Source organism: Mastigoproctus giganteus, chromosome 7 (genome assembly GCF_048544385.1).
Source record: "Mastigoproctus giganteus isolate SK-2022 chromosome 7, ASM4854438v1, whole genome shotgun sequence".
Lineage (NCBI taxonomy): Eukaryota > Metazoa > Arthropoda > Arachnida > Uropygi > Thelyphonidae > Mastigoproctus > Mastigoproctus giganteus.
The window spans coordinates 111,407,413-111,682,992 of record NC_143581.1 but is presented as its reverse complement, the minus strand read 5'-3'; the positions used below and the strand labels follow the sequence as shown (position 1 = coordinate 111,682,992).

Genomic DNA, 275,580 nt, shown 5'->3' with positions numbered 1-275,580 from the left:
ATTGGAGGTTGAGAAGACGAAAGAAGATATTTGTTGACATTGGACTTGAACTTCTGTAGATTGTAATTTTCAGCAAATACGTATGAAGGAAGGTTGTTCCAGAAAACGGCAGTTGAATGAATAAACGAGGAAGATGAAAAGTTGGTTCTGTGAGTTTGAAGTTGGACAATAAATGGATGTTGGCTGGTGGCGACACGTGTTCGGACTGTTTTGAAAGAGAGAGTAGGAATTATAGAAGCCAATTCAGAAGAGCAGTGCCCATGGAAGTATCTGTAGAAGAGGCATGCAGCAGAAACAGTACGTCTATGAGACGGCGAGTCGAGAGACTCTGTTAGAGATGAATCATTAATTAACCTAACTGCCCTCTTCTGAATGGAATCAAGAAGCCTGAGAGAGGTTTTGGGGGCACCACCCCAGTTGTGGGAACAATCCGCCCATGGCTGGAGGGATTTGCGATTTATACAGAGTGAGCAGCTGTTTGGAAGAAAAGTAACGCCGAGAGCGAAAGAAAAAACCAAGTTTTTTAGATGCAGAGGAAGCAATATTTGTAATGTGCTTGCTACTGCTTGTGCCAAGAGAGATTAGGAGTCAGGGTAATCCCCGAAAGAGATCATTTTGGGAGATATAAGACAAGACTGAGTTTTAGAAGGGTTGAAATCAACTAAGTTGCCTTTGCCCCACAGGAGAATTACCTGAAGATCTGCATTTAAGGAATTGGTAGCAGAGTTTCGAGAAATTGAAGCTCATTGAGCAGGACAAGGCTTTCTGAAAGTGGAATGCAATGTGCTATCATGGGCAACACTATGGATAGGATTTCCAGTCAATGGAAGAAGGTCATTAATATACAAGAGGAAAAGAGTGGAGGAAAGAACTGAACCTTGGGGACACTGGCATCAGTGGGGAAGTTAGAAGACAGAGGGCCATCTATCATCACCCTCAGTGAGTGGTCAGAGAGAATAACTGAATAACCAACTACTAAAAACAGTTGGCAAACCATAAGATGGAAGCTTGTTTAGAAGACATTTATGCCAAACACGATCGAAAGCCTTTGAGATGTCAAGAGCAACTACTTGTGTTTCACCGAACCTTTCCATTGAATTATTTCATAAATGGGTAACATAAGCCAGAATATCACCAGGGATCGACACTGACGGAATCCGTACTGGCGATCGTTGATCAGACGGAAGGTGTCTAGGTAGTTTAAGAGTTGGCGGTTAATTGATTTCTCCATTACTTTAGAAAGAGTAGAAGTAATTGCAATGGGACGATAATTGGATGGGAGGGATTTGTAACCCTTTTTAGGAACTGGCTGGATATGAGAAAATTTCCAAGCAGAAGGAAAAACACATTTGGAATAAGAAAGTGAAAAAAGGCGTCAAAGAATAGGAGTAAGTTCAGGAGCACATGTTTTGAGAACAAGTGGAGAAATACCATCGGGACCTGGAGCTTTCTTAGTATCGATTCGTCAAAATCCTTTTGACGGAAGACCACAGGAGGCATTGAATGGAACGTGTTGGGAATAGTGGGAGGTGTTTTACCAAGATCATTAATACATGATTTGGAAGAAAAATGGGATGCTAGCAGGTCAGCTTTATCCTTGGCTGAAGTGACAACAGAACCATCTGGTTTGGACAGAGGTGGGAGCAGAGATGGGCAAAAGTTTTGGCCAATAGCTTTGGCAAGAGACTAGAATGGTCGGCTACCATTAGGGCAAGGGGCAAGAAGCAAGTTTTCTACTTTTAGCCAGTTCAATCTCTAGTTTGGGCTGATTAATAACTGCTTTACAATTGATGCGAGCTTTGGTGTAGGCAGAAAATGAAACTGAGAATTAGAAACAAGCCAATTAGGATATGCAACGTTTTTCTCTTGAACAGCCTTAGCACATTTATTGGAAAACCAAGGTTTAGATAAGGGATGAGATTTTAAAGTGGAGTTTGAGATAAAGGATTCCATTCCTGCAAGAATAATTTCACTGACATGATCTGAGCAAACGTTGACATCAGAAGTTTGGAAGCAGTAATCCGACCAAGGAAAAGAAGAAAAGAAATCTCACAGGTACTCCCATGTTGCATTCTTGTAATGCCAAACAACACGAGGTTGGGAATAGCCATGAGATAAAGGCTCCATTGGAGAAGAGGCAATTCCCAAGTTGTGATCTGAAGTGCCTAAAGGACCTTTCACTTCGACCGTGTACTTCGAAGGGTTGTTTGTGAGAAAAAGATCAAGCTTGTTGGCTGTATGATTAGGATTGTCCTGTATTCTTGTAGTTAAATGACAATCTCTGCAAGGTTCTTCAGTAATTGCAAAAGCCTCAGCAGCTTGGTCGGTGTGACTAGAAAACGGAAGCCAGCTGGAGTTATGAACCTCAAAATCACCAAGAAAAATTACCTCACTGTTAGAAAAGTTGAACTGGAGAAAGTTAAATTGCAAAGAGAGGAAGTCAAAGAGCTCCAAGTGATTACTGGAGTTGGGAGAATGGTAGAGACAACAAATGAATTTGACACAATGAGGTAGAGATTTTAAGCCAGAGAAGATGAAAGAGAGAAGATATCATAGACCGTCCGGACACTCGGCCGAGTCCGGACGGTCTGTTACATATTCGCCACGATTTAGAGTGATATGAGAAAATGTCAAGTTTTTGAACAGTTGATTTATGAACAAATTTCTGAAGCAACCACTTTGGAAGTCGAACTTCTGGTAGTTATTCGATTACATAACAGTTTCACTTAATGAGTGTTTGCACTACAGTATGAGGTTTTTTTCATCTACAGTATGTAAGTACAACTCCCATACTGTAGAGCAGTGGTTCTCAAAGTGGGTGCCGCGACGTCAAATTTAGCATCGTCTTACATCGTGGCCGTCGCTACCTTTTTTGTAAACGAATCGTTGATTTTCATGCAACTGTGTAAATTAGAAGTCGTCATGAAATAATTGCTGACGCATCGCAGTGTTTATGTACATACATATACGGAAGAGCCGAGCCGTCCGTCGCGTATACTGTATTTGAAACAGCACCACATTACCAAATATTCTGCCAGCACCCGGTGCTGGGGGTGCCGGGAATTTTTCATAACGGATTTAGGGTGTCTTCACATTAAAAAGTTTGAGAACCACTGCTGTAGTGGATAAATGGGAAAACAACCCCAGTAACCTGATTTCGCATTTTGAAAAATGTCAAGAGTAAAAATTCTTTAATTTTGCAACTGAAAGATGCTGTAGATTTTCATGATTACTGTTTTTTAGGCGTTCACTTGTGCCTCTATACTATATACACCTATGAGCCAAAACATGACTAGAGTCGTTATGAAAATCGAAGCAACTGCAGGTGAACTACGGCGCGTGCGCGGGTCGGGACACGGTATAAAAAACACCTGATACTGTGCTCCGTTAATCAGTGTTACTCTTGTTCTTCAAATGGGGAAGGCAGCGGACTTAAGAGTTTTGATAAAGGCTAAATTGAAATGGCTAGACGACTGGGTCAGAGCGTATCCCAAACGGCACGGCTGGGGGGATACTCACGGTCAGCCGTGGTTAGCACCTACCGAAAGTGGTCATAGGAGAGGAAACCCACGAACAGCCGACGAGGCGTTGGACGACCACGGCTCATCGATTCCTGAGTGAGCTAAGGCTCTCACAGATGTCACGTGGCAACAGAAGGGCCACTGTGACGCAACTCGCCGGTAATTAGAATGCTGATGACGGGAGTAATGTGTCATCACACACAGTACATCGAACCCTGCTGAAAATGAGGCTGCGTAGCCGTAGGCCGCTCCGAGTGCCCATGCTAACAACAGTTCACCGGCGACAGCGCCTGAAATGGGCACGCGAGCATCGAAACTGGACCTTGAGTGATTGGAAGAAGGTCGTCTGGTTCGATGAATCACGTTTCCTGTTGCACTATGTGGACGGCCGGGTACGTGTGCGTCGTTTAACTGGGAAAGTGATGGCGCTTGGATGCATCGTGGGACGAAAACAAGGCGGTGTCATGCTTTGGGCTATGTTCTGCTGGGATTCTATCTACTTAAAAATCATTGCTGACCAGGTACACCCTTTCATGGCAACGGTCTTCCCCTGTGGCGGTGTCGTCTTTCAGCAGGATAATGCTCCATGCTACCTTCCCCCACCCCCGGGATTGTTCGAGAGTGGTTCGCGGAACATGAGGAAGACTTCCAGGTATTGCCCTGGCCTCCAAATTCCCCAGACATCAATCCTATCGAGCATATGTGGTTTGTGTTGGAACAGTAACTCCGATCTGGGGCGTCTCAACCAGTGACCTTAGAGGAGTTAAAGGATCTGCTGGTTACGTGTTGATACCACAAGACACAATTAGAAATCTTGTAGCGTCCATGCCTCGCCGCGTACGAGCTATTTTGGCAGCACGTGGAGAACGAGCATCATATTAGGTAGGTAGTCATAATATTTTGGCTCATCGGTGTAAACATGAGGTAAGATTAATATTACCTCATGTTTACTAACACCAGAACCTCCCGGGCTAGCTAATTTTAATGTGAAGAAAATGACTGATTCCAATGCTTGCCACATAAACAGCTAAAACCCTCCTGTGCACTTTATAAAGAAGCTTGAAATCACAACTTTTATTTTCGCATTGGACTTTTTTTAATAACCTCCCCACCTTGCGTAAATTCGTGGAATAAAGTCGTACTGTCTGTATTGTTCGACGATTGCTATAGGCTTATTCATCGATAGGAAAGACATTGATCACAGACATGATTTATTTCTCACAAATCGTTAGAGAACTCTTAAAAGTTAAGTGTTTGCTTGCCGGTTGCAAAAATCATGTTATGGATTAGAACAGTACCTTACTTCGTGCACAAACAGTCCACAGCAGTGATTCTCAAGAGGTTTTTCCTGGCGGCCGCAAAAATGACCACGAGATTTAGCAGGTGGTCGCACAATTCCTTTTTTATTAAGACATTGATTACACTGGTAACAATGATAGATGGAATTTATATGTATATAACATAGGAAATAATAATAAAATTCCTAAAGTGATTGTAAAAACTGTAACTAATAATAACTAATGTAATTTAAGATTCTATCCTGAAGTTAGCTGAGAAAACTATATATATTTGAGTTTTGTAGAATTGTTCATGTAAAATTTTTCTACATTTAAAAAAAAAAAAAAAAAAAAAAAACTTTTTTTTTTTTTTACTTTGAAATTTAATAAATAAAAAAATTTTTGATATTTATTAAAATTGTCTGGTTGCCGCACTTTGGAACCGCTGCTCTACAGCCTGGAACAAAAGCAACCAACCTGAAGTCATTCTAAGCCTTACTTTGCTTTGGCGTTACAGATTGAAAAGCCAGGTGTGTGACCTTGAGCCGTCTGTTTTTCCAAACCCAACTTTTAAAAGGGTTCTTGTTTATGCTACAGCCCTACCACCATTTTGATAATAAATGCAATCATTAACCGTGTTTAGCATTTGAGTGAGCTTGAACCATGGTTCACACAAACGCAATTTTGGAGGGTCAATTTCAAGTTCAATGAAATATTTTATGGTGTTCGCTGGAAACATACTGTTAAGGAAGGCTGTCGCTCATCCTTAAGGGAAAGTGAGAATTCTGTGACGAGATCTGTAACAAAGAGGGAAGCAAAAGTTGTTCGGAGCTGCCGGGTACAATTACAGTTAATCTGCCCCTGTGTTTACCGCATCTCTCCATCTAGAATCGAGTGGTGGGCATAATCGAGAGGCCTAAATTCGATTATATGTGTATCATTTTGATTGTTTCATCCGATATGCTCATCACTAAGAAAATTTGAGTTTTGGGCTGCTAGCGGTCAGAGTTCCATTACATATATAGAAATGCGGCCCAAAAACCTCTTTTATAACAAAAAACCCCAACGATCGATTGGCGAGGTTCAAGACGCACTAATTCAAGACGCATCTAGCAGCATGATTCGTTGCGGAGCAACGAATCATGCTGCTAGATGTTCAGTATGGTGGATTCCCGGAGAACGCTTCCTATTCGATATGTTTTTTTTCTCCAACTGGAGAGAAATCTGTAATCTATCCAATTTCATTGAATTAGAGAGATAACGGTCTGTGGGTATTTATTCGCTTTTTTTGGAATAGATCTACTCCTCGCAGTGCATGAAGCAATGGTGCAGCCTACGTTGATGTTTTGGAGGATTTTCTGTGCTCTCCATTGTGATAGTTTTATGGAAGCGGCTTTAACCTCCATCTTTGGGATTAATTGGGATACGCAATAATAGGACAAGGCAGAGATGGCCCTTTCTGTTGGAGTTGATGAATGCTTTCCAGGAGGAGGAGTAGAGTACAAAACCAAGAGTTTTCTGTCAGAAATTAGTGGAAAGTCTTTCACGGCTCATTAAAGTGAGCATTATGCCAAAGTTTGGCCAGTACGTTTCGAACTGCTTAAAAATTCATAACTAAACTTCTGAGTGGTAGCGAATACGTTGAGTCATTGAGTACATATTTCCGTGAAATGAACCGCTGCTACAGTAACAGCATCACGTGTCAGCAGATGGACAGATACGTAGGGATGCTGTTTGTAATTAAACTATTTCTTCATAAAATGTAAAATTTAATTTTACATTGACCAAAATGTAAAATTAAACAATCCAAATCTCCTCTCACTAGACATATTTCATAGTAATTATATAAAAAACCATCGAATAGGTTCGATCTCGGCCATTTAAGGCAAGCAGGTGGCACAATTAGTCGAGTATGTATAAATTAATAGTTTTTTGATGGTTGATTTGAAAAGTATCCAAGTTCATTGGTGTCCCTATAGAAAATATTTCTAAAATACACTTATAATATACTGAATTATGCTTATTATACTCATTTCATTGGTGGATTTTTCTGGGAACGAAAAACTAGTTTCTGAAAACTATGCAACCCTCGTATGAGATAGTCAGCGCGTTGTGAAATGTTCCGACGCAAAGCTAATGGTGGGAATCAAATCCAAGCATTGTACACAACGTGACAATGTAGCAACTACAGCCACTACATTGTATACAGGAGCTAAAACGAAAGAAGTACACGAGACAAAGTTAACTCTTAAGTTAGGGAGTAATTATATTTGGTTTGCTACAAAAAATCTGCAATCGAATTTCAATTCATTTGCTAATGAAATGACATATGTGAAAATTATTTATTTGTAAGCAAAACAAATGAGTGTAAAACAGGACATCCGGAATCCTACGCATTTGAGGTTGCACTTTGAGCAACCACAAATGCGTAGATAAATTAGGTTGAAGGGTCATGTACTAATTCTATAAGAATTCCATCCCTTTCTCGTCTGCGATATTTTCAGAGCATCGTTGTACAACGTATAATATATTCAATCTGACATTTTAGGCAAAAAATCAAAAACAAACTCATTTTTGACAACAGTAAAGTCAAGAGAGAAAGTTAAGACGAGCAGAAAGGGATATGAACACAAAACAAATAGTGTGTGTAGCTGGAGAATAATATTCCTGATTCTCATACTAATCCATCATTAAACCTGCCACCTAATACATCTGTTTGCAAACATCCTTCTAACACATATGTTCATCTCAGCATTTTTCGTCGAAATGTAAGAAGCGTAAACTATAAACTGTCTATACTTATTTCATTAATGGTTGAAGAATCTCATGACAGCATATGTTTAGTTGAAACGTGGATACAGGAATCTCTACAGGATGTTTTCCTACTGCCGAAGAATCTCAGCTACACGCCATACATGACGATTAAGAATTAATCGTAGAGGTGGTGGGACAGCAATAATTTTAAAATTCAATATTAAAGTTTTGAACACACACAACTCTAATACTTTCAAATTTGAGGGAATTTCCTTACTAATCCAAGTTAAAGATTCTCTGCTTCAATTTTATAATATTTATATTCCGCCTCAACCTACTGATGACATCATTAATGAAGTAATAACCTGGATCACTACTGTTCTTAAGCCTCAAACTAACATCATTATAATGGGCGACTTTAACCTTCCCCTTCCCAAATATAATTTACAAATGTAGTTGCTGTCCGACTCATTTTTAGTTCTAGGAGCTAAAAAAATCAACGTACCTGTTATAAGAGATAATCAAGCGCTTGATCTTGTATACTCTAATTTTTCCCTGCAAGAAAAACTTAGCAGCAACATTACATTTAAATCTGACCACAAAAGTATAGAACTGCAAGCAACAATTTGCTGCGGGAATCCTCGCCCATTATCATCAATCAATTAAATTCCTTCAAAAAAGAAAAGTTTTTGCAGCTCTTAAAATACTACCCATGGGATTCTCTCAAAAATATTCCTATACAGGACGCTACTTTCTTTTCTTCTTATAAAATGGCTGAATCAACTGAAAACAAGAGTCGGCATTCAAACTTGTTAGAATATCTTCTCACTCCAAACCTTGGTTCAAATCCCACCTGAAACCATACTTTAAAAGTAAGCAAAAAATACTACACACAGTGGAAGAAATACGGCACTTCATCAGCACACAAAAAATATAAAAAGAGCAGAGCATTGTTTCAACTCAAAATTCAGTCATACAAAAATTATGCGATGTCCACGCTAAAGCACAACAAAAGAGCACTTTCTACAAAAACAACAGCTACCTTACAGCATGATATAGTTTTTGAACGGATAAGATGCAATATGGAAAGAAGCAATTCTGACATTTGTACTGAAGGTATACAAAACAGATTTATAGCATTTCATTCTTATGAACAAGCAGACAGCGTGCAACATGATATGTCTCTGGGTCAAGCCCTGCTAATTAACCAACTTGTGAAGAAGAAGTCAGTTCAGCGTGCAGTTAACCAATTACGCCCTGGTAGTAGTAAAGGTCCTGACGGCATCACTGGTTTTATTTTTAGATTGTCCAGCGTATACATCATTGATTCGTTAGTGAATATCATTTCCAGGTGCATTTCCCAGCCATTCCTTCCATGACAATGGAAAACTTTCAGGATTACGCTGATTCCTAAAAACGCTTGCAGTAATAACCATCCCGGCCATCGACCAATTGCTGTCTCGTCAATAATTACTAAAATTATTGAAAAAATCGTGCTCCCATATCTTCAACATGCAATCTTCGCTAATGCGCCTGTCAAAATGCATCTTGGTCCTAGAGGGTGCTCCACAACAGCAAGCCTAGCTGACACCATGTGCGCATCCAAACTGCGTTTCAATATTAGGCACAATGCGATACATTTTACTTTGACATCAAAGGTGCTTTCGACAACATAGATCTCAAAAAAAGCTTTTGAAATACTAAAAAATCATTTTCTCGTTGACACAGATTATTTCCTATCTTCAATATAGCCTAAATCGCAGACTTCTCCTCTTCCCCACTAGTACTGACAATGTTCTCGTCACAACCTCAACAGGCATTCCTCAAGGAACCATTCTCTCCAGTGCTATATTTTCAGCATCTCTTCAATTACTTCTTCAAGAAAATCCAAATCTACTGGCATATGGCGATGATTTAAAGTTATTTATAATCTCCAAAGCCAGTGATGATATTCGCAAAGTTATCAATGATGCGAATTCACAGATTTTTGAAGTCATCAAGAATCTGAAAGATCTTAATCTGACTATAAATGCAAGCAAATATGCTCAAATTATTTATTCCCTTCAGAAACAACCCAACCACATAGAAATAAAAATTGCATATGTCCCAATCCCAAATATTTATGTTCACAAAGACCTTGGAGTTGTTTTTGATAAATCTCTCTCTCTCTCTCTCTCTCTCTCTCTCTCTCTCTCTCTCTCTCTCTCTCTCTCTCTCTCTCTCTCTCTCTCTCCCCTTTAATACCCACTTTATATGTTGCTCAAAAAATTCAAAAAGCAAAATGGTTAATAAAACAAGAAACAGCAGCGATTCAAGACAGAAAAATGTATGCCCATTACAGTCGAAGCATGTCATTAAGCATGTTCAAAGATACATCCTTCCCATTCTGTCCTATGCTTCCGAAATCTGGTCTGGTGCTCCTCAAGTAACAGTCAAGAAATTCCTTTCCCTAGAATATTGGGTTGTTAGATGACTCAATAGTAAGTTTCGTTTTCCCCATACAATATCCAGGCAACAGCTTTATGAAAACTTAAAAACAAAGCCTCTGCAACAGATTGATCAACGAGTCTGGAGTCATGCTTCTTGCAAAGTTAATCACTTCTGCATGCGATTCACCAAACTTAGCTAATAAAACTTAGTTACCCCCAACAGGGAAAATTCAAGAAACCAGCGATTCAAATCCAACATATCCAGGCTCAAATAAATGGACAGAATATTCTCCAATGCATCCATTCACCTCATAAATCATCACAACATTGATTGCAACAGGCTAATCAACTCTGAAGCCTACAGGAGTCAGATCTCCGATAAAACGAAGAGAAATAAAAACAGCATCCTGCCTCCAACTCAATAACTGCAACTGAAATCCAAATGTCCTGTTCTGCAAATTACTTTTTTAATTCGTAATTATAATTCATTGTTAATGTCCATATGAAATCTACTATGTACATATATTCCATTATTTTATGTTATTTCCTTCGTATTATTATCTGCTCCTAGCCATGTGCTGTGAAGGTCTTGCTGTATTTGCAATAAAGGAATACGTATCAAGTATCTTTTCATGGCCGTCTTTACCTCGAGCAATGGGAGGCGAGCCCGAGCTCTCTGAAAAATCTTTCTTTGCTTGGTGAACTGTTCTCCTTTGTGCCTCAAGGTCCGCATGCCACGACGAGAGAGATATGCTTCTGAAAGTGTTTTATTTTTGGGATTGCTGCTTTACAGGCAACTCTTATGGTCTTAGTGAGATAGTGCGCGCAATCGTCAGCTCGGACGTGAGGAGTCTTCAAGTAGCTTCCTTGACGGTTCAGGTTGAAAACGCCCCCAATCATCTGCTTTCTTAGTACAGAAGCGTATGACATCACTTGGAAAGAGGACAACATGATCCAGAGAGCGACCATCATTGACCGTCCATTTTCTCAGTTTACAGGAAATTGCCAGGGTAATATCAATCGTACTCTCCCAGAGGGTCTAACGAAGGTGGGAAGGTTCCCTGGTTGATTTGCTACTTGCAGGTTGGAAGCTGTTATGAAATTTTCTAACGCTTCACCATTCCGAGCTCGAATACCCAAAAGATCATGGGTTCGGCTATGCCGCAATGGAGAGCGGCATTTAGCATCAATTGCAATGATCAGCTTCTAACCCTGGGAGGAAATCAAGAGCTGCTTGATAATTCTAATAGCTATCGCTATATCTTTACCTGGCCGACTCTATAAGGAGAATATATGAAGAGAGCCCAGGGCAGAGATAACCTGAGCACTTGCACTTATCGGTGTACAGAGCTGATTGATTTTCACTATTGCGATATCAGTGTTCTTGATCACAATAGCAGCCCATAATGTATCTGTAGTGCATTGAACAATCCTATAAGAATTCGGGAATTCCAATAACATTACCCTTTCATGCATATGTCTCTTTCAACATAGAAGAATCATCTTCACAATGAAAATGTTTGCCGGCGTCATCTCCAAGCCAAATATCTGGAAGCAGTGTTCGTGGCGGGTGCTGCCGCCACCACCACCAGGACCTAGGTAAAACATGCACTTATCTGTCACAGAAAGAGACTGCGTTACGGACAGGTTCATGCCAAAACATCTCTCCATCATTTTAGCACTAGACTGCGATCTCAAGAAAGTTTTTTTTTACTCATAAAAAGTATTATTGTGAAACTATTCTTCAGTCTGCTCTCACTTCAATCCAGGAATCTAGAATCTGATGCAAATGACTCAGCGAAACATTTTTAGAATTGTATAATTTTTACTTTATTTATGATTTTTGAATATTATAAAATGTTTTGCTTATTATTTATGTATCTTACTTGAACTGTTTGCGCAATAAAGTATTGCATAATAAAGACTATTTATTTATTACGGAATTGACAAGATCTTCGTGCTCCCATATCTTCAACATGCAATCTTCGCTAATGCGCCTGTCAAAATGCATCTTGGTCCTAGAGGGTGCTCCACAACAGCAAGCCTAGCTGACACCATGTGCGCATCCAAACTGCGTTTCAATATTAGGCACAATGCGATACATTTTACTTTGACATCAAAGGTGCTTTCGACAACATAGATCTCAAAAAAAGCTTTTGAAATACTAAAAAATCATTTTCTCGTTGACACAGATTATTTCCTAACACAGATTATTTTCTGGTGATAACAGTACTTAAAGTACTGTTATCACCAGAAACTACTGGTCTGGTGATAACAGTACTTAAAGTACTGTTATCACCAGACCAGTAGTTCCATTTAGTGTGTGCGTATACATATAGGAGTTTCGTTCGGTCACTATTCTTGATTTCGTAAATTAATTTTCATAAAATCGACTATTAATCATTCGATTAGACCCATCACTACTGTTTCGAAGCTAGTGCAACGCAGTGCTATTCTCTACAGAGAAGGGAATGCCGGAAGAAGAAATTTACCAGCATGTGAAAAGGCGTATGTCGGCAACTAAATGTCAAGTTTACTTGATATGCAGTTACCGACATATTAGCAAAATCTATTTTACAAATTAGCAAATTCTTATTAGCAAAGTGGGAAGGAACTAAAACTGAAAAATGACCCTCGTCACAGGAGAATATGTGATCTTAGTAAACAACAGATCTTTAGGCACATCTGTGTACGAAAAACAATGATGTGGCAAGGGTGCTGAATACGAGTCTTGTTTCTGCCTACAGCACACCCCATGACAGATTGTAATATAAGGTTGCGCGAAGTGTTCTCTCAGTATCTTTGCAGTGAATATGGTTTTTGAACAACTGACTTATCATGCAGTGAAAACAGTATTCACCGCGATCGAAGAAATTCAGGAATTTCGAAATCAGCCGCAGGATTATGTTGCTGCTGTTCGTCATCAGAGGCTGAACTCCCATTTTACATGAATCTCGAAAACGTATTCGGAAATCGCAAATTTGATTTGTAATACTCAATTTAAGAGATCTGGACGCTTAACTGACTGTCAACTATTCTGTGTCGTTTTGTTGCAGAAAAATCGCGCCCATATACAACTGAATACTCTATTGCAACAATTCAAAAGTGCACTGGAACTTCAGATCGCATCCAGTCAGAACTTGCCTTAGATTTTCTGTTTTCAGAGGACGAATGATGTCGATTGATTCCAAGAAGACTATGGAGAGAAGGAAGCCGCCAAACAATGGTGCTGGTTGTTTGGTATTAGAAGCATCGACAACTAATACACCATGAATTGTCAAACTAATAGAGCAAACTTATCTGCGAAAAGATCTAAACCTCACAAGCACTTCCTAATTCATTTCACAAATATAAGTGGTCTGAATTCTAATCTCAACGATATCCATTTCCACTTGCAGTCTGCCAAATCCCATGTACTTTTTCTAACAGAATCTCGGTTATCGGTTGATTCAACTACTGCTCATCTCAGATGCCCAAATTATTCACTTTATGATTCCTTTCGCCTCCAAGGTGGTACTTGTGCATATTTCCGTTCTGATATTCCCTGTCAGAGACTTGGCAATTTGGAATCTCCTCTCTTTGATCTTCTCTAGCTTAAAATCTCTCTACCTCATTGTGTCAAATTCATCTGCTGTCTCTACCGTTCTCCCAACTCCATTAATCACTTGGAGCTCTTTGACTTCCTCTCTTTGCAACTTGACTTTCTCCAGTCCAACTTTCCTAACAGTGAGGTAATTTTCCTTGGTGATTTTAATGTTCACAACTCCAGCTGGCTTCCGTTTTCTAGTCTAGTCACACCGACCATTCTGGTTGAGATGCTGAGGCTTTTGCAATTAATAATGACCTTTTACAGATTGTTCATTTACTTACAAGAATACCGGACAATCCTAATCATACAGCAAATACGCTTGATATTTTTCCCAACCTCGTGTTGTTTGGCATTACAAGAATGCAAAATGGGATGACCTGCGAGACTTCTTTTCTTCTTTTCCTAGGTCGGATTATTGTTTCAAAACTTCTGATGTCAACGTTTGCTCAGATCGTGTCAGTGAAATTATTCTTGCAGGAATGGAATCCTTTATCGCACACTCCACTTTAAAATCTCGTCCTTTAAACAAACCTTGGTTTTCCAATAAATGTTGCATATCGTAATTGGCTTGTTTCTAATTCTTCAGTTTCATTTTCTGTCTACACCAAAGCTCGCATCAATTGTAAAGCAGTTATTAATCAGCCCAAAGTAGAGTTTGAACAGGCCAAGAGTAGAAAACTTGCTTTTTGCCCTAATGGTAGCCGAGCATTCTGGTCTCTTGCCAAAGCTATTGACCGCAACTTTTGCCCATCTCTGCTCCCACCTCTGTCCAAACCAGATGGTTCTGTTTTCACTTCAGCCAAGGATAAAGCTGACCTGCCAGCATCCCATTTTTCTTCCAACTCGTGTATTAATGATCTTGGTAAAACACCTCCCACCATTCCCAACACATTCCATTCAATGCCTCCTGTTGCCTTCCGTCAAAAGGATGTCAGAAGGATTTTGACGAACCTTGATGATAAGAAAGCTCCAGGTCCCGATGGTATTTCTCCACTTGTTCTCAAAACATGTGCTCCTGAACTTACTCCTATTCTTTGACGCCTTTTTTCACTTTCTTATTCCAAATGTGTTTTTCCTTCTGCTTGGAAATTTTCTCATATCCAGCCAGTTCCTAAAAAGGGTGACAAATCCCTCCCATCCAATTATCGTCCCATTGCAGTTACTTCTACTCTTTCTAAGGTAATGGAGAAATCAATTAACCGCCAACTCTTAAACTACCTAGAAACCTTCCGTCTGATCAACGATCGTCAGTACGGATTCCGTCAGTGTCGATCCATTGGTGATATTCTATCTTACGTTACCCATTTATGAAATAATTCAATGGAAAGATTCGGTGAAACACAAGTAGTTGCTCTTGACATCTCAAAGGCTTTCGATCGTGTTTCGCATAAAGGTCTTCTAAACAAGCTTCCATCTTATGGTCTGCCAACTGTTTTTAGTAATTGGTTATCCAGTTTTCTCTCTGATCGCTCATTGAGGGTGATGGTAGATGGCTCTCTGTCTTCTAACTTCTCCACTAATGCCGATGTGCCCCAAGGTTCAGTTCTTTCTTCCACTCCACTCTTTTACTCTTGTATATTAATGACCTTCTTCCATTGACTGGAAATCCTATCCATAGTTTTGCCGATGATAGCACATTGCATTCCACTTTACATTTTGAGAAACCTTCTCCTCCTCAATCAGATTGAACGTCTCGAAAATCTGCTGCCAATTCCTTAAATGCCAATCGTCAGGTAATTCTCCAGTGGGGCAAAGACAACTTAGTTGATTTCAACCCTTCTAAAACTCAGTCTTGTCTTATATCTCTCAAACAAGATTCTTCTGCTCCTATGCTTATCTTTAGTGACACTCCGATTTCTAGGCAAAATCATATCTCTTTTGGGGATTACGCTGACTTCTCATCTCGCTTGGCACAAGCACATTACAAATATTGCTTCCTCAGCATCTAAAAAACTTGGTTTTCTCTTTCGCTCTCAGCGTTAGTTTTCTTCCAAACAGCTGCTCACTCTGTATAAATCGCAAATCCGCCCTACCATGGAATATTGTTCCCACATCTGGGGTGGTGCCCCCAAAACTTCTCTCAGGCTTCTAGATTCCATTCAGAAGAGGGCAGTTATGTTAATTAATGATTCATGTCTAACAGAATCTCTCCACTCACTGTCTCATAGACGTACTGTTTCTGCTGCATGCCTCTTCTACAGATACTTCCATGGGCAATTAGTTAGGTTAGGTTAATTAATGAATTATAGAAGTCAATTATAGCTGGAATTATAGAAGTCAATTCTTCTGAATTGACTTCTATAATTCCCGCTCTCTCTTTCAAAACAGTCCGAACACGTGCCGCCACCAGCCAACATCCATTTACTGTCCAATTTCAAACTCACAGAACGAACTTTTGATCTTCTTCGTTTATTCATTCAACTGCCGTTTTCTGGAACAACCTTCCTTCATACGGATTTCCTGAAAATTACAGTCTACAGAAGTTCAAGTCCAATGTCAACAAATATCCTCTTTCGTCGTCTCAATCTCTAACCCAAGCACGGTACTAAGAACTATATAGGTTCTAATACCTCTCGTGTTTAGGGTTTAAATAAAAAAAAAAAAACACTAAGGCCATATTACCCTGTGTATATTGGTTATAAATTGCTTGTGTTCTGGGGTCGATTTTTTTTTTTTTTTTGCATTACGAAAAACCAGCGTTTCCGGGAGAAAAAATCGTGCTACAGTCGCTCAACACCGACTCACCCAGCCACGTTGTAAAAAAAAAAAAAAAAACATATAACATCATCCCATCATCGACAGGATTCGAACTAAGTTTTCTTCCACTTAGTGTGGGGAGAACAGCGATTCTACCAACTGTGCTACCCAGGAGGGCAAACAATAGTGTGAACGGTAACCAAGAATTGAAGCTTTATGAGCAGGGTAGGGAAAATCTGGTCTACAGATGGGATAAATGCCTAAACTTAAATTGGGTTTTTTTTTTGTTAATATTATTTTTTTAATAAAGTAGCAGTTATTGGAAAAATAAAAAAATTAACTCCTGTTTCCATTTTACTCTCTCTGGTAATTTCAGAATGATGTCTAACGTTATATGCTGCCATTTGAAAATGTAAAGGTAATATTTTTAAATGAACAAAGTTTAATGAGAGGATTGAATGCACCGGAATATCATACCGATGCATTTAACGAACTTAACGAAATGTAATGTGTTCACTCTATTTTTTTAAAATAAGACATTAGTAACGAGCGTTCACTTTCGTAGAGGTTTCCCCCCATATTTCGCCCCACCTATTTAATAACTTTAGATTTTTCCAGTCTGAAGAATCCTTCAATGTGAACAATGGAAATTATTTTAAAAATATATATCTGTTAATGTCGTTTTCCAGAATATTCTAAACATCAAAAAATGTGGAGTATACCATACCACTCGGTATTACTGTACTTTAATACTCGCGTTTTTGTGGTGGACACGAACCATACTCATTTTCAGTCGGTATTTTTCGTTTCCATGCCGCAGTATGAAGTAATGTAAATGAAACTTAACAGTACAGATACGGATATAAATAACCCATTTGATTTTCTTCGCAGAGATCAAAGCTTCAGGATGTTGCTCTTTCATCTAATGATTTCACTACTGACAGCTCATTTAGCACCCTTTAGTGCTGCTCTTCTTCGTCCAGGAGGTAAGTAACCACAAGGTTTCTTCATCTGCACGTTAGATAATATTGAGGCGCCACCTCATTTAAAAAGTTGGAATGCTGAGTCAGAATAAATTAACATATTTTGCTTGCAATTTTAACTGTTTCTGTTATAAACCCTTTCATTGTTTACCAAATACTGTATTTCGCCGGATTAATGATGCATTTTGTTTTTACGAAACTCTTCAACGGAAAATTTACAATCATTAAGTTGGTCCTAATGATAATAAGAGCAGGAGATCTGAGGATTTAGTTGACAAGCACAGAGAAACGTTGAGAAAGTCTGAGCTGGGATTAAAATTGGAAGTGTTATCTATCCAGACATGATAGAAGGGCGAACATGATGAGAGCCCTGTCAATCAATTCTTCTGTGGCGAGACTATAGAGTAGAAATTTTTCTCACGTAGTCTGAGTTTTACTGAAAGCCCCGATGTATTTAAGTGACACCATATCTCTGATAGGGTGTCACTTAAATGCAAGAATTCAGAATTGGAATTGGACTCAGTTTAGAATTTGAGTACAATGTGGACAGACAAGACATAGGGGGGGGAAGAGTTATGTTCTTAGATAAGAAGCATATAAAATCTAAGGCAACGCATCCAGTGTACATAGGTGGCCAATGCAATATTGAATCAGTATTGGCGTGACAAGCAAAAATGAGAGGAGTATGTTACTGGTCTAAAACTGAGCATAAGCACTCACAGTTGGCAGACCTGACCTGAGTTCGAATCCTGTCAATGACGCGAGGAATTTTTATTGTTTTTTTCACAACCTGACTGAGTTAGACCATCTCAGGCGAGAGAATCATAGTTTTCCCTTCCGGAAATTCGGTTTTTTCGCTCAGCTAACAGCAAATCGGCCACAGAACACATGCAATTTACGGATTAAATTCTACGGCGCAATACGTTTTGAATATAACGAAGAACTGTACAGACATGTAGTGGCCCAGTAAATCAAAATGTCTTATAACGGGAAATTTTATTTAACTTTCCAGATATTGACAGGACCTTGTGGTTGGTTACTCACACAATTGCTAGACTTTTGATAATCAGATTTGTATTAAGAATTGTATTAGATGAAGACCTAAGTGGCAATGATCACAGTATATTTATGTGGAACTTACTTGATGTGACTACTGCCAAAGGCAAGGGAAATGAATATTGCTTTCGCAAAGATGACTGCAGAGTGGCCTTAGATGGTTTTAAATTCTATGCAGTGGGGCCAATTGATGGAGTTACCAACAACAAGTGTATCATATTTTGAATGGCAAGCATTGAGGGATGTAATCGTAGAAGCTACTGATGCTTTTTATATCAATAAAAAATGCTATTCAAAATTTAGGACTAAATGGATGTCAGGTGAGCTGACAAGACTTGTAGCAGAGGAGAAAAATGTATATAAATTATCAGGTGATATGGAAGCCCACTTTAAATATAAACCAGTCTGCAATCAAGTCACAAAGGAGGGAAGGCAAGCTAAGGCAAATCACGAGAAATCTCTGCAAAGACATATTTTGCACCGACATTCACGCTTCAATTCTTTTGGGAAGGGGATGCCAGAAGTATATCGAATTCGAACAGGAAGCTAAATGATTTTTCTCATAGCTGAGAGGCAAGTGGAAAAGGAAATTGAAGTAACTTCAATTTCCTTTTCCACTTTTTCGGACTACAGCCCCTTTTTAGAGCATATATTTCATCAGCGCTGCCCGACCATAAAGTCAGTCAAAAATGATACATTGAAAATTTAAATTTTAATAAAAAATCTATTTAAAATTTAAGCACTTATTTTATAAACAAAAATATAATTGTACAACAGTATCTAAAAGTACTTGATTTATTAATATAAAAATAATTAATGTGCAGGAGGGGTCTGTTGCAATGAGACTAATTTTTCCACATATCGCTCAATATTAGAAAGCAGCATCCTTAAATCGCCCCTTTCCACTATTTGTAGTCGGTTTCTCTTTTTCGTCAAAAGGTCCGTAAGGGCACTAAATCCACGTTCAACTAAATATGACGCTGGAAACGTAATTAGAAACTTTTTCACAACGGTCCATAATCCAGGATAAAGATTTGTAATTTGTTGCTGCAACCAGAAATAATGGTAGCCGTTCTTAAATTTGATCTTCAACTCTTCGTTGGGTTTTTATTCAATCAATTCTTCTTGAGGAAACAGTAATGTTTCCTCAGCACTTGAAAATGGGTCTAAAACCCAATCTGGAATCTTCATGGCGAGAATATCTTCAAATCGTTCGGAAAAGTAGTAGTAGTAGTGGCATGTGATGCAAGAGTATGAGCTTATGCAGCATCAGCCAAAAAAAAAAAAAAAAAAAAATCACATCATTCCCTCCAAATGCCTGTCCAGTTCCTCCTTAAATTTATTTAACCTATCAACTTCCACAACGACAGATGGAAGTTTGTTCCAGCAATTAACCAGCCGCCGGCTAGAGGAAAATTTCCGCACATCCTGTCTTTTCTTAATTTGAATTTATGCCCCCTTAGGTTCATAATCTGAACAAGTGGAAGGATCCCATCAGAATTCAGCGTGCTCAATCCATTCAAGGCCTTATACACCTCAATCAGATCACCGCGCAGGTGCCTAGTCTCCAGCCACTGCAATTTGCATAACTTAAGCCTCTCTTGGTAAGAGGATCCCTTCATTCCCCTCACCAATCTTGTTGTCCTTCTCTGTACACGCTCAAGCAAATCTACATCCTTCCTAAAATGAGGCCTCCAGACCTGTACGCAGTACTCAAGGCATGGCCTGACCATTGCCTTATACAGAGGGACAATCACCTCTTTTTCTCTGCTAGCAAAATTCCTATATATCATTGACAAAACACCATGACCTGCCCTGGCAGACTGTCTGCATTGCTCGGAAAACTTTATGTCTGCCTGCACAATTACTCCCAGGTCTTTTTCATTTTCTATCACCTTAAGTGTAGTACTACACAGTTGGTAGTTTCTCTGGGATTACTTCTACCCATATGCAGTACTTTGCATTTGTCAAGGTTAAACTTCAGTTGCCACTTCTTAACCCATCTGCCCAAATTATCTAGATCCTGTTGCAGTAGCACACTGCCATTACTCTCATTAACAACCCTGCCAGCCTTTGTATCATCTGCAAACTTCGACATTAAGCCTGATATACCTTCATCAATATCATTGATAAATATAAAAAACAAAATAATGGACCCAACACCGAACCCTGTGGGACTCCACTAATAACATTAGTCCACGAAGAGCAGCACCCATTGATTACCACCCTCTGTCTTCTCCCACTTAACCATCCTTTTATCCATTGTAGCAACTTACCCTTAATACCATTCTGCTCCAATTTGTAAAATAGTCTTCCATGCGCAACAGTGTCATTACATAAGTCCTTATGTAATGCTTCTAAATGATGACAGTAGACTTGAATGTCATCATCATGTATTTCTGTCTTTTCCGTGAGTGCTGAAAGACTCGGAAGCTGATAAAATTCTCCAAGTCCCAAGTGCCTTTGAACAGAACAAGCTTTGAAACAAATGCAGATATAACAGCCTTCGTTTTAATCAAATTCAGTTCATCTCCTTGTATCTGCAAATTCATTTCATTAAACTTGAAATATAAATCTGACATATAAGCTATATCACTTTTAAACTTTTTCAAGTTGTCTCGCAGGGAAGCATCTTTGTTTTCAAAGAATTCTAAAACTGTCTCAAAAAGACTATAAAAGCGACTCAACAGGCGCCCTTCCATAACTTCAGTGTCGAAGCAAACAATTAAATTCTTCATCGTTTTTTATGCACAACTGGCTGAATAATCTGTCACTGAGAGAATTGTTTCTGATTTTGTTAATTGCTGTAATGGCGTATTGCAATGAGCAATGCAAGCGATCACTAAGGTTTTTTTTTTTTTTTTTGCAACTAAATGTTGTCGATGAATCACGCAATGCACCGCCATTACATTCGGCACCGACTTTAAGTGTGCAATGAACCCACGATGGCAGCCCACCATCGACGGAGCTCCATCAGTTTCAGCTATCATTATATTCGTAAGAGATATCATTTTCTTTAAAAAACTCTTCCACAACAAGAAATATTGACTCTCATTTAGTTACCAAATGTCTTTCAAATAATAACTCTTGAGTTAATTTTTCTTTTATAAACTGAACATAAGTTAACAGTAAGGCTTCATTTCCTGGTAGAGTTGATTCATCCAGTTGTAACGAACATTGGGTAGTACTCAAAAAAATTGCATAATGTGTCTTCCACATCCTTGTCCATTTTGTCAATTCGTCATTGTACTGTATTATTGCTGAAAGGATTTTCTTGATCATGTCAGTCGCTGGATTGTGCAACACGGTACGTAGAAGAATTAATTCTTCACCAATAATATGTGGCTTTCCAGATTTGGCAATCAGTAATGAAATGTTGTAAGAGGCACGTAACGCATCATTTTCTTGCTTATCTGAAAACACACTTGACAAGGTCGTATGTTTGAAAAAATTGTCTCGAAGTGCTTGAAAATAAGATAAATCTTTATATGTCTTGTTAGCATGAATTTTTTTCAAGTGCTCTCCTAATCTTGAAGGTTTCATAGATTCATTGGAAAACACTTGTTGGCAAATCAGGCACATTGGTAATAGTTTGTTTGCAGGTGACGGAATGAAGCCTTATTTTAAATATTTGATACTATACTGCCTACGTTTCTTCTTTGGTTCTGCCATGATTATATCTGTAAAAAATATATTATTATAGATATATGTATTATTATTTATTAAATAAGATAATGCTATCACTGCGCTTAACGCCGGTGACAGTTTTACGAATAACCACTAAGTTCCCTAATAATTTCTTATTGAACTGTTAGTCTCTCTAAGAGTTAATGCCAAAATTCTACAAAGAAATAAAAAAAACATGTACTTACAAAATGTCTGGATCTGGGTAGAGTAATAATACGAATAACAATACGTAGCACACTATGTATTGCTGCTACCGCCACGTGGAGAATGCCGCAAAAGGGTGTAGTAGCAATAGCACACGCACAACATCAAAGAGCACAAGGTCTGTACATACAAAACCAGCGGACGCGCACCAATTGATTGAAGGCTAGCCTCGGGAAAGATTATATTTATAATATTCTGCACTGGACTTGGGGCTTAGAGGGGAAGAGGTATTCTGTGTGTTATCAGACACTGTCTAAAACACTGATGCATCCAATATCTTTCTATTTAAGAGAAGTCCGGTTGGCCTGCCTCCTTAAAATCCACTCATGCACACCTTCTCTATGGTAAGCACTGTTACGTCACTTAGGTGGCAGCGAACGTGTAGAGTGGTTCCCTTCAAGACGCCTGGTCAGCGTGAAGAGGAAAAGACCAAACCCTCCAGCACAACGAAACAAATGGCCCTCAGTTCCAGCACCTTTCACTCCCCCTCTTACGGCAGCGAGATGATCACAGTGGAAGCAGAGGGTGCTAAGAATCTCTGGGTACGATCAGGCTGCCATGCACGGAAACTGAACTTGGCCTTTTACAACGTAAGATCGCTCATCGGTGAAGACAGGATACTAGAGCTGGAAAAGGAATTAGAAAATGTAAATTGTAATATCATCGGTTTGGCTGAAACAAGAAGAAGAAATGAATCGCTTGTAAGTTTTTCAAGTGGAAATCTGCTGTACAGCAATGGAAACAATGATAGGGGTGAAGGTGGAGTTGGCTTTCCGGTCCATAACGATATGAAAAACAACATTTTGGAATTCAAAAGTACATCACCAAGGGTGTCAAGACTACTACTCAGGATTTCTAAGAGGTATAAGCTAAAGGTTATAATGATTTATGCACCAACATCGAGCCATGATGATGAAGAGGTTGAAGAAATGTACCGAAATTGAGAGTCTTCTAGATGAACAGAAAACTCACTACACTATCATTATGAAGGACTTCAGTGCTAAGGTTGGAAAGAGACAAAACAGCGCAGAAAGGGGAACTATAGGAAATTTTGGAATTGGTGAAAGACTTGTGAAATTTGCAGAATCTAGAGGAATGCCAGTAATGAACACTTTTTTCAAGAAGAGGGTGAACAGAAAGTGGACATGGAAGAATCCAAATGGATTAACAACTAATGAAATCGACTTCAACCTCACTAACAGAAGATATATCGTGAATGATGTTACTGTCCTGAACAAGGTAAATGTTGGAAATGATCATAGAATAGTAAGATGCACACTTGATATAGATAAAAGAAAGGAAAAAACTGACTCGAGTAAATAATGCAAAGGTCTTTGAGATAACAGAAGAGGAGAAAAAGCAGTATGTACAGGAACTTAAGAACAAGTTTGAGCTTCTGCAGACTGTTCAGGACCAAGATATTGACGAGAAATATTACAACTTTCAGAAAGTGATAAAACCCAAGAAACCTATAGGTAAAAAGAAATCCAAAGAAATAAAAATCAGTCAAGAAACAATTGTCACGACGAACCGAAGACGACAAATGAAGAGCAAGAAAAACACTGACAGGGAGAAAATTGAGTATATTGAGTTATGCAAAGCCATTAGAGACTCAGAGAGGACATAAGAAAATTTAACTCAAGAAAAGTAGAACAAGCATTAAGGGAAAACAAAGGATTTAAATCAGCAGTCATGAGCAGTAATACAGAAAGACAAATGATACTGAAACTGAAGAATAGCAATGGTGTACTTATGAATAGCAGAGAAAGCATAATTCAAATAGCAGAAGACTACTATAAAGAGTTATACAAGGAACGATGGAATGATGCCAGCAGTGGGGAAGATGGATCGCAAATTAGCAACACATACAACATACCTGATATCCTTCCTGATGAGGTAGAACATGAGGTAGAACCAATGTATACTCCCAACTATGAATTATGGAAGTGAAACTTGGGCACTCACGAAAAGAATGGAAGAGAATCTGAGAACTACACAGCGAAGAATGGAACGAATTATATTGGGAATCAGACTGTTAAATAAGAAGAGAAACACATGGGTTAGGCAGCAAACTCAAGTAAAGGACATTCTTATCAAAACTAAAGAAGAACTAAAATGGTCTTGGGCAGGACACATAGCTCGAAGACATGACAGATGTACTAAGAAAATAACAGAATGGTACCCAAGAGGAGCTAAGAGAAAACCTGGAAGAAACAACAGAGATGGACAGATGAAATTCATGAGTTTGTGGGTAGTAAATGGATGGCCATTGCACAAAACAGAAGGAACTGGAAAGTTGCTGGAGAGGCCTTCATCCTGCAGTGGATTGAAAATGGCTGATGATGATGATGCACTAAACTTGACAGAACCTGCACGATCGCTCGTCGCATCGCGCTACCATCGTGCGTGTTTAATCGCCTCAAAGAACGACACTGGACTCGACAGAACCTGTGCGAGCGCTCTCCATCCCGCGTGTTTAGCCCTGTTTAGTCTGCTCGATTCATGTGGTTGCTGTAGGCGCACTAGGGCCCTGGCAGCTTATGTGCCCCTAAACCCCCATAACACACACACACACACACACACACACACCATGTGGTTGCGACTTGTGTGTTTTCTCGCCATATTACATCGAATGCGAGAAGTACTATTTCAGTGAGAAGCACTATTTCGGTACCTCCTACACAAAGTCGAATGCCTGAAAAGCCGATTTTACAGTAGAGCTGTTTAATGTTTAATGGTAAGCTTTTTGTTTCAAAATAAATTTATGTTGATTTAATAAGTTAATAGAATTCTTTAAATCAGAAAAATGGAAAATATTTCAATTTCAAACAGCTCTACTGTAAAATCAGCTTTTCAGACATACCGTAACTTTATGCGTAGGAGGTATCGATTTGTATTCTTTGCCCCTTTTGAGTAGTCTTGCATCCCCTTGCCGTCCAGCGCCGCTTTGAGTTTTCTAGCGCACACTTTGGGAATCACTGGTGTAGTGTATGATGCATTTATGTAGTGCATTGTTATGTTGTGGCCGGAACTGGCGTTTAGCAGCCAGGGGAGGCAACAAAGACCTGCTCGGTCACCCCACCTGCCTCTCGTCCTAAGCCACGATATTCTGCTATCGTGGCCTTGTACTGGGGCTTCTGAAAGCAAGTTCCAGAAGGCCCAGGATTTTTTGTTGAAAGGAAGGGGTGATAGCTGGAAAGAGTGGGAGTAGGTATAGGTTGGAATAGTGATATTCTAATTGGAATAGTATAGTCAGGGATGAGAGTGAACAGTATCCCCTCGGAGCTAAGAAGATATAAGAAGAAAGTCAAAGATAGTAGGAGAAGGACGGACAGTGGCAAGAAGGAGTCTGGCCAAGTTTTGAGCAGAGAAGCCTCTGTCAAGAATCCCACCCTGGTAAAACCAATATTAGCAGTGATCATACCCCAGATGGGGTTAGCAATCCCGCTCTGAAGAGGACTTCAGAGCCAGCATATGCACTTCAGTGTATGGTATCATGTCCCACCCAGAAGGAGTCCAGAGTTAGCAGTGAGGTTCATGAGGAGATCACATCCAGTTAATTCCTGGATCAGGAAAGGTCAAGTCCATGATCAGCAGTAAGATCTGTGTATAGGTCCAACCCAGACAATACCTGGGTCAGCAAAGGTGGACGGAGTACCACCTCTGAGGATTAGCAGTTTTGGAGCATTCCTGTGTGTACAGTAGTATCCTCCTCAGGTGTGTTACTGACACAGCTGTTAGGCTAGTGAGGTGTATCCTAACCCTCCTCATGGCAGGGTTAGAATGGTATGAAGTGTCATATCCATACGTTTTTCTTGCTCGGGCATTTCCTGGGATAAGGGGAGAGAGCAAGAGTCCGTGATGGGATCCACAGACAGTTTAGTTTGTCTAGTTCAGAAAGACATAATTGGTGTTCTTGATATTTGGTGTTATTTTTCAGGATATCACTGCTGAGCATGGCAGAGACGAAGAGATGGAGTCTGTGTGGCATCTCCTGGATGATGGTAACAGTTTAAGGCTTACTCAGCAGTTGTTTTATGTCTATTAGGTAGTCTTCCTAAAGAAATGAGGCATAGCTAATTTATGCCTGGGACTACAATCTCGATTTTCTGTTAAATGCTGTGTGTTTGTGAGTGCATGGAAGTTATTGCTGTTGGCGACAAAGAGAGGCTCATAGTTGATAGAAGTAATACTAATGAGGTAAAGTTCCAGCAGAGATCAGCGTATAGTGGACATTCAAGGAGGACAGTGGGATTTACTCAAAGAGGTAACTACCGTCAGGGTTAAGGAAAGGGTTTTTGCTTCCGTAAAGGGGAGTACAGTGGTCTCAGACAGTTTTTAAATTCTGTACAGTGGGATCAACTGACGATGTTACAAACAGTAAATTCTAAGTGGGAAGCATTCAAGGAATTAATCGTGGAAGCTACTAGACTTTTCATACCGATGAAGAAATATTGTTCAAGGTTTAGGCCTAAATGGTTATCAAATGAACTAATGAGACTCGTGACAGAGAAGAAAAATGCATGGGATGCATATAAATTATCAGGCGACGCAGAAGCCTGTGGCAGATATAAGCTAGTCTGTAATCAGGTCACAAAGGAGGTTCGGCAGGCAAAGGCGGATTACGAGAAATCTTTGGCAAAAGATGCTAAGAAAAACAGCAAGGATTTCTTTACTTATATAAACTCTAAAAGGAAGGGGATGAATATGATTGGTCCACTTGACATCGATGGTTCGACTGTTGATGATCCTGCTCAGATAGCAAACAAACTGAATGAGTATTTTGCATCTACATTCACACGTGAGGAATTATTACAGTTTGAAAATGGAAGAAGGTTATCAAATTGTAGCAGTGCGCTTAATGATTTTGTAATAACTGAGAGCAAAGTGGAGGAGAAATTGTTGACGTTAAACATAAGAAAGGCACCTGGGGTGGATGGGATCTATCCAGTTATATTAAAGGAGGCGGCAAAGCAACTAAGCAAACCCTTAGCCATAATTATGAGAGCATCCTTGGATTCAGGGGAGGTTCCCACGGACTGGAGATGTGCAAATGTATCCCCAATTCACAAAGGAGGTTCGAAGGGTGACACGAGTAATTACAGACCAGTTAGTTTAACTTCTGTTCCGGGTAAAATAATGGAGTCACTGGTTAACGATGCATTGCAGGATCATCTAGACAAGACTGCAGCAATAATTCAGACACAGCATGGGTTTGTTAAGGGAAAGTCTTGTCTGACAAATTTGATTGGTTATTATGATGTGGTCACAAAGGAACTGGATGCAAAAAATAATTTTGATATCATATACTTGGATTTCAGGAAAGCTTTTGACACTGTTACGCATGGAAGACTACTGTACAAATTGGAGCAGAATGGTCTTAAGGGTAAGTTGCTACAATGTGATAAAAGGATGGTTAAGTGAGAGAAGACAGAGGGTGGTAATCAATGGGTGCTGCTCTTCGTGGACTAATGTTATTAGTGGAGTCCCACAGGGTTCGGTGTTGGGTCCACTGTTGTTTTGTATATTTATCAATGATATTGATGAAGGTATATCAGGCTTAATGTCGAAGTTTGCAGATGACACGAAGGTTGGCAGGGTTGTTAATGACAGTCATGGCAGTGTGCTACTGCAACAGGATCTAGATAATTTGGGCAGATGGGCTAAAAAGTGGCAACTGAAGTTTAACCTTGACAAATGCAAAGTACTGCATATGGGTAGAAGTAACCCCAGAGAAACGTACCAACTGTGTGGTACTACACTTAAGGTGGTAGAAAATGAAAAAGACCTGGGAATAATTGTGCAGTCAGATATGAAGTTTTCTGAGCAATGCAGACAGGCTGCTAGGGCAGGTCATGGGGTTTTGTCAATGATATATAGGGATTTTGCTAGCAGGGAAAAGGAGGTGATTGTCCCTATGTATAAGGCAATGGTCAGGCCACGCCTTGAGTACTGCGTACAGGTCTGGAGGTCTCATTTTAGGAAGGATGTAGATTTGCTTGAGCGTGTACAGAGAAGAGCAACACGATTGGTGAGGGGAATGAAGGGATCCTCTTACCAAGAGAGGCTTAAGTTCTGCAAATTGCAGTGGCTGGAGACTAGGCACCTGCGCGGTGATCTGATTGAGGTCTATAAGGCCTTGAATGGGTTGAGCACGCTGAATTCTGATGGGATCCTCCCACTTGTTCAGAATACGAACCTACGGGGACATAAGTTCAAATTAAGAAAGGATAGATGTAGAATAGATGTGCGGAAATTTGCCTTTAGCCAGCGGGTGGTTAATTGCTGGAACAAACTTCCATCTGTCGTTGTGGAAGTTGATAGGTTAAATAAATTTAAGGAGGAACTGGACAGGCATTTGGAGGGTATGGTGTGATTTTTTTTTTTTTTTTTTTTTTTTTTTTGGCTGATGCTGCATAAGCTCCTACACTTGCTTTCTTGCATCAAGTGCCACTACTACTACTACTACTACATATTGTGATGTTTCTGTTCCTTCTCAGTGACATAATGGCGTGGCTGAGAGACCCAGCGAGTGAAACTTGGCGTTAAAGCTTCTGTGACCTATGAGAATATAATAAAGGTGGCAAACGGGTCCCGATGACACCAGATGAGCTGTTGTTTTTTGTATTCTGTGATTCTGGAAATAATTTGGAAGTGATCCTTCCAAGGTAGGTATTGCTACAACTTCATTTCCTGGTTTCCAGCAGTTTTTCTTACTCTCAATTTTTTCTTACTCTCAATTTGAACAGGCCTTCAAAATGTTTTGCAGTCACTGGCTCGATTTGCACTCGCACCTCTCCATAAAATGCGCCAACTAGAAGAAAACAAGAACCGCCAACAGAAATCAGTATCTTCGTAGTGTTTAATTTTATCCTGGCCAAGGAAAATAAGGGGTTAAGCAGTCTCGCAATACTTCAGAATTTAAAAGCCAATTCTATATGATAAAACCTTATAAATCTGGTATACATGCCGCATTTTTGAAATTTCTGGCTTTTCTGAAGCTTATGCATATAGCTTAAAGTCATGAGTAATTTGTTATTTTGATTAGATAATACAGTAGCTCTGATCACAATCTCGAGAAAAGAATGATCGGCAACAGTAAGCTGGAATGCTAATCCGTACCATCGGTTTGATCAAGTGGGTACTTGCCTAAGGCATATAAGGTGGGGGGTTAGAATATTGCATCTGGTGTGGATGTTGCTATTATCCAGCATTCTTTAATACGATGTATAAAATAGTGCAATACTGTGAACCAGAACAGCATGTCTCGCAAAATGAATTTTTCCATGTTGCTAATGCATATTCGGGGGATACAAGGACTAATAGATTAACAGTAGCCACTGGCAGAGGTGAAAGTGATTCTTGCACTGCTTCTATTGGAATGAGCCGCAGCCTGGAAAATAAGATGCAGGATATTTCAGAGACTGCTGGGTGACTCCTAGCATTGGTGTACACTTGTACACCAATGCTAGGAGTTTAGTAAATAAATTTGATGAATTTGAGGTATTGCTCAAAATATCAGAGGCAGATATTCTGGGGATTTCAGAGACGTGGTGTCACACAGATATAAGGAATGCAGAACTGGAATTTGGGGAGTACAATGTCTACAGAAGGGATAGACAGGACAGGAAGGGAGGTGGGGTTATGCTATTAGTTAAGAAATACATAAAATCCAAGGAAGTGAAGCCAGACGACATTGCTGGACAGTGCAGTGTCGAGTCAGTTTGGTGTGACATAAGCATTGGGAGATAAAAATTGAGAGTAGGAGTGTGCTATAGGCCTAATGACTCTGATGAGTATAATACGAAATTGTACAGGGAAATAGAGTGGGCCAGCAAATCAGTGAGTCTTATAATGGGGGATTTTAATTTCCCAGATATTGACTGGAATTTGGGGGCTGGTCACTCACACACTAGCAAGGCTTTTGTGGATTTATTGGATGATTGTTTTCTACATCAGCATGTTCGGGAGGCAACTAGAGGGAGTAATACTCTTGATTTGATTATTAGTAGTGATTCTTCATGCATTAAGAATCTGCAGGTAAATGAACCACTAGGTGGAAGTGATCATAGTGTGCTGAAGTGGGATTTACTCAAAGAGGTAATTACCATTAGAGGTAAAGGGAAGGGTTATTGCTTTCGTAAAGGCGACTACGATGGACTGAGACAGTATTAAAATTCTATACTGATGATGTTACCCACAGCAAATTCAAAATGGGAAGCATTCAAAGAACTTATCTTGGAAGATACTAGGCTTTACGTACCAACTAAGAAATATTGTTCAAGGTTGAGGCCTAAGTGGATGTCAGATGAACTAATGAGGCATATGGCAGAGAAGAAAAATCCATGGGATACATACAAATTAACACGTGACACAGAAGCCTATGACAGATACAAGTTGATCTGTAACCAAGTTACAAAGGAGGTTAGGCAGATTACGAGAAATCTTGGCAAGGGATGCAAAGAAAAACAGTAAAGAGTTCTTTACTTATGTAAACTCTAGAAGGAAGGGGATGAATCAGATTGGTCCACTTGATATCGATGGGTCAACTGTTGATGATCCTGTCCAGGTAGCTAACAAACTAAATGAATATTTTGCATCGACATTCACACATGAAGAGTTATTCAACGAGGGGAATGCCAGAGCAGTATTCAACTCTGGCAGTAAGCTAGAGAATCTTGTAATAACTGAGAGTAAAGTGGAGGAGAAATTGTTGAAGATAAATACAAGAAAGGCACCGGGGTGGATGGGATCTATCCAGTTATATTAAAGGAGGCAGCAAAGGAAGTAAGCAAACCCTTAGCCATAATTATGAGAGCTTTCTTGGACTCAAGGGAAGTACCCATGGACTGGAGATGTGCAAATGTGACCCCCAATTCACAAAGGAGGATCAAAAGGCGACACAAGTAATTATAGACCTGTTAGTTTAACTTCTGTTCCCGGAAAATTAATGGAAGCACTGGTTAAAGAAGCACTGCAGAATCATCTAGACAAGACTTCAGTTATAGCTCAGACACAGCATGGCTTTGTTAAGGGGAAGTCTTGCCTGACCAATTTGATTGGATACTGTGATGCAGTCACAAAAGAATTGGATGCAGGGAATTACTTTGATATTATATACTTGGATCTTAGAAAGGCTTTTGATACTGTTGCACATGGAAGACTGGTGCACAAATTGGAGCAGTGTGGCATTGGAGGCAAATTGCTGCTATGGATAAAGGGGTGGTTGAGGTGGAGAAGACAGAGAGTGGTAATCAATGGACACTGCTCATCGTGGACTAATGTTATTAGTGGAGTCCCTCAGGGTTCAGTATTGGGTCCATTATTGTTTTCTGTATTTATAAATGATATTGATGATGGTATATCAAGCTTAATGTCCAATCTTGCAGACGATACGAAGGTTGGCAGGGTTGTCAAGGACACTACTGACACTATTCTACTGCAACAGGATCTGGAAAGGTTGAGCAGATTGGCTGAGAGGTGGCAAATTAAGTTTAACATTGACAAATGTAAAGTACTACATATGGGAAACAGCAACCCCAGAGCAACGTATCAACTCTGTGGTACTACACTGACAGTGGTAGAGAATGAAAGGGACCTGGGGGTGGTTGTGCAGGCAGATATGAAGTTTTCTGAGCAGTGCAGACGGGCTGCAAGAGTAGCTCATGGTGTATTGTCGATGATATATAGGAATTTTTCTAGCAGGGATAAGGAGGTGATTATTCCCTTTTATAAGGCAATGGTCAGGCCACACCTAGAGTACTGTATACAGGTCTGGCCTCATTTCAAGAAGGATGTAGGGATATTGGAACGAGTACAGAGAAGGGCAACAAGATTGGTGAATGGAACAAAGGGGTGCTCTTACGAAGAAAGGCTTAAGTTTTGCAAATTACAGTGTCTGGAGACTAGGCACCAGCGAGGTGATCTGATTGAGGTGTATAAAGCCTTGGATGGTTTGAGCATGCTCAATGCTGATGGGATTCTTCCTCTTGCTCAGAAAAATCACCTGAGAGGTCATAAATTCAAATTGAGGAAAGACAGATGTAGGATAGACGTGAGGAAATCTGCCTTTAGCCAGCGGGTGGTTGGTTGGGGGAACAGACGTCGTGGAAGTTGATAGCCTAAAAAAGTTTAAGGCTCAGCTGGACAGGTATTTCGAACGAACAGAGGGGTGAAGTGGAAGTGGTGAATTTTTATTTATTTATTTATTTTTATTTTATTTTATTTTAATTTTTTGGCTGATGCTGCATAAGCTTGCTTTCTTGCATCAAATGCCTCTACTAATGCTAATGCTGATAACAATGAGCGTCTATGAAATATGTAAAACAAAAAGAAAATTATTAATAAAACAAAGCATAAACTAGTTTTTTTTCCCTCTCAAGTACGCTAGACTATTTCCCCTCTGCCACTCTACAGTCAACCGCTTTCGTAGGGTGGTCGACAGTAGTGCTGGAGTTTTGAACTGCGGATTTTTGAGGTTATACTGTATCATCACGTTTGAGAATTTATTAAAAATGCTTTCTTTGTGTTTCCTGCAAGTATGCATTAACGAGTAAAACACATAAATCAACACAAAATGTAATTATTGTCTTGTTTTTTTTGGGGCTAAAAAAAAATAATAATATAATAAATAAATAAATAAATAAAATCGTGCATTTACACCGCCTGAATCCCAAAATGTATTTCTGATTATACCATCCCCCATCCTCTGGAAGTACTTAAAATTGCAAGCATAAAGGAGACTTTTTACGTATAAAATGTTGATAGTTAACTTATTCATTTTTCAGATACTACTGAAAAAATTTTCAATGAAACAGCATCTGGATGGTATTGGAACACAACGATTGTCCCAAGTAGGGCACTATACAACGATTCTGGTCAGTGGACTTCAAAACCTGAAAATGCTGAGGTGATTTCCTTTGCTTTGCACACGGCCTCTACCAACAATAATAGTAACATCACAGAAAGAGCCTTTGATGTTATTCTCACCAACTCTACAAGTGAAAGAAGTGCAATGGCCTTGGATGCAGGGGACATCTTAGGACGTACTCGAGAAGGAAGAATCATCAGTGACAGAAAGAAAATATCAATCAAAGGTTTTATTCCAATAGTTTCCTTAGATGATAAGGAGGAATACGAGAAAGCAGATGCCAAGAATCCAGTGAATGACAGAGAACCGTCTGAAGTTTCTTCTGCTAATAATGAACCATATGATCCCTCCCCTGTTCGACCTTTGGGATCGTTTCATATTGCTAAAAATTATGGTGGGTCCATTTCAAGTGGTCCTTTTAATTTTAAACCAGAAGTAGATCAGCATGGAATAAGCGATCTTTCTGTTCCATTTAGCGATTCGGAACATTCCTTACCGGAACCAGAAAATAAGGAAAAGTTGTATATTTCATCCAGTCCATCAGTGTCGAAGGATATTCATATTTCGTCGAAACCTGCAAGACATCTTGACTATTTTATTGCACCTCATTCAGGTGATTCTAATTTTCCATTACCAGCAAATCCTTCAAAGGAATCCTATGCTCATCTAGATGGAGAAGTCCAGCATCCAAGCGAACAATATTTTGCAGCTGGTTATAAACCATTACGAAACAAGAACCATCAGTATATTTCGCAGAGTCTACCTGTACCGCAGCCATCTTCTCAACATCCATTTCCAGTATATGAAGAAGCAAAAGCAAACAATTATGGCGAAGCAATACTTCGACCAGGGAAACAGCTAGATTCTGTAGCTGATGCTGTTTATGAATTTGATGTTGATTCTAACGTAGGAGGCCTTTCAGACCAATGCATCTGCGTTCCTTTTTACTTATGTAAAAATGGGTTTCTTGTCAATAATGGAAGAGGTCATGAATTCGATGTTCCGATAGACGAAAGAACTCCGAAGAAAGTTAAAAGAAATGCTGAAAATCAGGTAAGGCAAAACTACACAATATTGTATTATTGTATACCTTAATATTGTATTATTGTATAAACTTAATATACGAAATTTTTGAAATTAAGAAATAGCTGTTGAAAGATACAGTAGCTATTAGCAAGGGCACATGATGCAAGAAAGCAAGCAAGCTTATATAGCATCAGCCAAACACACACACACACCCTTCTCATCCACTCGCTTCAAATGTTTGTCCAGTTCTGCCTTGAATCTATTCAAGATTTTAATAAAACGAATTACATGAAATAGACAATAAAATTATTAAAAATTTTATATTTTATTTTTGAACTGAAAAACCTTTGTCAGCCTTTGAGACGGTTCTGCATATTTTGATGGATGTTAAGCACTCTACAAAGATTTGCTATACATCAAAATAAAACAATAATTAAACCCGCCACAACCAAGAAAAGCTAGGGGGGAAAATCATAATTGAATGAGGCATATACAGCTGAAGGTTTAAAATTATATTCAGGCAGGTAAAATAATAACATTCGAATTAAACAATCCTAAAAATACGGAACAAATTCATTGTGTAGTTTAGGAAGGTAAACCAACTACAACGTCTTACTTCGTACAATTGCGCTGAGAATACTATGGAGTTGGAAAGTGTTAAGCAGTGTCCTTTAAACAGGGAAAAACCAAATCTATTATGAATTGCTAAATTATATGCAGCCCACTCTGAGCATTCTCTTTTATTACTTTTAATTTAAGGTCAGTTTAAAGAAAATTATTTCTTAACCTCATTTGTTTCTTAACAATGAGGTTAAAAAATTTCATTTATGAATTTCGGCAATTCGGAACGTATTCTCTCAATGTATTTAATTTGTTGGGAGGGGATTACGTTGAAAATAAATAAAACAACTTTGACAATAGGGTTTCTCAAGCTAGAAAAGTTGTTACAACTTGCAGGTTTAACTTTTGTGTGTATTAAATTTGTGTGTTGTTCTTAACACATATATATAAGACATGTATTAGACCCTTAGCAATAAAATATTACTTTTGCTTTGCAGACCACCGTCACTCCTGCCTACACTGCCGACATTATGTCTCGCATTGTTCCTGGACTTGACCTAGGTAATAGTTGTGGATTACTGCGGCGCTGTTGCCGTATACCTCCTGTTATAACTCCTGGTGGCCTATTGTCTCCATTACAACTGCAAGGCCAACAGATTCCTCCTGTACATCCAGCAATTCCTCCTGAAATTCTAGTGCACTTGTCTAATCCTATTCAGAGTGGTGAGTTGCCATATCCTTCAGTGTTGCCTAAGCCAGTATATCAACCACTTCCTCAAGCTCAAGAATTCCCAGGAATAGGTCAGGATTACGAGAAGCACATTATAATTCCGGTCCATCCAGATATTGTGGTTAGTCGTCCTGAGATTAATCTTCCCGCACCTCCGAATGTGCAGCATCCTCGCCCTGTGCACCCAAATCGTAAACATTTTCCTCTTCCCCCAAAGCCACTATATCCACAACCCAAACCTGATTATTCCCACCAAAAACCATTTTACCCTAATTTTAAACCTGAATATCTTCCTCAGGATCATCAGATCTCATATCCTCGTCGTGGCAAATGTGGAACAAGAAATGCTGTTGGAGTTCACGGAAGAGTAAAGAATTTGCAATATCACGATGACGCCTCAGAATTTGGAGAATATCCTTGGCAGGTAAGTACAAAAAAAAAAAAAAATGGTTTCTTAAAAATGTATAGGTTCTTTCTAAGGCTATTTTTAAAATTTATAGAAAAGCGAAGAAACTTTCTCATATTCTTTATATCTTTTTGTGGCCGGTGGATATAAACTGCTTAGCAAATTTTGCGTGAAACAGAACATTACAGTATATCAAGTATCCTTTGTGCCCGTGCTGTTTGTTTGTTTTTTGGGAGCATTAGCAACTAAGGCCATATTGCTCCGGGATATGCGGTGGTCATTTCCTGACCTTTCCGCATCCTCCGTATTTAGTGGTGACGGGCTCGAATCCCGGTCTAATCAAGAAGCGTGTGCTACGCACTGCTGCTCCTTCCCACCTGGCTACGGAGGCGCCTTGTGCCCGTGCACGAATTTTTATAAACATTCATTATTCAGATGCTTATTTATAAAAACCTGGCGTAACACACTTTATTATAGAGACAGTAAAATTTAAATTTAATCAGTTAATCACGTTCAAATAAGTCAAGACATGACAGTTTTTCTGTGTGTCTTGCAATCAAATTATATTTAACTGAAGGGAATTGCTGATTTCAGAGAATTTTTCGGCGCAAGGGCAGCTAATGAAATACAGTTAGCTCGTAAAGTTTGAACACTGAAGACTTGTTTTTGTTTACTTTATTATTATTATTAGCCATATGGTGCAAGGAAGCCTGAGGCTTTTGCTGCACCAGCCAAAAAAAAAAAAAAAATTCGTTACCCCTGAGAGAGAGAGAGAGAGAGAGAGAGAGAGAGAGAGAGAGAGAGAGAGAGAGAGAGAGAGAGAGAGAGAGAGAGAGAGAGAGAGAGAGAGAGAGAAGAATGATCACCAAGAAAGAGAAGAATGATGGCACACCCAGGGTCCTGATCCAGCTCAGAACCCCGGGTGTGCCAAGCCCATACTCACCAGATGTGACCCCCTGGGGGTAAAACTTGTAATGTGAAATCTGAATCATGTTCACTCATCGGATTATGCTCACTCATTGCTATAAGGATTTAAAAATAAAAGCATGGTTTTGGGAGTAAATCAAATGCTAAACAAATCACTCTACGTATTATTATTAATATTATAGTATTATTTTTTGATACGCGTACTACGTTCAGGGATGGTACATTTTAGACCAACATTATTATCTCTTTTTTTCCTAATGGGTTTCCCTCATCCCGCGACGGGTACTGGTACCAGGTGCGTGAGGTAGTTGTTATATCCGGTTACTTTTATTGGTCAATGAACTGTCTGACTGTCGTACAGGCGTTAAGGATTGAAGCTTTCTGGAGCTCCATTTGCAAGGCATATTGCTGCTAGGTTCTTATGGAGGCTCTTTGCCACCATGCTGGCGGTTAACACTGTGATTGAGATGGTCATTACTTGCTAATATTAGCACATTTCTTTGACTTCTTATCTTTTGTCTGTGTACTTCCTGATATTTTCCTCATACCTATTTTGAAGATTACTATAGTCAGGCACAGCTATGTCGATCGGTTAAGTAGCCATTTCCTTCTTGTCGATGAGGGTTAGTACGGTTTGCGAATAGGGATCTCTTATGCGGCCTAAGTATTACAAGTACGGTTCTTACTTGTAATACTTTGTTTCTAAGAAAAAAAAAAAAAAAAAAAAAACATTTTGAAGTTGACCAAAGAAAATTTTCTGTGATTAACTGATAGTTTTGCGCTAGCTTCTGATGTATTATCCTGGCGAGATGGTCATGTCTGTGAGGGTTCACAGTCTGTGTGATAACCTCGCATCCTGCGGTTATATGTTTGATTGTTTCTGGGACCAGGTGACGTCGATATGTGTAATGGACTGAGAACGAGGGTAGCCTTGTGTAGCGAAGTTTTTACAGCTCCTGGAATAGAGAAGTTTTTTCTGTTTTATTAGATTAAATTGGCATATTAACTTATTTTCTAGAGTAGTTTTATATTCCTAGTTACGATACTTAGTTTAAAGTCTAACTTAGTAGAGATTTTGTAGGTATTACTTAGTATCGGTAAGGTTATCAAATCCATGTGTTACAAGTTGCAGCTCCGCTGAACGAGAAGTTTTTTAGCCATATTTAGCCGCTTTATTGACCAATTGTTATATCAAATTATTTTCTATAAGTAGCTTATAGATCTAGTCAGGATCCTTAGTTTATTCTGAATTGAGACAGCGAGATTTGGAACTTAATTAATACTTAAGTGTCCGTAGATTGACCGTTCGTAACTTTCCGCCCTTGTTATACGATACATCCCGAATATATATATCCCGAACTAGATAGCGTTAGTATACTATACAGGGTGTTTCAGTTAAACGTTTCAGAACTTCTAAGAGGGGTAGGGTACATCCTGACAACTCGAAATCATATAGCAATGTGGGGTCGGAAATGCTTTCCTGAAGCGGTATTATACACAGAAGTCGTCGTGCGACGTCGTGCAGCACAGATTCGATTTTCGGTCAATGTATGGGCCGGTATTATGGGAGATCACCTCATCGGACCTTACCTGTTACCGTGTCGTCTAACCGGACCTATCTACTTGATCTTTCTGCAGCAAGTATTGCCACAACTTTTGAGAGATGAACAGATTTCTGCATCGACGCAACAGACAATGTGGTTCCAACACGATGGAGCCCCTGCCCATTATTGCGGAGATGTTCGTAACTACCTGGATGTCACATTTGGTCAACAGTGGATCGGACGTGGTGGTCCCGTGCGTTGGCCTGCTCGGTCACCCGACCTATCATGTCTTGATTTTTATTTCTGGGGTCATATGAAATCGCTAGTTTATGACACCCCTGTTGACAATGCTGAGGAGCTGGTTGCAAGAATCGCAGTAGCTGCCGAAGAAATTCGAAATTCGCCTGGAGTATTCCAGAATGTTCGGATGTCCATGCGTCGGAGATGTGAGGCGTGCATTGTAGCCCGTGGAAGAAACTTCGAACACTTACTTTAATCCATGTACCTTTTGCTTCTTTTCATGTATTATTAAAACGATTTCTCACTTACGGTCTCTTTTCTTTATGGTGCTTCTGTGTACAACACCGCTTCAGGAAAGCATTTCTGACCCCACATTGCTATATGATTTCGAGTTGTCAGGATGTACCCTACCCCTCTTAGAAGTTCTGAAACGTTTAACTGAAACACCCTGTATAATATAATATTGTCAATTAATCAGTAAAATCTATTAATTTTGTTAAACTTCGTTGTCAGTTAAATTGTACTTTTCACTAAATACATATAACGACTTAGATTACAAACGTAACATAATTAATTAATACATAACTTGATACGAAAGTTATATAAAGGGAACTCGTAGATAATACTCGATACTGAAAAAAATATATAGCGTTATAACTGTGTTGGGATACAAGTTTAGGGTTATAATTTTGTACTGAAATTGAAATTTTATTGAAATTAAGTCGAAATCATGACTCAGACCAGAGCAGCAAAGTAAAAAGCCTCAAGCTAATGGGAGTGCTGTAACTCAGGAGAACTGAGGGGGGCAGTTGCCCTCTGAATCACAGACTTTTAAAATGCACTGCTTGCTTGATGTTTGTGGACAATCGGGTATGGGACATGATATAGCGATGGGGGATGCTTTGTGTGTGCGCGATGCAAGGAGTGTAACGAAATCAGGCGACAACTCAGCGTTGTTATGGGTTTATTATGAGAGCTTGAAGCACAGGGAGGATGCTCTCGAAGGATCTAAATTGAGGGGCCCATCAAGCTCTCAGCTGCCCATATCAACGCCAGAGCTTGCACTTAGTCATCACGCAACACAGCGGCACCCCCCAAGGCAAAATGCTCTGGTCCCACAGGAACTAGTAGTTGTTGTTGACTCTATTGTTAGGGAAACGGGAAACATGCTTTGTAAAAAGGATAGATGGAACAAGACCAGGGTATGTCTGCCAGGGGCAAATGTCTGACGTTGCAGAGCGGATATCATCTTTTAAGGGCTCAAAAGATGATATAGTTGTACACGTTGGCACTAATTGATATTAAGAGTAGGAGACCGTTGGAATTACTTAACAAGTACAGGTCACTGCTGAAAAAAAAAGCCGTGAATTAGGGTTTTATTTGAAAGTGTCTGCAATTCTGCCCAGATACGATAAGAGGGAGTATATGATGAGAGCCTTATGGATCAATTCGGCCCTGGAAAGACTGTGCAAGGCTCAAGGGGGAGAATTTTTTTTTCGGCCTGTTCTGTACTTGTTAACAGGAGAGACTGCTTCTACAGGGATGGGATACACTTAAATAGAAAGGGTGCAAGAATATTTGCTGATGCTATCGAGGCAGTGTTAGGTAGGTCGGAAAACTGCTAGCTTGGGGGGATACAAGAACTAATAGATTAACAGTAGCCACTGGCAGAGGTGAAAGTGATTCTTGCACTGCTTCTGTTAGAATGAGCAGCGGCCTGGAAAACAAGATGCAGGATATTTCAGAGACTGCTGGGAGTCATTGCGGTACAAGTAAGTACATGGGTTGTGTTAGGGTAGCTAAGAATAGGAACAGGTGAATGTATACTTGCGTGTACACCAATGCTAGAAGATTGGTAAATAAATTTGATGAATTTGAGATATTTATCAAAATATCAAAGGCAGATATTGTTGGAATATCAGAGACGTGGTGTCACACAGAAATAAGGAATGCAGAACTGGGATTTGGGGAGTACAATGTGTACAGAAAGGATAGGAAGGGAGGAGGGGTTATGCTATTAGTTAAGAAAGACATAAAATCCAAGGAAGTTGAAAATCCAAGACATAAAATCCAAGTGTGTGACATAAGCTTTGGGAGATCAAAATTGAGAGTAGGAGTGTGTTATATGCCTAATGACTCTGATGAGTATTATTATACTCATCAGTAAGAAATAATAAGAAACTGTACAGGGAAATAAAGTGGGCCAGTAAATCAGAGTCTTATAATGGGGGATTTTAATTTCCCAAATATTGACTGGAATTTGTGAGTTGGTCACTCACACACTAGCAAGGCTTTTGTGGATTTATTGGATGATTATTTTCGGGCGCCTCCGTAGCCAGGTGGGCAGGAGCAGTAGTGCATAGAACACGCTTCTTGATTAGACCGGGGTTCGAGCCCGTACCCACCAAATACGGAGGATGTGGTAGGTCAGGGAATGACCACCGCATTTTCCCAGCCCTGATAAAGGGTGAGGGTTGGCGTCAGGAAGGGCATCCGGCCGTAAAACTTGCATGCTAAAACATTAAAAAAAAAGCGCTGACCCCCATATAATAACGGGAAAAGACGACGAAAAAAAAATTGGATGACTGTTTTCTACAGCAGCATGTTCGGGAGGCAACTAGAGGGAGTAATACTCTTGATTTGATTATCAGTAGTGATTCTTCATGCATTAAGAATCTGCAGATAAATGAACCACTAGGTGGCAATGATCACAGTGTGCTGAAGTTGGATTTACCCAAAGAGGTAACTACCATCAGGGGTAAAGGGAAGGGTATTTGCTTTCGTAGAGGCGACTACGATGGTCTGAGATAAATTCTATAGAGTAGGACCAACTGATGATGTTACCATCAGCAAATTCAAAATGGGAAGCATTCAAAGAACTTACCTTGGAAGCTACTAGGCTTTATATATCAACTAAGAAATATTGTTCAAAGTTTAGGCCTAAATGGATGTCAGATGAACTAATGAGACATATGGCAGAGAAGTAAATTGCATGGGATACATATAAATTAATGGGTGACATGGAAGTCTATGATAGATATAAGCTGGTCTGTAACCAAGTCACAAAGGAGATTAGGTAAGCAAAGGCAGATTATGAGAAATCCTTGGCAAAGGATGCAAAGAAAAACAGAAAAGAGTACTTTACCTATGTAAACTCTAGAAGGAAAGGGATGAATCATATTGGTCCACTGGATATTGATGGTTCAACAGTTGAGGTTCCTGCTCAGGTGGCTAACAAACTAAACGAGTATTTTGCATCTACATTCACACATGAGGAGTTAGTTATTCAGGAAGGGGAATGCCAGAGGTGAAGTAAATTCTGGCAGTGAGCTAGATGATTTTGTAATAACTGAGAGGAAAGTGGAGGAGAAATTGAGGATAAACATAAAAAAAGGCACCTGGGGTGGATGGGATCTATCCAGTTATATTAAAGGAGGCAGCAAAGGAAGTAAGTAAACCCTTAGCCATAATTATGAGAGCTTCTGTGGACTCAGGGGAGGTACCCATAGCTTGGAGATGTGCAAATGTGACCCCAATTCACAAACGAGGATCAAAGGATGACACAAGTAATTATAGACCTCTGAGTTTAACTTCTGTTCCAGGAAAATTAATGGATTAATGGAGGCACTGGTTAAAAAGCACTGGAGGATCATCTAGACAAGACTTGAGTTATAGCTCGGACAGAGCATGGATTTGTTAAGGGAAAGTCTTCCCTAGACAATTTGATTGAATACTATGATGCAGTTACAAAAGAACTGGGTGCAGGGAATACTTTGATATTATATATTTGGATCTTAGAAAGGCTTTTGATACTGTTGCCCATGGAAGACTGCTGCACAAATTTGAGCAGTGTGTCATTGGAGGCAAATTGCTGCTATGGATAAAGGGATGGTTGAGGGGGAGAAGACAGAGAATGGTAATCAATGGACACTGCTCATTGACACACTGCTAATGTCCAAGTTTGCAGACGATACAAAGGTTGGCAGGTTGGCAGGGTTGTTAAGGACACTACTGATGCTATGCTGCTGCAACAGGATCTGGAAAGGTTGAGCAGATGGGCTGAGAAGTAGCAAATGAAGTTTAACATTGACAAATGTAAAGTACTGCATATGGGGAAACAGTAACCCCAGAGTAACGTTTCAACTGTGTTATACTACACTGACTGGTTCAGAGTGAAAAGGACCTGGGGATAATTGTGCAGGCAGATGTGAAGTTTTCTGAGCAGTGCAGAGAGGCTGCAAGAGTAGTTCATGGTGTCTTGTCAATGATATACAGGAAGTTTTCTAGCAGGGAAAAGTAGGTGATTATCCCCTTTTATAAGGCAATGGTCAGGCCACCTTGAGTACTGTATACGGGTCTGGAGGCCTCATTTCAAGAAGGATGTAGAGCTGCTGGAACGAGTACAGAGAAGGGCAACAAGATTAGTGAATGGAACAAAAGGTTGCGCTTACGAAGAAAGGATTAAATTTTGCAAATTACAGTGTCTGGAGACTAGGCACCGGTGAGGTGATCTGATACAGGTGTATAAAGCCTTGAGCGGCTTGAGCATGCTCAATGCCGATGGGATTCTTCCTCTTGCTCAGAATAATCACCTGAGAGGGCATAAATTCAAATTGAGGAAAGATAGATGTAGGATAGATGTGCGGAAATTTGCCTTTAGCCAGCGGGTAGTTGGTTGGTGGAACAGACTTCCATCCCTTGTTGTGGAAGTTGATAGTCTAAAAAAATTTAAGGCTCAGCTGGACAGGTATTTCTAACGAACGGAGGGGTGAAATGGGAGTGTTTTTTTTTTCTTTTTTTGGCTGATGCTGCATTAGCTTGCTTTCTTTCATCATATGCCTCTGCTAATGCTAATCTGTGACTCCGGTGTCCTTGGCGATATGTTTCCTGTAGTTCTTCGTGATGCTCGAGCTGCTTCTGGATACCATGTTTTCCCATCAGCTTACTGTTTTGAATTAATCAAACCCGCCATGTACCTTTTCCAATTCTCTGGATTAATAAAACATAGACATATCACTGGCCACAGTCCAGTGTTGCTCGCTTCTTATGTTGCCGACTAGCACGTAGAAACTGATACAACAACAATGAACCATCACTCTATCATCTTCCTGCTGGAATCGACTCTTTCTCTTCGACAGCCTCTTCGTAATATAATACGTTGCTCTCTTTGAAGCACAAATCGGGATAGTTTTAATCGTTTCATTCTCACTGATTTGCCTGATGACAACGTAGAAAATTGATTCTCCTACGGTAAACAATTGGAACTGCAGATTCAAAACATTATCATTATTGCAAATCAGAAAGCTATGGATAAAAAGAAGCTAAAAACTAACTGTACACCTTGGTGAAATAGTGAACTTTCTTCTATTCCGATACTTGTACATAAAGCCAGAAGAAATGCCTGAAGAAAAGATGTGCAGAAATTTGCCTTTAGCCAACGGGTGGTTGATAGTTGGAATAAACTTACATCTGTTGCAGTGCAGGTCAACAACTTAAATAAGTTCAAGGCAGAACCAGACAAATATTTGGAGTGAATAGATGGGTGAAATGGGAATGGTTGGTTTTTTTTTTTTTTTTTTGGCTGATGCTATATAAACTTGCTTTCTTGCATCATATGCCTCTACTAATATGCTAATTCTAATGCTAATTTTCAGCGCAAACGGCGTACTTGGCCTCAAGAAGTTAACAGATTTCATGATGAATATAAAACTCTCAAAATAAAATATGCAAAATTGAATTATCAGTTTTACGTATTTATAGTTTAATATGTACTGATTCTGTATAGCGCGAAAGCATCAATAATACATAGCCAAATCTGAATGAACAGCATATTAGCAAAACGGCATCGTTTTAAGTTATATCTCATATTGTGAATACCTTCACAACGAGTTGCCATGATATTGCACTACTTCAAATAGATAACGCTTCATCTGAGGAGAAGGCTAATGTTACTTATTCTCAGATGGATACCACCACCCAGACGGCACCGTTTTGAAATATGGTATGGGATAAAGTTCTCGGTTATCATCATACTATCTCTATTAGACTTACAAAAGAGATAAAGATGTAGGAAGGTGATAGTAGGAGAGGTAGAGGAAGGAAATGCCGTAGAAGGAAGAAAGGGACAGTTGCTCCTTCAACTCACACTCAAAGCTCATATATTCCTCGAATTGTCAACGCTTCCCCAGTAGAGAAGATTGTTGTTACCTATTCGAGGAAACTCAGTGGCCATCAGGCCCCCCCCCCCAGACGGCACCGTTTCAGGACTATTTGTCCCTTCTTCGCTAGGTGGGTAGGTATCCGAGTGATGCCATGATGGCAAAACAATTATGAAGTATAACTCCACAATATGAGAGATGCCTGATGGTGTATGATTCTCTAAGTGAAAAGTGCCCTTCAGTGCCAACCTCCGTCATACCCACTCATCAATGAAATCTTGTTTGTTTGCACAACTCAAGAGGAAACAGCATGAAAACTGCACTATTTTACTGGATTCCAGGGCACTCGGAAATTATAGGAAATTAATATGTAGATAACAATGCAATAAACTTTATTTCTCTCCCTCAAATACCATATACAAATTATAAACTTTTCAATAAACAAATAGGTAGAGATCAATGGCAGAAAATTTGGCAAGTACAAATACATAATAAATTATTCCATATCCTAACCTGTCCGTAAGCAATGGGCACCTTGTCTGCGCACAAACAAAAAGGAAGAAGCTTATTTATTTATCATTTACTCAATTTGAAGTGTATAACCCGGTGTATTACCCTGGTAAGGCAATATATGGTAGTGGGGTAGCTAAAACAATAAATAACATGATAATAAAATGTAAACGAAAGAGTGAAATACAGTATATAAAATGAATTACTGTATATATTCGTACAATATAAATCGACATTTGTGGGGTCGGTACTATTGAGATATCACTAGGCTTCCCAGGGCTATAGGCCGAGGCCATCAGCTCAATAGGTGTGCTGAAAAATAGTAGCTCTATAGGTCCTATTGGCACGAAGTTGCTCGATGTCAATGCCGAGCGGGTTTACGAAATTTATCGTAAGCTGTTCTTGCCCTCCGTGTGTGGCTCAGTCTGACAGTTTAGGGTAATTCAGAGGTCAGTTAAAGAGACACCTAAATAAGGATGTAGTCAAATAGGTATTTATTATTTTTAATTGTACGTATTGGTCACAGCTAACTAATTCATGTATATCTGCTTACCAGGGATGAACCCTCATTATGCACTAGTTACCAATGCCAGGTTATACGCCACTTAATCGTGGATTGTCCGGTATATTGTAAAGAACGAAAAACAGCATTCCTCTCACTGTAACACTTACGTGAAACTTTATTTCTGCAACATGTCTTAGGAAGACATTCAAAATATTGAACAAATCTTGACCTTCCATAAATTAATACAGAAGTATGATACTGTATATAGAGCTGAAAGACTGCAATATGGTCTTGGCACGTTTTGCGCCACTAACTCAAGAACAACGAGAGCCAATCCTAGGAGAAGTTCCCTTAATGGGCAGTTGAGGCTGACCGTTTGGGAAAATTCAGCGGTCAGCTAAATTAGTACTGGAGAGAGTTTATTGCATTAACATGTCACATGTTAATATGATGAAAGAAATCGCTGATTGGAATGGAATAGTACTGCAATTCAGTCAGTAATTTCTACACTCCTACAGTATATAAAAAGCGTGCATACAAAAATTGTTTTCATCGTCAGGAAGATAATAAATAACCCCCATTCAGAGAGATTTATAAATTTCTGTGATTTGGAAAATTAAATGCACTAGGCATAATCCTTATGGGTTTTGTAATTAACTATATAATATCGGTGTAAATACACCATAGTTAACCCATATATTTGAGCTACGATTGTAGCGGAGAAGGAATCGTTTTAATTGTATCTCATAATGTGGTTGCCTTCACAACAAAATAGCTACTATTGAATTACTTCAAATAAATAACGCTTCTCTAGTAGAGAAAGCTACTGTTATTTTTTTTCAGCGGTACTACCACCCAGACGATCGTTTCGAAGCTGTTTGTATGTATGTGAATATCTACTCGATTATCCACTTGTCCCTATTAGACTTAGAAAAGAAAAAAGTACAGGGAAAGTTATAGTAGAAGCGGAAGAGGAAGCGAAACGATGCAGAAGAATGAAAGGGACAGTAACTCCTTCAACTCACACCACTCAAAAACTCATAAATTCCTCGAATAGGCAACGCTTCTCCAGTAGAGAAGACTGTTGTTACCTATTCTCGGAAACTCCGTGATTATCTGGCTCCCCTAGCGACCGTTTCAAGACTATTGTGAATTTAATGTGAAAAAAAACCCATTGGACCAGATCAAACAAATGAATTATAAAATTCAAACCATTTGTCCCTATTAGACTTAGAAAAGCAAAAAGGTAGAGGGAAAGTAATAGTAGTAGTGGAAGAGGAAAAGAAACATGTCGAAGAATGAACGGGACAGTAACTCTTCAACTCACACCACTCAAAAACTCAAATTCCTCCAATAGGTAACGCTTCCCCAGTAGAGAAGACTGTTGTTACCCATTCTCGGAAACTCGTGAATATCAGGCTCCCCAGACATGTTTCAAGGCTATTTGTATATGTGTGGGATAATAGCTCTACTATCCACTTGTCCCTATTAGACTTAGAAAGCAAAAAAGGTAGAGGGAAAGTAATAGTAGGAGTGGAAGAGGAAACCGATATTATATAGTTAATTATCAAAACCCATAAGGATTATGCCCAGTGCATTTAATTTTCCAAATACATTACCACCACACCCTTTTGGCATCTCTCATAATGTGGATATAACTTCGCAACTGAGATGGCTTGTTGTATTACCTCGGTACCTGCCCACCCACTGATGATAGGCCAATAGCCTTGAATCATGTCTGGGGAGCCTGGTGTTCACGGAGTTTCCGAGAATGGGTAACAAAAGTCTTCTCTACTGGGGAAGCGTTACCTGTTCGAGGAGTTTATGAGTTTTTGAGTGGTGTGAGTTGAAGAGTTACTGTCCCTTTCATTCTTCGACATGTTTCTTTTCCTCTTCCACTACTACTATTACTTTCCCTCTACCTTTTTGCTTTTCTAAGTCTAATAGGGACAAATGGTTTGAATTCTATAATTCATTTGTTTGATTTAATAGATCTGGTCCAATGGGTTTTTTTCACATTAAATTCACAATAGCCTTGAAACATGTCTGGGGAGCCTGATATTCACGGAGTTTCCGAGAATGGGTAACAACAGTCTTCTCTCCTGGAGAAGCGTTACCTATTCAAGGAGTTTATGAGTTTTTGAGTGGTGTGAGTTGAAGGAGTTAGTCCCTTCCATTCTTCTACATGTTTATTTTTCCTCTTCCACTCCTACTATTACTTTCCCTCTACCTTTTTTGCTTTCTAAGTCTAATAGGGACAAGTGGATAGTAGAGCTATTATCCCACACATATACAAATAGCCTTGAAACATGTCTGGGGAGCCTGGTGTTCACGGAGTTTCCGAGAATGGGTAACAACAGTCTTCTCTACTGGGGAAGCGTTACCTATTCGAGGAGTTTATGAGTTTTTGAGTGGTGTGAGTTGAAGGAGTTAGTTCCTTTCATTCTTCTACATGTTTCTTTTTCCTCTTCCCCTCCTACTATAACTTTCCCTCTACTTTATGCTTTTCTAAGTCTAATAGGGACAAGTGGATATTCGAGTAGATATTCACATACAAACAGCTTCGAAACGATCGTCTGGGTGGTGGTACCGCTGAAAATAAATAACAGTAGTCTTCTCTACTAGAGAAGCGTTATTTATTTGAAGTAATTCAATAGTAGCTATTTTGTTGTGAAGGCAACCACATTATGAGATACAATTAAAACGATGCCTTCTACGCTACAATCGTAGCTCAAATATATGGGTTAATTATGGTGTATTTACACCGATATTATATAGTAAATTTCTGTGATATACGGAACTTGTATAATATCACGCATTATGCAGACCTCTAATTGTAGCAATCATTTCAGAAGATCCCAAGTACTCAGGCGTGCCGCTAAGTTGAAATGAAATGAACGGAAGTAAATTTTGAACTATTAAAAATCATCGGGAGCATTTAATTTGCATGTCTCCCTATCTGATAACTTGCTTTTGAATAGCCGACGGTCATTTTTTCTTAAAGAAAAGATAAAAGAACTTAATGCTTAACCGCACTGTTGCATTTTATAAAGAAATAACTCTGGAACAGTTTTCTTTCACTCATAATTCATTTTCTCCACACACGTAATTATAATGCTGTAGAACCACTGAAGGAAAGGTCCTGATTTACAGAACTGGAATATTTATGGAAATAAAATACTTTATGAGGTGCAACTATCCGTAAAATTATACTTAATCCTCCCATTTAAGGCTTAGGGTGTTAAAGGCTCAGTAACTTATTCTGCTCCCATCCTAATCTATAGAAAGTTTGGACGCAGGGCGTGGCTTCCAAACCGACTTCCGTTTTCTCTGTCAGTCAGAAGTTCCTGTCTTTAAGTTTCCCACCGCAATTTTCCTTGGATTCAAGACTTCCCGTTGTTAGAAGTCATTAATATATTAATTCTCTAACAGGTACCTGCTCAGTTATTTATTTATTTTTTTGTGTTTCTTTAAATTACTATCAGATTGTTTTCTCCCTCTCTATATTAAAATTATAATAAATGAAACTTTTTTGTTATTGCCCTTACAGGTTGCAATTCTGTTGAAAGTGGCTCCAGGAAATAATCTTTACGTCTGTGGAGGAACCCTCATCTCCAGTCAGTGGATTGTAACCGCAGCCCACTGCTTGAAGAAGTAAGTGCTCAGAAAGTCAGTAACGTTTATTTAGGTCAGTGTTTCCCAAACTTTAATTTCTGGCGAACACGTTTTCATCGAACCGTACTACAGTTCCGTGACTGCTCCGCCCCGCCCCTCTCCCCGCAAACCATTCCACCCAGTCTGCCTAATAAGTTTAATTTCTTTTTCCGGAGGCCGTTTTTGGGGACATTTTGTTATAGCAAATCGTGATTTCCCTCTACCCCAGGTTGTCTTTGAAAATTCATGACCCCCACTCATTGAGACCCATTTATCAATTTATTATAGCAAAATTGTAGAAGTAAATTGGACATGAATTTGATTATACAGAATATCATTCTGACAATAACAAACAGACATCATTTATTAGCTGTTATCACGTATTTAATGCATTTCTTAAATCTTAAAATTGATCATTCACTTTTAACATGTTTAAATTGATTCATGTGCTGAATGTTTCCTGTTCCCCTTTCATTGCATGTTCAATTTCTTTCTTCTTTTTTTTTTATGATTAAACTACTTAGCTTTAACTTATTTCAACGCATTTTTCTTCCTTGTTGTGTTATTCCAGGTTTTCACATGCCCGGACTGAGTACCTTGTTGATAGAAGCTCGCCACTCACTGTCGTATTCTTCTTATTCCCTACCCCTAGTTTGTTTAGTGAAATTGTTCGTTGCTGCTATTATTATTATTATTTATATAAATATGATCTTTATTGTAAGGTTCACCGGTACACGTAGGTACCACGACTTGACAATATCCTTCACGGCACCATGCCAGGAGTTAACAAACGGCAGAGATAACCTTGCCGGAAGTTTAAAGATTAAATTATAGGCAGATTATGCATAAAAAAAAAATATTATAGCAGATAATATTAACTTGGAAGAAAACTAATACAATACTGTAATAACTAAAATAATAGAAATTGCGATAACAAAAGATAGTTCCCTTGAGTTCGGTTTTCTGTGAGATTCTTGCCCAGCCGTAACTATCTGAAATCAGTTGGTAGTTGTGGAGACCGCGTGCATATATAAATATATACAAAATTTGTGTATATAATAATAAAATAAACGATAATATAGCACATTGGTATAAGGCATATTACACTGTGTATATTACGTTTGTAGAAGTGTGTGCGTTCATGTTCATAAATTCATGTTGTGGGGGCTGAAGAACCTGGAATAATTCACGTAGAAAAACCTCCTCCGTACTCTCTCTGCCAAATTCTGCAAATCACAACTGGAGAGGCTTTTAGGAATATTCTCACTTTTCCGAAAGGATTCGAAGATTGCTGACTATGAATGAGGAGTGAGGGGATCGCAATGGACCTGTGGCTCTCTAATGCAGTCTCTTGAAATATCTGCTAATTGCAATTCTTGAAAGAAGAATGCGGCAAAGCAGAATGCACCAAACCGACTCAATTAAGCTCACAACATTTCCTTATCATTTTCTTAAACATATTTTCATGCTGATTCACACAGTCTTAAGCCCCAATGAATAAATCTCTTACTTTTTAAAATAACTGCTCTTGTATTTCATAACTTTAAACTCCTTTCATATATCATTAACCGCTGCATAGTCTTCTGTATTCTTAGAACGTGCTAACCGTTAAATTTTTTATCTAATCTTAGAGCCTAAATATTAACCCCACAGACATAAAATATACGTCTAATGTACCTCTTCTTCATTATGGTAAGATGTAATTTCAGTTTGTTACGTTTTAAATAACCAAATTTTAATAAAACTGGGAGCACATTTTAACACAGCCACCATTACACTCAGCGCCACATGAATAATTGTGGAATAGAGTCAAATAAATCGTGAACTGTCTTAAGAGGAATATTGGACCATTCTTCATGGTGGAACGTTTCAAGCTCGTTGAGTGATGAAAGTGGAGGCTTCTCACTCTCCTCTACAAATATGTCCACATTGGCTTAATAACGTTTTAACCTGGTGATTGTACAGGCAATGGGAGATGTTTAGCCTCAGTTTCATGCTTCCCAACGAAGATTGGTCCCATCTGGCTGTCTATAGTGGAGCATTAGCATCTTGAAACATTATCGTTTGTGGGAAGCAATGTTTGCCCCATGGGTTGAATCTGATCACTTAGAATAATGGCAGTAATTCTCCCGTTTGGGGTGATGATAGGACCTAGAAAATGCCAAAATTGGCAGTTGGGAGAATATGGCCAGGATGTTGCGCTTCCTTTGGTATTCGCTAAATGTTAACTCTCCCTGATATTGGAAAAAAGTGTGAAAGATGATTCGTCTGAAAATATGACATGTTTCAGATCAAGCGTTTAGTTTTTGTGCTGTTTACACTACTCATCCGCTTTCTAGCGGTACCATCAGTGGTTTGGCAGTAGCGGCTCCATAAATTTAAGCTTTATGATGTTCTCGCCGAACCGTTTCGCTAAAACCGGATTGCTGAGATTTACATTAAGCCTTCAGCTATTTTCGAGGTAGTAGTTCGCTTTCAGTTAGCTTCGATTTTTCTGCCACAATTTGTCCTATCAGATTTTGTTTTTCCATACTAATATCACTTTCGCTACATGCAGAAATCACTTTCGATACAGTTACTCTTGATACATTAAACAAATTAGCAGTTTTTATAACATCTCTAAATACAGAGATGTGTCACATTATTATGACCACTTACCTAGTATCCAGAATATGCGCCTTTCGCAACATGCACCGCAGCCAGCCGCCGTGGGAGGGACTCAATAAGTTCGCGGAAGGTTGCTACGGGTATTTGTGACCATGTAGACTGCAGTGCACCTCGGAGTTCCTGTAGGTTCCTTGGTGGAGGATCCATTCCGTCTGATGGAGGAGATACCATAGATTCGAGGTGATACCATAGATTTTCAACTGGGTTAAGATCCACGAATTCGCTAGCCAAGGAAGTAGCTTGAAGTCGTGCTCCTCAAACCACTCACGGACAATTCTGGCATAGCGACATGGCATGGCGCATTGTCTTGCTGATAGATACCATCGTCCCCAGGGAACACGGTCAACATGTACGGGTGTACCTGATCGCCGACGATCGATAGGTAACCATTTGCGTTCAAGGTGCCTTCCAGAGGTATTAGCGAACCCAAGCCATGCCATGAAAACATACCCCAGACCATAACGCCGCCCCCACCAGACTGTCTTCTGCCAACAATCGTGTCCGGGTGTCAGTTCTCGGAGGTTTCACGCCTAATACGCCACCGTCCATCCACTCGGTGGAGCAGAAACCCCGACTCATCGGAGAAGGCCACTCGGTCTGGGTACAGTGTCGGTATTGCTGTGCAAACTGACGGCGTTATTTGCAATGAACGGCCGTCAGCATGGGTGCTGTCACCAAGCGTCTGCTCCAGAGCCCAATGTGCAACAGGGTTGATTGCATTGTCGTGTTGGGGACCTTTCTGGTGGCCACAGGGTTCATTTGGACGGCCACTTGAGCAACAGTAGCGCGCCGATCGGTCCTGACCAACCATTCAATAAAACTGTCCCATTCGTCCAGTCTTGATACATTTTCACCACTGCATCACGTGAATATTTCACAAAGTCCGCTGTTTCGGAAATGCTGGCACCCCTGGCCCAATAGCCGGTGATCATGCCTTTTTCCAGGTCTGATAGGTCGCGTTCTTTGCCCATGACAGAGGCTGTGTTCACGGATGCCAAACATCAAGCCTTATATGCTTCCGGTGTGTGAACTTGATATGTGCGCTGTATGATTCGCTAGGCGTGCGTGATGTCTGCATTGTGGGGTGGTCATAATATTGCGACTGGACTCTGTAAACATCAGCTTTTATAGTCTTTCCTTGACAGTTATAGCTGGAAGAAATAAACAAAAAAAATCATCACTGCGTGTTCATAAATACATCATACAGCCATTACAAAAGCAACTACTTTTATGTCAGGTGTTTCCATCATTTTGTCAACTCCCTATACGTATTGGTGATATGCTGATGATAAAATTCTTTATTCATAAAACAAACAAAGAAATGTGCAAGGCACGATTCTATAACGGACAAACAGAGGAATCAACAATCTAACTGTTGACTATGACAAAAAGATAGACAGATACATACTGTCTTCTGATATATACTGATATATTCAATTACAACTGAGAATATAAGTTAATATACAACATTATTGAGTGTAGATCTCTTACTAAGGAATCAGGATTGTCATCTCGACAGTTTCAAGCACGTTGCACATACTTGAAAAGGGATTTTCACTTGCTGCTTTGTAGGTCGAGTCTCAAGACTACAAGTCAATATTAGATTTATTCAGTGCATCGATGATGCTGTTGGGAAAGTGCCACTTGAAAGTGAGAGCTCCTGCAGATTTGAGCAGAGCAGTGGATGTCTTCTGACAGCTCTTCTTGGGATCTTCCACCCCACTCTCTCTCCCAAACGTTGAAAAAAGTCGAGAACTTCGGAGCAGAGTTCAAGTCCTACGGTGATTTTCTGCCCATATGCTAACTGCTGGTCAGGAATATAGAGGTGGTTGATGCAGAGCTCTGATTTATAAGTGGTATAAGGCAGGTGAGCCCAATTGTTGGCGAAAAGAAAAGAACCCAGAATTCTATACTCAATGACTTCAGGATAGATTTGTGAGCTACAGGCCAGATTTCCGCTGCACACCCCAGAAAATATCTGAAATAATAGACGACGAATTTTCTGATGGTCTCTTTATTGTACGATTTACATAGGTCATGTTTCATGCCCGAGAAAGCTAGCAGCGCTTTTGAACGTAGTTGCTGGACTGTTCTTTGTAGGTCAAATTTTTGTCCATTACTACACCTAAGAATTTGACTGAATGACCCGGAGTAAGAACCTGCCCTGAAATAGAAAGACAAGAGAGGATGCTGTATTGAGGTCTTCTTGTGCTTTTGGAGAGAAATGACATATTTAGATTTTGCAGGATTCAATTGTAGTCCAAAGAATTTGGTGTAGTGCAGAAAGAGGACAGATATTTATTGAGGTGTGCGATAGCATATCTGCAGCGGTAGCGGGGATCGGGAGATAGCAGACAATATCGTCGGCATACTCTAAAAATGCAAGGGGGGGGGGGGTAGAAAAATCACAGAAAATAGCATTGCCGAAAACTATCCCCTTGGGGATTCCGACCTCCATTTGTTTGGTGAAACAGTGATTACCTTGTTGGAAGGTAAGGAATCTCTTGGCGAACAACTTTCTAAGGAGCTTGGAGATATTACCAGCAAAACCACAGAAGTTGTAAAGGAGATACACAAGAGAATTAATCTGTATCGAGTCGAAGGCTGCTTTGAGATCCAAGAAAACAGCTTTCAGATTTTCACGTTTTTTAAGTGATTGTTTATCTTCGCAGCAGTACGCAGTGAGCACGTTGAGGTCTCTGCGAAAGAATCTGATAGTCGACGATCATGAAAATGCACTTTTCTAAGCATCTGAGAAATAGAGAAGAAATTGAAATTGGCCTGTTCTTGTAAGACGATGTAGGATTCTGCATCTTTGGAACTAGGACGAATCTGTAATGCGACCTGGAACTCTGGAACGACTCCCTTTTCAAGAATTCCGTTGTACAGCGTCGTACATTCTTTTCTGACGAAGTAGGCAGCAATATTTAAACAAAAAGTGGGAATACAGTCGGTTCAAAATTTTTGAGGGGATAGGGCATTTATGGCCTTAATTAGCAGCTCTTCAGAAATTATCCTGTCAGTTAGGATTGTGGTGTTATGGTGGGCACTGTTCTAGGGAAAAGTTATCATGAGAACTTTTCAAATCATCGTTGTCATCACATCAGATTTGATGAATCAGATAACGTAGTCACAACGTTCGAAAAAGTTCAAAGATTGGCTTGTCTGGACGTAAAAAACTGACCAGGAGAGCTGTCCATGGGGCAGGCACTTCTGCATGAAGTAGTTTGTGGCCTGTTTCTTAGATTCCTGGAAGGTGCTTCTGGACGTGAGTAAGCTGACTATGACATGGCTGTAGACAACGTCTTGAATGGCGTTATTGCTTCATTTTGAATTTGTGCAAAAGGACCCCAGCCAACCATGGCTTTGAGCGAAGGCAGATAATACAAACTCTGGACATTGCTACTCTTGCAATGAAAACAATTTTATTGCAAGAGTGACGAGCATCTTTGAAACTAGAAAGCAGCTTCCTTAATGTTGATGTTCTGGAAACTTTTACCTGGGTAAAGACTGAAGTGTCAACTGTTGGTTACATTGTTAAATATTTTGGATCATATACGACCTTCCTAATATTTTGAATCGGGTTCATTGGGTTACTTTGTACTTAATAATTAGTGAAGCCTCAATCAGATTTTGGTTAGAATTTGAGCTAATTGCAGCTTCTGTATTCATGTTAAAATTCTCTGTATGGTTGCTTCTCCACGGGAAGGTGGGACATAAACATAATGGATATTCAGATTGGATAGATCTTCAATTAACTTATCAAGGAGCTTCAATGCAGATGGCAGGGGCAGATTGAAATCGCCCATGATTATCACCGTCTATAGCTGACAGAGTTCATAAGCCAAGCAAAAACGTTAGAAATATACGGATCTGCGATGGGTAGACACAGTGGACATAATGTGTATCTGTCAGTGATACCAGTGGTTTCCCACAAAACCGCATAAAAGTGTGACTGTGAAGAAGCAAAATCTGTCAAAGCCAGATGCGGGTGCGGTGAGTATTGTGAGTAAAGTAATGCATTGGTGTGTTGTTCATCTGACCACTTAGTTACTGGAAGGCCCATTCACTAGGAAAGGACATTTCAGCATCCATCCATGGCAGAGCCAGACCAGATCAGTAGAGGGACACTTGTTGTAGTCTGAACCTCGAGCAAAGAAAGGAAAGAGCGGACTAATGAAATGAAATTAGTCCGCTCTGAAATGGGAGAGAAAAAACAGAAGGCAAAGTTTGGACCAGGGCATGAGGGATCCCAAGGCAAAGTAGGAGGAGGAGCCACTAGTTTTTTTGTTTTTTTTTTGTTGTAAACCCCAAACACGCGAGGTATTAGAACATAATAGTACTTAGTATCATGTTTGGGTTGAAGGTTGGGAAGACGAAAGAAAATATTTGATATATGTAAAGAAGAAAGTTGATATTGGACTTGAACTTCTGAAGACTGTAATTTTCAGGAAATACGTACGAAGGAAGGTTGTTCCAGAAAACGGCAGTTGAATGAATAAACGAGGAAGATGAAAAGTTGGTTCTGTGAGTTTGAAGTTGGACAGTAAATAGCTGGTGGCGGCACGTGTTCGGACTGTTTTGAAAGAGAGAGCTGGAATTATAGAAGCCAATTCAGAAGAACAGTGCCCATGGAAGTATCTGTAGAAGAGGCATGCAGCAGAAACAGTACGTCTATGAGACAGCGAGTGGAGAGACTCTGTTAGAGATGAATCATTAATTAACCTAACTGCCCTCTTCTCAATGGAATCAAGAAGCCTGAGAGAGGTTTTCCCTGCACCACCCCAGATGTGGGAACAATATTCCATGGTAGGGCGGATTTGCGATTTATACAGAGTGAGCAGCTGTTTGGAAGAAAAGTAACGCCGAGAGCGAAAGAGAAAACCAAGTTTTTTAGATGAAGAGGAAGCAATATTTGTAATGAGCTTTGAGGCGAAAAGAATCATACAGCGAATAATTTGGGCATCTGAGATGAGCAGTAGTTGAATCAACCGATAACTGAGATTCTGTCAGAAAAAGTACATGGGGTTTGGCCGACTGCAAGTGGAAATGGACATCGTTGAGATTGGAATTGCGACCACGTATATTTGTGAAATGAATTAGGAAGTGCTTGAGAGGTTTAGATCTTTTCGCAGATAAGCTTGCTGAATTAGTTTGACAATTCATGGTGTATTCAATAGTAAGAAAAAGTGGGTGGGACATGCTGTATGAAGTAATGAAATTTTTGGATATGGCGTACACATGGTAAGAATATACCCAAATCCTTGACATAACTTGGAATCGACAATGCTCCCCGCATGCACACTACTCGGACTTCCTCTAGTCACTATCCGGCAGAGTAGATGTAGCACGATTATACACTAGCTGATCCGGAAACATCCTAGAGAGTTACCAATAGGTTTGTTCCGGTGTACTAACTAGCGGCCGGCCTGCAAACACCGTTTTAGAGCTGTACCCTCGAAATGTAAGGAATATTGGATCTCACCACGATGTTCATCATAACCTCAAAAGTCATCAATCATACTGCATGATGGAAGAGATAGGGAAGGGTTGACCGGAACTTAGCTCTAGAGACTAAACATGGGTGAGCACCTTTAGCAAGGGTTACGGGAAAAAAATTTAGTTCATCGCAAGAAACAGTAAGAAGGCAAGATCGCCAAAGGAAACTACAGGAAAACACATGCTCATAGAGGGCAGTATAGGCTGTAGGCAAGAGGCTATGTTGAGATCCCACTGCAAGGAAATAGCGGGGTTCGAGCCCGTCACCACCAAATACGGAGGATGTGGAAAGGTCAGGGAATGACCACCGCATATCCCCGAGCAATATGGCCTTAGTTGGTAATGCTCCTAAATAACAAAAATATCAAGGAAATAGCGTCAGCAGCTGACCGTACCCCGAGTAGTCAGTAGAAATGAGAGGGAGAACCCTCAATAGATGAACCCACGCTCAGAGGGAGCGCCAGCGAGAGTAAAGATCCTATCGCAAAGAGGGGTTTGCAGTAGTTGTAAGTCCCAGAGCAGCCAGGGACAGTCCGGGATTATCACTGAAAATGTATTAACCTAGAGACGGTGGAATGGTTGGAGCATTGGCGAATGCAGATTGTAGGTGTCTCTTCCGCTTGAACAAGGCCGTGCAGAATCACTAGAAAGCAATGAAGGAACCTGATATAGCTGGAGATCTGATAGATTGGTATGGAAGGGAAGCTGCCTGCCTGATGTATATATAAGTATAGTGCATAGTGGACGAGTATTTATGATCAGGCGCCACGGTGGTTTCCCACATCTGCGTGGTATTTTTTTATTTACTTCGTGTCCGTCCAGAACATTTACTCTGTGATGAAATGCAAAACAGCTGCAAAAGCCAGCAAAAAAAGTGTAGTGGCTGGTATCTGCAGTATTGTGTTTTGTTTTGTTGTTGTGTCGTGGTTGCTTGGCCGCAGGCCCCTACTGGGACTTTACGTTGCCCTCACCATCTCTGGGAGGTGAGTCTATCATACCCATCATACTCTGCCTGGTCTCTGCCAGGGTCGCCTGAGCTTTCTGGACGGACACGAAGTAAATAAAAAAAAAAAAATACAGGAGGAGAGAGAGTGGGGAAGATAATACAAATGTTGAAGTTACAGTAGGGAAAAGGAGGAGGATGATGAGGAAAGAAGGCATCTTACTGCGGAAAGAAGAGCTGCCCAACTCAATGCCAGAGCACACTCTTATGCACCAGGCAATACAGCGGCAACGGTCAGGGCAGAAAGCGCTGGTCCCACAGAAGCTAGTTATTGTTGGTGACTCAATTGTCAGGGAAGCGGGAAATATATGTGCAAAAAGTGTACTTCCAAATTCCAATTCTGCATCTCTTATATCTGAGTGGCACCAAGTCTCTGATATTCCAACAATATCCGCCTGGGATGTCTTAACCAGCACTTCAAATTCATCAAATTTGTTTACTATACTCCTAGCATTGGTGTACATGCAAGTATACATGCACCTGTTCTTACTCTTAGTTACTCTAACACAGCTCATGTATTTACTTGTTTTATGATCCCCAGCAACTGGCTTTCCAGGCTGCTGCTCATTCCAATAGAAGTAGTGCAAGAATCATTTCCACCTCTGTGTGCGACTACTGCCAACCTTGTAGTCTGTGGATCCCCCCCAAGCTAGCAGTTTTCCGAGCCACCTAACATTGCCTCGATAGCATCAGCAAATATTCTTGCACCTTTTCTATTTAAGTGTATCCCATCCCTGTAGAAGCAATCTCTCCCTTTAACAAGCATAGATCACGCTGGGAAAAATTCTACCCGGTGAACCCTGCACAACCTTTTTAAGGTCGAATTGATTGACAAGGCTCTCATCATACTCTCCCTCCTATCGTGTCTGGGCGGGATTGCAGACACTTTTAAATTTAACCCTAACTCGCGACTTTTTTTCAGCCTTGACCTGTACTTGCGTGCTGTTGTTTGCTAGGAGTATAGTAAACAAATTTGATGAATTTGAAGTGTTGGTTAAGATATCCAAGGCGGATATTGTTGGGTTATCAGAGGCTTGGTGCCACTCACATATATGAGGGATGCAGCATTGGAATATGGGAAGTACAATGTGTACAGAAAGGATAGACAAGAGAGGAAGGGAGGAGAGGTGATGCTGTTATTTAAGAAACACATTAAATGTAAGGAAGTGCATCTAGTTGACATAGATGGACAGTGCAATATTGAGTCAATTTCTGGTGACAAAAGCACTGGAAAAGCAAAAGTGAGGGTATGAGTTTGCTATAGGCCTAATGACTCTGATGAGTACATTGAACAATTATTCAGAGAAATATTGGACCAGTACAGAGTGGCTTATAATGCGGGATTTTAACTTCCCGATATAGACTGGAAATTGTAGGTTGGTCACTCGCACACTAGCAAGACTTTTGTGGATTTATTAGATGATTGTTTTCTACAGCAGCACGCTCGAGAGGCAACAAGAGGGAGTAACACTCTTGATCTGATTATCAACAGTGATTATACATGAATTAAGAATTTACAGATAAAGGAACCACTAGGTTGCAGTGATCACAGTGTACTGATGTGGGATTTACTTAAAGGTGTAACTACAATCAGGGGTAAAGGGAAGGGTTTTTGCTTTCGTAAAGGCGACTACAGTGGTCTCAGAGATATTTTAGGTTCTATACAGTGGACCAACTGATGATGTTACCAAACGCAAATTCTAAATGGGTGGCATTCAAGGAAGTAATCTTGGAAGCTACTAGGATTTTTGTACCAACTAAGAAATACTGCTCTAGGTTTAGGCCCAAACGAATATCAGATGAATTAATGGGACTCGTAGCAGAGAATAAAAATGCATGGGATGCACATAAATTGTCAGGTGACAGAGTGCTAGTCTGAAATTAAGTCAGAAATGAGATTAGGCAATTGAAGGTAGATTATGAAAAATCTTTGGCAAAGGATGCAAAGAAAAACAGCAAAGACTTCTTTACTTCTTTGTACTTATATAAACTCTAAAAGGAAGGGGATGAATCAGATTGGTGCACTTAACGTAGATGGTTTCACTGTAAATGATCATTCTTCTGAGAATGATCAGCAGCTATCTGTAGCTGCCGAACTAAATTAGTATTTTGCAACTACATTCACACTTGAGGAGTTATTCAAGGAGGAGAGGGCCAGATGTTTTTCAAACTCTAACAGGGATTTAAATGATTTTGTAATAACTGAGAGCAAAGTGGAGAAGAAATTGTTGAAGTTAAACATAAGAAAGGCACCTGGGGTGGATGGTATCTATCCAGTGAAATTAAAGAAGGTGGCAAAGGAAGTAAGCAAACCCTTAGTCATAATTATGAGAGCATCCTTGGACTCGGGGGAAGTCCCCATGGACTGGAGATATGCAAAAGTATCTCCAATTCACAAAGGGGGATCAAAGGTTGACAGGAATAATTACAGACCTGTTAGTTTGACTTCTGTTCCAGAGAAATAATGGAGTCTCTGGTTAAAGAAGCATTGCAGGATCATCTAGACAAGACAGTAGTAATAATTCAGACACAGCATGGGTTTCTCAAGAAGTTTTGTCTGACCAATTTGATTGGATATCATGATGTGGTCACAAAGGACTGGATGCAAGAAATAATTGATATCATATACTTGGATTTCAGGAAAGCTTTTGATACAGTATGGCATTAATTGGAGCATTAAGACATTAACGGCAAGTTGCTACAATGGATAAAAGGATGGTTGAGTGGGAGAAGACAGATAGTGATAATCAATGGACACTGCTCTATGTGGACTAATGTTATTAGTGATGTCCCTGGGGGTTCGGTGTTGGGCCCATTGTTGTTTTGTATATGTATTAATGATATTGGTGAAGGTATATAAAACTTAATGCCAAAGTTTGCAGATGATACAAAGTTGGCAGGGTTGTTAATATCAGTAATGACAGCGAGCTGTTGCAACAAAATCTGAATATGGCTAGATGGGCTAAGAAGTGGCAACTGAAGTTTAACATTGCAAAATGCAAAGTACTGCATATAGGTAACAGTAACCCCAGAGAAATGTACCAACTATGTGGTATTACACTCAGGGTAGTGGAGAATGAAAGAGCCCTTGGGGCTATTGTGCAATCAGATAGGAAGTTTTCTGAGCAATGCAGATAGGTTTCCAGAGTAGGTCATGGGGTCTTGTCAATAATATACAGGAATTTTGAGAGCAGGGATATGGAGGTGATTATCCCCTTGTATAAGACAATGGTCTGTCCACACCTTGAGTACTGCGTACAGGTCTGGAAGCTTCATTTTAGGAAGGATGTAGAGATGCTAAAACAATACAGAGAATGGCAACAAGACTGGTGAAGGGAACAAAGGGATGCTCTTTTGAAGAAAGGCTTAGGTTCTTCAAATTGTAGCTTCTGGAGACTAGGCCCCTGCGAGGCGATCTGATTGAGGTGTATAAGGCCTTCAATGAATTGAGCAGGCTTAATGCTGAGGGGATTCTTCCTCTTGCTCAGATTACAAACCGGAGCGGGCATAGATTCAAACTGAGGAAAGACAGTTGTAGAACAGGTGTGCGGAAGTTTGCCTTTATTCAGCGAGTAGTTGATTGGCGTAACAAACTTCCATGTGTTGTTGTGGAAGTTGATAGCTTAAAGAAATTCAAGGCGGAACTAGACAAATATTTGGAAGAAAGGATCAGTGAAATGGGAAAGGTTTTTTTTTTTTTTTGCTGATTCTGTATAAGCTTACTTTCTTGCATCATGTGCCTATGCTAATGCTAAAGAGGTGGGAAGAGGTGCTCTCATGGGTAGGACAGTTGGTAGGATCGCCGTTCTCCTTATACCTGGCGAAAAAGACCTGAGTTCGAATCTCGTCGATGACAGGAGGAGTTTTTATGGGTCTTTTTCACAATGTGGATGAGTTATTAGGGCGAGGGTAGAACGTATTTTTTCTTCTGGGAATTCGGGTTTTTCGTTGAGCAAAAGAGAAAATCGGCCTCAGAACACACGCAATTTACAGATACTACACGGAGGAACATGACCTTAGTCGCCGATGCTCCTAAAACTCAACAACAACAAGCCAAGAGAGACGTAGGAATCACCCCTTCTCTTGGGGGAGGGGAGCTCACGGAAGGCCAGCGAAAGGAAGACAGCTTGCAGAACAATGGCGGTCTGCAAAGTTGAGCACTAGTTTGGCATCCCACAAAGACCTTCTGGTAAACCGTGTCAACTGCACCTGATCAACCCGAGGATATAGAGATGCAAGGAAACCTTGACAGAGTGGCATATTTCGCACCCTGAAGAGGATGCCTGCACAGTTCTCATTTCCGGTTTACCAGGAAGGCGGGAGTAAGTCTGTTGGTAAGGTTATGTTGTGGCAGAGGCTTAGATCCTATTTTTTTTTTTTTTATTTTTTTTTTGAATGTTTCAGTTTCTATAGAGAAAAATAAAATTAAGGGCACTCGTAATTCATTACATAAGCAAATATTGATATCAAAGTAGAACGTCTCGTTTATACTATCAGATATTACATAAACTCTTATTTCTGTCTGTAAATTGCATGTGTTCTTTGGTCGATTTGCTTGTTTTGTTGGACAAAAAAAAACAACCCAGTTTCTGGGGGAAAAAACTTGCTGTCTACGCCTGACACCGACTAACTCAGCCAATGATTGAAAAAAGCCCAGTGAAGTTCCTCGAGTTATCGACGGGATTCGAACCCGGGCCTTTTCCACCCGATATGGGGAGGACGGTGACGATACCACTGTGCTAGGCGCAGTAGTTTTTGACAAATTAATACTACACCTCCTTTTCTTCTCTTTCCTGCTAGCAAGAACCAATAGATTATTTTTAATTGTATTAGTAGTGGCATATAATGCAAGGAACAAGTTTAGAGTGTAGGGTGTGTTTAGAGTCAAACGGCACCAGGGGTTTTCCCTATTTCCGCGTAGTATACATTGTGGGTGTGAAACGGAACACTGTCAACGTTAGAAGTTTAAAGGCGTGTGGATTTTGTATATGTGTAGTGTCGTGTACAGTTTGTTCCTCTGGTCATTTAGCCGCTGGGCCCCTAATGGGACCCAACGTTGCCCACACTCTGCCCCGTGGAGGCAGATCAGGTACACCAGTATTATAATTATTTACTCTGGCGGGTCCTGCCACCTAATTTCCTGAGATTTCAGTGGCTAGGACCTAAAAAAATAAATAAATAAATAAATAAAAATTGGGGTAAACGCTCGAGGTTACATTGGGCCGAAATGATTTGATGAGAGTGAGGTTAAATTTGGACGCAAGTTAGTAATTTAGCTACATTAAGTTAGGGGCGTACACATCCGTCTAGTTAGAGTGGGGGGAGAGACTGAAGGCTGGGGGGAAGACATAAGTACAATATAGTAGGCATCTCCGAGGGGGGGTCAGTGGGGACCAACCCCACCAAGCGAGATAGGATGCAGGTAGGGGGAGGAAACGAGAACCTGTCCCCCTGACAAGGGGAATTGAGTGAACAGAGAGCTAGGAAAGGGTGCCCAGTTCAGATCGCCTTAAGGCGCTGCAGGTCAGCACAGTCGACGAACCTGGTCAAAGCATTAGACATGTATGGTGTCTTATGTAGGACGGCACCTGAACGTCAGTTCAACTCCGCCTTTTTACTCTGTGATGAATACAGAGCTCTGTAAAACGCCAGAAATGTGTGTAATATTATATTATGTTTTTGCAGTGCGTGTGTTGTGTTGTTTAGTTGTTTCTGGTCGTTTTGTCACCCGGCAGGCGATCACCTGGAAAGCTTGTCCAGTGTCCGTCTACACCACGGGGAGGTAGGCCAAACTATGTGCTGCGGCCGCGGCCGCGCTCTGAACCCTCTGGTTTTCCAGCTGTTACTGCCCTAATATCAGAGCAAACAAAAAATAATAAATAAATAAAATAAATAAATAAATTAATTAATTAAAAAATGAAAAATATAAAAATGAAAAAAAAATAAATAATAAAAATAAATAATAAAAAAAATATTAAAAATATATATATATATAAAAATAACAAAATAATAATAAATAATATATATACGTATGTAAATGATACAAACTAAATAATAAAATCCCACCCCTCGGGTTGCCCAAACCCAGGGTACCAACAAAAATAAATAAGTAAATAAATCAAAATAAAAATTGAAATAAATTGATATAATAATAATAATAAAAAAATTAAAATTAAAGAAAAGAGAGGGGAAAAATATATAGTGCTTTTATAGACATATATATAGGGTTGTTAAAATTAAAGTATATCTATGTAGATGGCTCTGGAGCGAGTTCTAAGGCTCCTACTGAAGAGAAATTTGGATAACAGGTACCATAAAGAATGTGCTCGCCATTTATTGGGGAAAAAAATTAGTTATAAAATTTGTCACTATACGGCGCTGTGGCAATACAAATCACTTGAACAGCGCTACAATTGTTCAATGTGTACTCCATTTTGGTCAACAACAATTTACATTCGAAGAACAGCATTTTCTACAGCAGAACGTAACATGTCAACTGGAATAGCCAGCACATGACGTCTTATCCTGTCCTTCAGATATGCCAGAGTTTGACATCCTTCCCGATACACTTGGTTCTTCAAAAATCCCCACAACCAGAAGTCGCATGAGCTGAGGTCCGGTGATCGGGGTGGCCAAGATGTCCGGAAACAACGGCTGATGACCCGTTCGTCTGTAAAGTGTTGCCCTAGCAATCTTTGGACATAATTGATGTGGGTGGCGCACCATCTTGCATGAATATTGTATCCTGAAGGCACCCACGTTGTTGCAGCTCTGGTATTGCGAAATTTGCCAACATTTCATAATATTGCTATCCAGTGACAGAACGGGTGCGGGGTACAGTCGGTGTTACCTGTTCAAAAAAATATGGCCCAATCATGAATGTTGCCGTAAATCCACACCACAATGTCACTTTTGGAGAATGCAATGGGACCTCTTGGATAACTCGGGGATTTTCTGTTACCCAAATGCGACAGTTGTGCGCATTCACTTGTCCATTTAAGCAGAAGTGGGCTTCATCACTCCAAAGGATGTTCCATGGCCAAATGATATCCACTGTCATTCGAGCCAGAAATTGAAGTGCGCATGTGAAACGAATATCTGCATGACCATGCTTTAGCTGATGTAGCATGTGCATCTGGTAAGGATAGGACCGCAACACCTGATGCATTACTGGCCTAACAGTGGAATACGGCATGTCCACATCACGAAAAACAGCTGGCACACTTGCGCTACCACATGGAGATTGACTTGATAAATCCACGACAGCCATAGCCACATCTTCAACACGAAAGGAGTCCACTCGTTTTCGACCTCTACCTGGTTGAACACCAAGATGCCCTCTCACTTGATCTGATTATCAGTAGTGATTCTTCATGCATTAAGAATCTGCAGATAAAGGAACTACTAGGTGGCAGTGATCACAGTGTGCTGAAATGGGATTTACTCAAAGAGGTAACTACGATCAGGGGTAAAGGGAAGAGTTTTTGCTTTCGTAAAGGTGACTACGGTGCTCTGAGAGTATAGTGTTAGTATCGGTCCCACCGTATAGTATTTAAATTCTATACGGTGGGACCAACTGATGATGTTACCAACAGCAAATTCAAAATGGGAAGCATTCAAATAATTAATCTTGGACGCTACTAGGCTTTTCACATCAACTAAGAAATATTGTTCAAGATTTAGGTCTAAATGGAGGTCAGGTGAACTAATGGTCTATGCTTATTAACAGGAAAGACTACTTCTACAGGGACGGGATACACTTAAATAGAAAGCGTGCAAGAATATTTGCTGATGCTATCGAGGCACAGTTAGGTGGGTCGGAAAACTGCTAGTTGGAGGGATACACGGACTAATAGATTAACAGTAGCCGCTGGCAGAGGTGAAAGTGATTCTTGCACTGTTTCTATTGAAATGCAATTCAGCAGCAGCCTAGAAAGCAAGGCAATGAGGATTTCCAGGACAGCAAGTAAATACATGGGCTGTGTCAGGCTAACTAAGAATAGAAACAGGTGCATGTATACTTGCAGTTAAACCAATTCTAGGAGCATAGTTAATAAATTTGATGAGCTTGAAGTGCTAGTCAAGACATCAAAGTCTTGAAGTGCTACTCAAGACATCAAAGATATTGTTCGGGTATCGGAGACATGGTGTCACACAGACATAATCAATGCAGAATTGGTTTTTGGGGAGTACAATGTGTACAGAAAGGACAGACAGGACAGTAAGGGAGGAGGGATTATGCTATTAGTTAAGAAACACATAAAATCTAAGGAAGTGCATCCAATCCATGTTGGTGGACAATGCAGTGTTGAGTCTGTTTGGTGTGACATAATCACTGCACTGGGAAAGGAAAAATGAGAGGTGTGTTAACACACCTGATGAGTATAATGAGCAACTGTGTAGAGAAATAGAGTGGCCAGTAAATCAAAGTGTCTTATAATGGGGGATTGTAATTTTCCAGAGATTGACTGAAATTTATGGGTTAGTCACTTACACACAAGCAAGGCTTTTGTGGATTTATTGGATGAGTGTTTTCTACAGCAGCATGTTCGGGAGGCAACTGGAGGGAGTAATACTCTTGATCTGATTATCAGTAGTGATTCTTCATGCATTAAGAATCTGCAGATAAAGGAACCACTAGGTGGAAGTGATCGCAGTGTGCTCAAGTGGGATTTACTCAAATAGCTAACTACCATCAGGGATAAAGGGAAGGGTTTTTGCTTTCGTAAAAGTGACTACGGTGGTCTGAGACAGTATTTAAATTCTATACGGTGGGACCAACTGATGATGTTACCAACAGCAAATTCAAAATGGGAAGCATTCAAAGAATTAATCTTGGAAGCTACAAGGGTTTTCGTACCAACTAAGAATTATTGTTCAAGGTTTAGGCCTAAATAGATGTCAGATGAAATAATTAGACATGTGGCAGAGAAAACAAAAAGCATGGGATACATATAAATTAACTTAACAGTGACACAGAAGCCTATGATAGATATAAGCTGGTTTGTAACCAAGTTACAAAGGAGGTTAGGCAGGCAAAGGCAGATTACGATAAATCTTTGGCAAAGGATGCAAAGAAAAACAGCAAAGAGTTCTTTACTTATGTAAACTCTAGAAGGAAGGGGATGAATCAGATTGGTCCACTTGATATCGATGGGTCAACTGTTGATGATCCTGCTCAGGTAGCTAACAAACTAAATGAATATTTTACATCGACATTCACACATGAGGAGTTATTCAGCGAGGGGAATGCCAGAGGTGTATTCAACTCTAGCAGTAATCTAGATAATCTTGTAATAACTGAGAGTAAAGTGCAGGAGAAATTGTTGAAGATAAACATAATAAAGGCACGTGGGGTGGATGGAATCTATCCAGTTATATTAAAGGAGACAGCAAAGGAAGTAAGCCAACCCTTAGCCATAATTATGAGAGCTTACATGGACTCAGGGGAGGTACCCATGGACTAGAGATGTGCAAATGTGACCCCAAAGCACGAAGGAGGATCGAAGGAAGACACAGTTAATTACAGACCTGATAGTTTAACTTCTGCTCCAGGGAAATTATTGGAGGCCCTGGGTAAAGAAGCATTGCAGGATCATCTAGACAACTTCAGTTATAGCTTGGACACAGCATAGGTTTGTTAAGGGGAAGTCTTGTCGACCAATTTGATTGGATACTATGATGTAGACACTAAGGAACTGGATGCAAAGAATAATTTTGATATCGTATATTTGGATCTTAGAAAGGCTTTTGATACTGTTGCACATGGAACACTGCTGCACAAATTTGAGCAGTGTGGCATTGGAGGCAAATTGCTGCTATGGATAAAGGGGTAGTTAAGTGGGAGAAGACAGAGTGTGGTAATCAATGTACACTGCTCATCGTGTACTAATGTTATTAGTGGAGTCCCTCAGGGTTCAGTGTTGGGTCTATTGTTGTTTTCTGTATTTATAAATGATATTGATGATCGTATATCTGTCTTAATGTCCAAGTTTGCAGACGATATGATGGTCGAGAGGTTTATTACGTGACACTAATGACAGTACGCAGCTGCAACAGGTTCTTTTCTAGATGGGTCGAGAGGTGGCAACTGAAGTTTAACATTGACAAATGTAAAGTACTGCATATGGGAAACAGCAACCCCAGAGCAACGTATCAACACTGTGGTACTACACTGACAGTGGTAGAGAACGAAAAGGACCTGGGGGTAATTGTGCAGGCAGATATGAAGTTTTCTGAGCAGTGCAGACGATCTGCAAGAGTAGCTCATGGTGTCTTGTCAATGATATACAGGAATTTTTTTAGCAGGGATTAGGAGCTGATTATCCCCTTGTATAAGGCCACACCTTGAGTACTGTATACAAATCTGGAGGCCTCATGTTATGAAGGATATAGAGCTGTTTGAACGATTACAGCGAAGGGAAACAAGGTTTGTGAATGGAACAAAGGGTTGCTCTTACGAAGAAAGGCTTAAATTTTGCAAATTACAGTGTCCGGAGACTAGGCACCTGTGAAGTGAGCTGATTGAGGTGTATAAAGCCTTGAATGGTTTGAGCATGCTCAATGCTGATGGGATTCTTCCTCTTGCTCAGAATAATCGCCTGAGAGGGCATAAATTCAAATTGACAAAAGACAGTTGTAGGATAGATGTTCCGAAGTTTGCCTTTAGCCATCGGGTGGTTGATTGCTGGAACAAACTTCCATCTGTAATTGTAGAAGTTGATAGCTTAAACAGATTCAAGGCAAAACTAGACAATCATTTGGAGCGAGTGGATGGGTGAAATGAGAAGGGTGTTTTTTTTTTTTTTTTTTTTCGGCTGATGCTTTATAAGCTTCTTGCATCATGTGCCCATGCTAATGCTTCAACCTTCGCAATCATTTTGCACAAACAGTCATATGTCCACGCCTTATACGCTTCTGACGCCGGAATTCTCTGTTAGCTGCAGCTGCATTGTTGCTCTTCTGATCGTACAGTTTCACTAATAACGCATTTTCCTGTAACGTTGTTAGCATTGCTGCAGTAGTGCAGGCAAACATCTACTGTACGATTTTGAAGGACTGCTTTACTTTTATACAGTATAGTAGAGCTGAGTAGTTGTTCTGGGGCAATAACTTACGATTATGCAAATAATGTAAGTTATTTGCATAATCGTAACTAAGAGTGACAAATTTTATAACTAATTTTTTTTCCCAATAAATGGCGAGCGCATTTATTGTACGTGTTGTCTAAATTTCTCTTCAGGACGAGCCTTAGAACTCGCTTCACAGCCCTCTACATAGGAATACTTTAATTTTAACAACCCTGTATATCTCTGATGCCGCATTGTCCAAAGGCCAGTGCCAGCAGGAGCCTCCACTAGGAAGGTAGGAGGTATTCCGTAGTTGAGTGAGAAGGCATCTCCAGCGATCAAAAGCATGACGAGCAAATTCTTGCAAGGACTGGAAATTTTCTCTGGTGCTCAGGAAGTCCGGCGACAGTGATACTAATGGAGGGAAGAAGGTTCTGTCGAAGATCTAGGTATTGATGGCAGTGCTGTTAAATATGTTCCCAGTCTTCTACGGCGCCACAAGAACAGAGAGGTGATTCAGCAAGGTCGAAAGTTGCTATTTTGCTATTTTGGCATTAAGTGAGCAATGACCAGATAATAAGTAGAGAGAGAGAGAGAGAGAGAGAGAGAGAGAGAGAGAGAGAGAGAGAGTACAGACCAGGATGAAACCATTTCTGAGTGGACTCTAACGTGGCAAAGGTGACGTTGGGTATGAACTTTAAAGTAACAAGACCCTTAGAGGTAGCGGACCATCTATCTTGCCAACGCTGCATCAAAATATTCCAACAGCGTGTTTTCTCTGCCTTATGATCCAAAGTGACATCGATGGTAATACCAAGAGAGGTGACAGGGACAGTGTGCCTAATGTAGAAGCAGTGGCTTCAGTACAGAAGAAAGAGATCGAGGGGGCAGACAGCCGTTAAGGACCTGCAAAGCAGGAGTAGACACAGTCCTAGAGGCCCTGCACATTACTAAAAGCATTTCAGGTTGAATGCTGTGAGGTTTAGTCTGTACTGAAACCTTCTTCACGTGCCAGAACCAGGCGGTCGCGCCATAGGAACAAATTGGTAAAAACAAAGCTTTGTTATATAACCGTAGAGAGCGAGAATTTAGATCCCAACATTGTTTAGAGAGACACAGAAGTGAGAAGGTAAGTTTTTTGACGTTCTCTGAGAGATCTTCCAAATGTTTCCTAAACGTAAGTTTACTATTAATGATCAGACCAAGAAATTTTAGAGAAGAAACCATGGACAGTGATTTGTTTTGAAGTTTTACAACAGGTGGCAGTGAAATATTAAGCGAACCCTTAACCAGCATCATTTTAGTTTTCGTGGAGGATACGGATAATTTACTTATAGTGGACCATTGAGAGAGAGAGATCTGACATGACTAAGTTGGCAGTACTTTCAAGAGAGGCACGGGAGTTGCCCTGGATCAGCAGGGTGAGCTCGTCTGCATAAGCCAATTTGGAAGTATAAGGAATAGTTTTAAGGAGACATTCGTCAAGAACGATGTTCCAGACGAGTGGTCCAAGAACAGAGATAACAGAAATTGTACGATTTTCAAAGTAACTTCTTAGAAAGTTATAAAGAGGAAGAGGACAATCGGCAGCACGTAAGCGAGCAAACAAACTAGACCACCATAACAGATCAAACGCTGCAGAGAAATCAACAAAAATAGAAGAACGTATTTAGAGCTTGCAGAGTTAACTCTAGAAAGGAATTCAACGACTGCTTCTTCAGTTCCTCATCCAGTTCGGAAACCATATTGATCGTCTGATACAAGAGAGGTGTTAGTGAAAAGAGGAGTGAGTCTTATAGCAATCAATCTTTCAAGTGTTTTGGCCAAATGTGATAACAGGGCAATAGGACGGAAAGATTTGCCACTCGGGGTGCTTGAAGGCTTAGGAATTAGTTTAGGAAGAGCCGTCTTCCAGATAACAGGAAATGTGCTTTCATTCAGACATTTGTTGAATAAGGTTGGAAGAACCGTTGGACGTAGTTTGTGAAATTGTTTGATAAAGATACCCTCATGAAGGTCGAGGTCTGGACAACCAGAGTTGTTAATTTTTAGGACAGCTAAGACCACCTCCAGCTGCGTAAATGGCTCAGTTTCAGAAGTAGTGTGTAGGAGTTATTGAGCTGTCTTATTTGTTGATGAGTAGTCGTCATCCTTTGGGCGGTCAGAAGGAAGCAGACTGTCAAAGATAGCGTTGATGGTGTTCTTCCGGGTAAGAGTTTCGGTGCCGTTTGCGGGTACCGACCAATAAACAGCAGGAGAATAGGATTTATTCCTGGTAAGGCGATAAACAAAGCCCCATGGGTCCCGATTTTCTTAGTTACGATGAAAAACCTAGTAGCTTCCACAATAACTTTGCCGAATGCTTCTCATTTAATATTTGCTGCTGCAATATCATCAGACGGTCCCGCTGTATAGCAACGTGGCTGAGTTAGTCTGTCTCTGGCGATGGTAGCATGGTTTTTTTCTACTGGAAACCCAGGTTCTTCGTCCAGCAAACAGAAAATTGACGTCAGAATACACGTAAGTTACAGACAATATGCACGGAGCAATTTGACCTTAGTCGTTGGTGGTCCTAAAACTACTACTACAACAACACATGAGGTGGTTTAACGGTTGGGGCAGGCATAATATGCAATGTATGCACATAGTTTTGCATAGATAGATTGATTGCGCAATTTTGTACGTACAGAGGGGGAAGAGAGATCGTGTCCCACATAATTTTTTTCTTAATTCAATAGGCCACTATTCCTTGTAATGGTCAATAATGCTCTTCCCATTAGTCCAACTGGTAAGTTGCATTTTTCAAAGTGAGGATATTCCCTGAATGGAAATTTCCATTCTCTACTACTCTGAGGACACAAATTTAGTCGTCAACCTTCTTTATGTCCCAGTGACTTATAGAACTTTGATGACCGGGTGTGTAAAATTTTATAGGGACAAAAATTTCACATTGCACATATGCATTTTAAGATTTTATAAGTGTTATTATTTATCATTATTTTTTGTCTCAAGAAAACTTTTTTCTGTAGACACAATGCTCCAGAGCTAAAAGTTCGCTTGGGTGACTGGGATGTCCACAGAGATGATGAATTCTATCCTTATGTGGAAAAGTATGTTGCAGACGTATTTATTCATCCCGAATACTATCCTGGTAATCTAAACAACGACTTGGCCCTTTTACGCACCGACTCTCCTGTGGACACGAGACAACCCCACATCTCCCCAGCCTGTCTACCCGAACCCCAAGAAAACTTTGTTGGTCAGAAGTGTTGGGTAACCGGATGGGGCAAGGATTCTTTCGGTAAGTGATAGTTAAAATATTTTAAACAATATTAAAATAAATTAAGTGAAAAAGGTTTTTTTTTTGTTTGTTTTCGTGCAGTTTTAAACAATGTCATGAAGCTCAAGCACTGAGAAGTCAATATATATGCTGACGTCTAATTTCTGATCGATTTGGCGAACTTTGATTTTTCGCTTCTTTACCTAATTGCAACATTGAGCAATTATGGTTCTGCTTTGTTTCACAGCATATTAAATTAGAACACGGGGACACGGGGGACTAAGTCCTCGCGATAGCACAGCGATTACAATCACCGTCCTCCCACACCGAGCGGAAGCGGCGCCAGTACGAATCCGTTAATGACGCGAGGAATATTTATGGGCTTCTTTTCACAACGTGACCGAGAAGAATACACGCAGTTACAGACAAAATATACTAACGCCTCATAGCCATAGTATCCTTGACTTTAACGCACACCACTTAGAGAATGAAAAATCATTATTCTATAAAGAATTATAATGTAGGAAGCCATTAGAGTTGAGGAAATATTTGCCAACGTGGACTAGTTTTACAATGAATGCTTTTCTTTTTGTACAAACATTTTCAGTTATTTTAGTAACAACTGTGGATGTGTGTTGTCTTCGGTAGAGTTGCTCCTGAACGCTAGCTCAACTTCGCCGCAGAACTCTATAAAATACCCAGAAATTAGTAGCAACTATACTCGAATAGCTTTATAATGTATCATGAGGCATCCTTTGAAACACTTGTTAGCATTTGCGGTTAAAGAACAGCAAATTCCTTATTTTCAGCTGATAAACTTTCATCTGAAAACTGTCTTACGAAAGACCTGTCTTCGCGGTTAACATAGTGGTTATAATCATCGTATTCCGCACACTAAGTAGAAGATGATCTGTTCGAATCTCGTCCATGGCGCCAGAAATTTTAATCGACTTAGCAAGTTTTTCGTTCAGCAAAGCAGGCAAACCGACTAGAGAACATATGTAATTTACAGACATTTACAAATGCGAATAAATGAAGTAATTATGAGGCGGTTCTAATATGGCTTTTTTTTTTAATGCTGAAAAACATCAACTAGTTTACATAAATAATTTTGCAACTTAATTTCTAACTGTTCTTTATAATGATGACAATAATTAGCCTCTGTTGGTTTTTAGATTAAAAATGAACCTAACACTGACCAATGTTAAGATATGTTTATTTCAATGTCAATCGGAGCAGTGACATAAAGTGTCTGATATATTTTTAGTTCAACCAACAGCCCTGCTATGTTTTGAAGCAGATATTTACTCGTATATACAGTGTGCGTTTGATTTTGTTATTCAAAGGATTATGCGTTGCAGGTCTTCCGTGAAAATTCATGGTCTGCAGCTCTCTACGCTTCGGTACATTCCTGCCACTCAGTATGTATTTTTTACTTGTTTGGTTGTTTTTTTTTTTTGGGGGTTATTCAGCCACCCCCGCTTCGACTTCCACTTCTGCATTTTGTGAATTATCGACCAGGGAATATTTCATTCTTCGCATAACATCTATCATTGTCCTCTAAAATTCTTCCAGCTCTCTCTCTCTCTCTCTCTCTCTCTCTCTCTCTCTCTCTCTCTCTCTCTCTCTCTCTCTCTGTGTGTGTGTGTGTGTGTGTGTGTGTGTACACACATAATTTTCTGCAATCAGTGTGATACCTCATGGATTTTGGTAGGATAATGTATACATCTTTATCGTGTGTGTTCCATAATAAAGTTTCCATAATAATATTACAAAACGTATTTCATCCCATCAATCAACGTTATTAGTCCATTTTAGTGTACTATATATGTTGTTTTCTCAAACATCTAAAGTTAATTTCCAATGCACTATAGGGTTGAATGTCATCATATTGTAATATTGTTGAATGTCATCATATACATGCTGTATATATGTAAATAATGATCCCGCTGGTCAAAATAAAGTTTCTTTTAAGTTCCCGCTGGTAAGTTGGCTGTTATGCTGTAGAAAGGTTTCAGTCCTTGTCCACTAGATAACATTATAAGTTTGTATTAAAATTACACTATCAGTTAATTAAAATCTGGGCTATTTGAGGCAAGAATGTTTTAGTGATGGAGCCTTTGGGGAGGGATATTCTATATGTTTTGCCAGGCGTTAAGAAGATGGACTGCAAGGCTTTTTTTTTTCTTCGATGGCGTTTGCTGGGGTAGTAGTAAAATCTGGGATGGTCCTAGGGAGCTCCTTGGCGAGCCGGTAATGCACACCTTTGCGAATTACCACCAGGTCCAGGAGGAGAACTCCCGCCAGAACTTGTAACACTGAGTTGCTTACCGTGTAGCAAGCATGGGTAATAGTTAGAAGGATATTACGCTCAATACAGTTGAGCTTTGTATGCTTTATGCAGTGAGCGACGACTGAGATTCCACTCAGACATGCTGATCCTCGCCACCATTACGGTGTAGTTCCTGACATTGCGGTGAAGGTAATCTAGATGCTGGTAAAACGGAAGCTTAGGGTCGAGAGATGATCCCAAGGTACTTCAGCTCCGTTGCCAGTTTGACGGAATACCAGCAATTTTAATCTGCGGTTGTCTGCTTAATTATCCGAGAGATTCCTCTGAATAGAATTGAAGTAGTTTTCTCAGGAATTACAAAGGAGGTTCGCCAATTCTTGTAACGTTGTTAGGGATTCATTGGCTGTTGTTTCCAGGGAAGCTCAGGGGTTTCCGATAATTGTCAGATCAGGTCGTCTGCGAAGGTTTGGGAGGAAACCCGGCCGAGGTTTAGGTTCAGGAACTAGTGAATGACCACATTCCGTAGGAATGGACCAAGGACCGAGTCCTGGAGGCAGCCTCTGTAGATATTTCTGGACCCATGTCGATCGGTATTTCTGACTGTAACACTCCTGTTGTGCAGATAATCCTGTATATTTGTTAGAATGCTAGCTTCTCTGAAGTATACTGGGCCGCCAGAGCTGGTCAAAGGCCCGGCCAAATCCACTTATATTGCTAAGAAATATTTTGTGACTGAGTTTGTGACGGAGTCCAAGAGCCATCGAAGGGTATCTTCCGCCGAACGGCCGCCCGAAAGCCGAACTGGTTTTGGGGATTGGAGATTTACACAGTCAGTGCTTTTCCAATCTGGACAGTAGAAGACGTTCAAATATTTTGCTTAAAATGGGAAGGAGTGCTATGGGTCTCTATCTTTGACTGCTCTAGTCGGCTTCTTCAAGATGAAGCGTTTAAACGACTATAGAGGTCACTAATTCTACCTTCTTTTTACGGCTTTCTTTCAAGTCCGTTTTCTCACCATAAATTATTATGAGCTTTAAGCACTTACTCTAATTTGTTACTGCCTTAGCTTCGTTTTTTGATCCAACTCGACATTTTATCACTATTTCCTGCCTCAACTTTCTGCTGCGCACTAATTGAAAATTCTAGGTATCGATTTTATACCCTATTTTAGCAAATTTTTGCCTTCTCATAAGCTTACTGTTTGCTTTTGGTTTTTATTTTCGGCTCGTTTTATTTTTCAGTTTTTATTCTCGGCTCGCCATTTCCCGGCACTTATTTTTCGGCTTCTTACCACGCAAGCATTTGGTATTAGTCTCTTTTTCCTACTAACTCTTGCACAATTAGGATACTTACTAAAAGGATGGGCTTTACGATCCCAGCTAGCCCAGTAATTTTAATATCTTTTTCTTAACTTTTTATCTTTCTACTTCTACTTTTCCCGTTCGTAAAGCTATTAGTGCAGTACGAGGGTAATACAAACGTTCCTGATGTCCTTAATCTCTCGCTATCTTCGCCTTATTTTTATTTACACTTTTTTTCTTCCCTATTGTAAATTCACTCCCCTGCCTTATGCCATTTGCTTGCACTAAATTTTAAATTTTATGTACATACTAGATGTACCCGGCGTAACATACGCCATATTTTTGATTATGGCGTAAATAGTTTAATCTAGATCCTTCAGTCTTCACCATTCTTGTTTAGCGGTGATATAATTCTACAGCAGCCACCTGTAGGAGATATGCATATGCCTCTATTTGCAGGTGGTTCCCCGTCTTCTCCAACAAATATTGCAGCAACCTCCGTTTTGTATGTAGGTTCATTATATTGTCGCTTAACCATCTCGTCCAATTGTTGTATTACTTCGGCGATACACCCTTCGTTTGATTATTTTTTAAGCCGTTTTGTTGTTGCTTCAGCAGAATCGAAAATATAAAGTTGTCCATATCCTGGCTTATTTGCCTCGTTTAGATACTTGAACTATTAAATGTAGAGAGTATTACATCTATATTAGATTTACCATTTGCATTAGAGGAGGTTATTACCTCCTGTAATGCAAGTCCCCTATCATCTGTTAATGATATTTCGCATTAGCGTCAACAGAGACGAATATCCTGTTTCCCCTGAAAGTGAATGATGAAATCCCCCATATAACTAAGGTACGGAGCTATATCATTTACCATATTTAAAATACAGAGAACTAAATAGAATTTAACACCAGTCGTTGTAATACAAATACATATACAGCATAAGAAGTGCAAAACAGACAGCTGAGTCACAGTAAGATCAGAGTTTCAGATAGCACGCAGCTGACCTGAATGACATCCTCAATATCCTTCAGATATTGAGGATTTTCTCAACATTGAGTTAGGTCTTCGCACCTCTGAGCAAGTTATCCACCCGTTATCCAGACTATGCAACGTTTGTAATATTAAGTAATTCATCTGAGCAAGCACGTATTTTGGATACTGATATTTGGCGAGTCGATGCTATTATTAAGCCGTACAGGTTGTCTTCTGGCTCTGCTGCCGATCTTATCGGACCTACTCATGCTAGCTGGCAGTTATCTTTCCAATGTATATCTTCATCATCATTATCGTTACTATTTTATGTCAATTGTAGAAGTGCTGTAAAAAATAACACTGGTTTTCGTGTCTTCCTTCTGCAACAAACTTTTGCCATGGTCACCCTTACTGAAACCTGGTTACATCCACACATACTTGACAGTGAAATTTCACCTATCTCCCATTCTGTCTATCGTTTGGATCGAGACTCAAGGGGTTGTGGCCTTGTTGTTTTTACCCATTACTTGGTCAAAGTGCTGCAGTTCACTAAACATTTTTCTATTGAAGTTATCTCTTTATTAGTTAATCATGTAGGAAAGCTTCTCCTACTTATGCTTTTATACCTTGCTCCCCCAGTTTCTTTAGCTACCATTCAACAATTAGAGGATATTATAGATGCGGGGATATTTTTGAAACCTCCGAAAGCGCTAACTCTTATTCTGGTTGATTTTAATGTCCTAACTGCCTTTAACCAGAATCGTTCACCAAATTCACTGGCTAAGCAATTTTGCAACATTTGGTTTAGTAATGCTATAACTGAAATCTGTTACTTTAGCACCTGGAACTCCTCCTCCTTGACTTAGTTTTTACCCATGAATCAACTCTCTTTTCAATTTCTAAAGGTGATAATTTCATGAGATCAGATCACTTTCCTATTGTCGTTGATTTCCTTTCTTTTATTTCTGAACTTTCCTTTCACCGATATTTTTTAGCTTTAGGCACACAGACTGGACTTCGTTAAATCGATTTTCTGGCAACGTTGATTGGATTTCCATTCATAATTTTGAATCGATCGATCATTACATTAATTATATGTATTTAGACCTCCATTCTGCAATTCTGATTTCGTTCCATCAAATTCTCTTCCGCTTCGTAGTAACTTCTCTCACCGGATGTCGAAAAAGCTTGTGTATTTAATTCGTCGCAAAAATTACCTCCACAAAAGGTATTTAACACTCAAAACTAACTTTAGCTACTTTTCTTTTTCTTCCCTTAGACGCCATGTCAAGCAGTCTACTAAATCTCAATACTCTCATTATCTTCACTCAGTTGAAGACCAACTTACTGGGAATTTTAATTCGAGACCATTGTGGTCCTATCTAAACGGTTATCGAGATCTTCAAGAATTCCTATATTAACTAATGATTCAAATATCTCTAACTGTCCTCTTGGTATTGCTAATCTTTTTGCTAGTTACCCATATTTCAAAAGGAATATGGGTAACTTGCAAAAGTATGGGAATATGGGAATGTAGTTACCCATATTTCGGGAGAACGTTGCTGTTCGGGAGAACAGCAACGTTCTGTTCCCTGTTATCCGTTTGAATATAATACTAATGGCATTGATAGATTAGTTCTCACTACTGATGACGGCCAGTCAGCCATTTCTCGGCTTAAGATTTCACTGCTCCTGGTCCTGATACCCTCCCTGTTCTTTTCTTCAAGTAGTTCGTCTTTCGCTCCAGTTCTTACAAATCTCTTCAATTACTGTCTTCTTCATGGCTGCTGCCCTTTAACGTTCAATGAGGCCTATATCATCCCGATTTATAAAAAAAGGATGATAAAGCTAAGCCTAATAACTACCGACCTATTACTATACTGAATACATTTGCGAAATTTTTGAACTGCTACTTTATAAATATCATAGTTCCTACTTTCATCCTTTTATCAATAATCGCCAGAATGCGTTTCTTCCCAGGAAATCAACTGTTTCAAATCTTACCTTGTTCTCTCATTTCCTACAAACTAATTTGGACAAAGGAAATAAAATTAATTCGCTTTCCTTGATATTTCAACCTTCATTTGACTCTGTCCACATCGGTCTTTTGCGGTTCAAGCTTTCATCTTATGGTGTACGATCCCCTTTACTAGCTTTGGTTCACTGCTTAGAAATCGTAAATTATCCATAATAATTGATGGTAATAATAAATCTTTATTTATCCTACCAAATATAAAATATAGGTATACATTGGTAAGTAACAAATTCCTTTCACGGCAGAAAATGCCAGGGATTACCATAAAATGAAAATAAAAGAATGGCTAAAATATACAAGAAAGGTAAAATATACACGAAAAGATGAAATATAAACTGCATTACTCATCACTACGTTTCTGTGTAGAGTCCTGGCAATTGTAATACAAAAGTTCATCTTAACATCACATCCACTGAATAAACTTGTGCGAAATATGCACTATTCAATTGCGTACACACAGTTCTTGACAGAAATTCGAACAACTACAGTAGGCCTCAGCGAACCACACTGCGGTTTGTTTCCTATATTTCGGATCTTCTATGAGCCTTAGTAGGTCAATTCCGATATGTGTTAGGCACTGAACTGATTCTAACGCACTGGCGGGTATAAACCTGTCGGCCATCTTCAGTCTGTTGGTCTTCATTCTCAAGGATGTTGTGCCTCTTAATGCAGATGGCGGGATGTGCCACTCACAAAGCTGTCAGAAGCATGGTGATGATATTGTGCCAGTCATCATTTTGATTGTGGTCATTAATCGTTTCCAGGCAATGATGTCTGGTAAATGCTGCAGTTTAAGCTGTTCAGAAAGCTGCGTGGTCCTTAACTGTTGAGGGAGATGGTGCTTATGGTTTGCCCACTTCAGCAGCCAGAATTCACTCGCATGTATTCTCCTAATATGGGTAGGGGTGATTGACGCCCACAATTCGGCGCCATACGAAATGGCGGAATATACGGTGGTTCTTAAATATCGTGCGGTTGTTGTAGTCTGTTTCACGTGCAAGAGGTGCTGTTTAGTTGCCCAACGTAAGTAGTTCATTTTCTTTACAATCAGGTCAATATGCGACTTGAACGTAAGTTTAGTATCAAATGTTACTCCCAGATCTCTATGCGTCTCAACAACTGGGATAGGTTTGCCATTAAGTTTAGGGTGTACGAGCGTAGGCGATTTTTTGAGCGAGTACACCATGATTACAGTCTTCTGCGGGTTTAGGGACAAGCCAAATTTATCTAAGTACACAAATAAGTTCAGTAGGTTATGATTAATCTGGTCACACAATGCACTATTGGTTATGGACGGTTGGATGGGTGTTAGGATCTTAATATCGTCTGCATAAATACCTACATCATCTCTACCCTTGCAGAACGGGATCATCATGGCGATAAAGAGGAGTCCAGATAAGGTTGTACCCTGTGGAACTCCAGCATGGAGTTAGCGTTGGAGGATCTGACTATCTGTACGGTAATAAATGGACCGACAAGTAAGTAGGGCCTGTAGGAACTTTTTTTTAGCAAATTTCCTTTTATTTGGAAGGCGTGTTGGAGCAGATGAAGTAAAGCATGCACATCCAGATTATCGAAGGCTTCTTTTATATCAGAACACTTCAGCAATCCCGATTACTGTTTCGCAAGGTGTTCCTCAAGGCTCACCAATGGGTCCGCTCTTCTTTACTGTTTATACTAATCATCTGTCAGTTGATTAGTTTATGAGCTGACGGACTGAAACAAGTCCGTCATTAAGGGACTTATTTCAGTCCGTTAATGTCTTAGATAGTATGAACCAGAGCTATAATGCTTAGTGGCAACTCCATGCAGTTGATATTAAACTTTACAAAGTTATTTGTTCTTCAACTGACAGGGATGAACTCCAGTTCTGTCTTGATTCCCTCTCATTCTGGCTCAATAAAAATAACTTGTTTCTAAACCCGTTAAAATGTAAATTATGCGTTTTCGCTCGAATTGTGCAGTTAGACCCCTCCGTCCTTACTGATTACACTGGTTTACAGTGTATCTGGGGTTTGAGTAAAAGTATGTGGCAGTTATTTACGTATTTTTACTGATTACTAAACCGAAGTCCGTTTGATTCTATCACGTAAAGATTTTCACAATTCATTAACAAAATATTACCCAATTACCCAGGTATTATACGCAAACGTATACATAACTATAATTTCTGCAATGGTTTACAAGTTTTATACCCCTATATTCGTAATCAGTATCAAATATTTGCCTCAAATACAACAGATTGTGCATTTTAACCCGTAGGTGGTAGATGACTTTCATCAACCGGTGAAATACCACTACTTTGCTTATTGGAGGCTTGAAGTGGTGAAACCCATGTTTAGTCTCTCGAGCAAAGTTTCCGGCAGCCCCTCCCCCCAATACTTCTCCTTCAACCCACGCACGGTACTAAGTACTATAGGTTTTGATACCTTTCATGTTTGGGGTTTTCATAAAAAAAAAAAAAAAAAAAACTACACATACTGCAAGGTAGCCGACCTTGACCCAGGAAGGTAGATGCCCCCCACCACGCTCTTCCGGCCTATCTGTGATTCCCAGAATTTTATTTTCCGAGTGGAGTCTGGGAGACTCCTGTGTGTAGTTACGGGTTAAACTTGTCTGAGCATGCACTCACTTGTTTGTACAGTCCTCTCAACCACAGAGCCTATATAAGTGGCACATCCCTTATGCGGTTACAGTACCGCATGGACCTGATCTGCCTGTAAAACCTCCACCAGAAACTTTGGAGTGAGTCCATATCTTCTCCAACCGAAGCAGAAGCTAAACAGATTAGTGAAGAGGAATGTTATCAACCAGAAAATAATTTAACACCACAACAATTCACGCAAGTCGAACTGAACGATTTAGTATGAGACTTAGATCTTCCCAAGTATGCTGCTGAAATTCTGGGATCCAGATTTCAAGTGAAGAACTTACTTGCTCCAGGTACATCATTTTCCTGGTACAGAAGTCGTGAAAGGGAGTTTATACAGTATTTTTAACAATAAGGTCCTCTCGTATATTGCAGTGATATCGCTGGTTTAACAAGTGCCTTAGGAGCTCCATCATATGTTCCTAATGAATGGAGACTATTTATAGACTATTCTAAGACTAGTTTAAAAGGTGTTCCCTTGTATAATGGAGATAAGTACACATCTGTGCGAGTTTCTCATTCAGTTTACTTAAAAGAAACTTATGACAATCTAAAGTTGCTTCTGGAGAAAATTAAATATCAAGATCACGAATGGCAACTATGTGGAGACTTAAAAGTGTTATGTATATTGTTGGGGAAACAGGGTGGGTACACTAATGCCACGCTTTATTTGTGAATGGGACAGCAGAGCTAAAGCACTGCATTGGACAAAGAAGCAATAGCCTCGGAGGCACAATCTTACACCGTGGTCAAAAAATATTGTGCATGACAGTTTGGTGAAGCTAGATAAAATACTTTTACCTCCACTGCATATCAAGTTAGGCATAATGAAGCAATTTGTTAAAGCATTGAATAATGATGGCAACTGCTTTAAGTACCTTTGCAGTAAATTTCCCGGTTTATCTGACGCAAAACTTAAGGAGGGTATCTTCATTGGTCCCCAAATTAGAAAATTGGTTTTAGACGGTCAGTTTGAAACTACTATGACTGACGTTGAAAGGAAAGAGAAGCCTGGATTGCTTTTAAAAGTGTAATGGAAAATTTTCAAGGAAATCATAACTCACAGGATTATGGGAAAATTTTTCAAAATATGCTCGAAAAGATTCGCAATTTAGGTTGCAATATGAGCATCAAAATTCCCTTTTTGCATGCCCATCTTGATTTTTTCCCCGTAGATCTTGCACAGATGAGCGAAGAACAAGGGAAGAGATTCCATCAGGACATGAAGGAAATGGAGCAGAGGTACAGCTGGTGTTTAAAAAGAGAGAAACTTGGCACTGTACATAAAAGAAAAACGACTAAACATTCTTTTCAAACAAAGAGGCGAAGGTCTGATTAATGAAAGTTTCAGAATTTTGATTAATATTTGTTAGTATTTACGTATTTTTTGATATATGAAAATGTAATCCTATCAATTTGTCATTACTAAATACAATAAAGTTATATACTTTCGTAAGAAAACAATACTTTTTTATTTCTTAAATTGTGATGTATCTGGATGTGATAGAAAAAAATCTAAGTCATATTTGAAATCACAGCAACGTATTTCTGCAGTAGGACCTATTGAAATTCAAACCCCACTGAACAAACTTAAATTTGTAAACTAGTGTTATTATATCGGAAACTTTTTAATTGCAAGTACTGATGCAGTCAAGGACTTAGGTGTCCGATTTCGATCTGACCTCTTTCCACATTGCGTGATCAATGTCTCAGACTTCCAAACTTCTTAGATCAATCAAGCGTTCTTCCTCTATTTTCAAGAGTGACAAAGTTATAATTTTTTTCTACTTATACTTCCCATTTTTGATTATTGTGATGTTATTTGGTCCCCACAACAGACTTTCTCACAGACTTGAGAGAATTCAAATTAAATTCATTAAATTCTTATGCTATCGAAATCACCTTTCCTTTCACCGTCGAAATTATGGAGCTCTTTGTGGTCGCTTCAGAATCGTTCCTCTTCACTCTAGACGACAACTCCGTGGGTCTCTTTTTGCTTACAGTATCATAAGCTCTGTTATCGATTCTCCATCTCTCCTTGAACAAATACCTTTCGCTGTATCCCGTTTGAATTCTCGTTACAAAACTAATTTTTCCCTGCCTGTCCATCGAACTCAACACTTACTTGGTAGTCCTCTGTTTCGTTTCCTTCAGGTACTGAATAATTGCAACGTTGATTTTACACTTAATCTATCTATGTATAAAAATTTGCTCCTTACTCTGTTTTCTTAATCGAAATTTTGTATATACTTGTATTTTAATTCTAGTTTTGCATTGATTATTACTGTTTTGTATTGATTCTGTAACTCTCAGCGTTCTCACCAATAGTTAGGGTTTGTGTGCCCTGTGAGTGAGAAGTCTGCATATAAATAAATAAATATGCTATCCGTGAACACAACTGAAACCCTTCAACCTCCCATCGACCACACATGGTTCAAATATGCAAGCGATGTCAACTTCCGCACGATTGCAATAAATTTGCAGTTCATCTGTAACAATCAGAGACCGCTTCTCATTCATTTGGATGATTTTGACTCCTTCAAGCGGAGAGCAAGTAACCTGTCTTCTGTTCTAGTCGTTTGTACTATATTCCCAGTAGCAGCCCTATAGTTAGAGCAACCTGCCATTTCCCCAACTGCGGAATCTTTTAATTTTAAAAAAAAAATTCCTCAACATCGTTCTCTCTTTCCAGATCCAATACCATTCTGCACTATTGGACGCACATTTTTAACCCTTACCATTTTGAGCATACCAGTCATTGCTCTTCTAACAGCATTTTGCACATCCCTACTACTCTTTAATTTGGAGCCATTCTTTGCCTTAATAACCAGAGCACAGCCTTCCCACTTTCTTTACAGGTATCTTATCTTCGATTCTGTCGCCATCCAAACGTCGATTCATTACCTGTGCAACCATTTTGATCCTATCACTATAAAGATCCTTATCCACACGATTTTTATCTCCACAGAACGAAGAATCCCGAAAATCAATTATCTGCCCTTTGTATACCTTAACTAATTTCTCTAGACAATTATTTTCTTCCAAATTTTCATTCCATGCACATAGTTTTATAGCTACAGTCTCTAACGTTCTCCAACGAATCAACGTTTCCTATATTGCGTTAGGGTTGTTAAATATACAAGAACAGTAAGTCTTAATTGTTTATATAGTAACGTTAGAAGTGTCGTCAATAAAATGAGCGAATTCGAACTGCTGGTTAAAACAAGTAACGCAGACACAGTAGGGCTTACGGAGACGTGGTGCCACCCGGAAATTGGGGATGATGAGTTTCATTACGGCTTGTATAATGTATTTAGGAAGGATAGGGTAGATAGAAGGGGTGATGGAGTAATGCTTCTTATCAGAAGCAGCCTGAGTGCGACGATAGCTTTCCTGGATTCAGACGTTTCACATGCTAGTATAGAATCTATATGGTGTGATATAGTTGGAAACAAAGGTATAATGCGAGTAGGAGTAATCTACAGACCAGGTGATGGTGAAGATTATGACGAAAGCCTCTACATGCAAATGGAATGGGCAAGTAAGCGTCAATGTCTTATTATGGGTGATTTCAATTTGCCTCTAATTGATTGGAGTAAATGGGAAGGAAACTCGACATGGGGAACAAAATTTTTAAATCAACTAGATGACTGTTATTTGTATCAACCTGTCAGGGAAAGTACTAGAGAAAAGAATATTCTAGACCTCATCATCACCCATGAATCAGATGACATAACAGGGCTGACAGTAGAGGAACCAGTAGCAGGAAGTGATTACGGAGTTCTACGGTGGATGATGATGAGAGAGGTAGCAGTAGTAAAAGGCAAAGAAATGGGTTTTAATTTCGGAAAATGAAATTACGATGCCTTAAGGTAGTACATGGCCTCTATTAACTGGGTAGATATCGCGCAGAGAATGAATACAATTGAACTGTGGTACGCTTTTAAAACATTAATCACAGATGCCTTGAATGCGTATTTACCATTAAAAAAATACTCCACGAGGAGGGTTCCAAGTTAGATGAATAGTGAAGTTGCCACATTACTTGAGCAGAAAAAGGTGGTATGGAAAGGTTACAGAGCAATAAAAAGTACTGAAGCCCATAATAGCTACAAGATGATCTGTAATAGAGCCACATAAAAGGTTCGACAGGCAAAGGCAGTTTATGAGAAATCACAGAGGGGGGGATAAGGAATTCTTCACATATATAAATGCCAAGAAGAGCAGGACAAACCAGATCGGACCTTTACTTAAGGGAGAGGGGATAGTATTAAATACACCAGCTGCCGTTGCAGATGAACTCAACAGTTATTTTGCATCCATATTTACAAATGAAAAACCTTTTGTGGCAATGGGAAATTATGGGAGCGAAGTTTAAAAATATGTAATTAATGATATTGAAATTTCGCAAGATTATTTAATGAAAAAACTTTCGAGCCTGCAGGCCAGTAAGGCTCCTGGAGTTGATGGAATATACCCTATAATCTTAATAGAGGCGGCAAGTGAGTGCATTGAACCATTGAGGCTAATTATGCAAGCATCACTAGACTCTGGGGAGATTCCGTTGGATTGGAAAAGTGTCAATGTATCTCCCATACATAAGGGTGGCTCTAAGAGTGAAGTGGGAAATTATCGACCTGTCAGTCTGACTTCAGTGGTAGGTAGGGAAAAATCATGGAGGCAATGATCAAGGGTGGAATTCAGGATCATTTGGATCGAACTGAAATTCTGAAGGGTACTCAGCATGATTTTGTAAAGGGAAAATCATGTTTAACAAATCTGGTTCGCTATTTTGAAAGGGCTGGATGTAGAGAATAATTTCGACATTGTTTATTTAGATTTCAGCAAAGATTTTGACTCAGTCCCACATGAGCGGTTGCTTTATAAGCTGGAACAGGTTGGAATCACTGGGAAAATCCTTAAACGGAAAGCAGGATGGCTTTAGGGCAGGAGGCAGAGGATTGTGATAAATGACTATTCCTGAGATTGGGTTGATGTAAGAAGTGCGGTTTCCCAATGTTCATTATTAGGACCACTGTTGTTTTTAATTTTCATAAACGACATCGATGAAGGGATAGAGGACGTGATGTCTAAATTTGCAGATGTTAAAATTGGTAGAGTGGTTAATGATCACTGTCAAGCTGAGCTTCTTCAGACAGACCTAGATAGACTTTAGGAATGGTCAGAAAAATGGCAGCTATGCTTTAATCCAACTAAGTGTAATACACCTGGGAAACAGTAATCCCAAAATAACTTATTCACTTGGTGGAGTTCAGCTAAACCCAGTACTGGAGGAAAGGGACTTGGGTGTTACGATACGGTCAGACATGAAATTCTCTGAGCATTGTAAACAGGTTGCAAGGAAGGCCCATGGTGTCCTATCGATGGTCTATCGAACTTTTGCAAGTAGAGATAGGGACGTGATAATCCCATTATATAAGGCTTTTGTTAGACCACACTTGGAATACTGTGTTCAAGTATGGAAACCGCACCTAAAGAAAGACATTGAGCTTCTTGAAAGGGTGCAAAGACGGGTAACTCGCCTGGTGAGATTGGCAAAAGGGGGTCCTTATGAAGAAAGACTTCGAATATGTGGGTTTCAGAGTTTGGAAACTAGACACCTTAGAGGAGATTTGATTGAGGTGTTTAAGGCTCTGAGAGGCATCAGTAAAATGAATGAGGACGAAATTTTCAAGATTATAAATGATGCTAGAACTAGAGGACATAAATTCAAGTTAAGGGGGGAGATGTTTAGATTGGACTGCAGGAAGTTTTATTTTAGCCAGCGAGTTATAAATTACTGGAATAAGTTGCCTACATGGGCGGTAGAGGTGACAGTTTGGGGAAATTCAAAGGTCATCTGGATAGTACTGGATAGTCTGGATAATTTCCTTTTCTTTTATTAATTATTATTTATTTTTTCTTTTTTTATCATTGTTTTATTCGGTTTTTTTTTTTTTTTTTTAGGCTGGTGCAGCATAAGCCATAGGCTTTCTTGCACCATGCAGCCATTGCTAATACTAATATTAATACTAATACTAATATCGCGCCTCGTAATTCCATTTTCCTTATCAAGAGGGAAATTCTGGATACTGAACCTCAGCGTTCCTTGTTAGCTCAGTTAGAGAACATACAGAGACATCGGTCTTCCCATTTACTTCATTTCTATTTGATGGAAACGCCTCATTAGGGTGTCCATTCACACTATTGCTCCTCAATTCCAAATCAAGACTTTCTTTGCTATCGACCGAAAGTGCACCCTCAGCATCCGCCTGGAAACTCATAACCGAAACCTCCGAATGCGTACTCTCTCCAGTAACAGCCCTGAAATTTCCTACAGGAATTTGAACTACATATATAGCTGTATTATAGTATGGCAGCCATTAGTGTTTCACAGTTGCGAAACAAATGATTGCCAGACTAATTATATCGTGAAAAGGAAGCCACCCGCAAGTCCAAAGAAAGAAAAAAAACTTAACCTGCCACTGATCACCTATATTGCGAAAGTTGAATCATAAATTCTTTTTGTGCAATAACCACTTAAACCATCTTTAATAAATTATTTTGTAGTAACAGAAACAATCATTTCTTTAGTCATACTACCGTTTACCGTCGATCACTTCGCACAAGGCGGTACAGCCTACGTTAACCACTACAATGGCGAAGGGTGGGCGCGTGCCGTTGGCCTTGCGACTGCTGCTCTGGCCATTATTTTTTGACTCTTGGGACATTTTAACTATAGCACTCCGAGATTTCCACAAGATTTGCAGTTCCTGTAATACTGCCAACCGGCACCCGACAATCATCCCTTTTTTGAAGTCCGTCTGATCATGTTTCTTGCCCATGTCAACCGAGCACTTTATGGACCACATGACAAAATGAAAGTTGACCACATGAAAGTTGCAGTATCATTTGATCGGTTATCGCCGTGATACGTATACTACCAGGCGGGGAGGAATGGCCTATTAAAACACGCGGGTGGTCATAACGTTTTAGTAATAGGCCGTTTCACTGACTTAGTGACGTTTACATTAATTATTTTGTCAATGAATACAATCGTTAACTATAGAACGGCGTTCCACTCAAAGCGTGTCTGTTTCGACACCCTTGTGCCTGACCACTCGCTACATCGAGCTATTATTATTATTTGATATAATTTCTATAATATTTAATTTTTTTTTATCAGCACAGCCCCCCTGCCTCCACCCTGGTATTCGTTGGCTCTTACTCTTTGCTTATTGTTTCACCATTGGTAGCTACCCCTCTTTCTGTTCGTCAACACGCATTGTATGAGTTACAGGAAATGAAATAACAGATCCCGCTCATGTTGAAACTAAGCAAAGTAAAGCAGAGAAAAGTCTGGGATTTCTTTGTCTGTGTGTGTGTGTAAATTGACAATTTATACAGTATATCCAAAACGATTGGTAATGTTATAATCCGAATAATCCGAACACCCCGGTAGTTTGAGATTTCCTTTAATTAATTAGTTCTGATAATCGCGATTGTGCTGTATGTGTTAAACCCCGTTTGTGCTGTTAAGGATATTACATTAATAGTAAATCTTTAGATATTTTAGCGAAGTTAATATATCTTTTTTTTTTGGTTTTCTGGTGTTATTCTTTTCATGCGTCAGTAACTTTGTTTTTATAGTTTTTCATTAATCCTGTTTTTTTTATTTTAACAGGACGTCAAGGAGAGTTTCAAAGCGTTTTGAAAGAAGTAGACGTTCCAGTTCTTTCTCAAGGTGACTGCGAACATCGATTGCGTCAAACTCGGCTCGGCCCTTCCTATCGGTTGCATTCAAGTTTCCTGTGTGCTGGCGGTGAACCAGGAAAGGATGCGTGCACAGTAAGTTTTATTATGATAGATTTGATTAATAAAAATTCTGATTAATTTTGATCGATTTGATTAATCCAATCCGGGTCGTACTAATCTGACATGTTCAGACATTCCAGTTAGTGTGCCTGGCTATCTACTAGCGCTTCTTTTTAAATGTGCCTTCCAAATATGTCAAAGGTTCATTGGTCTAATACAAGTGGGATGTATATTAGACCGGTGGACAGTTTCAACGTTTTTGAAAGACTAGTGTTATTGGAAAAATAGTCATAGTGATTTTCAAAGAAATTACGAACTGCAGATTTTCTATTTAATAGAATAGGCTGTTTTGCTGTTGTGAATATATTTGATCGCCTGTTTTCACTTAGCAGCTAAGTGAAAACAGGCGATCGAATATCTTTGAATCGTCTTAAGAAGAGAGAGAGATCACAGGTTTAAGCAGACTTCAGAAAAGCGACAAAGAATCGTGTCTGAACGAAAGGCTTCATTTATTTCTGTTGCTTCTGTGTTCTTTATCATCTACTACAGTGTTTTCTAACAAATGTACTCGAAGTGCCAAAATGTACTAATAAAATTAATCTTCTGATTAACTATACCAAACATATTTCTAATGTATTAAACAGTACCAACTGTAGGCACCAACTGGCAAAGTGCATGTGGCTTTTTGCTGATTCTTAAATAATTCATTAAAATTACCAAGCGATAGAAACAGCATTGTAATTGACCCTATAAAGGCCGCCTTACATGCGCAAACTTTAAGGATGAATGAAGTTTACTTATGCATGGGTAATGCACACACATCATTTCTACTTCCAAGGTAGTTTTAATGCATCGTTTTAATTATATCTCATATTGTTAATATCTTCACAACGAGTTACCATGGTATTGCAATACCCCGAATAAGTAACGCTTCGCTTATGGAGAAGACTTGGGTGAATTGTATTGTCTGGAAAAATTAAACCTAAAAAAAGATAAAGAAAATGGTGGTTATTGAAAAGGACTCGGTTATCTCACGTTGTTTGAATTAAGTGAACAAAAAACAATGAAATTGATATCACATTTGAAATGCAAATTTCGAAGCAGAAGGGAAAACACAAGTTGAATAAGAAAGTGCAAAAAGACGACACAGAATAGATGTAAGCTCAGCAGCACAGGTTTTAAGAACAAGTAGAGAAAAACCATTAGGACCTGGAGCTTTCTTGGCATCAAGATTGTTCAAAATTCCTTTGGCATCCTTTTCACAGAAGATTACAGGACGCGTTGAGTGGAGTGTACTGAGAATGGTAGGAGGCGGTTTACCAAGATCATCAATGCAAGAGTTAGAAGAAGAGTTGGATGCGAGTAGGTCGGCTTTCTTTAGCTGAGGAGGAACTAGAACCATCAGGTTTTAACAGAGGTGGGGGTATAGATGGGCAAAAATTTTAGCCAATAGCTGTGCCAAGGAACCAAAGTTGTCCACCTACAGTTTGAACAAAAAGGAGGGTTTTTTTTACACTTAGCCTTTTCCAAATCTAGTTTGGACTGATTAATATTTGCCTTACAATTGTTGTAAGCTTTAGAGTAGATAGAAAACGAATGCGCAAATGTGGATGTAAGTCAGCTATGATATGCAGTGTTCTTATCTTGAACAGCCGTTCTTATAGGAAAACCAAGGTTAAATAAAGGACGATATTTTAAAGTGGAAGGTGGAATACAGGATTTCATTCCAGGTATAATTTCACTGACCTTGTCTGCGAACATTGATATCAGAAGATTTAAAACAATTCAACTAAGGAAAAGAAGAAAGAAGAACGGGAATCTCGCAGATCATCCCATTTTGCATTTTTGTAATGCCAAAAAAAAGATGAGGCAGTGATCGGCCACGAAAGAAAGGCTCTTGTGGAGAAGAGGCCATTCACTAAGTTGTGATCGGAGGTGTGTACTCGACCGTGTATTTGATGAGGTTGTTTGTTAGAGAAAGATCAATAGTGTTGAGTGTGTGGTTACGATTTTTCGGTATTCTAGTAGGTAAATGAACAAATGTGCGAGGTCATTAGTAATTACAAAGCCTTGGCATCTCGACCAGTTTTGTTCTTATGCCTAGAAAATGGAATCCAACTGTAGCTATGAACATGAAAATCGCCAAGGAAAATTACCTCACTGCTAGGAAAGTTGGACTGGAGAAAGTAAGATTTCAAAGAAAGGAAGTCAGAGTTCCAAGTTTTAGTAGAGTTGGGAGTAGTTCTCCCAATTAGTAGAGTTGGGAGAACGATAGAGGCAGCCAATGAATTTGGCTAAATGAGGTAGAGAATGATTTTAAGCCAGAGGAGATTCTAAGTTACTAATTCTCCGACACGGAATATCAGAGTGAACATATGCATAAATACCACCTTTGAAAGGAATCGTACAGGGAATAATTATGCCAACGGAGATGAGCAGTAATTGGGGCAACCAGTAATTCGGATTCTGCCATAAAAAAAAAAAAAAACTAAGCAGTGTTTGAAAGAATGCAAACGGAAATCATTGGGATTGGAACTGGGACCAAGTATATTTGTGAAATGATTAAGGAAGCTTTTAGAAAGTTTTGATCTTTTGTTAGTTAGTTTCTTTTATTTGTTCACTTGTTATTGCTGTAGAATTGTACTGTAGTAATTATCATTGAACTGCCTGTACACTAAATGATGCTTGGCTTTACAAAATGAGTTTCATAATCGTTGTGTGCATGCGCTAACCAATAACATATAATTACTTTTGATATCTTATTACTACATTTTCATTTTCGATCTTACAGGGGGATGGCGGCAGTCCACTGGTGTGCGATGTCCATGGTGTCTGGAAGGTTGCTGGACTGGTCTCCTGGGGAATCGGCTGTGGTCAGCCAGGAGTTCCTGGAATATATGTTAATATGGCTAAGTATCGGTTTTGGATCGACAGTATAGTTAACAAGTTTGGATAAACCAGAACAGCACACGAAAATAATTTTAGCCACTCGGGTATCTGAGGAAAGAAACTTAAGCGTCTATATTATAACTGAGAATTATTCCTCATGGTTTAACTCCCTGTGTATATTCAAGTGATGTGCTAAGTTGAGGTTTGAAGACTGTTATGTGAATAGGCATATCTAATGATTTTAGCGAGTAAGAAGATTATCTTTTCAAACAATACGTTTTACAATGAAATTTCAGAGAAGGGTTTTTTTTACTTTACCAGTATATTACGATTAAACTTTAATTATCCATTTTAATAAAGGTAGAATAGTACTGCCCCCTTCTGGGGTCAGGTTCCGTGGAAGATTAGGGTCATGCCGAACTATTTTCACTGAAAGATTAGTGTAATGCTGAACTATTTTCACATGCTTTACAGTTTTTTTTTTTTTTTTTTGCTTAGGACGTAACTTTGGCTTGCTGTAATGTGAATCAAAACATAAAATAACATCAAATATTTCAAAAAATGGTTTATATGTAACGCATTTAAAACTTATTGTTGTGTAATGTAGCGTTTTTGATTTTTAAACCAGAACCTTTAAATTATACAACAGCAATGTGTACTTAAAATCAAGAATTGAGATGCATTATATGTAAATGAATCAATAAACATAATTTCAAACTATGCAAATACATTTCGGCTGATCATACTAAATTTATGAACTATTGACAAAGTTGTTTAGCTACTTGCAAGTTGGCACTGCTTCGCGCGCCCACATACACATATACACAGGCCGTGATGATCGTTGACTGAAAATAATATACCTTTATTTTATAAAAACAACAACAAAAAACTTTTTTTATGCAGTATATGTCAGAAGGGAGGGATGCAAACATTTATGAAAGAAGGCTGGTAGTTTTTTTCGTCATTATTCATTTCCTGTTAGTTTTGCTGACCATATTATTCCTTAACATTATTATAAGTAAAATCTCAGTATCACGTAGAAAAGCATTTGTTTCCCTTGAAACACCTAACAATATGCTGCATATTTAAATCATCGTGTACTATGTATATAAAGTGCTTAGCATCATAATACACAGCCATTTCTGAATAAACAGAAAATTTTTAAGGTGGCATCGTTTTAGGTTATATCTCATATTGTGAATACCTTCACAACGAGTTGCCATGATATTGCACTACTTCGAATAAGTAACGCTTCACCTAAGGAGAAGACTAGTGTTACTTATTCTCAGATAGGTACCAGGAGAATAAGTAACACTAGTCTTCTCCTTAGGTGAAGCGTTACTTATTCGAAGTAGTGCAATATCATGGCAACTCGTTGTGAAGGTATTCACAATATGAGATATAACCTAAAACGATGCCACCTTAAAAATTTTCTGTTTATTCAGAAATGGCTGTGTATTATGATGCTAAGCACTTTATATACATAGTCTAAATTTGTTCGCAGCTTGAGGCTCTAGCCCTAAATGCGCCTTAGTCTAAAATCATCGTGTACTGTAATTGTCGACTCGTAATCACATGATATATAACAGGGGTGGCCAACGGAAAACAGCGCAAGACGATCATGAAATACTTCAGCAATCAAAATAATCTTCAAGCGCAAACAAATCATTTTCATATCTCTTTATATACGTATTAATTAAAGCTAATGTGTTCATTAAAAATATGTTTTTCAAAATTAAAATTAACAGCCACATTTTGTGAATATAAATGCAGGTGTGTGTGAATTGCAATTAATATACACGGTATATTAATTACGTATAGCAATTAATATACACTGTATATAAAGGCGGCATATTGTGAAAATAGTACGGCAGCAAACGTTTGAATATCAAATTCTGATAACAGAAAGAGAAAGGAGAATGGAAAAGATTATGAGAAAATTTCAACTTCCTCATCAAGATAATTATTAGCAGATGTAAAAGCGTTGTATGCTTTTAGTGTATCTGTAAGCTGCAATTTTACAGGCAGCAGCATTTAAGATATAGCGATTAAAAGTATACTATTTACATTATCTAAATACCTTTAAGTTAAAATCGAATAGCCTCTAATGAACAAATACAGAATTTATTTGTGATAATGTTAAAATCTTATTGTGAATATTTTTATCAAATGTGGACTCTTGTGACAATCCGGGCTTCCACTGAACCCCGTCTTCTCAAAGTTCCATCAATTCAGTAATGTTCTTTTTAGGACAAAAATAAGTATGGAAAATTTCCCAGTGTTTTATGTAAACCGACTATGGTGTAGACCACCAAAATCTAGCTGTGTGTGTTTATTATCTATCGCATAGTAGAAAAAATTGTATTATCGTGCTGCAATTATTTAATTTATACTTTATATTTATTTCGACTTGAATAACTGTAGTTATTAGAATATCGGAAATCTCGCTGTGGTATCTTCTAATTTTCGTTGATTGTATATCTGTTAATTATGTAAATTTATATTGTGCCGTTTTATTTTGAGTTGATATGAATTGACATCTATGTGGTGCAAGTCACAATCTCACCCCATCGCCTGTCCGATACTTTACCTTATACCTTGTGCTACACTGTTTTAAATGAATCTTTACATTCTTAGCACATTTTGTACTTTTTAATTATGAACAATAAAATATGTAACCTATACATTCAGCGTGTTTTTATTATTCAAATTAATTGCACTTTATATTTGTATATGAAGGAACACCGATACAATGGAAAATTTTCACACGAAATAGAACTGTGCATGCTTGTAAAAACATCATTCGATAAACAGAACGGCTGTTACTTTTTGCAGAAAATAAAAGCAAAAGAAATCTTTTCATGTGAAGATTTATCCGATAAAACTCATACACCCACGAAAAAAAAAAACTAGGATTGCCGGAGAAAACACATTGCCATCCCCGCCTGAGATCGACTAACGGAACCACGGTGAGAGAGAGAGAGAGAGAGAGAGAGAGAGAGAGAGAGAGAGAGAGAGAGAGAGAGAGAGAAAACACAATTAAAGTTCCTCGCATCATTGAAAGGATTCGAATTAACTAGTGGACGGATGGTTATAATATAATATGTACCTCTGGTTATAATACATGAACTAGGGCTATTTTTCTTGAAGTGGAATACTAAGAAATATATTTTTTACGAAATGAACACAATCTTGTTGGGTGGAATGGAATGTTTAGGATTTTCCGCTAAATTAACTAAGATATCACTATTTCATTCTAGTAAAAATTCTACGGTCAATTAGCCTATCTTACGGGATAAAAAAACTCGTGTTTCTCGAATAAAAATAGCATGCACCCTACTCCCGAGAACAACTGACTCGATCACCGTGTGAAAAACACAAACACAAGATTTGAACTCAGATCTTTTTTCACACGGAGCGAGAGAACACCTACAATATTCATTGGGCTTGCTAGAAAATTATGATTGTTGTTGGTATTGTGTGTGTAGCGACAGAACTGAGACCAAATTGTCTGTTCATAGTTTTTGATATGAAAACATCTATAATGGCATATAACAATGGAATGTAACGGGAATGTAATTTTGTGGTCAAATATTTGTATTGTTGCAATCATACTTCCTGCAGTAGTAACTGAGTTATATGGCATGTACTACTGTCTAGCCATGGCAGTATTAATTACAAGTTGCATGAAATAGGTTTGTCACCTAGCCGCTTGGTCTTGTTGAAGAAGTCGACCACATTCTCTTGGATTGTCGCTATTGTACTGACCTGCCCAGACACGATAGGAGGGAGTATATGATGAGAGCCTTGTCGATCAATTCGGCCCTGGAAAGATTGTGCAAGGCTCAAGGGGTAGAGTTTTTTTCAGCCTGGACTGTACTTGTTAACAGGAGAGATTGCTTCTACAGGGATGGGATACACTTAAATAGAAAGGGTGCAAGAATATTTGCTGATGCTATCGAGGCAGTGTTAGGTGGGTCGGAAAACTACTAGCTTGGGGGGAGACAAAGACGAATAGATTAACAGTAGTCACTGGCAGAGGTGAAAGAGATTCTTGCACTGCTTCTATTGGAATGAGCAGAAGCCTGAAAAACAAGATGCAGGATATTTCAGAGACTGCTGGGAGTCATTGCGGTACAAGTAAACACATAGGTTGTGATAGGGTATCTAAGAATAGAAATAGGTGCATGTATAATTGCGTGTACACCAATGCTAGGAGTTTAGTAAATAAATTTGATGAATTTGAGGTATTGCTCAAAACATCAAAGGCAGATATTGTTGGGATATCAGAGACGTGGTGTCACACAGATATAAGGAATGCAGAACTGGAATTTGGGAAATACAATGTGTACAAAAAGGATAGACAGGACAGGAAGGGGGGAGGGGTTATGCTATTAGTTAAGAAACATAAAATCCAAGGAAGTGAAGCCAGTGGACATTGCTGGACAGTGCAGTGTCGAGTCAGTTTGGTGTGACATAAGCATTGGAAGATCAAAATTGAGAGTAGGAGTGTGCTATAGGCCTAATGATTCTGATGAGTATAATAAGAAACTGTACAGGGAAATAGAGTGGGCCAGTAAATCAGAGAGTCTTATAATGGGAGATTTTAATTTCCCAGATATTGACTGGAATTTGGGGGCTGGTCACTCACACACTAGTAAGGCTTTTGTGGATTGATTGGATGATTGTTTTCTACATCAGCATGTTCGGGAGGCAACTAGAGGGAGGAATACTCTTGATTTGATTATCAACAGTGATTCTTCATGCATTAAGAATCTGCAGATAAATGAACCACTAGGTGGCATTGATCACAGTGTGCTTAAGTGGGATTTACTCAAAGAGGTAACTACCATTAGGGGTAAAGTGAAAGGTTATTGCTTTCGTAAAGGCGACTACGATGGACTAAGACAGTATTTAAATTCTATACAGTGGGACCAACTGATGATGTTACCAACAGCAAATGCAAAATGGGAAGCATTCAAAGAACTTATCTTGGAAGCTACTAGGCTTTACATACCAACCAAGAAATATTGTTCAAGGTTTAGGCCTAAATGGATGTCAGATGAACTGATGAGGCATATGGCAGAGAGGAAACATGTATGGGATACATACAAATTAACACATGACACAGAAGCCTATGATAGATCCAAGTTGATCTGTAACCAAGTTACAAAGGAGGTTAGGCAGGCGAAGGCAGATTACGAAAAATCTTTGGCAAGGGATGCAAAGAAAAACAGCAAAGAGTTCTTTACTTATGTAAACTCTAGAAGGAAGGGGATGAATCAGATTGGTCCACTTGATATCGATGGGACAACTGTTGATGATCCTGCTCAGGTAGCTAACAAACTAAATGAATATTTTGCATCGACATTCACACATGAGGAGTTATTTCGCGAGGGGAAAGCCAGAGGTGTATTCAACTATATCAGTAAGCTAGAGAATCTTGTAATAACTGAGAGTAAAGTGGAGGAGAAATTGTTGAAGATAAACACAAGAAAGGCACCCGGGGTGGATGGGATCTATCCAGTTATATTAAAGGAGGCAGCAGAGGAAGTAAGCAAACCCTTAGCCATAATTATGAGAGCTTCCTTGGACTCAGGGGAGGTACCCACAGACTGGAGATGAGCAAATGTGACCCCAATTCACAAAGGAGGATCAAAGGCTGACACAAGTAATTATAGACCTCTGAGTTTAACTTCTGTTCCAGGAAAATTAATGGAGGCACTAGTTAAAGAAGCACTGCAGGATCATTTAGACAAGACTTCGGTTATAGCTAGGATACAGCATGGTTTTGTTAAGGGCAAGTCTTGCCTGACCAATTTGATTGTATACTATGATGCAGTCACAAAGGAACTGGATGCAGGGAATAACTTTGATATTATATACTTGGATCTTAGAAAGGCTTTTGATACTGTTGCACATGGAAGACTGCTGCACAAATTGGAGCAGTGTGACATTGGAGGCAAATTGCTGCTGTGGATAAAGGGGTGGCTGAGGGGGAGAAGACAGAGAGTGGTAAGCAACGGACACTGCTCGTCTTGGACTAATGTTATTAGTGGAGTCCCTCAGGGCTCAGTGAGTCCATTATTGTTTTCTGTATTCATAAATGATATTGATGATGGTATATCAAGCTTAATGTCGAAGTTTGCAGACGATACAAAGGTAGGCAGGGTTGTCAAGGACACTACTGACACTATGCAGCTGCAACAGGATCTGGAAAGGTTGATCAGATGGGCTGAGAGGTGGCAAATGAAGTTTAACATTGACAAATGTAAGTACTACACATGGGAAACAGCAACCCCAGAGCAACGTATCAACTCTGTGGTACTACACTGACAGTGGTAGAGAATGAAAGGGACCTGGGGTGGTTGTGCAGGCAGATATGAAGTTCTCTGAGCAGTGCAGACGGGCTGCAAGAGTAGCTCATGGTGTATTGTCAATGATATATAGGAATTTTTCTAGCAGGGATAAGGAGGTGATTATTCCCTTGTATAAGGCAATGGTCAGGCCACACCTAGAGTACTGTATACAGGTCTGGAGGCCTCATTTCAAGAAGGATGTAGAGCTGCTGAACGAGTACAGAGAAGGGCAACAAGATTAGTGAATGGAACAAAAGGGTGCTCTTACGAAGAAAGGCTTAAGTTTTGCAAATTACAGTGTCTGGAGACTAGGCACCAGCGAGGTGATCTGATAGAGGTGTATAAAGCCTTGAATGGTTTGAGCATGCTCAATGCTGATGGGATTCTTCCTCTCGCTCAGAATAATCACCTGAGAGCGCATAAATTCAAATTGAGGAAAGACAGATGTAGGATAGACGTGCCGAAATTTGCCTTTAGCCGGCGGGTGGTTGGTTGGTGGAACAGACTTCCATCTCTTGTCGTGGAAGTTGATATCCTAAATAAGTTTAAGGCTCAGCTGGACAGGTATTTTGAACGAACAGATGGGTGAAGTGGAAGTGGTTTCTTTTTTTTTTTTTTTTTTTGGCTGATGCTGCATAAGCTTGCTTTCTTGCATCAAATGCCTCTACTAATGCTAATGCAAGAAGGACCTTCGGCTTCAGCTCCAATTGATCGTGGGCTCTGTTAATGGAGACAATAAATTCGAACTCAGACTCAAACAGCTATTAATGGTCTTAATACTTTTGCATATAGAGTGTTTATGAGAAGAGACGGAATAAGATTTGCTACTTTACATTAAAATTTTTTGTCCTGCCCAAGACCATTTTAGTTCTTTAGTTTTGATAAGAATGTCCTTTACTTGAGTTTGATGCCTAATCCATGTGTTTTCTCTTCTTATCTAACAGTCTGATTCCCAATATAATTTGTTCCATTCTTCGCTGTGTAGTTCTCAGCTTCTCTTCCATTCTTTTGGTGAGTGCCCAAGTTTCACTTCCATAAGTCATGGTGGGGAGTATATATTGATTCATTATTTTACGTTTCATGCAAACTGGGATATTGCTCTTCAGTATGTGACTATATTTCCTGAATGGTATACATCCAAAGTGTATTCTTTTCTTGACTTACAACCATTTATCATTATTACAGCTAATAACTTGTCCCAGATGAGTATATGACTCCACCTTTTCAATTCATCATCATCATCATCAGCCATTTTCAATCCACTGCAGGATGAAGGCCTCTCCAGCAACTTTCCAGTTCCTTCTGTTTTGAGCACTGGCCATCCATTTACTACTCACAAACTCATGAATTTCATCTATCCATCTCCGCCTTTGTCTTCCAGGTTTTCTTCTAGCTCCTCTTGGGTACCATTCTGTTATTTTCTTAGTCCATCTGTCATCATGTCTTCGAGCTATGTGTCCTGCCCAAGACCATTTTAGTTCTTTAGTTTTGATAAGAATGTCCTTTACTTGAGTTTGCTGCCTAATCCATGTGTTTCTCTTCTTATCTAACAGTCTGATTCCCAATATAATTCGTTCCATTCTTCGCTGTGTAGTTATTAGCTTCTCTTCCATTCTTTTGGTGAGTGCCCAAGTTTCACTTCCATAAGTCATGGTGGAGAGTATACATTGATTCATTATTTTACGTTTCAGACAAACTGGGATATTACTCTTCAGTATGTGACTATATTTCCTGAATGCTTTCCATCCAAAATTTATTCTTCTCTTGACTTCCAGCCATTTATCATTATTACAGCTAATATCTTGTCCCAGATAAGTATATGACTCCACCTTTTCAATTACTGCTCCTTCAATCATTATTTCCCTTTCCGTGGCATACTTGTTCATCATTACTTTTGTTTTAGCCATATTCATCTTTAGTCCAAAATCCTTACTAACTGTGCATAACTGATTAAGATTTTCCTCTAATTCTTTGGGATCGTGGCTTATGACCACAATGTCATCTGCAAATCGTAAATGGTTTAGGTACTCTCCGTTCACATTGACTCCTTTCTGCGACCAGTCTAATCTTCTGAAAGCTTCCTCAAGGGCAGCAGTAAACAGCTTCGGAGATATTGTGTCTCCTTGTCGAACTCCTTTCTCGATTTTTAATTTCCTACTGTCTTTGTCTAGTCTAATAAAGGATGTTTACACTCTCATATATTTTCTTCAAAATCATAATATATGGAGTATCTATGCCTTGTCTTTCCAGTGCCCCAAACATTGCCTTAGGCTGTATGGAGTCAAATGCCTTTTCATAATCCACAAATGCCAGGCATAATGGTGTTTTATATTCATTTGCTTTCTCCATTAGCTGTGATATTACGTGAAGGTGATCCATAGTTGAGAATCCTGTCCTAAAGCCAGCTTGCTCTTTCGGTTGATTCTCATCAAGTATTCTTTCTAATCTGTTAGTAATGACCCTTGTGAACAACTTGTAGATATGGGATAACAAGCTAATTGGTCTATAATTTCCTATTTCTGATTTATCTCCTTTCTTATGCAGCAAAACTATGATTGCATTATTCCACTGCTTAGGCATCACACCTTTTCTAATGCGCATTGTGAAGAGCCTTGCCAGTTTTTGTGTTATGTCTCTTCCTCCCAATTTTAACAACTCTACAGTAACTTCATCTTCCCCCGGGGCTTTCCGATTCTTCATTTTCTTCAATGCATGTTCTACCTCATCAGGAAGAATATCGGGTATGTCGTATGTGTTGCTACTTTGCAATCCATGTTCCCCACTGCTGATATCATTCCCTCGCTCCTTGTATAATTCTCTATAGTAGTCTTCTGCTATTTGAATTATGCCTTCTCTGCTGTTTATAAGTACACCATCGCTATTCTTCAGTTTCAGTATCATTTGTCTTTCTGTATTACTGCTCATGGCTGCTGAATTAAATCCTTTGTTTTCCCTTAATGCTTGTTCTACTTTTCTTGTGTTAAATATTCTTATGTCCTCTCTGAGTCTCTTTCTAATGGCTTTGCATAACTCAGTATATTCAATTTTCTCCCTGTCAGTGTTTTTCTTGCTCATCATTTGTCGTCTTTGGTTCATCATGACAAGTGTTTCTTGACTAATTTTTTCTTCTTTGGATTTCTGTTTCCCTATAGGTTTCTTGGGCTTTATCACTTTCAGAAAGTTGTAATATTCCTCGTCGATATCTTGGTCCTGAGCAGTCTGCAGAAGCTCAAACTTGTTCTTCAGTTCCAGTACATACTGCTTTTTCTCCTCCTCTGTTATTTCAAAGACCTTTGTATTATTTACTCGAGTCAGTTTTTTCCTTTCCTTTCCTACATCTATATCAAGTGTACATCTTACCATTCTGTGATCACTTCCAACATTTACCTTATTCAGGACGGTAACATCATTCACAATATATCTTCTGTTAGTGAGGATGAAGTCGATTTCATTAGTTGTTAATCCATTTGGACTCTTCCATGTCCACTTTCTGTTCACCATTTTCTTGAAAAAAGTGTTCATTACTGACATTCCTTGACATTCTGCAAATTCCACAAGTCTTTCACCTCTTTTATTTCTTTCACCAATTCCAAAATTTCCTATAGTTCCTCTTTCTGCGCTGTTTTGCCTTTTTCCAACCTTAGCATTGAAGTCCCCCATAATAATAGTGTAGTGGGTTTTCTGCTCATCTAGAAGACTCTCAATTTCAGTGTACATTTCTTCAACCTCTTCATCGTCATGGCTCGATGTTGGTGCATAAATCATTATAATCTTTAGCTTGTACCTCTTAGAAATCTTGAGTATTAGTCTTGACACCCTTGGTGATGTACTTTTGAATTCCAAAATGTTGTTTTTAAAATCTTTATGGACCAGAAACCCAACTCCACCTTCACTCCTTTCACTGTTTCCATTGGTGTACAGCAGATTTCCACTTGATAAACTTATAAGTGATTCATTTCTTCTTCTTGTTTCAGCCAAACCGATGATATTCCAATTCACAATTTCTATTCCTTTTCAATTACTGCTCCTTTAATCATTATTTTCCTTTCCGTGGCATACTTGTTCATCATTACTTTTGTTTTAGCCATATTCATCTTTAGTCCAAAATCCTTACTAACTGTGCATAACTGATTAAGATTTTCCTCTAATTCTTTGGGATCGTGGCTTATGACCCCAATGTCATCTGCAAATCGTAAATGGTTTAGGTACTCTCCGTTCACATTGACTCCTTTCTGCGACAAGTCTAATCTCCTGAAAGCTTCCTCAAGGACAGCAGTAAACAGCTTCGGAGATATTGTGTCTCCTTGTCGAACTCCTTTCTCGATTTTAAATTTGCTACTGTCTTTGTCTAGTCTAATAAAGGAGGTAGCACTCTCATATATTTTCTTCAAAATCATAATATATGGGGTATCTATGCCTTGTCTTTCCAGTGCCCGAAACATTGCCTTATGTTGTATGGAGTCAAATGCCTTTTCATAATCCACAAATGCCAGGCATAATGGTGTTTTATATTCATTTGCTTTCTCCATTAGCGGTGATATTACGTGAAGGTGATCCATAGTTGAGAATCCTGTACTAAAGTCAGCTTGCTCTTTCGGTTGATTCTCATCAAGTATTCTTTCTAATCTGTTAGTAATGACCTTTGTGAACAACTTGTAGATGTGGGATAACAAGCTAATTGGTCTATAATTTCCAATTTCTGATTTATCTCCTTTCTTATGCAGCAAAACTATGATTGCATTATTCCACTGCTTATGCGTCACACCTTTTCTAATGTACTTTGTGAAGAGCCTTGCCAGTTTTTGTGTTATGTCTCTTCTTCCCAATATTTTAACAACTCTACAGTAACTTCATCTTCCCCCGGGGCTTTCCGATTCTTCATTTTCTTCAATGCATGTTCTACCTCATCAGGAAGAATATCGGGTATGTCGTATGTGTTGCTACTTTGCAATCCATGTTCCCCACTGCTGGTATCATTCCCTCGCTCCTTGTATAATTCTCTATAGCAGTCTTCTGCTATTTGAATTATGCCTTCTCTGCTGTTTATAAGTACACCATCGCTATTCTTCAGTTTCAGTATCATTTGTCTTTCTGTATTACTGCTCATGGCTGCTGAATTAAATCCTTTGTTTTCCCTTAATGCTTGTTCTACTTTTCTTGTGTTAAATCTTCTTATGTCCTCTCTGAGTCTCTTTCTAATGGCTTTGCATAACTCAGTATACTCAATTTTCTCCCTGTCAGTGTTTTTCTTGCTCTTCATTTGTCGTCTTTGGTTCATCATGACAAGTGTTTCTTGACTAATTTTTTCTTCTTTGGATTTCTGTTTCCCTATAGGTTCCTTGGGCTTTATCACTTTCAGAAAGTTGTACTATTCCTCGTCGATATCTTGGTCCTGAGCAGTCTGCAGAAGCTCAAACTTGTTCTTAAGTTCCAGTACATACTGCTTTTTCTCCTCCTCTGTTATCTCAAAGACCTTTGTATTATTTACTCGAGTCAGTTTTTTCCTTTCCTTTCCTACCTCTATATCAAGTGTACATCTTACCATTTGCCTTATTCAGGACGGTAACATCATTCACAATATATCTTCTGTTAGTGAGGATGAAGTCGATTTCATTAGTTGTTAATCCATTTGGACTCTTCCATGTCCACTTTCTGTTGACCCTTTTCCCTGAAAAAAGTGTTCATTACTGACAGTCCTTGAGATTCTGCAAATTCCAACAAGTCTTTCACCTCTTTTATTTCTTTCACCAATTCCAAAATTTCCTATAGTTCCTCTTTCTGCGCTGTTTTGCCTTTTTCCAACCTTAGCATTGAAGTCCCCCATAATAATAGTGTAGTGGGTTTTCTGCTCATCAAGAAGACTCTCAATTTCGGTGTACATTTCTTCAACCTCTTCATCATCATGGCTTGATGTTGGTGCATAAATCATTATAATCTTTAGCTTGTACCTCTTAGAAATCTTGAGTATTAGTCTTGACACCCTTGGTGATGTACTTTTGAATTCCAAAATGTTGTTTTTAAAATCTTTATGGACCAGAAACCCAACTCAACCTTCACTCCTTTCACTGTTTCCATTGGTGTACAGCAGATTTTCACTTGCTAAACTTATAAGTGATTCATTTCTTCTTCTTGTTTCAGCCAAACCGATGATATTCCAATTCACATTTTCTAATTCCTTTTCCAGCTCTAATATCCTGTCTTCACCGATGAGTGATCGTACGTTATTTATTATTATTATTTTAGGGTTGCCCGTAATTAAATACATTAACCCGTATTTGTGTCTGTAAATTGCATATGTTCTATGGTCGATTTGCCTGTTTTGCTGGACGAAAAAACCCTAATTACTGGTGAGAAAAACCTTGCTATCTACGCCTGAGACCGACTAACTCAGCCACGGAGTGAAAAAAGCCCATTAAAGTTCCTCGCGTCATCGACGGGATTCGAACCCAGGCCTTTTCCACCCGGTGTGGGGAGGACGGTGACGATACCACTGTGCTAACCGCGCAGACGATCGTACGTTATAAAAAGCTAAGTTCAGTTTCCGTGCATGGCAGCCTGGTCGTACCCAGAGATTCTTAGCACCCTCTGCTTCCACTCTGATCCTCTCCCTGCCGTAAGAGGGAGAGTGAAAGCTGCTGGGGACTGAGGGCCATTTGTATTGTTGTGTGTCATATGCTGGAGGGTTTGGTCTTTTCCTCTTCACGCTGACCAGGCGTCTTGAAGAGAACCACTCTATACGTTCGTTGCCTCCTAAGTGAAGTAACAGGCTTACCATCGAGAAGGTGTGCATGAGTGGATTTTAGGGAGGCAGGCCAACCGGACTTCTCCTAAATCTTCTATAATAGAGAGATATTGGATCCATCAGTGTTTTAGGCTGAGTGTTTGATATCACACAGGATACCTGTTCCCCTCTAAGCCCCCTTCTATAACACCCCTTCAAGGTGTTATAGAACTGCAAATAGTTTAGGCAAGATTTTTGGATATTATTGGTCCCCTTTATAGTAAGGTAAGGACTGTATATAGAAGTCCTTCAACTCCTGTGATATGGTTGCACCTGTTGTTCCTGTTTGGGCACAGTTACTGGTTTTATCATTGAGTTGATAGGAGCAATGGAAATGAATTTGTGCTGAAGAAATTTTCTAAATTTAATTGGAACCTTCGGTTGTGAGGCGGGTTTGTACATAGAAGAACCTTAACTCTTGTCTTTGGTTTGTTCTCTTTCGTGAAGATAAGGCTCTCAACGAGATGTCATTAAATCTGCTTGTCCTGTATCGGACGCTGCTGAAGGTCATCAAGATGATCATAATTTGGGAGAAGAATCTCAACGTCTGCTGATCCTGAATTTCGTATTCAGGATAGGACACTTTAGGACTGACTAGGCTCATCCTAGAAGGTGAATTTTTCCATTTTTTTTTTACTTTAACTCTTTCTTATTCAACTCTTCTTTCCTATTTCTCTGACCCCCCTCTTTACTTTCTCTTCCCTCCCTGAACCATCCCATACTATGCCTGCCTTTCACTTTCTTTAATTTGTCTGTCACACGACTTTGTCATGATACAGATTAGCAAGACGTTAGTAGGTCCTGCTGCCTCCACGTGGCGGGGATAGGGGGTGGGATGTGTTGACCAGGTGTTACCGCTTCCCACCTGCTAAGAGCCAGGTACCGGCCGACAAAATAACAACAGAACACATCATAACATTCACATCCAAAACACTACATACAAATGGCCGGTATTGGCGTAAGCTTCAACACAAAACGTACAATGCCGGTTAATCGGGGAAACTCTGGGGTCCGCCACAACAACACATGACTATCCCTGCAGTAGTAACGGCAGGAAGTATGATTGTGACGTCACAATCATACTTCCTTAGTTCTTCCGCAATACTTTCGCAATAATGACATCGAGACTACATCGGCACACCGATGTAGTCTTCCTTATGGCAGAGATGGCACTGAGGGAATCGGTGTTAATTATGGCAGGAGAGACAGAATGTTCAATAATATTACTAATTGCTAATTTGATGGCGTATAATTCAGCAGTGGAGACGTTGCATGGTAACGGTGGTAAAGCACGTAGTAACTTCATGTAGTAACTGTGCATGAAGGAAAAAGAGCTACAGCACCTACCACACTATCAGTTTTCGATCCATCAGTATATATTTTACAGGTAGGGGAATTCAGAGTACTATGAGCTGAGTGCAATGCTATCACATTGAAAAAAAATCGCGAGTGGGGGGATTCACAGACACAGATTAACAGCAGTCGCAGGCAGAGGTGAAAGTAATTCTTGCATTGCTTCTATTGGAATGAGCAGCCTAGAAAGCAAGGTGCTGGAGAATTTGAGGGCTACTGGGAGTCATCATGGAACAAGTAAATATATCCTAACACGAGCTGTGTTAGGATAACTAAGAGTAAGAACAGGTGCATGTATGCGTTTAAATTGTCTGCCTGCCTCCTACTTCTCTTTCAGTTACGGAAATTAAAGTGTGAGTAAGTATACAGTTTATCTGCATGTCTCTTGCTTTTCTTCGGTGTTTTGCTTAGTCCTGTATTGTTAAAATGTTTAAGCAGATGCAAAGGAAGTGGTAAAATCATTTTGACCCTAGGTTCTGAATAAAGAAGGATCTCTGAAGAAGGTTCTGAATAAAGAAGGATCATCTCCATAATTCTGACAAAATCTATACCAAGCAAATATCTACAGGAGTACCACAGGGGGAGTCCTCTCTGGCCTCCTCTTTACTGCCATTATATAACCCAGAGACCAGACATATTGTTATATGCTGACCTCCATCCAACAAATTTAGACCCCCAATAGGATCACTGACAGAAATTAACAGTCTTCTCCTTGCATTAACATTAATATTAATACAGAATTGCCTTAACATTAATACAGAATGTCCTTAATACAGAATTGCCTTAACATTAATACAGAATGTCCTTAATACAGGATTGCCTTAACATTAATACAGAATGTCCTTAATACAGAATTGCCTTAACATTAATACAGAATGTCCGGAAAAAAATTAATACACACTTTATCAGCCCATAACTCAGTATGCTTTTTTCAGTTGAAAGTTGGTGGTTATAATGGAGAAGACCAGACTTACATTTGAACAGCGGAAATTTGTGTTTAAGTGGTGTTGGAAGTCGGAAAATATTAACGAAGTCCAGAGACAGTTTAGGAGTGAATACCACATTGAACCACCACTCTTGATATTGCACTTCATCATCAGTGCAATCTGAAGTGCATGCATCACTTAGGTGATGCATGCACTTCAGTTTCTTGATGTCAACGATGCCTGCATGAGAATGGAGGACAATTTGGTTACTTCCGTTAATGCATATTTTTTTCTCATTTTTTCTTCATTATAAAATTGAATTTATGAAAATAAACATAGAATTTATTGACAATAAAACTGTGTATAATTTTTTTCTGGACACTGTATGTCAGGACATCATATACTACTCCCCCCCCCCCACGCTGTCTCTGCACGTAGCACTGTGGTATCGCCACTGTGCTACGGCCTTTTCCACCCCACACCGGGTGGAAAAGGCCCGGGTTCGAATCCCGTCGATGACTCGAGGAATTTTAATGGGCTCTATTCACTCCGTGGCTGAGTTATTCGGTCTCAAGCGTAGATAGCAATTTTTTTTGTTTTCCCAGAAACTGGGGGTTTTCATCCAGCAAAACAGGCAAATCGTCCAGAGAACACACGCAATTTACGGACACAATACACATGGATAGTTGAATTAACATTCTGGGTGACCCTAATAAATAGTATTGTTTTTTTTTATATCCCCCCCTCCCACGCGCTGTTTTATGCATCTAAAATCTGGACGTCAACAGTACCTACGAACACAAAACCTATCTGGGTAGTGGGATATTGGCTCCTCAAATGGGTAATCTACAAGCATAGGTTGTCACCTCAAGTCGATATGGCTGAAATGACCCTGGCTCTGAGAATCCTCAGGCTGCCCTCTCTCATTGATGAAAGAAGACTAGTAAACACGGTAAAGATGTTTACCGGACTTATCACATCTCCTTTATTCTGGGATCTATGTGGCTGGAGGATTCCAGCTGCTCAGATCATTTCCTACTGTGGGGGGTGGAATTGAAGGATGATTATGATATATATGTTTTATATTTTTATTTTTTTAATTTTTATTTTGTTTTTTTTTGTTCCCTTATAATGAGTTTATCCACCTTATTTTAATTTCCCCATTTACACATCTGACTTTACTTTACAGGAGAATTCCAAATTCGAGGGAACTTCTTAATTATTAATAATTCCCATCGGACAGGCTGAGTGTTCAAGAATGACAAACAACACACACATTAATATATAACATAACATTTTATTTACACTTATATACACAATATAAAAATTATCAACTCTCAAGCACATATTATTATTTCTAAAATTTGCCTATGTATTATCAGTTATATATGACAATTAAATACAGTGGTTTTACTCTAAACAAGGTTATCCACTTTAATACAACTCAATCAATATCATTGCATAAACTTATTTTAGTTTCTCCTTTCTCCACACATGAACAATAATTACTTAAGAGGTTTAGTTCACACTCTTTCTCTTATGTAAATCTTATTCTTACCTTATAAATTGATTTAGGAATTTCACTCTTAATTTCTAATTTAATTAGTGCCCCATTTTGTCTTGGGGAATATAACTTCACAACTTTCTTTAATCAAGACAGATAGTACATTTGACATCAATTTCTGGACTAATGCTGGTCCCAAGGGTTAGCTACATTCATAAGGCTATTTCTTTCTCTGTATTTCTCTACCCTTCCCTTCCAAAATATATCATACCTATATGTTAGACAATAACTAATAACAAATATCAAATTTCTCTCCTTTTCCTTTGTACATATGTCTAATTATACATTAATCAAAACTCAAAACTATCACCTGACTTATCTCTATCCTTCCTTTAACATCTTTCTAAACATTATACTAATCTGATATTAGAGTTCCAATTAGAGTTCTGATATTAGAGGTCCTTTATTTGTGAGGGAGAATACTATATATATCTAGTCACTTACTTAATTTTACGAATCGGATTTCTCCGTTTTGGGGCCTTCAGCTCCTTCTCTGGGAATGGCATCATCGTTTACCAACTGCATTCATCTCAGAACTTCAAGTTTCTCCATGGGCTGCAGTCTAATTCTGGACAGGGCATCATTGTGTCTTTTAGGAAATTTATGGGCTCGTCTTCGATACTGCTACTTAATCTTCGGTTCAGCTATTCTGGCGGACTAGGAATTACAACTTTATCTTCTCAGCTCACTTATCTGCGACTTGCCTTTATCACTGCCTTCAGATGGTCGACTAGGGTTATTTCTCTCCGTACACAACACTTATTTGCATCTGGCCACGTTCACTACCTTCCGATTACGGACTAGGCTTATTTTCTCCTTACCAAGGGCTCCTACTTTCAGCTTCACAAGGCTGCTTCTTTCGGTTTACCAAGGTTCCTCCTTTCACTTATTTTCACTCTGGCCATTTTCACTTCCTTCCGATGACGGACTAGGCTATTTCTCTCTACTATATTTCTTCCATGACCAACTACTCGACTGTTCTCTTTTATTATGAAACTCATCTAACCCTTCTTAACCCACTGACTGTACTTAAACTTATCTTACTACTCCATCTTAACTTTTTCAGAACATTCTCAACTGGCTGGCAGGACAGGACAGGATAGGATAGGATTTATCTAACCCTACACAACAATGTCAAAACATTCTCATTTTCCCACTAACATTGTCAAAACCCAACTCTGTGTTTCCTAACTCATTTCCACATACCCCCACATACTCAACCCGGGGTTCTCACTGTTCCTAACTCATCTTCATGATCGCCCACATAAAGCTCAACCGCTGGATCTGATCTTACTAACCCATTTCTATAACTACCCACATAAGCTCAACTGAGAGAACTGTGTTTTGTTTTTTTTTCCCCTGCTCACTCACTTTTGTCATCTCAATCACGTACTACCGCCTCCTTATGTCGGGCCTGCCTATTTTCTCAGATTTTACCCAATCTACTCATTTTGTCTTATTTTTGTCATTTCCTATTCGTCCTTTAAAATTTCTCAAGTTGTATATTCAGAGCTCATTTTAATAAATTTCCAAATTTTTCCCAGGCAATCCGCTGCTTTGAAGTTCGCCGTCACCTTCGCCACCCCTCGTTAAACTTAGCAGATTTATTTTACATGCTCTAACAACCTTGCCATCGCCGACAGTCAGACGCAAATAGATTGCTATCCGGAGCAATTTGACCCGTATTTACTACCTGGCCGACAAAGGGATGTCCCACAATGTTCAGACTACAGCCCTTTCCATAGTTATTCGGACCTGCTCGCCAATAGTCGCTGTCACCATTCCCGTTGTTATTGTTTGTACTTTGCCACGGTGGGAACTGAAATGTATCTCTAATTGCTAATAGCTTACCGCTCCCTTCTCTAATTCAACCTTGTCTAATTTTTAATTCCTTGTGAGTAACCTAGAATAATATTTGTGACTGGAAATGTTTACTGTCCTATTTTGCTATTTCCTAAGCTTTATTTTAAATAAATCTCACTCGTTTCTAAAATATTAACCATGTAAGATTTTTCATCTTACACTACCCTATCAGATGCTCGGAAGAATCCAGGACATCGATGTCGACCTTAAGAAATTTGCTGTTAACAAACGCTATAGGAATGGGATTGTCGATCCCACACGTCCTATGGGCCCCAATCGCTCATCGTAGACCGTGGACTTCCAGCTGCATCTATGAATGCCAAACCCCTTAAATAAAACAGGGAAGGGCGATCCCGGAGACGTGGCGCCACCATCTCGGGACAAAGCGTTACAAGCCATCGCATTTGTTTAGCCAGTGGTTCGCAATCTTTTTTTGCTCGTGGCCAAATTTTCTGAGTTTCATTCACCTCTGTGGCCCCACCCCTCATATTGTTTAATTATGATAAATGTAATATTTATAATAAATATGTACTTTATCAACTGCACTTTTTATTTATAACATGTATTATTTGTTTATAATACAAGAATATTAATAATAAAAAAAGGTGTTTATTAACTACAATCTTTATTTATTACTTTATATTAGTAATAATTTTATTTTAGAAGTGAACTTTTCGTGGCCCACTTAATAGTTTCCATGGCCCCCAATTTTAAGAATTTTACCTGCGGCCCATCAGAAATACGGTATAGCCCACTGGGGAGGGGGGCATATGGCCCCCGTTGAGAAACACTGGTTTAGACACAAGCGTATTCACCCCCGGATGCTCCCGGTCTATGATGGTCAGGACACTGTGCACAAGGAGCCTTCTCTGCAATGCATCCAACCCAGCATACCCTTTAATCATAACTTGGAGACCCCTGTTAATTAACTAATGAGCATAACGGGGAATGGGCCAGGCACTGGTCCTGTTGCTCTCTTCCATGAACTGTGAGGATAATAATCAGCACTTTGAACCATACACGTAACAATTGTCATTTTGTGTATTAATAATAATTTAACAAATACTCAGGCAAGCGACCCGGGACATTCTGTCCCGGGTCGCTTGCCTGAGTATTTGTTAAACTATTTTTCTCCGCTGCACCTGCAGTTCCAAGTTTATTACTCGAAGGGAGCTCCATCTGACGTTCTTTGTCAAGAGTTGATTGTGAAAGAGAATCAGTAGCGACTTTTGAAGATGAGCTTTCCTGGGAGGCAATAGTTGGTTCCGGTGATTGAGTCAATGGCACTGGAGAGGTCAGCGGTGTTGAGAGCTCACCAAGAGATGGCAACGGAGAAAAATATCAGATGCAACATGGATGATAAACAAGGTTGTTTATCATCCATGTTAAATAAATAAATTTTCTGTTTATACTCCAGGACGACCAAACGGTCAGAGGAGTTCACAAGATAGAATACAAGAAACAGCATCGTATTCAGCAGTCACGGGCTTGAACCCCGGTCACTCAAGGCACGTGTACTTATGCACTCACGCGCCTGACCACTAGGCTAAATCAGAAATATATGCGTAGCGCGAATTTAATATCTAAAAGTGATGACACTGAGACAAAAGAAGAGTTTAACTTGAAACTCTTCAGTCTTCGCAGAGTCCAGGAGAACAGACTCTTCAAGTTAGATTTTTGCAGTCTGGTAGCTGATCTTGGCAGAAAATGAGTGTGCTGTACGGTGCTGTTTCTTGTATTCTGTCTATCTTGTTAACTCCTCTGACTGTTTGGTCGTCCAGGAGTATAAACAGAAAATTTATTTATTTATTTATCTTTATGCAGATGGTGAAAATTTGCGACGCATGTGTGCTATTGAAACAAGCACTGCTGGCACTGGTAAGTGTAAAAAGGAAGTAAACACCGGAGGCACAAAACGATGAAACTGGTAGCTCCGATGCGACGCCCGTCCAAGGTCACGGAAGGGGGAAAACAGCCCCAGTCAAATTAGCAAGGATAGAGACTGTTGTGGTCAGGCAAAGGAATGGCCACCTCCCTAAAGCTTCGGCTTTGGCGCCTAAGAACAACAGCAGTGAGAAGAAAATGGAAGAAACTCGAAAGAGAGCTCTAATAACACAAAACTATGCTTACCAACAGAATCCTCAAGTTGTAGTTATCTATTTGGTAACAAACTGCGCTTTTAACACGAAATAAATCCATAGTTCTGACACGATAATACAGGAGCTAAAAATAACGTGACCGCTATGCTTCTGTTGCTGTGACCTATCAGATTTCAAAGGAAATAAAATGCGTGTGGTACATTACACTGCCTGCTTGACACAATTAACAGACAAAATGTTTTTCATTAATATTTTATTGTGAACAGTAACGCCGAAGGCTAATATTTGATATAATGGGCATCCTGGTATGCACATTCCGAGTATCCAATAGAAATCGATCTACCATCTCACAGAGCCCCACATTAAGCAAATTATTCATGCCCTATAAAACACGGGTCGCGACCATATCACTTCATTCCTCTTTTTTTTGGCTTGCTCAGTGGGATAGTCACATCTTCAGTACTTAGATGGCAAGTCACCGTCGTTTAGATGATTCTTTGAGAAGGCGGTCGTTGGACGACATTTAAGCAGGGCAGTCGCAAGCGGAGGTGGCACGTTGTCTTAATGTGTCATGCAATATCGTCTCGGCACTATGGAAGCAGTTTCAGGAAAGAGGAACAATTACAATTAGCAGAACTGACCAAGGTCGTCCGAGGGCTACGTCAACCAGAACAGACTGCTATCTGGCTCTATCTAACAGCAAGACAGAATCCTAGATGTCCTGTCATCAGCTGTGTCTGGAGGTTGCAGCGGCCACAGGTGAAAACATTTAAAACCTGACTGTGTTACAGAAGGGTCAATTAAAGTGGACTCTACACAAGGAAGCCAGTGGTCTGTATCCCATTAAGCCTAAACCACTGCAGAGCTCATCGAAACTGGTCCATGAACAGATGACGTGCTCCTTGACAAATGAGTTTTCAGTTCTGTTCTCTGATGAGTCCCATTTTAGCCTACAAACGGATTTTAGACGTTATTTCATCCGTAGACAACGAGGAATGCGGTACCATCGGTCAAAAAATCAGAATAAGAGAGACATAGGGTTGAGGCGGCGTGCTCGCCTGGGGCAGAATAATGATGAACGGCTGCACCCCTTCATGTTTTTGATAGGAGTACCGAAACTGCGCAGAGCAATCAAGAAGAAAAGATCTAAATCTAGATCTAAGAACCTAGCTATTCCTAAACACGCTAAAAATATTATGATAAGGGGTCACCAGTAAATGATTACATCTACCCATATATGTATTATGTCTGTAAATTGCGTGTGTTCTCTGGTCGATTTGCTGGACGAAAAACACCAGTTTCTGGGGGGAAACCTTGCTGTCTTCGCCTGAGACCGACTAACTTAGCCAAGGAGTGAAAAAAGCCCATTAAAGTTCCTCGCGTCATCGACGGGATTCGAACCCGGGCCTTTTCCACCCGGTGTGGAAAAGGCCCGGGTTCGAATACCACTGTGCTACCCGCGCAGATACCTCCACACTACATCACTTCAGCCAGAAATCAAGTTATTAGTGTCTAATGCCTTCCGTGCACTGATCAGTTATGCCAACGAGATCTTTCGTCGTAGCTGGCACCACTTGCAACTTCCTAACACTGTTCCTGGACCTCCTCCGTACAGAAACTGATACCAAGCATCGGAAACTCCCAGTCTTCCTGCTGGCCTAGGGTGCACTCCTGGGTGGGATGATCCTTAGGAGCCACCCAACTAGGTGCCCCGCCGACGCCGCTCCGTGATTCGCCATTGTGGCGATCTCTGACTCTTTAATTTGAACTTTACTTGTTCACTTCTTCCTAACCACAGTCCTTCTCCAGGACTCCCCCAACTGCACCTAGCACTCTTCCTGCTCCTTTTCGCCCGAGGGATGCCTACACTCTGCCATCCCCTCTGTCTTCCTTGTTTTCCGCTTTCCTGTTTCTTCTTTGCTCTTTCCTTGGCCCCTCCCCACTCTCGCTCCTGCAAGGGTGTGGACGGCCCATTAGATGATTTTGTACTCCTTGGTCCGGCTCCTTGTGCTAGTGGACGGATGGTGGGAGGCTCTTTCCAGGTGATCACACCTCCCAGTAACGAAGAGGCCAGTCAAACACACTACTCGCACAGTCCACGTCGACTGGCTTTGCAGTGTTCACAGAGTACTTAACGTGGATTTGTGGGAAACCACAGGAACCGCATAATAATAACGCTGTGTCCACTATATCCTCGAACCCTGTGTGCGAATTTTTAGGGGTGCGGTTGGCCCAGATTTTCTCTCCGTGCACGACAACGTCACTGCACATAGAGCTCAAGTGGTGGAGGAATATCTTGAAACTGAAGATATCCAACGAGGATTTGGTTGCACGCCGATAGCCAAATCCTCGGACACTTGGTGAGCTAAGATCTACACTGGTGGAAGAATGGGATTTTTTGCCACAGGATCTTATAAACATCCTTATATCGAGCATGGTTCACCGCTATCAGGCCTATTTAGCCATTGGAGGGGATCACGTGCAGTACTGATATCATGTGACCATATTTTCGAGCATCTTGTATCGACTTGTGTGATGTGACCTTTGGTAATTCTTATGCAACTCTCATAAATGTCCCTGCTACCTGTCCGAAGTTTTTCACTGTCTCCTCATTTCATCATTATTCTATGCTACACCACTATACCAAATTTTGCCCAGCTTCATCGCAAGCTGCACGAGTTACACCACGTTTTCTACGTGTTCTGTTAATTTTGTAGAGCAGTGTATATGTTTGATTAAAGTCTTTTGAAATGAATAACATTTGTCTAATTTTTAAGATAGCATACTCAACAGACCAATTTCCTTTTGAAATCTGATATTTTTTTTTTTTTTTTTTTTTGGCGTGTTACTGAGCCAGTCGATTTCAAACAGCCTTGGTTAATCACCAGCCTGGTAACGCACATCTTCCTTTCTTTACAGGTTTTGGCCCGAAACAAGGGATGGGGTATTACACTTTTATTACCAGAAGTTATGAACCGGGTCGTAAACAGTGGCATTAAACTTATTTACCAGTTCATATTTAGTGACCTTCTCACATCACATTGATTCTGTGAGCGCGAACGTATTCTTTAACGTATATTGCATTTATTTTATAAACGTCAATTTGTTTGTTTGTTTATTTTATGCGGAACTTTTCAGAAAAAGATTTATATACAATATTGCAGCAATTTGACTGCAATATAGCTGTTGATGTCACACAACCAAATTATGTCCCAGGCTATTTTAATGATGAAAATCAGCTCCTCTCAGGCTGATGCACCTTACTTTTTTTTGGTGATACATTCATTAATAACATAAAAACGACCCGTTGGGAAATTGTCCCCATTCTCAGTTTAGAAGACAATAGTCTATGTTTGGCTCATGATCGAACACGAATATCAGGTGTTCTTTTAATCTGGTAGCGGGTTAACCCAACGTTAACTCAGTCATCAATCAGAGAAGTTGATAGAAAAAAAAAAAAAAAAAGACTTTTGCAGGATTATTATTTGAAATAACCCCACATAATATCCTGAGTACATAAAAGGGTGCTGTAACAGAATGGGATTTGTTATCTATTTCAGAGTAACAGCTCAGTGTGACGAGTGAGTATGCGTTTTAAGTATGAGCATGAGTACAACTTTTAAGTATGAGCATGAGTACAACTTTCAAGTATGAGCATGAGTACAACTTTTAAGTATGAGCTTGAGTTTTAAGTATGTGCGTATGTAACGGTTTTCCTGTTTGCTGGACGAAAAACCATTCTGGAAATTCCGGTTCTTGTCCAGCAAATAGAAAACTCGATCACGCAGTATCAGTACAACATACTGATGCCTCTTAGCACGCACATACGTTTCATCATAAAATCCCTCCTGACATGATATCTGGGAAAAGTTGCAGACAGAAGAATATTTTGTCTTGTCTCGAACATTTTTGAACATATTTTATTATATTTCATAACTAATTCATCGGTTCATTTAAACTTTAAGCCGTCAGACCTCATATTATTAGGACCCATTGGTACAATTAGCTCTAATAAAATGTTTGTTGCAACATTAATCTTTGCACCCGACAGGCATACTTCGGTTCTATACCATCTGCCTTTCTTATAGAACACGCGCCCTGTATTTTTTACAATATTATTTTCTGCGTCTCAAGACCTGCGAAATAGGCAGCTGCTGAATGACAGATTACCGATGCTGATTTCCTGTGGGCGGTTCATTACGGTCACGCTGTTGAGCAAAACTCCATCTAGAATGAAGGTCAGAGACGTTACGTAAATCCATCACCATTTAAAACTATGAAATGAGCTCTGCTAAACAGGTTTGATTTTAGCAAGCGCATAGCTATTACATGTTCTTTTTAATTTGACACCTTGTATAATTAACTAATGTTTATGCTGATAACAATTGTGACCAGTAGGACCCAAGAAAGCGTGACCAAAAAAAAAAAAAAACATAGGTTTTGGCTGGACGCTGCTTACACCAGGTTCATTTCAAGGAATAGGTCTACTAAGAGATAATACTTAAAATTCTGATTTTCGTGGAATTCATCATCTACTCTTCTTCCAGGTATCCTCAAATGCGATGCAATTGTATGATGAAGTTGCTAAATTTGCAGGTGGATAATGGTTAGCTTTGTGCTTATATACAATTAAAAACTTCCAGCAACATTAATAATGCAGAGTAATTATCGAAATGTGGGTATAAAAAACATAATGAAATTAGAGAGAGCATATAAAATCAATAAAATAATATATTTAATATTCCTTGTTATTTTTACGTAGCTATTAAGCTCTTATTTTTCCACTAAAACGACTCCGGTTAACAAGTGTTTCCTATTACGACTCGGTTTCCTTGTTTTCTCTTAGCTACAAATGCTTCTTTTAATTTGCTCTACTCCCTTAAAGTAACTAAGAATAGATCTCAGAAAAAGGAAAGCGCCTTTTTCCTTCAATTTAAATTAGTGCTACTAACCGTATTAACCTCAACGCTTAAAAAAGTTAGCTCATGGGCTCAAGCAAATGGAGTCCAATTGTCCCAACAAAAAACGCATTAAAAACGCATTTCTGTCAGCGAAATTACACCCAGTTCCTGAACTGACACTATACGGTCAGCTAATTCCTGTATACGAAACAATTCGTTTTTTAGAAATCACATTGATGACAAACTTACCTTCCTGGAACACATTAAAGAGTCAGAACTTCATGCCTGAAAAAGCTCAACATTACTCCGATTTAGAGCTCTAACTAGATCTTAGCCCACTGCGGAACACCAGGGCAGAACTGTACACATCTCTTTAAGAGCTTTTCGTACATTCACATTTCAGAGCCTATATGCTTCAGCCTATAGGCTCTGAACAGGCACATCTCTAGTTCTGGAGACAACACGATCTTAATGTGAGCATCCCAATTAGCCACTGTTATTTCATTTCCATGGAAGACGCTGTATCAAAACCGTCCGTCAATCAATAGCTGTACGCGCCCGTGTGTATTTATGTATGTTGTTTGTCGTTGACTTCCACCCTACTGAAGTCACGGGCGGATACAAACCGCAACTCTGACTGCAATTCTCAGAAAGTTTCAAGTTCTAGGGGGTGTGTAAAGCTGTAGATAGCAGAGCATTAAAGACGACACAAAATATTTACATAAATAATAAAATTTTAATGAGCCTTATATAAACAAAATTTGCATAAATAACAAAGTTTTTTATGAGACATAAACAAAATTTTCATATATACGTATGAAGTTCAATTTGAATTTACATATATGGGAACTATGATACAGGACAATTCACCATCTCGCACACATCAACTATTCTCAAATATTCCTCATGTGTAGACATATTTTTACGTTAGTTAACACAACCCTTCCCACAATTAATAAATTTCCCCTTAACTCACCCACAATTAATAAATTTCCCCTTAACTCACCCACAATTAATAAATTTCCCCTTAACTCACCCACAATTAATCAATTTCAACTATTGCTTAGGAAAGGGTGCTTCTCTTCCTTTACAGGTTTATGCACATCTGTTTACATCAAAGAACCACATATCAATAAGCATGAATGGCAGCATGATCAAAAAAATCAATCAGGATACATATTGATCTTGGTCTGAAATGGGACGAAAACATAAACTTCACACCCCATTTCGGACATGTAAAGAAGAAAACTTATGCAGCACTATGGACCTCCAGCCAGAAACTGGTAGGTATCAGGAACCCTGACCTTGTAAAACAATATATTTTAAGATGCGTTATCCCCATCCCGCTCTACGCATCTCAGATTTGGTCTTCTGCCCCAGATGCTACCATCAAGGCTTTCCTGGATAGCCATGTAGACATGTATAGACATGTATATTATCTTATGTAGGACGACACCTGAACATCAATTCATCTCCGCCTTTGTACACTGTGATGATTACAGAAAGAACTGTAAAAGGCCAGAAATATGTGTAATATTATGTTCGTGAAGTGTGTGTTGTTTAGTTGTTTCTGGCCGTTTTGTCACCAGGCAGGCGATCACCTGGAAAGGCTGTCCAGTGTCCGTCTACACCACAGGGAGGTAGGCCACAACTACGCATGTATCGCGAGCGTCCTCCGAACGCTCTGGTTTACCAGCTCTTACTGCCCTAATATCAGAGCAAAAAATAAATAAATAAATAAATAAAAAATAAATAAATAAAATATATATATATGTAAGAAAATAATAAAAACTAGATAATAAAATCCTGCCCATCGGGCAGCCCAAACCCAGGGAACCAGCAAAAATAAATAAGTAAATAAATAAAAAAAAAGTAAATAAAAACTGAAGAAGAAGAAAAAGAAAATGAAAAAAAAAAATAATAAATAAAATAATAAAAGTAAAATAAAATAAAATAAAAAAATGATAGTGCCAGCAGGGGTCCCCACTAGGAAGGCTAGGAAGTATTCCGTAGTTGAATGAAAAGGCGTCTCCGACGATCATAAGCATGAGCAAATTCTTGCAGGGACTGGAAATTTTCTCTGGTGCTCAGGAAGTCCGGCTCATTTCCGGGGACAGTGATACTGGTGGAGAGAAGAAGGTTCTGTCAAAGATCTAGGTATTGATGGCAGTGGTAAAAAATATGTTCCCAGTTTTCTGGGTCACCACAAGAACAGAGAGGTGATTCAGCAAGGTTGAAAGTTGCAAGTTTGGCATTAAGGGAGCCATGACCAGAGAGTACGTAGGGAGTGTACAGACCTGGGTGAAATCATTTCTGAATGGACTCTAACGTGGCAAAGGTGACGTTGGGTATGAACTTTAAAGTAACAAGACCCTTAGAGGTAGCGGACCATCTATCTTGCCAACGCTGCATCAAAATATTCCAACAGCGTCTTTTCTCTGCCTTATGATCCAAAGTGACATCGATGGTAATACCAAGAAAGGTGACAGGGACAGGGTGCCTAATGTAGAAGCACAGGCCTTGGTACATAAGAAAGAGACCGAGGGGCAGCCGTTAAGGACCTGCAAAGCAGGAGTAGACACAGTCTTACAGGCCCTGCACATTTCTAAAGCATTTTACATAGAATGCTGTGAAGTTTAGTCTGTACTGAAACTTTCTTAACGTGCCAGAACCAGGCGGCCGCGCCATAGGAACAAATTGGTAGAAACATAGCTTTGTAATATAACCGTACAGAGCGAGAATTAAGACCCCAAGCTTGTTTAGAGAGACACAGAAATGAGAGGGTAAGTTTTTTGACTTTCTCTGAGAGATCTTCCAATTGTTTAGTAAATGTAAGTTTACTATTAATGATCAGACCAAGAAATTTTAGAGAAGAAACCATGGACAGTGATTTGTTTTGAAGTTTTACAACAGGTGGCCGTGAAATATTAAGCGAACCCTTAACCAGCATCATTTTAGTTTTCGTGGAGGATATGGATAATTTACTTATAGTGGACCATTGAGAGAGAGAGAGAGAGATCTGACATGACTAAGTTGGCAGTACTTTCAATGGAGGCACGGGAATTGCCCTGGATCAGCAGGATGAGATCGTCTGCATAAGCCAATTTGGAAGTATAAGGAATAGTTTTAAGGAGACATTCGTCAAGAACGATGTTCCAGACGAATGGTCCAATAACAGAGCCCTGGGGGCAGTCCCTAGTGACAGAGCGAGAGACGGAGTTAGATCCAGAAATAACAGAAACTGTACGATTTTCAAAATAACTTCTTAAAAGGTTATAGGGAGGAAGAGGACAATCGGCAGCACGTAAGGGAGCAATCAAACTAGACCACCATAAGAGTTCAAATGCCGCAGAGAAATCAACAAAAATAGCAAGAACGTATTTAGAGCTTGCAGAGCTAACTCGAGAAAGGAATTCAACGACTACTTCTTCAGTTTCTCGTCCAGTTTGGAAACCATATTGATCGGGTGATACAAGAGAGGTGTTCGTGAACAGTGAAATGAGTGTTATAGCAATCAAGTGTTATAGCAATGAGTGTTATAGCAATCAGCCTTTCAAGTGTTTTGGCCAAATGCGATAACAGAGGAATAGAACTTGGACGGAAGAACTTGCCACTTTGGGTGTTTGGAGGTTTAGGAATTAGTTTAAGAAGAGCTGTCTTCCAGATAACAGGGAATGTGCTTTCATTCAGACATTTGTTGAATAGAGTCGGAAGAACCGTTGGACGTAGCTTGTGGAATTGTTTTATAAAGATACCTCATGAAGGTCGAGGCCTGGACAACCAGAGTTGTTAATTTTTAGAACAGCTGTGCCCACCTCCAGCTGTGTAAATGGCTGAGATTCAGAAGTAGTAGTGTAGGAGTTATTGAGCTGTCTTATTTGTTGATGAGTAGTCAAGTCATCCTCTGGGCGATCAGAAGGAAGCAAATTGTCCAAGATAGTGTTGCTGGTGTCCTTCCAGGTGAGAGTTTCGGTGCCGTTTGCGGGTACCGACCAATAAACAGTAGGGAATAGGATTTGTTCCTGGTAAGGCGATAAACAAGGCCCCATGGGTCGCGATTGCCAGTAGAAGTAACCAAGTTCTGCCAAGATTTTATTTTACAGGTATTAGGTATGTTCGGGGGTCTGACGGCACCTGCGATTTCTCCCATCTCCGCGTATGTTCTCTGTATCGGACAAGCCAGAAATTTAAAAGTGTGTGGGATATCAAATCAGATTACTATATTAGGGTTACTCGTAAATGATTACATTAACCCGTATTCGTGTCTGTAAATTGCGTGTGTTCTCTGGTCGATTTGCCTGTTTTGCTGGACGAAAAAATCCCAGTTTCTGAGGGGAAAAAACCTGAGACCGACTAACTCAGCCACGGAGTGAAAAAAGCCCACTAAAGTTCCTCGCGTCATCGACAGGATTCGAACCCGGGCCTTTTCCACCCGGTGTGGGGAGGACGGTGACGATATCACTGTGCTACCCACACAGACAAGTGTGTGGGATATGTACTATGTAGTTTGTTATGCCCATTGTTCGTCCGGCCTGTTAGCCGCCGGGCCCCTAGTGAGACCCGACGTTACCAATACCCGCCACAGGGAAGCCGGCTGGGTGTTACCAATATTTGTACTCTGGCTGGTCTTGCCACTTACTTTCCTGGGATTTCAGTGGCTAGGACCAAAAAAAAAAAAAAATCGAGGTTGATGTTAGTGATACTTAACAAGTTAGTATTAATAATATGCGATGTGGGGCTGTGTGGTGAAAGTGAGTTTTAAAAACCAAATAGATTCGGGCAAGAATTTTGACTTTCTCTTTTGATTTTGAAATGTAGGGCTAAACGATGTGCAAGACAAAAGTTTGGGGGGAGGATGAAGACTGGCGGGAAGAAATTGGAAATAAGGGGCCGACAGAGCAGATGGCCCCTGCAGGTAGTGAGGCATGCCCGTGCCCCACCAGAGTGAGAAAATTGGGGAGGCAAGGAGAGGCAAGCCTCTCCTACCCAGGAGTTTGGAAAGAAAGATCCCCTCAAGAGAGTGCGGATTTCGGTCGCCAATAGCCTCCCTAAATAATAGGGTGACCCCCCCCTATTATTTATGGAGGCATGTCCCACCATGACCCACCAGAGTGAAGGAATGGTGTGGCAGGGGAGAGAAGAAACAGAGATCTGTCACCCCTCCCCCTGCCGGGTGTGGGAGAAAAAAGGATTGCACCGCACAAAAGAGTGCAGAGCCTTGTGCCAATATGACTCCGTCAAGACGGCAACTTGGAGTTTCTATGCACTATGAGATCTTTGTCGGTCTTCTCTGTTATCAGTAGTCTTTAGCATCCAGGTTTGTCCTCCTCAGCTATGAACACTGGTCAGGTCCGTTGTCAGTCCGTTGTCAATGGCTGTGGTTCTCTTCATCATGGGAAGATCTGCATCTGTCTCCATTGGGTTATTCTTGCGTTCGCTAGGTATTATTAGTAGAGCAGGTTCCTGAGGAAGGTTCTCTCTGAGTCCTCTCCACGACGAGTGTTCTGTGTCTCATTTTTTTATTTATTATTATTTTTTATCTCTTTCTTCTGTTGATGGCTATCAGTGTTTTACGCCTAGCAAATAGTTTTTGTGCCTATTCCTTTAGCTCCCTATATTCCTCTAGTGAGTCCAGTAGATGTGATTCCGGGTTCTTGGGGAGGTAGTGCATCGCGGTGATCAGTCTGCACCTGAGGTCCCCATAATGTGTGCAATCGTACATAATGTGCTCCCAGCACTCAAGCTCCCCGCAGGCGCAGCTCGGATCCTCCTCAATTCCAGCGCTGTCAGCTTGGCTTTAAAGGCCCCGTGTCCAGTCAGTAAATAGGTGGTGTATAAGCCCGGTTGAAACCAAGTTGGGTGATTGAGGTACATCCTGTCGATGTTCGGAAGGAATTTCCTTGTGATATTTCCCTTGTTTGAGTTGGCCCAGCGCTCCTGCCAAACTTGCGTCAGGTGTTTTTGCCGTCTTATCTTTTTATTTTTACGTGGTGACTTAACGTCCACAGTATAGCCATGGTATGTACAGGATATTTCATTCTCTCTGTGGTAGTTTATTCCCCTGCTCGTGATCTCTAAGTGAAGGGGAGAGCCCTTGCTGCAGTGCGTGGGTACTGGTTGTTCTAAAAGCACGTGTAACTGTCAGTAGGATGGTTCTTTGTGTTGCATCAAGGATGCGTCGGTTTATTACAGTTGCTGTTTTTGGGAAACCATATCGGTAAGACCCTGCGAACACCACGATTGACTCTACCATAAGGTGCTTCCACGACGCAGTATCTTCGCAAATTCCGTCTCTTGGAGAGGTGTGACCTAATTATGGAGTACAGGTTAATCGGCCTTAGTCTTGGCAAGACGCTGGGCCACCAAATGGTGTCAAACGCCCCGCCGAAGTCAACGGAGATGACTAGTAGGTATTTATTATTACAGTTTGCTGCTGTCATTCTTAGCACACATCCAGAATCTTTCCAAAAAAAACTTAAAACTTTTACGGCTTTTATGTCATTCAAAATCTCTCGGCAAGATTTGCGTTTATAAAGGGAAACCCTCAGAATTCTATTCTACACAGTTTTTATTTCAATCGTTACATATGCAGCATGCATATGGTTTCACAGAACAAAACTTATTACACTATAAACCAAACTAGACGGTGCTCAACGGACCCTTTTGCTAGCTCTTCTGAGAACTTGTAGAACAGTTTCAACGGCATCTTTACAAGCTATATCAGACTTATTATTATTATTATTATTATTATTATAGAAAAAAAAAAAATTCTGAATAATCCCTAGAGAGAGAGAGAGAGAGAGAGAGTCAGAATAGAAAGGAATCACCAAGAAAGAGAAGAATGATGATATCTGGATCTAATATCTCGCGCACAAAGGTTTTACTTACTATATTCGTAAAGGATATCCTCTAACTTTTGCTGATTTGACCTATGATCCCACTGCCAATCCAAAGAATGAAAAAGCGAAATTCAGGGCTGAGCTAAATAAAAGATGGCAAGTGAAATGGTATTCCTCAAAGGAGCAGTGACCAAATGTTTTTTACCTGATATTAATTCGCTCCCTCAGCAAGTAATCAGTTTAGTCCTACCCAAGCTTTGTTACATCATACATTTTAACTGGCCGTGGTTCTTTAAAGGCTCGTCTTCTTAAATTCAATCTAGCTACGACAGATAGCTGTTTTTTCGGCGCCTCTGAAGACTGGAGGCGTGTCTTATTCTTTTGCCAAGTTTACCAGGATTTAAGACAAACATTATATAGCATGGTACATAATTTTTCTCCTGGAAATAAAAGTTATCTTATTGCAAATCAAATGCCTTCTCGGTTCTACAGGAATTTGCTACACAAGGTTTTAACAGACGACGCGGACTACTGAAGTGACCTATGTACTTAACGAAACTACTTTTCCGACCCTCCTATGTTGAAGTTCAGTTTTATTTACTTGGGCTTCATTATTTCCTTAGGGCCGTGCTAACTTTCTATTATCTCTCCTTTTTTCCCCCTTTAATTATTTTATTTTTTCCTTTAATAATAATAGGAATTAATATTTTTTTATTCTATTATAATTTTTTTTTGAAATTTTAATCATTCTTTTATTCATTTAAGTTTTTTTTTCCTTCTAAATTGTTAATTATGATAGTCTGTTGGGGGATAGTTTTTTTTTTTTATGCTAGCCCTTTCGGGGCAGGATTCGCTAGCCTCCAGTTTATTAGAGACGGGATTTTCACCTGCTCGTACCCAGATTCGGGCTTCCTGGGTACGGGAACTGCTGACATCCACTGGTATTACACTATCTCCAGTGGATGCAGGATTCTTTGTGGTATTCACCACTGCGCGTGATTATAGGAGACTGCTACACCCATACGACTTACGCTTCCTCCTATGGGTACTGGTAATAATACATTTAGTTTGGTACGCGTGCAGTTGGGCCTGCCTCCTCGTGGCGTGGACGGGTTCTGGGAAGCAGCCTTCCTGGTGATCGCTGCTGCCTGGTAGCTAAGTGGCCAGAAACAACACACACACACACACACACACACACACACACACACACACACACACACACACACACACACACACACACACACACACACACACACACACACACACACACACACACACACACACACACACACACACACACACAACATGGGCGCCTCTGTAGCCAGGTGGGCAGGAGCGGCAGTGCGTAGCACACGCTTCTTGATTAGACCGGGGTTCGAGCCCGTCACCACCAAATTCGGAGGATGCGGAAAAGTCAGGGAATGACCACCGCATATATCCGGAGCAATATGGCCTTAGTTGCTAATGCTCCTAAAAACCAAAATAACAACAACAACAACAACACTACGCAATCATAGCACTATACTCATTTTTGGCGGTTATAGAGAGTTTTGTATATCATGACAGAGAACCATGATGGAGTTGAACTAAAATTCAGGGGTCGCTTTACATAAGACACAACACATATCCACATCCACACATCCTTCATAGATACTAATACTCGATATTGGAGTTACTGGAAAGATCTTACTCTGGATGGCAGACTGGCTAAAGTTAGATCGAGGTTTATCATAAATGGTCAGCTTCTAGAGAGAGAACAGTGTAACAAGAGGGCTCACGTCCCTCAGGGCTCAGAGATGGGTCCCGCCTATTTCTTATTTTCATAAATGATATTTATGATGGTATTCACGGAATTTCTCAATGTGGGCTGATGATCTGAAGATTGTAACGGTATTTAACAACTCGAGACAGGCCATAGCATTTCGGAAAGACTTTGATCGGCTGTATACATGGTCCGAAAGATGGTAACTAAAGTTTAATGCTTCTAAATCCAGGGTTATGCATTTGGAGAAGAGAAATCCTGGAATCACGTGTATATTAGGTTGGACTTAAAAGTAGTCCAATAAGAAAATGACTATTTAATCTGACAAAATTTTTTATGCACTGTAAACAGACTGCGCATGGCGTCTTGTTCGTGTTATAGGGACTTTGTAGTAGGGACGACTTCATTATCTCACAGAATTTGGAAGTTTGAAGGTCAGACAGAATTTGGAATACGTACAGTTGGGCCTGCCTCCTCGTGACTGCACCAGAAAAAAAACCAAAAAAAAAAAAAAAAAAACCGGATTTCTGGATTGTATTCAAAGAAAGTCGACCATATGAGTTATAAGCACAAATCTATGGACTTGTGAAGAACGACTTGGAAGGTGTGGACTTGAAAGCTTAAACACTAGACATTTAGATTGTCCAGTTGTTAAGCTTGCAAGTCCACACCTTACAAACCGTTCTTCATAAGCCATTGGAGGAGATCAGGTATTTAAAAAAAAAAAGAATCAAGAAGGTCTCTTTTACTTTCCGCGTGAGACAAGAACCAGGGGTACAAATATAAAATTTCAGGGAATGACAGAAGCTTGGATTACAAGAAGTTCATCTATAGGTAGCGAATTGTCGAACACTGGAAACGGGGCTCTGGTAATAATTCTGGTGTAAATGATCAGATTACAACAAGATTTGTTTTACAGAAATTTTAGGAAGTTTTTGCCTCTAACGCCTCATTTATGCCTAGTGTCAAGAAAACTCATAAAACAGCATTTCAGATCTTGGATTATATCACACGATTCTATCTGTACCCTTTCGATTAATCATATGCCTTTTCTCTTCCAGTTTCAGAGAACGCAATTGCTATATGGACGAAAATAAAATTTTTTCTGAGTTACAATTATTATTATTTTATTATTTTTATTATTAGACATATGGTGCAAGGAAGCTTGAGACTTATGCTGCACCAGCCAAAAATAAAAAAAAAATTCGGGCGCCTCCGTAGCCAGGTGGGCAGGAGCAGCAGTGCGTGGCACACGCTTTTTGATTAGACCGGGGTTCGAGCCCGTGATCACCAAATACGGAGGATGTGGAAAGGTCAGGGAATGACTGCCGCATATCCCCGGAGCAATATGACCTTAGTTGCTAATGCTCCTAAAAACCAAATAACAACGACAACAACCAAAAAAAATTCCCGAGTTACCCTGAGAGAGAGAGAGAGAGAGAGGGCAATCACCAAGAAAGAGAAGAATGATGATATCCAGCTCATGACCCTGGGTGTGCCAAGCCCATACTCACCAGAAGTGAGCCCCTGGGGCTTATACCCATTACGACGCTCGTAGGTAGTCCAGCAGATACTGAGTGAAGAACACCTGAGTTCGAATAAAGTGAGCGATTTTTTTTTATTATATATTTATATATTATTATATGAAAACCCCAAAAACGAGCACGAGGGATGTTAGAACTTATAGTACACTGCTCGACAAAAATAACCGAACAAAATGTTTTTCATGAATATTTTCTTGTGAACAGTGTCGCCAAAGGCTAATATTTGATATAATAGGCATCCTGGAATGCAAATTCCGAGTATCCGATATAAATCGACCTACCACCGTACAGAGCCGCATATTATGCAAATTATTGATATTTATAAAAACACAAGTCGCAAACATATCACTTCATTCCCGTTTTTTTTTACTTTCTCGGTGAAATAGCCACATCTCTAGTACTCAGGATGTTAAGTCATCGTCGTTTAGATGATTCTTTCAGATGGCAGGCCGTTGAATGACTTGCAGTCCGGCAGTCGCATGAAGAGGTGGCACATCGGCTTAATGCCACATTAATGCCACAGTGTCGTCTTGCCACTATGGAAGCAGCTTGTCTGCGCGGGTATCACAGTGGAATCGTTTTCCCCACACCGGGTGGAAAAGACCGGCGCATCGACAGGTTTCATCGAAACCCGTCGATGAACTTTTATGAGCTTTATTCACTTCGTGGCTGAGTTAGTCGATCTCAGATGTAGATAGCAAGTTTTTCCATCAGAAAAACTTGGGTTTTTCGTCCAGCAAAGCAGGCAACTCAACCAGAAAACACACGCGATTTGCATACACAATACACATGGGTAGTTGAAGTGACTTTCTAGGTGACTTTAATAAATATATATATATATTATGGCAACAGCTTCAGGAGACAGTAACCATTACAAGAAGATCTAGCCAAGGTCGCTCCAGGGACACATCAACAAGACCAGACCACTATGTGGCTCTAACAAAAAGACAGAAATCCTACGATGTCCTCTCATCAATTATCTCTAGAGGTTGCTGCGGCCAGGGGTGAAAGCATTTCAAACCGCACTGCGTTAAGAATTCAATTGGACTCTACACAAGGAAACCAGTCTTTTTTATCCCATTAACCTCTTCTCATGTCTCGGATTATAATAAACAGATGGCCTGGTTTAATCCTGGTTGTAATTTTACGTTTCTATTAACAGGACACGGGAACCTTAAGAGCAAGTTATTCTATTTTCGTTTGGTCAACTGTCGTCTCTGTCATTTCGGTGTTCCTGAGACTGTGGAGCATCTGTTCTTTGAATGTAATGTATGTGGTTATTAGATGTGAGCTACAAATCCTAACTGGGATATTTTATTCGATCAATTGGACTCAGTTTTTAGAGAATAAGGATAATTTTATGGCTTAAGCTGTTTAACAGAAGAAAATCTATAATGAATAGAGGTGACTAACCTTGAAGTGACTTACGCAATTGTGGTTCATTACTTAATTAGTATGTATGTGGATTCTAAGGTTAATGGAAGATAATGATAGGATATTGAGCTATAGAATACACGCAATTAACAGACATAAGACACACAGCAAAGCAAATGAATTTAATTATTCGGGTACCCTAAAATTAATAGTTTTTAGTTTGTACAGTGTATGTGTCTGCGCGGGGAGCACAGTGATATCGTCGCCGTCCTTCCCACACCGGGTGCAAAAGGCCCGAGTTCGAGTCCGACCGATGACGCGAAGAACTTTAATGGGCTTTTTTCACTCCGTGGGCTGTTAGTCGGTCTCAGGCGTAGACAACAAGGTTTTTTTTCCCCAGAGAGTGGGGTTTTTTCGTCCAGCAAAACAGGCAATTCGACCAGAGAACATACGCAATTTACAGACATAATACATATACGGGTATATGTAAGAAATTGCGGGGGCCTTAATATAATAATTTGAATTTGTACAGTGTATGTGTGGGTTGTGTTGAATGTTGAGTGCCAGCACCTGGCATTTCGCAACCTTACACACCTTAAACCTAAAACTATAATGTTTTAAGGTGCCGAGCTTGCGCATAGCTATTTAGATAAATACAATTATTCTAGTCTGCCAACTGCAGACAGAATCAGAGAAATTCTTTTATCACAATTTTAGACCACAACAATTACAACACAATCAGTTGTCAACTTAAAACGTGGTTCACAATCAAAACTTAGCTTAGAAGTATGAATCCAAGCAAACCCAATGCACATGGACAATTCAAATCCACACAGTTCCCGATCAGTTGAGCAAACTAAAAGCATCCATACATTTGATATAATTTGTCTACCACCAGAACAAACTATTATATTAGGACACAAGTTGTACTTAACAGATGACCAATTGTCTAAAAGCTCAACAGAACCACAAAATCCAACATCGATTATAAAACCCATTCATTTCCCGCAAACAATCTAGGTGCAGCCCAAGCACCCACGCTTGCTCGTGCCAATTAAAATGATAGCGGGTGAAGTCAATACGCCAAATTTTTGTCAGATGTGCAATTGGAGGATCCCCCCCGAAACCCTTAAGAGCCCTCCCCTCTCTGCAGTCTGTGGCGTGGAGGCTCAGGATAGGGGATAGATTCCTGCCCATGGAGATGCTCCACAACGTCCAGGAGATGGATGTAGACTACAAAAATTTCATAGAGGAGAAATCGTACAGAAGAGGCATCATTAGGGGAACAGTTTTCGTCTTCAACCGAGTAACCGTCATCGTCTTTTCATGTGTATTTATTTCCATATTAATAACAATTTTAAATGTAAAATATGTAATTATACGTGTTATGTTCTAATATATGTTTTATGTAATTTTTCCTGTATTAGTTGTTTCATGTTAAATCCCTAGCATTGTCGCTGTTGTGGGTATTATTGCATCAGGCAATCATGTAACCATTCACTGCTTGTAATAAAGATATTAATGCGTGGAAGGCAGTTGTGCGGGTTTGAAGACAGCATTTAGTATATTGTTAATGGACCCTTGCCTTGTCGTTGGTTGATTCTGTAGTGTCTTGGTTGTGCGGAGTTTGTTTGTAGTGATCCGGTAGATCACCCCTCAGAGTTCATTGTTTCCCACAGCAGTGACAAGGTGCTCCCATGACTTTTTCTTTTCCTCCCTGATCGTTGAGGTGTATTGATTCCTTGTTTCTCTATAGGACTGTTTCAGAGATTCAATCTCAGCCGCTGGCCAGGATCTGCGTGCGCGCTGAAGGCACGGCGTTTTGCATTCATTTCTCGCCGGAGGTTTTGCAGCTCTTGATTCCACCACGCGACAGCACCTGGTATCGGTTTCTTTCGTGGGATGGCAGCATTTGCAGAATTTGTGATGATCTTTGTTACGGCTCGTTGGTGGAGGTCTGGGCAACCAACCTGTGGATACTGGGCTTGGAGTGCTTCAGTGCTAGCGATTAGGTTTTCCCGGAAGAGGGGCCAGTCTGCTTTTGCCAGAGAGTATCTTTGCATTTGTTGTCTAGGAACTATTGTGCGGTCTAGGGATCTTAGCATTTGGAATGTGATTGCACGGTGGTCTGATGTTGACCGGTTGTCTTGTACAGTCCAATTGGAGATATGTCTTGCTGGTGATCTGGTTGCGAAGGTGACATCGATGGTCGCCTCTCAAAGGGTGCTGGCGAAGGTGGGTAGGTTATTTGCTTAGTTTAGAATTTCGTATGGACTGTTTGCAAGAAATTCCTCCAGGTATTATCCGTTCATTGAGCAGCGACGTCCTTCAGTTTCACTGAATCAGCTGGGTAAACGGCAGTTCACGACAGCACTGATGAGTATTCTAGCGTTGGGGAGCTCGGTGGATAGGATTTGTAGGTAGACTATGGCCGGATGAATGTCATCTCCAGGTCTGGAGTATATAGAATCAGCGTAGAATTCGCTGACAGGGCTGACGATGTGTGCACAGACCGCCCAGGGGAGGCAGAGATGGGAGATTCTGGTAACTGTGAAGTCTGGGTTACGTAACAGACTTCACAGTTACCAGAATGGGGGTGTCATCCTGGCACTGCACAATTTTATAGGTGTTTCGGTATCCTCTCACTTCCTTGGCACGAGTGTAGGGTATTTGTAGCAGAAGTATATCTATATTTCTTCTTCAGCTTTGAGGCGTAATTGGCTTGCACTGCAATTGCTCTTTGTGCATTGTTTTGTAGGAAGTTAACTCTGTTGTTATTATATTGTTTACGGTTAAAAAAAAAAAGTAAACTGCAGCCATTATCAACCGACTGCAGGATGGAAGCCTCCTCAACAATTCATGGTGAAGGAAATGGACCATAATCTGCCACGCTGGTCCAGTGCGAGTTGGCAGATCGACCGTATTTAGCAGTCAGGGGCTTGAACCCCGGTCTACTTAAAGGGCGTGTGCTATTGCACTCCTGCTCTTGACCACTCGGCTTCCCATAAACCAGATGGACCCCAAACTAAAACATTAACAAGAAAGACAGAATCACATATAATCCTGATTAAGCCGATAGAAGACGCGCAGCTTGACACAAGTGACGCTGTAAAGGAGACCTTAACCAAAAATCTAAAAGACCAAATGAAGACAATCCAGATCAAAGGTATGCGGAAGACTAGTCACTCAGGTGTGGTAATTGAGACCAACTCCAGAGAAGAGGCACAAACAATTTTAAGTAATGAAAATATGACCAAGTACGGTTTAAAGGCAGAGGCTCCCAAGAAAAAAGGACTCTCAATTGTCTTATTTGACATACAGCAAGGTGTAACCCCAAAAGAACTCAAAGAGGAAATTTACCACATAAATCAGCTACCTGAGGACACTGTGGAAGAAGACGTTAGTCCAAAATACAGTACTAAATCTAAAACACATTCAAATGACAATTGGGTAATCCAGCTCTCCAAGCAAGCATGGCAAATCTTAGAAACACAGAGTCGCATTTTCATAGGCTGGGGAAGCCATAGGTTTAAGGAGCATATTTCAGTTACGAAATGTTACAAGTGTCTTCGCTTTGGCCACACATCACACACATGCAACCAGCGTGATTCAATATGTGGTCACTGTGCCCAGAAAGGGCACAAGTACAGAGACTGCCCAGCAAAAGACCAGCTCTCAGTCTGTGCAAACTGCAAAGCAGTGAAAGCTCCTCATCAACACTCAATCAGGGATGGGAACTGCATGGTATACCTGAAAGCCAAAAGCCAATACCAAATGAGAATCAGCTATGGATAGAGGCGCCTCTACGAACTGCCACCATGAAATAAAAATAGTTCAACTGAACGCACAAAGAGCGAGGCTGGTAGCTGACCAACTAAAAGTGAAAATAGAAGAAAACCAAATTGATGTGGCCTTATTACAGGAACCGTATGTTCGCTCAAGTGTGGTCACAGGTTACCCTGCATCCTATAAAATGGTCTACTGTAAAACCGAAACCCCATGGGCAGCAATAATCATCAGAAACCCAGAAATCAGCAAAACAAAGATTACACCACTCTGCACTGCAAACAGTGCCTGTGCACAAATCATAACTCAGTTAGGGTCTTTGTTCCTGTTAACAATATATACTCACCCTGGTGAAGACATCACCCCAGCGATCTCAACCATTCAGACGGCTCTTGAGACTCTCCCGGGGGACGACTACTAATAGTCATGGATGCAAACTGCAGATCTCTGCTTTGGCACAGTCGCATCCCTGACAGATCTGCACAAAGAAATGGTGCAAAACTAGAAGAATTCTTCCTAGCCACAGGCCTTCAAGTAATAAACCAATCAGATCAACTTCCAATTTACAGCGGCCCCCTTTGGGAGAGCACCATAGATGTTACAGCAGCCACCCCAGACATTGCCAACAAACTAGCCAAATGGACTGTACAAGAAGCCTGGATCACGTCGGACCACAGAGCAATATCATTTTCTCTGGTTCGCTCTGTGGAACAGACCTCTCCGATCCCACGAGATGTGATATGGTACAATTCAAAAAAGGCAGACTGGCAACGTTTTCGGACTGAGCTAACAAGAAGACCCTTCAGACGATTGCGTACAGATTATTACCACTGCCATAAGATCTGCATGTGATCTCTCCATCCCACGCAGAAGGCCCTACCGGTATGCAGTTCTCTGGTGGAAATCCCCAACTTGAGGTATGAGGTATGAGGTATATTGAGGGTCTAGCGGCTCCTGGGATTTCTGCCATCTCCGCGAATGTTCTATGTATCGGTGATAGTACCCTGTCAAAGCCAGAGATTTAGAAGTGTGTGGGTCATGAGTAGTGTTATATGTTGTGCCCATTGTTTATCCGGCTTAATGGCCGCCAGCCCCTAATGGGACCCGACGTTGCCCATACCTCGCCACGTGGAGGCTAGCAGGGTGTTACCATTGAGTCAATTGTACTCTGGCAGGTCCTGCCACTTACTTTCCTGGGATTTTAGTGGCTAGGATCTAAAATAAAATTGGAACGACCGCGGTTGATTTTAATTCACTTACATTAAAGCGCTAATATGGGGTTTGACGCTGAAGGCCTGTTTCTGAAGTGCCTAAAAAGTTGGGCGAAATTTTTTTTGGTGTATTTTAAATTTGGACATGTAGGGCTATACACTGTGCAAGAGAAAGTGCTGGGAGGGGAGAGTGAAGGCTGGGGGGGGTTAAATTGGAAGAAGAGGGTCGATAGGGTAGGTGACCCCCAATTATTCAGTGAGGCATGCCAATGCCCCACCAGAGGGAAGGAATGGTGTGGCAGTGAAGAGAGGAGACAGCAAGCCGTCACCTCCCTCCCCTGCCGGGTGTGGGAGTAAAAGAATTGCACTGCACAAGAGAGTGCAGAGCCTTGAGCCAATATGGCTCCGTTGAGGCAGCAACTTGGAGTTTCTCTATCTTCGTCGGTCTTCTCTGTCATTGGTAGCGTTTGGTATCCAGATTTGTCCTCAGCTATGAACGCTGGTCAGGTCCGTTGTTAGTCTGTTAGCAATGGCTGTGGTTCTCTTCATCATGGGAAGATTCGCATCTCCATGGGGTTATTCTTGCGATCGCTGGTTTTTGATGATTAGTAGTGAGCAGGTTCCTGAGGGAGGTTCTCCTTGAGTCCTCTCCACGCGTGTTCTGTGTCTCTTTTTATTTATTTATTTATTTTATTTTATTATTTTTTATTTTTATCTTCTTCTGTAGATGGCTATCAGTGTTTTACGCCTACCAAATAGTTTTTGGGCATATTCCTTTAGCTCCCTGTATTCCTCTAGTGAGTCCAATAGATGTGATTCCAAGTTATTGGGGAGGTAGTGTATTGCAGTGATCAGTCTGCACCCCTGAGGTCCTCATAATGGGTGCAATCATACATAATGTGCTCCCAGCACTCAAGCTCCCCACAGGCACAGCTCGGATCCACCTCAATCACCAGCGCTGCCAGCTTGGCTTTAAAGGCCCCGTGACCAGTCAATAAATATGTAGTGTATAAGCCAGGTTGAAACCAAGTTGGGGGACTGGGGTACATCCTGTCGATGTTCGGAATGAATTTCCTGGTGATATTTCCCTTATTTGAGTTGGCCCAGCGCTCCTGCCAAACTTGCATCAGGTGTTTTTGCAGTCTTGTCTTTTCATTTTTTTGTGGTGCATTAACGTCCACAGTATAGCCATGGTATGTACAAGGTATTCCTTTCTCTATGTGGTAGTTCATTCCCCCGCGCGTGATCTCTAAGTCAAGGGGGAGAGCTCCGGCCAAGACCTGCAGTGTGTAGGTACTGGTTGTTCTACAAGCACGTGTAACTGTCAGTAGGATGGTTCTTTGCGTTGCATCAAGGATGCGTCGGTTTACTACAGTTTCTGTTTTGGGAAACCATATTGCTGAGGCGTAAGTGATGATCGGTAGGAAGGTTGTTTTATAAAACAATGACAGGGTGCGTTGGTTTAACCCCCAGTCCCGCCTGGCGATCCTAGCCACCAATCCAGAGTATCTTTTAATTTTGGCTCTGATATAAGTTAGATGGTGTTTAAAGGTAAGATTACCATCCAGTATAACCCCTAAATATTTTAACTGGGTCACTAATTTTATTGTGGTAGGTCCCACCTTTATTTGTGGCGGTCTACGTATATCAAGCTTGCCTTTTAGCAGGATGGAGGACGTCTTTGTTGTTGATATCGTCAGGCAGTGGGTTCTGGTCCAGTTTTGCAATATCAGCATTACCTGATTGGCCTTTTCCTCTAGCTGGGCCATTCTATCTGCAGCAATGGTGAGGACCAAATCATCAGCAAAGGCCTGGGAGCACACATCACCGAGGTGCAAAGCCAAGAACCCGTCGAGAACCATATTCCACAGGAGCGGCCCCAGAACAGAACCCTGGGGACAGCCCCTGCGGACATCACGATTCATTCTACCATAAGGTGCTTCCACGATGATGCGTCTTTCGGAGAGATATGACCTAATTATGGAGTATAAGTTGATCGGCACTTGTGCCTGACTTAGTCTTGCCAGTACGCTCGGCTACCAAATGGTGTCGAACGCCCCAGCGAAGTCAACGGAGATGACTAGAAGATATTTATTATTGCAGTTTGCTGCTGATTCCGATAGGCTACGCAAGGCTTCCACAGTAGACGAACCCTGCTTGAATCCGTATTGCGATGTCTCTGTGAGTTTCGCTGCCTGATAATGCTGATTTATCCTTGTGCAGAGTAGTCTTTCTAGCAGTTTGCTTGCAATCGGCAGTAGGGCTATTGGCCGATAGGAGTTTGGCAGGTGGGGTGGTTTGTTCGAATTTTTGGAGATTAATTTTACCTTTGCTGTCTTCCATTTTTTGGGCAAGATGCCCTTAGTCAAGCAGCTGTTATATAGGTGTAAGAGGAGGTCTGGAACGATCTCCACGGTCTTCGTAATAATTTCTGGTTCTAAATAGTCCAGGCCTGGACATTTATTGTTTCTTATCTGGGTTGCCATTTGTTGTAGTTCATCCCGTGTGAAGGGTGGCTCCTGAGTGTCTGTTGAGTAAGCTTCATTATCTTGACAGATGATAGTTGCTCTGGCAGTGTTGGCTCTATTGGTTCCGGGAAGATGGCATCCAATATATTGCTTATAGATTGTTGCCACGTGGTGGTATAATCACCTTGTGGTGTCTGGGTGGTTGAAATGACTTCCCCCCAGGGAAGTTTATTCGTCACTATCTTGTATACCACTCCCCAGGGTTCGGTGTTCCCTGTTGTGCTAACAAAAGTCTCCCAGGCCTTGCGTTTGCTCTTAACGATCGCATTTGTGTAGCTGTTTCTGGCTTCTCTATATCTTTCCCTTAAAGCTTCAACCTCATGGGCCGGCTATGGGCGCCTTGCCCGTTGGAATTGTTTTCTTCTTGTAATTGTTTCCCGTCTGAGCTGTTGAATTTCCAGGGTCCACCAGGGGTAAGCCCCCCGGATCGGGCTTCTTCTTTTTATTGCTGCATTGCTGGCTTCTGTTATTATCTTGGTTACTTTAGTTTGGGTTTTATTGGGTTCCTCGAACTGATTTGTCTCAGTTAGATGTTGGGCCGTTGCTGGTATTAGGATTTCCTTAAAACGTTCCCAATTTGCTTTGCGAATGGCATAGCGGCTTTGTATTTGCTTGGATATTGGGGCTCTTTCAAGTGACCTTGCTATCTGATAGGTAATCACTCTGTGATCGGACGTTGTCCACGAATCCCGAACAAGCCAATCCTTTAAATAGCCTGCGACGTTCCTAGTGGACAGTGTGACGTCGATTGTGGCCTCCCACAGTGTGTTACAGAAGGTGGGCAGTTGGTGCGGCCTATTTAGTACCACGATCGGGGAGTTGGAAAGGTATTCGTCTAGTATTTGCCCGTTCCGAGTTCCGCTTCTGTCCGGAGTCAGGCTGTGCCAGGTGGGGGTTCGGCAATTGACATCTCCCCCTATGATTATTTTCTGGTCCGGGAGCATGTCTACTAAAGCATGAAGGTATTGTGTAGCTGGGGTAATGTCCTCCCCCGGTCTACAGTACAGTGCTACTATGTAGAACTGGCCTAGCGGCGTCAACACGTGGGCACAAGCTGCCCATGACGAGCATAGTTGTTTAACTTTCGTGACTGTGTAGTCTGGGTTGCGTACCACTACCGCCGCCCAAGGGGTATCTTCCTCTTCGTGTACTATCTTATATGTGATTGGGTATCCACACACCCGTTTAGAGTGGGTGTACGGCTCCTGCAGTATGAGAATGTCTGCATTGATTTCGTCAGCTTTTATCCTTAGCTGTTCTGCCACTGCTCTGGCTCTTTGCGCATGTTGTTGGATGATCTCTATTTTGTATGTATTATATTTCTTATTGTTTGTCTCCATAGTCGGTTCTCTTTTGGTATTGACCCTTTGCTTTGATATAGACCTGGCAGTTTGGATCTCTGATCGAATGTGTGTATTCCATTTTAGCTGCTTTACAATTGGCACAGGTTGGATCCTGTTCCCTGTTGGGGCAAGTTTTGTACTCATGGCCCTTGCCAGAGCAATGGCCGCAAGTAGTCGTGGTCTGAGTACAGGTGTGGGTTGTGTGTCCGAACTTGTAGCACCGAAAGCATTTCGGCACTGCTGCATGCTCCCGGAATCGGTGGGATCCCCATTCTATATATATTCTGTTGCAGTTTTTCAGCTGTTGCCATGCAGATGGGTCTAGTTCAACTACCCAGTTCCTATTGGTTCCCGATCTGGTACCGGTTGAATACCTTGGTGTTACCGTGCATTTTTTTTTTGTGCTTCCTGGGCTAAATTCCTTAGATTTCTGGTGACAATTTCAGTTGCTAGTTGTTCAGGCGTTACATCTTTGTCTACATTAAATATTATAATTCAAGGCCCACGCTTTTTTTAGCGGCTCCGCTGTTAGCCCTAACTTGACAAGTTTTGGATTTTCCATTATTGCCTGTATATTTTCCTTATTTTCTGTTTCTATTATTAGTCCTGTGCTTCTTGTTTTTCTTATTGTTTTAATTCTAATAGTCCTCAAGTCATCTTTAATCTCTTTCATAAATTTAACCTTTAGTTCTTCGCTGGATTGGACATTTTCAGTGTTTTCCAGGGTTGTCGGTCTGAGAACCACCAAGTTTGGTGTTTTCAAGAGTGGTGGCCTTTTTTCTTGTTGCCCTTTTTCGTTTGGTTGTAACTGGTTTGAGCCATTCCTCAGCGCCTGGGCATAGAAATTTCATTTTCTAGGAAGGTCTCTATCAGCATGGCTTCCATCTTACTGAAAATGTTTGCAATCTGCGATTAATACCTGTTGTAATTCTGTTTGATGGTTCTTTGAAAATATTCTCTAATGCCGTCTTCAAGGCTAGAGATTTTTCATACACTATGCCTTCAGGCAAGGTAGGATCCAAGGGAACTTCTGGTGGCTTCTCTTCTCCGGTGTCCTTTGTAGATGGCATACTCTCTGGTTGGTCCCTTGCTTCAGTTTGGGAACGTGTTCCCCGCTCTATTTTTGTACCGACTTTTTATTTTTTCCCTCCATTCTCTTTAGATTTCGGATAAACGGCGTTTACGGTTAATCGAGAGTGTATTGTTTTTGGTCAGCTTGTGGCTGTTAAGAGCAGCAAAACGCTACCCGCTACAAGTCCGTAGCCCCTTTGGTTTTCGTACAGTTCACTGTTTATGTCACTGGGGGGGGGGATAAATGGATGTGAAAAGATGCTCCTATAAAAACAGGAGTACTGAAACGGTGCAGTTTGGTTGAATTGTGGTGACGCCGATCACAAAAATTATAGTTATTTCGGTGCGGGAGCACGGAAGAAAAGTTGCAGCTCGCCCATGCAATGACTATTGGTAGGGAGGGAGGGAGAACTTGAAGACACATTTACTTATTTACTTCACTATGTTGTTTACAAGGTCATTGAGTGAAGGAGCACAATCCTACGCTATAGTAGCACACGGGGGGGGGGGGGGGGCACTAATCCCCAGAAGTGTGATTCAGGCGTGGTGACCGTATGTTGTCACGTGGTCACTCTCTCCAATTCTAAGACAATGGCGCTTTTAACGGCAGACCCATTGTCGTTAGCGTTGGATAAATAACGCAAACAGAATCTCACTTCTACCCAAAGAAAGTTAAAACAAAACTCACCAAGGTGTTCCAGTTCCTTAATGGCTTTGATCCAACACAAATCCAGAGTTTGGCGCTAACTTTAAACTAGTAAACCAGGTCACAATTAACGGAGCTGTCACACACACGTGCACGCTTGGAAGCGGCCATTTTTCTAATCCACAACTACAGTATCTCAGAAGAATCCCCAACAACAGTATCTCAGAAGAAGAGTCCACCATGCAAGAAAACTGTTCCAGCAGGCTCGATCGAGGCTACCTCCCCATGAGGTAGATGCCGCCAGGGAGGCTTACCGCATTGTCAGAAATGAATACACAAAGCTAATTCGTAAAAGTAAAAAGAAAACGTGGCAAACCCTGGCTTAGGAGGCTTATGGGAATAAGGACCCCTGGGGCATCGTTTTCAAGATCGTAACAAACAAGCTGCCGCGAGGAGAGGTACTCGATACGACACTAAAGATGGACGGCTCCTCTACTTATACCTGGAAGTAATTGTTAAGCATTAACAATATTCTAGACACCATTTATCCCATTGAAGCTGCAGCTATGACTCAACAACAACAAGAAATAGTAGATGAAAATCACAACTATCATCCTGCCTCTGTGGAATCCCCCTTCACTAACATTGAGATGGACTTGGCAATAAACAAAATGAAAGTAGGAAAAACACCTGGTGCTGATCTGCTGGAAGCGGATGTGGTTAAAAAAATTGCAGAATGCTATCCTGTTACTCTCCTAAGCCTTCTAAATAGGTGCCTGACAGAAGGCACCTTTCCAACATCCTGGAAAACGGCAACCCTGAAATTTATATTGAAAAATCCCGACGAGCCACCACAAATTCCAACCTCCTACTGCCCGATTGCCTTGCTCTCTGTAATGGCCAAGCTACAAGAACGCCTGCTCCTATTTCGCTTAACCGCCAGATATGAAGAACAAAAGCTTCCAAGTGACCAGCAATTTGGATTCAAAGCAGGTAGCAGCACAGAAGATGCCATTAACAGATTAATCACTCAAGCAACTCACACAGCCTTTAAGTACTCCCTTGCAATCATGGTAGATTTCGCTGGGGCCTTTGATCGACTATGGTGGCCCAGTGTTCTTCGGAGGCTTCGGCAATCAAATGTTTCCAACAACCTATACAACAGTTTAAGGTCATATTTAACTGGTAGAAAAGTCCAAGTTACCAACAGATTCCAGACAGTGACTAGGTACATCGATCGAGGCTGTCCACAGGGCTCTGTGCTTGGCCCTTTCTTCTGGTCTATTGTCCTGGATGAGTTCCTAGGCATGGACCTGGGAGGTGTTGAGTCCTTGGCCTTCGCGGATGATCTTGTCTTTTTGGTATGTGCTAACACCAGGACGAACCTGGAGAAAATGGCAAATGGAGCACTGGTAAAACTTCAGAACTGGGCAGCCCTGCACAACCTTACCATTTCAGGAGAGAAAACAAAGTCCATACTCCTTAAAGGCAGGCTACAAATCACAAGACCACCTACAATAAAATTAAACTTTATGTCCATACGGCTGCACACTGAAGTCAAGCTCCTAGATATCTTCTTAGACTCGGGGCTTACCTTCCACCACCACCACCTAAAGTATCTAGCCAACAAAATTCAAAGGTACAGTGCTGTTATAAGGCGGGTCAGCAGGGCAGACTGGGGGCTGAAGCACAAAGCTCTTACTCTGATATACCAAGCGGCATACGTGCCAATTGTGTGTTATGGTGCCTCCCATCTGGTGCTGAAAAGCCATCCTAGCAAGAAATAAACAATCCAGAGATTCATGCTCCTTTCAATTTGCAGGGCGTGCCGCACCGTCTGCACCCCTGCTCTGCAGGTATTAACTGGATGTCAGCCACTATACTTAGAAGTGGTTAAAAGAGGGCTTTTTTATCACTTAAGGAAGGGAGTTCCAACCCAACTGCTAAATTTTCAACTTGACACCACAAACGACACCAGGCAGGAAAGACAACGGATAACCCAACATCTACAAGAGATATGGCAACATGACTGGGACACTACAACAAAAAGGGCCATCACAAAACGATTCCTTCCATTCATAAGTTCAACTCACCCAGAAGCTCCACCCTGGTTTTCGCATGGCCTCCATGTGACCTTTATCATCACCGGCCATGGATCCTTCCAACAAAAACTGACCGCCATGGGAATCAAGAATGATCCACGTTGCCACTGCGGCAAAGAGGAATCCTGGGGGCACCACATGTATGAGTGCCCCAGCTACGACAACATTAGGCTTAAATTCCTAACCACAATACAGAGAAACCCTCGCAATCAAGAATCCACTCCGCTACTCGAGGAAGATACCTATAAGGCATTAACCACCTACGCGCAAGAAACATTTGCACTTAGGCGAGCTAAGATTGCAGAACTCAGAGCCCAAGAACTAAACCGAACCGGCGTGGGATAACTCTCCATTTCCCCGGAAAAACGCAGACATAATCATGCAAACCCTAATTGGGTAGGATCTATTTCAGGCACCATCCAAGGTGCTGGATGCTGGCACTCCTCGGAGTACCGGAATAAGTCATTGCAAACCCGAAATGGGTAGGATATACTGCTGGCACCGATCTGGGTGCGGGATTGCTGACACTGACCTCAGTGCGGGATCTATAGGCACTATGCCATTGGCAATTACACAGGGACACCTGTCCCCTGTGACTTTTAAACCCACACTCTTTCCTTTACTTCGCCTAAATTAGGGTGGATTTATTCTCCCCTGTCAACCCAGCCAAATTCATTTCCCCTCATCCTCTCTTCTTCTATGCCCATCTCTCTCTCTCTCTCTCTCTCTCTCTCTCTCTCTCTCTTTTTAATCTATTACTTTTTTACTTAATTTATTTTATTATTTTTATTTATTTATTTTTATTTTTTATTATTTTTTTAATCTGTTACTTTATTTTTTTTATTTTTTTATTTTTTGTCTCCGTCAGGAAGCTCAGGCAACCCTGTCGTAGGCCAGCCAGAGTATAATGGGCAGCCTGGCTCACCTCTCAGTGGTGGTGACGGGCAACGTGGCTAAGTAGCCAGAGACAGAACAACAGACCACAGCACAACTCTGTCACAAACCAGACAACACACTTTTTCTGGCTTTTACAGAGATTCTGTAAATTCTGCACAAAGTACCATGGTGAAGATGTGGGAAACCACCGGTGGCGCCTTCCACAAAACACTATGCCACTATGACCACTCGGCTACGGAGGCCAACTGTTTATGGTAGGTACCCATAATTGATTCTGGACTGGTGGAAGCTCTTTGTTTTTAAGTAGACTGGGCATTTATTATCTCTGGTGGAGTGTGAGTGTTGCATGTTTACGCAGATTTACTCTTTTTACTCTTTGCAGTTTACGCATATTGCCTCTTCTGATTTGTTTGGGGATGTATTAAATTCATAGCCCTTTTGTGCGCAGTGGGCACAAGTTGGTATTTTTTGTGCACAGGTGTAAGTGGTGTGGCCGAAGCGGCAACATCGAAAACATTTCGGCACAACCACGTGTTCCTTGAAGCGGTGGCTGCCCCAGTTTATAAAGACTCTGTTCTGTCGTTGTATGGCCTGCCAGGCTTTTGGGGCCAGTTCTACAACCTAGTTGGTTGCGGTTCCTGTTCGGGATTTGGTCAGGCGTTTTGGTTTTATGAGAGTGACTGGGTCATCATTCGGGAATGTCATCTGTAGGTTTCTTTGGTAGAGTTCGTCTCTAATTGTGAAATTATCCAGATCTTTGCCAACCTCAAATATTACAATTGATGGGCCTTTTTCCTTTGGGGTCTCCGCAACTAGCCCCAGGGTTGCAATTTTGGCATTTTTTAGGATATGAGTGGCATCATCCTCTTTTTTTTTTCTTTTATGTAAACCCCAAACACGAGAGGTATTAGAACCTATAATACTTAGTACCGTGCTTGGGTTGGAGGTTGAGAAGACGAAAGAAGATATTTGTTGACATTGGACTTGAACTTCTGTAGACTGTAATTTTCAGGAAATACGTATGAAGGAAGGTTGTTCCAGAAACCAGCAGTTGAAGGAATAAACGAGGAAGATGAAAAGTTGGTTCTGTGATTTTGAAGTTGGACAGTAAATGGATGTTGGCTGGTGGCGGCACGTGTTGGGACTGTTTTGAAAGAGAGAGCGGGAATTATAGAAGCCAATTCAAAAGAACACTGTCCATGGAAGACTGTCCATATCTGTAGAAGAGGCATGCAGCAGAAACAGTACATCTATGAGACAGCGAGTGGAGAGACTCTGTTAGAGATGAATCATTAATTAACCTAACTGCTCTCTCTTCTGAATGGAAGCAAGAAGCCTGAGTGAGGTTTTGGAGGCACCACCCCAATTGTGGGAACAATATTCCATGGCAGGACGGATTAGCAATTTATACAGAGTGAGCAGCTGTTTGGAAGAAAAGTAACGCCGAGAGCGAAGAGAAAACCAGGTTTTTTAGATGCACAGGAAGCAATATTTGTAATGTGCTTGTGCCAAGAGAGATTAAAAGTCAGGGTAATCCCCAAAAGAGATATATCATTTTGCTTAGAAATCGGAGTGTCACCAAATATAAGCATAGGAGCAGAAGAATCCTTTTTGCGAGATATAAGACAAGACTGTGTTTTAGAAGGGATGAAATCAACTAAGTTGTCTTTGCCCCACTGGAGAATTACCTGACGATCGGCATTTAAGTAATTGGTAGCAGATTTTCGAGAAGTTGAAGCTGATTGGACAGGGCAAGGTTTCTCAAAATATAAAGTGGAATGCAATGTACTATCATCGGCAAAACTATGGATAGGATTTCCAGTCAATGGAAGAAGGTCATTAATATACAAGAGGAAAAGAGTAGGGGAAAGAACTGAACCTTGGGGGATACCGGCATTAGTGGAGAAGTTAGAAGACAGAGAGCCATCTACCATCGCCCTCAGTGAGCGATCAGAGAGAAAACTGGATAACCAATTGCAAAAAACAGTTGGCAAACCATAAGATGGAAGCTTGTTTAGAAGACCTTTATTTCAGAAGACTTCCGTTTCTGTCTGGATGATGAGTACTGTGTTTCTTGTTTTTCTTATTGACTTTATTTTTGTGGTTTTAAGGTCACCTGTAATGTTTGTTATCAGTGTGTTCTTTATCTGTTCACTTGTTTGTGTGGCCTCTGTAGATGCTGGCTTTAGCAGGACCAGGTGGGGTTTTGGGAGGAGAGTCTCCTTTTTCGTCATTATTGTGGTTTGAGGTGGTGTAGGGTTTTGTTTGTTTGGATTCCTCAGCGTTTTAGCTTATTTACGGGCACGCTGTGGCATTTGTTCGCCCCTACATTCCATGTATGCCTCTAATTTTCAGCTTGGTTTCCAGCTTGGTCCATAAACCAACAAGGTCCCCACGGAGGGCTGCTATGATCCTATTGGAGGTGTCCTTCAGTTTGCTCTCAAGTTGGAGACGAAGCTTCATGACTTGTTCTTGAACTGTTCCTTCAGGGAGATTTGGGTCAATAGCCGGTGCCACTGTTTGTTTGTTGTTTTCCTCGCCATTTTCTGGTTGACTTCAGGCTCCTTAGCCTCACTTTGCGATCTAGTTTCCCGTTCGAATTTGGGGACTACGTTTTTTTTTATTCTTTTTCTTTGAGGCCGGTGCCTGTCTACTGTCTTCAGTTTCATCCAATATCTCTTCTATCAGCTGGCAGTCAGAAATTGCGCCAGTGTGTTGGGCACCTAGTTGTTCTTGTGTTTCCATATTAGATTTTGTGGAATTTCCTTTAGAATTTTCCAAGTCTGATTAGTTGTCCAATTTTCGGTTAAACGGGATGGTTCTGGATTATCGGGTGGTAGAGTACACCGTTTGAAAGCTATGCCAATTTTAAGTCGAATGTTGGTAACCATAAGTTCGTGGGTGGATTTAGTGCAGAATAGTCCTGCAAAGTTTTGGGCTAATCCCTGAGAAACAGTGGGGGAGGAGGAACATCGAGATGCAAAATACCCCCTAGAGCAGAGGGGAAACTTTCATTTGAGGGTTTTCGGGGTCGAGAAAAACAGTGGTGATATTCGTTTGGTGGTCAGATGCACAGGAGCAGAGTTGGTTCTTCTCCATGGAAAGTCTATGGCAGGTGAGGGGAAATTTCAAAATACATATTTCTTGAGGCACACTTTGATGGAGCACTCTTTCAGTCAATTTTCGCTAGTTCGGGGCACCTCCCCAGTCAAGGTGTCAGATGGAAACGTGGCCGCCGCGTTATTTCGGCAGCCTCTCTATAGCCCCGTTGTCAGCCACATGGTGACCATGCGGTCTGGAAACAAAGGATACAGATAATAACGCTTCAACCGGACGGAATTCCCAAGAAAAATGCGAAAGTTTCTCACCCGCGAGATCCTCAGTTCTTTATCTTCTTTGGTGAACACTTTTCGTGGGTTAAATAGAGCTTAAAATACATATTTACGGCCAGAAATCGCGGAGTTGAAAAATACGCGACCGGAGAGTAAGGCAGCCATATTAAATGTTTAGGTGTAGAGTATGTTTATTGTCAAGCAGCACCAGGGATTTCCCCCATCTCCGTGTTGCTTTCATTGTAGGTGTGCCATTTCACTGGAAAGGCCAGAGATTTAAAAGTGCGTGGGTATTGTATACGTACCGTTGTTCTTCTGGCCATTTAGCCCCTAGATCTCTGCTGAGGCCCAACGTTGTCCGCACTCAGCCCCGCACCTCAGCCTGCGGCAAAGACCTGCGGGCTCTTTGGAATTGTTTCCTTCTATTTGTGACTTCCTTCCTAAGGATCTGCAGCTCCCGGGTTCACCATGGGACCATTCCTGGGGAGGGTCTCTTCTTCTTTATGGTTGCACTGCTGGACTCTGTGATTATGTTAGTCACTGTTCTTTGCAGGATGTTTGGATCAGTTTCCTTCTCTATTTGCTGTTGTCTAGCTTTGATAGACGTGGCTAGGTGATCTGCAAACTGATTCCATTCCGCTTTGTGGATTGCAAATCTGTTGGTCAGATATCTGGTGATTGGGGTTCTGGTTAGCGTTCTTGAGATTCGGTACGTGATCACCCTGTGATCAGATGTTGTCCAGGAGTTGTCGATTGTCCATCCGTCGATGTACGCGGCCATATTGGCTGTGGCTGTTGTAATGTCTATTTCTGCTTCCCAAAGCAGGTTGCAGAAGGTGGACAGATGTTGTGGCTGGTTAAGGATCACGAACGGCGAGGTGGCTAGGAAGTCTTCAAGTAGCTGACCATTGTGCGTTGCTCTTCTGCCCTCCGTTTTGCTGTGCCATGCGGGCGGCCCCGGTACCATTTTGGCGGTCTGGGTGCACAGTGTTCTTATTGCTTTGATCTAGCGTTTATTATAGTGATCTCAGTGTTTTCCAATAAGAGACTTCTTATTGACCTGTGCAGTGACTACTGCTAACTGGTTGGCCTCACTTCCACGGAGTTCGGGGTGGGCGACCAAGGGACTTCTGTGGCCCTGATTGACGGACTATTGTCGGTCAAAAGTGACTAGTGTAGTGCCGGACTCTCTTGGAATCGAACATTGTGTTTCCACACAAGTCCGTAAAAGTTTGTGCCATATATATATATATATATATACACTTTTAAAGTACTTTTAAATTGTCTGTATTTACTCAAAGGAACTGACTATGTCTGTTGAGCCAAGGGCCAAGCTAGGCACAAATACATCGGACGGCGAAGCGATGGATGTTGTTGATCCTGGCGCTTCTGGCACTGCGGACGGCAGAGTTAGAGGCTCAGGTCCAGTAACGACTCAAGTAGTGCTCGACCGTTTGCCTGGAGACCTTGTTGAGGTTTACATGGATGGTGACTTATCTAATGATTCGACGGTAGTCGAGTCTTCCCAGAGAACTGCTGTGAAGCGGCTGAGACAGGACTCCGATGACGAAGGAGATCAGCAGGAAAACTTTAAAGACATGAAAGTTGTGCGTCAGCGACTCCATGACTACATGTTCAATGACTCGAATAAAGTCAACAAAGCGGCAATGTACGCCACTCTAGGAAAATGGGACCAGCTGGAAGCCAAGGCTATCGAAGTATATGCCGAGAACCAGTCGCTAAAGGCGATGTTGAAGAGTCATAGTGGCATAGTATTTAGGTTCAGGCGCCACCGGTGGTTTCCCACATCTGCACCATATGTACTCTGTGATGAAATGCAGAACTACTGCACAGCCAGAAAAAAGTGTAATGTCTGGTTAATGTAGTATTGTGCTTTGTTCTGTTGTTGTGTCTGGCTGCTTGGCCGCGAGGCCCCTACTGGGACTCCACGTTGCCAGCCACAACCACTGGGAGGTGAGCCAGGCTGCCCATTATACTCTGGCTGCCTCTGCCAGGGTTGCCTGAGCTACCTGACAGAAGCCATAAAAAAATAAAAAACAAAAAATAAATAAATTATAATAAAATAAAAAAAAATAAATAAATAAAAGAAATAAAATAAAAATAAATAAAATAAATAAAATAAAAAATCATAAATAAAATAAAAAAATTTTTAAAAAATGAAGAGTGAAAAAAAAAAGTTTAGGCTGTAAAAAAATAAAAAAATAAAAAAATAAAAAATAAATAAATAAAAAAATTAAATAAAAATAAATAAAATAAAAAGATAAGAGAGCATATGGGGGAGTAAGAGAAGAAGAAGAGGTCAAATGTGGGGAACAGTATTTGGAGTGGACCAAAGAGGGAAGGCAGTCCACTCTAAGGAAGAGGATGGAGAAGGTAGTTGAAAATTACAGGAGCAGGTGCTCCTGTGAGTATCCTGCACCCAGGGTAAATTACATTATCCTATTCCAGTAGGGGATTGTTGAAGAGTCAGTCTTCTGTCAACATTGCACTCACGTCGTACGCGGAAGTCGTGCGAAGCCAGAAGAGCTCAGTTCCTAAGACAGAAGTGCACGCCGTTCTGATAAAGTCGGACTTAGACACTGTAAAGACCAGTGAGGCCGTGAAACAGATCGTTTTGCAGTCTGTGAAGCCTGTTCTGAAGAGCGTGAATGTTCGTCGAATGAGAACAATCAAGGACACTGGAGTCGTGCTGGAGGTGGCCAGTAAACAAGACGCCCAAAGGGTACCGAACTGTGAGACTATAAAAGCAAAAGGAATGAAAACCGAGGTTCGCAAGAAGCCCGGTAAACGTCTCATCATCTACGACGTAGATGCAGATGTCGGGAAAGAAGATTTCCTATCTGAGTTGTACGAGCGGAACTTCAGTTCTCACGGTGTCAGCAGAGCACTATTTCAGAAGAGTACTTTGATTCGGTCAGTGGCAAAGGTTGCGAATAAGGACACAAGGAACTGGATCGTCGAGGTTCCCACAGAGTTGCGGAATATCTTGATCGAGAAAGGCAGAGTGTTCATGCACTGGTCGTCCTATAAAGTCCGAGATATTTACTTCACAGTGAAGTGTTTCAAATGTCTTGTCTTCAGGCACCTAGCGAAGAACTGTAAATTCATTCAAGGCTGTGTGTAGTCATTGTGCAGGAGAAGGCCACTTTTTCAAGGAATGCCCCAAGAAGGCCGAGAAGCCTACTTGTGAAGTAACGTCTCTAACCATTTTGTCCCATCTACAAAAGTTATTTAGAACAGATAAAGAGTAAGGTTGTTTATGGATAGTACACCCATAACAGCTTTTAACGAAGGGTTCAGCGTTATACAGATTAACGGTCAGAGATCGTATTCTGTGGCTCTACAGGTGGCAGAACGCTCCAGGAAAAAAATTGTGACTGTATCCTTTTACAAGAGCCGTATACGGCAAATGATAAGGTTCGGGGTTAGCCCCTTGATTATAGGGTTGTTCAGTTTAGTCAGGGTTGTCAGACTGCTATAGTAGTTTGCAACAGTGATCTGGTGGTTACCCAGTTGCAGAAGTTGTGCTCCATGCACTGTGTTTGTGCGGAGATTATTGGCTCTTTTGGCAGAATCTACTTGGTTAGTATTTACGCCCAGTATCGGGAAGAACCACAGGCCTATCTGCGGGCTAATTACATAAATGAATTGTGTGCTGTGTTAGCAGGAAAGAAAATACTTATAGGCATAGACGCTAATGCCAAGTCAGTAAGCTGGGGTAATATAAATTCCGACTATAGAGGACTACTCTTTGAAGATTGCATACTGGCGAACAGACTCGAAATTATAAATGTCCCGGATCAACCTTGTACATTCTCCACACTGCAAGGTGAGTCTAACATCGATATCACATTATGCACTGGCAATTTAGTAAATGTAGTCACTAAGTGGTCGGTGGAGACCGATTGGTCTACAAGTGATCACCGTGCTTTACGAACTGAGATCCGCCCATTTGAACGCTGAACTGTCATTTGTGATGAAGATAGATTTGTGATGAGTACCACTAACTGGAGAAGGTTTAAGTCAGTCTTAAACGACGTAACTGCTGATGATAGCTGGAGACAACGTTGGCGTTGTAGCCTGGCGGCCCAAAGAGTTTCTTTAATTAGTGAGCTTATTCAGAAGGCTTGTTGCGCTTCAATGAGGAGAGGAAGGAATAGAACGACGTCTGTTCCCTGGTGGAGCGGAGAGTTAAGCATACTTAGACGCCTTGTCAATAAGACTCGAAGGCAGTTTCAGAGAGCCAGACGGTCTGTCTACCAGAACCTGGACGACTACTGGGAGCGATTTGCTGCGGCAAGGAGAAACTATACCAAGGTGATTCGCGACTGCAAGCAGAAGGCTGGTTGGATTTTGTCTCCGACAGAGGCAACTCCAATCCTTGGGGACTGCCATACCGGTTAGTTATGGATAAGGTTAGACTTGACCAGGTCCAGCATTCGGTGTTCGGGGGATTGAGCAAGTCTCAGACCTGAAACGATACGATGCTTACGGTCCTTCGTGCGCTTTTTCCCGTCGACGATGTCGATGGCGAAACGGCTGAACAGACTGCTATTCGTTTGCTAACCAGAGCGGTAGTTCTGGTGCATTCAGCGAAATATTTACCCTAGCCGAGCTAGAGTGGGTTGTTAAGAGCATGAGAAATCGAAAGGCCCCTGGCACTGACAACATTTCCGCGGAAGTCTTGAAGGAATTTTTCCGGCAATGTCCTGACTTGTTATTGTCGTTGTACAACCAATGTCTCGAAGAAGGCACGTTGCCACAGAGTTGGAAAGAAGCCAGAGTCATCGTTCTCCTGAAGGGAGACGATCGTGAGAGAACTGGCCCGTCTTCTTACAGGCCTGTTGCCTTGTTACCTGTTCTTGGAAAGACCTTTGAAAGGCTAATTATGAATCGCTTGAATAATGTCTATAGAGACAAACACCAGGAGTCCGACCGGCAGTTTGGCTTCAGACTGGGCCGTTCTGCTGAGGATGCCGTGGTGAAACTTCTCTCGTTGGTTTGAGGTTCAGAGAGCAAGTATGTGTTGGGAATTTTTCTCGACTTCAAGGGGGCTTTTGACCGCCTATGGTGGGAAAGCATTCTATGCCGATTGAGGCTTGCGGACTGTCCGAGTGATATCTACCGTCCCTTGCGTAGCAACTTTCACGATCGGAGAGTGGTGAACTATAACCGCTTCGAGAAAGTTTGTTACACGGTCTCCAGAAGAGTTCCTCAGGGGTCCATCATTGGTCCTTTCAGGTGGAACTTCGTCTTGGACGAGTTATTAAACCAAGACTGGAATGGTGTAGAGATCGTAGCTTACGCAGATAATGTTGCCGTACTGGTATGCGGTAACGCCCGATTAGAACTGGAGCAAAAAGCCAGTTGGGTTCTGGGTCGGATACACACTTGGGCCTCTGTTCACAAGCTGATGATATCGCCGACGAAGTCGCAGTGCATGGTGCTTAAAGGACTTCTCAGTCCGAACAGATATCCCACGGTAGGACTTGTGGCTCTCATTGGGCTTTGCTCCTGTAGTGAAGTATCTGGAAGTCAGTGTTGATTAGAGACTGAGTTTTATTCCTCATGCGAAGGCCATGAGGGATAAAATAAAAAAGCTGTATGGGAAACTGAGAAGAATTACCCGAACTGACTGGGAAATCAAAGGAAGGAACTTAGATAGTTTATACAGCTTTCCACAGGCATACGTTATAACGTATGCCTGTGGAGCCTGGGGTCAGGTAGTAGACAGTTGAAGCGACACTTGATGGCGGCACAGAGATTTGCGCTACTTAGCGTGACCAGAGCCTGCCACACTGTCTCCACAGAAGCCCTACAGATTATCGCTGGTGCAGTGGCAGTTCACTTGGTAGTTCTCGAGCGACTCCTTGGGTACCGAACCAAGAACAATATTCCAACGGAACTGATGGGTGTTCGTTGTTGCCCCGATGAGGGAAGAACATACGGCAGACCCGACTTGAAGGTTGAGAGCAAGCGTATATCGCTAGAGATCCATCGGCTCTGGCAAGAGCGTTGTGCGACGTCTTCAAAGGGCAGAGTGACGTTCGAACTATTGCCTGACGTTTCAAAGTTGGAACAGATACGCAGTTGGCCTAAGCTTGGTGTCTTTCAGGCTATGGTTGTTACTGGACACGGACTTCGGTTGCGGCTACATCAACTAGGCCTTGCGGACAGTGATCGCTGTCGTTGTGGGCAGATTGAGGATAGCCAGCATGTAATTTTTCAATGTCAGCTGTGTGACATACCAAGGGGAAGGCTTCTTGACCGTTTAGGGGTTTCCTCTCCCCATGAAATGCAAAGGCTTTTTGACGACGAAAGTATATATAAAGTTTTCTTGACGTATCTAAAAAATGGTAAATATTATTCGTAGTGCTCGGAGCACTACCTGAACCGAAGGATTCACTTTATTCCTGCATGCTTGCAAATGTTAGCATTGTGTTGCAACTGCTTGTCGTTGCTTATTTTGTTTTGTATTATACGTACATGGTACGTTTTGACTTTTAAATTGATATATAAAAATTTCTTTTGACTTCTAAATTTATATAGTTTTTTAGATTGTGGTTTGATCAAAGCAATCTGAATTCTATGAACTGAGAGCTTAAAAGTTGGTGAAAATTTAAGGGTAGTAAGTACCCTTAAATTTTCAGGTAAGCAGGGCAAGTCCTTGCAGCACGGAAGGCTAAATAGATCGATATAAATAGTTTAATTACGTTGTTGAGCTTTTGCTTAGGGAATGCTCCAATGAGTGTAAATATGATGATGATGTACCATGCGGACGACCGACAGTTCACGTCTGCCCCCACAATGATCCGCTGGTTTGGTAGGATGTCAAGCAGCTGTTGCAGGTAATTTATGGCAGTTGTGATATCCTGTTCCGGTCTAGAGTAGAGGGATATAGCGTAGAAGGCTCCTATTGGTGTGATGACATGGGCGCAGGCTGCCCAGGGTGTGCACAGCTGTGCGATCTTGGTTGCCGTGATGTCCAGGTTTCGGACCAGAACCGCGGCCCAGGGGGTGTCCTCATCAGATTGGATTAATTTATATGCACGTGGGTAGCCCCTTACTTGTTTGGAATGTGCATACGGTTCCTGAAGTAGCAGGATATCAGCGCTCTCTTGGTCGGCCTTTAGGCGTAGCTGGTCAGCCACGGTCTCAGTGCATTATGTTGGAATATTTTCATTTCTGAATTTTTTAGTTGTAGTCGCCATAATCAGTTCTAATTTGGTGCATGCTCTTCGCTTTGATGTATGAGGGACATTGTCGACTGTTTGCAATCCATTTTTACCGACTTGCAATTAGCACAGATAGGTTCTTTGTCCTTATTTGGACAGTAAAACTCGTGTCCCAGCTCTAACAATGGCCGCAGGTGGGCTGAGTCTGAGCGCAGGTGTGGATAGTATGCCCGAATTTTCAACACCGGAAGCATTTTGGGACGGGTACGTACTCCTTGAAGCGGTGGCTGCCCCATTTGCTGGCATATAGTCTTCCAGGCCGCTGGCGAAAGCTCTACCACCCAGTTGGTGGTGTTTCCTGCTCTAGCTTTAGTCTGAAATCTCGGAGTAAGGATGGTTGATGGTTCCTTCCCTGGATGGTCTTGCTGTAGGTTTCTCATACACAGCTCTGTTTGGATCACAGTCGGGGTTATATCCTTGTCCAAGTCGTATATAATTACATTAGGTCCCTTTCTTTTCGGTAGTAGGGCCTCTAATCCAAGTGTGTGGATTCTTTGATTGTTTAATATCAGGTTTGCATCCGCCTTTGTCTGGGTTTCAACGGTAACACCCACATTTCGGGTTTTGCAAACCGATTTGATTTTTGCCTTTCTTATGTCTTTGGTAAGGTTGTTTACTACTATGCTCTTTACCCCTTCGTTGGTGTGGGTTTCATCTTTGGAGGTCGGTCTTACGATGACTAGGTGTGGGTTTGGCAAGAGGGTCTTGCATTTAGTGCTAGGTTCCTTAGTTGCTGGGTTGCTGTGTCTTCAGTGCTTCAGCAAAAGTGGGGGCGCGCTGTTGCACTTTGTTCGCCCCACTTTCAAGGTAGGCATCAAGCCTGGAAATGTTTAGGTAGATGTGAGAGTGCCCGGCACATGGATGACTGGACCCAGGGTATCCAAGCAGAACATCGCCCAAAGCATGACACCGCCGCCACTAGCTTGTTTTTGTCCCACAGTGCATCCAGGCGCCATAACTTCCCCCGGTAAACGACGCACACATACCCGGCTGTCCACATGATGCAACAGGAAACATAATTCATCAGACCAGACGACCTTCTTCCAATCACTCAAGCTACAGTTTCAATGCTCGCGTGCCCATTGTAGGCGTTGTCGCCGGAGAACAGTGGTTAGCATGGGCACTCGGAGCGGCCTGCGGATACGCAGCCCCATTTTCAGCAGGGTACGATGTACTGAGTGTTGTGACAATTACTCCAATCACCAGCATTCCAATTACTGGAGAGATGCGCCACAGTCTCCCTTCTGTTGCCATATACCATCCGGGAGAGCCTTCGCTTACCTCGAGCATTGATGAGCCGTGGTCGTCCAACACCTCGCTGGTGGTTCGTGGGTTTTCCCTCTTGGACCACTTTCGGTAGGTACTAACCAGACTGATCGTGAACGTCTCACCAGCCGTGCCGATTCGGATATGCTCTGACGGTCTGCGCGGGTTGCACAGTGGTATCGTCACCATCCTCCCCACACCGGGTGGAAAAGGCCCGGGTTCGAATCCCGTCAATGACGCGAGGAACTTTAATGGGCTTTTTTCATTCCATTGTTGAGTTAGTCGGTCTCAAGTGGAGATAGCAAAGTTTGCCCTCCAGAAACTGGGGTTTTTCGTCCAGCAAAACATACAAATCGACCCTAGAACACACGCAAATTAACAGACATAAGACACAGCACGGCAGATGAATTTAATTATTCGGGTGACCTAAAAAAAAAAAAATAATAATAAAAAAAATGGATATGCTCTGATCCAGTCGTCTGGCCATAACAATTTGGCCTTTGTCAAACTCGCTGCCTTTCCCATTTGAAGAACAAGAGTACCGCGGATTAACTTAGCTCAGTATCATATTTATAAATAAGATCTTTATTGTACAGTTCACCGTGTCCCGACCCGCGCACGCGCCGTAGTTCACCTGCAGTTGCTTCGATTTGCATAACGACTGGCTGGTCATAATGTGAAAATGTTTTATTTTCAATTTTAATACAATTTTCCAAAGTTCAGTAATTCCAACTATTTCCACTAGGAGAATGGACAAAATGACATCCTCCAGTATCAGTTTCCTTCCAAAATAGGAACAACAGCCGCCATTACAGCTATGAAGGAAGAAGATATGGCTACCATGATTTCTATAACATATAAAGGAGGCAATGCCAAAGTTCTAAAGAAAATCCAGGACGGCAAGAAATTATGACCAAAATAAGCTGAAAAGTATCCCTTAGCCACCTTGGGTCCGCCCAAATGTCCAAAATAACAATTAGTTTTTGCCTAACTCAAGATTTTGGGTTAAACAACAGTTTTAAAATAATAAATGTAGCTGCCAGTTACAGGAAGACATGTACATAGGCAGCCATCACTGCAAAATACAATGAAAATGAACGATGTAAAGGTAGAAACTAAATCCGTTTCTAAAGAGAGTTTCCCTTAACTGTCAGCCTAAAGAAAGATATGTCCAGACTCATCAATAATTCACTAACTTGTTGCACACATTATCCAAAATTGGGGTTGTCACAAAACACTTAAAAGAAAACATGTATCCAGGAGCTAAATCTGAATCTAAGCAACACGTCAACGGACGATCCACAATCGGGAGGGCTAATGGGATACAAACCGCTGGCAGCATGAATTGTTGAGGAGGCTTCCATGCTGCAGTAGGTTGATAATGGCTGCACTTTACCTTTTTTTTTTTAAACCGCTGGCTTCCTTGCATGGAAATGGACTTGCCAATCCGCTTGAATTGAGTCTTCTCTGGTTGGAAATGTTTTCACCTGTGGCCGCAGCAACCTCAAGACACAGTCGGTGAGAGGACATTGTAGGGTCTGTTCTTGGTAATGTAGCCCTCGGGTGACCTTGGCCAACTCTTCTTGTAATAGTTCCTCTCTTCTGAAACTGCTTCCATATAGTGCGGAGACGACATTACGTGACACATTAAGCCAACGTGGTACCTCCGCCTGCGAGTCTTCAACTCGTCCAACGGCCTGTCATCTCAAAATATCTAAACGACAATGACTTGCCATCCTGAGTGCTGAAGATGCGGCTATCCCACTAAACAAGCCAAGAAACGGGAATGAAGTGATGTGGTCTCGACTCGTGTTTTTATAGACATGAATAATTTGCATAATGTGCGACTCTGTAAGGTGGGAAATCGATTTCTATTGGATACTCGGAATTTGCATGCCACGACATGCAAATAAAGTATTCATAAAAAGGATTTTGTTCTGTTAATTTTGTCGAGCAGTGTAATAGGTTCCATAGCGTAAGAGTCCCTTTTTATAAAGACTGAAAGAAACTTTACACCTTTACACCTATAAAAGATAAGAGAGATACAATATGCAGACATTTTTACTGTTCAGCGTGGGTGATAAGGCCAGATGTTGGTCGACTTTCTATTCGTTGCCTTCACCTAGCCTACGGTTACGTGTACCTGTCTTCTGAAGCTGTTTCCACAGCCTAGAGGTGACACTTAAGGATAATATCACATTAATAAACCTGGTTGAACTACACATACGTTTGGCTCATCTCCATCCGTTCAACGGCTCTCAATCGCCAAGAATCCTACAGATAATAATAATAATAATATGCTTTACTCTTGATATTTTAAGGAGTCCTTATGTGCTGTAATGTAATAACTAGATCGTATGTATAGCTTAGCTTAATTTTCAGCACTCACCTCATAGTAATCCGCTTAGCTGGTGGAGGGTTTTACCACATACATAGTGGTTATAGGATTCTAATACTTTACAGGGATTATGGGTTTAAAATTAAGTTATGGGCTGTAGAAAAATTTTTAAGAAAGGAAAGCACGGCAACCATGCACCTTCCATGGTTGCCTAATTAAATTAAATTAAATTAAATGAAGAGAAAAAAGAAAGGAAAATATAAGCTAATAATCGCGCACGAGCGACTTTCGAGTTTCCTCGTCTTCAGTTAGCTATAGTGGAGGGGGGGGGGAAAGAGAGCGCGCTTGCGTTATATACGGGTTGGGTTCCCGAAATGCATTTCAGTGCACGTGGAAACTTGATAGGTGCAAAATTCCAAATGGGGGAGAAATTGGCGGGAATCTTTTTGTTTAACACGTTGAGTGATGTATGGCACTTAAACCATTCAATGACGAGGGCTTCGTTTTCAAGGATTTTGTAGCTAGAATTTAATTTAATTACTGTGATGGCTGAATCGATGAGTGGGTTGTGATTTAGATTGGACGTGTTGTGTTAGTTCTGTGCTTGCTGAATTAGTTTTGAAGCTATTAAAGTGGTAGTATGCACGCGTGTTGGAAATTTTTGATGTCCCGAATTTTGCTGTTGTACTGCCTATGTAACATGCTTGGCAATCTGATTGGCATCTGATCAAATATATAATGTTGTTGTAATCTTGTGTCTCGTACTCGTGGGTTGTCTTGTATGAATTGAATTTGGAACTTAATTTGTTATACGATGTGAATATTAATTTGATATCTGTATTTTTAAAAATCTGTTGAAGTCTTCTAGCGTATTGTTGATGATATGGGAGCGCGATAAGGGGTTTGTGTGTCTTATTCTTGTTCACGTGGTTAATAATTTTGTTTGGGTTATTAGTGTTATTATGAACTTTGGTGATGGTTTCTTTTATTAGTTGTGGTGGGTATTTTCTTTTATTAGTTGTGGTGGGTATTTTCTGTCGATGAATTTTTTGGTGAGGTATTGTAATTCTATAGATAGGTCTGTTTGTGTGTGGCTATATTTTACAGCGTTGTATATCTGGTTGTATAGAACTGCTTTTTTGATGTATAGAGGGTGGTGTGAGTGGTAATGTAAGAATTTACCTGTATGTGTTTTTTTTTCTGTATATTTTGGTGCCTAAAGATGTGTTTATTTTGTATACAGTGAGGTTTAGAAAATTAATTTTATTATCGTTTTCTACTTCGAGGGTGAATTTGAGTCTTTCATGTGTTGTGTTAAAGGTGCTCAGTAAAGTATCGATGGTGGTTCTGTTGCCTATTAAGAGGACGTCATCTGCATACCTCATGTATAGTTTAATTCCTGGGGGAAAGGGTTGGAGAATTTTTTCTTCGATAGATGCGAGGTAGATCTCGGATAAAGGGGCAGAGATACCGAGGCCCATGGGAAGGCCGAAAATTTGTTCGTAGACGTTATTTTGGAATTTAAATTGTTTGGCGTCAAGTAACAGTGATGTGAGTTCTAAAATATCATTAACGTTTAAGTCGGTACGTTTTGTTAATGTGTCGTCTTTGATTAATAGATCTTTAAGGGCCAGTAGCATGGATTCGATGTGTACGTTTGTGTATAGGGAGACGACGTCGAAGGACGCGAGAATATCGTTTTCAGATATGGTTATGGAAGTTATATATTCGTGTGCTTGTTTAGTGTTGTAGACCCTGAACCGAGAAAATCTCATTAAAGGTGAAATGATTTTGACCAGGAATATGGATAGGTTAGCATAGGCGGACTGTTTATAAGAAACGATGGGCCTTAGAGGATAATCTTGTTTATGGAGTTTGACTATTCCAAAAATTTGTGGGAGAATGTTATTGCGTATGCCTATTTGCTGGAGGGTGTGTAAATTAATTTGTTTGTTGGCTCTGAGTCTTCTTGGGATCCCATCAAGTTTATTTTTAAGTTTGTTAATATTAAACGTGTTGCAAGTTCTGTATGTTGTTGAATCTGATAAGATGTGTAACATTTTCTTTGTATATGTGTTTTTGTCCATGATTGCGATGGTATCCCCTTTGTCTGCCTTTTGTATTATAATGTTCGGGGTTTTCATGAAGTCTCGTATGTGGATTAATTGTTGTTGGGGAATGTTAGGTTTACTGGTTAATTGGGAGTTAAAAACAGCGTTAGTTTCATGTATGATTCGATATTTATCTGGGTGGTTATCAAGTTTGGTTTGTATTTCTATCATGGCGTCTTTAACTGGATAGTTGTTGCTGTTAATGGCGAAATTGAATCCGTATTCTAGACTGGCAAGTTCGTTAGGGGAAAATGTTTGTGTGGAGATGTTAACAACTGAGTTTGTGGGGAGTTTTTTGTGTCTCCTAGTGAGTGTATCCCATTTCTTGGAGTGCTTTTGGGTAATCTGATTTAAAGTTGCTTGAATTCGTGTGTTGTTCTGTTGTACGTAATCGTACCAAGTCGTGGGGGTTAGTTCTCTTTTTAAGTTTGAATTTAAGGGTATGTATTTGATCTAAAAGGAGATATTTTTCTCTGTATCTTTTCCGTAATTCGGCTTTAATAATGGCAATGGAGGTTTTGTGTATGATAAAAGGGTATTTTTTAACAGTGTTTTTGGTGCAGATACCAGCGAAATTGGGGATTATGTCATATGTAAGACATTTCTTTAAGAATGTGATGTGGAGTTTGTCTGAAAAGTATTTAACTAATAGTTTTGTGAAATGGAGTTTCCTATCGTGCAGATCTGAATGCATTGGGGAAAAAGTGGAGACACAAAAAACTCCCCACAAACTCAGTTGTTAACATCTCCACACAAACATTTTCCCCTAACGAACTTGCCAGTCTAGAATACGGATTCAATTTCGCCATTAACAGCAACAACTATCCAGTTAAAGACGCCATGATAGAAATACAAACCAAACTTGATAACCACCCAGATAAATATCGAATCATACATGAAACTAACGCTGTTTTTAACTCCCAATTAACCAGTAAACCTAACATTCCCCAACAACAATTAATCCACATACGAGACTTCATGAAAACCCCGAACATTATAATACAAAAGGCAGACAAAGGGGATACCATCGCAATCATGGACAAAAACACATATACAAAGAAAATGTTACACATCTTATCAGATTCAACAACATACAGAACTTGCAACACGTTTAATATTAACAAACTTAAAAATAAACTTGATGGGATCCCAAGAAGACTCAGAGCCAACAAACAAATTAATTTACACACCCTCCAGCAAATAGGCATACGCAATAACATTCTCCCACAAATTTTTGGAATAGTCAAACTCCATAAACAAGATTATCCTCTAAGGCCCATCGTTTCTTATAAACAGTCCGCCTATGCTAACCTATCCATATTCCTGGTCAAAATCATTTCACCTTTAATGAGATTTTCTCGGTTCAGGGTCTACAACACTAAACAAGCACACGAATATATAACTTCCATAACCATATCTGAAAACGATATTCTCGCGTCCTTCGACGTCGTCTCCCTATACACAAACGTACACATCGAATCCATGCTACTGGCCCTTAAAGATCTATTAATCAAAGACGACACATTAACAAAACGTACCGACTTAAACGTTAATGATATTTTAGAACTCACATCACTGTTACTTGACGCCAAACAATTTAAATTCCAAAATAACGTCTACGAACAAATTTTCGGCCTTCCCATGGGCCTCGGTATCTCTGCCCCTTTATCCGAGATCTACCTCGCATCTATCGAAGAAAAAATTCTCCAACCCTTTCCCCCAGGAATTAAACTATACATGAGGTATGCAGATGACGTCCTCTTAATAGGCAACAGAACCACCATCGATACTTTACTGAGCACCTTTAACACAACACATGAAAGACTCAAATTCACCCTCGAAGTAGAAAACGATAATAAAATTAATTTTCTAAACCTCACTGTATACAAAATAAACACATCTTTAGGCACCAAAATATACAGAAAAAAAAACACATACAGGTAAATTCTTACATTACCACTCACACCACCCTCTATACATCAAAAAAGCAGTTCTATACAACCAGATATACAACGCTGTAAAATATAGCCACACACAAACAGACCTATCTATAGAATTACAATACCTCACCAAAAAATTCATCGACAGAAAATACCCACCACAACTAATAAAAGAAAATACCCACCACAACTAATAAAAGAAACCATCACCAAAGTTCATAATAACACTAATAACCCAAACAAAATTATTAACCACGTGAACAAGAATAAGACACACAAACCCCTTATCGCGCTCCCATATCATCAACAATACGCTAGAAGACTTCAACAGATTTTTAAAAATACAGATATCAAATTAATATTCACATCGTATAACAAATTAAGTTCCAAATTCAATTCATACAAGACAACCCACGAGTACGAGACACAAGATTACAACAACATTATATATTTGATCAGATGCCAATCAGATTGCCAAGCATGTTACATAGGCAGTACAACAGCAAAATTCGGGACATCAAAAATTTCCAACACGCGTGCATACTACCACTTTAATAGCTTCAAAACTAATTCAGCAAGCACAGAACTAACACAACACGTCCAATCTAAATCACAACCCACTCATCGATTCAGCCATCACAGTAATTAAATTAAATTCTAGCTACAAAATCCTTGAAAACGAAGCCCTCGTCATTGAATGGTTTAAGTGCCATACATCACTCAACGTGTTAAACAAAAAGATTCCCGCCAATTTCTCCCCCATTTGGAATTTTGCACCTATCAAGTTTCCACGTGCACTGAAATGCATTTCGGGAACCCAACCCGTATATAACGCAAGCGCGCTCTCTTCCCCCCCCCCTCCACTATAGCTAACTGAAGACGAGGAAACTCGAAAGTCGCTCGTGCGCGATTATTAGCTTATATTTTCCTTTCTTTTTTCTCTTCATTTAATTTAATTTAATTTAATTAGGCAACCATGGAAGGTGCATGGTTGCCGTGCTTTCCTTTCTTAAAAATTTTTCTACAGCCCATAACTTAATTTTAAACCCATAATCCCTGTAAAGTATTAGAATCCTATAACCACTATGTATGTGGTAAAACCCTCCACCAGCTAAGCGGATTACTATGAGGTGAGTGCTGAAAATTAAGCTAAGCTATACATACGATCTAATATGCTTTATTAACATAAATTTTATGCAATAGTGATTCCTTACACAGAAAGCCAGAGGAATCTTACAATTCGTTGTTTATACAAGTGAAAATCACTTGGTTTATAATAGAAAAAAATGAAATAAAATAATAATAATAACTAAATAATAATTAATAGATAAAAACAAAGATGATAATCAAAATGTAAAAATTAAGTAGTAATTGCAGCGAAAAAGGAGTAGAAGTTGAGCAGAACATGAAATGACATCGGCTAACTAATATGGTATATACTTGCCATGTTGCACACTCCTGTAAAAGAATCTCTATCAGATGCGTTCTTTTCGTCTAGCAGAAATACAAGTGATAAATGCCATTTAATCCCATCACTAGAAGGACCGCTAAACTTGCGCGTTGCAAGAATTTTGCGAATTTTTGCACATTTCGTTCAAAAATGGACTTTCCAACTGTAAATTTTTATATAGCACATTTATACAGTTTTATATTTACATTTTCTGTCAAACAGAGGAAAACGTGCAACTTCTGCAGATTTTGCATATCAGTGCACTGTTTTATTTATTTTTTTCTTTCGCTGTTTATTCTGCTTTCTCGGTTGCAGAAGATGCGTAACGGCATGTAGAGGCTGTGTGTTGGACTGAAAGTCTACGGCGTTTGAGGAACACTGAACTAATTAACATTAGTACTGGCACATGATGCAGTATAAAGCAAGCTTATACAGCATCAGCCAGAAAAAATAAAAAAACATCCCATTTAACTGATTCATTCGTTCCAAATGTTTGTCTATTTCAGCCTTGAATTTATTTAAGCTATCAACTTCGACAACAAATGGAAGTTTAGAAGAAGAAGAACTCTTTATTATATACAGAAGGTACATAGCTGTATACAACTCCCTTCACAGCTACAAGCTAGGGGTTTACATAAAAGAAATCGCACAACATAATAAACACAAAAAAAAAAAAAAAAAAAAAAAAAAGGCATTATGACTCCTGAAAGGTTTGAACACTGGGATGATGGATTCGAGGCAGTGATGAATAGGTCTCCGGGAGCAGGTTATAGTGTCCTCTGACGTGGTCCTGGGAAGGAAGTCGACTGCGAATTTGTAGAGGTCGCCGTCCAAGGAGTGTATGTCTTGCAGCATTTGCACAGGTAGGAACCGATCAGATAGCTTTAACCGGTTTGGAATGGCCTGTAGGATTGGATTAGCCCGGGATCCTCCATCTGCAGTTATCACAGAAATCTGGTACGGAAATAATGCCGACCAACATTTTGATGGGAAAGACGAGTTTTCTCTCGTGAATGATGGCAGGGAGATGTCTGATGTTGAGAGCTGCCGCCATCTGGGTGGTCCTTGGTGTAGGGGAAAGCCGAAATTTCCATATGGCCCACTTCAGTAGCCAGAATTCACCCGCGAAAATCCGTCTAAGATGGGTCGTAGCAGTTGAAGTCCAGACTTCGGCGCCATAGAGTATGACCGGATAAACATATGTCTTAATATATGTGCACACAACAGCCTGGTTGTTTGTTCCAGCAATCAACTATCCGTTCGCTAAAGGCAAACTTCCGCACATCTATGCTACAAAGGTCTTCCCTCCATTTCAGTTATGCCCCTCCAGTTCATAATCTGATCAGGAAGAAGAATCCCATCAGCATTGAGCCTGCTCAATTCATTCAAAGCCTTATACAACTCAGTCAGATCGCCTCGCAGGTGCCTAGTCTCCAGAAGCTGCAATTTGCAGAACTTAAGGCTTTCTTCATAAGAGCACCCCCTTTGTTCCCTTCACCTTGTTGTTTTGTTGTCCTTCTTGTTGCCCTTTTCTGTACTCGTCTTGTTGCCCTTCTCTGTACTCGTTCTAGCAACTCTACATTTATGTTAAGTGCATCAATTTGAGGTGCCTCCGTAGCCAGGTGGTCAATAGCAGCAGTGTGTAGCACACGCTTCTTGATTAAACCGGGGTTCGAGCCGGTGACCACCAAATACGGAGGATGCGGAAAGGTCAGGGAATGACCACCGCAAATCCCCCGGAGCAATATGGCCTTAGTTGCTAATGCTCCTAAAAAAAACAAATAACAATAATAGCACCAATTTGATTTATCCCTTTCCGTTTACAGTTGACATAGCCCAGTGGTTAGGAGCCAGAGTGCATAGCACGCGTTCTTTGAGTGGACCGGGGTTTAATCCCCTGACTACTAAATACGATAAGTATTTGTATTGACGATTTATTGTAAGCTCTACTGACTTGGTTGTCGTGCCGGAGTATAAACAGAAAATTTATTTATTTATAAGTAAAGAAGTCTTTGGTGTTTTTCTCTGCATCCTTTGCCAAAGATTTTTCATAATCTGCCTTCGCTTGCCTAACCTGCTTTGTGTCTTGATTACAGACTAGCTTGTAACTACCACAGGCTTCTCTATCACCTGACAATTTATATGCATCCCATGCATATTTCTTTTTTGTCACTAGTCCCATTAGTTCATCTCATATCCATTTGGGCCTAAAATTAGAAGAGTATTTCTTAGTTGGAACAAAAAGCCTAATGCCTAGTAGCTTCCAAGATTACTTCCTTGAATGCTTCCCATTTAGAATTTGCTGTTGGTAACATTTTCAGTTAGTCCCATTGCATAAAACTTAAAAAATCTCTGAGACCACTGTAGTCGCCTTTACGAAAGCAAAAACCCTTCCCTTTACCCTTGATGGTAGTTACATCTGTAAGTAAATCCCACATCAGTACACTGTGTTCACTGCCTCCTATTGGTTCCTTTATCTGTAAATTCTTAATGCATGAATAATCACTGCTGATAAATCAGATAAAGAGTGTTACTCCCTCCTGTTGCCTCTCTAGCTCTCTAACAAGTTGCTGCAGAAAACAATCTTCCAATAAATCCACAAAAGCCTTGCTAGTGTGAGAGTGACCAATCCACAAGTTCCAGTCGTTATCTGGTAAGTTAAAATCCCCATTATAAGACACTCTAATTTACTGGCCCACTCTATTTGTCCGTATAATTGTTCATTTTACTCATAAGAGTCATTAGGCCTATAACAAACTCCTGCCCCCATTTTTGCTTTCCCAGTGCTTATGTCGCAGCAAACTGACTCAACTGTCCATCTATGTCAAATGAATGCACATCTTAGATTTTATGTGTTTCTTAAGTAACAGCATAACCCCTCCTCCCTTCCTATTCTGCCTATTCTTTCTGTACACATTGTATTCCCCAAATTCTAATTCTGCATTCCTTATATCTGAGTGACACCACGTCTCTGAGTGATACTCCAACAATATCCGCCTTGGATGTCTTAACCAGCACTTAAAATCCATAAAATTTATTTATTAATTTGATGTAGACTTTTATCGGTGTACATGAAAGTATGCATGCACCTGTTCTTTCTCTTGGTTATTACTCTAACACAGCCCATGTATTTACTTGTTTCATGACTCCCAGCAGTTCCTGAAATCCCCAGCAACTTGCTTTCCGGGCTGCTGCTCATTCCAATAGAAGCAGTGCAAGAATTATTTTCTCCTCTGCCTGCGGCTGCAGTTAATCTATTAGTCTGTGAATCCTCCCCAAGCTAGCAATTTTAGGACCCACCTAACATAGCATCAGCAAATATTCTAGCGCCTTTTCTATTTAAGTGAATTCCATCTCTGTATAAGCAGTCTCTCCTTGATAACAAGCACAGCCCAAGCTGAGAAAAATTCTACCCGATGAGTCCTGCACAATCTTTCCAGGGCCAAATTGATTGACAAGCCTCTCATCATATACTCCTTCCTAACGTGTCTGGGCTGGATTGCAGTCACTTCAAATTTTACACTAACTCCTGACTTTTTTTTCGACATTGACCTGTACTTGCTAAGTAAATCCGCAGATCTCCTGCGCTTAATGTCATAAGTGCCAACGTGTACAACGCTATCACCTTTTGAGCCCTTAAACCTTTGAGCTCTACAACCTCATAAACTTTTGCTCCTGGTAGACTTACCCTGGTCCTATTCAAAAATTAAAATTTTTTTTTTAAATGGTTCCTAGTGTTATCTCCATCAAAAAGGAAGTTTCTCAATTAAATAAGAACAATGTTAGTTTCATAGAAACGTCGTTTATACAAGAAAGATCACTCAGCCACGACTTTCATTCCATTCCGGAAAGGATACAATAAAGTCACTATATAAAAATACAACGGAAGTTTCTCTGTTTTGTTTAAAAATTTCCCCTCTAATTGGCCATCATTACTCCAATCTTTATTGTACTACAACAGATTGCGTCACAGGCCGGAAAACACTGATTGTGAAAGGACTCGATGAAATCAACTTATTTTCTGTCTATTTCTTTCTGTACTACAAGAAACTGGTAGCCCATCCGGCATCATCTGCGGTTTATACAAACTCGCAAGAGGGGAAATGAGAGAGAGAGAGAGAGAGAGAGAGTGTGGGGGGGGGGGATATATTTACGTATTTCTAAGGCTGTGAATTGCCATTGGACGAAAAAACCTGTTCCACAAGAATATAAATTCATGTGGCCTTGGATCCAATCACTTAGTCTGTGCAGCTCACGGGGATATCTCCAGAGGTAAGATGTATTGTGATTTCTTTCTTTATATCAACTTATAAAATTGCATCGGTCTCATCGAAACATTGTGCTGAACTGAAGTCTGGAATAAATAATTGGAATTTATTGTTCGTGTTCCACGAAAAATTATTTTTAGTTTTTTCATTGACTGCGTGTGGTGCATAAAGATTTATAAAATACTCGAAGGTTTTGGCCCTCCTCAAGAATATTTTAATTTTTTAATATTTGATTACTGGAGGAACTGTTATGTGCCTAAGGTACTCTTTGAGCGGCATGATGCGTAGGTAAATTGTGCTGTTCGAAGATAACAAAGCACTCAAAACCTACGTTGGATTTATTATGTTTATTTCCGAATTGGAAATATGCATATAAATGGGGTCAAATGTTTAGTGGTATTCTCTTAACAAAAGATAGTAACTAAGGGTTATTATAATTATTATGGAATTCTGTTAAATTTTTAGTAGAATTAGATAATAGAATTGCATAATAATAACCCTTAGTTACTATCTTTGGTCACTGAAGAAGTCTGATTTGAACCCTATATGTACATATTTCCAATTCGTATATAAACGTAATAATACCAACCTAGGTTTTGAGCGCTTTGTTATCTTTAAACAATTATGTGCTTTACTTTCGATTATTATCATTATCAGTAAATGTTCAAATTATCACATTAGACATATCCATCATAACTTGAAATATGCTCGATAATAACCTAATAATTAATAATACATGTATATATTTTAAAATATAATATAATTATATATATATATATATATATATATATATATATATATCATAAGGAGCATCATGGATATGTAGAGATATTGCAACCTGCTACGTTCAACGTTTTGTTTGAAACCGGTTTATAGCAATTGTTTCTGGAAAATGTCAATTTCGCTATTAAGTTTATAGCAAATTTCAATGAAACGAACAGTGTGTGTGTGTGTGCACACTTTCAAGTTATTTATTTTAATTAATGACTGTGAATGTGTTGATGTCATATTTATACTGCTACTCACCATGTTTATTTTACATTTTAGTCGTAACCCAATTTACGTGATATAATAGTGTTTAATTGCAAAATTGGTGGTTGATTGTTGGATCAAAGTTCCATCTGTGGTAGTGGGTAGTTTGAATAAATTCAAGGAAAACTGAGCAAATCCTTGGAGGGGATGGATGGGTGAAGTTTGTATCATTTGCCACTGCTATTACCACACTGTTCGACAAAATTAACAGAAAAAAAAATGTTTTTCGTGAATATTTTATTGTGAACGGTGTCATCGAAGGCCAATATTTGATATAATAGGCATCCGGGCATGCAAATTCCGAGTACCAAATAGATCTACTATCTTACAAAGCTGCACATCATGAAAATTATTCAGGCCTGTAAAACCATGGGTTGCGACCACAACGTTTTATTCACGTACAGTATTTTGGCTTGCTCAGTAAGATAGCCTCATCTCAAGTACTCAGGATGGCAAGTCATTGTCATTTAATTAAATGATTCTTTGAGATGCACGATTTTTAGATGATTCTTTGTGACTCTCATGCCATTGCCTACGCAGAGGATTTGGTTTTTATAGTGAGTGGAGAGTCTTGCAAAGAGATTAAGGATAAATCGAGTAGATTGTGACAAGATTTATTAAGACAGTGCGAAATACATACGTTACAAATCTCTATTACTAAACGTTTCGCAATTTTATTGAAGGGGAAGATGAGTTTGACAAGAATGCCTCTTGTTAGATGTTCAGATGTCTCTCTGAGGTATGTAAGGTGTGTCAAATATTTGAGATTGTGTCTGGAGGAGCGTTTGTTCTTTACTGAACACGAGGAATATCTTAACAACGTATAAAGCTCTTGTACGCCAAGCTCCTCAGCGCTATCACCTTGAAATGGGGCATCATAAAAAAGAGCATTAAATATGCTTTATAATTGTATATTTGTCCCCATTATAATGCGGGAGTTTGGTATACTCGAGCTACAAGTTCTGTAATACAGAGACATCTTTTGTCCAGTTAGAGATTCGCTCTTTCGGGCATAACCCAAGTTTGTCGCAGTGTCTACTGACGCGGCACAGGTAATATCTGGAAAGTGGCCTGTGGATGTTTGATGATTCATGAAAGCTTGGTACACTGTCTTAGGAGAGGGATTTCTGTGGAAATATTAGGCGCTCGATCGTGCCCAGTGGGCGGGGCGGCTCATGATCTGCAGCTTGTTGCGGTTGAATGGAGCAGGATTAATAATGAATTGACGAAAATATGACAAGAAAGAAGGAACAACACTGAGAAAGGAAGGAAGAATTGTCTTCATTCCCTCCGTCTCAACTATAAGACGAGACCATGGCTGCAGTTTGGTCTTTGAGCTTACTATTTGTGCTCACTAGACATGGTGAGGTCTAGGTTGAGTCAGCTCAACTTGGTTACATCTGGGTTATGTTCCTGTGGGGCAATGGAGATGGGACTCGGGTCATGCTCCAAGGTCCAAATTATCTAGCCTTTTAGAATGCAGCTCGAGTGGAAGACTTTTGGTTTTGATGAGGATAACTTAATCAGTTATTTTCCAACAGAGAATATATTAGGCTATTTTCTGAATATATTGAGAAGGTATTTAATCGAAAATGTCATGAGCTAAGATAGTAGAAGTCTACCTTAAAGATTGGTAGAGGTAGAAACTCGAGTCAGTGAATGACAAGAGTTGTCATTTCACTGGTGAGAGGCTAAAGACCAAATTTTATAGTTTCTTGATTTTGTTATTAACCAATTGAGTTCAGAGTTTATATAATCGGTTTTTTTGGGGTTTTTTTTTTTTGAGTTTGTTTAAATTGCTTGTCTGCAAAATTTTACACTGAATAAGTTTCGGAAAATTTTATTGCGTCAGTGCATATGAGTCTTTGGCCCAGGGAGCGTTATATTTTGACATGTTCATCTTTTCTTTGAGCAGGCTTCCTAATCTCTGGTGGTATTTTTCGGTTTGGCAGGCCTTGATCTCTTTGTGCTCTAACTTTGTCTCCATAATCCCCAAGTATTTTAAGGGCCCTCCCACGTCATGGCTTCCATTTTTTAAACCATATTGCAGACAATATGATTTTACTCCAGGTCGTGGAACAGAAGGTGCGCTTGGGGCATTGCGAAACTATATATTAGGCTCGAACAGTAAGTATGTCCTTGGAATCTTTATTGACTTTGAGGGAGCTTTTGTCTCCATTCAGTGGAGCAGCGTTCTTATGATGTTGAGAATTGCAGGCTTTTCAACTAAGATCTTTAGGGTGTTAAAGGACTACTTCACGCACCGTACAGTGACTGTTAAGTCGTCGGTTGATTCTATTGTACGAGAGGTGACCAGGGGATGCCCACAAGGGTCGGTTTTTGGACCACTAATGTGGAACCTCGTTTTGGAGGACTGATAGCATATGCCGATGATCTGATGATCTTATGTTGCTTATTGAATGAAATACACAGATGCAACTGGAAACCAGGTCACAGCAGGTTTTGTTTGAACTTAATAACTGGTGTAGGTTACATAAACCGACTGTATCAGGAACCAAAACAAGGACAATGGTCTTTAAGGATCAATTTTCGAGTAGAAGACCCCCGGTTGTTAGAATGAAGGGGTCGAGCCTAAAACCGGCAAGGCAATTAAAATATCTAGGCATTATGTTTGACGGATCTTTGACTTTAAACTCGCATCCCCATGGTAACGTATGGTGCACCAATTTGGTTTGAACGTGTAAGTGGAAAAGTATTTACTAGAAAGCTCAGTTCCATTCAAAGAGTAATGCTCCTTAGGATGTGCATGGCATGCAGAACTGTGTCGACCCCAGCTTTGCAGATTGTGACTTGAAAATTGTCTATTGATTTGCATTTATTGTATTGTGCATTGGCTTACTTCATCCGCCGTGGCATTCCCTGTTCTTTCCTGAATATACAGGTGGACATTTTGGCAGATCCCAGGAAGGAAAGGGCAAGAATCTGGGATGCTTTGGTAAAAGTCTGACAAGAGCGTTGGAGTGTTTGTGATAAAGGGTAGATTATACAAAAATGTTTCCCAGATTTAAGAATTGCAGCCTCGATAAAATTTAAATGGTTTGCCCCAAACTTACAAGCTATGTTCTTATTAACTGGTCATGGTTCGATTAATGCAAAGTTGCATGATTTTGGAATTAATGAAAGATCTAGTTGCCATTGTGGCGGAAGAGAATCATAGGAACATATTATGTACAAATGTGAGGAGTACTGCGATCTACAAATTGAATTGGTATCTGGAGTTAGTAATCTCAATGTTATGGCAGAAGGCTGCGAGACAATTCTAGTTGATAAACAGGAGAACTTCTTGATTTTCCAAGACTTTGCAACTGCAATATTTTTTAGGCGGAAGACTCTTCTGCATCTGGAAGCCTTGGATTTGTAATGCGGTATGGTGTATGCCGAATTACCTAGAATTCTGTGAAATCGTGGAGGCTTGAGTCTGCTATATCCACTGCAACTCCAGCATCTTGCGCTGGAATTTCTGCTCTCGGCAACTCCTGGCGCTGGTATTTCTCTTCTCGGCAGCTCCTAGCACTGCTGGCTTTCCAACAGACTGTGAACAGATTCTTTTCACAGTCTGTTTTTTTTTTTTTTTTTTGGCTGATGCTATATAAGCTTTGTAGATCTTTCCAATGAAGGACTTCATTGGAATTTTGGACTTTGTCTGAAATTTAATTATATGTATGTTTTATTTTTTATGTAATTTGATTATTTTTCAATTTGTTCATATCAATCTTTTTTGGTCATGGCAGGTTTCTTTCCTCCCTGTACTTGGGCAAACAGGAGAGGGAGTATATAAGAGTACTGCTAAATTATGTGTAACTGACAGCGGAGTTGCCATTGGTTGGTTGGGACCGCTTTAAGTAATAAATATCAATATACTGCTGATGTTGAGCATTGTGAATAGCAGGTTGAATGCTAGAGAGAACCAAACCAGACTTAGGGCATCTCCCTGAATGATTCCTCCATGATGGGCATCGGTCTGGCTGTGATGTTCTCGACCTTGATGGTGGTACCCCATTTCGCAATGGTTGCTTCTAGGAAGTTTGTCACTGAACAATTGACTTTGTAGATCTTCAGCGTCACTATTAGCCAGCTATAAGGTACGGACAGACGCTGAAGGTCTACAAAGGCCTGGCGGTAATCGATGTAGGCCATGCACAGGTTGCAGAGCTTCTTGTAGCCTTGCTCTAGATTCAAAGCTGAACTAGACAAACATTTGGAACGAGTGGATGGGTGAAATGAGAAGGGTGTACGTGTGTTTTGTTTTTTTGGCTGATGCTATATAAGCTTGCTTTCTTGCATTAGCCTATGCTAATACTCTATACCTGTGCATCAATGATCAATTGCTCCTTGCAAACTTTGTTCATCCTTGCATCGCTTCTGATATTTGGCATGACGTTGTGGCTCTCCAAGTGGTCTGATATATTCTTAGTTATACAGTTTGTCAGGATATCGTATATCGTTGGAAGACAGGTGATTGGTCTGCATTTCGCCGGGTTTCTTGTATCTTGGTCCTTGGCTATCTCTTTTTTGTGATTCATTGAATGAGAAACTCTGGCATTGTCACTGGATTCCAGGGTAAGGCTTTAATAGGCGCTTGTGTGTGTGTAAGTGTGCTCCATGTACTAGTAGTTTTGGATGTTATCTATTCTTGGGATTCACCAGTTGTGAGACTTCTAGATCGACTGTTGTACTTCTTCCGCCCGAATCTACCAATCTGTAATCTCCTGTACATCCTCATTATTATTTTTAAAAACTTTCATCTTTTTTATGGGATTTTTCTACACCATGATGGGTACTGATATCCTAGCCACCTGGTAGTGTCTGTGAGTGTACTGTCTGGGTGATCATCCTGCAATGATGTGCTGGATTGTTTCTGTTACTCCGGAGAGCTTGGCGACAAGGATGGTAAGCATAAATCCTTCGTCTTGGGGAAGAGTTATCTGTTTGTGGCCATGAGTTGAAAGCCATCTTTCTAGGTAGTCTTGATGGAAGTCATTGTGGTAGCTACCATTGAGTTCCTTCTTCGTACATCTTTTTGTTTCTTCTGTCTATGTGAGTTGCACCTCCTTCTTCAGTTTGGATGTTGTGTGCCGTTTGTACTCCCTAGATTCAATGTGTATAGAAAGCACAGACATTAGAAGAAAGGAGGGGTTTAGCTGTTAGGAAACAAATAAAATCTAAGGCAGTGCATCCAGTTTACTTGGGTAGCCAGTGCAATGTTCAGTCAGTTTGATGCGACATATGCACTGGGAAAGTAAAAATGATGGTAGGAGTGTGTTATAAGCCTAATGACTCTGAGTACAACGAACAGCTGTACAGAGAAGTAGAGTAGGCCAATAAATCACAATGTCTTATAATGGAGGATTTTAACTTTCCAGATATTGCCTGGAACTTGTGGTTGGTCACTCGCACGCTAGCATGACTTTTATGGATTCACTGGATAACTGTTTTCAACAGCAGCATGTGCCAGAGGAAACCAGAAGGAGTAATACTTGGTCTCATTATCAGCAGTGATTATTTATGCATTAAGAATCTGCAGATAAAAGAACCACTAAGTGGCAGTGATCAGTGTACTGATGTGGGATTTATTTAGTGATGTGACTACCACCAGGGGTAAAGGAAGTGGTTTGTGCTTTCCTACAGGTGGCTATGGTGGTCTTTAGAGTTTTTTTAAATTCTACACAGTGGGACCAACTGATGACGCTACTAACAGCAAGTTATAAATGGAAAGCATTCAAGGAATTAATCTTGGAAGCTGCTTTTCATGCCAACTGAGAAATACTGTTCAAGGTTTAGGTCTTAATGGATGTCAAATGAACTAATGAGACTCGTGGCAGAGAAGGAAAATGCATGGAATGCATATAAATTATCAGGAGACACATAAGCTTTACGGTACATATAAGCTAGTCTGTAATAAAGTCACAAAGGATGTTAAACAGGCGAAAGCAGAATACGAGAAACCTTTGGCAAAGGACGCAAAGGGGAAAAAAAAAAGAGTTCTTTACTTATGTAAACGCTAGAAGGAAGACGATGAATCAGATTGGTTCGACTATGATGATCCTGCTCAGGTAGCTGACAAACTGAATAAGTATTTTGCAACCAAATTTACAGATGGATAACTGTGAGTAAAGTGGAGAAATAATTTTGTTATAATATTCTTGGATTTCAGGAAGTATTTTAATACTGTTGCACATAAAAGACTGCTGTACAAATTGGAGCAGTATGGCGTTAAGGGCAAGTTGCTGCTATGGATAAAGGGATGGTTGAATGAGAGAAGACAGAGTGGTAATCAATGGGCACTGCTTGTAGTGAATTAATGTTATTAGTGCACCACAAGCCCTCAGAGTTCGGTGTTGGGACAAATTCTTTTCTATATTTATCAATGATATTGATAAATATAGAAAAGTTATAGGTTGAATCAATGAATAGGTTGAATATGACGGCTGGTAGGATTGCTAATGTCAGTAACAAAGGTGTGCCGTTGCAATAGGATCTTAAAGTTAGGTAGATGGGTTGAGAGATGGCCACTGAAATTTAACATTGACAAATGCAAAGTACTGCATATGGCTAGCAGTAACCCCAAACTAATGTACCAACTGTGCGGTGCTACACTCTGGGTAGTGGAGCATAAGAAAGACTTGGGGGTAATTATGCCGTCAGATGTAAAGTTTTCAGAGCAGTGCAGACAGGCTGTCGTAGCTGCTCATGTTGTCTTGTCATTGATATACAGGAACTTTGCTAGCAAGGATAAGGAGGTGATTGTCTATTTGTATAAGGCGATGGTGAGGCCACACTTTGAGTGTTGCATACAGGTCTGGAGGCCTCATTTTAGGAAGGATGTAGCCTGCTGGAACGAGTACAGAGAATGTCAACGAGATTGGTGAGAAGAACAAAGGGGTGCTCTTACCCTCTTGGTAAGAGCACTTTGGTAAAAGGCTTAAGTTCTGCAAATCGCAGCTGGAGACTAGGCACCTCCGAAGTGATCTGATGGAGATGTTCAAGGCTTTGAGCAAGCTCACTGCTAATGCAATTTTCCTCTTGCTCAGATTACGCACTTGAAGGGGCATAAATTCAAACTGGGGAAAGACAGTTGCTGTATAGATATGCGGAAATTTGCCTTTAGCCAGAGAGTGTTTGGTTGCTGGAAGATACTTCCAAATGTTGTGAAAGTTTAACTTAAATAATTCAAGGAAGAACTGGACAAATCTTTGGAAGAAATGGATAGGTCAATGGGAAGCGTTTTTTTTTTTTTTTTTGGCTGATGCTCTATAAGCTTGTTTTCTTGGATCATATGCTACTACTAATGTTAATGTTTGTCTATCTTTTTTATGGCTTGGTAGATTGGTGTTGTTTTCCTGGAAGTTATCTCGCAGGTTCTTAATCGTCTTCTCTTGTTCAGTGATGTCTCCTCCCTTCTTTTAGACTTGTGGTTACACTGCTAATTTTCGAATTTGGGTGGTACTGCCGACTCTTCATCATCGTACAGATCGATCTTATCTCTTCCAGCTCTGTTTTTCCAATCTATAATCCTTAAGGAGTACGTTAGTACTTGGAATTCGTAAGTGTTTATGGCTGTGATCACGTTCTGGCCATTCAGCTTTGATGTTAGTAGGCTTCTATTGTGTATTGTGGTATTGTGTTTTAACTGGTGGCCCTACATCATCTACAGATATTTGTCTGTTTCTCCCTCTGTCATGGCTTCAATCTCTTAACCGGTGTTCAGCTGGTGGTTTCGTCCGACTGGATGTCCTTGATGCAATCTATGGGTCTTGCAAATTTTCTAGGCTAAATTGAGTTTTGATGTCAGCGCTGAACTCTTCGGTGATCCGGAATAGCTGTTGGAGTTGATTCCCGGTTGCGGCATAGTTATATGTCATCCGTGTACATCATCAGGTGAGAGAGGGTATACACTGTTTCTTCCCTTTTTTATTATTTATTTATTTATTTATTTATTATTTCATATAATTTGATCATACTCACCTCTCCAATTTATAAAAGATATGCATAGAAAGAAATGGTCGAATCACTACATTACTCATTGTTACACACTCTCCTCACCATCTCGTAAAAGAACGTGCTTTACACTGGGTAAGCTTTTTTTAGTGACCTCATGGCCTATTTTTGTAGGATGAGTAATTATTGTGGCCTAGTTAAAAGCCACCCAAGTAGAGCGCAATAGCGTTTCAGACACCTAGTAGATAAAAATATTTTACTACCTTTTAAGGTATTAAATTATTTCGGAGTTATAATATTATAATTATCTCCTGCTTCTAGCTAAAATTTATGGAGTATTAGAATTTCAGAACTGCGCTTGGGATAAAAAAAAAATATATGCTGGCGATACTTCAACGGTCACATGAATTTAAATCCTGGAGAGAATAACAATATTACCGTAATTTGTGACTGGACCTGTGTTTCGGAAACGTGACGTAAGTACAATTCTGTGGTTTCAACTGACCACTCGGCAACTGTTGTGCTTTTTCTTTTTTTAAACTGTTTTGAAGTGATTAGACTATATTTAAGAAATCGCTAATCGTTTGTTTTCCTAAGCAACCTTTTAAATCTTTTTTTTTTTGTTTTTTTTTTTAATTTAAAGAACATTTATTTGTAATCTAGAACAACAAATCACGACCCTAAGTTTATAGTTAAGTTTATATTTGATATTAAGTTCATAGGAGACTGGAACTCTATCTAGAGATGAATTTAAGAGCTTAATTTATATAACGAGCTATATAAAATGTTATGGATAGAAACCGAAGTTTCTCTGATAAACGATAAAAATTACATGACCGTAGTCAGCGTGAAAGTGCAGCCTACCCTACACCGCGTATTGGAATCCAAGTGATATCGCAGATTATGATAATATTCATCTAGTCGCTATCTATTACAGTAAACTCCCCTTTCTTTGTTCTCAGTTTCGAAATAAAAAAAAAAGTTCATTACACGAAGAACTACTGCGTTAAGAGATAGCGCCAAAGTAACAACATTCCAGAAAACTCCACAAAATTCAAGCTTTAAAAGGGAACATCTGTTTAATGGCGAATGAGAAAAGGTACTGCGTTTAAATCGAGCATGTGAGCTTGGTGATATGAACAGAATATTTGGCTTCTGCAGATCAGTAATGTTCGAAACTATCCACAAGCATGAATGCGATTAAGAGCTTTGGAGAATTGGTCATCTATTAGTTACCTGATAACAGTGAGTGCGTACATATTGCAATAATTTCATTGACTTGGCCAAAAGATGCACCAAGCGCTTGAAGGAGTTTCTGTTGTATTATGCAATTCACAACAGCAACTACTTCTACCGCTTAGTACTTTTTTTTTTTTCTGTTGCATAATTCTTCACAGCGCCATCAAGTGCTGTTTTATGGGGATCAACTGCCACCGCCTAACAACACAGTACGTCCATTATGTAATTATTGATTGAATACGAGTCTTTCTGAGTTCATTCATGGATAAAAATTAAAATTTTCTTCCTTCCTCTTAATCTTAATGCGGAAGGAAGCGTCCGTTCAGTTTTTTAGCCGCATTGCATTCTTCCACCATAATTTGATTTTAATCAGCCTCTCTCTTGACTTTTTTTTTTTTTTTTTGGCCAGTTCCTTATTGTTTTTTTTACTAACCTTGCGTTTTCAATTCGGTTGATGTGTTTGTTACATTAATTTCAATCGTCTATTTTTTTTTTTTTTTATTCGATTGTTAATGAGTTCAATTTCACATTTTTTTTATCGCAAAGTTCCAATTTTGTCTTCATAAAATTTTATGTAATCTTATGAAGTACCTTTAATTTGATGACATTTATTTGCTTAGTTTTTTGTGGTTCGGCTATGCTTTCACATTCGTGTGTATGATATATATATATATATATATATATATATTATTCGATTTTATTTAATGGTATCTATCTGTAGGGAATTAGGTGTATAAAGACCAAACTAACAAGTTAGTAAAAGTAAACTAGCTTTAACCTGGAAGGCCTATATAAAATTATATTAACGGAAATAAAAATGATGATGAACAATGAAAATTGTAAATAACATTCTCTCGCTTGGTCATCGGTCTGCTGCTGCTTCTTCGGGAGCAGACCGATAGCCAGACTAAAAGAATGTCTCATACCTACCCGTTTCTGTTGTCCCCATACTAGTTTTGCTTGCTTTTAATTTTTAGGTGATTGTATAGAAATTAAATGGGAAGTGCTAATAAATGAGAAAAGATAATAATTTAAATTTTGAAAAAATAGTGTCAGAATCAGCTGTTGTTGTTTTTAGGAGCATTAGCAACTAAGGCCATAATTGCTCCGGGGATATGCAGTGGTCATTCTCTGACCTTTCCGCATCCTCCGTATTGGTGGTGACGGGCTCGAACCCCGGTCTAATCAAGAAGTGTGTGCTATGCACTGCCGCTCCTGCCCACCTGGCTACGGAGGCGCCGTCAGAATCAGCAAACTGGGATAGGCGACACAAAGCCCAACGGGTATGTATCAGATTAAATGAGAATGGGTTCTTACTTCTTGTTCTGTGGTGGTGATCCATTTTCAGTCTGAACACCACAGAACAAGAAGGAAGTAAGAACCCATTCTCATTTAATCTGATACATACCCTTTGGGCTTTGTGTCGCCTATCCCAGGTTGCTGATTCTGACACTATTTTTACAAAATTTAAATTTAGCACATTATCTTTTCTCATTTATTAGCACTTCTCATTTAATTTCCATTAATTAATTTCTATAGAATCACCTAAAAATTAAAATCAGGCAAAACTGGAATGGGGACAACAGAAACGGGTAGGTATGAGGCATTCTTTTAATCTGGCTATCGGTCTGCTCAAAGCCCCCGAAGAAGTAGCAGACTGACGACCAAGTGTAAGAATGTTATTTACAATTTTATTTTCATTGTTTATTATCGTTTTTTATTGTTATTTTCATTGTTCATCATTTTTATTTCCATTTTCATTAATATAATTTTATATAGGCCTTCCAGGCTAAAGCTAGTTAACTTATTAGTTTGGTACACCTAATTCCCTACAGATAGATACCATTAAATAAAATTGACGAATATAATTTCATGCACGTATAATGCCTAATTGCCCTTTGTGCAATAGCATTAACGTTTCACAACTGAAAGGTACCTAATACGGTAAACTTTACCAAATATATATATATATATATATATATATATATAAAATAAGAAATATGTTTATTGTTATTACAACGAATAAATCTTATTTATGTTTTTGATTTTTAAGTCGGTGCTATTGATGTGTGGCTTTAATGTTATTGCAATAGTTAACAATTAAACATTATTGGGTAGGGTTGTAATCAATTTAGGGTTTGTTTTTGAGTTGCGGGTGCATTTATAACATGGATGGACGCGTTTCTGGTATCAAGGCCAAATGGTGCTGACTAACAGTTTGGTGTGTCAGAGGCACCCAGTTCGCCTCTGACACACCAAATTAAGATAATCTTATCTTAAAAGTACTATGGCAAAAAGCAATATAAAGAAAATTAGAGAAAACTAAATGTAATAACAGGTCAAAGTAAAGGGATAAAAGGAGGAAATGGAAAATTACATTCATCCACGTGGCCATCGCTCTACTACTTCGTCAGGGATTTTGAATGGAGCTATACGGAATGAATCTCTCATGTACACCCGTTTCTGTAGTCCCAATAACAGTTCTACTACTTTTATTTACACATTCATTTTTGGCATACCCAAAATAAATTTTGATTAACCAAGCATAGGCACCAAGCAGACAGAAATCTGGGATTGGAACCCAAAGCCCAACCGGTATGCATCAACATAAAGTACTATAGTATAATTTAATAAAATACATTTATTTAACTGCAGTCTCTGAAGAACGCATTATGGGTGGCGATCGGCAGGAAAATAAGGTCGTTATGTGATTAATTACCTAAACGATGTAATTTTAATACTAATTTATAATGTTATCCACTGGTAAGAACTGGTATAGCCTTTCTACAGCATAAGTCAACGTATACCCGTTGGGATAACTATTTACATATATACTATACAACCTCCCAATAAAATGATTTTTCTAGCCCTTTTTGGGGGTAACACACTAACTGGACTGAAACGACTAGTGTGGTGAAGCAGGTATGTTGTTCTTTTGTTTCTTTTCTTAGCTTCTTATTGTTTCCTAGAGTACTATTTAAGCATACAGCTATTTTATTGCTGCTGTTAATTTCTATGCCCAAAGATTTAATCATTACCTGTTATTGTTAAAGGGTCCATTGATTTTGTTTTATTTACTGATATTTTCATATATTTTGCTGCAATTTGTTTAAATTTGTAGAGCAATATTTGTTTTCTTCTGTTTGTGCAAGAAGTCAAGAAGTACTGCGTCAAATGCATAATTTATCATTTTTAATTCTTTATTTCCTATTTTGACACCTTTTTTTTTCTTTAATTTTCTTTAAAAATTCTTTTTTCTTAACTGCTAAATGTATTTCTCTAATAATTTCGCCCATAATAGGAATGAAGAGGGTTAAATCCAATAAATCACTTTATCTTATACCATTTGGTAATTCTTTAGATAATGTTTTCAGTTTTAGTTAGTTTTTGATTTTCAGTATTAATTTCTTTCATTATTCTAATAAGGATTTTTAGGTGTATTTCTTCTTTCTAAATATTTCATTTATCTTCTAATCTTATTCTATAAAATGATTTTTCCAGATCAACAAAACATAGCAGATCAGCTGTCACATAATTCAGTTACCTTTTCTTGATCTTTCTTTTCTATAACCTTGACTATAATAGATTTATCTTGAAATCCCAAATTATTCATAAGATATTCTGGTCCTATTTTTGTGTGTAATTTTAATGCAGTTAATAATAATGCATTCGTTTATAATTTTCAAGTTTATTTTAATTTTTATTATTATTATTTTTTTTTTTTTTCAGAATTGGTATTGATACTATTTTTCCTAATAATTTAAGGTGTTTATAATAAAAAAAATCATTAATTTTATCAAGCTGTTTTCCGATTTTTAGCTTTGCAAATTTGTTTTTGTACTTCCATTTTAGAGATAAAACTGCTTTTTACTTTGTTCTGCTTGTTGCGTTTTATTAATATCCTCTGCATATAGATTCTGCAAATATGTTTCTCATTCTAATATGGATATATTGGCTAAGTTAATCCATTCATTTATTTTCGTTAATTTCTAATAAATCTCCACATTATTTCTGAATGCCGTAAAAGTCATATTGTAAGTAGCGAGAATAATTATTCAATAAAAGTCTTGCTTTGATTTTCGTATTGTTGCAACTACTTGGTGTATTTAGTTTTTATACTCTTCATAGACATCTTACGTTTTTGTTTTTAAATATTTCACGTCTATTTTATTCTTTTTTTCAGTATTTTATCTCCTCATTAAAGCAGGATGTCCAATATCTGGATTTTTTATTTTGTGGGTTTTTTTAATTCGTAATGCTTCTTTTTTCCGCTTTTATTACAATAGTTTTTAACCTGCTCCATATTTCATAATTTGTCTTCTGGCATTTCCTGCTTTTTGGCTAACCTAAATATCTTTGACAGTATCTTTTGAGTCATCACTGAATAGGTCTATTTTGAATTTTACAGCAGGCAATATTTTTGTCTCGGAAATTTTTAGTGGACTAGTGATTAAATATAGTTATGCCCATTAGGAGGTTATGATTATTTCCAATTTCTGCAGATGGCATGACTTTAATATTAATAATTTGCTTTGGTTTTAGTATTAGAAATGGCCACATGGAACAAGGAAGCCTATGGCTTCCTTGTTCCATGTGGCCATTTCTAATACTAGGCTTTAGCATAAGCCTTGTTCCATATGGCTTATGCTAAACCAGCCAAAAAAAAAAAAAAAAAGAAAAGAACAATAAGAAAATTTTAAAAAATAAATAATTAAGAAAAGGAAATAGGCAATCTATGCGTTTACCACTTCCCGTAGCTAACTATCCAGCTGACCTTTGAATTTTCCCAAACTGTCAGCCTCTACAACCTATGTAACTTATAAATTAGTGGAATAAGTGACTTATTCCACTAATTTATAACTCGCTGGCTAAAATAAAACTTCCTGCAATCCAGTCTAAACATCTCTCCCCCCCCCCTGTAATTTGAAATTATGGCACCTAGTTCTATAATCATTTATCACCGTGAAAATTTCGTCCTCATTTATTTTTCTTATGCCGCTCAGAGCCTTAAACACTTCAATCAAGTCTGATCTAAGGTGCCTAGTTTCCAAGGTCTGCAACCCACATATTCGAAGTCTTTCCTCATATGGACGCCATTTTGCCGATCTCATCAATCTCACTCGTCTCGTGAGATTGGCAAAATGGCGATCTTTGGGCCCTTTCAAGAAGCTCAATGTCTTTCTTTAGGGGCGGTCTCCGTACTTGAACACAGTATTCCAAGTGTGGTCTAACAATAGCCTTATGTAATGGGATTATGACATCCTTATCTCTACTAACAAATGTTCGATAAATCATCGATAGGACCATGGGCCTTCCTTGCAACCTTTTATTTTCAATTGTGTAGTCCGTTTATGATGGATGGCCTCGAGTGTTCCTCCAGTTAAATTTTTCTGTTGCATTTTTTTGGGGAAAAAATGTGTGGTTAATCCTAAGTTTAACAGCAGCATAATCTGCGTTAAAAAGCAGTAAATGTTCTTCCATTTTGAGTGACTCCGGGTATGGGTTTCCAATTCTTGAACTCAGGTCCCCAGAAATTTATATGCTTCTCTAAATTAATTTCATCAATTATTTTTTATAGGTTGTTACAAAATTTTTCTATTACACTCTATAGTTTACCGTCTTCTGTAGCGTAGATGCTATTGAGAGTAATATTATTTGACGTTCCCTTGAATTTTCCTATTACTATTCTGTGAGAGATATATGAGTATTCATTACATATGAATTCTATACTTTCTTTCCGACTTTCGTGAATGAAAATTTCAGCACTCTCTTTACTACGTTTATTTTTGTTCACCATATTATTAATGAACATATAGTCTTGTATTTTGGTACTTCTTTTCGCTTTTTTTCCCCCAGGCGTGGGCATCTGTACGTGGTGAGGGAACCTTCCAGTGACGCTGCTGTCTTCCAGATTAAGGTCACTGGGATGAAGCCCACAACCTAGGTTCCTGATTAACACCATAGAAATCCGGCGTGTTTGCAGTGCGCTGAGGCCCGTGGAAACTCGAAAAGGGGATCTGGTGGTTGAGGGGCCTGCAGATAGTGTCTGGGTAGCTCTGGCGTCCCACTCCACAGCGCATTTATTGCTTACCGTGTATTGGGCAACTCATTTAGCTCCATGGCGGGTGGAAATCCGGGGCACTGAAAAAAAAAAATCACTATGAATCCTGGTCGCCTAAATTCTTCTGGAATTTCTACAACGTTCCTACCACAAAAATATGCCAAGTGGTCTGATATCCTATTTATGCAGCTGGTAAGGAACTTGTACATCGTTGGGAGACTGGTGATCAGCTTGTATTTCGCTAGGTTTCTTGTATCTTGGTTCTTAGCCTTCAGCTATGTGATTCACTGAGTGAGAAACTCTGGGATTGTTGCTGGAATTCCCGGGTGAAGCCCGGGAATTCCAGCAACAATCCCAGTACTGTGGAATGTTATCTATTCCTGGGGTTCACCAGTTGTGGGCATTCCTGGTCCACTGTTGTACTTCTTTCCCCCGGATCTCTCATTCTGTAATCTCTTGTACATGTTTATTATTATCTTTTCTATACATTAAAATAAATTTCCTCCTATTATTCAGCCAATGGGAGAAGAGGGATGCGGGTTACGTAACAAATACGTAACAGAAGCTTATTTTACTGTGGTAAAACAAGCTTCTGTTTAAGCGTGGTAACGCGCTATGTTTATCTCACATGACTACGCTGTACCATGCTTGGTTTCCATATGTAACTTATTTATATATTCATAGCAAAGAGACACACACACACACAGTGTCGAAATCTTCTGTATTTTATTTTACTTTAGCAAAAGAAGAGAGCGCAGCGAGCAGGGGGCGAAGCCTCCTAGTTATCATTAAAAAAAAGTTTCACCTTTTATGGGATTTATCCGCTCCATGACGGGTACTGGTACCAAGTGCGTGGGGATGGTTTGTTGTGACCGGTTACTATTTTTATTATTGGTACTGTTGGTCGAGGAACTCTCTTACTGTCCTACAGATGTTCAGGATCGCGCTTTCTGGAGTTCCATTTAATTGTCTTTCTGGAAGGCTTGCGGCGGTATGGACATGGTGTCTGGATTTCCCAGCAGTCCCACTTCACAGCTCATTTATTGCTTTCTCCGTAATTGGCGTCCCATTTGGCTCCCTAGTGGGTGGGGCGCCCGGGCAATAAACAAACAAAAAAAACCCACTATAAATCATGATGGTCTAAATTCTTCTGTCTGTGCGGATAGCACAGTGGTATCGTCACTGTCCTCCACATACCGAGTGGAAAAGGCCTGGGTTCGAATCCCGTCGATGACGCGAGGAACTTTTACGCACTTTTTTCACTCTGTGGCCAAGTTAGTCGGTCTCAAGCTTAGATAGCAAAATATTTTTTCCCGAAACTAGAACTCTGGGTTTTTCGTACAGCAAAGCAACAAATTGAACAAAAAAGGCCTAATAATTCAATTCTTCTGCTGGGATCTCTACAACGTTCCTACTAGAAAAACATACTAATGACTCAGAAAATGCTACATCAGAAAAAGACTCAGAACCAAAGATACATTAGGTCCAACACCTCGATACCTGATACATTCCGCCAATGAAAAGCGCATAGCAAAAATGTTACCCTTCTTCATCCAAAAGGGTTTGGAAGGGCTAGCAGGTTCACAGAAATAGGTTAAACAACTTCGTTTTGGCGACATCCTTGTTGAGACTAAAACTTATTTTTTTAACACAAAACTAAAACTGATAGGCACTCAGATCACCTCCTCCGAGCGACATCAACTGTGGGATACCAATTGTAGTAACACCCCACAAGACAAGGAAGAAATATGGCCGCCGAACCAGCGTGGACGTGTCGCAACGCTTCGTAAAAGTTCTGTTTAAATAGAGAGAGAGAGAGAGAGAGATAATCTTTATTACCCTTCACGGCCATAAAGCCAGGGGCTTACAGTTTCCCAAACTTCCGGGAAAATTGAACAATTATTTACAAAAAGGTAATTTTACAAAGAAAACATATTATAATACAAACCTTAGTTTAAGTTTTAAATTGTGGTCTCCTTCAAAGATTCTGTTTAGGGGATCCCCTGGTAAGAAATTTTGAACATTCTATTGGGATTTTAGCAGATCACTAGCGTTAGTATCTATATCCTTTGCTTGCCAGACTGCACTAGTCACTATGTGGCTGGCAGCAAGGCTATAGAAAGACGCCGATATAACGCGGTGGCCACGCTAGTACGCTGCAGTTGACTGGGAAGGGTGCCCCTACCAGTGTAAACCCGAGCTGGAAGACTGTTTCAACAAACTGTGCCTTTAATTGTGTAAAATTTAACTTAAAAACATGTATTTAGTGACTCCCCCCATCATAGACTCTACATGGTTTTTGGTTTCAACTTGTATTTAACTTATGCAAATATAAGTGTCGCTAACGCTTCCAGCACCCTGAAATACCCCCAGAAAAATCTGCTTTGCTTTGTTTTTCTGGGAACATTTTTAATTTGGCTGTTCGCCCCCCCCCCCCTACATCTGTGTCATTGGGGGATAGCCCAAATCTGCTGCGAGCTGTAACGCAGCTACTATTATAGCTACGGATTTGTGGCAACTTCCATTCATCATCATCCTGGCAGTCCTTCCTAACTGCTGTCCCAGTACCCGCTAATCCGAACTTCCTCCGATTATCCGGAAAACCCTAGAATTATGGAAGGAAAAATGGAAAAAAAAAAAAAACACCTGCAGATGCACAAATGGGACCGGGAATCAATCCAGCCAGCTTGGACTTGCAGGAAAGTCCTGACAAGGTAAGGGCCACCCCAGCACCAAAACGCAAGAACAAGCGGGAGACGCGTAGCTAGGCAGAGCAAAAAGAACAGCAAGATCCTGCAATCCCACAGATAGACCTGACAGGCGACAAGACAGACATGTCCTGGACCCTAACATTCTTGAGGAGCCCTCTTCTCCAACAAATACTTGTGCTCCGAACGGCACTCGAAACACTCTTTAAAGAAGAAACAAATAGAATAACAACAGTGCTTTGAATTCCCGTATATGGAGCAAACTAGTATGGTCACCATATGGAGCAAACTAGAGAGCATACTTCTTGACACTCAATCAAAGTATGAAATCGCAAACGCCAAACTGGAAGCTATCAGGAAGGAAGGGCGACAGAAATTCTCCACAGCGCGCCCTGTCCTACTCCAAGGCGCTGAGGACCAAAACACAAGAACCGCAAGTGTTAACGGCAGAAAACATACCCAAACGAAAGACTCTCCTACCAACATCACATTTGGTCATTTTCCGACCAACTTCCACAGAGGAACATCCCACAAGCGAAGAGGTAAAAAACACTGTCATTACAAACCTCGAAGACGATCTAAAGACGACTAAAATCAAGTCGGTCCGCAAAACGCGTAATATAGGTGTGATAATTGAGACACAGACAGCAGAGGATGCTAAAAAGATAATTACAAATCCAAAGATCCAAACTCTTGGCCTGGAAGCAGCGCCACCCAAAAGAAGAGGACCGAACATCGTAATCTGCGAGAAGGATAAAGACCTGACCCCAGAAGCCTAATAACACCAAAACATCGAATGAGATCCAGATTAGGCACGGTCACAAATTGGGTTGTGGAACTATCGCCAGCTGCGTGGAAAACCATCAGCCAGCATAACAGAGTATTTATAAACTGGGACAGCCACCGCTACAGGGAGCACGTGGCTGTACCCAAATGCTTTAGATGTGGCTGCTGTGGGCACACTACACATACCTGTGCCCAAATCCAGCCTACAAATTTGTATATGTTGTCATTGCGCTGAACGAGGCCACGAATTTAAATCATGCCCAAAAAGGACGAACCACCTACGTGTGCAAACTGCAAGTTTGCACACGTAGGTGGTTCGTGTGCAAACTTGCAAGTCACAAAATCTGCAGGCGGATCACTCCATCAAGGACAATAAGTGCCCTATATACCAAAAAGCAAGGAGTACATACCAATTGAGACTCGATTATGGGTACACATCTTAGACCATATAATAACAGGGTACTATTTGCACAATTAAATGCCCAGAGGTCCAAGGCGGTTGCCGCGCAGCTGACCAGGACAGCAAACGAGGAAAACCTGGATATCCTGCTCATCCAGGAACCATATACGCACAGCAAGAAGGTCAGAGGGTATCCCCTGAAGTATAAAATCGATCGTGCAAACTGATTATGAAACGCCATGTGCGGCTATCCTAATCAGAAATCGAGACTAAACAGTCACCAAAATCAAAAATTACTGTCTCTCATGGGCTGTATGTGCCCACATCATCACTGCACTGGGCGAATTTTATGCAGTATCACTTTACTATCGACCAGGAGAAGATATCCTCCCAGCCGTAACTTACCTGCAAAATGTTCTGGAGGAATTCCCGAACGCTAAAATCGTAGTGGGCGCCGATACAAACTGACCCCAGAAGCCTAATAACACCAAAACATCGAACGAGATCCAGATCAGGCACGGTCACAAATTGGGTTGTGGAACTATCGCCAGCTGCGTGGAAAACCATCAGCCAGCATAACAGAGTAGTGGGCGCCGATACAAACTGCCATTCGCCGGCGTGGTTTAGTGAAACCCCGGAGCGACGTGGCGCGGTAAATGGACAACACCTGGAGGATTTTCTGGTAAACAGTTGCTATATGATCCTTAAAAAACCAAACAACCTACCAACATTTTCAAACACGATGTGGGAAGCCACGATTGATGCTACTTTGGCTACCAGATCTGTAGCGGACCACATCGCATTCTGGACTGTCAGAGAAGACTGGACCTCATCTGATCACCGAACAATTACCTTTCAACTAAACCGGAACCTAAATAGACAAATGCAACACATATACGCTGTTGAGAAGGCAGACTGGCCTCTCTTCCAGGAGGCATTACGTACAGCTGCTCAAGCACTTGATACAGAAGGACTAGACCCAGATAGACACCAAGCTAAAATTGTCAAGCTCATCACAGATGCAGCAAACATTTCCATAAAGCGGAAAAAACCTACTCCGGGAGCTGTTCCCTGGTGGTCCCCAGAATTACAACAACTCAGACATGTGGTAAACACCTGCCGAAAAAAATTTTCAACGCACCAGGCGTAGCTGGCCTGCAACAGAGGTGGAAGTACTACGACAACAATACCGAACGACCAGGAATCAATATACAGCAAGGATCCGTGAACGAAAACAACGCTCCTGGGAACACAGTTGTAAACGACTACCCCTGGGAGTGGTCTACAGAGTGACCACAAATAAACTTCCCAGAGGCGAAGTCATCCCCGCAACCAAGAAGCCACAAGGGAGTACACCAAAACGTGGCAGGAATCCATCATTAATATCCTAGATGCCATGTTCCAGAAACACCTGGACTCAACCACCCCAGAACAAACATCGCTCTGCCTAAGAAATAGTACCTACACAACAATCGAACAGGAGCCCTTTACCAGGATCGAACTGGACATTGCAGCCGCCAAACTACGAAACAGGAAATCACCAGGCGCAGACTTACTAGAGACAGAAATCGTAAAAAAGGTAGATGAGATTATCCCAGAAAAAATACTAAACTTATTTAACCAGTGCCTAAAAGAAGGCTCTTTCCCACACCTGGAAAACGGCAAAACTTCGGCTCATCCTCAAAAATTCAACAAAGCGGCAAATCAAAGTAAGGCTATGGGGTCCTACAAACCCATACTGTCCGTACTGAGCAAACTGATGGAACACCTACGAAATCGGATAGAAACTCACTACTCAAACGCAGGACTTCAATCCCGAAATCAGTCCGGGTTCAGAAAAGGACACTCCACCGTAGATACTTTGGAAAATATTGTTAACGCCGCAAGCAGAACCAACCGAAAGTACTTCCTCGTCATCGCAATAGATTTTGCTGGGACGTTTGACACTCTCTGGTGGCCAAGCGTCCTCGGCAGGTTCCGGGAGGCTAACCTGCCAGCAAATCTATACAAATGCACCAGTACATAACTCTCAGACAGGTCAGTCACAGTCACTACTCCATATTGCTCCGTATCACGGTCGATACACCCAGGATGCTCACATGGTTCCGTTCTGGGCCCTCTTCTTTGGAATATCGTTCTAGACGGCTTCCTAAATGTCAGCCTTGGAAACGGCACATCCCAGGCATATGCAAACGATCTTGTTTTGATGCTTGCTGAGGACTCCCGAGCACAATTAGAGAACTCCGCAAATAGCGCAGTCGCTGTCCTGCAAGACTGGGCAGCAACAAACTCAATTTCTCCAACCAAGACATGTTCAGTCCTACTCAGGGGAACCCTAGATATTAGGTTGCCTCCCCAAATCAAAGTTCAGGGGAAAAACCGTCAAACTCGCAACGGAATTAAAACATTTGGGAGTCATGCTCGATAGGAATCTATCCTTCACACCACATCTGACATACATCAGGAATAAAATCAGAAACTATTCTGCACTCTTTGCAAGAGTTACCCATAAAGACTGGGGCTTGAGGAAAAGGACCCTCGCCCTCTTCTACACGACAGTATTCCTGTCAGCCATTTCATATGCCTCCGGAGTCTGGTACCACAAAGCGACCAGCGTGGTCAACAGGAGAAAACGCGAGATGATACAAAGATATACGATCTCCAGAGCCTGCAGGACAGTGAGTACTCACGCGCTGCAGGTCCTTGTGGGTGCCCTCCCTCTGGACCTGGAGATCGTTCGTCGCGGAATCCTCCACCACCTTACCAAAGAAAAAACGTCCACCTGCCTGAACTACACGATTGACTTAGCCAATGACTCTAAAATGGAAAAGAAGGGACTCACACTGCATTTCCAACAGACCTGGCAAACCCACTGGGAAAATGCAATCAAAGGTGAAATCACCTGGAAATTCGTGCCGACAATTCAGAGAGTATATCCAAATTACTCCCAGTGACTCGCTTCAGGACTCCTGGTCACATACCTGCTCATCAGACACGGTGCATTCAGAAACAAGCTCTCAGGCTTCCGACTGAGTGACACTCCTCTGTGCCACTGCGGCCAAACAGAAACACGGGAACACCTCATGTATCACTGTCACGTAGATGCAGGTGACAGTGCTACATGAGGTGTTCCCATGTTTCTGTTTCGCCGCAGTGGCAGAGAGGAGTGATGAGCTCCTCAAAATCGAATTTCAGTAATGAGCCAGCAGCGTAGGTCATCACTGAAATTCGATTCACACTGCAAAACCAGGAACATCTCATCCTGGAAGAAGACAGCTACAAAGCGCTAACAAAATTCGCTCAGGACCTCTTCAGCAGAAGGCAGACCTTCCCCCAGCCGCAACCACCGCAATGAAGAGAATGCAAGTACCCATCAAAGCTACCCATAATCTGAAAAACAATTTGACACCAAATGCACACCAAACTGACTGGACTAAATAACCTCGGATGGGACCCTAACCCATGAATGGCTACAAAATAAAATGGACTTTTGGAAACCTCGGACGGGACAATGTCTCAGAAATGACATTCCACCGACTGAAGAAACTGCAGAGCCTCTCTGCACACTAGCCTTATTGGTGATCTGAGCCGGCGCCCTTGCCTGGCCCACTTTTTCTTTCCTTTCCCTGTCCGGGGGGAGGTGACGTTCCTTCTGTCTCCTCCCCTTCTTGCCACCCACACTTTCCCTTCTGGTGGGGCATGGGCATTCCCCACCAAATCTTGGAGTCACCCTCCCTATCGACTCCATTCTTCTGTCTGTCGCCCCCAGCCTTCAATCTTACTCCCACTCTACAGGCACGAAAGCGAAAGCCCCAAGCATCCAAATTTAATTACAGCCAAATTAGATTCGCCCACAATCGCGTGGATACCGCCACGCGATCGCTTCTCAAATTTTTTTATTTTTATTTTTTTATGTTTTTATTTTTATTTTATTATTATTTTTTTTACTTTCTTTTTTATTTTTATTTATTTGTTGTTTGTTTTTTTTAGGTCTTAACCACTGAAATCTGCCAGAGTACTTAAAATATTGGTGTACCTGGTCTGCCTCCATGGCGCGAAGTGCGGCCAACGTCGAGCCTCAACAGAGGCCTGGCGGCTAAATGGCCAGAAGAACAACGGTACATGACATTACACACTACAATATACATACACTTTTAAATCGCACGCCTTTACAGCGTACTGTATCACACGTCAATGTAAATTACGCGGAGATGGGGGAAACCCCTGGTGCCGTTTGACCACAAACACACTTTACACTTTATACCCCACAAGACAGCAGAGATGGGGGAAACCCCTGGTGCCGTTAGACACGAACACACACCCCACAAGACACTAAACTTATCTCCAGGCTTATTCTCGGAAAGAGATTTGCTCTGTGTCTGAGGAGGAAATCTGTTCTGGATTAAAAAGACATTTAGGGATGGGCGCCATCGATGGTTTCCCACAACTGTGCTATTTGTACTCATGTGAATTAAACAGAACTCTGTAAATGCCAGAAGTGTGTGTAGTATTACGTTCTGTTGTTCTTCTGGCTTTTAGCCGCAGGGCCCCTAGTGCGATTCTACTTTGCCCACCACCACAACTGGGAGGTAGCCAGGCAGTCCATTATCTCTGACCTTGGTCGCCTGAGTTTCCTTATAAGGACCAAAAAAAAAAAAAAGAAGGGAAAAAGCGAGGGGTATAGACCTAAAGGGTGGGAAGTTAAAGTGAGAAAGAAGAGAGAAGGCGTCCTCTATATGAGGTGGTATGGATGGTACGTAGGGTGGAAGAAATCCTTGGCCTGGGGAACCCACTCACCCACAGCCAAGGAAATAAAAGGTTTCAGGGTTAGTTACCCTGCAAAGAGGTGCTATAATGGCATTTGACACCAGAAGGCGTTTGTAGCACCTGACCCACCTTCCAGTTTACAGGTGCAAAGTTATCACACACCCGAAGGTGTCAGCAGGGTTTGAAGTTCGTCCTACCCCATAGGAGTTTGTAATGCGTTTAGGTGGGATTCCTTTTGTAATACCGTAGAACTGTTGCCTAATATATTCTTGTCTGATTTGTCTGTCTGAGTTGAAAGGTGATTGAGCAAACTCGGTAATGGCATGATAGTTAAAATTAATCTTGCAGAAAAAGATGTTTTGTTGTAGGTTTCAGTGTGTTTTGATCAGTCTTGACCTGTAATCCCCATAATGAGGACAGTAATACATTATATACTCTCAGCTTTCAGGTTGATCGCACGTGCAAAGTGGATTTTGTTCGATGCTCAGATCTGTTAATTTTTTCCTGAAGGGTACGTGTCCAGTAAGTAAGAATATTACTTTGAGGTCCGGTGAAAACCAGGGAGGAGACTTTGGTTATGTTTGGTCGACAGAAGGTAGGAAAAGTTTGGTAATAGTTCCTTTGCTGGTGTTATTCCATGCGTCTTGCCAAATTTCTACTAGTTTTTCTGCGATACGTTTTCTTTCTTTTGGGACCGTTGGTCAGATCAAGATCCAGGTTAAGGATTTGAGGGAATACATTTCTTAAGTCTCTGAAATAGGTCCCCCTAGATCACCTCAAAGCACAGGGGTAGATATCCATCGAGGACTTGAAGGGCCGGCGTACTAACAGTGCCACAGGCTCTATTAACTGTCAGAAGCATTGGTCTCTGAATTGAATCCAACTTAGCTCTGTTTCCCTGGATGTTGGCTCTGGTACACCACACTGCAACGCCGTAGCAGACCATTGGCAAGAAGATGGTTTCATATAATAGAGCAAGAGCATTTCGTTTAAGTTTGACCTGCTAATTCCGTGTATTCCCTAATTTTCTTTACGAGATGCGGGTAAAACGTTAGCTTCATATTGAGGATGATGCCTGAGTATTTTATTTCAAGGAACAATTTTATGGGTGCATCATATAATTTTTATGGTCGATGGTTTAGTTAGTTGAAGCGATCCCTTGAGCAAAATAGACCTGGTTTTCTCATCAGAATTAGCAAGCCAGTGTGTGTGTGGAGGCCCAGCTTTGGAGCTTTCTGAACGGCAGATTCGCGTTGACTTCCACGGTCCATGCTCGAACACAAGTATGGATAACCCAGACTAGATTGTCTGCAAAAGCCAGAGACACAGCACATTCAAGGTCCATCTCTGGGAACTCGTACAAGACAATGGACCAGAAGAAAACAGAGCCCTGAGAACAATCCCGGGTGATTAGCCTGGAGATTTGCTGGTACTTGGAGGTAAGCATGATATTCTGCTGGTTGAGGTATGAGGAAATACATCTGTAAAGGTTAATAGGAGTTTTGGCATGTCTAAGCCTCCTGAGGATGCTAGGCCACCACCGGCGATCAACCAGTAAAATCCACTGTGATGGCCAAGGAGTATTTCATAGGACTGTTGTTCGCTGTAGAGATGAGGTGCTGAAGAGCATCCTCCGTACCAGTTCTGTGTTTGAATCCGAATTGGTGGGAGGATGTAAGGTTTGATTCTGTGTAGTCTTTCCATCCGAGTGTGTAGAAGCCTTTCAAGCATTTTGGAGAGGACAGGAAGCAAAGCAATTGGGCTATAAGAGATAGGAATTTCTTGAGGTTTTTCAGAACCTTTGATGATAAGTTTTATATTAGCCTCCTTCCAGATTTTGGGAAAGTATCCAGACTCAAGGTAGATAGTAGGTGGTAAAGAAATCTTTCAGCAAACTTTTTTAAGACATCCACCTCAAGAAGATAATTTCAAAGAATTTTATTGTCTTTGATTTTGTGCAGAGCAGCTTGAAGTTTATCCAATAAAAAGCGAGTTTCAGTGTGATCGATTGCATATTCCTTGTTGCTGGTAATAATACGCTGTTGATCAGCAGTCATGGAGTCGCTGTCACTTGGAAAGATGAAGTTCAACATATAGTTGACGGATTCTTCCCAAGTGACCGAACCATCCAGTTGTAGTGTTCAACACAGAACCTCTCCTCTGGGAAGTTTGTTGTTACACAATACGGTATACCACACCCCAAGGATAGCTGTTACCTATTGAAGAGACCAATTCTCTGCCAACTGTTTCTTGGATTTTCTGATATTTTCTGTGTAGTTGTTCAGGTATAGCAGGGAGAAGTGGGAACTCGGTCTCGGACCTTAAGGGGATTTGTGCGTTTTCCTCATCACAACTGTTTCAATATCAAATGATGCATGCACACTACTAGTGCAAATTGGGGGGGGGGGGATCTCTGTCCATATATTCTGCGTCCGTATCTGACATTTTAGTACTATAGTTTTATTCCTGTCCCCCATACATTGACCTTCAGGCAGAGATTACAGATGGGAGAGTAGTCGTTATTTTGACGGTGCAACCACGACGCAGAACGAGAAAGACCTGAGGCAACAACTTGGAACCGGAAGTGCAGCTTAGAGTGAAAGTTCAATTGTTAAAGGAAAATGACGTCATTGTTTAGTAGCTGTTGAAGATTGCCTGACTGTAATATATTACAGTCGGGCATATTTTACAGTGTAAATATTTTCCAAAGTAGCGATAAAAATAAATTTCTAATAATAATAGTTATGACGGAAAAATATATATGGATGAATAAAACAATATAATATAAATAAACATTTTATAATATAAATAAACATATATACAGGATGTTTCAGTTAAACGTTTCAGAACTTCTAAGAGGGGTAGGGTACATCCTGACAACTCGAAATCATATAGCAATGTGGGGTCGGAAATGCTTTCCGAAGCGGTGTTGTACACAGAAGCACCATAAAGAAAGGAGACCGTAAGTGAGAAATCGTTTTAATAATACATGAAAAGAAGCAAAAGGTACATGGATTAAAGTAAGTGTTCGAAGTTTTTTCCACGGGCTACAATGCACGCCTCACATCTCCGACGCATGGACATCCGAACATTCTGGAATACTCCAGGCGAATTTCGAATTTCTTGAACAAGAACGCCAAGTTAGTAGCATGGATGATTACACGAACGCAGAGTTAGCCGATATGCATTTGGCGTACGGGGCTGCAAATTGTAGTGGGCCAGCCGCACAGCGTAACGATATCCGACGAGGCGTATTCCCAGTCATAATTTCTTTGCAAGACTGCACCAGAGGTTAGCTGAGAGAGGTTCATTTGAAAGAGCTGACAGGGACAGGGTAAGAACAGCACGGACTCCAGCCGTCGAACAGAATGTGCTGCAGCATGTACAGGGGAATCCAAGAACGAGTACACGAAGTCTAGCAAACGCAGTCGGGGTTTTCCATTGCAGCGTCTGGAGGATTCTCCGAGAACAAGACATGCATCCGTTTCACGTGCAGCGTGTCCAGACACAGCAACCGGAGGATTATGCACCTCGTATTGCTTTCGCATAGTGGTACCTTGGAAAATGTGCTACAAATCCCCTTTTTCCTGCTGAAGTGTTGTTTTCCGATGAGGCATCCTTCACAAGGGAAGGAATTTTCAACACGCATAACGACCATATCTGGGCGGTCGAGAACCCGCATGCAATACGACGTCGTGCAGCACAGATTCGATTTTTGGTCAATGTATGGGCCGGTATTATGGGAGATCACCTCATCGGACCTTACCTGTTACCGTGTCGTCTAACCGGACCTATCTACTTGATCTTTCTGCAGCAAGTATTGCCACAACTTTTGAGAGATGAACAGATTTCTGCATCGACGCAACAGACAATGTGGTTCCAACACGATGGAGCCCCTACCCATTATAGCGGAGATGTTCGTAACTACCTGGATGTCACATTTGGTCAACAGTAGAAGGCAGATCGGACGTGGTGGTCCCGTGCGTTGGCCTGCTCGGTCACCCGACCTATCATGTCTTGATTTTTATTTCTGGGGTCATATGAAATCGCTAGTTTATGACACCCCTGTTGACAATGCTGAGGAGCTGGTTGCAAGAATCGCAGTAGCTGCCGAAGAAATTCGAAATTCGCCTGGAGTATTCCAGAATGTTCGGATGTCCATGCGTCGGAGATGTGAGGCGTGCATTGTAGCCCGTGGAAGAAACTTCGAACACTTACTTTAATCCATGTACCTTTTGCTTCTTTTCATGTATTATTAAAACGATTTCTCACTTACGGTCTCTTTTCTTTATGGTGCTTCTGTGTACAACACCGCTTCGGAAAGCATTTCCGACCCCACATTGCTATATGATTTCGAGTTGTCAGAATGTACCCTACCCCTCTTAGAAGTTCTGAAACGTTTAACTGAAACACCCTGTATACAGAGCCGCGCAAACCCGGCGGTGCAAATTGTGTATAAATGGTTGCCAGGGCGGCAGAGACTAGGAGGCGATAAAGACCAATGTTTTGTAAACACTAAAAGAGACGGCAAAGACTAAGGAGACTAAAAGTTCAATGTATCGAAGAATGCCGACTGGGCTAGCCGGGTGGGTAAAGTGCCTGCCTAGTAACCCAAAGGGCGCCGGTTCGAATCCCCCGGCTTCGATCAACGTACTGCAAAAATCTTGGGAGGTGCATTACGGCCACAGAAGCCGATGCGCCAACAACTACCGAAAAAAAAAAAAAAAGTATCGAAGAATGTGTTTTGTCGTATTTTATATTAACAAATAATGAATTTTAAATTTAAAACTTTTTTTAAAATATTTCTCAGATGTCTGACAGAAGGAAACGACTCTACATTTATGAATATAGAAAAAAAAAATAATAATAAAAATAAAGCGACGAAATAAAAAAAAAACAATTTCGATTACCAGGTTTTTGTACATCCAGCCACAGGCAGATCCATCGACTTCGATTTCCTCTAGCTTTACTACTATTAATGAAGAAACTGAAACACGTGAATTATCACCTGTCCAATATGTTGACATTCCAATTCAGCAAGAAACACTAGGTGAATGAAGCCAATTCGGATGAAGAGAAAAGTGAAAATCACAATACAAGATCAACTACTTTCCTTTAGTGATCCCGGTAAATGGCCACAAAGTTTAAATAATAAAATAAGAATGATGTTAATTGAAAACAAACCAGAATAATTAAAAAAAAAATTGATTTTCCAAAACAGAAAGATAATAATATACTACTATATTATTTTTAGGCTACCCGAAAAATTAAATTCATCTGCCGTGCTGTGTGTCTTATGACTGTTAATCGCATGTGTTCTACGGCGATTTGTCTGTTTTGCTGGAACAAAAACCCCAAGTTCTGGGGGAACACAAAGATAATAATAGAAGAAACTTTTCCATTGAATATTACACTAAAAAATTACAAAACGGGAAATCACTTTCGCGTAATTGGTTACTGTATTCGATTTCGCAAAATGCTGTCTTTTGTTATAATTGTAAATTATTTTTAACGATTACTGTTTGAGTTCTACTTGTAAACGGTGGATTCAAAGATTGGCAACATTTAACAAGACATTTGAATATTCACAAAAAAAAAAGAAGCAATATGCATGTTGAATGCACTAACAAAATTAATCAATTTGCGTAAAATCTTCGAATTACAAAATACAGTAGATGCACATCAAACTCTGATGAATCAAGAAAAAATAAGATGGCAATCAGTATTAAAGAGAATTATTCTTTGCATTCAGTATTTGGCAAAACAAAATTTGTCTTCAAGGCTAATTCAAGATTATTCGATAACAATAACGGAAACTTTTTGCAATTAATACAAATGATTGCCATAGTTGATTCCACTTTATCAGGATATATCCGACGAATTCAGATTGATAAACTTCACATGCACATTATTTAGGAGAAAAAAATTCAAATTATTATTTTAAATATATTAGAAATATAGTTATAAGGACAAAAAAATTTTAGATCAGTTACAGAAAGCTAAATATTATTCTTTGATTTTAGTTTGTACACCTGATACCAGTCATCAGGAACAATTGACAATTATTTTAAGATTTGTAATTTATAATGATCAAACACAAAAAATTGAAATTAGGGAACATTTTTTAGGATTCTGTGAAACTGAAAATACGACTGGTAGTGGGCTAACTACATTCATTTTAGAATTTTTTTTGGAAAAATATAACATTGATATAACATTGACGGGGCCCAATATGAAAGGGAAACATAATGGTCTTCAGGAAAAAAAAATAGATATAAACCGCCGAGCCTTTTTCGTACCTTTTTGTTTTTTCGTAAAAAACAAAGTTTCAAAATCTTTCGCTGAAACCTTTGTCAGACACGTTATGGGAAAGTCGAATTGAATCTACAACAAATTGCTGATGCTCTTTATGAAATATATTCGGATTGTGATAATAAATTCGATTTAAAAACAAAACATCAGTCCCATTGTCAAATAAAATTAGATCTTTTAAATTTGTGTGCTTTGCCATTATTTGGTTTGACATTATCTAATGCATATTTTGTAAGAAAATTATTACACAATCGGATGTATTAACATCACTAACGCATTTAAAAAAAAAATAAAGGAAACATTAGAATAGAAGATGAGCATTTTGTACGTTTGCTTGAAAACGGAGCAAAAATTGCTAATTCATTAGAAATTGACGCTGGTATTCCTAAAGAAAGTTTAAGAATAGGAAGGAAACAAAAAAATTATTTGATTATGAATCTGGAGATGAATTTGTGCCAACACCAAAAGATAATTAAAAAAAAAACCTTATTTTTTTACCATTTTAAATACTACAAGGAACATAATAGATGAACGTTTTGAACAGCTCGAGGTGTATAATAACAATTTTAATTTTTTACGACGTTTTAGCGAGCTCAGTAAAATATCAAAAGATGAAATTTTAGAACATTATTCAGATTTAGAATTACAGTTATCAGATGCCACCAATGAGGAATGTCCAAAAGATATTGTTGCTGTTGATCTTACAGATAAAATAAATTTTTATCAAAATTTTATGTCCATGAATCGTTTTATATTCAAAAATAATTTAACCACTCTCTTCCTAATATTTATTTCATTAAGAACAATGGTAAAGGGATTTCAAATTTAAACTCTTTTCTTTTTATCTTTCTATTCTTCTTTCTTCCGTCCATTGAGCTATTAGTGTAATACGAGGGCGATTCGAACATTCTTACTTTTCTTATTCTTGCAATTTTTGCTTCCTTTATCTTTATTACCTTTTTTCCTTCCCTTGCCCTACATTATTTCCCATTTCTATACCACTGCCTGTCGCATTTAATACATTTATGATCTCCAAATTCACTTTTTCGTCTCTTTTTCAAAATATTTTTATTCCCTGAGCTCTATTTTTTTTTTTTTTTTTTTTTTTGTCCTTTAGGTGATTCAGAATTTTCACCTCTTTTTTTTTTTTTCATTTCCCTCCCTCCTTTCCATTACATTATATATTCTCAAGTTATGTACATGGAATCAAGGCATTTATTATTCTTTTTTAAATTCATTTATACTTTAATTTAATTTCTTTAATTTAATTACATACACTTATACATTACTTATGTTTCTGGAGATTTTATCTTTTTCTCCCTTTTTTTTCTCTCTATTATTTTTGATTAAACGGCATGTTGTCCCAATTAAGCGAAGTAAACCCTGGCTATTTTCTCGACTGGGTTCTGTTCTTTAAGATTCTCCCCAAATAAACGGCTGCCCCGATTAACCGGTGGCCCAAATAACCGGAATCCACTGTATATATATATATATATATATATATATATTTATTATCACTTATTTTCTTTTCTATTTTCTATCACTGAAATTGATCTTAGCCAAAAGACCGAGAAGCGATACATTGATCTCACTGATGAAGCACTAAGGAAACATCCAGAGGCTTTTCACTACAGTATGTCCTAGCGTGAATAAAGGAAAACAATATGACCCTGCTGGATACTATGTCATTTCGGAACGAAGTAGCTTACAAGTTAGCTTCCACCATGTTAGCTGCCACATCAGCTACCTTATGGACAGAAAATATCATATGAGGACTTCAAGCAGATAATCCGAAATGCTGAAAATTTGCACCAATAGTAACTAATTTGATAAGACCAAATAAACAATAAATAACAGAGTACAAAACTAGTTTTTTAACTGTAGCTCTCAATCCTTCAGCGAACTGGCAAGAAGTCATACTAGCTCGGCTACAAATAAGACACAGATATCATTCATGCATATCTTCTCAGAGCTACTTATTAAAGTAAACTTCTGTGTATTGTCTTACATGTATGATTACATTTATGGTTTTTGCTTTTCACGAATCACTGACTAGTCTTTTCACTTCACCTTTTGGGATAATATAAATGTATGATAAATATTACTCGTACATTGTATTACATGTATGATTCTCATTGTATTACACGTATGATTCTCCTCTGAAGAATCTCCTCTGTATCATACACCCAATACAATACTCCCCATCCATCACATTCTTTTCGACTGCCTGGCCTACGAACAAGCACGCCAAGGAGAAGAAGAAGAACCCCCCCCCCTTCGCTTACACTTCAGGAATCGCCCTTGATTTCATTACTCCTGGACAACCAAACTAGAGCCTTCGCCTTCCCAAAAGAATTGATATATACAACCCTCTGTAAATGTCATCTAGATGACAGCAGCATTCTTTGCATGTGAGTGCTGCTCATGTGCAAGCAAACAAATAAACAGCACTGAGGAAGAGTAGTCATATAGAATAAATTAATGTACAATTAATAAAGTCATTACGCGTATCGGCATAGCGTCTTTCTGCACATATCTATGAACAAACTAGGTTTGCTACTAGGTGCATTTATCTCATGCTGTGGAGCATTTTGCCACTGAAATTGTACAACTTCTAAATAAAAGGCACTGCTACCTACGATGAAGAAGTTTTTTTTTTTTTTTTTTTTTGATTTGGTAGTTGTTGGCGCATCGGCTTCTGTGGCCATATTGCACCTCCCAAGGTTTTTGCAGTACTTTGATCCAAGCCCGAGGCGAGAATCGAACCCGCGACCTTTGGGTTGCCGGGCAGGTACTTTACCCACTCGGCTAGCCCGGTCGGCTACGATGAAGAAGTATATTGTTTTATAATTAATAGCGAAGAATAGCATTTTAATATTCTCCTAAATTTGAATTTATTGTTTATTCAAATACATGTATGTTGAAGTTTCTGTTACCTTTTATCTATGCTAAAGAACAAGTTTTTTTTTTTTTTTGCTTTACACCAGTCACTGACTAGTATTTTAACCTTTTGGAATAATATAAACATGCCGTTTACCGAAATTTATCAAGTTTTTTTTTTCATTAATATTTATTATATTTTATTAAGGTTTAATTGTATGCCAATTAAACAAGGTTCAATTTAATTTTAATTTAGATTTTATCTTAGATTTCATTTAAGGCGTCGTGGCTGTAAATAATTTTTATCAAGTACAATAACCTAAGGGTGCTTACCCGTAGAGCGCAGGTGGCGTGCTTACCCGTAGAGCGCAGGTGGCGTGCTTACCCGTAACCAGCAGCCACAAGTAGCCTAAATTAATAATGTAAGTTAGTGGGAGTGCGTATAATAAGAGCGTGTGGGCACTGGCTACCGTTTCTTGTTTAATCTACCAGCTTACCTCAACAAATTAAGCTCGCTGGTAACCAGCAGAAATATAGATGTCACTCAACTGGGTATGCATTCTCGCATCTCTACCCTTTAGACAATTATAAGAACTGCTTTTGCTATAGAATACAAGAATTCATGGTGACGTAAAAAAATCCGTAATGCAGGAGTTTTAAGCATGGATACTGAAGTTTTAATTTCAAACATTTATGGATTTATGTAAAACGTGCAATATGGGATAAAAATGTTAAACTGCATTCAAACAGGAATACCATGGTTCTTTTTTTCTGATATTTATCTCTAAAGGTTTTTGGAGACGCTCAGCAGGAACTTCTAGAAGAGACAGAAAACGGAATGAAGACATAAGGGAAAAAATGGAAGTGAAAAAGACTATTATTGACACCATCAAAGAAAAGCGTCTGACATGGTATAGATATGTAAAATGGATGCAAGAAAACAGATATCCAAACGCTATCCTGGAATGGATACCTCCTGGAAGAAGGCGAAGAGGAAGACCTAGGAGGACATGGATGGATGGAGTACGGGAGTGCATGGCAGCCCGAGGCTTAACCGACCAAGACACCTTGAACCGCACTTTATGGCGGAAAAAAATTCCTAATAAGAAATAACTTGTAGGCTGAGGAAACCCATTGTAAATGGAAACACTCCTCTTGAAGAACAAGATCTCTAAAGTGTTAATAAATAAGTAGAATTAGTCAGTTAGTCCGTGTTTCTATTAATCGAATTTAAAACGTGTTTCGCGATTAGTTCTGGTATATTTAAAATTTTCCTCCATAACCTTCCAATTCATTACATAAATTATGATACCCAAAAGTTTATCCAGTTCCTTATTGTTTTCAAATTTAAGAAAAAAGAAAAATTATCAGAATGACAACGAAGGAATAAAGTTTTGGAATATGTAAAATTAACTTTTTATGACTTAAGTTTTCAGATTTTTACTTACTCTGTTTCTGAAAATATCAGACTGCATTTTATTATCAATGATTTTTTTTGTGTTTTTTGTAAATAAATGTTTTTTTTTTTCTTTTAAAGTTTCTTACTGTTTTTCCTTCTGTAATAAATTGCAGCTTGCACGGTGCATAAAAAATGCATTAATATTTTAAAGCACGGTTTTAAAAAGACAGTAAATGCTAACATTCACCGGTTTAATATTTCCTAATTTATCTAAGTTTTTCATCTGCAATTAACATTAAATGAAAGATACTTATTTTGAAAACTACATACTGTATTGTATTTAGCTAGAAAATAGATAGAAATCATCCACTGTAGGTATGATTTCTATTACTAAGCAAAACCTAAAAACAATCACTGATTATCATCCATAATTAACTCATTAACGGATAAAGCGATTCGCCTACCCCATCGCATACCGAGAAGTTGCACTGGTAAACTGCTTTCTATATGATCATTGCCAGTGAGAAACTTTAGCTGGATATAGCTGCTGGTTTCCGGTAAGCGGCTACCTGCGTTCTACGTGTAAGCACTCTAATTTATTCAGGAAGCTGCCTACGCCCACTGATCAGGAGACGAATGAAAAAACTGTAGAGAAACAGGAAACCAGTTACCGCGCCAATTTCATGAAGAAGTAAAGTGTGCTCCTCTTTCCCCTTGTACTTAAGTGGCAGTAAACAACACAATCACTGCCACTGAAAAACTTTCCCCTTTTATTGCAGACTACTTTGTATATAAACCGGTTCAGTCACATTTTAAAAGAAAAAGGAATAACAGTTTACAATGTCAGAACGTGGTTATATACCCAAGGCTAATATAATAAATAAATAAATAAATCTCTTGTAAGTCATCTTCGTAATCATGTATCAGAGTTATTCGTTAACCTTAATCATTGCATTTGCATTGCTACAATAAGTTGGTGGTTAATACTGCTAATATTTCTACAATAGCAATTTATTGGGTATAGGATACCCAATTCTGGTGCCAACTAGACTTCTACAATTGTGTAGTCAATAATGCAATATAAAGACGTTAAATGATAAACGGGGTCTGAGTAAAAGTAAATGTTACAAAAGCTTCAACAGGGTTTAATTGCTCAATTTCTCAAGATTAAATATTCAAGGTTCAATTGCTCACGATGAAACATTTCTTTCTGTAATGCTACAGGTGATAACTGAAAAAAATATGAGCCAATTCGCAAAATGAATTTGATTTGCCTCTTATTAAATAATCTATATGCCTCAATTTGTTGTTATTCCTGAAGGCAAGGTGAAATACACTGAGTGATCACTGAATTATGACCACCTACCTAATAGTACTGTACTGAGGACAAAAGGTCCTCCTTTTGTCCTCAGTACAGCAGCTATCCGACGTGGCACTGATTCAACAATATGTCGGAAACGTTAGGGAGGTATGGCCAACCAAGCTATGTGTAATGCGGTCAGCAATGCAGTATGGAGGTGATTGGTGTATCCAAACGCCTGATATGCCTTTCCATGGTGTCCCACAAGTGCTAGAAGGAAGCACTTGTGGGACACCATGGAAGTCAGAACTGTATTCCTCAAACCATTCCTGCACAACAAGTGCCCGATGGCTCGGCGCATTGTCATCTTGGAAGACATTCAAGACACCATCGCCATTCGGGAAAAAATGTAATATAGCGGAGTGTACACAGTCAGCAAGCAATGGAGGATAGCGGAGACCAGTGATAGGTTGTTCCGCATGCACCAGGGATCCGGGTTCCTGACAGTGAAATATGACCCACACCATACAACCGCCTACACCGGTCTACACTTTTGATACCATGCATGATGGATAAAGAACCTCATGTTGTTGACGCCAAATCCATACACGACCATCAACGGTAAATAATGTGACTCATCCGACCAGCACACCTTCTTCCAATCTTCTAACGTCCAACTTGCATGCTCTTTGCACCAGGCGAGTCTTTTACTCGATGAACCTTGGTTAGGAGAGAATGCCATATGGGTCGTCTGCTATTATAGTCCATATGTGCGAGCGTGCGACGCATGATCATGCTAGAGATTGTTCCGGGTTAGCTCATGTTGTATTGGGTACTCAACTCTTCAACAGTGCTGCGCCTGTTCGCCTGTACGAGTCGTCGGACCCGGCGCTCTGCCTCTAACATCAACCTTTCGCTGACCGTTGCATTTTTGCCGCCGGGTCGTTGTTTGACCATTTTGACGCCAGTCCTGGTACACTTTAACAATGGCGGCTCTCGAACACACCACCAGTTCAGCCGTTTGGGAAATCGAGGCACCAGCTCGTCGAGCTCCCACAATCTTGTGGGTCATATCAAAATCTGATAAATCCTTTCTTTTATCCATGACGCTCGGAATTTTACTACCTACCGAACCACTGACATCTTATCTATACTACGTAGGTCGACTAACTACGCACTCTCGTACCTCACGTGGTCGCATTCAGTTTTCATAGGGGTGGTCATAATTCAGTGATTACTCAGTGAAATTTGGTCTGTGTAAACATTAATTATCACATACTCAGAACATTTCAATAATTTATTGCACATGGAGTAAGAGAAACACCATTTACTTATTTATACCATGTGAAAGAGAAAACATGAAAGTTTCTCAGTTGTTACTGGGGAAGCTACTAGAAGCGTTTCCAATTTTGTTGTGAACTGCAAGGACTGACAGAAGAACATGACGACTTCTTTAATTGTGTAGCATTTAGTGATGAGGCCACATTTCACACAAATGGGAAGGTCAACTGAGCCAATTGTCGAATTTGGGGCACCCAGAAACCTGAAGAGATAATTGAACATGAGCGTGATTCGCCGAAGGTAAGGCGCCTCCATAGCCAGGTGGGAAGGAGCAGCAGTGCGTAGCACACGCTTCTTGATTAGACCGGGGTTCGAGCCCATCACCACCAAATACGGAGAATGCGGAAAGGTCAGGGAATGACCACCACGTATTCCCGGGAGCAATATGGCCTTAGTTGCTAATGCTCCTAAAAATCTAACAACATACGTACGTAGCCGAAGGTGAATGTTTTCTGTGCCTTGTCACGCCAAAACTGTACGGATCTTTCTTCTTTGCCGAGGGCACTGTAGAAGAACTGGGCAATCCTACCTCGATATGCTGCAGCAATGGTTGATGCCTCAAGTTCAGGAAGATAGTGATGACTTTATTTTCCAGCAAGACGGGGCCCCTCTCGACTTCCATAATGACGTTCGGGCCTACCTTAACACCAAGCTACACAAGCGCTGGATCGGACGTGCTGGAGAAAGGGACGAATGTTTCTTGAAATGGGCGCCGAGATCACCGAACTTAACTCCGTGTGATTTTTCTTTTGGGGCTACATAAAGGATCGTGTTTATGTACCACCTTTGCCACGTGACGTCCAGGAACTAAAGCAGAGAATTGGAGCTATCACCACGGTCACACAGGATAAGCTGGACAGGGTAAGTCAAGAGTCCGATTACCTTGTGGACATTTGCCGTGTCACACGTTTTACATCATATCACTTCAGAACGATTCAATGTGGTTCCCACATTGAATCGTTCTGATGTAAAAAAAAGTTTGACATTTTCTCTTTTACAAGGTATGTATATGACACTGATATCTGTGTCTTTGTGCAATAAATCACTGAAAGTGTTCTCACCATTTATAAACACCCTGTATTATGCTTTCATATTTTTACCTCTTTGACTTGGCGCATTATATCCTCAGACACTGATGCGCCATAAACGCCTTAAACATTCAATCAATCAACCAATCAATCTTTTTAGCAGTATAGAGTGTAGCACACTTGCTAGTTCATACTCGTCCACTATGGGATTTGCATATCCCAATATGTGACTTATCCTTTCAGAAATGGGATAAAAAAGCGTATTGCTTTTTATCCCATTCTGTCCTGCAACAAGTGCTTTAGTGGCAGTAGCAGCTGTATGCCCAGATACTGCTTTAACGCAACAGCTACCGAAAGAATAAACTTATTAATGTACATGAGTATATGAGTCATACCTTGTACATGAGTCTTAACTCATGTACAAGATATGCGTTACAAAAGAAGTGTAATATGTATAGGTACCTTGAGTTCTTTATAAGACATGCAAAGCATAGTACACCCAAACGCTCAATCCTTTGGCACATACGACAAATACTAACTGACTGCGCCATAAATGAACAGGATATACATTTCTGTTGTATTCCAGCACACACAGGGATTGCTGGAAACGAAGCAGCAGACCAGCAAAAGAAGCCATACCGCAGACTAGAGAAAAAATTTCAGTATTGTATTTCGATTACAAGCCTGTGATACAGTGTACTTGCCAGTTGAAAGGGGAAGAAAATTGGAATCTACAAACCACAAACAAACTGTACCAAATAAAGCCGAATATTGAAAACTGGGTTTCTAGCACATGAAAGTCGATAAAAGAAGAAACAGAACTGGCCAGACTAAAAATCGTACATTCCCATATTACGCGCTCATACTTGTTGGAAGCAGAAGAACCACCACAATGGCAGACTTGTCACAGTATCCAGTCAGTCCAACATATATTAATAGAATGTGCAATATATGCAAATGAACGCAAACAAGCCTTCAAAGATGTTTATAGGCCACATTGCACCATTACTCTAGAAGACCTCTTGAATGATAGAGATGACTTTACAGATGATTTTTCACCTTCCTTAAAGCTATTAGTTTATATCACATCCTTTAAGGAAGTAAACACAAGTAAAATACTAACCCGGTGAAGTATGAATCAGACTAAAAGGAACAACTCAAATTCGAAGTGAGTCAAATCCAAAATCAACACCTCTAAAGCAAAACATACCATATGAACTGGAGCATATGGCCCACGTTGTTCATACACCAATAAACCGCAACACAACCAACCAAAATAAAATATTTTTTATATAAAATCTAACTAACGATCTTCACTGCTTACTTACTTCGCTGTCTGCACTTTTCTCATACATATTTACATCACTGTCTGCGCTTCTACTCTTTCTAAAGAAAGAGTAGAAGAAATTGCAACGGGACGATAATTGGATGGGAGGGATTTGTTACCCTTTTTAGGAACTGGCTGGATATGAACAAATTTCCAAGCAGAAGGTAAAGCAGCGGTGTAAGAAAGTGTACAAATGCGACAAAGACCATTAATACACGAGTTAGGAGAAAAGCAGAATGATAGCAAGTCAGTTAAAGACACCTTGTAAATGTAACTGTTAAAATTTATTTGAATTTCAGAAAGGTTAATTAGAATGAATTTAACATCCTAAATAAAACGTTTTGAACTGAATTAATAATGCTATATGACACGTTATATGCGCCGTTAGTAGTCGTGTAATATTTGATATCAGTGGATTTACTAACGTAAATCCAATGATATCAAATATTATTTTATATCAGTGGATTTACTAACGTAAATCCAATGATATCAAATATTATTTTATATCAGTGGATTATTATCAAATATGCTACTGTGCGCACTTATAAACTCGGTTTGCCATCCAGCAACACACGATCGCAGAATACGCACAAGTTGCAACTAAATACACGGACGTCTCATATCCATACTTGTATTAGCATAAAAACAAACAAACAAAGCATTCTGAAACTTCTGATATTCCAGTGGAATAATTACGGATAATCATAAAAGGGTGTTTTGTTGGTGGCGGGAGATTCAGAACTTTCGTATACGAAAGTTCTGAATCTCTGGTCATGGGCCAACTGCTAGGCTTAGATATTAATACAGCTCCGATGTTGTGTGGTGATGTTTGTTGGATAATGTTTTAAAAAATATAAAATTTAAACTGCTGTTACTTTGTCGAGGAACTGATTAATATTTACCATTAACTCTCGGTAGAGGCATATTCTATTTTTTTTTTTTTTTTTTTTGAAACCCTGAACATCTATTAATAGAGTACTTACTGCCGTGTATCGGTTGAAAGTTGAGAAAACAGAATATACTTATTAACATTAGACATGTTTCTTATTAAGAATGAGTTATAATTTTTAATGAACTTGTGAACAAGATGAAAAGTTCTTTTTAAAAATGAAATTTTATTTAAAAATGAATTAGATTTTTCCAGAAAGTTACTTAAAATAGAAATTTTGAAAATTTTTTTTTTTCTCACAGACTGTACTATCATTCAGAATGTATTCTTTTTTTTTCTTTTATTTCTAGATCAATATGAATGTCTTCACACTATTTATGCTCTCCATCATGTGTACCTTAATATTTGCGAAGCCATCGCCACCCGAGATAGAAGCTCGCCGTGGACGAGGGCGCGGTCGAGGAAGAGATAACAATAAAAAACCTAAACCTTGGGAGCGTGACCACGACTATTATGACATTAGTGATAAAGGAGACATTGGCGACTATAACCCTTACCCAGGAGGAGGTATTCATGACTCTCGTCCCGATCCTATTCCCGACGAATATAATCTAAGGCCAATTCCTGGCGAGGGCAACAATAAGCCCGAAGGAAAACCAGGAAAAGATGACTATCGACCAGGGACTGTTGCTGATGATAACTACAATCCAAGACCCGTTCCAGGAGGAAAACCAGGTCCTGATGATTACAATCCAAGACCCGTGACAGGAGTAAAACCAGGTCCTGATGATTACAATCCAAGACCAGTGCCAGGAGGAAAACCAGGTCCTGATGATTACAATCCAAGACCCGTGCCAGGAGGAAAACCAGGTCCTGATGATTACAATCCAAGACCCGTTCCAGGAGTGAAACCAGGTCCTGATGATTACAATCCAAGACCCGTTCCAGGAGTGAAACCAGGTCCTGATGATTACAATCCAAGACCCGTTCCAGGAGAGAAACCAGGTCCTGATGATTACAATCCAAGGCCCGTTCCAGGTGGGAAACCAGGTCCTGATGATTACAATCCAAGGCCCGTTCCAGGTGATGATTCGTATAAACGTGGTGATAAACCAGAATCTGGTGATTACAGTCCAAAACCAGTTCCAGGTGACGATTCTTATAAACTTGGAGGGAATCATGACTTAGACGAAGCTTCTGGGAACGATAAAATTAACCTTGGCGGATATGGTGATACCGAAACCACTCAGAAAGATCAATCTAAACCTGAGACGGGATCCACTGGAATTGAAAATAAAGGGGACGGAAGCTGCATTTGTGTTCCGTATTACCAGTGCAAAGACGGACAAATTGTGACTGATGGCTCAGGAATAATTGATGCACGTAGAAAGCCAGTCGTAGAAGAACTTCCTTTGGTAAGTAGAATGGAAGATTTGCAAATTACTTATAGTTTATTTAAAAAATGTAGGAACAGCCCTAACTTCGTGGTAACGTACAGTTACTTATTTCCTACATACACCTCATTAGAGCCTCTTCTACTCCACAAATACACATTTGACGTTTTTATTCGGTTGGAGCGTTATAGAAATTACTGGTTAACTTCGGTAATAACCGATTATTACCGAACTAATAATAATATGAATAAATACATGGTGCGTAATATTAGCATTAATTATTTCATTTCCTAAATTGAAGTTTACAATTCTCAACTCAGGAGGACTGCATAAAGTAGGAAGTGACCCAATATTTTCAAAGAAAATTTCCACGTTACTTGCGTTGGTGCGTTATCCTGCCTAGAAACCAGCCAAGTTTCCATCCTACATGGGATGAAAACTTGGGCTCGAGCTCGGTTCTGATAAGGAGAGGGGGAATTAACTCGATATATATGGTCTATGCAGGATGGTATTGCTGTGCAGAAAAATTAACACTTTCTGGAAAGAGAGAGAGAATTTTACACTCCTCACTCGTAACCTGCAGAACTGAAACTTCGCTCTGCGAGTTTGAAGTTAGACAGTAAATGGAAAAAGGATGCTGACTGACTTGGAAGGAAGAGGGGGGGGGGATTACAGAAATCGTTCAGAAGAACAGTGCCCACGGAAGTGTCTATAGAAAAGGTATGCAGCAGAAACAGAACATCTATGAGACACAGTGGAGAGACTATGTAAGAGACGGGTCACTGATTAACCTGACTGCCCTCTTTTGAATGGAGTCTAGAAGCCTGAGAGGTTTTGAAGGACCAAACCAGATGTGAAAACGATATTCTATGAGAGGGCGGATTTGAGATTTGTACAGAATAAATAATTATTGAGAAAAAAGGTAATGCCAAGAGCGAAAGAGAAAACCCAGGTTTTAGATGCAGAGGAAGCAATATTTGTGATGTAATTAATAAAAAGGGGAGTTAAAAAACTATTTTTAGGCCACCCGAATAATTAAATTCATCTGTCGTGCTGTGTGTCTTATATCTGTTAATTGCGTGTGTTCTATGGTCGATTTGTCTGTTTTACTGGACAAAAAACCCCAGATTCTGGGGAAAAAACATCGCTATCTACGCCTGAGACCGATTAACTCAGCCACGGAGTGGAAAAACCCCATTAAAGTTTCTCGCGTCATCGACGGGATTCAAACCCGAGCCTTTTCCACCCGGTGTGTTGAGGACGTAGACGATACCACTGCGCGAAGACTGAATAAAAAGGGGACTATCCTCAAACGCTTCCCTAGATATAACATCCTTAAAATCCTTGTCAGTTATTTCTGTTACACTAACCTTATTCTCCCCGCCGTCGCCTACTTCTCCTTTCCAGGAGTTTTACGAACTGTGACTTGATTATTTAAGTCACCCTTGTGCACGCCGTCATTTTTTCGTTTTGTTTTCCTTTTCCTCACACTCTTTTTGTTAAGTCACCTGTACTTTTTTAAAGCATCAGTTTTGCAGTTTTCTTCATGTATAGTTCATGTTCCAAATTCTTTTTCAGAGTTACTATGTGTAAGCATGGGCAAAATATCCGAGCAAATTTTCGTGACCCTTCCAAATTCAGTTACAACGCCATTTGGGATAAGATCATCTTGCTATGAAATCTTCATATCATCAACTCTCTGAAATCCTTTAGGATACCTTTATATCCTTTTTGCGTTTCTTTTGTGATTCAATAATGGCCCTTTTGACGTGAAAATCATCCTTAGGGGGACACCTACAGAAATTTCGATGGAGTAAATCTGATTGGTCACGAAAAATGCATCACGGAAGTGATTAGGTATTCAGCGGGTTCCGCCAGAGGCGCTTCCCACGCTCTTGCCACTAGTCAGTGCCAAGCACTCACTAGCAGTGTGATTAGAGCACGTGACGCATTTTTCATGACCGCTGCGATATCTCCAATTCTAGTAAACCTATTTATAAACTTCAAACGCCATTCCTTTGAATTTCGTCGAACTGTATTAGAAAATAAAACAACAAAAAAAAAACCGCTTGGGTACTTCGTACGCACGAAAGATGTTTTATTTCATGTGAAAACATCTTTGCATGGAAGAGGTTACCGAAATCCAAGCCAAAGGCCTAGTTATCCATTTAATTGTAGTCATTTGTTGAATAATATGGCATCATAATCCTGCACTTACTACTGCAGGATTGTGACGCCATACAGGAAGTATGATTGTAAAATCATACTTCCTGTAGTTACTACTGCAGAAAGCATGATTGCAGTAGTAGCTGCAATCAACAACTTCAACAATTTGAATTTGGTGTTATTGTCAAACAAAATTGTTATTGACAAACAGTTTCATTTCGAAAGAAGAAACTGTTTGTCAACAATTTATTTTTTAGTTTTGCATTTTTCGTTTCATTCCATTACTAGGTGCTGTAAACAGGCGATAAACAACAATGCCGAAGTCAAGTGCAGAGCGTTCTCGAGAGTGTCAAACAAGAATGAAAGCCAAGGTCGCAAGTATTGGGTACCTCAATTTACGCTGATGTTTCACATAAAACCATCTCTCGCGCGTGCTCGGCACAGATGAAGGTTTTTTTTTGTTTTGCCTTCTCGCAGTCAAAAAATGAGGCAATACGCCAATATTACCTCATTAGGTAGCTCTAGGATCTCCTCCCTCCTTCAACAATGATATTTGAACCAACTGGCTATGATTCCCGAATGCTTCAGCTAAGTGAAACTACTGAAAAAATTTAGTTATTCACAATGGCACTCTCAAATGGACTAAAATTTTGATCCCACTAAAGTATAGAAATGAACCGAGGACATCTGATAATTCCTCATTTGGAATATGTTCCGCAGTTTGAACTAAAGAAGCATAAAAAGACAGTATTAGCTCCTTATGATGATGAAGCATAGGTAGGCATTGGTTTGAATCGGGTCAGAATATCCCAACTGTAAAAATGAAATTTAAACTCTTACAATCTATATAGTTACCAATTTCGTGAAATAAAATATCACCCCTAGTAGAACTTCACTTCCTTTATCGTATCCAAAAATCCTTCTTGATTTTTAAGAAACTATTACCAATAAATTTTCAGCTAAAATGGCAGTACAAAATTATGTCTTTACTATTTAAGCGCCATAACAACAACAACGCGCCAAATCAAACCAATACTAGAGATTTTTTTCGGATGAAGACAGAAACACGGATAAACTATGTTTCCCCCAAAGGCTAAAACCAAAGATCGAAAAATCTAAAACAGCAGTCAGTGGTGAGGTCATACATTGTAGCCGATGTGTTTCTGGCAAGATGGTAGAGCAGACCGCAGCGGGTAGCCTCAAGGTCTAGGGGAAAACCCCCTGCCAGGACTTGGAGGGCAGCCGTGCTAATCGTTCTAGTTGCTCTGGTCATGGTAAGGAGGATGATCCTCTGGATGGTTTCGAGGATCATTTCATTCACTTCTAGTCCAGCCCTCAAGTACCAGACAGAGGAGCCACATGTAATGGCAGGGATGAAGAAAGCTTTGTAGTAGAGGGACAGGGTAGTACGGCTGAGTCCCCAGTCCCTGCGAGTGACTCTAGCGACGAGGGCTGCGTATCTTCTTATCTTTTGTTTAATATATTCTAGGTGTGGCTTGAAATTTAATTTTCTGTTCAGGATTATTCTTAGGTATTTAATCTGTTCGCACAGCTTAACTGTTTTGTTCTTAATCTCAATCTCAATATTTGTGGTGGTCTCCTTAAGTCTAGTGTACCTTTTAGTAGCACCAATTTTGTCTTGTCGGGTGCTAGTTTGAGCAAGTGTAGCTTCGTCCAATGTAGCAGCTTTTGCAGGGCATCATTTGCTTGCATTTCTAGGGAGGATCTGCTGCCAGCCTCAATGGTCAAGACCAAATCATCTGCATAGACCCGGGCCTCCACACCACTCAGATCCATGGCGAGCAATACAGAACCTCCTCTCTAGAGCCAACCATTGTCAAAGGAAATACTTCCTCGTCATCGCAGTGGATTTCGCCGGGGCGTTCGACACCCTCTGGTGGCCGAGCGTCTTGGCGAGACTCAGAGCTACTAACCTTCCATTGAATCTTTACAATTGCATAAAGGATTACCTGGCTGATAGAGAGCAGTGCAAGTTACGACACCATATGAATGACTGCTGACTGCTGTTTTAGATTTTTCGATCTTTGGTTTTAGCCTTTGGGGGAAACATGGTTTATCCGTGTTTCTATCTTCATCCTGACTGGGCGCGTGCAAAATATGGCTCTTGTATAGCGACAATGTCAATACAATTTGTCACGGCAGAAAGCCTAATCTCGTCAGCTACTGCCCGAGATCGCTGCCCGTTTATCTGCATAATCCTCAGTCGGCCTGTCTCCCTCACTGACGAAACTGGCGTAGAACCGTTTAGAGAAGTAGTGTTGTTCACATTATGTACAGAGTGATGAGCCAAATTACTCATAAGCGGTCCTTATTTTTGCGGCTTCTAATGCTCTTTTATATTCAGGACATTCACTGTCCTTTACAGAATGGCTGTACTCCGGTTTACGTCGCTTGCAGTTTGCGCAGCAAGTCGCCTCTTTTTTATGAGGGCACTCAGAGAAAACATGACCACTGCGGGCACAGTGACCGCACGCACGAAGGGGATTAGTGGGAACAAAACTGTGTTGTGTGCCCATATCCTAAGCAGAGGTAACACTTTGTTACAATTGTAAACCGACGAAATTTGTGAGAACTGCAAGATAAGAAAATCCTTTCTTGTGACAGAAGGCGTTGCACATTCTTGGCGAGAAGCTTATTACATAATTCACAAGTGACGACGATCTTGCACGGGTAGTAAATCTGAGAGAAATTTCCTGTTTACATTCCTCTAAGGAAACTCCATTGTCAGCCAAGTTTTTTACATGAAGATTTTCGATTATTTCGTCATTAGTTAAATCCTTTGGAACGTCGTAAAGAAGCAAAGACGGGTTTCCCATGCCTGGGGGTCCGAGAGAGACGCCAGCCGAAGTAAGAGACTCAGAAACAGATAAATTTTCTAAGTCTGTCTTGGTAGCAGTTTGTATAATAACTCCTTTATTTCGTATCATGCGTAAGGACTTAATTTTAACAGTCTTAAAATCAGACTTGAGGGTCTTAGTAACAAAATTTTTAACATCGTCACTTGTTTTGCACCCACTGGTGTCTGAAGCCCGAAAAATAAGAACATTATCAGTTTTAACTTTCGGTTGTCCAGTCTTTTGTATTGAAATTCGAACAGTGTCTGCATATGATCTAGGAAAAGGAGAAGCAGGTAGTAACCCAGAATGATTAGGTTCTGAACATGACAGGTCTGGCTCCCTTATCAGCTGAGAATCGATAACCGGATCCCATCAGATCCTTTGATTTCTCTCGTCTGGCCGCATCTGAATTCACCACAAAGGCGGGGCAGGTATTTATAATTCTATCAAGGAGATCTGTTCTATTTTGTACCTCCTGATTAAGTGCCTTTAGTTTTTCGTTTTCAATGAGAAGTGACATTGCCACAGTTTCCAAATTGTGCCACTTTTCTCTTAAGATATTACCAGCTGTTTTAGTAATGTTGTTTCCCTCTTGGGAGAGAAACCCAGAAAAATCATTATGCAGTTTAGATATGGTTCCCAAAATAATAGGTGCGTTCATTTAATTTAGCTTTGTTTGTAAGTTCAATTCACCTTTGGAGACTGTATCCAACTTGTCATTCGTTGGCTTCCCCCTTGAAATATCACTATCCAACTCTGACTGTATATTTTTAGCCAGTGTTTTTTGCGTTGCAGAGTCCTGCAATGAGCCATCCAATTCCATCATTTCAGTGGAAAGAGAGAGTCCTGCAATGCGCCATCCAATTCTATCTGTTCAGTGGAAAGAGATTTCTGACGAAAAGTTTCATCTTGCGAAGACTCAGAATCATCTGATCCCTCGAGGGCACTTGTGGATTTAATAACCCAGAACTTTCAGCCGTAGATACTGACGGAGGAAACTCCTCAGTATTAGGAAGTTGTTTATCATCCATGTGTAAGTTTAAGCGGTTTAAAGAAAACACACGATCTATATACAGTTTAGTTATATCCTCTTCAGATGTCTTCCAGCTATAAAGTTTGTCCCTTAAAGGCACACAAAAGACCGCAGATTCCTAAAATATCTCATAGCAAAGCAACTTCCTGCCTGTGAACCACAGTGGGATCAGGACATCTCCCTGAAAAAGTTCTGTCCTGATGGGGATTGGCCTGATTGTGATGTTTTCGACCTTAATGGTGGTACTCTGTTTCGCCATCGTTTATCATAGGAAGTTTGGCACTATCGGATTGACTCTGTAGACGTTCAGTGCCTCGATTAGCCAGCTAATAGATGCACTGAACATCTACAAACGAGAGGCACGGAGTCGAAGGCCTTGCGGTAATCGATGTAGACTGTGCACATGTTGCGGTGCTTATTGTAGGCTTGCTCCAAAACTGCGGCATCTATGGTTAATTGTTCCTTGCATCCTTTGCTGAGCCGCTTGCATCCTTTCTGCTGTTGGGCCATTATGTTCTGGCTCTCCAAGTGGTCTGTTATCTTCCTGATTATGCAGCTGGTCAAGATCTTGTACAGTAAGCAGGTGATTGGCTTATATTGCGCCGGGTTTCTTGTATCTTCGTCTTCAGGCTTCAGATACAGTATGTGATTCCTTGAGTGAGAAACTTTGGGATTATCTCTGGGTGCCTTATCATTCAGGTGAACTGCTGTGCCAGGTGCTTGTGTGTGCAAGTGAGCTTCTTGTACCAGTAGTTGTGGACGTTATCTATTCCGGGAGTTCGCCAGCTGTGAGAGTTCTTGGTCGTCTGTTTTACTTTTTCTTCCCGAATCTCCCACCATTTCTTGTACGTCCTTGGTTTTCTTGCGTTTTAATTCTATCCAGGGGGAATGAACTGTTATGTCTTACTTCCCTGCTCCATATGTTTCCTCAGAACTCTTCAATCGTCTTCTGCTTGGGTGGTCCATTCCCTTCTTTTCCGTCTTCTCCGAGACTCATGTAGAAACCTCTTTGGCTCTCATCGACGATTCGGTCGTTTATTTTCCTCTCGGAGCTCTCTTTGTATCGGCATAGTCTCTTGCTGAGTGCAAGAAGGTTCTGCTTCAATGTGTCTATGTACTCTCCTATTCTCTGATTTTTTTTTTTGTCTCACGTTTGCTGTGGACGCTTTCTTCCCCACACCGGTGGAAAAGATCCGGTTTCAAATTCCGTTGATGACGCGAGGAACTTTAATGGGCTTTTTTCACTCCGTTGCTGAGTTAGTCGGTCTCAGGCGTAGATAGCAATGTTTTTCCCCAGAAACTGGTGTTTTTCGTCCAGAAAAACAGACAAATCGACCATAGAACGCACGCAATAAACAGACTTAAGACACACTGCACGGCAGATGAATTTCATTATTCGGGTGACCTAAAAATAATTGTTTTTTTTGTGGATGGATGCTGTCTCTCTTGAGAGAGCATCCACAAGCTCTTCACTTTTCCAATTAAATTCTTACTCCTATTGCCCCATTGGTACTGGGTCAATTGGTTTATCTTGACTCTTAATTCTTCTATCTTCTGCTGAAGTCTTCCTTCCCAAGCTGGCGGTTCCTTCTGTTCTCAGTTCTTCTGCTGCTGGTCTCTCGTTTCTCTTCCATTAAACCTCGTGGCTGCTACGCGGAAAATACACGGCTGTGTGGATGGCCTCCAGTGTTCCACCATTGCTGTCGAGGTAATGCGGTATTATATGCCGATTGTGGTGGTCTGTGACTCTCCACAAGGTTCTATTCGGCCTCTGCTTCGGTATCACATGAGTCTTTGTGGGGTCCATTCTTTCGAATTTTGTTACAGCCTTCTTCCACTCGTCCTCTATTCTGGATATCATGACCTCGGCTCTTTCCACTTCAGCTGCTGTGAGTTGTATTTCTTCTTGCTCTTCCTCCTCTGGTTCGGTGGTGGTACCTTCTTCCTCCTCTTATTCCATATTCTTTATCCTTTGTAGTTGATCGCTCACGTCCTGCTTGATTTTTTCCAAGATTGCAGGAGCTATCAGGTTCTTTGTGATGATGATCCTTCTCTGATCAGCTATTCGCTGTTCGGTGACCTGAATATCCAGGAATCGTTCCAGCCACTTGGTATATAGTCTCGCCCTGTAAGTTATCATATCGGTCTCCAGCTTCGTTATTTCGTAGTATGCTTGCATGATGTATGTATTCATTTCGCTGCTCCACTTCATGCGTTAGCGTTTTCTCCCTTCCTGGGTGGCCACTAGCACAGTTGCTCAGGAAGCACTTCCAATCGGTGGGACTGGATGGTCTTGCCCTTCTCTTGTAGTAGCCATATGGGGGAGAGCACCACTTGCACCACTGTCTTCCTCGGGAGACCTTCTCTGATTCTTAGAACAGACCCCTCTGCCTAAGGCCAGAACGCGAGTGACTTTACCCTGCGCCACACTCGATGCAGTATGATTAATATTTCTCTGCGACATCATCCATCTATGGAGGTGGACCTGTTTAGCTTTGGCTTATCTCCAGTGGTAGTTCTCGAGAGTGACGACAGATGACGCTATAATCTGCCTTAGACACCACTCCGACCTAGGGATAAGTAGGTACCTTGGAGCATCTTTCAAGATGTTTAGTTATTTATTAATTTTTATTACTATTAATTTATTTATTAATCTTATTCCAATTTATTACTATTACTTCCACCAAGGCGGTAATCGAACCAGGGTCCATCGGCTGGTAGTCCAGCCTGATGGATATAATAATAATAATAATAATTGGGCCATTGCGCCACCAAATCATTATTATTATTACTATATGGCGCAAGAAAGTCCGAGGCTTATGCTTCACCAGCCAAAAAAAATTTCTAAATTACCCTGTGTGTGAGAGAGAGAGAGAGAGACAGAGAATCAGAAGTATAAGGAAACCACAAAGAAAGATAAAGAATGATGATATCCAGCTCAGGACCCTGTCACCAGATGTGAGTCCCTGGGGTTGTGTATCTGTCCCTTTAATCATAGAAATTAGTATCACAGGACTTCTAACGAAGAGCTGAATATGAAGATTTCCACTCCGCATGGAAGTTTTCACCAGCTGAAGATTAATTAGAATATTTGTTTTCTATAACGAAGCGGGTGACCGGGGTTCAAACCCGTGACTGCTGAATACGGTGCTGTTTCTTGTATTCTGTCTATCTTGTGAACGTCTCTGACCGTTTGGTCGTCTCGGAGTATAAACAGAAAATTTATTTATTTAATAAATTGCTTCGTGAAACAAAAGGTCGAGTTCAAGGTCTAGTTGCTCTAGCCACCCTCCATCCCTGAGGCATCTTTTAATCCTTAAATCCCTGACTACAATTTCTCTGGTATAGGTAGGTCACCGTTTTTCGCATTTATAAGTTAACAGCGGTGTTCAATACTGAGATTAGTGTTTGAAGTGGACACACCCTATTGCTGACCGAAATAACGTGCCTTGTAAACTTTCCTCTTCTTGAAACTGTGACGTTATCCCTTCTGATGGAAACTGAGAGCGATAAGGATAAACCCTCAATCAGATTGACCCTTCCCTCGAGCAAAGACAAGATATCAATAGCGACAACAAATGTGACTACAACAGCCGATTTGACTCTACAAAATAACAACAAAGAGCATCTTGCTTCTACAGCAAGTACTTCTAACGAAAAATCTGATAATTCCCCTGTGCCTGTCCTTGAAGAAATGAACTCATCTCAACTGTGATTGACAGATTCAAATACTAGTGATAACTTGGAGTGTACGGCCCAAGACACTATACTATCTACTACAGAAATAGATCCCAAGCTAAATGTTCCCAAGACTTCAAACACCGGAATTGAAAACCCGACCTCTGAGGATGTTCAATCAGCATACGAAGCCATGTCAAAACTAAAAAAAAAAAAAAAGTCGTCGGCTTTTTAACACGTGATTCCAGCAAAGTGACTAAGGCGGCTATTAACTTCATTCTAGACAAGTGGGCCAACTGGGAGACTATAGCCACTGCCATCCTAATCTAAAATGAGCGTCTAAGGTCCGTTCAGACGAACTACAAACATGTGGAAACTTTTATGACAATTTCATGATAAACGCAAATGCGAAACACGTTTCCCCATCTTTTGCACAGATTCTTCAAAAGGTATTTCTTCTGCTCCTACTGACCAAAGCTATCACTCTTCTGCAACTGTCCATAATGAGACTACATACATTGATAATCCTTCAAAGGAAAAGCAGAACCTCCTAATACCGACCAATGCAAGCTAAATACAAGTCAGAAATCAAAGACACTGTAACTGATACATTAAAACGTGAGTACAAACATTTAAGAATTAAAACTCTTCGTCTCATCCGCAACAAAGGAATTCTGATAGAAACTGCATCCCAAAAAGATCTTGAAAGGATTGCTTGTTCATCTACCTTTTCTAACATAGAAATCGCTACCGATAAACCCAAATTTTCAAATCCAACTCTGCTTATTTACGAGGTTCCACAAGAAACAACCAAAGAAGATATAGTGAGTGACATTGTCTACAACAACCTCAGAGACTGTAGCTTTTCTCATGAAGAAGTTGCACAAGAAACATCTTTCCGTTTTAATACAGCTTCAAAGTCAACTGTGAATTGGGTAATTGGCTTCTCTCCGAGAAATTTTAAGCGCTTACAGACTAATGATAGAATATACTTAGGGCACAATGAACACAAATATCGGAGGTTCACTGTTATAACCAAATGCTTTAAATGCTTGGAATACGAACATTTTTCTCATTACTGCTTCTATAACTCAACATTCTGCCAATGGTGGACACATTTTTTCAGATTTCCCGCACAAAACTGAACCACCTAAATGCATCTACTGCAAAAGAAGAAAGAGAGATCACAACCATTCGGTCAGGGACACTCAGTGCCCTGAATACTTACGCTCTCTTGAGATGGCGCGTACGAAACTAATAAATGAATAATACGACTATTTCCAACAGCAACCTTACGAATATTAGCAATACAGTAATAAATCCAACAGAAATACTACAAATAAATGCACACAGATCTCGAAGTGTCACAGATGAATTAAGAATTGTCAGTAAAGAACACCATCTGGACTTAATATGCATAAAAGGAGCCCTATTTCTCACAACAATCATGTGGTGAATATTCAAAAGTCACGGGATTCTCTTTGGCCTCTCGTGTTGTCCATGCTCAGGTCCCTGATCCTAAATCGGCCACTATCATATTAAACAAGAAACTAGATATTATAGTCATCACAAGTCTGTGTTACCAATATTCTACTTGTATTCTTATAACCGTATCGTCTTTTCCTTTCTATATTATATCCCTGTACTGACCGACTTGTGCAGACCTGAACTTCCTTATTGTACCTCGAAAAAGTCTTTGAAACGCTCGGAATAGCCAATTTATTAATAACAACAGACTCAAATTCTAAATCACATTTATGGCACAGCGGCGTATTAGACAACTGAGGAAGATTATTTGAAGAGTTCATCTTTGCGCACAATCTGACTATTCATAATCTGCCAAATCAGCCATATACTTTCTCTAATACTCTAGGAGAATCTAATGTAGATCTTGCTTTGTCTTCAAACGGCATCTCTCCAAAAATTGTAGGCTGGAAAGTAAACACTGACCTTACAAATAGTGATCACAGAGCTATTACCTTTAACATTTCTATAAGATCTCTAACAGGCTTAGACTGGTCTCCCCCACAGGATATCTCGGATACTCAATCAAAAACATCAAATGGAATAGTTTCTGCTCGTCTATTCGACGTGACTTCTCTACAGATATATCCTCTTCCCTGGCACCTTTGTCTGCTACTGAATGTGCTAAACGCTCTAATAAAGGCTACAACCCGATCCACTAAGAAGAAAGTTGTTCGCTCAAACACTGTTCATTGGTGTACTTTGAATTGGAGAGCTTTCTGATTTGCGTAAGCAAGTGCATAAAGCACGCAAAAACTATTAGACGAAAAGGAATTGGCCTGATCCAGAAGTAGATAGACTTAAAAACATATATCACGATTTGAATATGAGGTATGTAAAGGCCATCGATAATCAGAAACTTGCTTCATGGCAAAATGTTGTCCAAACTGTTGTAAATTCCGATCCATGGAGCCTGATACATAATTACATAAACTCAGAAAAATAAAATCCACTCTACTGAGGTTTACAATACAGTCATTAACAACAATGTAGAAACTCTAAATTGGAAAGATACTATGTTATCTTTCCAATTTAGAGTTGGAATGATACTATGTGGAATGATAATTGGAAAGATACTATGTTATCTTTCCAATTTAGAGTTGGAATGATACTATGTGGAATGATAATTGGAAAGATACTATGTTACATCAATGCTATATTGGACAGACTTCTTCCACACGATGATCAATCCACTGATTCTCCTGAGCATTGTTCCATTAGAAATAAAAACTGTGCATACCAACCCCTTGAAGACACAGAACTCTTTACCATGAGTGAACCCGAAATCAGCCGTCTCCAACATCAGAATCAAGAAATGTCCGGGCCTCGACTTAGTTGAAAACATATTCATAATAAAACCTTTTGAAATAACGCCAAAAGTACTCATCAATTTATATAAAATGCTTTATGGAAGGAATTTTTTCAGATTTATGGAAAACTGCACTCATCAAAATTGTACAAAAACAAGGAAAGCAGGGCTTCAGATCCGAAAGCCTACAGACCAATTTCGTTGCTAGCAAATCTAGGAAATTTATTTGAAAGACTACTTGCTCTAAGAATTATAAACCTCTTTGAAAACAGTAACCTAAATTCTCCCCGACAATTCGGGTTTAAGAAGGGAAAATCTTGCGAAGACGCCCTTGTGGATCTCGTCCATCACATTGGGACCGCTCAGACTAAATATGAATTAGCCATTTTATTGAATTCGAGGGCGCTTTCGACTCCCTGTGGTGGGAAAGCGCCCCAGATAGACTCGTCAAGGCCAATTACTCCCGACAACTGTTCCATTTAATTAGAAGCTACTTTCAAGACAGATATATCAGACTCTTCTCAAAACAGCAGTCTCAAACAAGAAAAGTTTCCAGAGGGTGTCCTCACGGTTCTGTCTTAGGAGCTATCATCTGGAATATAGTCCTAGACAGTTGGTTACTTCGCAGTTTTGGTAAGACACGCACAATAGCATATGCCGACGATTTGACTCATCTTTGCGGGCAAATCTCGCTCGGATCTCAAATCTTTCGCCAACATTGTCCTATCTGATCTTCTTCCTTGAACAGCTACTAATGAGCTGAGTATATCTCCTTCAAAGACCAAGATGATGACTTTCAGAGGAAAATTCGATTATGGTAGACCTCTTCTCATTTAAATTAATGGCAGTTCCATCCCAATGGTTCCACAGCTCAAATATCTCGGAGTTATTGTGGATGACCGATTAGTGGCCCACGTCAACTACCTAACTTCAAAGATCAAAAAGTATACTAACGCTCCAATCAGAATCACCAAGACTGAATGGGAATTAAATTGGAAAACTATTTCACTATATTACAAGGCTGTTTTTGTCCCAGTGGCCACATACGCCTCTGCAGCGTGGTTAAACATCAAATTTAAAGCTAAACTAATCACACTTCAAAGATCTCTGCTCCATTCCATGCCTCGCACTTGTAGGACAGTATCCTCTGCTGTACTGCAGGTCTTGGGAGGTGTGTGTGCTTCGAATGGACCTTTACTTCGTGTACAAAGGTCTCTGGTACCGAATAAAACATAGAATTCCCCTGAAATTCTTGGCATAAATTGTAATTTATATGCTGATGTCAAGCAAGAGAAACTCAGAATATGGAAAAAAAATTGATAAACATCTGGCAAACCAGATGGGATACCAGCAAAACTGGGCATGTGACACGAAACTTTATATCAGATGTTACCTTTGCCACGGGAAGAGATATTAAGAAATGGTTCAGCGCCTAGTCTGTACTCTTCATACTTAATCACTGGTCACGGATCCTTAAATTCAAAATTATTTCAATTCGGCCTTGTCAACTCACAGCTTTGTTTCTACGGGTCCGAGGAAACTTGGGTTCATGTGCTTTATCATTGCTCGAACTACAATGACCAAAGATGAACAATAAAATCTTATCATAATAATGCTGAAGGAAATGAAGCTAGTCTCGTGGAAAATGAAGAGTCCTTTCAAATATTCCAAAGATTTGCATTAGAAGTATTTACAAAAAGAAAAGAGATGTTAGCTATTCCATCTCCTGCTTCTTCTTATTCAGTTGTCGCACCACTGGCAAATACACTTACGCCATCTACAACAAACACTTCAACTTTCGACCACTACTTTACATGAATGTTAACTGTACAACAGGCTTTTTGCATTGATCTAGAAATGTATCCTAATCTTCAAACAATGGAGAAAAGTCAAAAAAAAAAAAAAAAAAACTCTTGGACTCTATTAAAACTATTACTTACGTATTTTGCGTACCTATCACGGTTATCAAAATTATAAAATAGACCTACTTACCTGACAGGACGTACCTAGATAGGATATCTTGCTAGATAATTCTTTTTCCCAGAAGAACTGATTTCAAACCAAAATGACTTTACGATAGGACTACCTGACACGACTACCTGATTGGACTTTACTGATTGAACTTACCTGACAATACGAACTTGCCTTCTCTTTCCATGGATCGGAGTTTTTATTTTCTGTTTCTCCACAGCTCCTAAAGGCGCAGAAATTGTGGCCTCACGAGACGAACTATTTTGCTGATACCCAAGGTTTGGTTTCCTGTGGTACGGGACTGCTGGTACTCACTGCTTTCTCCATGTGGGTGCTGGATTATTAATTTTATTTATTTATTTTTAATTAATTGATTTTATTTAAAATTTTTTTATTAATTTTATTATTTTTTTATTATTTATTTTATTACTATTATTTTTTTATCTATCTTACTTTTCCTTTTCTTATATACACCTTTTATTATTATTTTTTTATTTTATGAATTTGTCTATCTAATTATTTTTCCTATCCTATTATATTTTAATTTACTTTATTATACATATTTATTACTTTATTATACATATTTATTACTTTATTTTTTTTTTTTTTTTTTGCTGGCACCCAAGGACTTCATTACTGTCTGTGGGTGCTGGATTTTCTTTTTTCCTGACCTCTTGCACTTCGCTCGAGGCGGGATTTTGCTGGTGCCTGGGATTGGGATCCCGAGGTACGAGATCGTACTATCCACTAGTCTTGCATTTAACCAGTGGACTTTGGATGTTTTTATTTTATCTTAATTATTTATTATTATTATTTTTTTTATTTCTTTATTGTTATTTTTTATTTATTATTATTTTATTTTATTTTATTATTATTACTTTTTTATTTTCTTTTTGAATGATCCCAAACGCGTTTTGGGCATTTAGTACGAGCTACTCGAGGTCCGCCACATGCACAGATGTGGCCCACCTCTCCGTGGTGTAGACTGACATTGGGCAAGCTTTCCAGGTGATCGCTGCCTGGTGACAAAGAGGCCAGAAAAACTAAACAACATAAAAACACGCACACTACACAAACGCACATTACGCACACTTCTGGTCTTTTACAGAGCTCTGTGATCATCACAGTGTACAAAGGCGGAGTTCAACTGACATTCAGGTGCCGTCCCACATAAGATACCATACATGTCTACATGTCTTATTTATGGTAGCCTCTAGGTGAAGTTTAATCGCTTCACTCTTGTTCCTAACAAAAAGCGCCCTAGCTCAGGAGAAGGCAATTCTGTCCGAGGGTGAATCGAAGTTTTTCCATATTTTGTGCATGTTCTGTCTAACATGGAAGTTTTCAGAGACTTTTGAATTCCACCAAGCCTTTGGATGCTCTGTGATGGTTAGTTTCTTCGTTTCAGCATAGAGAGAAACAGTGGCTATCGATCTTGTCGTCAGGTCAACTTGAGTTCGGGGTCGCATTCTTCAAGGATATCCCATGGGATTGCTTGAGCCGCAAAAAAAAAAAAAAAAAAAAAAAAAACACACACACTTTTCAGGATTGAGGTTTTTTGGGCGTTGTAATTGTTTTGTTACTTTCTTTCTACCAGAAGTGATGGGCATTTCTATTTGCACAGAGAGAATGATGGGGTTATGATCAGACTATATGTTGCTTATAGGGTTTTGATTAGCCTTTTACAGAGGATATACACTGCAATACGGAGCAATATGGCCTTAGTTGCTAATGCTCCTAAAAACCAAATAACAAACAAACATAACAAACAACACTGCAACAATGTCGAGAGAATTGTTCTGGCTGTTTTTGTTTTTAGGTTTTAGTGTAACTAGAACTGCCTCGAAAGGGTCAGACTGGCTCGATACTGAGTGGAGGATAGAAAATATCTGCTCATTGAAAAAAATTGCAACTCCTCCTCCCCCTCAGGTTTTCTCTAGACGTGCACACCATCTGATACCTTGCAGGCCAAGTAAAGGAAAGTGTTTCTTCATTGGGGTTAAGCCAGGTTTCTGCGAAGCAAACCACGTTCATTGAACTGGACAGCAAGAGCTCCTCAACTTCATGCAGTTTATTCCTCATGGATCGCACATTTTGGAATAGGAGTTGGAATGAAGCTGTTCTCTTTACCATGACGAGGAATGTACGCGGTTTGATCTGTCTGTGATGCGTCTCTGGTCTTCGATATGTTGAAACCATGACAGGGATCGTAAAATTCGGGGAGAGAAATGACGGAGATCTTGGGTAATTTTCAATCACCGTTGAAAGCCCCCTTTCCGTGGGTAAGTTAAAGGCGAAGCATGGAACTACTTTGTTTTTTCTACGGCCATTTCCATGTAGAGCAGTTGGGTTGTTAGTGGAGAACAGAGATACATCGTATAGTCAGAGTCTGGACTGTTGTGAACACATATCAGGGACATTTATGGATATCACTTTTTTTCTGCTTCATGCTTCATAAAATGGCTTGATTATGGTGCCGAAAGGCCACTTGGTTCATGATGTGCTTCGAGTGTTCAATCTCTGAATCTTTAAGTCTAAGTGAAGTTCCTCAATCAACATCTGTAACGTGTCTGGGGCCAAATGCAAGACAAACAAACTGCTGCGGGGGAAGGCTGGGTGATGAACCAATCCGCAATACCAAGTTGACCGCAGACCTGGCAGTGGCTCGACCAGGTTTAGGGCTAACCGACGAGTGACTTCCTGGGTGCAGTTCAAGGGCGTTTCATGTGTCATTTTATTAAATGTACTGATCAGGACTAACTTCGTCAGGTGTCACATGACCACCGTTTGTTTCCTTGGGCATGTTTAGCTTGAGCACGTTTAAATATGATTTATCTCTCTCAGAGGGGTGTTCAATGAAATCTCCTGTTTCTCTATTACGTTCAGAGACAGTAATGGGCGGTGTGTTCACGACTGCGTCTTTTGGTCGGTTATCCGCTTCAACGCCAGAGCTAGTCATGAGAAGGATACACGGTCAACACAATTTTTTTCAAATTGAGAAGATACGGTGTCACTGTCCCTGATAGCTAGTTTTGAGGTCTGAAGACCCCGCAAAAACGATTGATCAACAAGCTCATTTCCTTTCTAATTTCCTCATTCTGTGCACGAAGTTCTTGCTTTATGAGTAGACAGATGACAGAGTTACTGAGTAGAGCAGATAAACGTTCATAAATTTTTGGAAATTTTTCTTCTAAATTGTGCATATACTCTTCAGCCTGCATAGCAACAGATTAAACAAATTGTGTAAATGCTTCAGCTATTCCGCTGCTAAGGCTATTAGTCAGGTTGCTTAGGTTGTATGACTGTTCACTCATTGCATCAGGGGGATCTCCGTGTACGGAGCTGCGAAGACTGGCATTTTGGCAGTTGTCATTAGAGATACAACAACACGATTTGTTTCCAGTGATTGTATAGGGTTGCGTTTGCGAACTCCCGGCGTTTCTCTTAACATCGTTTGGTGGATCATTTGTTCGGTCTCGCTCATATTCCAAATGATGTCTAACTTCTTGATCAAAATTACTTTCTCTGTTCTCCAAATCATTGTTTTGAATATCTGTGCAGCGGTGAGTGATTACGGAATTGCCCTCTTCCAAAGTATGAAGTTCTACCGATGCGGTTTCTTCTTTCCGGGGAAGGGTGTGTGTGTGGGGGGGGGGGTATAATCCTTCCTATTGGCCGTTGCGGTGGTTCCTGTTTGTTTACTCTTTAGACAACATTTCCTCAGAAACTCTTTCCTTTTGCTCAGTGACAAGCCACAGAGGCTTGAATATCCCGAGCATAATAGGCATGTTCTATGCTTTGATTTGCTACAGATTAAAGTTTCGTCTGCCGAGATTGGCAAAGGTCGCATTTCCTAGCAGTTACTGCGAGTTCTGTGTTCTTAGTCTGAGTCATTATTGCTATAGCAAGCGGCTCTGTGTTTTTCCTGAATTAAGAGATTAGAGTCCCAAGAGGTGGGGTAGCCGCCGTTTCCGACTCCTGAGGCTAACCAGCCAAATAGCTCTTTTCATTGAGGTTAACCTTGAAACTACACTTTGTGCCACTTTATTAGGTACACCCCTGCTGTGCACACAAATAGTTTGTCCCACAACGTTGCAAGTCGCATGACCACAGTTGTGGATATAAATGCAGCAGAACAACCATTCTATTATCAGTTAAGCGTACCAACCGTAGCAAGAATGGGGAAACAGTAGTTCTGAACTTTTCACGCACCACAGTTTCAAGGGTGTATGGAGAATGGTGCAACGACAGTAAACATCCTCTCAACGGCACTCCTGTGGAAGAAAATCGCTTGTTGATGAGAGAGGTCAGAGGAGGATGGCTAGAATTGTGCAAGCAAGCAGACGGGCCACAATGTCGCACATCACGTCAGAATACAACCTTGGTGCACAGAACAAAATATCTCAACGGACCACTACTTGACTTTGTCACGAATGGGCTACAACAGCCAAAGGCCACATCGCGTACCTTTGTTATCAATGAAGAACAAGAGAGCACGCCTCCTGTGGGCACAGCAACACCAGCACTGGACTATCGAGGATTGGAAAACAGTTGCTTGGTCGAAGTTCCTGGTGCATCATGTTGACGAGTCGAAGTTCCTGGTGCATCACGTTGACGGAAAGCTCAGAATTTGGTGAAAACAACATGAATCCATGGACCCGTCATGTCTGATGACTACTGTGCAAGGTGGCGGGGGCAGTGTATGGTGTGGAGAATGTTTTCTTGGCACATTTTGGGTCCATTGATACCCATAGATTCACGTCTGAATGCCACATCGTACCTAAACATCGTGGCTGACCAAGTACATCCGTTCATGTTGACAGTTTATTCTCAGTCAGATGGTTAATTCCAGCGGGATGCACCGGTGTACAAACCCTGAATCACTATGGAATGGTTCCAGGAACATGACAATGACTTTTCTTTGTTGCAGTGGCCCGCTTAGTTCGTGGATCTCAATACTATTGCACATCTTTGGGATGAGCTAGAAAAGGCTGTTCGCTAAAGGCCTACACCTCAGTCGAATCTCAAGGAACTGCGTGACACACTCATGTCTGCATGGTACTCCGTTCCTGCACAACGTTTTCAGCATCTTGTTCAATCCATGCCTAGACGAATTCAGGCTGTTTTGAAGGCTAAAAGAGGTTCAATACGCAACTAGTTAAGTGTACCCAATAAAGTGTCAGCAAATAGTAGGGTCAGGATGTATTATGGTCCACGTCCATAGTTCAATTACTATTAATATAAAAATATTAATAAATAATTGCGTGATTAACGCACATGTCAAAGAAGAGTATCACCATGCACCTGGCATCCTTATGAGCATGTAGGTACTACATGGGGAACAGTTCATAGAGAATATCATTCACTATTAAACGTACACAAGGACCACATAGAATATGCGTCCGCACCGACGCAGCGCGACGGCTAATTAGGATGTTTTGTATTCGTCCTTAAAAACGTGTCTATTTTTTCCTTGTTGGGACATAGCACCAGACTTTGAGGAAGCTTTTAAAAGTGTTTGTTATTATTCAGGGATCTATGGTTGCCTTAAAGTCTGCAAAGATGGCAGCGTTTATCTATGCTGGTATGTGCTATTCTGTTTAAACACAGACTACCTGCATCGCTATCTGTTTTTAGCAATTAGTTCATTAGAGTGTTTATCCTAGATAGGTTTTAAAAACACGTTTTCCTTGATGTTAATGAACTGGAGCTACTTAGTTTGTTCTTCACTGTGAGCCAATGAAATTGTTTCAAGGTATGTGATGTGCACCTTACCTGTGTTTTTTCTCAGGTTCAGTTGTTGCTGCCATCTACCGACTACAATCGAAATTAGGGGAAGGGGGATGCAGAGATTAAGCTTTTTTAGGTTAACGAACCAAAAAAAAAAAAAAAAGGTTGTATATATTGGGAACGGTTTTAAAAAAAAATGCGTAGATTAAGAATGAATTGCTGTATGATAAATATCAGGAAAAATGCGTTTCTTTACTTGTTTAATAAAAAATATGTTTATGGACTTGTGATCTGAATCGGCATATCGAATATTGTGTTAAAATTTACGTTCGTTATAGATTGATAACTCGCAGAATATCAAGTGTTGAAGGCGATATTCTTGATTTTATTAAAAACTGTTAAACGAACACTCAACTTTAAAAAAATACACTACTCCACATTTCTCATTCCTAGAGTTTTATCAGTTGTTTCTGCTTCCCTAGGTATTCCTAAACAACTCCAGGGAAACGACAAATGGAGGGATAATAAAAGGTTGAAAGTAAGGTAATGTATCTATTAGGTGGATGTCATTGTTATTTTTAGCAGAAAGGAAAGAGACGAATTAATTCACTAAGTAAACGATAAGAATTATATAAGACCAAAACGTTGATCACTGCATTGATAATGAAATAATATAAATTGATTTCGTCTGTCTATGAAAAAGGCTGCTCGGTATGATAATTAATTTAATTTTGCTTATTACGTTAACATTAGACTGACAGCTTTTCATTTGTGAGAAATGAACTTCAAGCTGAAATTATGGCGAGAAAGAGCAATCAAATTTAAACTCACTTTGGGAACAGCTTTAGTGATAGAATGACTAGTGTGTGTGATAGTGACAGAATCTTAAAAACTGCTAAAATAGAATATTTCGAAATTTGTCTTTAAATTATAAATCTATAAATAGCTGAAAACAAATCAATCAACCTCTTCACCCCATTCCAAATATACTTCATCTGAAGAGTTTCCACGTTTTTTAATCATTTTATTCAAATTATAACGATTTGGATTTTCACATCAACATCTAATCTACATCGTTCGTAAACGTCAAAGGCTTAATCAAGTTGTCATGTTTTTAAACTTTCCATTTTCATAACAAAAGGTGGAAAGCCATTTCTTCTTCTTCCCATTTCAATCCTGAATTTTTGTTTTCCAGGGAAGTTACCTTTCCTCTGTCCCCACTGCAAACAAATAATGTATGCATTAAAAGAGCCTGTTTTTTTTTTAACTAATACCAATGCAACCTTCCAGAAAATCAGTCTTTTATTTTAGTAGACAGTGAAAAAGAAATCATAGCTAAAATTATTTTGGTTACTTAAGAATTGCAAGCTTAACTTCTGACAGTGTACTACATTTCGTGGAGACTTTTCCTTTTCGGGTAGAAAACGACTTGTACAGTTTAGTTTTTTTAACGAAATTGGATAAACCATCCCAGTAATCTAGGTATAGAATATTTTATTTAAATCTTCAAGATTAAATATTCTGGAAGGGAGGAGAGCGTGAAATTTGTGAAAATACTTTAAGGCAGTTATTTAGGTATAAAAGTTTACGAACCTCTGCTCTACATAACTATATAGTGGCCTATTTGAAGTCTGTTAACTTTTCAACATATTGATGGCTGAACACGTTGTCTTATTGGAACGTTGATCACAGGTGATCTTAAAATTCTTGGAGCAGTTTCGATTACGAGGTTCCTATAGGAAGAACCAACGGAACATTTCACATCTAACAAAGAGGTGGTGGATCTGCAGCAGGATTATTCCTTACACCATCCTAAACTTGTACAGTGGACAAAAAAAGCAGTAATTTTTAAAATGTTTCGTGGATTTATGCGAGCTGCACACAACCATCCAATGAAGCTTTTTGCTTTTTTTTTGGTTGTATTATTTTAATTTTTTTGCAGAACTAAGTATCATTAAACTTTCATACTTTTCTAACACATTTAAGTATTTATTGTTGTTGTTAGAAAACATCGATTTTCTTATCTTTCTTTATAGCTAGAAAATTAGCTATTGTTACCCACTTCATCAACCGGTGAAATACCACCACTTTGCTTATTGGAGGCTTGAAGTGGTGAAACCCATGTTTAGTCTCTAGAGCAAAGTTTCCGGCATACCCCTCCCCCCATATTTCTCCTTCAACCCATGCACGGTACTGAGTACTAGAGGTTTTGATGCCTTTCATGTTTGGGGTTTCCATAAAAAAAAAAAAAAAAAAAAAATGCAGAATGAGACAATTAAGATACTGCTTTCCACTTCGAGTCTAAATACCTGACTATGTGTAAGGTGATATCAAACTGCTGGTTTTCCAGTGAGAAAAGTGTACATAATTTTTCTGGCTGCTACACATTTCAATATTATTTCTCAACTTCAATATTATAGAGATGGTGCTTTTACTAATACTTAATTGTAGCTAACTAATACTTAATTTGTAATTGTAAATTCATATAATACAGAAGTTTTAAATGATCATCATTTACTAGTTTATTTTTTCGCCCAGCACTAAAGCAATTGCATCATATGCATCACCAGATATTCCCAACAATGTTCAGCGATATACCGCTGACTCACGCATCAAGAACAGATGGAACTTTGGAAGGAAAAAACTTAAGAATACAGATTTTATTTTCAGATCTCAGCAACAGAGGGGAAACAACGAGGTGTGCTTTTATCTTTCAGAAAAAAAAGAAGAGTTTTTCATCCCGCAAGGTTTTCCATCCCACACACAAGGTGCCGCATCTGCGACGCAGATGCGGGCCGGGTGGCGGCGGCGGGACGAGAGGCGCCCCCACAACATAACCATTCCCAAAATACACCTTCCCTATTAACGCCCACAATAGCGCTGCATTGCCATATAATTAGCGTTAAAAATATTCACAAAAATTCACTATGACGTCACAACCGATACATTCAAAGATGACATCTAACCCAAATCTAACCTGCACAGCCGCTAGGAAAGATGCACGCTCACTAATCATAGCAGCTTTGGTTCATGCCCCGACCCTAAAATAAAAATAATCTGAAAATTAAAGTCGGAAATTATCACTAACGCCATATCGAGCGAAAGACAAACCAATGCCAGAAAATATAAACCAATTTTTTTCTACCTTCATGTGTACTTCCGCTCCGTTACAAAGGATTCTGGGTCAATTTCGTTCATACCGACCTCCGATACTACTGGCGAAATTAGCCTGCTTATGGCTGACTGATGATCCAAACTGTAACTGTGGTCAGAGTGCAGACTGGGAACACATTCTATTTGAATGTATAATTTATAACATCCCCAGAACCCAGTTAATAGCACATGTGTTCTCCTTCCCTTCCCAGGGGAGAAGAACATCTATTCATAAAGGAAGAAGAAAATTATAAAGCATTCACAACCTTCACGCAGAAAGTATTCAAAATGCGCAGATCTATCCAAAGAAGGATAATTCAGCCCCACAACAATTAAAAAGTAATCAATGGCGAAAATGCTGCCCATTGGCTCTCACCACGCCCAGATATTCAGCACCCTTAGAGTAATTTGATAAGACTGGACGGTAAACTAAGAGCTGGAGACTAAACTAGAAGTTTTTGTGTGAAAACACAGGCCCTTGCCTAAGAGACCAGATGAAGAACACAACACCACACTAATAGTACACGAACACTCACTAAACTACACAAATCTGGCCTTTATAAAGTTCTAACGCGGAGTTGGGGGAAACTCTCGGAGTCGCATTACAATTAATACTATACACTAAGTGGACAGAAATCATGGGCTACTTAACTAACCACGGATAAGGCCCATCTCTCGCCGGATAAGGTCAGTCACACGATGAGGTATTGAGTCCACTAGTTCACGAAAGCAAACGTTTCACAGGTATTTCCAACCATGCTTGCAGCACCGCTGTCCACAATTGCGTCGCATTCTGGGTGGAGGATCCAAAGCTCTAACGGACCTTTCCACAGCATCCCAAAGATGCTCCACAGGGTTCACGTCCTGTGAACAGGGAAGCCATTCCATGGTGGTAAAATCTGCGGAGTCCTCTCCGAACCATGTTCTAGTCATCATGGCTCTGTGGAGAGGCACATTGTCCTGCTGGAAGAGTCCAGTAACCTGTGGATGCACGATGACCACGAAGGGATTCGGATGGTCTGCAAGGATGGACACTTAACTCGGACAGTTCAGAGACGCGTCTAGACGTACCAGAGGTCCTCACGTGTACCAGTTGAACACACCCCAGACTATTACCAGCCATTCACCTGCCTGAACAGTTCTTTGTTGACATGACGGGTGCATAGTTTCGTGCAGTTTCCATCAAATATGCTCTCCCTCGTCTGCTCGATATAACTGGAAACGGGACTCATCGGACCAGGAGACCCATCTGCAATCATCCAAGGTCCATTTCCGATGTTCCTTTGCCAGTTGAGGCATAGAGTCCTGTGTCGTGATGTTCGCATTGGGACTCTGGTGGGTCGGCGGCTCCCATAACTTATCGTGGTTAATAATCGCCTGATGTTCTTGGTGGAGACGTTTCTGGCACCTCCCTCGTTGAAGTCGGCGGGGATTTGTGCCACTGTCGCTCTCTGCTTGGCTGAAACAATGCGAGACAGACATCGACGGCCACGTTCATCCACCTTTCTCTGTCCACGATGAGATATTATTCTCATCGTGGACAGAGGTATGGAAATGGCGTATTCCCCATACACTCTTGATGCTGTTGAACGGGGACAGTGCAATTTCTGTATTACCTCCGCGATAGAGTGACCCATGCGTCGGGCACCCTCTATCATGCCTCTATCCAAAGTCGGTTAACTCACGACGTTTATCCATACTGATTCGAATTACCGTCTACGTGAATGCAGTGATGCAATGTACCTATATACCTGCCAAGCGGTGGGTTCTTCCACTACCGAGAGTTGTGACAGCGTCGCGTGGTCCATGAACCAGGTGTACCAGGAATTCTGACCTTTCAGGGTACTTCGCTAGTACAGACTGCAAAAAGCAAAATGACGTGTGACACTTGTCGATTTTTATTTTTAGGCAGTGCATTTTGTGTGTGGTTATATTTAAGTCAAGAAAGACAGTTCACAGTTTTCAACTCACAGCACACTGAACAAGGTGCTGAAATTGTCATGGCACACCATTAGTTTTTTAAGGAGAGATTTTATCATTAAAAAACGAGTATTAAGATTGTGTTTAAAGTTCAATAGCCAAAATTCTAATCACCGTGTTATTTTTAAAAATAATACTCATCTGGATTTCAAAAGAATTATTTTTTAAATTTATATTCATATTTGTTATTATTCCAATTACTGAAATGAGATATCATTGAAAAAGATATCATTTAAAAAAATAATCATTAAAATGATTAAAATATCATTTATATAAAAATATCTGTGGTATATAAAATATCAAACCTATACTTGGCAATGTCTCTTGATGTCTCTCGCCCGAGGTCGGATGGCTGACAAGCATACCCTCAAATCCTCCTCCAATGTTTGAAACCTGTCCTGTCCTTGCTCTTAATCATGTTCATAGCAGAAAAAAAAGCCTCACACAGATGCGATGTAGACAAAGGAAGGAATGCTTCAATCGCCTTCTTTGTGATAATGGAGAGAGAAAACCAGAACGAGGCTATATCTGTTGATGTGCGCTTTAGTTTCATTCCTCTGTCCTTTCTCATTTCCATCAGCTCATCTTTTTCTGCAACAGTTAATTCTGCTGATTCGAACGCGCTTAGCACAAACGGATCTTTTACCCAGTCCAAGGAAGAAACATCAAGTGACGGGAAATGCTTTTCAATGTTTTTACTGAGCAGGGCTAAACTTTGTAGAATTAAATCGACAGGATTTTGTCCAGTCTGCAACTTTTTGTCAGCTCAAACATTTAAACTTTGTTCTCTTTTTTTGATTCTAGGTCCTCAGAACGTTAATTTTTCCTCAAAAGAGTTAATTTTGACACAAGTAAGAATATTTTCATTCTTTACCTGCATACTCTTGTTAAGAGTGTTCGAAGCTTTGGAGATGTCAACTCAAAAAGCAGCTTTATTGCATCAGGTCTCATCACTAAGCAGGTCAGTCAACTCAGATTCTTCAGACGTTAAAAAAATTATAAGCTCTTCCCTCAGTTCATAGAACCTTAAAAGCACCGGCCCTCAAGATAGCCACTTCACTTCCGTGTGCGGTATAAGTTGTGCGTGAGTAGCTTCCATGGCAGAACACAGTGCTGAAAACAACCTCGATTTTAATGGCCTACCCTTGTCGTAGTTAACCATTCTGATCGTCTCATTCAGTACTTTTTGGAGTTCAGGTACTACTGATTTTAAAATGAGGGCTTCTCTGTGCAGGGATCAGCCATGATTCTTTTGCTTGGCCATGCGACGAATCCTTTCAGGCTTCACGACATAGAGGGAGCACTGTCCGTTCAGATGCCGATGTACGATTTCCATGACAAATCGTGAGAACTGAAATAACTGTCGACAACATCAATAATACCTTAGCCTTTTGTTGTTCTGGAAGTGGTTTGCAAAATAAAAATTGTTGAATAATATTTCCATTACAAACAAAACCGCTTAATGCTAGGAGTTGAGTTTTTCCAGTGGAAGGCAAAAGAAAAATGGGCTTTTTTAATGTTAGCTATCACTTGTGACTCAAGATCTTCAGACATGTCTTGTTTTTTTTTTTTTTTTTGGTAGTTGTTGGCGCATCGGTTTCTGTGGCCATAGTGCACCTCCCACGGTTTTTGTAGTACTTTGATCCAAGCCCGAGGCGGGATTCGAACCCGCGAACTTTGGGTTACCAGGCAGGTACTTTACCCACCTGGCTAGCCCGGTCGGCACATGTTTTGTATACGCCGACTAATAGTGTTATCAAGCATAGGGATTTTCAAAACTTTTTTCATATTCCTCGCCAAACATAATACAGTATTTACAATTTTACAGCACGCTGGTAAAATTACTGACTCCGCAATTGTATGTGATTTCATCTTTTTTTCCACGATTTCGGCAACGGCATAGCTTGCTTCTTGAGCTTTTATGAGAAATGGTTGTGATTTTGGTCCTTTGTTTAGCCTAGTGTGTTTGATCAGCTATATGCCTTTTAAAATATTCAATTTCAATTGGTTTCTCGCATAAATGTGAGTGCTTTGTGTGATGGTGTCTTTTCAGCTTACTTCGAAACGTAACTTGGTTTGCCAGTTTCTCACCACAAACAACATACTTAGGACGTGGCTGCTCATCTCCAGATGAAAAGAAACCGAAGGACAAATAGTCTTCATTATACTGGCGCACAACGGATTTAGAATTAACACTAATTGTGCTATGTGTTATTCTACCAGAACTAGTGCCAGCTACACTTGATTCATTGTCATCATCTAACTTACGTTTTTTAATTCGAAATATGTTCAAGTCTAAACAGCCCCCCCCAAAAAAAAATAAAAATAAAACTCAGCTAAATTCAGAAATAACAAAACTCAATTTTTTTCTCACTTCTTTTCGACCTTCTCCCCAAACTCCGGCGGCACTCTACGAACCCTTCGCAGCACACCAGTATGCCGCGGCACACCGGTTGAAAATCGCTGCTTTAGGTATTAAAATAAACTAATGGCTAGTGATCACCTTATTTTTCCTTGGGTTTCGACGGCGGGAGTAATCGAAGTGTCACAATGGGCATTATGCATTCAGAAGTTAAAACAAAATGTTAAATTAAAAATAGTTATCTCTGGAGTCTTGTAAGCAAAAATAATCTTATTAGCTTCTCCGGACTCTGGAATACTGCTGAACTATATTGACAGTTTGTCAGGTTCCGGAAAACCACTGTTTTAGAGACAAAATTTATAGCAGTGGCAGCCACATATATAACAATTTATCTATCCCTGCTTTCACAGTTATTCTGCGGGACTACTTGCTCATTAAGGGAAATGTTCTCCATTTTTCTTAAAGAACGCTCTTTGGCACAGACAAATTACAGTAACAAACGGAAACATGACCGATACGTATGAGGTTGATAAAGGATTCCCACAAGGTGGCGTCTTGTCAGCCACATTTTTTGCCATAGCTTTAGAGCGCTTCCTACCTCTAAACAAGAAACAATTCTTCACATATGCAGATGACAGAGTTTTTTATTACCCAGAAGATCAGAAATCAGCTGACTATTGCAAGTGGCTAACACCAAAATAAAAGAATTCCGAAAAGTATCTAGACTGCCCAAATGACCACAAATAAAATATATCCAAACAAAATAGAAATATACGTGAACAACATCCTTGTCCAAAAGGTTCAGTCACATCTTGATCTCGGACTCAAATGGGACGAAGGACTGAACTTCCTTCCGCACTTCGCATACATTTGTAAGAAAACGTATGAAACGCTCTGCATAACCAGGCAGGAGCTCATAGGCAGTAGAGACCCCAGTTCGATGAATTGGATCCGAAGGCTGGGTCATTACTAGGATCTGAAGGCCACGCGCGCGCGCACACACACAGAGGTGTGTCATCAAATTCACCGAGCCGTTTATATACTGAGTAAAGCGGAGACTTTGCTCTGCGATTCGGTGTCTTTATGCGGAATGGATAACAAACTTATCTATATTTACTCCGCCTGATTCTAATAATCCAATAGTGACTGCGCAGGTGTGAATCTGTCACTCAATTTGAGTTTACGTAACTTTAGCAGCAGCATTGGAGTTGACCTTAAAGTTTGTGCAGGAGTACATGGGGTAGGATCTCCTAGAAATTTGGGGATGAAATGAAATCATTTAGCTGTTTAGAAGAAGTTGTGAACCTTCTGTTGTTTATTGTAGTTGGCAGCCGTGATAGATCTATCTGTCTCGCCATTTGGATCCTCCTTACCTGTGGAGGAATGTGATGTTAACGAAGGGCTTACTTAAGTAGCTAGTACTCTTCGGAAAAGCTTTTTTAATTCATTGTTTTGGCTGCTGACGCCTAAACATCTGTTGCATAGAGCACTATAGGGTAAATTACAGTCTGGATATATTTATTTGTTGTTCTTAAATCAATATACAAGAGGTTTTGTTTGGAATATGTTGACGGAATTTAAGTTTTGTGTCATAATTATTCCCCAAGGTCTTTGTGGTTGTTCACTATGGGGATTCGAGCTCCATGGAACCCAAATCCTTATAGTAAACAGCCACGAGGAAGGGAGGGGGAGAAGGATTTTGGCCAGTGACGGCTTTAGAGAGAATAGCATCATCTCAAATTTGCTGAGGTTTAGGCGCAGCCCAAACGTTTCAATGTAGAAAACTAACTCAGCGATCCTGCTATTTATAGCATAGGTAATTTTAGCCAGGTAAGTTTTATATTCCCTGATATGTCACTGAATGCGGAAAAACAATTCTAGCCGCGCAGAAGAGTTTTAACGTCGATGCTATCAAGGAAGGCCTCCAGGTCAACGTATAAAACGGTTAATTCTGCTTTGTCTTCGAAGGCTTTGAATGTGAGGTTAGACATCGCTAGGAGGTTTTTAACAGTATATCGGTTAGCTAATGCATAGTGATATTGAGGAAGCCGCAGTGGAAGTAAATGCTTTGCTTAAAACAGGTAAAGTTTTCCAGTACTTTGATAAGGGTCGAAGCTGATGACATAGGCCTGAAGTGCTTGAGTGCTGTGGGCACTGACGTCTTCTGTAATGGTCTGATGGTGTACCTGTTCCATATGCGAGAAAATACAGTACCTGCTTTGAGAGACTTGCAATGAATACGCTTATCAGTGGATCAAAATATGTGAACCCAGACATTTCACGATGAAATGTGGTATTACATCGATCCCTGCGGTTGCCGTTGTGGGAATAAAATTTATGGCAAAGATTATCTGTTGTCTGTTAAGTAGGACCAATGGCGGATTCAGGGTAGTGGCACCAGGGCACGTGCCCCGCTGTTGTTTTTCGTAGAATATACACCAATCGTTTAAATTCCCTTTAGATACAAAGAAAAAAATTTTTTTTTCATTATTAACATAGGATTTTATCCATTTTTGCATTGTAGCTCAGCTATTTTCAACTGACTACAGTTTGCAACAGTGATGCTGATGTGATCGCTATTCTAGTGCAGAAAAGGGTGTCTCCCCCTCACAAATGGTGCCCCCACTGTCATTTTTTTCTGCATCTGCCACTGAGTAGGACTATGTAAAGTTTAGGGAAGTTGTTTTAGTTCTGTGATAAAGAAAATCTAGTTGTTTCATCGGACTCTCCAGAGAATCTAGCTATGAAATACATCCACTCTTCAATAACTATGCTTGCGGAAAAATTATCATTGAAGTTCAGATATAGCTTTTTCCTTTGTTTAGGGTTGATCCGTATGTTGATGATGATATGTTGCCTCAACATAAATATAAATAACCTAAAAAGACAACTGAGGTCTGAAAAGGGTTAGTAGGAAAAACAAAGGTCTGGTTCTCGTCAGGTGCGAATTATCTTCTGATTTGGGTCGCGTCGGATCGGGCCGAAGAGTAGGCGAACCAGAAACGATAAAATGCCAAAAGTTTGGCTCGTATAGATCTCTAATGGCCACGACTACAGTTATGCCTTTAATGACGTAGAGGGCCTGTGCGGACTCGGTGGACATGTTCGATATATTGTACATCTGCAGTTCAATCTACTAGCTACTTATTTAACACTATATATATCCTGCATTTTAATCTCCAGTTAATTATTTTATTATTAACTGTAGATTAACTTATGTCCATATTTTATGGGCATAAGAATATACAGTAATTGTTATTATTTTTTTGTATTGTACGAGTATGACTTTATTCATTCTTGTATATAAGTTTATGTAAAGCATATTTTAACGCTGTTATATATATATATATATATTTTTTTTTTTTTTTTTTTTTTTATTATTGAAATAAAATAATCACGCTGCTTGTTCATTTCCTCCAAGATTATCTCAAAGATGGTCACAGGTATCGAAAATATTAAAAATAATAATGTTAACTTTTCCTTTTGTTCCCGTCAGGAAGCTCAGGCGACCCCTGATGTAGAGCAGCCAGAGTACTGTGGACAATCTGGCTCACAGTAGTGGCGACAGGCAACTTGGAGTCCCACTAGGGACCCTGCGGCCAAGAAGCCTGAGCAAACAACAAAACCCAACACTAAACTACATATGAAACAGACAACACTTTTCTGGCTTTTACAGAGGTTCTGTATTCATCACGAGTACTGATGGCGCAGATGTGGGAAACACAGGTGGCGCAGATGTGGGAAACACAGGTGGCGCTCTACCTAAACACTATGCCACTATGATCGATATCTAATCAGGAAATGGCCTATGTAATTATTTACCTGTGCATTTATAGTGATGCAATTGCCCCGCCCACTTGTACCACATGACACACATCCTTTATCTCCTCCCATTGGCTGTCCCTCCCCACTATACGGCATTCTCAAGGTGGGATACAAATCACAATGTAATTATTAACCTGCGTTTACATAGATCACGCCTTTTGCTTCGGGTTCCATAATGCATGAGGAATACTGTTGCATCCGAAAGAGTAGGAGTAATATATTTAACTAACATATTTACAAATTATACAAATACAGTATTTAACTAAAATATTTACAAACTATACAAATATTTAACTAAAGTATTTACAAACTATACAAATATTTAAAATATTTACAAAATACTAAACTATTTACAAATATACAAACTATATCGTTCGTTCATCAGCTTACGTTACAATGGAACATCAAATGATGCCGTGCGTGATCATGTATTACAGAGTTAAGCACATGCACGAGGTTGGTGAACGTTATTGAGGCAGTTGTCTTTCAACGGACGACAACAATGTAATTATTTACCTGCGCATTTGTAGTGACGTAATTACCCCGCCCTCTTCTCCCATTGACTCGAATAAATATCACTAGGAGGACAATTTTTTAATGTATAGAGAGTTAATATATCAGCAATACTGCATATTTTAAATTCTCTATCAGATTGCTAAGTCGTTAAAGTAAAAGTGGTCGCTTTACAAAATAGATAGATGGTTATCATGTTTCCCATATACAGGGACCCCAGTGTATTCATCAAAGTCACTTTATACTATGGTAAGTGTATGCAGATGGTGAATTTAATAGGTTTTGCTGGGTTCAAGAACGGCTTCGATAATGCATAACATAGCCTATTTAAAAAGAATATAAACGGTTTATTTTATTATTATTATTTTTTTTTTTTTGCAGGATGGCGGCTTCAAACCCCCATCTTGTGGGACTTTCCACGTATGCTGTGAAGCTCCAGAAACATCTACTGTAAAACCCTATGAACATCGCTGTGGAGTTCGAAATCCGAGTGGCATCAACAGTCGAATTTTATCTCCCAGTGACAAAGGCGAAGCAGATTTCGGAGAGTGGCCCTGGCAGGTAATTACACATTTCTTAATTAAAATTACCTTGAAAAATATTAAGGATTGCCATGAATCAATATAATTAGGGTCGATCCTTAGGAGGGTGCAACGCACACGGCTCCCTGATTTATCAAATAGGGAAGAACCACAAATTCAACAAAGGGGATGACTTCGATCACGGCAAGGAAAAGTCCTGCTTGCTATCGTTTCCCTAAACATAATCGCTCCATCCGGGATCCCCAGAAGCTTTAGAATTGGCCCTGAGTATCAGCATTTTTATCACAATATGGTGTTTGGTAATTTAGTCATGAGAGTAAATATGATCAGATTTTCGTACACTTTAAACCAGCATAACATTCTAACAAATGTCATGGTTATTTTTATGAAGAAACTGCAATCATTTTGTACCATAAAAAAAGAAACTTCTTCCTTTCGTACAATTCAGTGCGTTATGCAGCAAAAAATGTAAGCGATTTCAAAATTAAATTACGGGATAGCCATATATGATAAGTTTGAGTAATAAAACATTAAGCAAACAGAACTCAATTTCTTTAACTTAAGTGTCATTTTTTGCTAGTTCAGAGTCCCTCAGTTAAAATTACAACAGCGAAGACTCTTTGTCGTTGAGAAGTTTTGTTTATTATTTAAAGGCGCATTAGTGACTTAGGCCATATTGCTCAGTATTTGTATGGGCCTTTTCCACGACGTGGAAAAGGCCCATAAAAATTCCTCACTTCATCGACGGGATTCGAATTTTGTTGTTGAGCAATGTATCAAAAGTCAAAATGTTTCAAAAAGAAATATCCAGAGTATCAGATACCAAAAATTGAGACAGTACGACGAATTTTAATCAAATGGAAAGAAAAAGCGTGAATTCTGAACCACAACCAAAACGCCCAAACAAGTCAAGGGATTCTCGAACATCAGCTTCATTAGTGAATCAGTCACTTCATTAGTGAATCAGAACTTTCGGGCCACCGAAGTTAACATACCATGTTTCAGGTGAAACTGGGCTACCTCAAAGTGAGATTTGAGGGCGTAACACCGAATGTTTCCTTGATTCCAGTAATGAAATAAAGATGAATGACATAATTTAGAGTGAATGTCGTAATCATCAATAATGAACAAGCAAACATTCATTCTGAACTGTTATTTTTGTACAAATTCTGTTGGTTGCACTTCCCGAAGATCACAATCTGGTTTGGTTCAGCCTCAAGAATATATAAGCCATATTTCTTTGAGAATGCTAAAAATTAGGTTTTTTGGAGCATCTGCGATTAAGTCTACATTGCTCCGTGTATATTGTATTGTTGTCTGTAAATTGCGTGTGTTCTATAGTCGATTTTCTGTTTACTGGACGAAAAACCTGAGTTTCCGGGAGAGAAAAAAACTGTGCTACACTCGCTTGAGACCGACTAACTAAGCCACGTTGTGAGAAGGCTCGTATAAATTCCTCCCGTCATCGATGAGACTCGAACTCGGTCTTTTTTCACCCGGTGTGAGGAGGATGTCGATCCTACCAACGATGCTGCCCACGAGGGCGCTAAAAATTAGGAAGCATTATCAATGAAATATATGTTGAAATGCAATGCATACTGGTACAGTTTACAGTTGCTCACTTGGAAAAATTATTTTTTCAGTGACCTATAGTGATTGTCAGAGAATGGTCAGTCAAAAACGACATTTTTTACAAAATAGTGAAGAATGTCAGGTGGTTAACACTACTTTTGATTGTAAAACTTATGAACTGTTAATAACAACGTTGTAAAACGTTATTAAACGTTTCAACGTTGGGATTCAACGTTGTAAAAGTTATGTTATTGAAACGCTTGTTGTACTATAAAATTATATTACGTAAGCTTTACCTTTTATCTTCTCTCTCCCTCTTCCCCCTTCCCCAAAATAGGCTGCTGTCTTGAAGATGGAGGGCAAAGTGAATATATTCCAGTGTGGCGGTGTTCTGATCGATAAACGACATGTACTTACCGTAGCTCACTGTGTTTTTCCTTTCCAGTAAGTACAGTTTTTTCTCTTTCGTTTACTTACACTGAGTGGTCACTCTATTAGACACACCATTTCCTTTTTATAAAATGGAGCACTCCCTCAGTAACAGCATTCAGTGCTAGAACGTACAAGACGAAAGGTTCAAGTGATTTTTAATCATGACATGGAATACCATACACTAAAGTATGAGTATTTGAATTTTCACATTGGACTGCGTCTTTGGTTCAATAGCCAAATAACATCCTTACTGGATGTTATTTGGAGTGATCCTGTAGTCGGAAACTGTAGCTTGTAGCTGGTTGATGAGAGTAGCCAACAGAGATCGACAAGGCTTGGGACTGCAAGGAAATAGAATGATTACAATCAGACAAATGACAACCAAGAATCATTTCAGACTGTAGAACATCATACCTTGTCACGGGATATCGCAGCCGGCAACCACACCGGGTTCCAGCAAAACTCAAGAAGTTACAATTACAGTGCTCTCAAGAACACTGGACAGTGGAGAATTGAAAGGAAAAAAAAAAAAAAAAAAAAAAAAAAACGTGGCTGGTCTGATGATTCCTGGCTTTCCTGCTTTTTCATGTTAACAGAAAGGCCAGAACGTGGTGAATGCAGCATGAGTCTATATACCCCATTCTGCCTGCTGCCGATACCAAACTAGGTTTATCTGATAACCTAATTCGCCACTGTGGAATCGAAGAAAATTGGGAACATTTTATCTACGACTGTCACCTCTATCATCCACCAAGAAGCCGCATATTCACACAACTACTGTTCCTCCTACGCGGTGAAGAATTCCTCTTTTCACTGACGAGGAACACTACATGCAACTGAGTGTATTTGCCCTGGCTGCATTTAACATCAGAAAGGGCTACCAACAACAGCTTCACCCGCCATAAATAGCTCAATGGGTGAAATTACCAACTGAACCTCAAATAACATTGTGTTGGCACGTGCCAAATGGCGACCCTATTTTGCTGGCACTCTAACTCAGCAACACGTACTTTCATCCTTTCTCTCCCCCCCCGGTTATGGGTGGTCTCCTAGGGCTAGGGGTTTCCAGCTCTCTCCCACCCGCCTTTTTCTTCTGAAGGACGCCTTTCTTCCAAGTCCTAGTTGCGTCCCAAATTTAACTCCCACCATTGCTCTATCAAACACTCTCACACCTTTTTTTTTTTTTTTTTTGTCTTCGTCCAGGAAGCTCAGGATACCCTGGCAGACACCAGCCAGATAATAATGAAAAACCTGGCTACTTCCTAGCGGCGTGTGCGGGAATCGTGGGATCCCACCAGGGACTCTGCAGCTAAAAGCCATAACATACAACAGAACCTAACACAATACTACAACACAACAAAACCTAACACAATACTACAACACAACAAAACCTAACACAATACTACAACACAACAAAACCTAACACAATACTACAACACAAAAAAACCTAACACAATACTACAACACAACAAAACGCACTTTTCTGGCTTTTACAGTGGCACTGTATTACTTCAAAAGAGTACTTATGACGCAGATATGGGAAACCAATGGTAGCTCCTGACCCGAATACTATGAACACTATAGTGCAGTCTGGTAGTGGCAGCGTAATGGTGTGGTGAATGATCACGGGTTTCTTTAATACCTGTAGAGAAACATTTCAATGACGCAGGTTATCTGGAAATTGTTCCCAAGCAGGCATATCCTTTCATGGCCACAGTGTATCCATCTGAGGTTTATTCAACAGGATCCAATTGAGCACCATCGGAATGAGGTGAAACAAATTAATCACAGCAGAAATCCACAACTATCCAATTTGATACAACTGAGGGAAGTAGTTGAGCCATCACGGATCATTATTGAACCAGTAAGGTCACCTAATAAAGAGGCCACTCAGTGTATGTATTTTGTAGAATAATCAAATTATTCTTTCGGCGTATTTCATGCTTGATATAGCCAATGAATATATTAATAAATTTTCTGTTTACACTCCATATAGTCCCAGAAGATCGGAGGAGTTCATAAGATAAACACAATATGACTAAGTTCAGTATTAGTATTAGCCATATAGTGCAAGAAAGTCACAAGCTTTTACTGTAACGGCAAAAAAAAGTAATAATAAATAAATAAATAAGAAAATACAAATTATGCGATTACTTCCTCATGTAGGTAACTATCCAGTTGAAAAAGTTGTTTTGACAGAACAAGTGTGGCTTTTCAGAAGTGTGCTAAGGACGGACAGGAGGGCTTATAGGTCTGTAAGAGCTTGGTTTTTCTGGCTGCTTGGTAGGCTTTTTAAGTATTAGACGGATATTTGCTAATTTCCAATCTTTGGGAAAAGCTCCTCCAGAGAAACAGTGATTGAAGAGTTATAGGAGGATATGAGGTGATATTTCCCCCACCTTCCTGACAATCTCGGGTTTCAAGGAGGTTGACGCCTGGACATTTCCTGTTTTGAAGTTTGGCAACGGCAAGTTGTAGTTCCTCAAGTGAGAAGGGACCTTCTCTGGTTTCGGTATTGTAGGAGATGATTTGGTCACAGGCCCAACTCTGATCCACGCCCAAGCTTGGATCAGAGCTGATGCTGGTTGTATGAATATGATATCCAAAATATTATTTACTGATTGATGCCTGTTGATGGTGATATTTCCTTGCGGGGTGATAGTAGATTTAAGCACCTCTCCCTTGGGGAGTTTGTGAGTGGTGACTTTATACACCACTCCCCCAGAGATCAATGTTTGCAGTAGTGGTCATCAGATGCTCCCAGGAAACACTTTTCCTCTGTCGGATATGAGTTGTATAGGAATTTCTGACTACTCTATACTGTTGTTTCAGTACTTCTACTTCTGGTGCTGGCGAGGATCTTCTAGCCCTTTGGAAGGTCTTCCTCTTGAGGTTTACTTCCTTTCGGAGGCGCTGCAATTCTGGGCACCTCCACGGCACAACATGGCATTGGGGGACGGAGTCTTTGCATTGCACGCATTTGTTATAGCTGTGTTGACTGCTCTTTGGTGGACATCTGGGTCAGGCATATGAGGACCATTTTCCTGCAGGCGACGGGTGGTGGCATTCAAAGCGTCAGTAAAAAAATATGTGAAGGTCCTAAAGTCTCGAAACTTTATTAGACAGTTGGACAGACAACTTGAGTAGTCGAGATACGCTTTGTGGATTTTTTTTTTTTTTAAAGGATAGTGTAGGATATTTTTGGAATATTTAAAGGAATATTATATATTTTTTAAGGCAGAAGAATGCTCTTACCTGGGGTTTTCTTCAGGAACGGCTGTATCCGGGTGAGGTGTAATTCGGAAGGTGTTGAAATTGCAATTATATGGAATGGGATGAAGAATAAAGCATGTCCTAAATCCTTGCAGGGGGAGTAATTGTAGGCATAAAGGGAGATGATGTCCTGAAGACTGACGGGGGCTTTTCGTTAACACCATTTTCAAAGGAGGGTGAATACATGTCGAATCCGTCTTTTATAGCCCGGGCACGTTCCATTGCTGTATTTCAAAAGCGTGGTGTGGGGGGGGGGGAGGAGTTGAGTAGTCGAAAGGAGTGAAGTAGGGTAGAGGGAACCAGGACCTCTACTAACGTGGACGGCTAGTTACGCACCCGGATTTCCGAGTGAAACCCTTTCTTTCTCTTTCCTGACTCCCCTTTTTTTTCCAAAAGAAAAATCTACAATTTCCAAACTATAAGTGTAAGACGGTGAGGCGGGAAAATTTTCCCTCTACCCTACTTCACCTCCTTTCGACTACTCAACATCCCTCCCCTCACTACGCTTTTGAAATACGGCAATGAAACGTGCCCGGACTATAAAACACGGCCTCGACACGTATTCACCCTCCTTTGAAGACGGTATTAACGAAAAGCCCCCATCAGGTTTCAGGACATCATCTCCCTTTATGCCTACAATTACTTCCCATGCAAGGAATTAGGACAAAAGCTTGCTTTTTTCTTCATCCCTTCCATACAATTGCAATTTCAACACCTCCCGAATTACACCTTACCCGGATGCAGCCGTTCCTGAAGAAAACCCCAGGTAAGAGTATTCTTCTGCCTTAAAATAAAATATATAATATTCCTAAAATTTAATATTCCTTTAAATATTCCAAAAATAGCCTACACTACCCCTTTAAAAAAAAATCCACAAAGTTTGTTTTAAATTTATAATAAATTACAATAAATTATTTGCATTTGTCCGATTTTACGAAAATTAGCGGATCTAGACTACTCAAATTGTCTGTCCAACTGTCAAAGCATCAATATTGATGTGTGCGAGTCATTCTGAAGGTGATGGCTCGGTGATGAGAGGTGGTCCAACAATCCTGAATGCACCAGTCAGTGATGCGCCCAGTGGCTTGGGAGATATTATTATTATTAATATAATTTTATTTCCACATCAGTGGGCACCCCTGGAACAGCCTGGTTCCTCGCTAGAGGGTGTACATTACGCAAATTCCAGTTGAATGCATTCATTGGAATTGCAAGAGATCAAAACAGATTGCAAATACATAACAAGGTAAAAATCAATACATAAAATAATAAACAATAAAATAAATAAATAACAAACAAAAAAAAAAAAAAAAAACACAACGGTAAATCCAGGAAAGCCTTTGCAGGGAATTCTTTTCACATAATGTTTATTTGTTCATGTTTATAGAGTTCTTTCATTATGTCCTGTCTATAGCGCTTCGAGCTGCAGAAAGATGAGGCATCAATTCCCAGGGAGTTATACATTCCAAACGTATTTGCCGGGAACACTGATCTAAGGTATTGCACATTTTGCAGACAATATTGTAGACAAAGTGTTCAACTGCACCGGGTTCTTTGTGAGGTTCGAGGGTTTGCAGAAACATCCCAGATATCAGGCGAATCCATTTGGCCGCATAGAAGTTGTGCCAAGGTGTGTAGATTCCTCTCTTTGACTATGGGTTCCCAGGATTTCATGCCCAGGTTTGTTTAGAGCACACTCCTAGAGATGGTGAAAGGGTAGCCCATCTTCCTGTTTAGCCATCTCAGGAGCCAATATTCAACCCCCAGGAATCTTTTCAGTTGAGTAGAGGAAGCTCCTGACCAGAGTACCGAAGCGGAAAGCGGTACGGGTGTTAAATTTCTTCGGACGTATTCCAAGAGGGACTCCCGAGGCCTAAGACCGACCAACTCCTGCCGGATTGCCCAGTAATCGGCAAGCGTTTTTATCCTGGCCATCTTGAGGTGTTCTTTGAAAGTAAACCCATCATCCCGCTTCAAGTCCGTGTGAGAGTGAACCTTTTTAATGGCGGTCCCATTTATTGTGAGTAATTTCATTAATAGTCCTCCTTTTTGTGAAAGTCATCTGAGCTGCTTTTTGAAGATTCAGTTTAAGTTCCAGACGTCCTAGATAATCCTGGAGCTCGAACAGTACTATCTGATTTTCATAGGCGACTGCCTCAGCTTTTGCTGGATCATCGGATGTGACATCATCTTAAGATCATCAGCGTATGAAATGAAGTTTGGGTGTTTCGCAAGGAAGGACTCTAGTGCTGCGCAAAAAAACCATGATGAGAGAACTCCCCCTTCAGGGATGCCGACAGAGGTCGTGGTGGTCATCTCCAATCTGTGATCATATTTGATAAATATTTGCCTGTTGATGGAGGGCAGCAAGAAGATTACCTTCAATTCTGAAATAATGCTTTAGAATTTTAACTAGCTCTGTTGTGCTGACTATGTCGAAAGCTGCTTTTATGTCTAGGAATAAGATTTCAAAGTGTTTCTTTGAGTTAAGGTCTTTTTGGATTGCCCAGCTGGTCATTAATAGATTTGTATCAATATTAGCTTCCCACGTTGAGTTACAAAAAGTGGGAAGATTGTTAGGACAATTTAGTATGGAGCAGTGCGAGTTAGTGATGTAATCTATCAGCTTCTGCCCATTGCGAGTGCCACTGCCGTCTGTTGTGTGACTGAACCATGCAGGTGAGCGATATAGTGTGCATAGTATTAGGGTAAGGCGCTGCCTGTAGTTTCCCACATCTGCACCATCTGTACACTGTGAAGAAATACAGAACTACTGTAAATGCCAGAAAAGTGTTTTGTGTTGGGTTCTGTTGGGTGTCCTGGCATTTGGCCGCAGGGCCTCTGGTGGAATCCCATGTTGCCCGCACAAACCACTAGGAGGTAGTCAGACTGTCCAATATTCTCTGCAGGGTCACCTAAGCTTCCTGACAGAGACCAATGTAAAAAAAAAGAGAGAGAGAGAGAATTAGAGCGGGTGGGCTTTAGAGTCAAGAAAAAGGGGGAGGGGACAGGTAGAAATACGAGGGATGAAGAAGAAGGAATCCCCCAGGTATAATGGAATACATACATCAGGCGAAAGTAGGGGATGGGAGCGCAGGTGAGCGACAGTTAACATCCGCGCCAACTACAATCCTTTCATTAGGAAGAAGGTTCGATATGGTGTTAAGGTAATTAATTGCAGGAAGGATATCCGCGCCAGGTCTGCAGTACAGGGGAACCACATAGAATGATCCAAGTGGGCCAATTATGTAAACACACACCTCCCAGGCTGTGCAGAGGTCTGAGATCTTCGTGGTTGCATGCTCTGGATTTCTAATGGCAATTTCCGCCCAAGGGGGTTTTATTATCTACCTGCATAAGATTGAAAGTGTGGGTATTCACGCACCTCTTTGGAATGGGGTTTATGGCTTCTGGATATCAAGATTTTCTTCTTTGGGGATGACTGATTTGGTTGGCGACTGCTTTCGCCCGTTGCGCATTTATTTGGAGGAAGTTGAGAGATGCTGCGAATTGGAATACCTTATGGTGTACTGCCATAATCGATCCTTCATTGTTGAACTTCTTTGCTCTGATATAGACTGGATAGTTCTGTCCCGAATAGAGTGATTGTGTGGCATTTTAAAGCTTACTAACGCTTTCGATATCTTGTTGAATCAATGCCACGTCGGATAGCCTGTACTGAGGGCAAAAGGAGGACCTACGAAGTATTAGGTAGGTGGTCATAATTAGTGTATATATATATAGTATGCATGAATAGGAAATGTAAAGAAAAAACAGGAATATATATAATAATGCAATTTGTAATATAATAAATACATAATATAAACAAATATACATATTGCATTTTTATTTGCACAGTATATACGTGTGTGTGTGTGTGTGTGTGTGTGTGTTTTTAAGATGTTAAGGTTTTTCTTTTCCTCTAGGGCTTACAGCCACTTGCCCTTGAAAGTTCGTTTAGGAGAATGGGATACGCAAAAGATGACAGAATTCTTAGCCCATGATGATTACAATGTTGCTAATATCATTATTCACCATGAGTATAAAAACAGCAGCCTGTGGAACGACATTGCTGTTCTTAAGTTAGATCAGGATGTCGAATTCGCTCCGCATATCGATACGGTATGTCTCCCTCAGCATGATGACATATTTGCTGGACATAACTGCGTTGTTACTGGTTGGGGCAAAGATGCCTACAGTAAGTACTGTTAGCTTTCGTAAACAACCCTAAAATGTAATTTCGATCACTTTATGTAAACATTATAGAGAATTTATTTTTCATTCTAAGAGTAGGGAAAAAAATATAAATTTGCTAGATTTAGATAAGTTTAGTTAGATAGGAGGGCGATCTAACTCTAATAAGTAATAACTTGTATTTCAAAGCCTTAGCGAAACAAGTTCAGCTAGGTACTCCACATAACAAACAATTTATAGTACGTGCATAGCTTTTAGCAGGTGGAATAGCATTGTGCGTAGCGATATACGTGATAGTTTCGCTACTTTTGCTTTGTACATGATTTTCAATTCTATCAGAGAGGACTGAAACACGCACGCTTATACAGACATAATACAAATAACGAAATATGGTCTGAGTTGCTGATACACTTTAAATTCAACAACAAAAACAAAACCAGCAGCGTTTCTGTGTGTTTGTTCGTTTATAATTTACGATGTTTTCAATGGAAGTATATTTGAACTGTTAAACGAATGTACTTGTTGAATCTTATTTCTGACTGCCGATAATATTATTATTTTTTTTCTTAAAAAAAGGCACTTCAGTCAATTCAGTTCGACGCATTGAGACATCGGACTAGAACAGAAAAAAAAAGCAGCGTGTGTACCCTTTACGCAGAAAGATGTTTTATTTTATGTGAAAACATCTATGGTGGCACTAGAGTAAAACTATTTAAATTTTTGAACCGTTTGACTTACTTACGTTACTTAGAAGGTTGATGTTGATCAAAATCTTCAGAAGCAGATTTTATTAAAATCTGCATTTTATTCTTGCATAATATTACTATTCGCTTTTTTGCATAATATTGCTATTCGCTTTTTTGCATAATATTGCTATTCGCTTTTTTGCATAATATTGCTATCCGCTTTTTTGCATAATATTACTACCTGCTGCTTACTCTACTGAATCAACGTTAGTGACTCAGTCGGCGTCATTTAGGAAGTGTCGTCATTTCCATATCTTAGTATGAACTTACTCTACCGAATCAACGTTGGTGAACGAGTTAGCATCGTTAGGGCCATTTAGGAAGTGACGTCATTTGAATCTAACAGCCACCTAATAGTAAGGGACGCAAATTACGTCATTTCTGTAAAAAAATTTCGTTAACAATCAATTGCGTCATTTCCGTTACCGTAAGAAAATTTCGTTACCAATCGATTTTACTCTACTGCCGCCATAGATGTTTTCACATAAAAAATAATCAAATTAAATAAGGCTTGGCAATATCTCCTCAATGCGGGCACCATCCACTAATGCTGCTGCTTCTACAGATTAGTGGAATCGAACTTCCACAGCCCAAAGATGATCTTCTTGGTTCAGAGGGCCAGTTCCCAAGCACCACTTTGGCCCCTGCTTCGACAAGATGGGTGGTCCATGGAATGACTTGTCCGGGATGTCACCTAGTTGGGTTCGCCTGTAAGGGCTATAATCTGGTTATCAACAGTGATTCTTCATGCATTACGAATCTGCAGAAAAAAAGAACCATCAGGGTGCAGTGATCACAACGGATTAATGTGGGTTTTATTTAAAGATAAAGCTACTATCCAAGGTAAAGGGAAGGTTTTTGCCTTCGTAAAGGAGACTAGAATGGTCTTAGACGGCTTCTAAATTCTATAAACTGGGACCAATTAATTATGGTACCAACAACAAATTCTAAATGGGAAACGTCCAATAAAATAATCATAGAAGATACTAGGCTTTTCATACCAACTAAGAAATATTGTTAGCATTAGTAGAGGCATATGATGCAAGAAAGCAAGCTTCGGGCCAATAAAAAAAATCCTTCCCTTTTCACTTCCCATCCATTCATTCGAAATGTTTGCCTAGTTCTGCTTTTAATTTAGTTAAGCTATCAACTTCCAAAACAACAGATGGAAGTTTGTTCCAGCAATCAACTACCCGCTGGCTAAAGGCGAACTTCCGCACATCCGTTCTACAACTGTCTTTCCTCAGTTTGAATTTATGCCTCATCAGGTTTCTAATCTGAGCAAGAGGAAGAATCCCATCAGCACTGAGCCTGCTCAATCCATTCAAGGCCTTATACACCTCAATCAGATCACCTCGCAGGTACCTAGTCCCCAGAAGCTGAAATTTGCAGAACTTAAGCCTTTCTTCATAAAGGCACCCCTATGTTCCCTTCACTAGTCATGTTGCCCTTCTCTGTACTCGTTCTAGCAACTCTACATCCTTCTTAAAATGAGGCTTCCAGACTTGTACGCAGTACTCAAGATGTGGCCTGACCAATGCCTTATACAAGGATATAATCACCTCCTTATCCCTGCACACAAAATTCCTGTATATTATTGACAAGACCGCATGCCCTACTCTGGCAGCCTGTCTGCACTGCTCAGAAAACTTCATATCTGACTGCATAATTTCCCCAGGTCTCTTTCATTCTCCACTACCCTGAGTGTAACACTACATGGTTGGTACATTTCTCTGGGGTTACTGCTACCCATATGCAGTACACTGAATTTGTCAATGTTAAACTTCAGTTGCCACTTCTCATCCCATCTATCCAACGTTTTCAGATCCTGTTGCAGCAGCATACTGTCATTACTGTTATTATAAACCCTGCCAGCCTTTGTTTCATCTGCAAACTTTGACATTAAGTTTGATATACCTTCATCAATATCATTGATAAATATACAAAACAACAATGGGCCCAACACCAAACCCTGAGGGACACCACTAATAACATTAGTGCACGTAGAGCAGTACCCATTGATTAAAACTGTGTCTTCTCCCACTCAACCATTCTTTTATCCATTGTAGCAACTTGCCCTTAATGCCATACTGCTCCAATTTGTACAGTAGTCTTCCATGTGCAACAGTATCAAAAGCTTTCCTGAAATCCAAGTATATGATATCAAAATTATTTTTTGCATCTAGTTCCTTTGTGACCACATCATAGTATACAATCAGATCGATCAGACAAGATTTCCGATTTCCCCTTGACAAACCCATGCTGTATCTGAATTATTAGTGCTGTCTTGTCTAGATGAACCTGCAATGCTTCTTTAACCAATGACCCCATTATTTTTCCTGGAACAGAAGTCAAACTAATAGGTCTGTAATTACTCGTGTCACCCTTTGATTCTCCCCTTTGTGAATTAGAGATACATTTGCATATCTTCAGTCTATGGGGACTTCCGCCAAGTCCAGGGATGCTCTTATAATTATAGCTAAGGGTTTGGTTACTTCATTTGCCACCTTTTAATATAACTGCATAGGTCCCATCTACCCCGGTGCCTTTCTTATGTTTAACTTCAATAATTTCTCCTCCACTTTGCTCTCAGTTATTATAAAATCATTTAACTCCTTGTTAGATTTTGATAAACATCTGGCTCTCTCTTCCTTGAATAACTCCATATGTGAACGCAGATGCAAAATACTGATAGTTCGGCAGCTATCTGAGAAACATCATGTATAGTCAAACCATTGATATCAAGTGGACCAATCTGATTCATCCCCTTCCTTTTAGTTCATATAAGTAAAGAAGTCTTTGCTGTTTTTTTTTTGCATCCTTTGTCAAAGATTTTTCATAATCTGCCTTCGCATGCCTAACCTCCTGTGTGACTTGATTACAGGCTAGCTTGTATCTAGCTTCTGTGTCTCCTGACAATTTATGTGAATCCCATTCGTTTTTCATCTCTGCCACGAGGCTCATTAGCACATCTGGCATCCATTTGGGCTTAAACCTAGAGCGGTATTTCTTAGTTGGAACAAAAAGACTAGTAGCTTCCAAAATTACTTCCTTAAATGCTTCCCATTTAGAATTTTCTGTTGGTAACATCATCAGTTGGTCCTACTGTATAGTCCCTTGTGATTGTCTTTGTCCATGTGGACGACCACATGGCCAAAGGGAATCACAGGATAGATTACAAGAAATAACACCGTACTTAGCAGTCACTGGCTTGAACCCTGTCACTCAAATCACGAGTGATAATGCATATCCTCGCACCAGTTCACTCGGCTACAGTCCCACAGGGTCGGTGCTGGGCCCATTGTTATTTCCTCTGTTTATTAATGTTATTTATGAAAAGTATATGAGGCTTAGTAAGTTTGGAGATGCCAGAAATGTTGGCAAGTTAATTAATGACAGTAATGCTGGTATGCTGCTGCAACAAGATCTGCTCTTGCGCCGTAAAGCCCACACTCAAACAAACAAGCAACAAGATCTAAAAAAATTAGGCAGCTAGGACGCTTCCAGATCAGCTAGTGTTATAATCTTGCTGCCTCTGCCCTGCTAGAAGGGAGTCCAAGTAGTGTGGCTACAGGAGGACATTGTCGAGGCCACTTTATGTCAAGAGCTGAGTGCATTGTTGCCATATCCAAGAATTTCATTATTTAATACAACATGCCCCCCCCCCATCGTTTTCTGCTACTGAATACACCAGGAATTGTCAAATTAATAGAACAAACTTATCTGTGAAAAGATCTGAACTTCCCAAACACTTCCTAGTTTAATTCACAAATATACGTGGACTCAGTTCCAATCTCTTTGATGTCCATTTCCACATTTTCCATGGTAGTATTATGGAAGAAAGGGTTTTCATTTGCCTTCAAGTGTATTTTCTGTAAGCAAAACTACAATGGCTCATACTTTTAGAGTCTGCGAAACCACAAGTTCAAATGTCATCATTGTTTCGCCGTGGATACCGGCGAAACAATGATGACATCGTGGCCCTCCTTCAAAAGCATGAACCAATTTAGCTTTGCTTACAGGAAATATACTTGAAGACAAATGAAAACCCTTTTTTTCCATAATACTACCATGGATAAGGGCAGAACTGGGGATGGACCTGCTCATTGGGGCATTGCTATTCTTGTGGGCAACCACAGGTGGTAGATGACTCTCATCAACCGGTGCAATACCACCACTTTGCTTATTGGAGACTTGAAGTGGTGAAACTCATGTTTAGTTTCTAGAGCAAAGTTTCCGGCATCCTCCCCCCATACTTCTCTTTCAACCCATGCACGGCACTAAGTACCGTGCATGGGTTTTGATACCTTTCGTGTTTGGGGGTTTCATAAAAAAAAAAAAAACTCCATTTCAATCTATTTTACAAGTAAAACTACTAGTTAACAGATATTGTTCTCATTAAAAAAGTAAATTATATCAGTTGTCTTTTCTTCCCATTAGAGGGTGGAACATTTTCTAATATCATGAAAGAAGTAGCCCTGCCAGTGATTGATAATTACAAATGTGAGGAATCTTTAAGGAAAACCCGGTTAGGAAGATTCTTTCAGTTATTTGACGGTTTTATTTGTGCTGGTGGAGAACAAGGTTTGGATTCCTGCAAGGTAAATCGTTTTTATTATTATTGTTTAATGCATGCTAAATTAATGGCGGAGTTTAGCAAACGAAATAATATTCATCCATCGTATTTGTTGCTCATACATCTGAATGTTTCACAAATTATTAAAGCCGATGTAGTATACATTAAGGGATAGACAGTATAGACTTACTATTTGAAACTAAAAAGAAAAAGGAAGTGTATAGAAGAATACCTTGGTGATCTAATGAGTTGGCTGACTTCAGGAAAGAAGTTTTCAGTTTCAGAAAACATATCAGACGTTTCAGTTTTCAGAAAACATATCAAAGGTATAGGGCCCCATGAGGCTGTTAGGTTTAAGGAGTTGTATAAAGTGAAACGGAAGCAGTATCATAAATCAATATATAAACATAAGACGAAAGCATGGAAAGATTTAGTGTACACTGTAGGGAATAATAACCCTTGAGGTCTTTTTTTTTAAATTAAGAAGAAACAAACTGAATGTTAATAATTTGATTTGTACTGTGAGAATCGGCAACATTGAAACACACAACTGGATTTCAACTGTTCAGGTTATCACTGATAAACTGTTTAGAGCGGATTTTGCACCACAGATGACAGTACTGTGGAAAGTAGTGCCAGGAGAGAAAACAGCGTTTATTGTGGACTTTCAAATAGTTTTATTTGATATTATTGAGTTGAAATCGATAACTTTTAAGTTAAACTAGTGGAATATAGTAAAACCCCGGGTTTAGATGTGGTGGAATATAACACTATGGTTAAAGCTGTTGAACTATTCTCTGAAATTATTCTAAAAATGTATAATAAGGGTTATGTGGAGTGGGGCCTTTCCAGGTTTCTGGAAGATTGCCCTACTAAAATTGATTCATAAACCAGGAAAGTAATTAACTGATCAAAGAGCTTGCAGACCTCTTTATCTGTTCGCTAACTTGAAAGATTATTGCTATTAAGATTGGAGTTTTTGTTTAACACTGCTAATGTAACTTTTCCTTACCAGTACGGATTCAAGAAAAACTGTTCTACGGAGGGTGCCATAAATGACTTGTAACTTATTGTAGGATTTCTTCTAGTAAGTATGTGTTAGCTTTGTTTGTGGACTTTGAAGGCGCTTTCGACACAGTATGGTATCAGAGCGTCCTGCGGACGATTAATTTTACTGATTTGTTATATAACACTGTTAAAAAATATTTATGTGGAAGAAGGATTTTGGTTAGATTTCAACGTTTAGAGTGCAAAAGGGATATTGATAGAGGGTGCCCACAAGGGTCAATTTTAGGTCCAGTGGCTTCAAACTGAATCCTTGTAATGCAACAAAAGTGGTATATATTGATGACTGGGTTATTTGTGTTCAAGGAACTGTAAAAGGGAAATAGAAAGAAAAATGAATAATGTAGTTAATACTACCTTGATTGAATGGGCTAAAAACAAACTCACTGTGTCATCTAGTAATACAGTAAAGATGATATTTAGAGGGAAGTTAGGTTATGGTAGGTCCCCTAAATTACATGTAAATGATAAACAAATACTCTTAGTACCCAGGGGACGTATTTAGGAATAATTATAGATGACAGGCTGTTATTTACCGAACACCTCGAAAATATAAGTATTAAAATTCAAAATTTAACAGCATCTATTGTCTGTATTACTAAATTACATTGGGGACTAGGAAAACGTGTTCTAAGTCTGTATTATGAGGCAATTTTTATTACAATTGTGGCGTATGCAGCCTCATTGTGGTATCAGAGGGTTATTAATGTTAACTTCCAGCAGAAATTACTATCAATTCAAAGAGCCATGCTTTTGACAATAGCGAGAGCAGGTAACACTGTATCAACTAATGCATTGCAGGTTTTAACTGTGGCACTTCCTTTAGTTTTGGTGGTAGTATTCAGAGCTTTTGGATATTTTTTAAGAAAGGGTAAACAGATTACATTTTTGGGTATAACCAATGATTTAATGATAAATATTAAGAAAGGAAAAAAGAAATATTCTTATGAAATTAATTGATATTTGACAGCAAAGATGGAATAATAGCGATACTACCGCTGTGACTTGGTTGTTCATTCCACCAGATAATTTTAATTATGAAAACAAGTTGACTAAGTGGTTTTATCCGAATATTGAGACCTGTTTTATATTAACGGGTCGTTGTTCTCTAAGACAAAAGTTATATTAGTTTGGTTTATGATCCCAAACATATTGTGAGTGTAAAATGGTAGAGAGTTGGGAGCATGTTCTATATGAGTGCCCACTATATGAAGAATACGGGTATATATTAAGAGATCAGTTTTCTAATTGTGATATAGGTTTTGAATATTTATACGTTCAATCCAAGAAATATTATTTAAGCTTTCCAAGAATATTGTAGATTAATCTTTCAAAAAAGAAAAAAATTGGTTGTTTTAATAGATACGGTAGAGATATTAGTTTTTTTTTTTTTTTTTTTTTTTTTTGTTCTTGTTGTTCTGTTTTATTTTCTAGCAGTCCGTATTAGTCAAGTTCGACTATTACTGAGTTTTGAAATTTTGTTTTGCTTTGTTTAATATTAATTTAAATTTTCTGGCATTCTGTCTCAGTCATGTTTGGCTGGGATGGACTGCTTGATTAATTTCTTTCTTTTTTTTTTTTTTTTTTTTTTGGCTTTCAGATTTGGTCAGCTTGGGAGGGTATTGCAGGCACCCACCGGTATTGCACTACCTCTAGAGGGTGCCGGATTTTTAGTGCGAGTTGCATTGAGAGAGCACTAGACCCAGGCCCGGTTTCATGTGCCTATGGACGGGCACCAGGTATCAGGCATTCAATTAGTACCGGCTCCCTGGTGGAGAAGAGGCCTGTTTTTTTACAACACATCACGCATACACACATAACACTGCAGCCCATTTGTAGAAGTTTTACTTGAATACAGAATATACAAGTGGAGATGGATATTATATACAGGTGGAGATGGAAAATATATAGGTGGAGATGTTGAGGATGGCACCCATCTCCATGTATATACACAATACAAATACAGTATAGACTTAAAAGTCTGCGGGAGTACCATAGTGAGACCTATTGGTTGGTCTCAGGCGTCACAATCCTCCCCACACCGTGTGGAAAAGGTCCGGTTCGAATCCTCGATGACACCAGGAACTTTAATGGGCTTTTTTTCACTCCGTGGCTGAGTTAGTCGGTCTCAGGTGCAGACAACGAGGTTTTTGGGATGCTTTCTTCCATCAAAACAGGAAAGTCGACCAGAGGAAAGTCGACACCACTGTGCTAACCCGCACGGTTAGCACAGCGGTGTCGTCATCGCCTTCTCCCCCAAGTGGAAAAGGCCAGGGTTCGAATCCCTTCGATGACTCAAGGAACTTTGATGGACTTTTTTTTTACTCCGTGTCTAAGTTAGTTGGTCTCAGGCGTAGATAGAAAGGTTTCCCCCCGAAAAAACTTTCGTCCAGCAAATCAGGCAAATCGACTTGAGAACAAACGCAATGGGTAGGTGAAAATTCCTTTCCAGGTGACTCTAATATAACAGCTTAGTTTTTTAGTTTAGTATAGACTTAAAAGGACACTAAATCCAAACAAAAGATGAGGGTGGTTGAGATCAGGTTAAGGCTCATCCTTCTCCCTAACATTGAATCTGGAATTTAGGTCTTCTGAACTGTAGAACCGGTCCTAAAGTAAGGTTTTCGTATTAACGTCAAAGAAACTCCTGTGATCTCGAATTGATTAATAATACTCATCTTGTGGAATCAGTTCCTTATGGCCAAAGACTGTTGCAATGTTTTTCTGAGTTCTTGGTTTTACCTGTTATAATAAAAGCTTTCAAGCTGCAACGCTTTTTTAAATACCAACTCGCCGAACTATACATACAGCTAGAACTTGTCGAGCATTGTTCAAATTAGCTGCATGGATTACATTATCAAAGATGCCACAAATCTTCAGAGAGAAATGCACTGTAAATGCAAAAGGTAGGATAAAAACAGTTACATGCGAGCACTCTGTATCATGCGAGCAAGATATCCCCTTTCCTGTTTGCTGCAGTACAGGTTGAAATGTAAATATTGCAGATGTCCGGTGGGTGTGACATACTGGTGTGGCTGTTGATGTTATCATGGACGAGAGAAACAACAAGGAAAATAGCGATGAGGAGACAGTCTTGAAATATGTTGCTTGAAATATGGTTCCAATATATGCTTTAACGTATACATAGGTTTCGGTTAATTCAAAAATTGGGGAGAGCAGTTCTATGCATAGTGACGGCTGTATTGTATTCCTGACTCCACAGTGATCACTGAATACGCAATGTAGAATACTGAATAAGATACGAGATCGTACATTGAACCATCATATGTTCTGTTACATTCATTAGAAACCATAGAGACTTGCTTGATAGACCTCTGTGTCTCATTCAACCTATTCAGGCCACTCACAATTACGATAAAGTTAAACGGGACATTAAGGTTATTATTATATTAAAACCACTATTATACCACGTGAAAATTAATAATATAGTTTATTAGGCCGTTTTACCTTACTTATAGTAATGTAATATCTTAATGTAAAAGTTTCGGGTATCTTACCGGCACCATCATCAGACCAAGCTTTGGGGGAACAGAAAATAGGAAGGGTTACAAATTGTAATATTTTAGAATATTACAATTATACTATTACAATTACTAATACTACAACTTGCAAATTATGGTTCTAAAGTATCAAGTTTTGAATTGTTTTACAATAGAAAACAGGAAATCTAAGGTAATTACAGACTAAATTCTTACCTGCTGACGAACTCCTCTTGCCGATGCTCCCAGAAACCTGATATGAATACAGGCAAGAGGCATTGCCAGCAGTTAATTTATAGTAGGGGGATTAACTCCATTAGCCAATAGGATATTGCCAAGTTATAAGAGTGGTTTTAATATAATAATAACCTTAATGAAAAACAACCATGTAGCTTCCTTCCCTATTAAACAGGGCACCCTACACGTTTTCTCTTTGCCAACATAATACGGATGCACTAAAACTACATAGGACTCTACTGAACTAATGAAATCATCAGTTTCGTTTCTTTGCAACAGTGGCATCATCTTAAGCAACACACTCATTTTGTAACATATTTTCCTCCTATGTTGAAACGTGCGATGAACACATATATTTACCCAAAATTTGGACAGTTTTCACACACCATATATAAATTAATATCCCCTAGACGCGGGCACCTGTACATAATCAAGGGACTTCCCAATAATATTGCTGACCTTCCAAATTAGCATCACTGGGAATCAATGCCTATATATTGGTTGTCAAGCTGGAAGGTGGAATGCAAAATGCGAAGTGTGCAGCCGTGCGCCGCGACCCATAGAAATTCGGAAAAGAGATCCTGGTGGGTGAGTCGCCTAGCCCTAATACATCACTTTGTTCCCTGCTTCGACAAGATGGAGGTTCAGGACTGGCTTGATTAGGATCAATCAAAAGGTGGGTCTTACTGCTAGGGGAAAATGCTATACAATAAATCTTCCTCCCTTTGGTCCTGGGATGTGGTCAGGACTTACTGAAAATGTTTATTTCATGCTCTAGGTGAAATTAGCGTGCCATTTTTGTACAGTAACCCTGCTACTTTATAAACCGGCGTCCACTTACAGGACTCCATGGTGGTTGAGATGTTTAGAACATCGGAAATTTTTATTTTACTCTCATTTAAACCCCTCTTTTTCTTGTGGGGCCCTAACAAAGCCCTTACCTAACGGATCGGAAGCTACAGATATCACCAATTCAAAAGGATCCAGAACTGAGGATAGACCACCATCACTGACACCACTTTTCCTCATTTTCCATTCCATTGTAGAGCAGGCAATCGAAAAATGTCACCCTTATTTATCCAAAATGAATTCGGAGGATTGGCAAATCTCTTAAAAGGTCACGTTCTGGAGACATTTTAGTTGCAGCATAAAGTCCAAAACATGGGCAGAAACTTCTAAAAGCCACATCGATACGAGGAATAACTATCATCGTAACCCTTCATAAAACTCTGAACTCTTCACGTGGTGCAATATCAGAGTGGGGTCTCCATGTCTCAGATGAATAAATCTGCTCTGAACTGAAAGAACAAGGAGTGACAGCTATCAAGAGAAACCGATGCGTAAGGATGAGAATCTCCTGCCTACTCGAGTTCTTATCCTTACATTTAATACCCATAGGTCTCCAAATTCCATCAAGGCAGGCTACTTAAACTGTCCAGTGAGGTTTTTGTATACCAAAGAAACTGAGGTGTTTTAAATGCTAAAAGTACGGCCACTCTCAATCGGCCTGTCGTGGTTCCCCTGCCTGTGCACGATGTGGTACTAAAGACCACGAGAACAAGGAATTTTAGGCTTCTAAGACAATTTATACAAATTCCCAAGGAGGCCACCCTGCATACTCTTGAGCATGCCAGCAGTGGAAGGAAGAAAAAGAAATTCAGAAACTAAAAAGAGCTGACGACGATGCGGGTATTGTGTTTGGGTAGCTCTGTCGTTCCACTCCCGAGCGCATTTATCAAGAAGCCAGAAAACTATCCAACCAATAAATAGAGACAAGTCGTACTTTGCAGGAACCTTCTGAGCGTATGCTCAGAAGGTTTCTGCGAAGTACACCATCGGCACGCAGACTGAGATGACCATACCACCAGAAGAGCCATTCACTCCTCTCTTTCCCCCCATTTACTGATTTCATTAAAGCTAACTCAAAAGAGCCAATCACTTTCCACACCTATATCAGTACCTGCTGTACCAGCTCCTCCAAAAAAAGAAAGACAAGAAAAAGCAGTAAGAACAGCTGGCATCTCGACCTGAAGAAAAAAAAATGGATGTAGAAGAGAATGAGGAGACAACAAGACATGGTCTTGGAATTTTTTTCCTGGTAAGAAATGGACACAGGACAGAATTCACACTTCCCAAAAAAAAAAAAAAAAAAAAAAAAAAAAAAGAAAAGAAAAGATAATTTCAAGGCTGAGAAAGTTAAAAAAAAAAAACCCTCAGCAATTCTGAAACCGATCACCGGATCCTTTAAGCCCAAGTAATGGCTAAATTTTTACCGTGGAATTGTCGTAGATTTCGGCGAAATACTGATGATATAAAGGCGCCCCTGCAAAAGCATGAGCCAGTTTGCTTTTGATTTTGCTTTGTCATTTGTCATTTAAAGACAAATTTAAAGACAGCTCTTGCTTCTCTAAGGTTACTATCTGATGTAAGGACAGAATAAGCGATGGACCTACCCATAGATAAGTTGCTATCCTTGTGGTCAACTAGAACCCATTTTAAACTATGCTGCATTCCACTAACTTACCAGCGATAGAAATTCGCCTTATGTTAGGGTTTTTATTAACAGTCTGCGTGATTTATTTGCCACTTGGGACTGAAATCATCAAGGTATATTTGGAACAGATAGACTTTGATGATTTCATTGTGCAGCTGCTTTCACCTGCCCCTCGACGTGGGCACCTGTATGCGGTGAAGAGACCCCAAGTGACGCTGCTGCTCCCCCAGATTAACATCACTATAATCTAATGCCCACAGCCTGTGTTCCAGGCTATCATCCTAGGAATACGGCATGTTTGCCGCGCGTTGCTACTCGTGTAAATTCGAAAAGCGGGATTTTGGTGGTTGAGGAGCTTGGCTCCAACACGCCACTTTGGCCGTGGCTTGGACAAGGCAGGTGGTCCTGGATGACTCGGCTAGGATCAATCGGCTAGTGGGTTTGCTTGCAAGAGTCAACCGTGCCAATGCCATGCCCCTACCCCCTTGGTCCGAGGGACAGGATTCGGGCTGGCGACGATGCAGGTATTGTGTCTGGGTAGCTTTGGCGTCCCACTCCCGAGCGCAGTTATTGCTTGCGGCCATTAACTGGCAAGCAATAAATAAAAAAACATGATTTGTTGTGTTTCTTTCACTCGTTTATTTAGGTTTCTTATATCAAAAACTGCCGAATTATTCCGTGGCACCTCAGTTCTGCTTGGCTTGGACATTCGCTCAAAACTGGTTAATAAGCTCGTGGCTACCATAAGCATAACGGTGCCAGCGGCGCCGGTTACATTTTTTTTTTTTTTATTATGTAAACTCCAAACACGAGAGGTATTAGAACCTATAATACTTAGTACTGTGCTTGGGTTGGAGATTGAGAAGACGAAAGAAGATATTTGTTGACTTGAACTGTAGATTGTAATTTTCAGGAAATACGTATGAAGGAAGGTTATTCCAGAAAACGGCAGTTGAATGAATAAAAGAGGAAGATGAAAAGTTGGTTCTGTGAGTTTGAAGTTGGACAGTAAATGGATGTTGGCTGGTGGCGGCATGTGTTCGGACTGTTTTGAAAGAGAGAGCGGGAATTATAGAAGCCAATTAAGAAGAACAGTGCCCATTGAAGTATCTGTAGAAGACGCATGCAGCAGGAACAGACGTCTATGAGACAGCGATTGGAGAGATTCTGTTAGAGATGAATCATTAATTAACCTAACTGCCCTCTTCTGAATGGAATCAAGAAGCCTGAGAGAGGTTTTGGGGGCACCACCCCAGTTGTGGGAACAATCCGTTCATGGCTGGGCGGATTTACGATATATACAGAGTGAGCAGCTGTTTGGAAGAAAAGTAACGCCGAGAGCGAAAGAGAAAACAAAGTTTTTTAGATGCAGAGGAAGCAATATTTGTAATGTGCTTGTGCCAAGAGAGATTAGAAGGCAGGGTAATCCCCAAAAGAGATATATCATTTTGCCTAGAAATTGGAGTGTCACTAAAGATAAGCATAGGAGTAGCAGAATCCTTTTTGCGAGTTATAAGACAAGACTGAGTTTTAGAAGGGTTGAAATCAACTAAGTTGTCTTTGCCCCACTGGAGAATTACCTGAAGATCGGCATTTAAGGAATTGGTAGCAGATTTTCGAGAAGTTGAAGCTGATTGAGCAGGACAAGGTTTCTCAAAATGTAAAATGGAATGCAATGTGTTATCATCGGCAAAACTATGGATAGGATTTCCAGTCAATGGAAGAAGGTCATTGATACACAAGAGGATAAGATTGGGAGAAAGAACTGAACCTTGGGGGACACCGACATTAGTGGAGAAGTTAGAAGACAGAGAGCCATCTACCATCACCTTCAGTGAGCGATCAGAGAGAAAACTGGATAACCAATTACTAAAAACAGTTGGCAAACCATAAGATGGAAGCTTGTTTAGAAGACCTTTATGCCAAACACGATCGAAAGCCTTTGAGATATCAGGAGCAACTACTTGTGTTTCACCGAACCTTTCCATTGAATTAGTCCATAAATGGGTAACATAAGCCAGAATATAACCAGTGGATCGACTCTGACGGAATCCATACTGGCGATCGTTGATCAGACTGAAGGTTTCTAGGTAGTTTAAGAGTTGGCGGTTAATTGCTTTCTCCATTACTTTAGAAAGAGTAGAAGTAATTGCAATAGGATGATAATTGGATGGGAGGGATTTGTCACCCTTTTTAGAAACTGGCTGGATATGAGCAAATTTCCAAGCAGAAGGAAAAACACTTTTGGAATAAGAAAGTGAAAACAGGTGGCAAAGAATAGCAGTAAGTTCAGGAGCACAGATTTTGAGAACAAGTGGAGAAATACCATCGGGACCTGGAGCTTTCTTGGCATCAAGATTCATCAAAATCCTTCTGACATCCTTTTGACGGAATACCCCAGGAGGCATTGAATGGAGCGTGTTGGGAATAGTGGGAGGTGTTTTACCAAGATCATTAATACATGAGTTGGAAGAAAAATGGGATGCTAGCAGGTCAGCTTTATCCTTGGCTGAAGTGACAACACAACCATCTCGTTTGGACAGAAGTGGGAACAGAGATGGGAAAAAGTTGCGGCCAATAGCTTTGCCAAGAGACCAGAATGCTCGGCTACCATTAGGGCAAGAAGCAAGTTTTCTACTCTTAGCCTGTTCAAACACTAGTTTGGACTGATTAATAACTGCTTTACAATTGTTGCGAGCTTTGGTGTAGGCAGAAAATGAAACTGGAGAATTAAAAAGAAGCCAATTACGATATGTAACATTCTTCTCTTGAACAGCCTTAGCACATTTAATGGAAAACCAACGTTTATTTAAAGGACGAGATTTTAACGTGGTGGAGTGTGGGATAAAGGATTCCATTCCTGCATGAATAATTTCACTGACAAGATCCCAGCAAACGTTGACATCAGAAGTTTTGAAACAGTAATCCGACCAAGGAAAAGAAGAAAAGAAGTCTCGCAGGTCATCCCATTTTGCATTCTTGTAATGCCGAACAACACGAGGTTGGGAATAGCCATGAGATAAAGGTTCCATTGGAGAAGAGACAATCACCAAGTTGTGATCTGAAGTGCCTAAAGGACCTCTCACATCGACCGTGTACTTAGAAGGGTTATTTGTGAGAAAAAGATCAAGCGTATTGGCTGTATGATTAGGATTGTCCGGTATTCTTGTAGGTAAATGAACAATCTGTGCAAGGTCATTAGTACTTTATTATTTCAGTTAACTCAACTATTTAAGGAAGAACTAGATATAAAATTTCATCAAAATCTGTAAAATCCATTTTTAAAAAAAAACGCAATTTTCAAATTGATCTTCAAGTAAAGTTCATTGACCTTGGCAGGTAGAAAGGTCAGTTTACGAAACAATCACTGAAAAATATTAGTAAAAAACAGCAATGAGTTTTTAAAAAAGTGATTTTGAGGCCCCCTCTGATCAGGGCCCTAGGCAGATGTCTTTTTTCCTATAGGATAGTGCGCTACTGCGTATGGAAGTGATCACTTCCCCATGATAACTTGCTTACATAGTGGGAGACCGTGTCTTCCTTTTAGGTTACTGAGGTGGAAGGTTGATCGGCTGACTGGAATGCCTTTCAAGATGTGGAATATATTTTTTTTTTATTTCCACATCAGTGGGCACCTCAGGAAAAGCCTGGTTCGGCTAGACAGGTGTACATTTTAAATATTCAAGGCAATTACATTGATTGAATTAAAAGAAAGGAAAACGTATTGTATTTACAAGTAAGCTCCCATAGACACTGAAATTTCAAAACTGTGAAAGTGATACTGTCATTAGTTCTACTTTATACACTTCTTTCAGGATGTCCGGTCTGTGGAGCTTCGAGCTCCAGAAAGCTGAGGCATTAATTCCCAGGGAGTTATATGGTCCGAACGTATTCGTCGTAAACACTGATTCTACGTATTGCAGGTTTTGTAGTGAATATCTAAGACAAGGTGCTGCACTGCATCGGGTTCGTTCGGTGGTCTGAGGGTTTGTCGGCACTTCCCAAATGTCGGGTGAATCCATTCGGCCACAAAGCAGTTGTGACAAGGTGTGCAAATTCCTCTCCTTGATGATGGTTTCATGCCGAGGTTTCGTACAGCACGATCCAAGAGATGGTAAAAGGGTGGCCTATCCCCCTGTTTAACAATCTGAGGAGCCAATATTCTGTCCCAAGAAATCTCTTGAGTTGAGCAGAGGAAGCCCCTAACCAAAGCACAGATGCACAGGGCAGTACGGCGATCAAACTTCTTTGGCCATAATCCAAGAGAAATCCACGAGGCCTAAGAGGTCTTGAAAGAGGTCTTGAAGAAGATGACAACACCGCCTCCTCTCTTATCTTTTCTGGAGTTTGCTAGATAGTGATAACGAGTGAACGAGAGGAGCACCCCGAGGTGTTTCCTCTCATCAACCCAAGTTTTCGAGATGCAGATGAATCATTGTCTTCCTGGAGGAGCAGGATATGGAACTTGTTAGTGAGGCTCCTAACATTTTGTAGAAAGAAAGTAAATGACATTTGGGAAACACAGATTTGTCTCTTAAAAATTGTTTGTTATTGGTGTATAATAGAAGCCTTGTGGTTAGTGTAAATGTTTTGTTTCAATAAATGGCTTAATTAAGGCACCTGTCGGCCAGACTGCTAGGTTAAGAACCTCGTCGAGATGCGCCCTGGGGCGAGAGAGCACAAAAGTAGCAATGGCCTGAGTAGTTAGGCCACAGCCTAGTGATGAACAAAAAAAAAACTATTATTTTTATGCTATCCGAATAATTAAATTCATCTATCATGCTGTGTCTCATGTCTGTTAATTGCGTGCGTTCTATGGTCGATTCGTCTGTTTTGCTAAATGAAAAACCCGGGGAAAATCTGGGGGAAAAAACTTTGCTACCTAAACCTGAGACCGACTAACTCGGCCACGGAGTGAAAAAAGCCCATTAAAGTTCCTCGCATCACCGACGGGATTCGAACCCGAGCCTTTTTCCACCCGGTGTGGGGAGGATCCTGACGATACCACTGTGCTACCCACGCAGACCCTAATGATGAACAGCTTGGCTCTGGTAGTTACAGCTGTAATGTTGTAGGTTTCACAAACATGCCTGAGCCGGAGAGTTTCACTGGGAGTTTCCATCTGCTGAGTGCCATTATTAATTGATTTCATTGCTTTCGATCAGTCTGTATTCAACATGCAGCTTGTGACAGACCTACTCCTAGGGAAATGGTTTGCATTTGTGCTGGCAGCTGCTCTCTGAACGGCTTTTGCAAACGATCTAGTGGATCCTTTGGGATCAATCTGGGGTTCGTGTACAGTTCTCTCAGAGGGGAAGGAGGTAATTGAGTTTGGTTCTCTGCTGTTAGAAAAGTAGGATGGTCCGAGACCTGTGGAAGTGGGTAGTTGTAAAAGGGGAGCTGGGAGGTCCTAATTGGTCTTGTGAATGCGTGTTGAGGGCGCGAGAGAACGGAGGAGCCCATGTGTGTGGTATCTGGGTGCCTTGGTTTTGGCGGTCCTCCATAGGTTGGTTGGCAGGGCTTGTTGGGCATATTCTGTTGTTGTTGTAGGGTTGGCCTTTGCGAGGCTGCATTGCGCAATTCTCTCAGCATCGGCTTCGGATTTATATATCTTGACAAGTTCCTGTGATGAAAGGATGTGGGCATTGACCGAGGCATGACCAAGTTTGGAGAGCTCTGAAAGGTTACGTAAGTCGATGACTAAGTGAAAAGTGTGTTTAAGGTCAAACGGCACCAGGGGGTTCCCCCATCTCCGTGTAGTTTTCATTGTCATGTGATAGAGTACGCCGTAGGGGCCAGAGAATTAAGTGTATGGAACTTGTGGTGTGTAATGTCGTGTACCGTTGTTCTTCTGACCTATTAGCCGCTGGGCCCCTGATGGGGCCTAACGTTGCCCACAGTTAACCTCGGGGAGGTTGACCAGATACACCAGTTTTAGATATTTACTCTGGCAGATCCTGCCACCTAATTTCCTAAGATTTCAGTGGCTAGGACCTAAAAAAAAAAAAAAAATTAGGGGTAAGCGCTAGAATTGGAAAGGCCAAATGTTTATAAACGCGATGTAATTTAGACGTGATTAAGTTTGAACTTTGTGTGGGGCATACGCTAGCTGCTGTAGGTAGAGTAGGGGTCTGAAGACTGGGGGGTGATAGGTAGAAATATGGGGACGATAAAGAAGGCGACCCCAATATGGTCAGTGAGTCCGGCCCTGGCCCCACCAGAGAATAGAAGGCGGAGGCAGGGGGGATAGGGAAGACTGTCTCCCCCCCCTTCGCTGCCAGGAAAGGGAGTAAAAGAAAACCAGGCAAGAGTGCCCGGTTTAGATCGCCAAGATGGCGCAGGGGTGATGAAGATGCATGGCACTTCAATATCCAGTGCGGTCACATATGGGGCAGTATCCCCGTCCAGGAGTGGTTGTCCAGTTAATGCAGTCACTGACAATGGTCAAGTGTCCTGTGGGTTTATCAGGTGTCATGTCCAGTATAGCTCGATTTAGAGCGTTGAATGTGCCAGGTATTGTCAATGAGGATGGTTCCTCTGTTAAGGATACAGTGGCTCTGTTTCAGCTTGGTTGCTTCTTGTAGTGGCTATGCCGTGCGACGGATCGTTGACGTGCAGTGTGGTTGGAAACTCATCAGTCGGAGAAGTATCTCCATCTTTGTTAGCACTATTTCGGTTGATCATAGGGACTTCGAGTTAGAGTTATAGTTTGGTTGCGATTCCAGGCATGTGTTGTGTCGGGTATGATGGTGGAAATAAAGTCGGTGACTATGAACGTTAGGTCCTTAATTTGTTTTCTGAGCCGTAACAATTCATCTCTAAAATCAGTTTTGAATTTTGAGTCGATAGTTATCGCTAAGCAGTTTTTCCAGATTCTTTTTTATTGATTTCACCATCTCTTCAAGACTGCGCCGTTCAATAAGCATATCAATGTTGTGAGATGGAGGATTCTGGTAGGTTATTTTCTGTGTGGCGGAGCAGTTGTTTTAGCGGATGCAGGAGGGAGGTCGATTGGGACGGTTTGCTGCATTTTACTCACATCAAGAGTTTGGAAGTTATCTAGGTTTTGGTCATCGGATTGTTCATACTCAAGCTTTCCATATGTTCCTAGACAAGCTTCTATAGCCGAGTTGGATATTTCATTTGGGACGTCTAGACTCTCGCTATTGTGTATTTGATTATATTAATTTACGTTTTCAATACAAATACTCTTTCCACTTTTAGAACCAGCATCAGGGTTTCATTATAATGCTGCTTGGAATCTATCACTAGTATACCGCCGTCTACAACGATTTCTGTAGATTTGCGTTCTGGAGGCAACTGGCTTACTGGAGGCTGTAACATTTCCATTAACATTAGCATCATAGCTCTCATTTACGGACGACTGTATCTCGATATCAAAATCATTGCAGTCAGTCAGGCGCCTGATTGACTGCAATATTACTGAAAGTTAGTATAACATAAAAATTACATTTTTAAATAACGTTCTCTGTTCGATATCAAACACAAAGTACACACTGAGAATGAAGTATACGCCCTACTTCTAGAAATTTAAGTCAACTCGCGCAAACGCTCTTGGAGTGACGATAATGTTGGTAAGACGAAGGTAGGCGCATTGACGGAAATGTGGAAAATACGCGGATGATATTATTATTTATACCATTTGAGCGCGGGGCCCTGTTCTACAGAACCGGTGGAACACGCTTGTGGTACACATCAGAGTTGTATGTTTCAGAGTTGGCCATAGATCACATTAATTCTTACATTTATCAACGGTATATGAATATATATAGATTCTTTAAGCGTATTGCAGGCTTTATCGGCTGTGAGATAGCTTTCATGCAGTCCTGCCCAGGAATCAACAGATGCAAAGTTCTCTTTCTGAATGTTCGTTTGATAGCCGCTTCTGGGTCCTAGGCCATATTGCTTCTAAGTTTATGCTGACCTGGCTTCAACGTCTGCCAGTTCATAACTATAAACTCAGAACAGTTGGTCTAATTTTCCCGTATACAGTTTACAGACAGATAATATTTGGCAAATTACACTCCAAATGGCATGGACAGATTCCAAACAAGTTATATCAGGGGAACCTGTAATCAAATTCACACAGTCTAGTTCTTGTTCGCCTCCATAGGATAGAGTCATCATACACATTCATATTTGCTGAGAGCTGTTGACCTCCCCATTACCTATGTGCAAGAACTGCATATCATAAAATATGACGAACTAAAGCAATCGTTCGTCATGTTTTATCCGAGTGTACGTGTTTTACAAATGAACGCTGTTGTTCTCGGTGTAGTACAGTGATAATAATCACTGTCCACTCCATACAGGATAGAAAATATCCAGGTTCCAATTCTGTCAATGAAGCAAGTTTTATTTTCTATAGGGAAACTAGTTTTTTGTCCAGCAAAACAGGCAAACCGATCAACGAACACACAATTTAGGACATTAAATATACATGAGTTGTTCTTGGCTAACCATAATATGATAATTTAATTTTAAATTAACACCGTCTATCTTTTATTGTTTTTAGCCATCTGATAGAGTTTATGCACTTAAATTTTATCTGACGGTGACCATGTTTCAGTTGTTTTTACTTATCTAAAATCTATAAATTTGTTTTGATTTATTTAAAATATACTCTGGATGCATATTTATATTTATGTACCTTTTATCTTTATACTTACCACAAACACCTTAAGATATAGCGACCTATGAGTACGGATCACTGAAGCCATTTTCCGTTATATGTCTCTTTTTTATATGACTTTGTCCTGGCACATTATAGTCTCAGTTTCTAATGTGCCAATAAAACCCAAACCGACTTTTCATGGGTCGCATCGCGCGGAATACCCGTCGACTTTCAAAAGTGAAGAAGAAATGGTGCCACATCGTTTGATGCCGAAGTGCACCAAACCATGCGGCACTATTTTTTGGTTCACTTTGGGTCCACAGCGCAGGCTGTCGGTGCTGGATCTAAGTGATGATTATAGTTAAATTTATTTAATACAGGAGTGCAGTAGCATACACTTTTTGAAGTGACAGAGTTTCATGCTTGCTTACTGCTAAATACGGTTAATGATTCTATTTGTTGTCAACATAATTAATCTAAACTCCTCAGACATGGTGGTCGTGCTCTATAACCCATAAGAAATCTCTATAAACAAGAGCATTTCTTATGGTTTAATAAGCAAATTTCATATATATTTATTATGCATTAATAAGAGAATAAGGTGAATATTTCAATATCATTTATTGTTGCCAAATAAATTATTGCTTTTTATGATTGTTAGCAGTGTTAATGATAAGAAAACGTATTCCACATTTTAATTCCGCAACTTGGTATTTACTTATGATAGGGCGATGGTGGCGGTCCACTTGTTTGCTATCAGAAAGACGGAACCTACACTCTCGCTGGTCTTGTTTCCTGGGGTATCGACTGTGGCCAACCTGAGGTTCCAGGTGTGTATGTCAAAGTTCAGAAGTACCTGGATTTTATTAGCAAAAATACGGGCTACGCACTGCAAGACTACTGGCCAAAAATTTATGCTGGATGATTTATATTTGTTAGAACTAAATGCTAACGATGATCATGAACCATGTAAATAAAATATTGTACGAGTAATGTTTGCAAAGTTATACCTTAAGTAAAAGGAGGAGAGGAAAGAAAGCTGTTAACTTTAATGTTTGCATTATGTTAATGTAAACATTAGACGAATAATATTAGAATTGATATTGATGTAAATATATCTGAAACTATAACACATTTTGTATACATACCATTGAACAATTTATACAAGACCAAAAGAATTATAAAATAATCAACCAACGTGAAGTAGTTGTAATAAAAAAAAATTGTACCAGATCATGAACTTATTTATTTTTTGCATGTACAGTGCCATGGTTTGCATCTACAGAATTTGCATTCATAAGTTTACGTGGCACACCAACTGCCGAAATATTTTCCTTACTCCACCAGAGTTCAGGTCTTCCCAACTATGGACGGATGTCCACTGCATAGCCGTCACTGTAAAATTATTCCAACGAAGTTATCACGGCTCGTAGACATGTCATCAAATTGCAATTTTGTCCTCAAAGCACTTTTTTTATTATTTATTTATTGTACTAGGCGGTTCCAGCCAGTTTCCCTGACGCTCCACCACTATTTACATACTGTACACATAATTACAATTGCTCCTTTATAAGATATTGAAGTTCTGCACTTCATGTGCTCTCTCCATTACAGGGTAATGAAACCCAATTCATGTCATATGAGTTTGAATCTCTGCGAAGAGAAACAGCTAG

At 40.1% G+C, this 275,580-nt stretch overlaps 2 protein-coding genes across 2 annotated transcripts; both read left to right on the top strand.

Moving 5' to 3' along the window:
- Positions 1 to 35,184: 35,184 nt before the first annotated feature.
- Positions 35,185 to 93,073, top strand: LOC150083149 (phenoloxidase-activating factor 2-like). The gene is made up of 5 exons (XM_090378406.1): positions 35,185 to 35,808; positions 49,225 to 49,328; positions 72,596 to 72,867; positions 89,788 to 89,951; positions 92,710 to 93,073. The coding sequence occupies exons 1-5, from the start codon at positions 35,185 to 35,187 to the stop codon at positions 92,872 to 92,874; spliced, it is 1,329 nt and encodes a 442-aa protein (XP_090234532.1). The 3' UTR covers positions 92,875 to 93,073.
- A 74,553-nt stretch (positions 93,074 to 167,626) lies between these two features.
- LOC150083148 (uncharacterized) lies at positions 167,627 to 275,125 on the top strand. The gene is made up of 7 exons (XM_090377846.1): positions 167,627 to 167,721; positions 209,496 to 210,560; positions 243,023 to 243,202; positions 245,093 to 245,199; positions 252,387 to 252,658; positions 257,841 to 258,001; positions 274,635 to 275,125. Exons 2-7 carry the CDS (start codon positions 209,502 to 209,504, stop codon positions 274,830 to 274,832), a joined length of 1,977 nt encoding a protein of 658 aa, XP_090233972.1. The 5' UTR covers positions 167,627 to 167,721; positions 209,496 to 209,501; the 3' UTR covers positions 274,833 to 275,125.
- Positions 275,126 to 275,580: the final 455 nt, after the last annotated feature.

Bases quoted from the DNA above. Each gene is read 5' to 3' on its own strand.
- LOC150083149 (XM_090378406.1), top strand. From the start codon at position 35,185: ATGTCTCGCATTGTTCCTGGACTTGACCTAGGTAATAGTTGTGGATTA. The intron at 72,868-89,787 runs GTAAGTGATAGT...TTATTTTAACAG, and splicing joins ATGGGGCAAGGATTCTTTCG to GACGTCAAGGAGAGTTTCAA. The intron at 89,952-92,709 runs GTAAGTTTTATT...TCGATCTTACAG, and splicing joins CAGGAAAGGATGCGTGCACA to GGGGATGGCGGCAGTCCACT.
- LOC150083148 (XM_090377846.1), top strand. From the start codon at position 209,502: ATGAATGTCTTCACACTATTTATGCTCTCCATCATGTGTACCTTAATA. The intron at 245,200-252,386 runs GTAAGTACAGTT...CTTTTCCTCTAG, and splicing joins CACTGTGTTTTTCCTTTCCA to GGCTTACAGCCACTTGCCCT. The intron at 252,659-257,840 runs GTAAGTACTGTT...TCTTCCCATTAG, and splicing joins TTGGGGCAAAGATGCCTACA to AGGGTGGAACATTTTCTAAT.